General features: G+C 43.4%; 3 protein-coding genes and 1 long non-coding RNA gene across 10 annotated transcripts; 3 read left to right on the top strand and 1 right to left on the bottom strand.

The window, feature by feature from the left end:
- Positions 1 to 9,203: 9,203 nt before the first annotated feature.
- On the top strand, positions 9,204 to 82,900 carry RGS20 (regulator of G protein signaling 20; the record flags this gene model as incomplete). 5 transcript variants are annotated; one of them, XM_084619656.1, is made up of 5 exons in its annotated part: positions 9,204 to 9,326; positions 68,075 to 68,223; positions 78,460 to 78,546; positions 79,366 to 79,600; positions 81,434 to 82,900. In XM_084619656.1, the coding sequence occupies 5 exons, from the start codon at positions 9,204 to 9,206 to the stop codon at positions 81,620 to 81,622; spliced, it is 783 nt and encodes a 260-aa protein (XP_084475782.1). In that variant the 3' UTR covers positions 81,623 to 82,900. The 5 variants fall into 5 exon arrangements, with proteins under 5 accessions (XP_084475782.1, XP_084475781.1, XP_084475783.1 ...); XM_084619655.1 differs by lacking the exon at positions 9,204 to 9,326 and adding an exon at positions 33,581 to 33,942 and having other exon boundaries at positions 68,075 to 68,259; XM_084619657.1 differs by lacking the exon at positions 9,204 to 9,326 and adding an exon at positions 33,589 to 33,942.
- A 3,909-nt stretch (positions 82,901 to 86,809) lies between these two features.
- Positions 86,810 to 196,051, bottom strand: LOC311515393 (transcription elongation factor A protein 1). 3 transcript variants are annotated; one of them, XM_084618399.1, is made up of 17 exons: positions 195,761 to 196,032; positions 194,524 to 194,555; positions 185,526 to 185,591; positions 178,020 to 178,067; positions 170,268 to 170,338; positions 169,490 to 169,563; positions 168,351 to 168,452; positions 165,201 to 165,377; positions 129,078 to 129,140; positions 123,706 to 123,811; positions 110,727 to 110,814; positions 105,190 to 105,338; positions 102,022 to 102,078; positions 99,999 to 100,153; positions 96,284 to 96,430; positions 94,655 to 94,726; positions 86,810 to 87,119 (listed from the first exon to the last, which is right to left on the bottom strand). In XM_084618399.1, the coding sequence occupies exons 1-17, from the start codon at positions 195,827 to 195,829 to the stop codon at positions 87,111 to 87,113; spliced, it is 1,485 nt and encodes a 494-aa protein (XP_084474525.1). In that variant the 5' UTR covers positions 195,830 to 196,032; the 3' UTR covers positions 86,810 to 87,110. The 3 variants fall into 3 exon arrangements, with proteins under 3 accessions (XP_084474525.1, XP_084474523.1, XP_084474524.1); XM_084618397.1 differs by lacking the exons at positions 165,201 to 165,377; positions 168,351 to 168,452; positions 169,490 to 169,563; ... (3 more) ...; positions 194,524 to 194,555; positions 195,761 to 196,032 and adding an exon at positions 146,823 to 147,097; XM_084618398.1 differs by lacking the exons at positions 86,810 to 87,119; positions 94,655 to 94,726; positions 96,284 to 96,430; ... (4 more) ...; positions 123,706 to 123,811; positions 129,078 to 129,140 and adding an exon at positions 161,785 to 164,234 and having other exon boundaries at positions 195,761 to 196,051.
- LOC311515395 lies at positions 147,276 to 150,404 on the top strand. The gene is made up of 2 exons (XR_014710126.1): positions 147,276 to 149,125; positions 149,838 to 150,404. It is a non-coding gene; the product is annotated as an uncharacterized lncRNA (long non-coding RNA).
- Positions 196,052 to 206,502: 10,451 nt separating the features above from the next.
- MRPL15 (mitochondrial ribosomal protein L15) lies at positions 206,503 to 219,293 on the top strand. The gene is made up of 5 exons (XM_084620084.1): positions 206,503 to 206,721; positions 210,031 to 210,188; positions 216,434 to 216,599; positions 216,989 to 217,112; positions 218,735 to 219,293. Exons 1-5 carry the CDS (start codon positions 206,614 to 206,616, stop codon positions 219,070 to 219,072), a joined length of 894 nt encoding a protein of 297 aa, XP_084476210.1. The 5' UTR covers positions 206,503 to 206,613; the 3' UTR covers positions 219,073 to 219,293.
- Positions 219,294 to 246,426: the final 27,133 nt, after the last annotated feature.

Genomic DNA, 246,426 nt, shown 5'->3' with positions numbered 1-246,426 from the left:
GCTCTGGTCTTTAGCACAGAACTTCAGTGCTTCTGAGAGCACTCCTAGGTACAGGCATCTGTAATAAAAGATACTTGCTTTGTCTCCCCCAAGTCTCAAGTCACTTTAGAAAGGATGATAAGTATCACTAGCCCTATTTTACAAACAGGAAAACTGAGGCATGAAGGAGCTATGTGATTTTCCCAAGGCACACAGCAAGCAAGTGGCAGAGGCAGAAGGATCCATTTCCTTATGCCAAGGTTTCTGCCCTAGCTTCTGGCGCACTCACTCACCAGGAGCTGAAAACCATCTTTGTTTTGGTTTGGTTTTAAGGCACAGCACTTAGGTGCTATAAAATATACGTGCTGTCAGAACCACACATTTTAGGAACTCTGCCAGCATTTACTCAAATATAATTGTAACTCACTGGCTTGCGTGTGTTGTGTCCAGTCCACAGACAAGGCGAGTCTGTAGCCACTGCAGAGCCTGTCTGTTCAATTCAAGCTGCAGAGACAAGTGCCTGGTTTTTGATGACCCTTGGTTCCAGCCCCAGAGGTGGCAGTCATGTAATATTAAGAACAATTAATAGAAAGACACAAAACGCAAGTTATTTCTGGTGAAAAAAATATTCATTCTTTACAACCCCAGAAGTTAAAATGGATTATTTTCACAAACTGCTCTGCCCCGACTGTCTGGTGTCACTCCAGCCACACCAGCCTTTTGAGCAGATCAACATGGGAGTAGTAATCATCCCACAAAGGGTGTGGTGTATAAGAGTGGTGAATTCTGTGGTGAATTCCTCTTGCTCCAGGGAATTCAGTCAAAGAGACCCCAAACTGCCCCTTAATCTGGGATGTGTTGTGATCTAGCCTGCGTTGGTTTCTGTCCACGTTTCTAATCTTTCTAGGATGCTTAGTGTCATCTGTGTCAGCAATCCCCTGTTGTCTTATATGTCTATGAACAGCACCTAGCGCAATGGGTCACCCATCTCCATTGCGGTCTCTAGCTGCCTCTTGAGTATATGTTATAACTGTGCTGTGGTAAAGTAATTTAAAAATCATCCCACCAGGTTTCAGTTACATGCTGTTGTTCACCATCATTTAATAATAGCTGTGATTTTTGATTGTCTCCCCTCTGCCTTGCATGTATGCATGCTCTATTCTCTCCCAACCCAATGGCTGATGTTGCTGACAAACCATATGGTGCAGGAATAAAAATGAACAAAGACACAGCCAGACACTGTCACAGGATGCTACTTCAGCTACTCTATGAGCAGCAGTGCCTTATCTGTTTTCATAGTTTCTTATTCACAAAACACACAGTCTGTTTCTGCTCACCATATGTACCTTTAATCCTCGCTTTCCAAACATGTCACGATGTCGGACAGGGAACACAGCAGTTGGAGCCTTTCACACAGCTTTTTCTCCTCCATCCTGTTCACCCTCCGTGCTCCTGCCTCGGTGTGTCTTTCATTCCGGGCCTTGACCATGGCTAGCTCCACCTGGGAGCAGTCTGACCCTCTGCCCTCCCCCTCCACTAAGGGCTCTGATCTATCACTCCTGGATTCACCCACTCCCTTCTTGAGTGCTTCTCCCCTCCTCTTCCCTTCCCCTCTCCCCACCCCCCACCTCTGAAGTCCTCCAGTGTGTCAATTCTCTGAGCTTGCTATATCATTAAACAGTGCCTCTGAAGGGTTACCTGGAGGGTCTACCATCAGTATTTCTTTGCACAGACCCCACAGTTGAGGTCTCCCTCTCTGTCCTCCATTCCTTGTACATAAGGGAAACTTCGTCCAAGTCAGTTCCTATCATCACTGTACAGAGCAACAACTTTACCACACCTACGCTCTGACACAAATTTTCCTTACTTCCAATGGAACGACTGCTACGGGGTAAATATGCTTTTCCTTCATGTAGACAGTGGGCTAGCACTCTCTCCCCCTTCTATCATCACTCTAATCTAACCAAGGGAACACACAGCTGCTGAAACCACCACACCCCTTCTGGTTCTCCAGTCTACGTTGATGGGAATTGTTTTTATCCTAGATCTGCCTTTTACACTTGCCCACCCACAGAACTCTCCCAACCCATAGTCTTCACAGTATTGGAGCCACTTCAGCATCCTGGTCACTAAAGATGCACCCTATCACAGACACCAACCGCAGGAAAGAGTCACAGTCAAGGTATATGCTTCCTAAAGAGATCACTATTACTCTTAGTACCAAGTGTATAATGTTCCTTTAATAAAAAATGGGGGAGAGGGGAATAATCCCCTCTGTTAAAGACTCTACCAGCTCAAACTCTGTGAATGCAGATCTGGGGAGCCATACCCTTAAAAAGATATAAAAGAAAGAATTGGAGCTGCTATCCAGTCTTGAATCTCATTAAGTTGTATACTTTCTGGAGAGTCATAATAGAATGCTCATGACAGAATCAAGTCCTTAAGCTTTGTGTTTTTGTTACGTGGCAAAAACCATAGTGATTCACTCTATTGATATAATTAGATTAGAACAAAAAACAAACAAAACAAAACAAACAAACCTGAAATGCAGAAACAAAGTGACTAGTTTTGTACGAATTTCAAAAGTAAGAAGGTCAACAACTTTTCCCCTTACTAGACTAAACATAGGCCAAAATTCAGCAAATATGCATCAAAATTCAATTACAACAATGGATGTCAATACTAAACATCTATTTGCAGGGTGAGGAACCACATTTCATGATCTGGGTACAGTAAAAGGCTACCAGTTGCATTTACATAGATGAGAGAGTCAGTCACATTGTAGCCTAAAAACACTGAAAAGTTGTCTTTCATGTCAAAAAACTAGTTGAAGGCATTACAAAAAGCTTAGCTCCTGATCCTGCAAAACACTTACCAGCAACCACACACCACACAACAGATAGTTATGCATGTGTGTGAGTATTTGCTTCAGGTTGGGGGGCTGTCTGTAAGCAAGGACTGGCCTGTCTCCCAAGATGCGTGAGAGTGATGGGTCGTCCTTCAGGATAGGTTGTAGATCCTTGATGATGCGTTGAAGAGGTTTTAGTTGGGGGGTGAAGGTGATGGCTAGTGGTGTTCTGTTATTTTCTTTGTTGGGCCTGTCCTGTAGTCCCACCTGGTGAAGTGAAGAAACAGACTGACAGAGCCAGAAGAGTACCTGGAAGTTACCTACTACAGGACAGGCCCAACAAAGAAAATAACAGAACTCCACTAGCCATCACCTTCAACCCCTCTGCCATGTACATTGGCCAAACTGGACAGTCTCTACATAAAAGAATCTATGGACACAAATCAGACATCAAGAATTATAACATTCAAAAACCAGTCGGAGAACACTTCAAACTCTTTGGTCACTCGATTACAGACCTAAAAGTGGCAATTCTTCAACAAAAAAACTTCAAAAACAGACTCCAAGGAGAGACTGCTGAATTGGAATTAATTTGCAAACTGGATACAATTAACTTAGGCTTGAATAAAGCCTGGGAGTGGATGGGTCATTACACAAAGTAAAACTATTTCCCCATGTTTATTCCCCCTTCCCCCCCCCCACCCCCTCCTGCTGTTCCTCAGACGTTCTTGTCAACTGCTGGAAATGGCCCACCTTGATTATCACTACAAAAGGTTTCCCCCCCACCCCTGCTCTCCTGCTGGTAATAGCTCACCTTACCTGATCACTCTCCTTACAGTGTGTATGGTAACACCCATTGTTTCATGTTCTCTGTGTATATAGATCTCCCCATTGTATTTTCCACTGAATGCATCCGATGAAGTGAGCTGTAGCTCACAAAAGCTTATGCTCAAATAAATTTGTTAGTCTAAGGTGCCACAAGTCCTCCTTTTCTTTTTGCAGATACAGACTAACATGGCTGCTACTCTGAAACCTGTCAATAATGTGTTGCTGTCTTAGAACCCAGTCCTGCAAAGCAGTTAAGAACATGCATAAATGTGTCTACCATGAGACTCCTGCAAAGCACCACTCAACTCAAAGTTATGCATGTGCTTAAACACTTTGTGAGGTTGGAGACTAAGGGTTTGTCTACACTACCAAATTAAGTTGAGCTAAGTTAGGTCGACGTACAGTCACCACAGTAATTATTACTGAGGTTCATGTCCACACTATGCCCCCTCTGTCAGTGGTGTACGTCCTCAACAGGAGCACTTCCACCAACTTAACTGCGTGGAGCATTGTGGGGCACTGACAGCCAGAACTTCCCCCCTCCCCTCACCCTAGGACTCACAGCTGGATCCCAGCTTCCCCAGGGCTGACAGCCCATGGCAAGGTGATATAAGTAACAGTGTCTACACAGACACTGCGTTGCCTTAACTACATCACCCTAAGCGCTATGCCTCTCGGGGAGGTGGAGTTATTAGGTCAGTGTAGTGGACGACTTACATCAGCGGGAGCAATGTTGTAGTGTAGACACTTACAGAGTTAAGTCAATGTAAGCTGCCTTATGTCAACCAAACTATAGTATAGGCCGAGCTTGAGAAAGCAAGACTGTATTGAGCACTTACAGGAGTTTATCCCATGTGTAACTACAGCCATAGTAGCCCTCAAAGCACAAGATAACAAAAGGCAATTCTCCTCAGCCAAAATATGGAAAATAAACAAAACTATCATATTTTACCATCTCTGGAGGTTGTGACACAGTGCCTTCATTGTGCTACATAACTCTCAAAAGAGTACCTTGACAAGGGTTACCTTCAGAAGGATTAGATCCTGACTCCAGATACATCACTGCATTTTCCACTCAGGTTACCATTCAAAAATCAAGGTCAGATCATTGTCTAGTAACCACTGACAGCACAACTTGTGTGGAGTCACAATGTATAGATGATTTTGCTGCCATGAGAAAAACAAAGAAAAAGATGAAGCAAGAATAAAGATTGAAATAAAAGAGAGCAAGAATAAAAGTTGCAAACTGCTTGATCGTAAAGAATAAAAATGTAAGCTAGTTTAAGCATAACCCTAGACTAAATGAAGGTGGATGATTCATCATCTGCAATAAGAGTCTTGGCAGTCAGATCAAAAGGCTTTTTTCTGTTCTCTTCCCTTTCTTGTAATAAAAACAATGTATCCCTGTTCTCTCTATATATTTGGTGAATTGCAGAAGCATACTGTACTTGTGCCATTTGACCTTTTCAGAATTTTATAACTTGCCTGGCTTTCCATTACATGTCTGCAGCGGTTTTTAGCCAGTGTAGAAGAAATAATTTGGAAGACCTATCAAAATAAAGTAGACTTAAAAGGTCAGGATAATAGGGCACACCTCTACAGTTCACAAAGTGTACTTGACATTAAAAAAAGAAACCAAAAATGGCAAAGCTTTAATCCATTTGTCCACTAGGAGGAATTGAGGAGCAGTGCAAAACAAACCTCTTCCCTCTTAATGAGATCTTGTCCTAACCCATCTGGGAGGTTGGATAGAACATTTTTCTTATTTCCTAGAGGAAACCATTTCCCAGTATTAAAAAGGATTACACTTTCAGAGTGGTGGCTGTGCACTGGAAAAGCAAACACAGCACAATTTCCTTCAGGCTCTACTGCATCTAAAACCTGTATCAAAACTTCACTCCTGCCCTAGGGTGATTCGTTAAGGGCCTGATAATTCCCATGGACTTAAACAGCCTTTGGATCGGGCACTAAAAGAGGAGTGCTTTATTAGCATTGATGAACCTACCATCAAAACATGGATTTCCCCATGGGGGCGGGGATAAGGCACAGAGATATTAAGTCACTCACAGTCACCCAGAAAGCCTGTGGCAAACTGAATTTAAAATATACATCTTGGAGTTCTGTGCATCATGTACAAGATCATCCTTTTCTGGAAGCACCTTCTGAAAAAGAAAAAACCCTGTAAGAATCCGTCTTGAATGCATGCTGAAAGAGAACTCATGGGAATTTGCCTGCCTTTGCCTTTATTTGAAAGTGAGCCTATCACAGATGTTTAAGGGCATGAACGTGAAAAGTTCCCACTCATAAGTGCGCTCAGCACATAACAGGCTTGTCCCTCTAAAGACAAAATGAATGGAATTAGCTTTAAGAAAACACACACACATACTTTTCAACTACAGATGAGCAAATGACAGATGTATTTGCTTTAAGTATTTTTAGAGATTTTTGCTAAATAATCTAACACCTGAGGTTCCTTTCTGGGCTTTTTTTTTTTTTTTTTTTTGGTCAGTGTTATGCAATAATTTATGCAATGAGGGAGCAAGAAGGCTTTTGAAAATCCCACTAGGTGCCTGTCTGCATCTTAGGTGCCTAAATGCCTTTAAAGTCAGATCCAAGCTGACTACCCAAGGATTCAAGGACACTCCACCAAAACTCCTCCACACACTAGATTTGACCCACTGAACCATGACCAAAGTTTCTCATCTAGAGGTGGAGCTGTGGTGCCACATTGAGTAGTTGGGGATGCTTGAGCACCTAGCTCATCCCACTGCTCTCAATTAGTCCCTATTTTCTGCCTCTGATTTTTCCATTTAATCAAATGTTCCTCTTGATTTCATATTTGCCCCATTGCAGGATCTTAAGATCCTATGCAGCAAGAGCTATTCTCCCTTCCCCAGGAGTGACGGGTTCTGCATGTGGGAAGACAAGGGATGGGGTGCAGCAGTTGGCAGCTTAGTAATCCCCCATTCCTCCCACCTAGGGATCAAAGAGATCTCTTCTCAGAGGCATAACTTTCATTGTGACCTTATGTGGGAGGCTTCAGCGAATGCTGTCATTCCTCAGACAAAACAAGAACTGGTCCATAGCGAGCAGGTTTCTTACTGCTTGAACCACCGCAGTCTATTGCTCTACATATTTTGTTTTCACCTCAATGTTTATGTAGCTCTGGGAGGTCATTATTCTGTGATCATTTTTTAACCAACAAAATAGAAGGCCCTAGCTACAGTGAAGCCACTCTGGTTCCAGTGTGCAAAGGGAAAAGACACCAGGGCTTTGTGTTGGGAACCTATAACCCCTCTGCATAATGGAATTGGGCTCCACAGTAACTTGCTGCATCCCACTGTGTAGGGTGGTTTAGGTTTTGTGGGTGAAGAGGACCAATGGGCCAGAGAAGGTAAATCTGCGACCATTCCCTCTATACCATTCATTGGGGTACTCAGGGTGTATGGCAAACTAATGACTACAGTATGGCAACAGTAGCAACTCTTAGTGGAGACACTCTATGCCCTGGTGTACACTATTGCTTTGCTGCCTGGGAGAGAGGATTCCTTACCCACCACCCACACAGACTCCTCAGATACTAGGACTTACCATTTGCCTCATTAACTCCTAAATAAATCAGTTCCTGGCTTGAAAAGATCTGATAAAGCCAATTTAATACATTTTGTGAATTTCATGCAAGAAAAATCCACTCATCACTCTAACTTCTTTGGAACTGAATTCTGGATTACCATTTAATGAGACCAACATAAATTACTCTGCATAAAAGAAAGATGTATTGATTACAGAAAAATAAATTTGCTTTTGATTAGAATAAATAAATCTCCCATTTTCTCCCCAGATATTCAGCAGGATCAAATCATCTTGTCCTGTAAAGTACTATACAGAAAGAACAGGGCTGTATAGAAATGAGAGCTGGAGAGAGAGAGATTGTGAAATTGGAGCAGCAGAACAAAATTAATAATTCTTAGAACCTTGAGAAGTAAGTGGAGTTGAGGGCTAAAATAACCGGGAGCAGTGGTCTCTCTCCTTCACTGAAAGCTGGGGGTGGGCGGGGGGGTGGAGAAGGGGAATGGATCATGCTCTCCACCCGCTCTCCCTGTCTTAGAGAAACCCTGTTCCCCTTCCTTCTGCTTCTTCACTAGCTTGTGAAGTAATATTTCACCAGACAGGAAAATCTGAAGTAGAAGCAGTAGGAGGAGCTGGTTCTTAAATGGGCATCACTGCTTTGCTGCCAGTAGGTGGGGTAGCAGCAGCACCTGGTGGGAGAAAAAGAGACCTCCCATCTGGAAGTCCTCTATCCTCGTCCTCTCTTCTATATGAAGGAGATGTCCAGAGCACTAGCTTCCCCTGCTGGGGGGCAAGGGGAAAACAACACCATCCAGCCTCACAGAAAATATATTTGGCCCAAAGGATGCAATACAGACCTATTGGTTAAGCCTCACCAGCAGCTCACCAGCTTAGTAAAATAGTTGGATTAATATACTGGACTACAGCATGTAGTAATGATTTCCAGTGTAACTGATCTCACTCAGGCAAACTCAAACGACTGAGAAAGCAGTCCCTTGATGCCTCCTAACAAAGGTGAGGAGGCAATCAAGGAGCAGTTATTTCTCACTGATAACAATATAAGAGTATTACTAACAGACTGAAGTTTAAATCACATTTACACAATCTGAATGGAATGTTAGCAATGGTGGAATATTCCTTCCTCCTTTCTCCACTCTGCTCCCACCTTTATTTCAGAAACTTTATTTCAGAACAAATAAATAAATCATGCATACTGAATGCCAGTTCTTACACAGCTAATTAATGAATGTGTTCTGCTCATCCTCATACACCCTGGTCGCATGTATAAAGACAAGATCTGGATCTGTTAATAATCTGCCTGAAGTTTCAGTCTTTAAATGTAGTTTAAGTCTCTATCTGCAAAGATAGCTTCTGCTAATATGGTATTTTCATTGAGACTAGAAGGATTAACACTAGACCATCTGTTCAGTAAATTGGGCACCATGTGATTGATAAATATCATTGACCTAAATTGAACTCTCCCATTTAATGGGGCATGCAAAGCAGAACTGCGTCACTCCATGTCTAATTCCTTCTTTCTTCAAGAAATCAAACCCATTACTTGTACAATGCAGTTGTATTCAAGGTTTATGAAGAAGGCCTGCATCTCCTGTAAGGTACTCTGTATGCCCTTCTTCCTTTTGAATCCTGCCTCAACATACCAAGACATACATAATAGTAAATCTAATCTCTAAACTGCAAGGAGCCATGAGTTAATGCTCTGTGGATAAGGCACTGGATCTTAGAGAGCAGATTAGCATGTCTGTCTGCACAACTGTCAAAACTGCAGTAAAGACCCAGCAAACTGCAAGAGGTCCAGACATTTGCTCATGTATGTAAGGGAAAAGTTAACTCTTCTGATGCTGTTGCCATTCAGCCGAATGTTTGGGATTTGGTTTTGTTTCCTAGTTAAAGGATAGTGCTTTTCCAAGAGCGCTCATTGTGGAATCAGATCCAGGGACAGCTCTTTATACAATCAATGTGGAGGCAATATTTGCTCCCCTTTTGGGCACACAGCAATAATGCAGACAGTTACAAGGCAAAGGAAACCCTAAAGAATGAAAATGAGGAAGACTCCAAGGAAGCTTGGCAGCTTTTTAAGGTAAGAACAAGCCCAGAGTTATCCAAATGTCTTGGTGGAGTAGGAAAAGGGGGTGTCTGAAAAGAGTAAGAAAGCACTGGTATATTCACACCAATAATTGGACTTGTCACTTAGAATTCTCTAAAGTTCTATTTATTTAGCCTTTCCTTTTTACGAAATCTAGTCAGCTGCAATCTCATCTCCAGCATATGTTGTAATTGCAATGAAAATGGAACCGATCAGGTTTCCCCCAAATTTTCCTGGGTTGCTTTCAAACAAATTAAACAGAACGGTTTAATTCAGAAAAAGGGATTACGCTTGCATGAGCTAATTTATAGTAATCAATTGAGGGGAATAAGACAGTTGCATGGTGGTCTAGGAGAATATATAGTAAGATGAAGAGATCCAGATTTTTACTGACATTACCCCCAGATGTGTTCTGTTCATACGTGTCAGGAATATACCCTGGAGAAAATGTATGAAGATGGGTATGTGGGATGTGTTCAGATATAGGGCAATACAGAAATCACTCAAGGGTGCAACATTAACCACCCTTTTGTAAAACTGTGGAGCTAAAGTATTTTTCTTTCGTTAAAAACCAATTCCCAGAGGTGATAACTGTCTGCCGTAGGTTTGAAAGCTGACTGAGGGTGTGAAACAACATTATCTATGTGGAGCGTGGGTGTGAGTGCAGTTGCAAAGGAAAGAGGTCAAATCGTTCTAGAGCTCTGGACTTTTTAGAATTGGTGCAGCTCCACTGTGTTGTGGGGCAGACAACTTGATTCCTGAAACACATGCAGGGGATCCATACCTTCTCTGCACTGCAAAGCCCAGCTCCATTAGACTCACTAAGCACCAGTGAGGCAGGAGGGAGAGAGTTTGGAGACAAACTGTAACAGGGTACAGCCAATAGAGCAAGGATGAACCAGCTGTTTCCGGAACCAATGCATGTCATAGAATCATAGAAGTTAGGGTATGTCTACACTACGGAATAAGGTCGAATTTATAGAAGTCGGTTTTTTAGAAATCGGTTTTATATATTCGAGTGTGTGTGTCCCCACAGAAAATGCTCTAAGTGCATTAAGTGCATTAACTCGGCGGAGCGCTTCCACAGTACCGAGGCTAGAGTCGACTTCCGGAGCGTTGCACTGTGGGTAGCTATCCCACAGTTCCCGCAGTCTCCGCTGCCCATTGGAATTCTGGGTTGAGATCCCAATGCCTGATGGGGCTAAAACATTGTCGCGGGTGGTTCTGGGTACATATCGTCAGGCCCCCGTTCCCTCCCTCCCTCCGTGAAAGCAAGGGCAGACAATCATTTCGCGCCTTTTTTCCTGAGTTACCTGTGCAGACGCCATACCACTGCAAGCATGGTGCCCGCTCAGGTAACCGTCACCCTATCTCCTGGGTGCTGGCAGACACGGTACGGCATTGCTACACAGTAGCAGCAACCCCTTGCCTTGTGGCAGCAGACGGTACAGTACGACTGGTAGCCATCATCGTCATGTCCGAGATGCTCCTGGCCACGTCGGCTGGGAGCGCCTGGGCAGACATGGGCGCAGGGACTGAATTTGGAGTGACTTGACCAGGTCACTCTCTTTAGTCCTGCAGTCAGTCCTATTGAACCGTCTTACGGTGAGCGGGCAGGCGATACGGACTGCTAGCAATCATACTGTACCATCTTCTGCTGAGCAGCCATGAGATGTAGATGGCATGCAGTCCTTCTGCACCGTCTGCTGCCAGCCAAAGATGTAAAAGATAGATGGAGTGGATCAAAACAAGAAATAGACCAGATTTGTTTTGTACTCATTTGCTTCCCCCCCTCCCCCGTCTAGGGGACTCATTCTTCTAGATCACACTGCAGTCACTCACAGAGAAGGTGCAGCGAGGTAAATCTAGCCATGTATCAATCAGAGGCCAGGCTAACCTTCTTGTTCCAATAAGGACAATAACTTAGGTGCACCGTTTCTTATTGGAACCCTCCGTGAAGTCCTGCCTGAAATACTCCTTGATGTAAAGCCACCCCCTTTGTTGATTTTAGCTCCCTGAAGCCAACCCTGTAAGCCGTGTCCTCAGTCGCCCCTCCCGGCGTCAGAGCAACGGCAAACAATCGGGCATCTGAGAGTGCTGTCCAGAGCAGTCACAATGGAGCACTCTGATGGGGCTAAAACATTGTCGCGCGTGGTTCTGGGTACGTATCGTCAGGCCCCCGTTCCCTCCCTCCCTCCGTGAAAGCAAGAGCAGACAATCATTTCGCGCCTTTTTTCCTGAGTTACCTGTGCAGACGCCATACCACGGCAAGCATGGAGCCCGCTCAGGTAACCGTCACCCTATGTCTCCTGGGTGCTGGCAGACGCGGTACGGCTTTGCTGCACAGTAGCAGCAACCCATTGCCTTCTGGCAGCAGACGGTGCAATACGACTGGTACTTGTCCTCGTCGTGTCCGAGGTGCTCCTGGTCACGTCAGCTGGGAGCGCCTGGGCAGACATGGGCGCAGGGACTAAATTTGGAGTGACTTGACCAGGTCATTCTCTTTAGTCCTGCAGTCAGTCCTATTGAACCGTCTTATGGTGAGCGGGCAGGTGATACGGAGTGCTAGCAGTCGTACTGTACCATCTTCTGCCAGGCAGGCAAGAAATGAGGATGGCTAGCAGTCGTACTGTACCATCTTCTGCCAGGCAGGCAAGAGATGAGGATTGCTAGCAGTCGTATTGTACCATCTTCTGCCAGGCAGGCAAGAGATGAGGATGGCTAGCAGTCATACTGTACCATCTTCTGCCAAGCAGCCATGAAATGTGGATGGCATGCAGTCCTTCTGCACCGTCTGCTGCCAGCCAAAGATGTAAAAGATAGATGGAGTGGGTCAAAACAAGAAATAGACCAGATTTGTTTTGTACTCATTTGCCTCCTCCCCTGTCTAGGGGACTCATTCCTCTAGGTCACACTGCAGTCACTCACAGAGAAGGTGCAGCGAGGTAAATCTAGCCATGTATCAATCAGAGGCCAGGCTAACCTCCTTGTTCCAATAAGAACGATAACTTAGGTGCACCATTTCTTATTGGAACACTCCGTGAAGTCCTGCCTGAAATACTCCTTGATGTACAGGCACTCCCTTTGTTGATTTTAGCTCCCTGAAGCCAACCCTGTAAGCCATGTCGTCAGTCGCCCCTCCCTCCGTCAGAGCAACGGCAGGCAATCGTTCTGCGTCTTTTTTCTGTGCGGACGCCATACCAAGGTAAGCATGGAGGCCGCTCAGCTCACTTTGGCAATTAGGAGCACATTAAACACCACACGCATTATCCAGCAGTATATGCAGCACCAGAACCTGGCAAAGCGATACCGGGCGAGGAGGCGACGTCAGTGCGGTCACGTGAGTGATCAGGACATGGACACAGATTTCTCTGAAAGCATGGGCCCTCCCAATGCATGCATCATGGTGCTAATGGGGCAGGTTCATGCTGTGGAACGCTGATTCTGGGCTCGGGAAACAAGCACAGACTGGTGGGACCGCATAGTGTTGCAGGTCTGGGACGATTCCCAGTGGCTGCGAAACTTTCGCATGCGTAAGGGCACTTTCATGGAACTTTGTGACTTGCTTTCCCCTGCCCTGAGGCGCATGAATACCAAGATGAGAGCAGCCCTCACAGTTGAGAAGCGAGTGGCAATAGCCCTGTGGAAGCTTGCAACGCCAGACAGCTACCGGTCAGTTGGGAATCAATTTGGAGTGGGCAAATCTACTGTGGGGGCTGCTGTGATGCAAGTAGCCCACGCAATCAAAGATCTGCTGATATCAAGGGTAGTGACCCTGGGAAATGTGCAGGTCATAGTGGATGGCTTTGCTGCAATGGGATTCCCTAACTGTGGTGGGGCTATAGACGGAACCCATATCCCTATCTTGGCACCGGAGCACCAAGCCGCCGAGTACATAAACCGCAAGGGGTACTTTTCGATAGTGCTGCAAGCTCTGGTGGATCACAAGGGACGTTTCACCAACATCAACCTGGGATGGCTAGGAAAGGTGCATGATGCTCGCATCTTCAGGAACTCTGGTCTGTTTCAAAAGCTGCAGGAAGGGACTTTATTCCCAGACCAGAAAATAACTGTTGGGGATGTTGAAATGCCTATATGTATCCTTGGGGACCCAGCCTACCCCTTAATGCCATGGCTCATGAAGCCGTACACAGGCAGCCTGGACAGTAGTCAGGAGCTGTTCAACTACAGGCTGAGCAAGTGCAGAATGGTGGTAGAATGTGCATTTGGACGTTTAAAGTCGCGCTGGCGCAGTTTACTGACTCACTTAGACCTCAGCGAAACCAATATTCCCACTGTTATTACTGCTTGCTGTGTGCTCCACAATATCTGTGAGAGTAAGGGGGAGACGTTTATGGCGTGGTGGTAGGTTGAGGCAAATCGCCTGGCTGCTGGTTACGCGCAGCCAGACACCAGGGCGGTTAGAAGAGCACAGGAGGGCGCGGTATGCATCAGAGAAGCTTTGAAAACCAGTTTCATGACTGGCCAGGCTACAGTGTGAAAGTTCTGTTTGTTTCTCCTTGATGAAACCCCCCGCCCCTTGCTTCACTCTACTTCCCTGTAAGCTAACCATCCGCCCCTCCTCCCTTCAATCACAATTGCTTGCAGAGGCAATAAAGTCATTGTTGCTTCACATTCATGCATTCTTTATTCATTCATCACACAAATAGGGGGATGACTACCAAGGTAGCCCAGGAGGGGTGGTGGAGGAGGGAAGGAAAATGCCACACAGCACTTTAAAAGTTTACAACTTTAAAATTTATTGAATGACAGCCTTCTTTTTTTTGGGCAATCCTCTGTGGTGGAGTGGCTGGTTGGCTGGAGGCCCCCCCACCGCGTTCTTGGGCGTCTGGGTGTGGAGGCTATGGAACTTGGGGAGGAGGACGGTTGGTTACAGAGGGGCTGCAGTGGCAGTCTGTGCTCCAGCTGCCTTTGCTGCAGCTCAACCATACACTGGAGCATACTGGTTTGGTCCTGCAGCAGCCTCAGCATTGAATCCTGCCTCCTCTCATCACGCTGCCGCCACATTTGAGCTTCAGCCCTGTCTTCAGCCCGCCACTTACTCTCTTCAGCCCGCCACTCACTCTCTTCAGCCCGCTACCTCTCCTCCCGGTCATTTTGTGCTTTCCTGCACTCTGACATTATTTGCCTCCACGCATTCGTCTGTGCTCTGTCTGTGTGGGAGGACAGCATGAGCTCGGAGAACATTTCATCGCGAGTGCATTTTTTTTTTCTTTCTAAGCTTCACTAGCCTCTGGGAAGGAGAAGATCCTGTGATCATTGAAACACATGCAGCTGGTGGAGAAAAAAAAAAGGGACAGCGGTATTTAAAAAGACATTTTATAAAACAGTGGCTACACTCTTTCAGGGTAAACCTTGCTGTTAACATTACATACATAGCACATGTGCTTTCGTTACAAGGTCGCATTTTGCCTCCTCCCACCGCGTGACTACCCCCTCAACCTTCCCCCCTCCCTGTGGCTAACAGCGGGGAACATTTCTGTTTAGCCACAGGCAAACAGCCCAGCAGGAATGGACTCCTCTGAGTGTCCCCTGAAGAAAACCACTCTATTTCAACCAGGTGACCATGAATTAGATCTCACTTTCCTGAGGATAACACAGAGAGATAAAGAACGGATGTTGTTTGAATGCCAGCAAACATACACTGCAATGCTTTGTTCTACAATGATTCCCGAGTACGTGTTACTGGCCTGGAGTGGTAAAGTGTCCTACCATGAAGGACGCAATAAGGCTGCCCTCCCCAGAAACCTTTTGCAAAGGCTTTAGGACTACATCTAGGAGAACCGCAAATGCCAGGGCAAAGTAATCCTTTCACATGCTTGCTTTTAAACCATGTATAGTATTTTAAAAGGTACACTCACCAGAGGTCCCTTCTCCGCCTGCTGGGTCCAGGAGGCAGCCTTGGGTGGGTTCGGGGGGTACTGGCTCCAGGTCTAGGGTGAGAAACAGTTCCTGGCTGTCGGGAAAACCGGTTTCTCCGCTTGCTTGCTGTGAGCTATCTACAACCTCCTCATCATCATCATCTTCTTCTTCGTCCCCAAAACCTGCTTCCGTATTGCCTCCATCTCCATTGAAGGAGTCAAACAACACGGCTGGGGTAGTGGTGGCTGAACCCCCTAAAATGGCATGCAGCTCATCATAGAAGCGGCATGTTTGGGGCTCTGACCCGGAGCGGCTGTTCGCCTCTCTGGTTTTCTGGTAGGCTTGCCTCAGCTCCTTCAGTTTCACGCGGCACTGCTTCGGGTCCCTCTTATGGCCTCTGTCCTTCATGCCCTGGGAGATTTTGACAAAGGTTTTGGCATTTTGAAAACTGGAACGGAGTTCTGATAGCACGGATTCCTCTCCCCAAACAGCGATCAGATCCCGTACCTCCCGTTCGGTCCATGCTGGAGCTCTTTTGCGATTCTGGGACTCCATCATGGTCACCTGTGCTGATGAGCTCTGCATGGTCACCTGCATCTTGCCACGCTGGCCAAACAGGAAATGAGATTCAAAAGTTCGCGGGTCTTTTCCTGTCTACCTTGCCAGTGCATCTGAGTTGAGAGTGCTGTCCAGAGCGGTCATAATGGAGCACTCTGGGATAGCTCCCGGAGGCCAATACCATCGAATTGTGTCCACAGTACCCCAAATTCAAGCCGGCAACGTCGATTTAAGCGCTAATCCACTTGTCAGGGGTGGAGTAAGGAAATCGATTTTAAGAGCCCTTTAAGTCGAAATAAAGGGCTTCATTGTGTGGACGGGTGCAGGTTTACATCGATTTAATGCTGCTAAATTCGACCTAAAGTCCTAGTGTAGACCAGGGCTTAGAGATGGAAATGGCTATTAGATATCCATTCCATTTCCCTGGGGCCAGGGCAGGGTTGTTCCCTAGAGTACATTTTCCTGTGTGTTATCCAGACCATGGCCCAAGACCTACACGGCCTCAGTTCTGCTGCTGTATTTTCTTGTAAAATTGAGGCCCTCACTATTACTGGTTATGTAAGAAGATGACTTGTGCTATCCGCAGTTTCATTTACCTACAGTACAAACATATAGTAACTAAACATCCCAAATGGCAGCACTTCTACCACTTTTCTGAGGAGGCTACTCCACAGCCTATTACATCAATGCGAGGAAGCTTTTCCTGGTACTCAGAATAAAACTTTCCTTTCATAATTTCATGTCGTTATTCCCATTTATATGCCCACAAACCACAATCTATTGATTATTACTGTCATGCCCAGGAACCCCATCATGGACCAAGACTCCCTTGTTTATTCTGGTACCATGTCACATAAGGAAAATAAAGCATGCTTGGGAGCTACTGAAGCTTGGAGGCCACAGTAGCAATCAGAGCCATTCCAAGGCCTTTTATGCCCTGGAGAGAGGAGAATGCCTTCTCTGTAAGCCTACAGAGAACCCCCCTGTACTAAGCCAATGTACTCTAGTAGGGCACAGAGTTTTAGGTTTAAGTCTTCATATGCGATAACAGAAGTATTACCGTTAGTTAAAATATGTTTTTCATGTTAACCTGCCTCAGGTTAGCTAAGTGATGTGTCCAAGGTGACATACCAGATCAATAGCTATGCTAGAAATGGAACCCAAGTGTTTTGACCTCAGCTCTAACCACTTGGTTGCAATCCCCATACAGATAGTTTTCCAACACAGGGCTTGTCTCAGTGTGCTTTGTATCTCAACGTATTCCTGTCAAGTGAAACAGTTTAATTTTAGCTCCTTTAAGAGGGATGAGGAGCTTTGATCTTTCGCACTTCTGTCTGAATGCAAGAGCTGATGTTTAGCTTTGTACAGGGATGATTCTGCAGAAACAAAGAGAGAGCTCATCGCAGCTTCTTTTTTCAAAGCTATTCTGCAATTGCACGAACATAAAAAAAATTAAACAAAAGACGTTTTGATTCACAAAGGCTTTTACTTTAGCATCAAGAAGAACTGCTGAGATTTTATGACTATATGTACTGTTCAGTGTTGCCTGAGAGCCTGTAATAATTCTACAGGCTATAATTAAAGGGTAATCTCTGCATAAATAGAGTAATAATTTATGCACATTAATGGCAGACTACTTGCATATTAATTAAGTGTAAGCTATCCAGTCTTCAGGACCATTTTGTACAAATTTGCAGTCTTGCTATTTTCACAGTTGTGTGATTGATGTACTTTATCTTTGAAATAGCCCCCAAATTCTCTCCTCTTGCCATGTACCTTTGAAATGCAAATATGCTAAATCCTGGGTTAATTAGGGTAATACTGTCAAAGACTATAACCCTCTTTCACATTAATTCAGACTCCTGAACATGGTTCCATAAATTGTTCAGCAAACCAATCCTAGACTGCCCTGTATCAAAGGGGTTTATGTTTTAATGACTATAAGCAGGCCTATTTAAGTGAAACAAAATATCATGTCAGTTACTAAATTGCTCATTCAGCCTGAGTTCTGAACAGACTAACTATGCGGATATGGAAAATCTAAACACTCCTCTCCACTAACATAGAAAGAGGGAAGCAGGAGCCAGTAACACTGAATTGATGGTACAGGAGAGAAATCAGCAGCTCTGCTACTTCCTCCCATCTTCCCCCTGGAAGGAACTATTGAAGTCACTCCTACCTAAGTCTGCCTGGGTTGAGTCCAGGGCAAGCTGGGGGATAAGCCATACTGTGGGACATGCTCCTCATGTCTGGGTGGATGACTACATTGAAGCAAGTGGCATTCAAGAAAAATATTGAATTAAAATGTAGTACCTTTATGTGTCCTCAGTCCTAGAGCCACAGCCAGAGCATCTTCAGAGCTGCTCTGACTTATGGTGCCAGCATGCTGTCAGGGCTCACCAGCACCCACTGTGCTCCGGTCATGCCCATTCCATCCCCAACACACCTCTTGGGACCAGGAGCAGGAGGCATAAGGCTGGTCATGTCAGCTGTACACCAACCAGGAATTTCTCAGTGCCAGGGAAATTCCAATCTGCCTTGGCAGGGTAGCTTTCCAGGCCCTTTGCACTGCCAATGCAGTGCCATAGTAGAGTAGAGACCAAAGATATGGGCCATCCTGCTCTACTTAATGAATCCTTTCAAGAGCCAAAGCAAAGATACATTACTTGTAAATGCCCTTTGCCTGATAAGTGCTTTCCATGAGCCTTATAAATACCCTGTAGTCATGGATTGCATTTTCATTGGCAGATTCTTTCCACAAGAACTAGGGGAATATAACTGTAGATTTCAAGCATTATAAGCTCAATCGGAACAGCTCAGCACTGCTCACTCATTTAGTTTAATAATATGGTGGCTCTTCCATCCCATTTATTTACAGTAGCTTAAAAAAATGCATCTCCATTTGCTTACTCAAAAGAAAAGATGCAATGAGGGACAAGAAATTCTAATAACAAAAATCTTCATTTCAAAAGCTGTTAAACCTTGCTTAGTGTGGTTGGGCAGCTGCCCCACACAGGTAGATGAAGGGTTAAAGCAGACCTCAGGGAGGTGGTGCAAAACCCAACCAATGGGAGGAGGGCTTGTAGAGAGCCAATCAGGAGAAGGTTTGTTGGAGCAGCCAATCAGGGTCAGAGAGGGCTATATAAGAAGGGCTGCTCAACAGAGATGGGGCAGTCTCTTCCTGGAGTGCAAGAGAGAAGAACTGGCTGCCTTAGAGAAACACTTTGGATAGAGTAGTGCTGGATAAGGTCAGGGGAGTAATAGAGAACTCTACCCTGAAGACCGCCAGATGGAGGCTCCTGAGACAAAGGGCTAGGAAGGGACTAGAGCTCCAGGGAAGTGGTCTAGGAAAATAGCTGGTGGGAGCTGGAGGAGTGGCACTATGTGGCTGCCAACTATGGGGTCCCTGGGTTGGGGCCTGGAGTAGTGGGGGGGCTGGCCCCCTCATTTTCCCCCACTTGCCACAGTTTACCCCTTGAGGTGAGGGGCTAGACCGAATATTTGGCCTGCAGTTTACCCCTTGAGGTGAGGGGCTAGACCGAAGGCTGCAGCAAGCCACAGTGGCAAGTGGATGGACTAGAGATTGCCGGTTTCCCTAGAAGGGGGGAGAAAGTGGAGTGGGGCATAGCTGGATAGCCATGCCCAGAAGAGGGCAACACAGGTCTTAGAGGCGGAGCAGTGATGGCGGTGAGACACCACTATGGGAAGGTGCACTGACAACCAAGAGCTAGTTCTGAGCACTGCCAGCAGGAGGCACTGAGGTAGTGAGTCCTACCCCGAGGACCGGCTCTAGGCACCAACAAAGCAAGCATGTGCTTGGGGCAGCTCATTTCAAGGGGTGGCATTCTGGCTTTTTTTTTTCCTTGGGTAGTTACACTCTGAGCTTGGGGTGGCAAAAAACCTAGAGCTGGCCCTACCTGCCCCGTTACACTTAGTGACTGCTACGTATGTACTGATCACATCAAGTACAAGGTCAGAGCCCTGAAAAGTCAGGAAAAGAAGAGTTAAGGTCACCATAAATCCCACACTAAGTGAAAACGCATTTAGATCAAGTATATGGAAATACACCTGTCTTCACAATTGAAGAACCTTATCTCCTGAGTCAAACTGAATACTATCCTTTCATCAATAGTCACAGAAACACAGCACAGAACATTTCTGAACAAGTAAAACTTAAAGAAACATGACAATTTAAACAATCAGCCTCAGCTGCAAGTATAGATACCTATCAAATTGCACTATTTTATATATATATAAAATATCCTAAAGAAAGAACCATTGTAAGTACAACTTTTCCACTGTCAGTTGAGATATATATTAACTGACTACAACAGACAAGCAATGCTTGCCTGACAACTCTACCCAGTTAAAAGGTGGTGATCTGGCTAGAAAATGTTACATTTGTTTTGCTCACTCAGTGTTGCAAGTGGTTCGTAAACCCATTCACATCTTAGGAAGGTGGGAGTGCCTCTCCAGAGGCTGAAGTTCTAGGGTGTGGGCTAACTAGTTCACATGGAGAAATGTTAGGACCAACCAAGTCTAAGGGGAAGGCTTGGGGTGGATTGTCTCATTTACTTTTCAGGTCCTTCTGTAAATAAAATAAATCCCCAAGTTTGGGCCTGCTGTAACCTGTGTGCATTGTGGTTTTGGAGCAATGGGTGGGGAAGTCACTTGCTCACAGTGATATGTTCTACCTAAATGTATTCTTTAAAGAAAAAATATTTAGATATCAAAATCAAGAACAAAAATCTATGGATCAGAGTTAGGTTGTTGTGTTGTGAGGAAATATAGCTTATTTTATATGTGAATAACTTGTAGGCATTTACTGTGATCCAGGTCATGTTTATAATATCCTTAACTATTCATTTACTTGTTTTCAGAGCTTGGTTTTTGTACATGATGTGATCGGTTCTTGTCTCTTATTAACCTTAACTGATCTTTTTTAAGCAAGACCCCAGATCATACTTCTGCTATGGGAGAACCCACAGGAAGGACCTCTGGGAAAGGGAATCTCTGTGGATTCTCTTATTGAGTTCCTCCATAAAGGTACAGATAAGAGGATGGTTTTTATACCTTTCAGACCTCCAAAGAAATAGGCTGTAAGACTCTGTGACAAGTAACTCTCACCATTAGAGCCACAGGGAGTTTCAAGTGGTCCCCCTCCCTGACATCTCCCCTTTCTGCTACTGTAGGATCAGTCCCTTCTATTGCAGCTCAGCCCTCTGTCTGGGTCCCACATTCCAATCCACTCCTTTTATCACATACAAAAGGGAATCCAATAGTAGAAAAGCTTTTGGTGCCCACAAGGGCTTCCGGGGTTTCTCCTTAGCTTTGGGCACAGGGCCTTCGCCATCTGGATTCCCCGCTGAGGGGTAGACTTCTATTTTTACCCCACCTCTAGGGGTTGATACAGGGAGCCCAGGTCCACCCTCTATACCAGCTCCAATCCAGGGCCTGATGATGGACAGCCAAGTTCTGCACCTTCGGGTGCTAAATAGCTGCCTCCCTAAATCACTCCCTAGCCGAGTCCCTTTTTCACCCCACAGAGTAAATTAAAGAACTGAATAAAAATAAAGTTTCTAATCTTCCCTAACAGTCACCAGTCTCTCCTTTGCAAGCTTGGTCAGGTCTCAAGCAACAGGCACTTCAGAGCAATGATTTCCTCAGGACAGAGTTCTGTTCCCTTCCACTGCTTCTTTTCTTTTGACCTGCTCCGCTCCCCCTTTTAAGCTCTACCTCCAGCTTATGCAGGCTCTGCAGGTGTGGCCAAGCAGGGTCACCTGGGCCCAGAGCTGCTCCTTAATCCCTCATTTTCCAGTGTGAGGTTTGTACGTCCCATCACAGACTCGCCTCCAGTCCTGGTGGATTTTTATTTCCAATGACATCAGTGATATAAACCAGGGAAAAGGCCAATATAGATTACTGTCATGCTCCTCTCTCTCCTTTTTATACCTGCCAACTCCTGTTGTGTTAAACAGTTGAAGTTAATTGCTTGAAAGGCCTCACCTCAATAAACTGAGTTTCTGTAGCATGTGACTTGGGCCCTAAACAAGAGGGCAAAAAGTGTATCTCAGTTTATATCCAGAATCTCTAAGCATGGATTAGGCTGGCTCATTCTCCAGTTGAAAAATTAATATGTGAGTCATGGCCCTGAATGCCAAGGATGTTTCTTCAAAGTGAAGTTTCCACCTGTTAGTTGGAATATTTGATTCTGCAAATTGGTTGTCAACTGATATAACTGACTACCCTTCCTGGAGGTCCTGATTAAATAAATCACATAAGCATGTGCTTAATATTAAGTCCATGAGTAGCGCATGCTTCAGTGCTTCACCTGATCAGCACCAGTGTGCTTATGTAGTACGCTGAGTCATCAAAATCTTACAACCTCAAATCACCACATTTGCTCAGTGTCTAGAGTCTCTCAATGTCTGGTTTAAATACAATACTTGGTTGTAAACAGCTATATTTAAACAAAAGCCAAACTCTACTGGGTTCTCTCCAGCCCTTTGGGAGAAGTAAGTATAAGCTACTGCAAATAGGTTCATTCTAGACTCACCCTGGCTCCTTTACGCTATTCTGACCGAATATTGGGGCTAAAATGAACCACAAGGGGCTGGGGAGAATTCAGTAGTTCAGGAAAGCATAGTGGCAATGTAAGTGACCCTCCCCATCTCACCCCCACACAGACACATGCACACACACAAGCCCTGGTATGAGTGAGGCAGAAACCATACTTAGTGCCCAGGGTTATGGAGATTTGGGGCTTCAGTGCAGCTCAGGAAAGGAGACCAGAATTTTGCTCATGTTGGACATATTTCAGCTCCTACTGTAGCCCAGAACCCAGATGAAGTAAAGCTACCTTTGCTCCCAATTCCCAATGGTCAGCCCTTCTGTCCTGTGTCTCTCAAGAGCCGCCCAGAATTTGGCCTAGAACATGTAGTGATGTACGTTGTTTGTTCCTTCATGGTTAGGGAAATATTTAAGGGTATTCTAGTGGCAGCCACGGAGACAGCAGCATGTTCTAGCCTGTTCAAAGATATGTGTCTCTGAGCAGCTGCGGGGAAGCAAGGGACCTCTTGATTCCAAAGGATCCCTTAAAATACACATGGATTTCAAAGGAGACATCAAAGACACTGCCCCTCATTGAAAACTAAGAGAAGATCCTCAACTGGCAAAACTTGTCATAGCTCTGTTGACATCAGTGGACCCCTGGCTATTTATAACAGCTGAGGATCTCCCCCAAAGTCAATGACAGGCATGAAACTAACCTGTGCTGCCTCCAATACAAAACACTCTTTTCTACTTCTGCATAATGCAAACATGGTTTAGATGCAATGAATTCCCAGCTTGAGTGTGCATAGGGAAGGGCGGGGGAGACATGCACTGCCAACCTATCTCTAACAAAAACTCAAGGAGCTTCCCCTCTCCTAGGCAGGAGTAACCCACAAAGAGGAGAACTTGGCCCATAATCCTCGGTGTTGTTAGGTACAGTCCTTCTCTTTCTACCCCAGGAGATTTATCGGCAGTGCTCACTTTTCCCGGTATTATTTTAGCTGCTCTTTATCATTATCCTGATCTTGATCTTTACTTCCTGCAGGAATCATTCAAACTTCTCTTAAACATGTTAAAGACACAATGCAAGGCAGAGTTCAGAATCAGCCTGCGCTTTGTGTGTTTGTTGTGCTCTGTGGGGCTGGAGGAAGAGTGGTATGGCTTGGCTTTGCTCTTCCTACCACATTTTACCAATTCTGAGTAAGTATTCCTGTTTGTTTGCCTTCTACTTTTTACTTTCTGGTACTGATTTTAACCTCAAATCTTTAAGCACTCCCTCATTGGCTACTGCTCATCCTATCAATCTTCTTTTTCAAGTAAACTAGTATATTTCACTGTAGTTATGGTCTTTTACTGCTCTCCAGCCACCTCCTACATGAGTAAATTATACTTCCTCCCATTGCACCCACCTTGCTAAACTGATTGATTTCAGAAATTTTGGGAAATGGGCCTGGTTTTGCTCTCACTTAAGTCATTGGCAAAACTGCCACTGGCTTCTGTGGAACAGCATCAGGCTGTAATACCCTTGTATTGCCAAGTTCTGCAATCGTGTCTTCAACTGATCGTCTCCTGTGCTAACTTCAAGAGCTCAAGAGCACTGGTTCCAAATTTCTCTATTATTTTCATTTTCTGAAAATGTTCCTCACGATCAGGAGTAGAGCTGGGCCAGCTTCTGCTTTGGTTGGAGTCTGTCCTTTCTGGATCCACAAGTTACCATCACATTAATTTAGGAAACTTATTTAATAATATGGTTGGCTGTATTTATTACTTACCAGCTTTCTGTGTAGTTAAAATAGTTTATTAAGGCCTAGAGAGCCCAGAGAATTGGTCTAGAAAATTTCTCCTCCCTCTCTTTCTCTCTTGGTGATCTTAAGCAGATACTCATCATTTCTTTTTGTTTTTCATTCCTTGTATGCTCTACCAATGAATTTCACCATCATGCTCTTTGTTCCCATTGTCACTATAAATAGTTTTGAAATGTAGCTCTTCTGAGTTTCTGCCTCTACTCTCTCATCTGTATAGATTATACCCATACAAATTGATGTTTGGTTGAGATTAATCATTGAAGGTATGCCCAGTAGAACACAATAGGATATATCCGATGTATCTACTTGTTCAGATTTGACTATATGAATATATTTTAATTTTTTTTCCAATTAACGATGAAAAGAGAGAGTGCTCTGTTCTCCCCTCACTTAGCAGATATAACACCCATGGTATGCAGAGGAAAAGAGGGCCCCTAGCAACACAAGGAGGAATAGTACCATGGCATGTAATGTCATTAATCCTCAACTGATTTTTCTTTAGAATTTAAATTGTAGACCAATAGTGACACCTGCTGGAATTTTGTAAAAAGGGTTATTTAAATTAATAACATAATATTCCACAATCCATTCTCTAACAGTCTTCTGTTAATTGTGGGATTTTAAAGTAAAATAAAAGGAGTACTTGTGGCACCTTAGAGACTAACCAATTTATTTGAGCATAAGCTTTCGTGAGCTACAGCTCACTTCATCGGATGCATCCGATGAAGTGAGCTGTAGCTCACGAAAGCTTATGCTCAAATAAATTGGTTAGTCTCTAAGGTGCCACAAGTACTTCTTTTATTTTTGCAAATACAGACTAATGCAGCTGTTACTCTGAAACCTAAAGTAAAATAGGCATTTTCTGACCATTTTTTGTCAAGTCTTTACTTAATATTTGATGCCATCAGGGCCTGCTAACAAAACTTTGCAATAATAGGAGAATGTGTTTTAAATAATTTTGACTTAATCTACAAGGTTTTTTAATGGTCCCCCCAAAAAATCCAAAAATAAAAATAAAAAGGATTTGGGCCACACATGAATATAATGATTTTTTAAATGTAACTGCATTACATATTTTAAAAATATGTATTTATTGAAATGAATATGCAAAAAATGTTGTATAGATTCTACTAAATCTAGCAGGGCTTCTATTTTACAAACATAGGAAATGCAGTGAAAGTAATGAGAAATTTTATGCCATTGTACCTAGTCAAAAATTCAATTTTGTAAAAAGTGTCTGGGTGCAATTTCTCTGTAGAAGATTGTCTCCTGAGTAATCTAAGCTACAGACCTCAGGGTTCTTCTGTCAGTCTGCCAGATGCCTGGATTCAACAATGTATTAAGCACATGAGCAGTCCCACTGACCTGAGTAGGACTAGTCACTGGCTTAAAATTATCTGCGTGCTTAATTGCTCTGGACTGGGGCCAGAATAAGTAGCACAACAATCATCATCATAGATCGAATTAACTCTTCTGTTCTAAAACCCTACATTCACTACGCATAACATTCTGAAACATTTGTCTTTTGAGGTGATGTTTCTAATAGTTGTTGCTCAGAGTTTTGTTTTGTAAGTTTCGTAATCCATTTGTGTTATGCAGAAGTGGCAAAGACACTGTTTTGTGACTGAAAATAGCAGAGGTTACTTGTCAAACTTCGCACTTGCCATAGGCTCTGGGCTGGGTCCCCAGCTAATATAAATTGTCAGAGATCCATTGAAGTCAATGGAGCTATGACAGTTTACACCAGCTGCAGATACGCACTTAGTTTTTAGTGAGGGCTCATGTTTTTGATGTATCTTAAGACATTTGTTTTACAGGTGACAGTTAAAGATGACTGAAGATGCACTATTATAATTACTGTGTTGAATGTATGATGTGTCCAGAGTTGCATCTTCCCATACCGATTTCTAGATTTCAGCAAAGGCAAAATACTATGTAAAAAGACATCTGGTAAGCATAACAGAGATCACTAACTTTGGAAGAATGTTCATTTAGTGATTGTCAACACTTGGAAAGTACCACATGCTAGAACACAACTTGGAGAAGTCATGACAACTAATCCTGTGTTAAACACTCAGGGTTAAATCTTGGCCCCATTGAAGCCAGTGGCAGAAAGCCCCTGTCTACATTGAGTGCTAAATCATGTTTAACGCCGTATTAGTTACCATGACTGCTCAAGGTCATGTGCTAACACAATGTAATTTCCCAGTGCAGACAAGCCCTTAGGGTGAAATTAACCCTGGACAAAGTCCTAACGCAAGGACGATGTATCACATTAGTCCCACTTAAGCCTTGTTTTGAGAACCAATTGGCCTTGCACTGGACTTTGGCACAGGGGTGAATTTCACCCTTTGAAAACAAAAGGACTTTGTTTGAAATAAGTCCTTATTCCAGAAGTAATGCATTGGTTCTGGTTGTTTTTCTATGTCATTACAGTGCTTATGAAAATAAAGTACTAACAGGCAGTCCTCAGACATAGTGCAATGCAATCCCTTGATGTGCAGATGACCCCACATAGCTCTACTGTTAGATTGTATAGGCTGGATCATTCAATCCATTTACAAGATTCCTGTTGATTTTAATGGGAACTTGGGAGTTCCACTCTACTACAATACAGATTTTATTATGATCCCTCACTCAGGGTTTTGTGCTGCCACCCATCAGTATTGTATCCAAGTGACTTCCATGTAAAATCAGTTAGCAATAGGTTCATTAAGGAAAGACAGTACACTCTGAATGTTACTAGCTTTGATGTAATGCAAATGTTAAATATGCTCAAAGCGTTTCTTGTAATATCTCATGCAATTATGGTAACTTAAAATATACTCTTTAAAATGTACCCATTTTATGTATTTATGAGTTCACTCATGAACTCAATAACACATTTAAGAAAGAATTGCTGGCACTTAGACATTAAAATACCTTTGAAATAGATTTTAATTCTGAAAGCTCTCATTTCCCATTTGAAAGCTCATGTCAATCATTACAGTGATTTGTATTAAGGGCATTTTAATGTCTACATAAATGGACAAAATAATGGCTCCCTTAGTTTATGTCAAAATAGTTACATAAATTCACTATGAATCATCTTAATCATAGAATATCAGGGTTGGAAGGGACCTCAGGAGGTCATCTAGTCTAACCCCCTGCTCAATGCAGGACCAATCCCCCATTTTTGCCCCAGATCCTTAAATGGCCCCCTCAAGGATTGAGCTCACAACCCTGGGTTTAGCAGGCCAATGCTCAAACCACTGAGCTATCCCTCTCTAAATTAACTTATCTAACCAAATAAGAAATATTGAGAACTGGCTAATTCCTGCAAAGACCCAGTCTTGCACTCTTCATTCAGGCACAGGCTAATAGGAATCTGTTTAGGCAAGGGAGAAGTCAAGTACTGTATGAGCCCCAGGTAGCTATACTAACACTATTAAAAATGGCTGCTATGCTGTGTATTGAAGTGTGATGGACTGAACATTAAAATACGTCAGAAAGTAACACAGTAATTAGAATGATAGGTTCAACTTCTATATTACCCTATTTATGATCCTTCTGATCTTAAGATTTTCAGCTACAAACACCCAAGGGATTGCATTTATACCTTGGAATAATAACTATTTTCTGCACTTCAACCCAGGAGGACCTAATGATGAAAATATATTGACAGTTCCACCCTTTGGAGACTGAGTCAGCTAGGCCGAGTACCAGGAAAACATAAAACAACAATCTGATATACTGGTGTGGCTTTCAGTAACGTCCATTCCTAACTATTCCAAAATGGAAGAAAAGGGCTGTATCCTAAAATTAAATTAAATTCCAAGTTATTTTCTCTGTGTGTTATCACTAGCTTTGTATGGGTTTAGTTGCAAATATTCAGCAAAGTTTTACAGGGAGATTTTCTAATACTCTTATAGAGCTGTTCTTTATTATTCATTAATACTGATGTTGAAATTGAGTCCTGATCTAATATTTACCTTGAATGGTGCACAAGGAACTGTCAATATTGGATTTTGATGATGTTTCGTTTAAAATACAATCCATGTGTGATGACTCCATTCCTAAATCTTAACAATCTAATAATGCAAACGTTTGCTGTAGGTTACTAGATATTGCATTACATGTAGAGTGTCACCAAAGACCCACCATTGCTTCATTGAACAGCTCAAACTTGAAGACAGTAAGGGTCTGTCTACAATAGGAGAATGGGTAGCCTTTCAGGACATATTAACTAACATATTTTGATGTAGTAGATATAATGTTGATAAATATAGTCCTGTTTCAAAATGTGTTAACTGGTGATGGTCCACCCTAGGGGGAAGCCCAGGATGATGTGTGACGAGCAAACACATTTTAAAGGTGTTAAACCCTTTCTACACAAGTATAAGTAAAAGTAGGTTAGCTAACATTTAAAAACACAACCTAGTTTCTTAGTCTGGATGGGCTTTAAGTGAAATACTTCAGCTAAGTCCTAAATGTCACTGTCCATGATTGGTTCCCACAGCTGAGTCGGCTCTGATTCAGAGTCCAGTGATGATGTCAGTGGGAGTCTTTCCATTGATCTGAAGATTCACCACAGAATAATCTCTAGGGCATAATTGCTAAACCTTTCCCTATTTTTTCCCACCCTCTCGTCATAGAGACAGTGTCATTTAATCATAGACTTTAAGGCCAGAAGGGACTATCGTGATCATTCTAGTCTGACCTCCAGCACATTGCAGGCCACAGATCCTGACCCACCCACACCTGTAATAGACCTCATAACCTCATAAATTTAATCACAATTTAAAGACTTCAAATTACAGAGACTCTGCCATTTACTCTCGTTCAAACCAGCACATGATGTGTGCCCCCATGCTGCAGAGGAATGCAAAAAAACAAAACAAAACAAAAAAAATGGGTCCCTGACAATCTGACAGGGGAGAAAATCCCTTCCCCACCCCAAATATGCTGATCAGTTAGACCCTGAGCATGTTAATGAGATCCATCAGCCAGACACCTGGGAAAGAATTCACTATTGTAACTGAGAGCCCTCCACATCTAGCATCCCTCTCCAACTGTTGGGGATATTTGCTACTAGCCATCACAGATGGGCCACATGCCACTGTAGGCAATCTTATCATACTATAGCCACCATACTTATCAAGTTCTGTTATCATTGTTGTCAAGCAAACCTCAGAGCCACTGAAAACTCTACATGTGGGGTCACCTAGGTGGCAAGTAGGATTTAATAACTATGCAGAGTGGCATAATTAACATCACAATGGTGAGCTGTGCTCCATATGAAATGGACACTTTGCAGGGGTTTTACAGCGGATTTTCATACACAGCAGTGATTCTTTGGGTTCATGAAGGAGAAATATTAACATGGTAAAAATCAAGCTATATTATTTTCTCCTGGAAATATAGTCCAGCCCATTCTCCCAAACCCTTTGATAAAATATATTTTGGATTGTTCATGGTAATGCCCAACCAGAAAGGTATGGCCAATACATTGATGCAACCCTACCACCATTCTCTCACACAGAAAGAACTCAGATCTCCTTTAGTTTCTTCACAAGACATGCACAGCAGTACCTCTGGAGAAGCATTTGGGGCTTTGACACACAGATGAGTTCACCCACCAGCCCTCTTCTGTTCCTGCCTTTTCCTAACTACTCCAGCCTGACAAAAAGAGATTCACTACAATAATCAACAGGAGTTTGCAGATTTAGGGATATTAGAAGGTCTCTCCCTTCCACCAGCGCAGGAGTCCCTACGGAGAGTTCCTCTCCTTTGCTAACAGATTGGGTAGAAATCAATGGCTTAACTTGCTCCAGCCTTCTGCAGGCTGCTTCCTGTTCTCGGACACAGCGGGCGCCACTTAACCTGCCCATTTGGAGTTCTTCCACATAAGGCTAATTCGTGTTCGGCCTCATCTGGGCTCGTCAAGACGGGGCTTATTATGGCTGATTCACCAGCGTGTTTGGGTTTTCCCCCAAGCTTAGCCTTTCCTATGATCATACCTAGAAGAAAAGCTTTGCTGCTAAGCAACCACACGGTTCCTGTGAGTGTAAGGAATAGCAGCTTTCTCTACAGTTCTCAAATCTGACAAGTAGCTTAACCTTGTAATAACAACGCCGTAGCCGTGTTCTCCTGCCTCATTAATGCATGGCGAGGCTTTCGATGATGCCTGAGTTCTGAAAGAGTGTCACCCTCCGCACATATCGGGGTGTGTGGGGAGCTTAAAGTTCTGACTTCACACCCTGGGGAAGCAAGTGTCTGTCTGTCTCCTGGAGCGCTCTTGGGCTTTGCTTGGAGCTTGGACTGGGAAAACACAAGAACTCTGTTAGGAAATCTGGAGAAGCTCTGATGTCACCTCAAGAGGCAGCTGCACACACAAAAAAGCCATTATAGAAAAGCCCCATCCTCTGCCCTACAGCATGAGGCTCAGTTAGCTTGGTGGTCCAGTGCCATGTCAAGGCTCCCAACAGCCGGATATAACTGCTGTGTGTTTGTTCAAGTTGCAACCCTGAAGCAATAGCATAAATAGGAGTTTTCAGCAAAGGGCAAACGCAATTTGCCACGCGTAAGCTTCAGAACCCTGGATAGCAATTCTGCTATTGCGATCAGCATTCAGAGCTGGCTAGATTCCTTAACTCTGGCTGCTTCCCCCTCGGCTTTTTATTCGCCTTTCACTTGTTTCCTTTTCGCGGCGTTAGTCCCCATTTCTCTTTCCTTTTCACTGCTGCTTAGCATCGGCTGCATAGTGTCAGGGAAGGGATTGCACCAGTGTTGGCCGCCCATGAGGCATACGGGTGGGTGGGTGTCTTAGTCCACTCAATTCTAGAACAAGAATGAGGCTGACTTCTTCGGATGGTTTTGCAAAGTTTATTATTCTGCAAAGTTTATCGTTTCTTGATATCTTGAGCTGTCCTGAAGGGGAAAGGGGTGTCTTAAAAAACTTCAGCCAGGAAAATGCAGAATTAATTATATTGTAAGCTCTATGTGTTTGCCCGGTGCCTAGCACAGAGGACGGATGCTGAAGGCGGCCTGGAGCGCAAAGAAAACAATAGTGATTAATAGCTAGAATAAAACTTAAGAAAAAGGCGAGGCCATATTTCAAAGTGCCAGACATGTAAAGGGCATGAAACTCCTTAATTTAGCCCTAACATAGAATGGAAACCAAAAAAAGGAAAGCTCCTCTGCTTACGATTCCTCGGACTGTTCCTGGGGGGTTGGAGCAGCTTGGGGCACCAGGAGAACCACAGCTGTGTGTCCTGTCTCACCTAGAATTCGCCCCCAAAAGCCGGACACTTGGAGTCGGGGAAAAGGCAGCGGAGGCTGAGGACTGAGACGCCTGCAATTCTACAAAAGTGGGAGTTAATATACGAACGACCCAGCCCCCTCCAGTGTCTCAGCGTTGGAAACGTGGGGTTGCACTGAAGTAACAAATCATAGAATATCAGGGTTGGAAGGGACCTCAGGAGGTCATCTAGTCCAACCCCCTGCTCAAAGCAGGACCAATCCCCAATTTTTGCCCCAGATCCCTAAATGGCCCCTTCAAGGATTGAACTCACAACCCTGGGTTTAGCAGGCCAATGCTCAAACCACTGAGATATCCCTCCCCCCAAAAGTGGAGAGGCGGGGTGTTTGCCCCTTCAAATAAGTCAACTGCAGAGGTGGTGGGGGCAGAATTAACCCGAAATCGTCTGACTCCGAGCTTGTCTTTTCCGATGTGGCTGATTGATCCCCTTAGTAATGTTTATTTTGTGTCTCTCTCTCTCTTCCCCCTCCCACCCACCCCTCCCTGCTCTAGTCTCCAAAGGCTTCCAGGCTGTCCCTCTCACTGCTTCCAGGCTTTTCTCTCTTCCCTAACTCCTTCTTTCACCCTTGGCTTTCAGCTCCCAGGCTCTACCCTAACTTTGCCACCACCCTTCTTCCAGCTTTGCCAGCTGCCCCTCTGTCAAACATCAGCCCCTTCCCAATAGGGACTCTGGTCTCCTGGGGGCAGGCTGCAGCCCCCGGCCAGCTGTGTGCCTTACTAAAAGGCCGCTTGGCCTGCCCCGCGTTACACAGCTGCGTCTTCTGGGAACGCCTGCGGTGCCAAAAATGCGAAGGAGCCGCGTTCAGGAAACACGGGACTTTCCCAAATCCGTTCAGTGCTGTGAGTACCACTTCCTCAGACAGGCTCCCCTCCCTCTCTTCCTCCTCCTCCTCCTGGGGATGCCTTATTGCATGGTGAGACCTTTGTCTACATCGAGAGAAACCCCTGGCAGCTAATATTAACGAGATTTTAACACTACGATCCTGGCTGTAATTGGAAGATTGAGGTGTGTGGGTGTGTGGAGAGGGAATGGCATAAATATTCAAGGATAAGAGCAATGACAGCTTAAATCATTCAACTCCCCTTGCTCGCGAATGGCAGAAGCAGGGCTGTTGTGATCTGTGGTAGCAGCATTCCCCATAGTTCTGTGTTTGTGGGTACAGACATGAAGCTGTTTACGATGGTGCTTTTCGGTCACTATCTTGCCTCCTTGTGCCAATGAAAACGGAAAGAGAGCTGTCATAATTACCAGGGCTGTTTGTGATCTCTCTCTTTCTCTCTCTGTAACCAGGGAGCCCTGACTTCAGCTCCTGAGAAGTCGGAGGAAGTGACGTGAATGTTATTTATGTATCAGGTCAATTTCAGTTCCAGGGAAATATTGCGTCGTCCTCCCAACTCCTGTCCCGACAGAGTGGTCACAAAGTAGCAACACATTTGCAAGTCCTGAGCAGTCCGTTGCAGAAGGCGCTCCATGGCGAGCCTTTAAATCTGTGTCCTGTTGACAGGAGTGTGGTTTCCTTTGGAACGGTGTCTGAATGCAATACGTTATGTACCTATGTTTCCCGGAGACGAATACAGTATAGAGCAGGAAAGAGCCATTGATTTCCACTTTGGTGCATGGTTTACCGGTTGCCATTTATGCACAAAACAGTTTTGCACATTCTGGCAAATAGATCCGATTTATTTCAAGCTTCCTGCTACGCGGTAATTTATTCGAATAGAGGCGTTTTGCCATACAACAAGGAACCAGATAAGGGGGAAACACGTCCCTGCAATTACCTAAAAGCGCCTATCCCTACCCATATAAAGACGATCGAGATTTAAGGGAGCCTATTAAAATGAAATCCAAATATCGAACACGCAGTCTTCGCCTCCCCGTGCAGCCCCTCCCTCCTGCCCCCAGCACACCCGCTTGTTTATCCCAGAAAATCTCCTCCCGCCCCGGGGAGGGAACAGAAGTTGGATCCATGGAACTCTCCACCCATTTCCCCTCCCCAGTCTGTTGACACAATGTGTTTGTTGCAGATGTGGCCCCAGGTGTAGCCTGCCTGAGATTCACACAAACACGCGTGTGTGTCACCATCTGGGAACTGATTGGGTTTAGGGGAAGGGGAAGGTCGCCTGCCAAGGCAAGGTGTTGTGCGGGGACTGAGCGAGGGAGAGAAGCTGTTTCCAGAGGCGTCTGCTGTTCAGCCTCTGGCATTCACGGTTCATTTCTCATTTACTCCGGTCTAGTCCCTTCCCCCCTTCACGTGCTGGGCTGTTGCTCTTCCCTACCCATAACAAGAGCACGGGAAGGCCGGGTGGACACACATCGCGGGCATTCTGGTGGTGGCTAAAAGGAGGAGGGGGAATCAAGCCAGAGGAATATACAGTAAAATAAGCATCCTATAAAAGCTCGGGACGCATGCGCATGGCTGGCGAGCCGCCGTCCCTGGGTGAGGAGCCCACTGCTAACGGATGTGATCAAGGCAAAGATTTCCACCTAGCTCCCGGGACTGATGGTGAAATTGTAAGTACTCTCCAGCGCTGAGCCTGGACTGCCCAGGGGCTCGGCACGTGGGGAAGCGCCCGGGGCTTTGCCTTTCCCTGGCTCGGTTTGTAAAGTGTATTTGGGAGCATGAGAATAACAATCGGCTGTTTCCTGGTCTGGGGCAGCGAGAGGCGCTTCTGGGTGGCACTTGCTGTCCCTAAACACGGGGGAGGGAGGGTGTCTCTTTGGATCGCTTCTCTCCTCCCCGCACCCCCATTGTAGTTTGCGGGGTTTCCACGCGTTTCTTCCATTGTGTGCCCAGGGAAGCCTCCTTCGGTTAAAGAGCAGGATCCCTCGCTGCGGCAGATCGTTGCATTGTCCCTGGCAGGGAGAGGGGGATCCGGGGGTGTTTACACGCAGAGCACAGGTGCGGCGCTGGCTTAGGTGTGATCTCACGCGGGCGGCGAGGGCCGGGGGCCAGCATGGAAGCAAGGGCTGCCCTGGTTCCTGGGGCTAGACCTGGCGGGCCAGGGGAGCTCGCTTCAGCCTCTGCAGGTGGCGGTGGGTGGCTGCACTGGCCAGGGTGTGAGGGCCAGGGGCCGTGTCCGCCGCGCGCAGGGCTGGCCTGTGGCGCGGAGCTCGTAGACCAGGGCGGCGGGCTGCAAGTTCGCTGCGGGGAGGCGGGGAGGCTCGGGCGGGCGGGCGGGCGAGGGCCACCCGGACGGTTTCCACAGGCGGGGGGCGCAAGGCGCCTTCCTTGGGCAGCCCTCCCTCGGCGGCTGGGGAGGGAGCCGCTGGGGAGCAGGCGCCCGCTGCACCCCGGAGCCCGCTTGCTGCGAGGGCAGCGGGACCTAGGGAGGCTCCCGCCTAGTGCAGGCGCTGCCCGTCCAGGGGCTGCCTCGGCGGCTCCCAGCGCCGGGAGTGCAGGGGAAGTCCCGCCTGGCGCAGCCCTGGAGCGGGGATGGTCCCTCCGGTGGGGGAGGCGGGGGTGAGAGCGCGGCGAAGGGGACTCCGAGAGCGCAGCCGCGGTGCCCATGAGGCGCCGGAGCGAGCCCCGCCGTGGGCCAGGGCCCACCCGCCCGGAGGGAGGGACCGTGCCCCCGGCGCGCGCTAGGAGGGAGGCGAGCCCCGCGGCGGGAGCGGTGCGCGCTCTGTCTGGCAGGCGGCGTCCCGCAGGGCGGCTTTGCCCGCCCGCCGTTCCGGCGCCGAGCTGGGTCTTCGCGCCTCACCCAGCTGGAAGCTGCCGGGCCGGGGCAGCCCCGCGCCGCCGCCGCAGCGTTTGCCTGCCACCGCGCTCCTCCTGGTCCCGAGCGCCAGGCGGCGCCGTTTGGCCCCAGCAAAGCAGCCAGGGAAGGAGGCTCCCGGACGGTCCACTAACCCCCCCGTGTCTGTAGCTGAGGTAAGGGGGGGAGGAGGTCACCCCCCATGGTGCTGTTTTGCCTTGAGTTTTCCAGGGACGAGGGAACTGGTTGAATGACACCTCGAGAATCCTACAAAGCCCAGAGAGTCCTTAGCCTCCTCTCTCCAGCAGCAGTCCCATGGAGTTAAGTGACAGTCACTAGGGTCTCTGCCCCGGAAGGACAGCAAGGCCTGGCCCTTTACCTAAGTGCCCACCCACCGCCTGAGCCCCAGACTAACGCAGTTCGTACTAGGGATGTCACAAAACAATCAAGTGATAAAACAAAACAAAAACATTTGTTCCAGGGCGAACAAGTGTTCCCATGTTTCCACCGTCACAGACCCTTTAAATGAGGTTTACATTCTGCGGGCAAGAAAACAGACCTTTTTGCTGAAATGGGTCGTTTCTGTGTCATTAAATAGAGGGGAACGGGTAATGAAAATTAGACGACTGCAGAAGTTAAATATGATTATCTTTGCACATGCCAGTAGAAATTACAGTAATTTAATATAGAGGTAATTTCATCTATACAGTTACTCCATTATTTCATTTTTGTTGTTGCAAAAAAATGCAAGACAAAACTGTATGCTAGATGGTCATTTGTACAACTCAAAGACATTTAGGCTACTTGCATATCACTCACTTTTCTGTACCCAGTGTATCCACAACACACTTCCACTGGCTTCAGGAGTCAATAGGGCTAAATACTGCTAGTGTCAATACGCTACATTACTACTATACAGTATGATGGAAGCCAGTACAACCCACCACCCAAATGTTACGATGCTTGTCAATTTAAAATGAGGAATGAGGGTGTGTTTCTAAACTCAGAATGAAATCCCAACTGAGAAGTATGTTCAAGCCTCCTGGATGGTTTGAGGAAAACCATATAGCTATACTACCCTCAAATATTATAACATGCTACAGAAATAAGATATGGGCAATCCTATTTATCCTTGATTCTACTTACCCATATCAATATCTCTATGCATATTACCACCTGCATTTGAAATCATTATGCATGGAAGCACTACTTTTTTCTAAGTCTGTAGTTTCACTTCAAAAATGTCATTTCACACACACATACTCTTGAAGCAAATGGTCTAATTTTCAGAAATAACTAGTGATTTTGGGTGTCTCAGTTTTTGGCTGCCCAACTTGAAACACCTTCAGTGGAGTTTAATTTTCAGAGCATGGAATGCTCAGCACATCTGAAAATCAAGCCTCCTTAAGATATCTCAAGATGGGCAGTCAAAAAAATGAAACAGCTGAAAAATCACTAGATGCTTCTGAAAATTCACACCAATCTTTCAGGCACTAAGGAAATTTTATCCTCTGGAAGCAGTGCTTCTGGGAATTATGGCTGAAATATGGTAGGACTAGTGGATAAGCAAAGTCACAGTTATCAAAATACTCTATCCAAGGATTGGTGGACCCTAAATTTCTGTTTAGGGGCTGGATTTTGAACTCTTTAGAGTGTTGCAAGCCATTTGTTTGTATGAAGTCCACAAGCTATTATCACTTGATTTATTTTCTTATGTTACACAAACAACAATTCTGGACCTGATTCTGATCCCATATCAGGTTTACACTGGTAACTTAGTGGACTTCAGTGATGTTACTCCTGTGTTTCCCCGGTGCAAGCGAGATTAGACTCAGGCTTTCTGTGTCCAATGTAGCTACATATATGCAGGAATTTTATAGTGTGGTCAGATTCCATTATGGTACAATCTGAAGTGGATTGCAACGATCAGATCCAATAGGGAATGCTGTGTGAATCAATATTTAATGCACTACAAGATGAGTCACCCTGATGCAAACCAGCTTTCAGACCAGTACAGTGTCAGTCAGTTCCTAACACAGTTCAATATGAGTCAGATCCAAGCACCTAGTACAATATATGACTCACTGACTAAAACAGCACCCTGTGATTCCAATACCCAGTATGAGCTGTCAAAGCTTCTGTGTGAAATGAGTCAGTTCATAGTACAGTAGAATGGGATTTTTGGGAGGCCATTCATAATTATGCATGATGTGACTGAGCACTCAGTAGGATATGGTATGATGGGAGTCAGAAGAGTATATCAGGTTGAATAGTAATCTACAATGTGCAAGAGTTCCATCGTTTGTATAGTAAAGTGGCTTGTAAAATATCAAGCTGAATGAACATTTTTTAGCCAACTGTATTAAAAAAATTGAGGCAAATGTTTTCATTGGATATGAAAGCCAGAAGTAGGAGACTTGGCAAATTTCCTTGCTGTTTTACATGTCACGTGGTAGATCCTCAGCTACTGTAAATTGTCAGAGCTCCATTAAAGTCAACTCCAGTTGTCCCATGAAATAAGTCAATGGAGCTATGACAATGTATACCAGCTGAGGATCTGCCCTGTGGTGTATAAAAGGGGGCCGACTATGATTTACACTGCTCTGGTATTGTGAAGAGGCATTGAAGTGGGAGGAAATTATAAAATTACTCTAAAGCCCCTTTGCACTCCCAGAAGGGTCTAAAGTAGCCTGAGTGTTAAATGAGAATCAGGCCATAGATATTTATCACCTACCTTATCCACGGGTATATCTGTGTATGTTGTTTTTTCTATATGCACAATATATTTAAGATTCTATCTCCAAAGGCTAACATAATTTCTATTCATTCTAGCTGAACTGTCACATAGATATGTGTTATAATAACATACTTTCACTCATGTCTCATGCAACAGCTGAAGCCCAGAGTGAAGTTTTGAGTTTACACAAAACTGGTGCAGTATGTGTGGGGCATCCTCTCAAAACAGAAACACTGAGACATGGAGAAAACCTGGTCTACATAGGATAACATATTTCTTAGAAAGAATGGCAGGTTTTATGTAGAGGACAGTTTCAGTGAGAGGATTGTTATGAGAATATCAGGCTGATCGTGCAAGGTGCCTCTTGTAATGAAAGCATATCACACTCAGACCCTTGCTAGGATCAGGCCCTAAACTGTAAGTGAAATGTGTACAGTTCCCTGTTACTGTGTGGGTGTGTTACATTTCTAAGTGTTCTCTTTGAAATGTAAAGCAACACTTTAATCTGTATAAATGAATAGAGCTCTTCATAAGGGGCTGCTACTCTGAAAAAATAAGCCACAGATGAAGGCACCCAACCTAGTTTCTCTCCATCTATAAATCACTTTATATAATACTTCTGAGTTTCCCCTGAATCCCATATAAAGGGAGACTATTTTCTTTTGTAATCACACTCACTGATCTCCTCTTGGTCACTGATCCAATTCTATTCCAAAACCCTCTTTAATGCAGCATCCTTGGTGGCTGCTAATATCACCTATACAGAAAGCTGATGTTGTTTTCTTCCATTCCCACCACCTCAAGCCACCTAATTATCACTGCTGTGCACCATAACTCCAGTTGTACAAAAACAGAAGTCCCAAGTTTTTTTCCATCTCTAGCTCATCAGAGTGACTCAAGGTGTGTGTTTATTAACATACATGATAACTACTCTTAATTTAAAACATTGCCCTTTTTGATGCAGAAAGCTTATTTGTCACATTAATCAATGGAGAGGAAGTGGAGTCAACATCAAGCTTTCTATGGGCCCAGTCCTGCTCCCGTTATGATCAATTACAATCTTACACTGACTTCAGTGAGAATATGTTCCAGCCTTAAACACTCCCACATTGCAAGTATATAAAGCAAGGCTTTTGAAAGCAAGATTTACCTTGAACCTACACCCACTCATAACTTTCTTGTGACAAAGGTAAACAATCACAGAATCACTTTCTTCTAACTCATTGATGAGCACCATAGAAAAGCCTATGAATAAAAATAGTGAATGACAATATTCATAGTGGGCCTGATCCAAAGCCCATTGAAGTCAATGGGAGGTTTTCCACTGTCTTGATAGGCTTTGGATCAGGTCCAGTACAATTATTGAAAAGTTATTGTACTGTGATTATGGAAATCTATGCACTCTGATTGGCTGTCAGCCATTATTAGACACACAAAATGCAGAGAACTCACATACTGTATAATTATTATAAAACAATGCAAATCAGATCCCCAGAACCAATCAGAGTTCAAGGAATGGCATAATTAGGGAAGGAGCGGGGGAGGAATATTGTACTGAATGCTTCAGTAACTGTACAACATCTTTGCATTGTGGCTAGCTGAGAAAATTCCATTTTGTTGCAATATGAAACAAGGGAAGGATTATGTAATATAAAAGCCTCAATCATTTTTTTCAGTGCGATTTTGATTTTAAAAATCTGACCTCTGACTATTTATACTGCATTTATTCCTCCTTTGGGTGGTGTAGGGAGCTCACATTCCTGTTACAGAGATTAGTAAATACTATAAATGTAATAACTCTCTCAACCAAACATCATTTAAGCAGCTTTTAACCAAAGATACAACTTTCATTCCTGATCTTTGTACTCATTTACTCTATGTCCAAAAGGTTAAACATAGAAGTGCCCACATAATCTGAATGTCATAGAGGCATGCAATAGGGGTGGAGAGAGGATCATATCCAGTATCTCAGCATTAGTGCTAAGGGCTTACATTTTAGCTTTATTTTCAGATATGTATTTGGCTCATTTTAACCCTTGACTGATTTTTAGTAACAATGAGCAGCCAGCAGTTGATTATTGTTAGTTGCATTTATACATACTACCTATCTTGATAGGAAACATGGATATATCAGATGATTTTTCTTTATACAGTAGACGCTTGTTTGCAGAACACCTTGTAAAAGCAACTACCACTTATGAGCAACATTTCCCTTGGGAACACTTTCCCTACTGTGCATTGTCCACTCGATAACAGCAATATAACCATCGCATAAGAGCAACATATGTGGCATTGTGACATCACATCCAGGGGTGGAGATTGGGTGGGGGACTCCATTGTCATTGCTGGCTGTTTAACATCTGCCTCTGGACTTAGCTGCTCGCCCTGATTCCACTGTGTGGGACCAGAAGCACCAGCCAACCAAACAGGACTCTCTGGACAAGCTTACGGTGGTTCATGTGCCCCCCTGCTGAACTGCCCATCCCACAGCCTGTCCCTTTTTACCTGCCCCCAACTCCTGTTAACCACCTGCCACCGCCCCCGCTGGGGCATCGGCAATGGAGGGCACTGGGGTGACCTCTGCTGCTGCCATGCCCACCGCCTCCCCAGACTCTAGGGGAGCCCCCCCAGCCGGTGGGAAAGGCCAGGGCAAGAAGAAGGGGAAGGGCCCCGCTAAAACCACTAGGCCCTCCGTGGCAGGGGCCACCCCCACTGCTGCGGCCCCGCCACCGACCACGGCATCCTTCCCCTCTGCCCCCTCCACCGGCTCTGCGGGTGTCCCTCTCTCACCCCCCAGGATGTATGCCCGGGCAGTGGCAGCCCCCCCGCCTGCCGCCTCATCATCTCTCCCACCCACCGCCTCCCCCACCATCAACAGCGGCTGGGGCCCCTTCCCCACCATGACAAGGAAGCACCGTGTCTGATGCCTCCTGTTGCCTGCCTCGCCCCACGTGGAGACCTATGTGCGGGTGTTGGCGAGGGTGGTGGGGCCCTCGGCCATTGTGGCGGCCTCCAAAATGTATGGGAAGGTCGTCTTCTTCTTAGCATCGGAGGCTGCCACCCAGGAGGCGGTGGAGAGGGGCCTGGAGGTGCGGGGGTGGGTCTTTGTCCCCCTAGAGCCGCTGGAGGACCTGGGCGTCCGCCTGGTCCTGATCTCTGTCCCTGCTTTTCTTCCCAATGCTTTCCACCCTGGGGAAACCTGTTTCTGTCATCAGCCCTCTCCCTTTGGGCTGCAAGGACCCCACCCTCCGTCACATCTTTTCCTTCCGCGGCAAGTACAGCTTCTACTGCCGTCGGCAGCGCGTGACGGAGAGGCGCTCGAGCAGTCCTTCCTAGTCCCCCACCAGGGGGCCCGTTACCGGGTGTATTTCTCCACGGGGGAAGCCCGGTGCTACCTCTGCTGGGCGTCAGGGCATGTCCGGAGGGACTGCCCCTTAGCCCGGCAAGGAGGGGCACCTGGGATCCCCAAGACCCGGCAGGACATCGGCCCCATCATTGCAGATGCCCCTGGCCGCTCGATACCTGAACCCACCCCCCCTCCTCTTCGGACCACCACTTCTCCCGCTCAGGCCCAAGGAGCACCTCCCCTACAACGCCCAGACGAGCGTGAGAGCCCCACCCTCGCTGCTGACAATCTGGCGGGGCCTATGGAGGAGGGTGTGGCAGAGATACCACCAAGCATGGGAGAGAGCCTGCCCCAGGGAGAATCCTCCCTCCCTTATGCCGCCCCATCCCCCCCCCTCAAGTACCTGAGCCATTGCCTTTACCCCCTGATATGAACCCTGCTAACCAGCCCCCAGATGATGCTGTGGAGGGCTGGGCCCTAGTCCAGGGGAAGCGAGGCAAGCGGAAGGCTTGAGCTCCGCCTCATTTACCCGAGGCGGAGGCCCCCAGAAGACCAGGAATGGGGGCACTGATGCCGAACCTTCCGGTTTGCCCATGAGTGCGTCCCATCTACCGGTGTTAGCTGGGAAAGACGTGGTAGCACCGGAAGGTAGTGTCTCCCCTCCACAGGAGACCCTCGCCTCTGAGACCCTCGAGGAAGCCCCTTCTGTCCTGACACTACCCGAAGCCCCCGTGACCCCCAGGCAACTGTCGTGGCGGGTGCCAGCAGGGAGAACCCCGGGGCGACGAAAAGTGTCCTCTCCTCCATGTTCAAGGAGATTGAGGCCCTAGATCTGACCCCGGTCGCCCAGGGGGAGGATGACCTTTTGCCAGCAAACCTCAATTTGGGCAACCTCACTCTACCCCTCTTTTCCCCATGCTCCCTCCCCCTAACTGCTGCTTCTGCTCCCACCTCCGAGGAGCCCCTGGACTCCTCCATCGACCCGGCCGCTGATGGCACCCTGCTGACGACCACCGAGCCTGCTCAGGTGACAGCTGGAGCCACGCGGCCAGGACACGAGCTGCCAGGGGCACCCCCCGTTGGTGCGGAGCAATTGATTTCCTTCCCGGGCGGCAGCCCAACAGAAGATAATCCATCTCCTGATGCTGTAGCCGCTAAATCCACCATAGAGCCCGTGCCCGGTATCACTGAGAGCTCCCTCCCCACCCCCTTAACCCTCAAACGTGATCGGGAGGTGCCACCATCCAGCTGCTTGCCTCCCGAAACCCAGAACCTCGCCTCTGCCCCTGCCCCAACCCCTACCCCTATCCAATCTACCTCCTGCGATGTTATCGCCGCCCCCGGGGCTGTCTCCTTCCCTTGTCCAACCGATGACCCCCAGGGAGCGGCCTTTGCATTCTCTTGCCCCGACCCATTAGGGGCTGTTATTTTCCCTCCACCACCCCCTATCGCCCCAGGGCTTGAGGTGGGCCTAGAAGCTCCAGCCCATCAGGCACCCCGTTGGGGGTCCGCACCCTGCTTGCCTGTTTTAGTGGGCCACAGGGCTGCACCAAGGGCTCAGCCGGCGAACAACCACCCCCCCCCATGAGCTGCGAGGAGAGCTGCGGAAGTTTTTAGAGGATGTCTGTGGCCCCCGCAACAAGGTACAGCTTGCTCTCCAGCGATGGGGGGATTTTTTTCAAATCCTCCGGGCCACAAGGGCCCTCATGGGGGAAGGTAAAGGGATAGGGAAGCAGGATGCCACGGCCTACTGGTGGGTCCGCGTCTTCCGTGACCAATTACTCACCTACAGGATGTGTCAAGGACTGTTGCGTGTCCCACTGGGGAATGCGAGCCTCCCTGCCAGTGAGGATCCCCCCCCGGCCCTCCCCATGACACCTCTCACCATCGCAATGTTGAACACCCAGGGCTGTAGGATGGCTCTCCGCAGGTCCCAGGTGCTCTCCTTCCTTCGGGAGGGAGGGTATTCTGTGATTTTCCTGCAGGAGACCCATACGGATCCGACTGCCGAAGATAGTTGGCGGCTGGAGTGGTGGGACAGGGTCTACTTTAGCCATTCCACGATTCGGCAGGCTGGAGTGGCAACCCTGTTCTCCCCCGACCTACGGCCCAAGGTGCTAGGGGTCACCGAGGCTGTGCAGGGTCGCTTGCTGCATCTCCGGGTCCGTATAGAGGGGCTCGTGGTTAACCTCATTAATGTCTATGCCCCGACATTGGGCCTGGAGTGGCTGCAATTCTATCAGCAGGCGTCCGCCTTCCTCAGCGCCTTAGATTCTCACGAGTGCCTGGTCCTGGGAGGGGATTTTAATACCACCCTTGAGGAGCAAGACCGCTCGGGGACCGAGCAGTGACCGGCTACCGCGGACACCCTCCGGGAGATAGTTGAACATCACTCCCTAGTGGACATCTGGCGTGACCACCACCCAGATGACACTTCCAAGTTCACCTTTGTCCGGGTGGAAACCCATCGATCAAGCCATTCCTGGTTGGACCGCATTTATTTATCAGGCTTCCATCTCTCACGAGCCCACTCCTCCAGCATTCGGCTGGCCCCATTTTCTGACCATCACCTAGCCACCGTGACAGCCTCCCTCTGTGCGGAGAGGCTGGGGCCGGCCTATTGGCATTTTAACAACAGCCTGTTGGAGGATGAGGGCTTCGTGACATCCTTCTGGGAATTCTGGCTGGCCTGGCGAGGGCAGCGGCATGCCTTTCCCTCGGCACGGCGATGGTGGGACCTGGGGAAGGTGCGCGCCCGGCTTTTCTGCTGCGACTACACCCGGGGCACCAGCCAACGGAGAAATGTGGCGATAGAGCAGTTGGAACGGGAGGTCTTAGAGCTGGAGAGGCGTCTGGCCGCCAGCCCCGAAGACCCACTCCTCTGCGGAGCATGCTGGGAGAAGCGGGAGGAGCTTCGGGCCCTCGAGGACCATCGGGCCAGGGGCGCCTTTGTTCGATCCCACATCCACCTCCTTCGGGAGATGGATCGCGGCTCCCACTTCTTCTATGCCCTGGAGAAAACGAGGGGGGCCAAGAAACACATCACCTGCCTCCTGGCAGAAGACGGCACCCCCCTCACGGAACTGGCGGAGATGTGTGGGAGGGCCCGAGCCTTCTACGCAAGTCTTTTCTCTCCGGATCCAACCGACCCTAGCGCTTGCAGAGTGCTTTGGGAGCAGCTCCCTATGGTCAGCACGAGCGACCAAGACCGGCTAGAGTTACCTCTCACTCTGGCCGAGTTCTCAGAAGCCCTCCGTTGTATGCCCACTAATAAGTCTCCAGGCATGGACGGGCTGACCGTGGAGTTCTACCGTGTGTTTTGGGATGTCCTCGGCCCAGACCTAGTCACCGTCTGGGCCGAGTCTCTGCAGAGCAGGGTCCTCCCTCTTTCATGCAGGCGAGCTGTGCTCGCCTTATTGCCGAAGAAAGGGGACCTCCGCGATTTACGAAATTGGCGTTCAGTCTCACTCCTCAGCACGGACTACAAAATCGTAGCAAAACCAATCTCGCTGCGGCTAGGGTCTGTGCTGGTGGACGTGATCCACCCAGACCAGACCTACACCGTCCCGGACCGCAGTATTTTTGATAACCTATTTATGGTTCGGGACCTTTTGGAACTCAGGCGTAGAGACCGTCTGTCGTTCGCCTTCCTGTCCCTAGATCTCCTACTACGTTCCATAGGGTGGACCACGGGTACCTCCTGAGCACTCTGCAGGCATTTGGCTTCAGACCCCAGTTTCTGGGTTTTCTCCGCGTGCTGTACACTTCTGCAGAGTGTCTGGTTAAGCTCAACTGGACCTTGACCGAACCGGTTAGCTTCAGGTGAGGAGTACAGCAGGGGTGCCTCCTCTCAGGCCAGCTGTACGCTCTGGCAATCGAGCCCTTCCTCTGTCTCCTACACAGGAGGTTGACAGGGTTGGTGCTGCGGGAGCCGGAGCTGCAGCTGGTCCTGTCGGCGTACGACGATGACATGCTCCTTATGATCCAGGACCCCGGCGACTTGGCGCGGGTGGAGGCTTGCCAGGCCATCTATTTGGCAGCCTCCTCCGCCCGGGTCAACTGGGTCAAGAGCTCTGGCTTGGCGGTAGGAGACTGGTGGCAGGCAAGCTCCCTCCCATCCGCGCTTCAGACCATCCGGTGGAGCACGGGTCCGCTGCTCTACCTCGGCGTTTACCTTTCTGCCACGCATCCCTCTCCGCCGGAAAACTGGGAAAATTTAGAGGGCGGGGTGATAGAGTGGCTCTGGAAATGGACGGGACTACTCCGATGTCTCTCCCTCCGAGGGAGAGCGCTGGTGCTTAATCAACTAGTCCTGTGCATGCTCTGGTACCGGTTCAACACCCTGGTCCCGGCCCTGGGTTTTCTGACCAACCTCCAGACATCGATTCTGGGGTTCTTTTGGTCAGGAATACACTAGGCCCCTGTAGGTGTTCTTCGTCTACCCCTGAAGGAAGGAGGACAGGGCCTGAAGTGTCTACACACTCAGGTCCGTGTCTTCCGCCTCCAGGCCCTACAGAGGCTCCTCTATGGTGCAGGCAGTTTGGCGTGGAGCACACTGGTGCACGCCATCCTGCACTGCATCCGAGGGCTCCGATATGACTGGCAGCTCTTTTATCTCCGTCCAGGAGGTCTTCCGCGAGACCTCTCTGGGCTGCCAGTCTTCTACCAGGACCTCCTCCGGACTTGGAAACTGTTTTTAACGACCAGATCCATAGCGGCCACCGAGGGGGTAGATCTCCTCGCGGAGCCCCTGCTACACAACCCCCATCTCTGTGTGCAGGTGGCGGAGTCCCACTCAGTGCACCAGAGCTTGATCCTGGCAGAAGTCACGAGAGTCGGAGACCTCCTGGACTACAACTAGGGAGACTGGCTGGATCCCCTGACACTCGCCCGGCGCATGGGGCTCTCCAGACCTCGCACCCCCCGGCGCGAACTTCAGGAGGCGAAGGCTGCTTTGCCGCCCACTGCTCGAGCTTACCTCAACCGGGTCCTGCTCTAAGGCACGCCCCGCCCACCCTCTACCCCAGGCCCGCCAGACCTTTTAATTGGACCCCTGCCCTGCAGACCCAATCGACCCTCTCACCCCTTCACTGCGAGCTGGCTGCATGAACTGCAGCCGGTACGCTTCCAAACCGTGCCAAGGAAACATCTATACACGCTCGTGCTCCACACCCTTCACGCCCTCACCCTAGTGTCCCGCCCCGACACAAAGTGGTGAGACCTTCTGCCACCTTTGGAGGGTGAGCAGCCCCGGTAGGCCAGCCTATATTCCACCTTGGTTCCGAGGCCCGTTGGGGACATCAGTTGGCGGCTCCTTCATGGAGCTGTAAGCACGTGCATGTACTTGGTGTGGTTCATCCCCATCCCAGATACTTGTCCCTTTTGTGGTGTGAGGGAAACCCTGGCGCACGTATATTTGGAGTGTGCCAGGCTGCAGCCCCTGTTCCACCTCCTCACAAATCTCCTATTACGTTTTTGGTTGCATTTTTCCCCTCACCTTTTTATTTATGTACTCCCCATCCGTGGCCTCACAAAGTCGTGGGATCTCCTAGTTAACCTCCTCCTGGCCCTGGCTAAAATGTCCATCTATAAAACCAGAGAGAGGAGGTTGGCCGATGGAGTTTCCTGTGACTGTGGGGCCGTTTTCCGATCCTCGGTCCATTCATGTATCCAGGCAGAGTTCCTCTGGGCGGTGTCCACCGACTCCCTTGATGCTTTTGAGGAGCGGTGCGCGCTGTCCGGGGCTCTCTGCTCGGTGTCCCCGTCCGGGTCCCTTTGTTTTGACCCTTTGATTGGGGGAGAGAGTAAGGGACCCCAGCCCCAGCCATTGCTGCTGCGGACACCACCACCTTAGAGGGGTCCTTTCACATGTGGGTTCATGTGCCCCCCCCGGATTGTCCACCCCACAGCCTGCCCCTCTTGTTGGGCGCTTTCAGAGGAGGGAATTGTTGGTGATACTGGGCGTGGCACCAGGTAACTCGAGGGGGTGGCAGACCTTGAGAGTCGATGAAGCCCCCTCGTTCTGGGCCACCAGGTAACTCGGAAGGGTGGAAGACCATGCGAGTCGAGGAAGTCCCCCGCTCTGGCCCAGGCAAGCTTGAACACTTCCCTCCCCTGAAGCTAATGAGAAAACAATTGTGACTGGTTGCTGTGTTACACATTGCATATGCTGCTGTTTTTACTTTGTACGTGTGTTATGCAAATAAAAACATCTTTTGCTTCAAAAAAAAAAATTAGTCTCCGATAGCCATCTGGCCCGACCTTGTCACATATCCCCCCCTCTGCTCAATACTACGGGGTTAGGTAACTTGGATGTCAGGCAGTGTACTCATGACAAGCCATCTGCATTGCCATGGTGGCTTCCAGCCCGGTGTTGTATGGTGAATTGAAAAGGTTGTTGGGACAGGAACCATCTGGTCACCCTTGTGTTCTTCTCTTTATTTCGCTGCATCCACTGGAGGGGTGCATGGTCGGTCACAAGGGTAAACCGTTGTCCCAGAAGGTAATAACGTAGTGTTTCCATGGCCCATTTCACAGGTAGGCATTCTCTTTCAACCACGGCATACTTCTGCTCTCTCAGGAGGAGTTTCCTGCTGAGGTAGAGGATTGGGTGTTCTTCATCTCCAACCATCTGCGATAGGACCGCCCCCAATCCTACTTCAGATGCATCTGTTTGTAAAATGAATTCTTTGTTGAAGTCTGGGGCTATAAGCACGGGGTTACTGCAGACGGCTGTCTGTAGATCCATGAATGCTTTCTCTGCGGCATCTGTCCACTTCACCATGTCTGGACCCCGGGCTTTTATCAGGTCTGTCAGGGGACTCGCTCTGGTAGCAAAATGGGGAATAAATCATCGGTAGTACCCCACCACACCCAGAAATGCCCGGACTTGCTTTTTCTGATTCGGCTGAGGCCAATTTTGGATAGCCTCTAGTTTCTTTAGTTGGGGCTTGACCATGCCCCTTCCTACAATGTAGCCAAGGTATTTAGCCTCAGCTAGCCCTATAGCACACTTGGCTGGGTTGGCTGTGAGGCCAGCCTGTCTTAGTGTGTCCAGAACTGCTTCCACCTTTCCTAAGTGGGTTTCCGAGTCGGGGGTGTGAATAATCACATCATCCAGGTATGCCACTGCATAACTAGTATGGGGCCGTAGGAGCTTGTCCATAAGAGCTGGAAGGTGGCAGGTGCCCGTGCAGTCCAAAAGGAAGAACAGTATATTGAAACAGACCCTCTGGTGTAGAGAATGCCGTCTTTTCTTTCGCATCTTTGGCAAGGGGAATCTGCCAGTATCCCTTTGTTAAATCAATGGTGGTCAAAAATCGAGCATTGCCCAGGTGGTCAACTAACTCATCGATATGGGGTATGCATCGAATTTGGATATCTCATTCAGCCAGCAAAAGTCATTACAAAACCTAGTGGTGCCATCGGGTTTGGGCACCAACACAATTGGGCTTGACCACTGACTGTGGGACTCTTCGATGACTCCCAGCTCCAACATCCTTTTTACCTCTGACTTGATTTCCTCCCTTTTTGCTGCTGGGACCTGATAGGGCCTTAACGTTACCTTTGCCCCAGGGTCTGTGATAATGTGGTGATATGCTTCGGTGGTCCGGCCTGGTTTGATTGAAAACACGTCCTGGTATCGGTTGATCATCTCAGTTACCTCCTTCTTCTGGTTTGGTGTCAGATCAGTGGATATCCTGATCTGCTCCTGCATATTATTTCCCTGGATTGGGGTCTCTTGGGCCACTACACACACCTCTCGTTGGTGCCAAGGCTTTAAGAGGTTAATGTGATAAATTTGTTCTTGTTTCCAGCGTCCTGGCTGCCGCACCTTGTAGGTTACTTCCCCCACGGGTTCAGCCACCTCAGAGGGCCCCTGCCATTGGGTCAAAAGCTTGCTTTCTGCCATGGGTACTAACACCATCACCCAATCTCCTGGTTGGAACTGCCGGATTTTTGCCTGGCGATTGTAATGGGTTCGCTGGGCCTCCTGCGCCTTTTCCAAATGTTCCCGTACAATAGGGGTGACCCAGGCTATATGTTCTCGCATCTGCAACACATGGTCAATTCACAAATCTTGGGAGACAGGCCAGTCCTTGCCTACAGACAGCCCCCCAACCTGAAGCAAATACTCACCAGCAACCACACATCACACCACAAAACCACTAACCCAGGAACCTATCCTTGCAACAAAGCCCGTTGCCAACTGTGTCCACATCTCTATTCAGGGAACACCATCATAGGGCCTAATCACATCAGCCACACTATCAGAGGCTCGTTCACCTGCATATCTACCAATGTGATTATATGCCATCATGTGCCAGCAATGCCCCTCTGCCATGTACATTGGTCAAACTGGACAGTCTCTACGTAGAAGAATAAATGGACACAAATCAGATGTCAAGAATTATAACATTCATAAACCAGTCAGAGAACACTTCAATCTTTCTGGTCACTCGATCTCTGACCTAAAAGTCACAATATTACAACAAAAAGACTTCAAAAACAGACTCCAGTGAGAGACTGCTGAATTGGAATTAATTTGCAAACTGGATACAATTAACTCAGGCTTGAATAGAGACTGGGAGTGGATGAGTCATTACACAAAGTAAAACTGTTCCCCCCCGGCCCCCCCACTGTTCCTCAGACATTCTTGTTAACTGCTGGAAATGGCCCACCTTGATTATCACTACAAAAGGTTTTCTTTCTCTCTCCCCCCCCCCCGCCCCCTGCTCTCCTGCTGGTAATAGCTCATCTTAAGCGATCACTCTCCTTACAGTGTGTATGATAACACCCATTTTTTCGTGTTCTGTGTGCATATATATTTCCTCACTATATTTCCCACTGAATGCATCCGATGAAGTGAGCTGTAGCTCACGAAAGCTTATGCTCAAATAAATTGGTTAATCTCTAAGGTGCCACAAGTACTCCTTTTCTTTTTGCAAATACAGACTAACACGGCTGCTACTCTGAATGGTCAGTTATATTTCTCCTCCCATTGGGTTCCTCTTCCCAGATTTCTTTTGCAATATCTAGTATGCCACGGGGGTGGCGTCCGTATAATAATTCAAAGGGGGAAAACCCAGTTGAGGCTTGAGGTGTCTCCCAGATTGCAAACATAAGGTAGGGTAGTAGGGTGTCCCAATCCTTCCCGTCTCGACTTTACCATTTTCCTTATCATTGCCTTGAGGGTTCGGTTAAACCTTTCTACCAGCCCATCAGTCTGCGGATGACAGACTGAAGTTCTCAGGGTATGTATATGGAGCAGCGTACAGAGGTCCTTCATTAGCTTTGACATAAATGGGGTACCTTGGTCTGTTAATATCTCCTTTGGTAGCCCCACTCAGGCAAAGATCCCCACCAACTCTTTAGCTATCATTTTAGAGGCCGTGTTCCGCAGGGGGTGGCTTCTGGGTAGCGAGTAGGATAATCCAGAATGACAAGTATATATTGGTGGCCCCGGGCTGTCTTCTCCAGGGGTCCCACTAGATCCATGGCTATTCGCTCGAAGGGGACCTCTATGATGGGAAGGGGTACTAAAGGTGCCCTCAAGTGGGGACGGGGACTGTGCAGTTGACACTCCAGGCAGGATGCACAGTACCTCCGCACTTCTTCATGTACTCCGGGCCAGAAGAATCGTTGCAGGACCTGAGCCAGGGTCTTCTCTACCCCCAAATGGCCCCCCAAAAAGATGACTATGGGCCAGACTTAATACAGCATTCTGGTGTTTTTGAGGTACTAGGATCTGCTGTACCTTCTGCCCCTGGACTGGTACAACGCGGTATAAGACATTTGTCTTCATTATGAAGTAGGGTCCTCGTCCCTGGGTTTTCCCATCCACGGGGACCCCATCTATTTCAGTCACCTCCTTCCTAATGTTGTTGCATCTTGGGTCTTCTGCCTGGTCCCATCCAAAATTTCGTCTCCCGGGGCTAATCTGCCCGAGATCTAGGGGGCCAGTCTCTGTTGCCTCTACTGGTTCAGAGGCATTTGGGTGTGGGTCTGACTCAGGTGCTTCTCCCTCCTGGGTGGCCTCCTTTTCAGCTGCTCTGGTCCGCCTACCTACGGGAGTGACCCTCTGGCTTTGGGCCAGTATTCAGATTCCCAAGGCCTTAGCTGCCCTTCTTTCCCTTTTCACCTTTCTACGCTGTCTGGGAGTGGAAAACAAATCTGGGGATATTTCAGAGAAGATTGGGGGTTGACAGTCTACTGTGGATGCCTCACTACTTTCAGGGCTTCCCCCTTTCTCCAATTCCCCTACTGGGAGTAAGTCTCCAAACCCTGGGAAGTCCCTCCCTATGAGCACTGGGTATGGGAGTTTAGGGACTACACCTGCTGCTACCTCAATAGTGTTCCCCTAAATCTCAATTTTAACTGGGATGGTGGGGTAATAACCAACTGTCCCATGGACGCATGTTGTCCCCGTAGGCTTAGCCCACAGCAGCTGACTACGCTTCACGAGCTTCCCTGAGACAAGCGTAATAGCACTCCCCGAATCAACCAATGCTGTGGTCTCTACCCCATTTAGCTTCACTGGTCTAATGTACATATATGGGGTTAGTGAGACCCCTGCAAGGTGGATTAGGGAGCATGGGTCTGCCCAGTTCTCCAGGTTACACTGCATAGGCTCCTCGGCATTGGGACACTGTGCAGCTGTGTGTCCCCACTCCCTGCAGGTGTAACATCTGTATGGAGCCGTAGGCATTCCCCGGTCTCTTGGTTTGGGTAGTCTAACATCACGATCCTCTTCCCCCTCAGTGCTCCGACTCTTTTTCCACCTGGGTTCTCCTGGTGGTCCAGTCACCCGAGCTCTAGGGCTTGGTGCTGCTAGTTTAACCTGGGATGCTTCTTCCTTAACTGGTTGAGTCAGCTCCCTCGCCGTCCTTCGCCTTTCTACCAGCGCAACAACCTCGTCGTAGGTGGAGGGTACGTTCTGGCTTACCCAGGCGTGAAGGTCTGGCGGTAGTCCTCTCATGTACCGGTCGATGACCAGAACCTCTAGTATCTCCTTCGGACTCCGGGACTTAGTTTGTAACCACTTTCGTGCAAGATGGATGAGGTCATATAATTGGGACTGCGGGGTTTTGTTTTCCTGGTACCTCCACTCATGATATCGCTGGGCCTGCACTGCGATCGTTACCCCAGATCTGGCGAGGATCTCTGCTTTCAGCTGGGGGTAGTCTGCCGCAGCCTCTTCAGGCAAATCATAATAGGCCTTCTGGGCCTCCCCACACAGGAATGGAGCGAGGATGCCAGACCACTGTTCTTGGGGGCAAGCCTCCCGCAGGGCTGTCCTCTCAAAGGCCAGGAGGTATGCCTCTACATCATCCTCCCGTGTCATTTTCTGCAGCCAGTTGCTGGCCTGCATGATCTGCGTTCTATCATGGCCATGGTTCAGCTCTGTAAGGGCCTTTACCTGGTTTACCAGTTCCTGCAACATAGCCCGGTCTTGAGTAGCCTGGTCCATCAGCAGGCAGTTAGTCTTTTGCTGCAGCCGCACTGCCTCCTGTTGGGCGCCTGCCTGGACATGAGTAGCCTCCTGCTGGGCAGCCATGGCTTATATCAGTGCCCACACTGCCTCCTCCACTGTGGTGAAAAAAAAAAAATAGACCTTCTTCACCCCCTTTTTTTTGTCCTTCCAAACACCCTCCTTCTTTCGCCGCACTGTAGACACCAGATCCCAGTTCCGACACCAGTTGTGACAAAGTTCCCGCTCTACCTTGGTGGATCTTGCGCTTATTGGTGGATTTGCTCACCTTGGAGCTTCACGGCAGCCCTCAGCTTGGCTGTTTTTCTGAACCCACAGTCCAGGTCAATGACTCCTGTGTCTGACCAGGAGTTGGGAGGATTTGGGGGGAACCTGGGCCTGCCCTCTACTCCAGGTTCCAGCCCAGGGCCCTGTGGAATGCAGGCGTCTAGAGTGCCTCCTGGAACAGCTGTGCATCAGCTACAACTCCCTGGGCTACTTCTCCATGGCCTCCTCCCAACACCTTCTTTATCCTCACCACAGAACCTTCCTCCTGGTGTCTGATAATGCTTGTACACCTCAGTCTTCCAACAGTCCACGTTCTCACTCTCAGCTCCTAGTGCCTCTTGCTCCCAGCTCCTCACATCCACAATCAGTGGCCTGATTTTTCAACAGTACTGAGCATCCAGAAAGGGAAGCATTTGGAATTCGTGCCATACACTTTAGCAAATCCAGCCATTTACTTACTAGCCTAAACATGGATTTTAGGAGCCTAGTGTTGGGCTCTTGCTTTTGAAAATCTCGATCCATGGCATTGGAAGCACAAGCTTCTCAATTCTGCCAGTCAATCTACCTCAGCCCCAACCTGAGTTCTGACCTCTCAGGCCTAAGACTGGCTAATTGGAGGTTGGGATTTGTGATGTGGACACCTCTCTACCAGAAGAATTTGGTGGCCCAGTTCAGTTTCCCATTGGCTATTGAACAGCTATCAGATAGTAAAAAAATTTTGGTCATGCCCAACCTATATTGGATTTGAACTAGAAAGCTAGAAGGTAAATGGATATTGAGCCCATTATCAGTTGCCTGAGTGATCCAATCCCTCCAAGCAAACATAACATGCTGGATTAAATGATAACTATTTTGATAGTTTATATTGGTAAAATTGAATATAGGTATTTGTTTTGTTATTAAGCTTAGAAATCAAGATGTTTAGAGTTTTTGCCTTGACATTTCAAAGCTGATTGTTTGGATGAAGAACAGCTGGCTGAAGCTGAACCCAAGAAAGACAAAGGTGATGCTGGTGGGCAGAGGAAAGCATTTTGAAGAGTTTGCAGCCATGATGCAGTCTCCTTTGCTGAAAGGTATATCTCCACGATTGGTCAGTTTGGTCCATTGTTTAGGAATACTATTGGATTTCTTGCTGATGCTAAGCTTTCACGTGGCATCATCAGTGAGTAGCGCTTTCTATCCTCTCCAGCGGTCCAGGAGACTTTGTCCCATCGTGGCAGATGATGACCTGGCCCCACACATGTGTCACTTCTCAGCTGGACTACAGCAATGTGATATATCTGGGCAGCAAGCCTTAAGCATTTAGGAAACTCCAACTAGTACAAAATACCACAGCACATCTTCTTAGCAGCACATGCTACCACAAGCCTGTCCTCCATTCTCTACATCGGTTTCCCAGAGAGTGTCAAATCAAGTTCAAGGTCTTGGTCCTTATCCTCAAGATATTCCATGAACTGGGCCCAGGATACCTCAAAGACTGCCAAAAACTTCAGGATGAAGACCGTGGTTGACATCTTACATTGCACCAGAGGAGTGAACTCTCTGCAGTAAGGGTAATGTTCATCTGTGTAGGAGAAAAGACTTTCTTGGGAGGTAGGGGGACATTTTGAGACTGTGGAATGAACTCCCCAAGGAACTAAGGACCATCCCAAACTTCACCACCTTCAGCTCCAAGTGCAAGGAACATTTCTTTGACCTTGCCTTCTCTACTATAAATACATAGCAACATGTATATTGGGGGAAAAAACACAAGTTCCAAAACAAGACACTCCACTGCACACACTTCTCCCCCTGGGGAGTGGATGAGAAAGCAAACAACATGTGACAGTTGTTAGTCATGTCTCTTAATGCACTGCTGGAAGGCACTCAGACATTATGGTGACAAGCATGGAATAAGAACCTATACAAAATAGACTCGTTTTCCCCTTTTCTTTTCAGATTTATTTTGTTGGGTTGTATCTATTTGATTGTTCAACATATAAACTTCCATTTAGTGAAGAGAAAACCTATTTTGTCCAACAGTAACCAATGCCCTCAGAGCACTGCTGGGTTTCCTTTTGCCCTTAAACTGCAGAGTGAGAAGATCTATTCTTTTCAGGTTACTTTACTTTCTTTCAAAGAAAGTCTTACAGGTCTTATTACCTTGAAACTCTTTTTGAGGAATATTCCACCCTGATTGTGTAGTAATCATCCTTTCATCCTCAAATGAAAAGTGTTAATATAGTGTTTGGTTGTTTTCCATATTTTTTAGAAGTGGCCCCAGGTTCACAGGCACTCTCTAGATGTTCTGCGTTGCTTTGTTGATGCAAAGCAACTAAAGCCAGCTTAATTGGCCAGTTAATATGGGTTTACAGCACTTTGGTGTTGCAAGAGTATCACAAAGCAGTCATGGTGTACCAGTAAATCTGGCCCATTATGTTCAGTGCCACTGTGAAGAGAGTGCTGCTGTTGTGTTGCATTTCATTCTGTAATTTACTGGCACAGAACTTCATTCTGTTATTTGCAGTATTCCCAAAAGGGATTATATGCAAGGGAAGATTTGGTGGATTCCAGGAATAGTTCTGTAGGGCTTGTTTACATTTTACCCTGTAGGTGTTGCACAATACTCCCATTGACTTTGTGACATCTTCCCTGTCATCCGTTCATCCTCACCAAATCTGTTCACTTTAAAAACATGAACAAATTCTGGGGTGAGGAATACTGCCCCACAGATCCAAGTGCAGTGTATGAATGGCCCCCTTTCCTATGGAAGGAAGTCTCATCCATCTTTGCTACACTATTCCCTCCTTCTTTCAGAATTTTCTGACAGCTCTCCACTCGTTTGGAGATCTGTGTGGAAGAATAGGACAGGGACTAGGCAGAATGGGGACATGGCAGTGAGGCAGTGTTGCCACGTTAACCCAGTGGAGATTAACTGAGGCAATTTGTAGAAATTGAGATTATATTACTTTTCCCACAGAACCTCCTTTGAGATTACTGTGTCCAGATAACAAGAAATATGTTCAGACAAAATAAGGGGATTTTATAAAACAGCTAACTGAATTTCAAAGAAAGGTGATCCACAGACTTGGACTAAGAGGCAATAAGACAAGAAAGAATCCATAATCCCTCAGTTTAACAATTTTTTATATTAAGTCTGGCCTATGAGACAGATTCACTTTTATTTGCAGCGTTAACACAGGCACTGGGTCAGATCCTTAGGAGGTGTAAATCCCCATAGCCCCATAGTCACTGACTTTCAATGAAGCTACATTGCTTGCCACCATCTGAAGATTTGGCCCACAAGCAAGTGTAATCATTGTTAATATTTCATGTATGAAACATAGGATGGGTTTTTCTCTAATCACAAAAAGAAAAGGAGTACTTGGGGCATCTTAGAGACTAACAAATTTATTTGAGCATAAGCTTTCGTGAGCTACAGCTCACTTCATCGGATGCATTTAGTGGATTCTCCTTACAGTGTGTATGATAACACCCATTGTTTCATGTTCTCTGTGTATATAAATCTCCCCAGTGTATTTTCCACTGAATGCATCCGATGAAGTGAGCTGTAGCTAACGAAAGCTTATGCTCAAATAAATTTGTTGGTCTCTAAGATGCCACAAGTACTCCTTTTCTTTTTGCGAATACAGACTAAAACAGCTGCTACTCTGAAACATCTCTAATCACACAGGATACAAATATTCATGAAGGAAAAACACCTTTTTTGTTGATGGACACGTTCTACTTCCATCTGTCAGAAAAACAAAAAAAAAGACAACATTGCTATAAACCAGGACTACATCCATGTAAAAGCAGCTATTAATAATAAGTAGCATCAGGTGTAAGTCTTGTAGATGAACACCTCACCTTTTAGCTCTAACAAGTGTCTGAGTCTCAAATGAATGTTTATTCTTGGTGTGCTTATGTCACAGAAAGCTGTATTTACTTGCTGCTATTTTCAGAGCATGCACCTGGGAGTAAGTAGCCAGAATACTTTAGCTGAGGGAGCCACATTTGCACTGATATTTAAGGAAGCATGAATGTGGTTTATTCGTCTGCTAACTTCATTGTATGACTTTTGCTGGATTCTTGCTCATACAAATGTTGATTACTGATTCTTTCCAATTTCAATGGAAAACTGACTAAAAAATACATTCTTCTGTCAGGTTATGTGTGAGCCATCCTTTGACAGAACCAGGTGCATAAGGATATATGTAAATGTTATTTTCGCAGGAACGTGCCCTATGTATCCAAGCTGTAGCATTTAAGATGCCCTCCACCACCCTTACATTCTCTCTCTCATGTCCCAAAGCTCAAGGCCATTCCTGCTTAAAAATGAGCAAGTCTTAAAAGTTCCCAAATTGACTGTTCAGCAATACAACTCCATTACTCACCCCCTGCACTCTGAGCACTTGTCTGTAGCACCTCAATTCTGGATGGTTCAATTAATCAGAGATCATAACACAAACCTGGATCTGCAACAGAATGCAGAGTATAGCAACCAGGCTGGCTGGGCTGTGGGGGCCGAATTTAAGCCATCATTTGTGCAGATGTATGAAGAGAGGCAGCCAGGAACAGAGCAACATTTGTGACCCGCTCCCTCTCTCCCCCTTTTGCCATCTGTGGAATCTACACATTCTGAGCTGAGCTGGGCTGGAGGGGAGCAGTATTTGTGCATGTTAATGATCCTTGCCTTGTTGGGATTAGTCATGTCTGTGGTAGAAGTAATAGCCACAGGAGACTTACGCAAAGGTTGTGTGCCCACTTTTGAATACAGGCCCTGTCAGCACTAATGAACACTAGCTGCACGGATGTATCACTTAGGGGGTTGAACTTCATGACCTTTCATTTAGTTTTAGTTCAGGAGCTTAATAATACAATTGATTTCCATGCTTGTTGCTCAATGGAAGGCACTTTGATCATTCTGTTCAATGGAGGGCACTTAGACCATTTGTTTTACTGGTACTGTTCATACATTATCTAACAGCAAAAACTTGACATGAAATTGTGAGGTATTTTTATTAGGATTTGTTTGGGATAGTCAGGGCTGGATTAAGGCAGGGGCGTTAGGGGCTGCAGCCCAGGGCCCCAGCTCAAGGGGGGGCCTGCAAAAATCAATCACAAGGCAGCGATCTCCAACTCCGGGCTGCTAAAAGTCCCGTGGCGCAGCGGGGCGCTCAGGCAGGCTCCTGGAAATAGCCGGCTGCTGGCACGTCTCTGCAGCCCCTGGCTGGGGGGAGGTAGCTCCGCACGCTGCCCCCTCCCCAAGCACTATCACCCCAGCTCCCATTGGCCAGTTCCCAGCCAATGGGAGCTACGGGGGCATTGCTTGCGGGCACGGGCAGCACACAGACATGCTGTCCTCCTCCCCTCAGGGGACGCCAGAGGTGTGCCAGCAGCAGGCCGCAGAGGCTTCTGGGAGCAGCTTGGGGCCACAGCATGCAGGCAACCTGCCTGAGTGCCCCAATGTGCTGCCGGCCAGGAGCCACCTGTGGTAAGTGCCTCCTGCCTGGAGCCTGCACCTCCCCCCGCCTCCTGCCCCAGATCAGAATCCTCCTCCTGCACCCAAAATAAAAACAGTTTATGCTCAGTTTCACTCTGTACCTAGTTTTGGTCATTCACCTGATCTGAATTTGAACAGGTGATCTTCAGATGACAGACTCCAAAGCCTATTGCTAAGAGACCAAATTCTGAGAAGCCTTCTATAGCTGGTGATAGTTTGTGTGAGTTTCCAACACCTCCACTGCACACTGCAAAACAGAGCTCTGGCTTGGAGTGCTACAGTATGAAGGGAGTAACAAGCAATTTGGAGACATGGATAAGGACATATCCAGCGGGTCTGGGTAGAGTGCTGGTCCGTAAGTACCAGACCCTGTGAAGGGCGTGAAGGGGCACCACTACTCCGGATCGCCCACAATAGCAATTGTAGCCGAGATGAGCACAAGTTATTTCATTACTGGAAGTCAGGAGTCTGAATTCGGTCTCTCTGCTTTCCACTTCTTATGCACATGGTAATTTTCCTTGACATATAATCCATTCACTTGGTTTGTATGCTGATCGCCAGGGCTTAACTTTTTACACCTCTAGCAAACACGTGTGCTTTCCCTCTGAGAGCTATAAAGTTTTCAAAAGTCCATCAAGCATCACACATTTTTAACTGAATGCATCCAATGAAGTGAACTGTAGCTCACGAAAGCTTATGCTCAAATAAATTTGTTAGTCTCTAAGGTGCCACAAGTACTCCTTTTCTTTTTGCAAATACAGACTAACACAGCTGCTACTCTGAAACCATTTAACAATCTTGGTAATAGTGCTGAATTTTCATAGACTTTCATTTTAAAACATTTTTAGCTTTGCTGTAAACACTTTTACACAGAGAAAATTGGCATTTCCACAGTGCTGCAGGGGCAAGAAAGACATCAGGAAGACTCTTGAAACTGTTATGGGTAGAGGTGATGTTTCCTGCTGCTTTCCCCGCTTAGGTGTTACAGTTGTGTATGAAATTCTGAGGGTAGAGTCACACACTGCTATATTGGAAACACTTTCTGAACAATGCAAAACACTGTGAATTCTCTATTCCACTGCATTCCCCTTTCATCTCTAGATCATATTGAAGTTGCATATTTTGCTACTTGTATGTAATGTCAGTTTTCTGTAAACTATTCAAAGACAAAAATTTCCACAAAATGCAATTTCTAATGGAAATTGTTCATTGTTCAGAAGATCTGAGGTTAGAAAATAAGTAGTAAGGCCCAATCCATCCAGCAGTCAGTGGCAAAGTTTCTCTTGACTTAAATAACAGCAGAATTGGGTCCATCGCCCAAACTATTTTTTCCCCCCAGAATACCCTTGTGGAAAAATAATCTTTACAGAATACCAGCCATTGATTCTGTGTACTGTAGCAACAGGATCACAAATGAATAATTCTTCCTGATTAACATCTATTGCTAGTCTCATCACTGATTAAAAGATCATATACAGTAGCTTATCTGCAGATAAATTTAAACCATTTCACACCAACTGCATAATCCAATCAACATTATCTCACCATACCCTAATTAGCAACTGCAGCATTACACATAAATATAACAAAACTGCATGATTTAACAGCAGGAAACACAAACTTTCCATATTGTCTAGACCATCTTAGTTTATGAAGTTAAAATATGAACTGGCTCAAAGTGGTAGATCTGTAACTTGTAATTGGAACATGGAATGAAAATATATCTGAACACAAAGAATATATACATTAATTCTAGACAGTGTTCAAAATCTTCTTCCAGCCAGGCATTCTATCATAGAAACTATGTTTTTATAGGCCTGGAACAAATCACCTGGTGAAGCCAACAGAGCAGGGTTATGGGGAGGAAAACACTGAAATTCTCTGTGCTGAGCCACTCCCAGATTGTTTAATTGTTCCTGTGGGAGTAGCTGTGGGTCCCCAGAGCCGCTGGGTTCTGCATAGATCTTTAGGGGTCTGATGCAGGCCATCCATGCTTTTGTACTGGCTTTGGAATGCCAGTGTCCCCTCTCACCCCCACGCTACCAGGGACTCCCCAGCCTTCCAGAAACTTCCTTTAAAGGATTTTTCCCTACAGCAGATGTGGGGCCCTAGGAAAGGTAATACTGTCCCTGCATTGCATTGGCTGGATAAATGGTGACAATTTATTTTTTAAATTTAGTCACACTGTCACTGGGTAGTGATAGGTCTTCCAACAAACTGCCAGAGGAACGTCAAGGCCAAAGAAATCTGTACCAAGTAGTTAGGACCCCCATCTCCTGGTTGAAATTATTGTATATGTAAGCAGTGTCAGGATGAGCTCCACCCTGACATCTGGTGGTGAGGTGTGGCAAGTTGTGGAAAAGAACTTCAGGGGCCGATCTCATTTGCATAGGCACACCCACCATGCCTAGAATGAGACCATAGCTGCCCAAATGGTCACTTTGGCTGCTGTGGGATCCCCAGTGTCTCTGTTATTGGGGCAGGAACACCCTGACATCTGGTGGTGAGGTGTGGCAAGTTGTGGAAAAGAACTTCAGGGGCCGATCTCATTTGCATAGGCACACCCACCATGCCTAGAATGAGACCATAGCTGCCCAAATGGTCACTTTGGCTGCTGTGGGATCCCCAGTGTCTCTGTTATTGGGGCAGGAAGAATAAATTGTTATTACCCTGATTATGGGAACTGTGCTTGGAACTGTATGTGGCCTTTTGTTATGATGGAGGGATTCACCATCATCTAAGTAGCAGTCGCTAGGCAAGGGTCATGGGTTCCAAAACTGTGTGAATGGAGAGAGGCTGGGGACAAGTAGTAGTACTTGGTGGCATGGGCCCCTTGGTGAGGGCCTTACATGCTGATTGCACTTCCTCCTCTCTCCACTGTGGAATATCAGAGCTAATTTTGATTTCATTAGAAGTCTAGTTATAGGCTGCTGAGCTCACTTTGGGCTGACAGTGCACCAGCACTGGGGCTCCCCTACTATAAGCTGAATTCACCTAAGAGCTGAAATCACTGAGTGTTGTGTTAAGTAGTGGGGGAGCCTGAAGATATATTGTGGAGCAGTTTGCGGGATGGCTGGTGAAGCAGTTCGACGCGGGGCAGTGTGTGGATGGCAGGAGCTGCTTGTGGGCCGTGGAGCTGAGTGAAGGAGTTCGTGGGGCGGCTGGCGGAGCGGAGCGCAGCTGAGCGAAGGAGTTCGTGGGGCGGCTGGTGGAGTGGAGTGCAGCTGCGCGAAGGAGTTTTATGGGGCGGCTGGCGGAGCGGAGCGCCGCTATGGAGCTATGGGGCGGTCAGCTTCAGATCACGTAAGGTACCTCTTACCCCCGTCCCATTTCCACCCAGGTTGGGAGGTAAAGCTCCGCCGATACACTTTCAAACTCTGGGGCTGCCCTGACCAGGGACAGAGACTTTTGGGGCATTGGACTTTTGGGACTTTGGGTGATTTGGGGTTGCTGGACTCAAGAACCAAAGGGAAAAGGGCATGCCCCAATTTGCCTGGGGTGGGGTTGTTTTTGCTCATGGGTTGTGTTATGAATCCTGTTGGTGGTGTTTCCCCAACATAATGCCACATTGTTTCTCTCTGTTATTAAAAGACTTTTGCTACACTCAGACTATGTGCTTGCGAGAGGGGAAGTATTGCCTCTTGGAGGCGCCCAGCGGGGGTGGTATATATTTGTCCCAGGTCACTGGGTGGGGGCTCGAGCCGGTTTGCATTGTGTTATTGGAATGGAACCCCTAGATATTGAACCCGGCCCTTGTTGCTGCCAACTCTGACGGGCAGAAGGGTTACATATAATTATTGTGATCAGAACAGCACCATAGTGAATATAATATTGTTTGTCCCTAGGCAGCAGCTTTCGCAGGTCATCTTCAAGGAAGCTTCCCTCTTCTTGATCCTGTAGGTACATGGTAACTTTCTCTTGCACACACAAGACCTGTATTTTCAGTCTAGAAACCCTGAGTCAATTAAAGTCAGTAGGAATTTTGCCATTGAGTTCACTGTGACCAGGCTTTCACCCTACATAACAGTGATGAAAGCCTAATCAAGTGCCATTGTATATGAACTGCAGTGTGAAAAACTCTCCACTCTACCATCCCTGTAAAGTCCCTGTGGTAATTATCAGGCATCATGTCACATCTTTGAATGGTGAAAAGCTACCAGCCACATCCTTAGGTATGTGAATTAGAAGAACTGATCAACTTGGTCGCTTACCTGAAAAGTTGGAGAAATTGAGGACAACTGTTACATCAGCAATGAAGGAAAATCTCTCAGAACAGTATTTGAACTGACATTCCTTTGAAAATTTTATTTCCTAATTTATGCTTTTGGAAAATATCAACCATAATATTGCATTTATTTAGTTGTTCCTTTCTTTAAACAAAACAGTGACTGAGCCCAGCTGAATTTATCTCAGCTGCTAAATTTGATAGAGGTACATTTACCCAGCAGTATAGCATATCACCATACCTAGTTACAAAATTAGAAAAGATTGTTCTGTGTATGCACACTTTGTGATTTTCAAACACTTGAGGCCAGCTCTCCATTCCGGATGAGTTCTGGTCAGTGCAGAAACTTGGACGATCAGCTGTGGCTTCAACAATGCTCTAGTTTAATTATAAGTTAGATGTAGGAATCATTGAGTGGAATTCTATGGGTTCCATTACACTAGAGGAGCATAGCTGTCCCTTCTCACTTTAAAATCTATATCAAGGGCCATCCAGGGAGTGATTCTGTCCCCAGCATAGGCTTATCTAATTTAGACTGCTGCAACAGAAAATAGGTGGAATGCAGTGAACTCTTGCTACATACCCTCTCCCTGGCCATGCTGAGGGTGAGCGAGTGGAGACCGCAGTCTACCAGCTCTACACCAAATCACCAGGGACTATTTTAACCCATTTATGTTTTATCCTGCCAAAAAGCCAGGCTGGAACTGAGAATTGCCCCCTTATCTTATTTGTCAAAATAACTTCAAATATGTCAGAGACTCTTATGCTCAGTGATGACTAAGGCCATGGAAAGCATGATGTTGGCATTAAATAAGCATTTTTGAACACTAGGAGCACAAGAGAGTTACCCCACCCCTTAAATAAACTAAAAAAAGACCACAGAGAATTTTAAAACACCATTCCAGCTACCTCTGCACTTTTGGCATGAATTTCAACCCAAAGTGTAACTCTTTCGAAAAGCAACAACTGCTTGTAAATAAGGTCATTTACTAATGCTGCCCTCTCGGTAATGGATACCACATCTCTCAGTAATCACATCAGTGATCCTTTAGCATGAGTGAGTCAGATTCTCAACTGATGTAAGTCAGAACAGCTCCACCAGAGTCAGCTGAGGAGCTAACAGCATTTGTTTGATGTGAAATACGTATACATTTTATATGGCTGATCATTGAGCTTTGAAGATGGAGTGTAGTGGAGCACACATTTTCCCCCCTCCCTAAAGTGAGATATCTGCTCTTTTGAATCAGCAGAGCAGAAAAGTTTGAAGAAGAAATGAAGGACCTGACTCTCCTCTGCCTTGCACTTCATGTGGTCATTTACTCCAGTGCAAACTGGGTCTAAAATGCTACCAAATCAGCTTAGAGATAGGCTTGAGCTTCTGCATTCAGATTCAAAGTTCTTCAAAATGTAAGGTGTCCATATGTAAGACTGGTTTCAGAGTAGCAGGCGTGTTAGTCTGTATCCGCAAAAAGAAAAGGAGTACTTGTGGCACCTTAGAGACTAACCAATTTATTTGAGCATAAGCTTTCGTGAGCTACAACTCACTTCATCGGTGAATGCATCCGATGAAGTGAGCTGTAGCTCATGAAAGCTTATGCTCAAATAAATTTGTTAGTCTCTAAGGTGCCACAAGTACTCCTTTTCTTTATATGTAAATTTGTCTCTGGCCCATTGCTAATATTGACATTTACACATAGAATAGAAAGTTTGACTTTCTTTTGTAGATTCCTACATACAATACTTGGTGGAACAACTGATATATCTATCTTGGCCCTATCACCATGGTAGCTGAGAATCTATATAAAATCAACTTTTCTCTGAAAATAATACAGCAAATGGCCACAGACATGATCCAGACATTCTGAGGTTGATGTGGCTTGGAATCATAACTGTTGCTCTATCTCAAAAGGGTCAAATTGTCACTGTGACAGTAGTCAGAATCAGCATGGTCCAGTATATAGGGTGAAATCCTGGCTCCATTGAAATCAATCATAAAACTTCCATTGACAATGGAGCCAGGATTTCATCCCTGGAGTCTATTCCTAGCTCTCCCATTTACTTGCTGTGTGTCTTTGGACAAGTCACATCATCTCTCTGCCTCAGTTTCCCCTTCAGCCTCCCTCCCCCGACCATAGATTGTAAGCTCTTTGGGGGGCAGGGACAGTCTTTTATTGTGTTTGTATAGCCCTGAGCACAATGGGGACTAATCTCAGTTTAAGTCTCTAAGCGCTACTGTAACACAGATTAATAATAATAAATGTTGTGATAATGGAGAGGTTGGCATTTTGTTTTACAGTGAGGATCTGGTCAGAAATGTGACTATGAAAACCAGCAGCTTTAATTTAAGAGATCTTCTCCCTGCGGGTATTTAGAATGCTTTAGTGACCAAAGTAAGTGTGAATGAAGTGATGTATAATAGCACCTGCTTTACTGCAGTTCAGTTCATTTCTAAAACCAAAGCAGTGTTAAAAATTAAGAGGCTCAATCATCTTGTCATTTGCATGCACACAACTGCTGTTGATTCACAAAAGAGCTGCAGGTGCACTAAGCATTGGACTTTCCTTAAAACAAAGTAACTGCTTTGGACTAATCCTCTTTAAACCAATAGATACATTCTTGCAGGAACTTCTGCCTTTGGTCTCCACATATTTTTTTAACCCTTTTGTGCCATCTTAAAAAGAGGTGTTGTCGTTTAGAAATATTTACAAAAATCATCATTTAACTCCAAGCAAGAAAATTACTTCATATTTAAAGGGTAAGCTAATGTTTCAGTGTGTACATCTGCTAATGAAACGTAGAGTTTAAATGAGATGCCAAATTGTGCCTTTATTTTTTTTCTCCTCAACCCTTCATAATCTATAAACTGGGATATAAATCACATAGGATGAATATTGATTTTACATTCATAAAGCTCTATAGCTTCCAAATATTCTTTGTTAGAGTGAGCGCTTCACAAGCTACATTATAAACAAAACACTATTTCGGGGGGTGGGGAGGGAGGCGTTTGCTACAGAGATGGTTACGTACTCCTCCCTCACATGAAGTATACCAGAGAATATCTTGCAAAGAAATCAGTCTGAAAGGATAATAAATCTAAAATAGTAACAATCTACAATAATAATTTTATAAATATAATAATGGATCTAAATAAGGATTCTTTGAAATAGGAGATATTTGGGGTGGGTGAATGGGTACGCTGACTTATCCACCTCTTTCTCCTATGCCCTTCTTTCTCCTCCAAACAAACAAACAAACAAAAAACTAGCTCTCTGAATCAGATCATATCTCAATTCAGTTGTAAAGTGGGTTAGAGGTATTTATGTGCACAGAAGCCACATAAAACATCTACTGAAGGAAGCAGGATGAATTATATAAATAGCACTCATTTGATTCCAATTATATATTAAACTTTTCTAATTGATAATAAGAAAATGTTTACTCCTACCAGGAGCTGTGAATACGCCAGATATACTATTGTCTCCTGTAATGTTTTGTTTATAATTACTTTTTATTGTAAGCACAAACATGCTTTATTTTTCAAATATAGGTACCAGGAAGAAAGCAAAAAATATTCAGTACTTCCTTCTACTGTAATGAACTTGAAATCTAGGCAATAAAGAAATAAGAATGTACAGATGTATTTTCCTTTTCATATTTATTCTTTCATACTTTAAAATGATTAAGCTGGTATTTTGGGAAGTAATGTTCTTGCTTACATTTTAGATTTTGGTCATTTAGGGACTGGTTGTCAAAGGGAGCAAAGCCATAATGGGGCATCATTTTCTGTGTTTTCTCCCTATTATAGTATAGCTAAGCTGGTCTGATGTTTCCTGCAAAATAGGTGCCTCTTCTGCTGTGCATGACATACATATTTTCCTTTGGACGAGGGGATGATTCTAGCGAACACAAAACAAAAAGAATACTAACCGATCAGTAAGTAATACCATCAGTAAAAGGAAAATCAGAAAAAGCATTGATCATGAATTAATGCTGCGTTGAGCTGGAATAACCTGCACTCTTTTACATACATGATTTTGTAGTTTTTGTAGCAATGCCTGCTGCATATGGATTGAGCATCTTTCTTGCCATCATACTCCTGCATAAATATAGCTGAACACATACAGAGATGATTTTAACATGATGCTCTCCAGCTCATCAGATAATGTCTCATACCTGTTATTGAATCACAATGAACAACTCCCCAGAATCTGCCGTTGTTAAGGGTATTTAAACTCCTCTGCACTTGTGATGGACTCAAGGAGGTTTAGCAACCTACAATGAACAATACCAAAAGTATCACTTTGCACAGGAAGAAGAATAGCTAAGTATCCAAAATTCATCTAAAATCACAGTGAAGTAAGGTGCAATTGTCCTTTAGGATTTGATATTTCATCAGTGTAATGAAGTCAACCTGTAGGGTACAGGTCAATAGGCAGCAAGTCATTCACAGGGAGCACACACCAAATTCGGTCAACCATAAATTCAGGCTCACTGAAAGGGCTCACAGAAAGTTACATACTTACATGAGAAATTGCAGTGACTCCAGCTGGACTAGTTACATGTTTAAAATTGCTCATGTACATACATGTTTGCAGGCTTAGGGAACCAAACAAACAATCTAGAGGCATCCCGGGCTGTCCCCACTATGAACTATGACATGTAGTCTATTGTTATGATGGGAATAGACTGCTTAAATCTTAATGTTGCCTGGCCCATGTCTGTATCTCCTCAGCAGAAAAGTAATTTTCTCCCCAAACCAGAAGACTCTGAATCTCGCTTGAAAGAAAATGTATGTTAAAGGAACATAGAGTCAGACCCATGATAGTCCATCAGATCCTAGGCTTTCCCCTTTACGGTGGCCTAAGGAACAGATTTTTTCAGCACCCACAATGGAGCCCAAATTCATCTCCCATTTACACACCTCTAAGCCAGTGCACAGACTCACCAACCTGGGAAAGAAAGGAGGAAGAACCAAAGTCCCAACTACAGGTCACTTCACCCTTTTTTCCTTAGAGGTGGCTTTATTTCCAAAAACAGAACTCAAAAGCACAACAAATTAGCAACACTACTGGAAAATAACCACTCGGAGCTTTCCAGCTACAGCGAGCTGAGAGAAGAGAGAACATAAACATCCCCATGATAACCTTCTTTGAACCCACTTCCACTTTCCACCCAAAACAGCCACGTTATAGGGAGGAATCTATTAACCCCTTACACGCTGGAGTGCCTTTACACCTTGTCACAGAACCTCAGTGAACTGGCGGATTTTCCCAGCAGCTTCCAAGAAGAATAGCGGGAGCCATCAGGTTCTGAGTTCTTTTGAAAATCTGGCCTTAATGAGAAAAGTGAGTCTTTTGTTCAGAGGTTAATTTTTTCCCCTTATTTTGGTTTTTGCAGCCCATGGGATCGGAGCGGATGGAGATGCGCAAACGGCAGATGTCTGTGGCCCAGGAGACACCAAGTTCCACACAGGCACAGCATGGCATTGGGAATCGAGCTTCCAATGCCTGCTGCTTTTGTTGGTGCTGTTGTTGTAGCTGTTCATGGTATGTCTTTCGGTGTCTCAACTCAAACCTGCAGGGGTGAGTGATGGCCAGTAATCAGGACAACATAAACAGCACAGCACTTGGGGTAATAATACAAGTCTGGAACGATAGGAAAAAGGTGGCTATGTTGCAATTCTGGATGCAGTTTTCAGCTCCAGTTCTTGTGGGTTTTCCATTGAAATAATTAAGGATGTAAAAAGAGTTCTGTATACCAGCATCAGCTGGGTGTGTGTGGCAGGGGGGAAGGCGGGGGCTAAAATGGCGCTTTAAATAAAAAGGTATGTTATTCTTTTCTTAGCACTGCTCTAGGCTGCACGCACATCATGGTAACAATTTCCTTGTTACTAAAGAACTGCTCATGTGCTTGATGTTGTACAAGACAGAACAGTCCAGTCCCAGCACCAAAAAAAGCTTACATTCTAAGGCCTTGTCTACACTAACGGGAAAAGTTGGTCTAAACTATGCAATTTGAGTTACATGAATAGTGTAACTCAAATCAACGTACCTTAGATCTACTTACCGCAGGGTCCACACTACACAATATCGACGGGGGACGCTGTCCCGTCATCTCCCCTTACTCCTGATTTTGTGCTTTAACTTTGAGAAACAAAAAAGGAAATTGTTCATAAGGAATAGAGATAGATGTGAATTAGTGCAGGGTCTCTTTCTATGAGAATGATTATGGCCATGTTTAGTAGTATCGTAAAGAATGAGATTCTGGCAACTGCAGAAAGCTTTTTAAGCCACCAGATCTTCATATGCTTTGCCCATTAAAGGCATTACATATTAATGCTAAACAACAGTAATAACCAACTGCAGGTAGTTGTAACATTGAACTACTTTCACCCATGGCTTTCTGGGTTGCTAGAAATGGCCAAATTAAAATTATTCCTCTAGAATAGAGAAGACGGAAAGAGGTGCAATGAAAGAGTGTAAGGTAGGTTCAAAATTATCAGTCAATGAGGTTCTTATTTACTATGAGAAATCTCATTGGCTGTTAGAGTATCTACCTGACAGAATATCCAGATTTGCATTTAAGGTCCAGGCCCACTAAAATAGAATAACTATATAGAGAGGATCACTACAGAGCTTTGCGACATTTGGTTCCTGGAAGATGTCATAAGAACAGGTTAAAAATTAACTTGTATAGGGACAGTTCCTGCAAGATGGAGAACTCCCAGTGGGAGCTGAGCACCTAGCAGGCAGAAGACAGCACTACCTATATTTAGTTTTTCACTTACTACAGCCTTTTGCTTTCTTGACTAAACATGAGGTTGCCATCCCCTTATTCATTCCAGGAATTCATATTTTAGTAGTGTGTCAGTCAGTCTTATCACAAACTAAAATAGCCATCCCTTTTCTCCTTGATAAGTCATTTGTCACACTATAGTGGTATCTTACCATACCTTTAGTGATGATGATAGTTTTTCCTGAGTGAATCTGCAACACTGTACCAAATTGATGGAACTGCATGTGGCCATGATCCCACTCCACCCATTCACTTTTAAGATCCACTCTTTGTGGACAGAATAAATCTCTCTTGCTGTGCAGATTTGCAAGACTGAAGACTGCATCCTTGAAGCTTCTTTACCTCCACATTCAGATAAAAGTAGGCAAACTTCTGGGTCCAAAAATAAAGTGGCCAACCTGTATAGAAAATGGTTAGTTACTGTAACTGTGATTTTTTGATATGTGATGCAGACATGTATTCCACGTAAGTGTGTGCATGCCCAGAGAATTTTGCCTAGCAATACCCATAGAGGAGCAATGTTTGTGCCTCATGGCCATAGCCCCTCCCTTGGCTATATGAGGTGGTACCGCCCCGACCCCCCTCAGTTTCTTCGCATCAAATGCCCAGAGACTAGACTCTGATGCAGAGGGCATGGAGGGTGGGTCATGGAATACACATCTGCATCACATCTTGAAGAACCACAGTTACAGTAGGTAGCCATTTCTTCTTCTTTGAGTAGATGCAGCTGTGTATTTCACTTAGGTGACTCACAGACAGAACTCTGGGTGGCTGGGCTCAGTCTACCTAAACACGGTTTGCAAGACCTCCCTACCAAAACCTGCATCCACCCTGGAAGCTGTGGTGATGACATATTAGTTCATAAATGTATGTATGGACAACCATATGGCAGCCCTGCATATGTCCAATATTGAGATGTCACTCAGGAACTCTACTGACGTAGCTTGTGCTCTCTTAGAATGAGCTCATACCTATTGAGGAGGCATAGCTGAAGTTGTTTCATATGCAGTCTTGGTACAGGATCTTACCCATTTAGAGATAGTCTGTGAAGAGACTGCTTGCTTCTTCATAGGATCTGCATATGACACAAACAGGCAAGGCAAAACATGAAACACCTTAGTCCTGTCCAGATAGGCGGCTAGACATCGCTTGACATCTAATGAGATGAATGTGGAATAGGAAATAACAGAGGTAAATATACTGCCTGGTTCAAATGAAACTGAGAGACCACTTTAAACAAAAATTTGGGATGTGGTCATAAAGTCACTTTGTCTTCAGATAATTGTGTATAAGGAGGCTCTGCCATCAGAACCTGCAACTCTCACACTCACCTTGCAGATGTTATTACTCCACTTTCCACAACAGCGGAAAGGGACAAAATGCCAGAGGCTCAAATGGAGGTCCCATTAAATCTGCTAGGACTGTGTTAAAGTCTCACAGAGGAACTGGCTGTCAGACCGGAGGATGAAGAAACCATTTTAAGAATCTTGTTACCATGGCAATGGAGAAGACTGATCTTCCCTGAATGCTCCAGCATGTTGATATGCAGTGAGCACTCCTGCTCTGACCACAGACCTTCAACTTTCAGCAACCCCACATGTGCTCCCCAAGCCATCAGAGAAGCATCAGTGACAAGAGATCTGGTTGGTAACCACTGGACGCCCTGGCAAACCTTCTCTGGATACATCCACCACTGCAAGGAGTCCAGGACCAGTTGAGAAAGATGGCGGCGAAGAGTCAGATGGTAAATAGTCCTGAGTCACATTTGGAGAGGCCGAAGGCACAGCCTTGCAAACTGGACCACCTGCATGCAAACTGACATGTGGCCCAAGAGCCTCAGGCACATTTGAACTGTCATGGAAAGCTGAGACCGGAGACTGAGGTAAAGATGGTGAATTACCTGAAAATGGCCAGTTGGCAGAAATGTTCTCAAACTCGTAGAATGTACTAGGGCCCTAGTGAACTCTATTTTCTGAGTGAGAACCATGCTTGACTTCCCAATGTTTAGGATGAGACCCAGACGGCTGAGGGAGTGCAGTATAATGTCAATGTGAGAAAGAACTTCCTCTCTGGACCTGTCACTCAGTAACCAGTCATCCAGGTATGGGAAGATATGGATTTCTTTCTTTCTGAGATATGCTGTCATGACAACCATGCATTTGGACAGAAGAGAATCCGAATGGAAGCACTGTATACTGAAAATGGTGCTCTGCTGTGACAAATCAAAGAAATTTTCTGTGGCCTGGCAAAATCGCCACATGAAAGTAGGCATCCTGAAGGTTCAGAGCAACAAACCAATTGTTCTGAGACAACGTGGGGATGATAGTCAATAGAGTGATCATTTGGAACCTCATGTATCTGATATTTTTGTTGACACCGTAAAGGTTGAGAATGGGTCTTAACCCTCCCCTGGGTTTGGGCACCAGAAAGTATCAGGAATAGCACCTATGATTCCAGTGTTCTGGTGGAACTCCTCCCCCACTCCCAAAGCCAGTAGACCACAAACCTGCTTGAGGAGCAATATCTTGTGAGAGGGGTCCCTGAAGAGGGGCAGGAAGGGATGGTGGGAAACTGGATTGCATAGCTTGATCTGACAGTGCTTAGGACCCAGCTGCCTGTGATCAAGCCCCAAGTATTGTAGAAATGGGCCAGCCTGTCCCCAAACGGAGGGAATGGGGAGAACAGAGCAATGACTGGAACACTGTTCTGAGCCAAGGAGTCAAAATGGGTACTTGCAGGACTCGTGTGGACCGACCAAACCCCAGACCTGACTTTCTCCTCCTATGGGAGCTATGCCCTTTTCTGGGATAGTCCCACCGTCTTGGGGGGAAGGAAAGGCTGCCCAAATGTGCACCGTGGACAGCTGCTGCTACTGTTGATCACCGTAGTGGTACCTCTGCACTGCTGATGTATACACCCCCAAGGACCAGAAGGTAGCCCTAGAGCCCTTGAAGTAGTTCAGAGTCTCATCCATCTTGGCTGAAAATAGTGCTTGGTCATCGAAGGGTAAATTCTCTATGGCCTGCTGCACATGGGGAGCAATGCCTGAATTCCGCAGCCAGGAAATCCTTCTCATGGTTATCACCGAGGTCATCACTCTGGCCAAAAGTATCTGCAATGTCCAGCATGGACTGCAACAGTGTCTTAGCCACCAAGCAGCCTCTAGTGACAAATGACTGACATTCCTCGCTCGCGGCTTCGGGCAGCTGATCTGCAAACTTAGACATAGCCACCCAGTTCACAAAGTTGTACTGGGACAGCAATGTCTGCTGGTTAGCAATCCACAAGGAAGAGGAGGTGTAAATATTCTTGCCCATCAGGTCCACTCATTCAGAGTCCTTATCCTCGGGATGGGTCTTAAAGCTGCCCTGCTGGGCTCTTATTCACTACGGTTATGACCCCGGAATCTGGGCACAGATGTGAGTAAAAACATTCACACCCCTGCACCAGAATGAAGTAGCAGGTTCTCCATGTGCTTTGCTGCAGGTGGTGCCAAAGCCAGTGTGCTCCAGAGGACCTCAGCAGGCTCAAGGACTACATTATTAATAGAGAGGGCTACTCTCCCAGGGACAGATGGCTGCAGAATATCCACTAACCTATGGGCGTTCTCCTGCAGGAACGCCACTTGAATTCCAGGGATGCAACCAAGTGCTGCAAAAGGTCTTGGTATGCCTGAAATCCTCCTGTACCAAAGGAGAGGAAGAGCCAGGCACTGTGGAATTGTCCAAGGATGAAGATGAAGCAGTTAACTGTGCCAGAGCTGGATCCTGTCCCAGGACTGATGAACCTACACGGGACAACTCTGGAGGCTCTTTCAGGGGAAAGATCACCAGTGCCTGGGCCTGTGACAGATCGACAGTCACCACCACAGACTTGCTCGGTGAGCTCACCTTCAAGCGAGATGAGGAGTGGGCCTCCACGACTGAGGATTGTCCTGTGGATTCCATGGAAGTCACTGGTACATATAAGGCATTGATGGCCTGTAGACACTAGGCCAGGGGCTGCCGTCCCAACAGTGAGATGAGTGCCAATCCTGGTACCCATAGCGCTCCATGAACAGCCCCCTATGAGGGTCAAGCAATGGAAAGTGAGAGGAGGAAGATCCCAACCTGGACGCTGAAGAGTTCCAGGCTACAGGCAATAAAGGTGGAGCCAGCCCTGAGGGTGCAAGCAACCGGTCCAACTTGTGTATAACCCAGACTAAAGAGGGAAAGCTTGGCTGACAGTGGAAACCGTATTGGCAGCATGGAGCCAGAAGCGGTGCCAGAAGCGGCACTGACCCCAAAGTTGGCAGTGGTACTGAGGTAACTGATGGTGCCGAAGTGGAGGGTGGTGAGTGCCACCACAGTAACATCAGCAGCACCAGTTGCAGCGGTGCCAAAGACAGTCCTGGTGTCAGGCAGGTCCCTGGTGCTGAGCCCAGCAACAGCCCCACTTCCACTGACTGTGAAAGGGAAACAGCAGGGTATGGTGCAGACAGACCCACAGGGTCAGCAGCCCGCCCATCCAATGGGGCTATAAAGGATGCAGCCTGGACCAAGGGTGACGTTGGGACAGAAAGTTAGAGGTCTGTTGCTGCCTGATATGCCGCTGACACAGAAACACCCAGTGCCGGCATTGCCCTCATTGATCCTGGTTTCAGTGGATGCCCCAGGGCTGGAACCAGAGTCAACAAGATGGTATCTTTGCCCTCCTTGCACAAGAGCAGTTGGGGAGCGGTTGATAGGACCTGCTCTGTCCCGTGCGCCAGCATTTGACCCATGCTGATCTGTGCTCCTTCTGGAGGAAGGAGACAAGTCCCCATGTGACCTGAAGCAGCTTCAGTCGGTCCTGTCAACCTTTTCCTCAAGGCACTCGACAGGGAATAACTCCTTTGGACAAGTTGCCAGCTCCAGGAAACAAAGTGGCAGCTCTCTCAGAACTCAAAGGTGACCTCCAATTTGACAAGGGCCTTGGTGCCAAAGCAGGCCACATGGCCTGTTAGAGCAAGTGCTGCTTCAGATGAAGATCCCTCACCACCCTCGTCCATTTGGTGAACAATCTGCAAATCAACCACCGCTCCTTGATGTGGGCTTCACCTGGACACAACAAGCATCAGCTGGGGCGATCATTATTGGCGATCGCTCCCCCACATGATGGAATGTTTGAACCCTGGCGAGGGCGTCACCAGGGAAATATTTAAACTACAGCTAACACTAAATCTAACTAACACTGCCCCAACTATATACAACTAGAAAAGTCACTAAAAATAGAGGGATGATGAGGTGAAAACCACACAGAACTCTGACTCCAGCCATGGGGCAGTAAGAAGGAACTGAGGGGGTCAGGGCAGAACCACCTCATATAGCCAGAGAAGGGGCTATGGCCACGAGGCGCAAGCATCGCCCTGCTACTGATACTACTAGGCAAAATGCTCTGGCTCGTGTGTTCTGGACACACACACACCTAAGCAGAATACATGGCTGCATCTAGTGAAGAAGTAATTCTCTGTTGCACCAATTTACTTCAACCTACAAAAGGACTTTGGTGCATGTATAAAGCATTAACTGAGCAACTCTAATTATTATAAATGGGAATTGTGCTGTTAATATTTTATGTCAAACTGAGAAAATAACCTATAAAAATCATTTTTTGTGTTTGCACAGCACCTGACTTCAGAACGTAAGTATATTGGCTATCAAATCAATCCACCTGCAATCAGCGAAAAGGAGTCCAGAAATTATATCAAGTTATCAGAGGATATGGAAATATTTTAACACTTACTTTTTATACTTAATATTTTTTCAACTTTTACATCGTGGTAGTGCCTAGAGGCCAACCAGGTTGGGGATCCATTGGGCGAGGTCCTTTATAGCATAGTATAATAAATGACAGCAAAAGGAAGTTTCAATACAATCCCCCTGTTCAACTGGCCGCAGGGTGCTTTGGGAAGGATTTTCAATGCCTCATGGGGCAGGCACAGCATCACACGATGCAGGTTTCCCAATCCCAATTCCATGGGCATCCTACTACATTGCCATCTGCTTTTCAACTTAAGTGGGGGAGGTGCAGGGGAGGGCAGAGTGTGTGACAGGGTGTGTGTGAGGAGGGGGGAAAGAGTGTGTTTCGTGGGACAGAGAGTGTCAGCATACTGTCTTGTAACTTCAGACAGTGGCAGGAAGCAATCAGCCCTGAGGCATGGGGAGTGGGAAACCCCGCCACCAGCCCCCGCCACCCACCCCAGCTCTCTGCACAGCAATCTCTCTGAAGGGGAAGGGTGCATGCCTTCAGGGCAGCCAGCTGAGTTCAAAACAATGAGCAGAGCGGACACTTGAGGGATTATGGGATACTTCCGGAGGCCAATTGATTGCTTTCTGCCCTGTAATGTTTACACTACTAATACAGCACGGAGCCTGTGGGCTGTAAGGCTTACGACTCTTGTCTAGGTGGTTTTTTTGCAATGCTGCAACTGAGGCATTTCAGAGCACAAAGTGGCTTGGCAGTGTGTATACCTCAGGAGTTACACCACAGAAAGCTGCTTTACTGTGCAGTAACTTGCCAGCGTAGACAATTTCACAAGGAAGACCCTTTTGAGAGACACTTGGATCTGGTCCTAAGAAAACTCTACCAACTGAATAATTTCCACAGCCCACTGACTAAATGAGCCTCCAACTTCCAGTGTATGACAGCTGTGTAACACTAGTAAGATCAAAGACTCAAGGATGGTTTTAACCCATAGATGAATACATATAAGATACACCCATAACTATAGCTTGCCCAAGAAAAGGAAATAAAAGCACTTCTTGAACACTGACTTAATGGATTAATATAAACTTCACTTCCCATTATTTCCTTTGAATTGTTGATAACTACTCCTCCTCCGCTCTTTTATCTGATACTCTGTCAGGCACCGGAAAAAGCAGCATAAGTGTTAAAATGCTACAAAGCAAGCTATTTACTCAATGGGGTGTTGAAATTACTCAATTTTGATGACACTTAAAATTCCTATTGGCATTTAAGAATAGCCTGGGAACTGGGTGCAGGCTACAAACAAAGCAGCTTTTCTCTGCCTTAAAATCACTTATAATTTTCTGAGAACTGTTTTATAGTAACAAGGAAGGGGAAACAAACTGCAATTAAATGTTCTATTTATAATCCCTATTCACAAAATGTCTTTCCTCAAAATAGCTCAAGTGCTTTCCACTGAAAAATTATGAATAGAAACAAAAATAACAGTCCACATGAGTCATGTGGCTGAGAAGCAGAGACTTCACTATTCATGGCCCTTTGAATACTAGAATGAGAATGAACCATTATGGGACCAGGAAATGAGTACCAATGCCTGGATGCCCAAAGTGTGTGATGCAGTTATAACTTAAGTCACAGACTTGTTATCCTTTTGGAGCCTGCGATAGATGGAGCTATGTAAATAGTTTGTTCTCTCTGCTTTGCACTTTTACATTTTTTGGGAGTCTTCTTATCTGCAGGCGTAGCTACCATTTTGTGAGGCGTAGTAAATATTGCATATTACGAAGGAGGCAGAATGTTAGCCTATGGAGACATTTATTCTTGTGTCTCCTTCAGTCTAAAATATGTCACGCTGAAGCATATTCTGTTTATGGAAAACATAACTTTAAAAAAAAAAACAGGGTCAATGGTCACTATTAGGTCCTCTGCCCCCCGCCCTAGACTCCTCTTTAAATCATCTTGAGACAGGGGATAAGGTGATATTATAGTTCTTTTATAATTATGCTGCTCGCTTCCTTTATAGCTCAGTGATTTGAAGGCATTACATAAAATGAGCTGCAGTGAGTAGTGTGACCACTGTACTTGACTTGATTCAAGCAAAGGTTCTCCACTTTTCACTGTGTGGACTACTTTGTAGGAGACAAAGCATCTCTCCTTCTTCCCAATCTTCACCTGCACTGCTTGGTCTTTAACATTTTTAAATTCTACAGACCTGCAGGGAGGTGTCCCCAGACTATAGACAAATGCTTGAGGAAGGAAAAGATTAGAACTAATTCAGGTAGCAAAGTTGGAGGTAAGATATGTCATAAGTTTAAAAGGAAGTGAGCAAATGAAATAGGTGAACCTAAGTGATAACCATACCTTTCTTTCATATAATGGAGCTAAAGATAAACCAAGAAAATTATTTCAATTTTTTCTCCAGAAATTCTATGAAGCTCCCTGGTTTGTCAGGTGTAGTAAGAGCCTGGAAATCCAGTTACACTATGGATAGTACCTTACAATTTATTTGGTGCTGTTTTCTCCTGACAAATCCCAAAGTGCTTTTTACAGACAGACAAAGAGAGAATGAGATCAGTTTATTCCCCTCCCCTATAAGACAGAATAGGAAAATACACAAGCTTTGGAAGTTTTAGGTCTAGAAACAAGGATAGGTTCTCTAACTGAATGCACTGGGGAATTTAAGTGAGCTACTACACTGGAATTTGACCAGGAACAGGACTTGCCACCTGCTTCCACTGAAAGGTGCTGAGAGAGCTTTTAATGAGCGTAGGTGGGGAGACTTTGGCATGTATTTAAGCCTCATATTAATCCTGCAAATACTGAGTTTAATGCTTATTACCATGAACAGTCCCAGTTACAATGCTGGCCACACTATGTCAAGACTTTTAAGCATAGTCTTTATTACCATGAGTAGCCCCACTCAGAGAGCTGCTCCACAATGCTAGAGCTACTCAGTGTTTTCTGGATTGCACCTTACATTTTGAAGCATTATACCAAACTCCCTCTTTTGCGCTGAGAAACTACACTGGATAACCAAATTCTCCAGGCAACTGGAGTAGCTTTGTTAAGGTGGCTGGATTTACACCAATGTGAAACTAGTGCACTAGGGGAATCATGAAATAAAAGGGTACAGGTAATTTCTATCCATTTTAGGTAAGGTAAACCAAGTGTGTGTAAAATATTAAATATCAACAATTTGATGTTGTTTCAAGCTCTTCCTTGTATAAACTTGACTGAGTTATCTTTTTGCTACCTTGCAGTCTTACTGTTAGGAATCAAGATGAAGAGAGAGCAAGGAGGACTTCCCATGAACTCAGAGCAGAGAGTATTCCAAACTGTGAGGAAAGGTATCCTTTCTTTCTTTGAGCATTTATATATGTAACAGCTAAATCTGCAAGACAAATGGTTTGAAATGCACAAATGACTCCCCTGCTGCCATCCATGCACCTTCTGTTTAAATTCAATTCTCAGCCATCTCTAGCTGAATGTTACTAACATTCTCACTCTAACCTTTCATTAATTCATGGCCTGATCCAAAGCCCATTCTTTAAAAAAATTCTATATCGGGATAGCTTACACTGTATGGTGGTACAATAGCAACAACATAGTAAAGACGGAATCTCCCATTCTCCTACAAGTCTAATTTTTTCCTCCCTTATTTCCATAACTTTTATGAAAAACTTAACCAACCCATAGCTCAGATGCTATGATAAGGGCCTATACAAACCAGCACAGGAGAGTAGCTTTGATGGTAACAGCTATAAACGTATTAATGTCTTGGCCTTCACTGTATGCATATTTCTACCATAATGGTGACACTGACTAACCAAAAAGACAACTGTGCATTTGAAACCTAGAAAACATGTTCAGGGGTTGCATAAAGGTTTTTTGTTGTACGTTAACTTCACGCATTTCTTTAAAATAAAGCTAGTGTAAGTCATCAGAACATTTGATCACATTTTATCTTCCACAATCCTCTGATCCTTAAGTTTACTAGAGCTTCACAGCAGGGTGATAATATTGAGTATCAGTTAACAGTTCAACCTACCATGCATTAGACTCATGTAAAGCTCACTTTTTTCTTTCAGTGAGAGCAAATGCCTTGTCTAGTGACTGAATGTTGAGTAACTAGCATCAATATCTCCTTTTCCATTCTCTCATTCAAGTCCCACTCCTACTCTTGAAGAAGTAAATGCCTGGGCTCAGTCATTTGACAAGTTAATGATCACTCCAGCGGGCAGAAATGCTTTCCGGGAGTTCCTCCGAACAGAATTCAGTGAAGAGAACATGCTTTTCTGGATGGCCTGTGAGGAGTTAAAGCAGGAATCCAACAAGAGTGTCATAGAAGAAAAAGCAAGGTTAATCTATGAAGATTATATTTCTATCCTTTCTCCAAAAGAGGTGTGTGTCCCTCCACAGCTCATTCTTTAATTTTGCATTGCACAGTGGGTTGTAACATAAATAAAGACAAAGACAGCTAAACCAAGGGATACAGGTCTTATGACATTCATTGCTAATAATTAGGCTTGGCAGAATTTGATTTTTGTTTATAACTGAGATAATATCCATTTTAAACTTAATTTTTCTTTACATTTTCACATTTATGCAACATTATGGGTTTTAAGCATTTTTTCAATTTTTATCCATTTACAATTTCACAGTTGCAGGAAATTATGTCAGGGTCAGACAATTATTTAATGATGGCAGACCCTGGGGTTCAAAAAGCTAAAGCTTTAGAACTATTAAAATACACAATGTCAACATACACATCAAAATAGACAAAGTACATTTCCTTAAATGACAGATGACAGAGTAGCAGCCATGTTAGTCTGTATTCGCAAAAAGAAAAGGAGTACTTGTGGCACCTTAGAGACTAACCAATTTATCTGAGCATAAGCTTTCGTGAGCTACAGCTCACTTCATTCCCCACTGTATTTTCCCACTGAATGCATCCGATGAAGTGAGCTGTAGCTTACGAAAGCTTATGCTCAAATAATTTCCTTAAATACAACTCTAAATTGTCAAGCAGCATTTTTCTTACTTTGCCTATCTGTAAATTTAGATCATCAGATGGAAATTTTGGTTTGTGTGAACAGTGAAATTGATGCTTATCTACATTTACTGATAAAAATCTAATCCTTCCAAGCCTACCTATAATGGAGACTTAGAAAGTGAAGGCATCAGGGTGCCATGGTTGAAACTATCCTCCATCTTTCCAGTTAACAGACAAAGAAGCAGATGTAGTATTATAAAGCACGGATGTTAGACACCTGTAATTCTTAGGCATAATAGGGCAAAGAGCATTGTCCTTGCTTAAATAACCAAACAAGCTAGGTTTTTAATCTTAGCAGTAAAAAAAGAAATGGGAGACCTTAAAATGTTTAAAACCTTTCGCTGTAATTTGCTATGAAATATAAAGGAATTGCTCAAATATAATCTGTTTTAAGAACTACTGCTATACAGCAAAAATTAACAAAGCTATCTACCAGTCTGATATTGGCAAATATTTCATACACTGAACATTACACTACAACAAGGTTGAGTTTGTTTGTTTAGTTGGTTTCTTGTTATAAAGGACTATAAACTCAAATATCAGTCAAAAGCTTATTAGCCACAGTGGTGGAAAAAGCACTACTTGTGTACAGACACAAGCACTACTGAAATCTAGTAGCTGTTAACACAATATCTTTGAGACTGCCACCTCACTGAAATTTAACTTTTCACAATATTGCTCACATATGGAACCATTATACAACTATTTGCAATTCATGTCTAATTCTGCCTGCTCTTTAGTAAAGGGATTTGCTTAAACAACATTTCTACAGGTTGCAGCTTCCTTCTGGTTAATTCTGCTGCTATGAATTCAGCCTCAGACAACACTTATTCCCAAGAAAACAAAAGCGAGTCACACAAAATTAAAAATTCACTGCACTATGAAGCAGAAAGAGCAAAAATTCCAGCTGTATCATCAGAATTTAGCACAAATATGATTTCAGACTGTATGGTTTAAAGTAAGGCTGTCTTTGAGAGAGGATTCCACTACTCAAGGAGATAATTGCATCCGAAGTTGGAAGTGATAATTCTCTCTGCCTGTGTATATCTGAGACCCTTTACACTTTGTCTGAGGGGTGAAGATTGAAATGAAAAACCAAAAAATCCACTTTTTTAAGTGGGTAGAGCTGGAAAAGTGTGCACGCTATTACCAATGTCAACGAATGCTTTTTTAATACACAGGTCAGCCTGGACTCCAGAGTAAGGGAAGTTATCAACCGAAATATGCTGGAACCATCACAACATACTTTTGATGATGCACAGCTCCAGATTTACACCTTAATGCATAGAGACTCCTACCCACGGTTTATGAACTCTGCTATTTATAAGGATTTGCTTCAGTCCTTATCTGAGAAATCCATCAAAGCATAGTATTTTTTATTAATGTATTTATTTTAAAAAAGCAGAAATGGAACTCTGGGCTACATCAACCAACAGGGAATTTAGAGTTAATAGGATATCTACCTGAAAATAACTCAGGCATATTTTAATATGGACTGTCAATGTTTTAACCTGCAGAGGGCTCTGACACCACAAGCTAACTGCAGCCTCTGATCAACTTAAGTGACACTTTGCAAAGGAGAATGTGGAGATAGTTAGATGTTAAAAAAGTCATATTTTTACAATAGCAGAATGTAGTTGGACATGAACTTATAGGAGAAGTTAAAGTTACCACTCTGGAAAGAAAGAACTCTCCAATTTATTTTTTTAAACAGTTAGTTATGACTGCTCTCACCCCTCCCTCCCCCGCCCCCCATTGTGCAGCCACAGTAGAAATAGTTGTGCTGTTGATACTTGGGCTACACTAGACTGAAGCCTCACATTTTCTAATAGTACAGCCTGGCCACTACGGACGAAGTAGAGATAGCGCTTGTCTTGGAGTGGCTACCTGATACATATAAGCAATGTGCTCATGGCAATGAAATAGAACCACCTCAAGTTTATGGAAGCTAGTGGGCTGGAATAATACTGCCTATAAAATTCTCTTATTGAGAAGTGTTATTGTACTATCAGAGTCTGCTGAAAACATTTTTAAGTTCATACTGTTCATGTTTATAAAAGCTGAAGAATTTAGGAGAGGGAAGCTTCTGGGCATTTATAATTGTAAATAAAGCACAAGAATTCTCATGTGGTGTTCTCTTCACTGCAAAGGCAGATGCAAATAATGGTAATTAGTATTTCAGTATTTAGTCCCTAGAGCTCTGCAGTAGCAGCCATTTGATGTGTTCACAGACATTGAAAATCCTAAATTACAGGCCAGATTGTTTGGGGGTTGCTTACTTCAGAGGTGATATTCATATACTTCATACAAAAGCAAGTTAAAACAAGCTTCCAGGGATATGGCATTAATTCAGGCTCAGAAAGTCTCAAAGCAAAGCAGTATTCTTCCACAAGCTTCCTACATGCATTTCTGGTATTCCTAATATATTGCACTTGTATGTGCAGACTAGTGCTTTTTGCCAAGCCTCATACCCATTACCATATGGCATTTCAGTACGCCCCCAAATTAGTTATCATAGCTAAAGCTAGGAAGAAGTTAAAACAAATTTCCTTTAAGTACCGATTTATAGATCCATTTTTACGGAGTTGCTTAATCTCTAGTAATTAAGCCAAAATACACTGTAGTTTAATGTAATTCCACTACATACATTTTAGTTTACTGTAGAATTCCCTTCAGTGATAGTTTCCTATGTATTGATTTGAATGAATGCAGACAGATATGAAGCAGAAGGGTGGTGAGTGAAAAATCACCTCTTTAAAAGGGATTCATACAGGTAGTTTTGCATTGCTTTTTCTATGAAAGCTATTGTATTCTTTCTCCAGCCTATCAGCAGTTCTCCCATCTGGGCACTATGATACAAACACTAAACGCCTTCTCACTGGGGGAAAATTCAGGCATGTGCTAATTTCCTTGCTTGTTCAATGCACCATGCAGGAGATATGTTTTGCTCTTTCAGTGTTAATCCCATTAAAAATGAGTTTTGCTGCTACTCAGTAGCGAGGGAGAAGACCTGATATAAGGTAAGTTGTAAGCAACAGCTGTGGCTAAATAGTTTCCATCATCTATTTCTATAAAAAACACAACATTTAGCATGTCAGTTTGAAAAAAAAATGATTTAAGCAACATTTAACAAGTAACACTGCAAAACAGTGCTGCCAGCTGACTCAGTTAAAAAGAAAAGAGCTCTTCTAGGTCACTGGTTAAAATCTGGTCCAAGTCAAAATCTGGTGACTGCCAGTTGTTACTAAAATACATTTGGAAGCTGGTTATGTCAAATTAGAGATCTCAGTCCAGTTCATTGACATATCCAGAGCACAAGACAACAGTCACATTAATAGTTTCAGTTTACACTGAATATTAACTGGCATGCTGGCTAGTAGTCTCAGCGCTTGCCAAAGATCAAAATAGGCATGTTGGTGAGGTAGCACTAGGAGAACTTGGACTATCAGTGACTATGCTGTACTTATGTATTAATTTGGTTGTGTCAGGCCTTTGAGAAGCACCAAGCTGACAAAAGAAGTTAAACTAGATCACTTTCAGCTTGCTAGAGAGATCAGATATATTCATCAGAAAAGTTCAAAACTGTGTATTTCACTTGGACAATTAAGCTAGACTGGTCAGTTTCCTGGGAAATTAAAAGTTAATGGAAACTTTCCATTCGTTTCAGGTGTGATTAAAACAAACCCTCCTGTCGCATTTCTTCATTTTAACTGAATTTTATATATGATTAGATAAGATTAATTAAATCACACATAAAAGACAGCTTATTCCCTGTATTTTGTTTCACTATTCATAACTATGCATAAACTCATCTCTAGTGAAATATACTAACCTTTTCCAAGGGCCAAGTTTTGGTCCCATTGAATTAGGACATACTAATTAGATTGTTATAGTAGGCAATAATTGTTTCAGAAATACCAGGACAAAGTATATCTATATCTACACAAGTTATATAGAACAAATGAAGTCAAAACCATTATCACAGGATCAATATATCCTGGCTTGAAAGTAGACATTGCTGGTTTGCATTGGCATTTATCTAGCAGCAGGACATCATTAAGCTGCACTAACCTTCTATTCCACTGGTACTAGCTTTTAAATGTCTGCACTTTATATACCAATAACTCCCACAAAACATTCATACTGTTCGAGTGTTCTTTTCATGAACCTGCTAAGCAATATTAAAATTGCATGGACCCCTTCAGCCAACACATCAATTGATGCTATCCACATTGTGCTTTAGACTGAACTTTAAATTCCAAATTCATTAGTACAATCTAATGAAGTACAATATAGCAAATGTCTGTAGGTTACACATTTTAAATCACATAAAAAATTGTTCCAGTAGCATGGTATATCTAAGTGTCCTTTCTAATAAGAGAGGGCACTTTGATACACAAAGAATGACCATTAATATGAAATTTAAAAACTAATAATTCACCCTGAGAAATTGTGTTTAACTTCTTCACCTAAAGACACAGCCAAGTTTGAAACTATTAGTGAGCATCAGTATCAAACTTGTTAAAGAGAACATTTTTTATACTAACACACACTACAATAACTTTATGGGGACTGGATGATTCAATTTAATTCAGAAACCTATCTTGGTCCTTAACTTGTCCCATTGTGGTCAATGGGAGTTTTGCCCAAGTAGCTGCAGGATCTAGTCCCAGAAACTGTTACTACCTACTGGCTGTGGCTTTAGATGAAGAATATCTCATTCCAGTTCTTACAAGAGTCTGAACTGTGACACTGGCTTTAGTGATTTGCGGATTTCCTGTGGGAAGTTTCACAAAACTGAGCATGCATAGAAAGTGAATTATTATTGTATCTTCTTATCAAGGGACGCTATCCTTTCATGTAAGGGTAGAGATAGGTTGAGTGTAGACAGAACATGAGGAACTTCGTACACACAATGCTGTGCCTGTTCTGTAACTAACTGAGATTTCCACTGCTGTCAAAGTCCAGCTGGCACCCAAGTCACAAGGACTACATTTGCTTAATACAATTTGTTAGACTTGTCCTTTCAGAAGTGCCCAAAAACAAAGGACAGACACACGGACACTAAAGATCTATAATTAAAGTCATTTTGTTGTTGTATAAGGCAACTTAAAAGATTTCAAGATATTTTCAAAGATACATAAATAAAACAGTCCTGCTAAGTTTTCATTGTAGATTATTCTGTTCACTTTTCAAGTCAGTTTAATTTTAAAAATATCTTTCTGAATTAGAGCAGAAATATCAAGCAAGCAGAATCCAAATTCTTTCCATAAAATTATGCAATAACCTTTGAAACATTTGAATAATTTCCTCCGTTTTTTTAAAAGCAGATGTGTCTATAACAAACTAAATTCTTAGCCACGTTTATTTTCCCTTCCACAAGGATAGACTATTTTTCTTTTTCAACAGGAAAGAGCTTGATTTGTAATGTAAGATTAAAGTATTTAACAAACTCTTTTTTGGGTCTCACAGCTTAAGTGTTTTCAGAATTTAACGCTGCCTCATTTGAAACCATGTCTCCACCATTACAGAGCAAATTAGCAAAAGAAAAATTCTGCCTGCCCAGTCCAGTTAAGGAGTTTATTCTCCAGAAACTAAATGGATTTACATACTGCAACTACCCACAAATTCCACACGCACTGATTGGACAGACCTTCCCCACCCCAAAGCTTAAATAAATATAAATATAGAGGTTGTCAAAACATAAGAATCTTATGTCCTCTAACCATGCTGGCTCTTTGCTAAATAGCATTTGCAAAGTGTTTTAAAAGGTGCACTGTCAAAAACCAGATTCTAATAAAACAAATCTTTCTATCATCCTGGATGGTGAAAGACCATAACTTTAATGATTTATTCTGGTCTCTGGTTTGATCACTGGCATCAATGATTCTAAATATCAAAATAAAGTTCATTAGCAGTTCACAGGGAACTAATGCCATTTATATGAATTGATGTAAAGTAATATTACTTGCCCAACCAGTTTATCCTTTTATCAACTAGTTTACTGACTGCCATTTAAACAGCCTGCCACAAAATGTCTTTGCTCATTTACAAAGTCTAAAATAAACTCTGGTATCAAACACATAAGCAAAACAAACCAATTAGATCAAATTTAAACAAACTATTTAAGTCATTTCTCCAGAAATAAAATCTAGTGGTAGTAATATACAGGCTTTAGGGCAGTACAATAAATTGGACTGATCAATGCTGGTTACATAAGCAAATTTATCCAAGCATTGTAACAGAAGAGGTCAATAGATCCATTAACAAAGTTCCAAACTTCATGATCTGAATTTAAGCATTAATTCATAAATGGTATGTACAAACCAGACAGAGCCAACAAGTTGCAATTTAGATACCACAGCAGATTTGGTATAATTAAAATGAAGTTAGTTGTCCTTCCTCCCCACAAAATTAGTGGGGATATGCTGGTGAGAAACAAACACAAATTTCATTCACACATTTTTAACATAATTGAGAGGTAAAATATGTCTGGTGGGTATGGTTCAGACTGTAAAAAAATATACAGTACGTTGTTCACACAGTTAAGAAAACAATTCAGTTACCAAAAGTTTATTGATAAAAGTTTAATGTCAACTTACTTATAAAAATGAAAAAATATTTTAAACATACACCGTACAATTGAGCATCTGGGCCCTACTGACTATTAACTATAGGAAAGCATTTAAGGAAGTTGTGTCAAAAACCAAAGGTTAAACTCCAGGGATGTATTCTGCTTAAAAAAAAAAAAAAAAAAAAAAAGTTTCTTGTTTGCAGGAACCTACATGCCTGGCCTAGTTCTTAAAGCTAAATTACAAAATCCTCTTTCTGGTCCTGGTGTCTTGACAGTTGTTTCTTCTAACAGAACTGTCAAAAGAAAAGAAATATTTTATGAGGTATCTGCATACAGCTTATTTCTAGTTCTGTGCAAGAAAGAAGAGAAGACGGCATTGCTCTAGAATGTGGTAATTTGCTTACAGTCACAGCATTTGCTTACATTCAAGAATCTCTACAGGGATTGAAAAATCTTTTTCTGTTCACTTGCCCACAGTGAGTGCAGAAAAAAGTGTATTTGGTCCTGAAGCCATTTGTATTGGTATGAAATAATTTCTAGATGTGGCAAGTTATTAAATACCTTTAAGTGTAGGTTTGACCTAACATTAAATAAAAGGGAAAAAATACATGTTAAGTTTATAAAACTTCAGAAAGGGGCACAAAACAAAGGAAGCTTTTCCCTGGCATTTTTCCCAATTTTCTTCTGCTGACATTTTTAGCAGGGAAACAATATACACTTCTGGGGTGGTACAACAGCCTAACAGGGTGAAGAAAATATAAGAATTAAGGGAAAAGCAGAAGTCTAATATTCACAATTCACTGTACAATGGCCCAATTAAGTAAAGAAAGATCTTTTTTCCTCCTAATTTTAGTATTGTCTTCACTACACTGGGCCATTGTAGCTCACCAGAAACTTTTGAAATAAGCTTCCAAAATACAATAATTTGTGTAAGTCAATTCCAGGGCTCTCTCACAACCCTTCCCCCATTACCCACCAGCGATCTGGCAGTAGCAGGCCCTCTTGCCCTCTCCATTGAAAGGGAGAAGAAGCTGAAAGGTGATCAAGTCTCTTTACAGGAATGCAAATAAAGGGATCTCCTGGCTATGTCTCTCCTATTCCTCTTTCAGCAGCTCCATCTGCTGCTAGGAAGTTGGGGAGCTTTGCAACACTCCCCATTGGTGAGCACCAGCTCCTCCGACTGTTCCCCTTTCATATCCATCTGCTTAGCGTACTTTTACGGCCCTCGTGACTGTAGTATCTGGCTGCCTCACAATCTTTAATGAATTTATCTTCACAACACCTCTTGTGAGGTAGGGAAGTGCTGTTATCTCCATTTTGCAGAAGGGGAACTGAAGCACAGAGAGACTAAGTGACTTGCCAAAGATCACACAGGAAGTCTGTGGCAGAGGAAAGTATTGAACCTTGGTCTCCAGAGACCCAAGATAATGCCCTAAGCTCTGGACCATTTTTTTTTCTTGCATTACCTCGTGCAAGCCCTCATGTGGCCAGCCAAGGAAGAGGGGAAATCCTATGGGTATGGGGCTCCCACAAGCCATTTTAGAGGATACTAGGCAGAGGAAAAGGAGCTGTGCTCCCCAACACTCTCCACTCCTACAGATCAACTTTAGTTTTGCAATTTTGTAGTCAGTGTGGATCTCTAAGTGACCATGTGTCTCATGTACATAAGACTAGAGGTTTTTTGAATAGCAGTGTCCATCAGGGCCATGTATGCACTCTTGGCTTCCCTGGGCTCTTATGAGGGCTGTCAAGGTTCCTTCCCCACTCTGAACTCTAGGGTACAGATGTGGGGACCTGCATGAAAGACCCTCTAAGCTTATTCTTAGCAAATTAGGTTAAAAACTTCCCCAAGGTACAAACTTTGCCTTGTCCTTGAACCGTATGCCACCACCAAGCGTCTTACACAAAGACCAGGGAAAGAGCCCACTTAGAGACATCTTCCCCCAAAATATCCCCCCAAGCCCTACACCCCCTTTTCTGGGGAAGGCTTAATAAGAATCCTCACCAATTTGTACAGGTGAACACAGACCCAAACCCTTGGATCTTAAGAACAATGAAAAATCAATCAGGTTTTTAAAAGAAGAATTTTAATTAAAGAAATGGTAAAAGAATCACCTCTGTAAAATCAGGATGGTAAATACCTTACAGGGTAATTAGATTCAAAACATAGAGAATCCCTCTAGGCAAAACCTTAAGTTACAAAAAGACACAACAACAGGAATATACATTCCCTCCAGCACAGCTTATTTTACCAGCCATTAAACAAAAGGAAATCTAACGCATTTCTAGCTAGATTACTTACTGACAGTTGTAAAGCTGCATTCCTGATCTGTTCCCGGCAAAAGCATTACACAAACAGACCCACCATTTGTTCCCCCCCTCCAGCTTTGAAAGTATCTTGTCTCCTCATTGGTCATTTTGGTTAGGTGCCAGCGAGGTTATCCTAGCTTCTTAACCCTTTACACATGAAAGCGTTTTGCCTGTGGCCAGGAGGGATTTTATAGCACTGTATACAGAAAGGTGGTTACCTTCCCTTTATATTTATGACAAGGGCATAGAGAACAGGGAGGCCATGACCCTTCTTCATTCCCCTCACAATTCGAAGTTTGTGTAGCTGAGGACTCTGAAAAATTGGTGATAAAGGGTGGGATGTGGGATCCACACTGGCTACAGCAGAGGTGGCCAACCTGTGGCTCCGGAGCCACATGCGGCTCTTCAGAAGTTAATATGCAGCTCCTGGTATAGGCCCCGACTCCAGGGCTGAAGCTACAGGTGCCAACTTTCCAATGTGCCAGGGGGTGCTCACTGCTCAACCCCTGGCTCTGCCACAGGCCCTGCCCCCACTCCACCCCTCCCCGCCCCCTCCCCTGAGCCTGCCATGCCCTCGCTCCTCCCCTCTCCCTCCCCAGAGCCTCCTGCATGCCATGAAACAGCTGATCGGGAGGTGCAGGGATGGAGGAGGTGCCAATCGGCAGGGCTGTTGGTGGGTGGCAGGTGCTGGGGGCTGGGGAGAGAGCTAATGAGGGGCTGCTGACACATTACTGTGGCTCTTTGGCAATGTACATTGGTAAATTCTGGCTCCTTCTCAGGCTCAGTTTGGCCACCCCTGGGCTACAACTTCTTAAAGAACTACACAGTTACTATAGGGTCAGTAAACCTGCTTTCTTCTTTGAGTATATTTCTTCTTTGAGTTGATCCCACTGTAGGTGACTGGGAGCAGTATCTTCTCCAGATTTTGCAAGTGAAGAATCTCGGCTGTATCAGTGAAACATGGATTGGAGTACTGCTGTTCTGAACTTGGAATCTGCCCTGGCAGCCTGTCAAGTGCATAGTGTTTCAAAAACGGTCAGCGGGCTTGCTCCACAAGGCTGTCTGACAGATCTCAGAGATCAGTATATTTCTGAAGCAGGCCAGAGACATTGGTTGGATCTTAATGGAGTATGCATTTATGTTCAGAGGGCAAGGCTTGCCAACCAACTGATTACAGACAAATAAATTGGGTAATCCACCTTGAGATTCTCATAGAAGAGATGGCTTGGCCTTTTGACATGCTGGATATGACCACAAAGATTCTGACAGCCTTGGTCCTGTTGATTTAATAAAGCAGAACCCTAGACACATCCAGAGTATAAAGGGCGTATAAGGCAGTTTAGTCATGACAGCCTGCATTTGGCGGACTCTAGACACTGATGTGATGGCTACAAGAAAGACCAAACTTCATGGCTAGATGGTACAACAATTCAAATGAGAAATGGTCTAAGAGCGATAAGTAGGGCCCTACCAAATTCATGGTCAATTTTCATCAATTTCACAGTCATAGGATTTTAAAGATCATAAATTTCATGATTTCAGCTATTTAAATCTGAAATTTCTCGGTGTTGTAATTGTAGGGGTCCTGACCCAAAAAGGATATATATGTGTGTGTGTGTGTGTGTGGTGGGGGGGTTGCAAGGTTATAGTGGTACAGCTACCCTTACTTCTGCACTGCTGCTGGCAGCGGTGCTGCCTTCAGAGCTGGGCAGCTGGAGAGCAGCGGCGGCTGGCCGGGAGCCCAGCTCTGAAGGCAGAAGCAGCGCAGAAGTCAAGATGGCATAGTATGGTATGGCCACCCTTACTTCTGTGCTGTTGCCTGCAGAGCTGAGCCCTCAGGCAGCAACCGCCACTCTTCGGCTGCCCAGTTCTGAAGGCATCAGCGCAGAAGTAAGGGTGGAATGGTACAGCGTTGCCACCCTTACGTCTGCGCTGGTGCTGGTGGGGCAGTGCCTTCAGAACTGGGCACCCGGCCAGCAGCTGCTGCTCTCCAGTCACTCAGCTCTGAAGGCAGTGCAGAAGTATGGGTGGCAACATTGTGACCCCCCCTAAAATAACCCTGTGACCACCCTGAAACTTCCTTTTGGGTTAGGACCCCTAATTTGAAAAACACTGGTCTCCCCTACGAAATCTGTATAGTATAGGGTAAAAGCACACAAAACACCAGATTTCATGGGGGGAGTCCAGATTTCATGGTCCATGATGTGTTTTTCATGGCTGTGTATTTGGTAGGGCCCTAGCTATAAGAGAACCTCATTAAGCTTCCACATGGGAGCAGGGTCTCTAACTGGAGGGTAAGTATGGAGAAGGTTCTTGAGAGATCTCAATCCCAAAGGATGTGAAAACACCAAGTGTGCCTGCATCTGAGTGCAGCACACAAATATTGCTACAAGATGGACTTTGAAGGCACTACTGGCTAGTCCTGCTTTCTTCAGGAGGAGCACTTAGGCCAGAATCCTTGGTCTTAAGGCCTCAACTGCCTTAAGCTGCCCATAAGAAAAACCTTTTCCACATCAAGGAGTAAGTCTTCCTGTTGGAGAGTTTCTGACTCTGTAAAAGGAACTCTCGGGCCTGCAGGAAGCAGTCTGTCAGTCCTTTTTCAAACAGCCTACATCCAGACCATCAGATGCAGTGACTGTGGGTTTAAGTTTGACCCTGGTTCTGTGATAGCATGTCCAAACCCATGGGAAGATGTGTATGTTGCGTGGGGGAAGGGAAAAGGAGCGGGGGAGTGGCTGACTGGACATCTGCAGATCAGATGGCCAAAACTGCCTTGTCCAGTAGGTACATGAATGTAGCTTTATCTTGCAAATGAATGTAGCTTTATCTTGCCTAATCTGGACATGATCCTGGGGATTGGTGCAAAGACATGCAAAAGTCCTTGAGACCCACCAAGCAGAAAGGTGTCCAGATGGGACCCGGAGTCTGTACCTCTACTGGAGCAGACATCCTCACACTTAACACCGTCTGCTATGCCAAACAGATGAGAATACCACACTGGTGAAATATTGGGTCTAGGATGGATTTCCAATGACCACTTGTGATTGGTTACCATCTTCCTGCTTAAAAAAGTCTACCAGGTTGTTCCTGACCGCAAGGAGGCATTTAGCTATTGGAGTCACTTGGTGGTGATGGCACCATTCCCAGGTCTTAACCACCTCTAGGCAGAGTGGGGATGATCAAGCATCTCAATCTCCAAAGCGTCCATGACCTGCACCCAGCTCTCGAAAGGTCTTGAAGTTGTCCAGTGCCTGTATCAGCAGCAAAGCTACTGTCTTTCCCGGGACAAAGATAAGGCACCTTTAGATAGCGAAAGGGGTCATTTGGCCTCCTGCTGTCATGTCTCTCTGCATTCCAGTGACCAAGGTCTTGCTAGTGAAGCTGCAAGAGAAAGGCTCCTCCTCCTTCTTCTGCAAAGACAGTAACTGACTCCTTTAGGCCTAGAAGGTGAGCCCCAAAAGCCCCAGTAAGGCCACAGTAATATTCTGTATTCAGCACAGAGGGCTGGCTAGTTGTTGGCTGTACTAGTGCCAATCCCAGCGTGCCTGTTATTGGGGTCTGTAGAGATTCTCTGGTTTCTAAATGGTGATACTGCTCATAGATCTCAGCAACAAATTGTTTCTGCCAGATGTCAGAGAAAAGGCAAGGTCTGGGGATGTTGAGGAGTACACTTCCACAAACAGCACTGGTTCATAAAGTGGTTTCTGCTCTGAGGACTATGTCAGTGCAAATGTCTTTCTCAATGCTGTGTGTGGCTCGGGTGTGCTCTACGTCTGTATTACTGGTGCTAGAAAGAATATCGGGGGGTGGGGGGAGGGGAGGAGTGATGTCTGGTACCAGAGCCATACTGCACCACAGTCAGCTCCTTTCTCCGCATCTTTGATGCTAGGTGTGACTTGCCTTCTGACATCTTCCTGTGTTCCTCTTTATGAGAGAGCAGAGCTCCTTCCCCACCATTCAGGGTGGCATCTTTCAGCACTGTTTCAACCTCTGAGGTGTCATGTTTGATGTTGGGCCTGCTGACAGGCTTCAGTGCCAGACATGGTACTAGTGCTGATGTTGATGCCAGGCCTGGCTTTGGCACCACTTTCTCTGCTGAGGTCTTCAGTGTCACCTGCCTGTCAGTTAGATGTCGGCTTGACCATTAAAGGGATCTTCAAATTCAGCTTTTCTGAGTGTGATGGCACTTTCACACATTGCTCCGGAATATGAAGCTTCAGCCTTGCGTTCCTTGATTTGTGAGTTCTTTCAGAGAAGGAGAGGCAGACTGAGCACCTGCTTAGACTGCAAGACTCTCCCAAGTAGAACACACATCCGCTGGGCCAAACTTTCAGAGGAATTAGACCGTCACAGGATGGACCAGGCTTGAAGACTGTGGGGTTTGAGTCCACTTTGCCAAGTTACTGTCCAGTGGGAGTCAGGGAGTGTGCATTCACACGTGCAGGTGTGGGGAAAGGGGCTGCAAGCAGCTTTCTATTTGACGAGCACTGAAAACAGACTAGCATAAGAAAATAAAGAATGAAGATGGTTCTGAAGAATCTCAGAAGATCTAATGGAGTGTTCTGAGAAGTCTAGCAGGTTGAACACTGGCTAGGTTCCATCTTGTTGCCAGAGGTGGCAATAGGTAATTGAAGGAGGGTCGCAGACACCTCACCTTTTATGCCCTCATACGGTAACATGAGGAGCCACAGAGTGTATGTGCAACCCTGAGGGACATGGATATTCAGAAAAATCCAGTCTAACGTGCAGAGATTCATGCACACCCAGAGCGGGATCCACACCGACACATACTTGAAAAATGAATGCTACACACTGTTGGAAAGCTTGGGACTTTTGCTTTCCAGTTATTTATTTCTAATTCTATTTGTTCATAATGTGTTTGACCTGAACAGTCACCAACTCCTAAGACCAGCAGTGCTTTTTTGGCACTGATCCAGGACATGATAGTATATTGCAGAGCTTGGTCCACTGTAATTTTTTTATATTAAATATTAAAAAATTAAAATAAATGAAGAACGGTATTCATTTCACAGCACAGCAACACTTTGCACTCCATCTGAACTTCTGGCTTAGAAGTGTTATTACTGAATCCTATTTGAGGATCTATCCTGAGTCACACAAGTGACTGTCTAAGTCAAATAGTTTCATCTTGCTTTCTTCCACATCTTTCTGGATTAAAATTCTAGCTGTTTTAAGCGTTTACAAATCCTGTACACTTTATTTTACACTACAGTAAGCCTTAACAGAACTTGAAAGACAAAACAAGACTACAGGGAAATATGAAAACTGAGTTAATGGACGTAGGTAACTGAATGGCTCGAAAATTGCAAACTATAAAAGTTTCTCTTCCAAATATATTTCTCGGTTAAAGGTATTTGGCAGTATTTACAATTTATCAAACTGGTTTGAGAAGAAAAATAAAAGATTAACAACTCAAACAGGTTTTCTGTAATCCAGAAAGTAAATTGGAAATTTGACCATCTGCTACACAATATACAGAAGAGAACAAAAGCTTTACCTTCCATCTGTTTCCACATTCATTACAGACAACAAATGTTGTCATAGGTTCATCAGCACTGCGGGTTTGAACCTACAGCAAAGGGAATGGGGAGGAAAGAGAAAGGAAAGAAAAGTGTTATCACCATGATCCTGGTCAACTATGTCACTTCGGTTCAATGTAAAGTTACTCAATGATAAAATAAAATCCGTATATCCTAAATAAAATTACCACAAGAGCTATCCAAATATGTGATTTTAAAAGTTACTATATTTGAAATCCATTGTATAAGAGTGCTTCAACATTCCATTTTAAGTGTCTTTATACAGATTAAAAATGCAGATTCTCAACCCCACAACCTACTCCAGCCCACAAAATGGTTACACCCTCACAGGTGAAATGAAACTAGATAAATTAAAATCTAAGCACCAAGTCAATTGTGAACACATGAGAGTACAAACTAGGCAAACAGCTAACAAATTGGAATTACCAGATTTTTTACAAAATAATCATGACTATTTCATTTCGTGTATACAGAAAAAAGGTAGTAAAACTTTTTTGTGCCAAACACATCCATAGGGAACCCCTTTTGTTTGGCTGATTTAAGTACTAAAAGTATCCATTTCAATAATGAAGATCAATGTAGAACTGTGCAAATATTTTTGAGTTTTGTTTTTTGTGGAAGTAACAAATGCACATTCTGCATAGATTTACATAAATATACTTATGATGAGGTGGCGTAAAAGCATAAAGACTCAGACAGATTTTTACTGCATTTGTTTACATCAAAACATTTTAGATACTAGAAGCATAAACTTAGCTTATTAAGTTCAAAGCTATGCACTGCAGCATTACTGAAATCAATATGGACTTGATTTTGCAAGCTTTTTGCACACAACTCCTAATTAAATTAGTGGGAGTTGCATTGACAGGAGGCTTGTAAATAGACCCTAGTATAATTAAGTCATAATTAATGTTAATATTCATATTAATATTCAGAGGTTTTCTACATATTACATTTGCCATTGTCACCCAAATACACAGATAGTTCAAAGACACTGAAACACTAGTTATATCAGTTAATCTCCCACACATCACAATTTTATAAATAGCTAAAAAAAGAAAGTCTAGCAAAGAATTGCTGAAATGGGGAAAAAAAATACTTGTCAGTGTTAAGAAATTTCGAACGCATCCTTGGAAAGAGTTTAATTAGTGTTGGGCTAAACTGCTGATTTCTAGGAAGAGTATTTCTAGTTACATCAAGTTGAAGGATAGAGGAAAGAGTAGCAAAGTAATAAGATGAGTATTTTCTCCAAAGAAGCAGATACAAATCTATGAAATACCAACAGAAATAAGAATATTTGGAAATACAAATTCACTGTTCATAATTGGTTGTAAAAAGAGGCTTTTTTGCACCAATGTTTAACTGCTATTTATCTAAGAGGAGAATATTAATTTGCTTTAGGCTAACTGGAACCAAGAAACATTTGAAAGCCACTCAAATACTGCTATATTATAAATGACAATTTTCTTCAGCTATCAAGTTACAAGATGCTGAAACAAAAATTCTTTAAAAAAAAGAGAAAATTTCCTTAAAATTGAGATTCAACCTTGATCAAACAAAAGAGAACAACAAGAATGATTATGTACCTGTGTGTAAGTGCAATTCTTCTTTTTACATTTGCCACATGTAAACAGGTCAGTCTGGGTGCCTCCTGTCTTAGCCATCTGGTGCTCTCTGATAGCTTCTTTGGTCAGATTTTTGCGCATCTCTTTCAGCTCATCACTTGCCATCTCCTGTTATGGATAAAGAGACTGTCTACCATAACATTCTCAATTTGCTGTTGGGTCATCTCTTCTTACAGTTTTGATACACTACTGCTAGTATGACTACTGTATATATCAGCCTAGCAAAGTTCATTTTTAAAATGTATACAATCGTATTGAAATAGAGTTTTGTTTTTAAATCCAGGAATATCTATCCTATCAAGCAACAAAATCATTCTATAACTCTTGGCCCTTTTATCTTTGCTAAATTCAAACTGAATAAGCTTCAACTTTAGTTATCACGAATTCCACTAAGTTGGCCAAATATGCTACCTAAAGTTAAAACATTTCTTTACTCCTTTATACTGTTGTTGAAATGGCAGAAGTTACATAACCACCAAACTTACAAAAATGTTTGCATTCAAAATATGTCTGACCAGTGACTATCAGAAAGGCTAAGTGAAGACACTAGTTAGTGTAGGGGTAAAGAAGAAAAGGCAGTAGAGAAAGGTCCCCAGGAATGAAACCTTGTGCAATTTTCTGGTTGTGCAAAATTTAAATTCACTGTTTTTGTTTTTGCATAACCAAAAGTTTATTTCCACCATGAAACACTCACAGTGCAAACAGTTTGCACAGCTGTCCTCTCTTAACAAGAAATGAATATCTGCATAATTCTAATTTAACCTTATAACATAGTATTGTTTGATAATGAGAACTGAAACCTACTGCCTCTAGTTCATGATTCAAATTTAGCTTAGTATTGTAATGATCAAAAATTATCTGATGCTTGTTCATTGGCCTAGGAGATGAGAATTTACACTAAATTTATCAACATTTAAAACTGCATCCAAAACTCATGCATTCTTGTTATAGATAGAATGGGTATGGAGAATGAGCTTCCCCATCGAAGGATTTCTCCCAGAGTGGCCACTCCAAATCAAGATTGAGGCCATTTTCTCCAATGCCTGTGCTGTAACTCTCCTGTGGATAAACACAAACTTCAGTCTTCATTGCTGACTATCCAGCACGCCTCATGTTAAAAAAAATCTGGAATTCTGAAGTGCTTTATCCAAGCTTCTCCATCATTCAAGGTGTAGTTACTAAGCTGAGAATAACATGTAAAGATTTTAGTCTAAAACCAAAAACATTTAAGTCAATAGCCAAGTGACTGGCCTCCATGGTAACTTGTTACACAAAACAGTGTAGAATTACAGTTAGTAGCTTTCATATCTAACTTCTGTTAATTTTTTTAAAGCCTTTTCAGGGTTCCAGACACCAGATAGGGTTTTTAAACTGTAACAGCCTAAGTGAGGCGGCTCTCTCTATGAAAGCTCTCTTCAGATATTGCACAACAGGGCTTCAAAATCAGTTTTAATTATGTATGTTCCTATTCTATACAAACTGCCCTTTATATAATGCATTTTGTAAAATAATAAGTCCAAAATTTCACACTTGTTAGTTCAAGCTTTAAAAGATGAGGTGTTAAAATTTTTAAGCGTGTAATTTATAGCCAGTTTCTTTAAAAATATTCAACTTTCGATACCTGTTAATTGTTTTCACTTCAGTTTACTTGGTCAGTTGGGTGCTCCATACTTAATGTTTTGTATGTAGGAATTAGCATTCCCAATTTTTCCCACTGTCTCAGTATCTGCATGAGATTTAGCAGTTCAACTAACACAGCTCCAGATTAAATACCTATCTCCTCTATGTCAGTTCTCTTTTAAGTGGCTAAATATCTGTACTCAAAATCTTTTTAGTCTGAAATGAATTTAAAATCCAAATAATGATTGACCCTGAAGCACAACTTTTATATAAATACAACAATCACAACAAAATACAACCCCACAGAATCAAAATGCCATTTGATTCTCCTTATACAAATGTAGTGGTCTGCCACCCTCAGTTTACTTATCTATACGCGCAGACCATTTTTCTCTTGAAGAACAAAGCTCACCATTACTTATGACCTGTATGAATAGCTTAGCTTCTGTTCTAGTTCTAATCTTTTTTTCTTTGCCTGTTTGAGCACAATAAGAATTTAAAAATGCCGACACAATTACAAAGCACTTCTAAGCTCTTATTAATTCTGTTTCTGTTTTTATCGTAACCTCTAAATTTATGTAATCAAGTTAATTGTTGCGATCTCTGTAGAAACTACACAAAGGCACTGATCCTAGGAAATTTCATTTCACGTTCCTCAGGCACAAGTCCCATATTCTCCTCTCCAATTATTTTCATATTGATTTCCTAAAACCACTTTGGAGCACCAACATTTTTCCTAAAGCCCTGTGCTATATAACTCAAATATTTTAAGACAGCATAAATAGTTGCATCAACTTCGATGGTCATTTCCCTGAACCTTACTCAAAAAGACACAAAATATGGCGGCTAAGTAGGATTGTTTAAGCTACTGCACTTAGCAATTATTAGACTGGACAGGAGTACACTTTGCTTTGTGTGAGTTTTCAGTCAAATTTCCAATGCAAGTTTCCCATTTTAAGCCTTTCAGTATCAAAAGTTAACTTGGGAAGTTAGCTAGAGAGGTTCTGTCCTTCATATTAACAATTCTGCAGTAAATTCCACTTTTACCAAGTTTTAACTTTCTTCTTGGGTGGTAACCCATCCCAATTTCTTTTTCTAATAAGATTTTTAGTGTTTTGTCAAATACAAATACTAATTTAGTCAGTTTTAAAACTTTTCCCTATATATTGTGCCAGTGACATTTTAGTGATCTGTACGTCCTGCGTTCCTCTTTCTTTGTAGAGAAACACACATCATCTAGTCAAGTTTCTTACAAAGGCATTTTTAAAAAACAATGTTTAAAAACAATCAGTGCTTAATCCTTGTTTTAAATATCCATTGTTATAGTTTAAATTTAGTTTGCTTTTCTTTAATAGTAGGATCTCACTTTATTATCTTAATTAGTCCATTTACCTAGCTTACTCTTTCCCTATTAATTTGTCTTTTTGTTAAAAAAAATTAATATACTTGGGAACTACAAAGTGTTTGCAGTGAGATAAACTAACCACAAATTTTAAAATTAACAGAAATTTTAAACAGTACTAAAAATAGCTCCAAAGGGTCTCACGGCCACAAAGAAAGGAGACTGACCTGTAAAAATCAGGATGATATATCTACCTTAGAAGTAGTCAAAATGCTGAAGCTAGCACTTGCCAAATACAAAGGCGGTACTGTTTAATGATGATGATGACGACACAACGCACCCAAAAGGGGCACAAGTTGGTAGCCTGGGGTCACTGGCAGAACCCCAGTCCACCTCCCCTAATTTGAAGGTTGTTGCTGGTACAGGCTGCATTTTTTTTTTTTTTTTAAAATGCAGTACATTCTATTTCTCAGCTTTCTCCCTGAAGCACCCTCAGGGACATTCTACCTGCTTCTTGCCTTATTCAGGCATCACAACTTTTGGAACTACCCCACTATCTCTACGAATCTTCAAGCCATTATACTGCTGATAATTGTGGTTTGTCTTAAGTGCCTATACTTATGAGAGTGTGAAGATAAAGTATAAGAATGTTGATGGTTTGTATAGTTAAGTCAAATAGAGTAACAAAAGTTAGAAGATCTAATATTTACTTACCTCTGCTGTCATTTTGGCAAACCTGTCTGGAGGTATGTTCCCACATAATACATTTTTTCTTAGATTAGGGTTCTTTGTGTCCTTTAGATTTGCTATTCTACTTCGTACCCTATTTTTGTATTTCATGTCCGTGTTTTTCAATTCTTGATATATAGGTGCTTAGGACTTAAGGAACACATCTTCAACAAGTAATACGCAGAACACAATATAGTACTTCATTGCTTTGCAAACGTTTACCCAGGTTTACACAGGATTAGATTTTTATCAGTAAGTGTCAGTAAACGTCAATTTTACCATATACAGACAGACAGACGAAAAATATTTCCATCAATATTAACAGAAATTTAAGATCAGCACAGTGATAAAAAATGCTGCTTGAGACTTTATTAGTTTTATTTAAAGATATTTACTTCGTATATTTTAATATGTGATGTTGATCATTTGTATTTTAATTGCTATAAAACTCAAGTTTGAATCTTTATGTCTACAGTCATTAAATAATTGTCTGACCTTCCCCAATTTCCCACAACTGTGAAAATTTAAGTAGGTATTTTTTACAAGCAAACATAAGTAGACATACTTAGACGTAAAAATACCTACAAGCAAACATCTGTACTATCTACCAAAATTTTTAAGAAATAGAAATAAAATTCTGCTAAACCTACTCTTTACATAGTTGATCAGTACCTTTCTTAGCAATGGCTGCCAGTGCTTGTATTACATGATTTTCTCAATTTTTTCTGCTCAACACGTGGCAATTAAGTAATGGAACTGCAGATCTCTCAAGATCTCTCTTTGACTTGTGGAAGCCTCCCACAAGAGCACAACAGGCATCTTTAATTCATTCTGCTGAGGAACGGATTAGTTTCCAAAATAACGCAGTGTTGATATCTGAGCATCAATAATACCTAAATCAAATTTCCAATGAAAAATGAAGCTTCCAAAGTTTTCAACATAGCTACCCGATGTCTTTACAGAAGACACTCTCACATTTTATGCTAAATGTACGCTGGCTGGGTAGCATCAGGAAGCTCGCATTGTTACTACCTATATAGCAATGGTCCCCAACCTTTCTTGTGGGAATAGCATATTGCTATTCCCAGAAGACTGTGGCGGGCGCCAGACACCCCACCACCGAAATGCAGTAGCGGGAAGAAGTGTCGCTGCTGAAATGCCGCCGAGAAACAGCAACACTTCTCAGCAGCATTTCGGCGGCGGGGCATCCTGCGGGCACACAAAAATGCCCCAGCGGGCGCCATGTCGCCTGTGGGCACAGCACTGGGGACCCCTGCTATATAGTATTTGGTCTATTGCTAAGTAATAGATGATGTCTGTTGCCAGTTTGGCTCCTTTGAAAACACTAAATTTACTTTAAAATGAAGTTGGGGTGGGTGGGTGGAGGAAAGAGTCCTGATTTGTGTAAGCATTAACCACATTAGACTTAAAAACAAAACAACAAAAACTACGCACTTAAAGAAAAAGAAGATTAAGCATTTTGAGAGTCACAATTTTTTTTGGCATTAAGATTCATCCAAGATTATAGGAACACAATCACAACACCTAGCTCTTATATAGCACTTGTCATCAGTAGATTTCAAAGCTAAGGCATAGAGAGAAGTAGCTTGCCCAAGGTCATCCAGCAAGTCAGAGGTGGGAGGACTAGAACCCAGTTCTGCCAAGAACCTGTCCAGAGCTTTATCTGCTAGGCCACACTTTCTCTAGAGTTTCACCACCGGTCACTTCAGTAAGATATCTATGATAGCTGCTGCTAGCAGCAGCAACCTTGGAACTATAACTTAAGTAAAAAGACTTCTGTATGTAATTTAATGGTCATAAATTGTGAGAATCGCTTCTCACACTAAAAACTTTCACATGGCTGCACTGAACAAAAGGAGTACTTTCCTACTGAATAAAAATCAATGTTCATTATATAGACCAAACCATTTTTTTTTAAAACAAACAGCAATATAAATCCATCAGCAAATACTAATTCTAGAGCACTTAGATATATCACAAAGGATATCTTCTTCAATCTGAGATCCCAGCTCTTCCTCATCAGCACCAATAGCAATGTAGTCATCTGAGCAAAAGAGAAGTTTGATTATTAAAATTAAGTGGACATCAGATTTCCTTAGCAGCTCAAGTACCCATTGGGAATCCTGGAAAGCGTAAGTTATGCCACAACCATAGTATGCATTTTCAGAAAAAATAGTGCACTATATACTTTTATGGTAGCAAAACCCTGTTAGCTCATTATTTTGCAGAGAACACAAAAGGTAAAGAAGACAAGATTGGTAGAAAATCAATGGCCCAAAACAGGGGTCAGCAACCGATGGCACACGAGCCGATTTTTAATGGCACGCTGCTGCCTGCCAGGTCCCAGGCACTGGCCCCACTCAGCCCACTGCCGGTCTGGGGTTCTGGCTGCCGGCCCCTTGCCAGCCGGGATCCCGGCCGCAGGCCCCGCTCAGCCTGCTGCCGACCTAGGTGAAAGGAACCCCAGGCTGGCAGTGGGCTGAGCAGGCCGCTGGCACAAGATCAGCATTTTAATTTAATTTTAAATGAAGTTTCTTAAACATTTTGAAAACCTTGTTTACTTTACATATGACAATAGTTTAGTTATATAATATATAGACTTATAGAGAGAGATCTTCTAAAAAACGTTAAAATGTATTACTGGCACGGAAAACCTTAAATTAAAGTGAATAAATGAAGACTTGGCACACCATTTCTGAAAGGTTGCCGACCCTTGGCCTAAAATCTTATTTAATCAGGAGCTAAACTGTAGATGTAGGTACTGTACAAAGTGCTTTTGTGTTATCAGTTAAGTCTTAAAGATTCTACTCAGTTTGACAACTGCCAATCTCTGCTCTGACAGAAAAGACTGAATATCACTTCAACATCTGTGATAAAATTCACTCTCAGGATAGCGTGGGTACATTCAGTTAGTGTTAGATGACAGCAGAATCAGTAATTAAGTTGTAGAAAGGAGCTTAATGGACATTACAAATATAAGGAAAGCAGACAAACTGAAGTGTAATAAAACAGGAAAGTTAAAGTGGTAAATAAAATAGGTAAAATACTTAAACTCTAAAGACAGCATGAAAAAGTTTGACCTGAAATGCTCAATCTTAGACATCTCTGAGTAGAGATTTTGGAGAGAAAAAGTAAAAAAAAACATTTACTTTCTAATTTAACATTTCCTTCCGAATTTGACAGAGGACAGGCTAGACAGTGCAAGCACACTATCAACATTTTTCACCTTCCTTCCCCTCACCTTCATTTGCATTTTAAAAAGCTCAATGAACACCATCAACTAGAAATTAAGTCAACTTCATAAAATAAGTAAAAAAATAGTTTCAGGTACCACATCTACCAAATGCCCATGTCAATCACATATTTCTACTAAAAAAAAAAAAAAATTCTCCCCTTTTGCTGTGTAAAAGGCCAACAAAAACAGCAGAACATGACTGATTACTGATGGGAAAAAACAGTGAAAATGCCTACAATCAAAATGCTCTCAAAATGCACAACGTAAGAAAACTGAAGAGAAGAAATAACTCACTAGTCTGTTAGTGTAGCAATAATTTTAGGTAAGTTTCCAAAGACAAGTGTGATTTAAATTGACATTGCATAAAATTTGCAAAGTTACCTAAGTGATTTAGGAGACTAAATTACATTTACCCAAGCATTTAAGTCAGTTAGGCATCTTAACTTTCATTAACTGCCAGCTGGACTTAGACAAGGAGTAATGTCTTTCATAAGTGTCTAACTGCTTCTGGCAGCTCTCTGCAAGTGAGTCTGTATAAAAAGTGGATGACTCAGTATTTAGAAAGTGAGCCCCACTATGGGAGAGATAGTGCTAACCTGAGGGCAGGACTTGGACCTACATATAACACTGCTTTTGGGCTCAAAGAAAAGGGGACCCAGGCTCCATTTTATGAAGGGAGAGAGAAAGTAGCAGGGAGGATCCACGCTGCCTGTATGTACATTGCTTTGAGCACCCTGATCTTTTTGTACATATTCTCAATATTATCCCATTTGCTATTTTCACTCACTTACACTTTGTAACAAACTTCATACAAAAACTGTGTCATGCTCAAAAGTCCCTAAAATTTTTTTTTTTAAATTGCCCTTTTCACTACACAAGCCAGTTTGAACCAAAGAGAAGGTTAATAATGAACAGATTTGGTTCCCACTGATAAGGGACTATGTACATTTCTGGAATAAGTTTTGATTTAGTTTAAAACAGAGTTAAATATATATAATTTGGCCAAAGGATAGCTTTAGAAGGATGGGAGCATGAAACTGTACAGTAATTTGAAGGGTATAAACAAGAACAGTAATAGGAGAAGCTTTTTTGTACATGGAAATGTACAGATTAATGTGCACGAAATGTATAGGTTATCTCTGTATTTTGAAAATAAAAAATAAAAAGGAGCAATAGGATGAGGTTCAGGGTAAATGTAGGAACAGCAGGAAAACAAAAGCCTTGACAGAGAGATCTACTAGATTACAGAATAATCTCCCAAAGGAAATAGTGAAAATCTTATTTTTCAGTATAAAACACAAAGGTGTAAGAAAACTCCTGGCACTGAAAACAAGATGGAATAGATCATTTCATAGGTCTTGTCCACCTCCAAATATTATAACTCTCAAAAGACATAGAAGTTAACACCTGAAACTGGATGAGAATAGAATACGGCTGTCATAAATTGGATACTTAAAGAATTTGACATATTTAAAATTATCAAAACACCAGTGCCAGATGTACTGTAACAAAATTAAGCTGCAACTGAAATGGAAACGGAGCTTCTGGCTACCAGAATTTGAAAGGTCACAGGACCCCAAGGGACAATGTGGTACCCCCCAAAAAAACAAACACTGAAACGATACCTTTCTTGGAAACAGATTAAATTGATGATACCAAGGAGGTAATGGCTAGCATGTACCATGAAGAGGATTCTCTGCTATTGGAAAGTAGTTGTCAGATGGGCTGGAGCATGAAATGCACCTCATCATGTTTCCAGGTTGCCAGGATTACTGGGTTATGCTAATCTGGATGAACCTATACCTGACTAGCTGGCCTGGTTGTACAGAATTCAGACTGGTCTGACAACCAGTGCTAGGATACATGGGAAGAAGAAACAGAACAAAATCCAATACCGTAAATAAGTTCTACAAAGCTCACCTCCTGTTTTGAGAGCAGCAGCCAACATTTCTCTACATTTCACTCGTACAGAATCTGAAGTACTTGGAGCCCGAGGAAAAGAAGGGATGAAGGAATCTGACGAAGCATTAGCCTCCTCTTTCCTGATGCTGGAGTTGCTACTGGAACTACTGAAGTAGGTGAAAACAGAAAAGTGGTATGAAATGTCTTTTTTCCAACATGTTTCACCAAAGATCAAAACAAACTTTTTGTTTGATCTTTACATCTCATTAACAATATTCCCATAACAGAACAAAGATAACATTTATGCAATTATTTAGAGCTACAGTTATTGTTAATCTTCAGTAAAAAGGATCTTTGAAATACTTGCTTCTATGTGACATGGGGTACAACAAGAATTTTACTAAAGAGGGGGGCCCAGATCCAGTGATCCTCTGGGCTCCCTTGTGCTGTAGTAGCCACTCCAGCCCCTCCAGGTCCCACTTACGCCTCCAGCCCCCAAACATATACAGTTTACAAGGAATGACATGTGGGGGCAGAAACACAGATCAGTCCCGCACAATATTTGCATTGTAAGGGCACTAGCCCCCACCACGATGTTTTCCCCCGCCCCAAAGTGGTGGCCCCTCAGCATGTCCAAGTCCAGCAAAGCATAAGGAGTGGCCATAGTCTATAGGGTATGGAGTCTCCCCCAGGGCCCCAAGCCCAGCTACAGCCCAACTTGGGGTGCCAAGGGAGACCTTTGGTGAGGTGGTATGTCAATGCAATGGTGCCCCTCCTGGCCAAGCAGAGTGTGGCTATCACCGGCTCACTCAGCTCAGCGGGACTGTCAGTCTATTCCTGGTACTCCAGAATCTGGAAAATCCTCTCTGATCTCAGGTCCGTCAAGTGATTGGTAGGGGAACCCTGGCCCACCCACTTAACTGGGTTCCAGCTCAGGGCCCTCAAGATAGACAAGCAAGATCAAAGTTCGCCAACTCTGTCAGTGCCCTGAGCTGCTTCCTACCTTTTCCTGGGCCTCTGCAGGCTCTTCAGTCTGTTGGTCCGTTCATCCCTTTTTGGGGTGTTGTCCTTGGGCAGCTCTTTAGCACTTTACTGACAGGAGTTCCTTTCTCCGGCCTGTTCACTCTCCGGGTAGCTGCCACTCCCCTCTACTTCTCAGCCCTTTTTTCCTCCCAGCTGCTGTGAGGATGCCGATCAGCAGCAGCCAGCAATGCCTGTATTACCCCTTTTGCTGCTGGGCCAAGGTGGGGTACATACACCCCACGACACCCTGCTCCACACTAACAGCAAAGAGTCTGCTGAATCTGTTAGCACATTCTGGTTTTGTGGGAGGTAGACTCCCAACAGGGTAATCTGATGGCTGATGCCATCAGTTCCACAAACTGACTGCTTCTGCACACAAGGGGAAGGATCTCGCTCCTCCCTGTCTATTGATGCAAAAGACAGTTTTGATGTTGTCCGACATTACGAGGGCATAGTGACTTTGAATGAATGGGAGAAAGGCTTCGCAAGCCCTTCAAACTGCTTACGGCTCTAGAAAATTAATGTGCATCCTGGATTCTTGTTATATCCAGGTGCCTTGTACTGTATGGTTGTCCACATGGGCTCCTCAACCCAACAGGGATGCGTTGGTAACAATCACCCTGTCCGGTACATAGGCAAGGAAGGGAATGCTCACACATACCTGGCAGGGATTCTTCCACCATAACAGGGACAATATCACTTTGGTGGGAACAGTCACTATGATGCTTAAGGACTGTAAATATGGAGAGTTTACGATTTGAAGCCATGCTTATAGGTAACAAAGGTGGAGCCTTGCAAATGACATGACATAAGTACATGAGGCCACATGGCCTCCGAGAGAGACAGAGGTCTTGACAGGCACTTGGGGGTTGCTTATGACCTGTTCTATGATATTGTTCATAGCTTGAAACCTGTCCCTCTGCAGGGAAGCCCTTGCCATGACTGAATTTAACAATGCCTCCAGTGAAGTCTAAAGTCTGCATAAGGGTGAGGATGGATTTTTCAGCATTTATACTGATTCCCAAAGAGGAGAGAAGTTGCAGCATTGTCAAAGTTGACACATGGTCCTCTTAGTGTAACCTGGTGACAAGGAGCCAAACGCTGACATAGGGGAAGACTGTGAAACCACAACATTGCACAATTATATGACCTGATACTACAGAGCACACCTTGGTAAAAACACTGGAGATGGTAAGAGCAATACCAAAAGTGAACATTCTTTATTGAAAATAGTCAGAGCCCAGGAATCTGAGAAAGCGTCTGTGAGCGGGGTGGATGCCCAAGTGAAAGCAGGTGTCCATGTTGAGAGCTGTAAACCACATACCCTTTTTCAGGGATGGAATTATAGTTACCAACATGGCCATGTGAAACTTGAGTTTGCGAATAAAAAAGTTCAGATGGCAGAAGTCGAGAATGGGTCTCCAACAGCCCTTTTTAGGTACTAGGAAGTATGTCAAGTAAAAACTTCTCCCTTGGTACTGAAGAGGAACCTGTTCTGTTGCTCCCCACTGTAAGAGGGATTTCACTTCTTCTTTGAAAATGTTCTCATGAGAGTGGCCCCTAAGAGGGTGCTGGGGAAGCAAGTAAGGATGCAAACTCTGTTGAATAGCTAGAATGGATGACATTCTGAACCCATTTGTCCATTGTTTTTGCACTCCAGGTGTTGAAAAACGGTGCTAGATGACCCTCAAAGGGTGCATGGGGTTCGGGAGGCATTAGACTTAAGATATGTCGACACTGCAATGAAAAACCCACATCTGGCCTGTGCCAGCTGACCCAGGCTCACAGGGCTCAGGATGCAGGGCTGTTTCAGTGCAGTGTAGACTTCTAGGCTTGACGTCTACACTGCAATGAAACAACCCCGCAGCCCAAGCTGACTGACATGGGCCAGCTGCGAGCATCCAGTTGCTACGTAGACATACCCTTAGCGGTTTGTAGCTCTCAAGTTCCTGTCATCAGGTGATGAAGTGGAGGTTGGTGCCAAGCTGGTCAAAGGTTCTCCGACCAGAAAGGTGTGTTGTGGAAGAGGGAACAACAGTTCATTGCACAGCTCAGAATGTACCGATGGGAAGAAAGCCACATCTGGTTTCAACAGCAGTACCAACTATGCTATTCGAAGTCAAAGCCCAAAGATGGAATGGGGGAGACACTTCTCCCAAAGGCCAGTTCCCCTAGCCGAGTTATATATTCTCTCAAGGAAGGACTTGATGGAGACTGAGACTGGAAAGCAAAGATATCCGCAGGAGGAGCACAGATCTCAACTCTTTCCCAAGCAAGAGGGGTCTTGTCCGCCCAAACCAAAAGAGTCGCAGTAAAGAATCTGCGCCACAGCAGTTGAAGGCAAAGACAGTACAGAAGGTAACCAGTGCTCTCAGTGACCAGTTTTTGTCGGTCAGGTGCACCACAGGATTGTGTTTGGGACTACCAGAGGCCCCAGTGCCAGCAGATCACAATCTGGTGCTGATGGAGCCCTCGACTTGTCACATGCCCCTGAGACTTAAGATGTTGTAAGTTCTCTTGAGTTGAAGCTTATAGACTTGCCTGGTTTAGGCAGGGCTATATCAGATGTCTTCAAAGTGGATTTAGAGGACGACAACCTCATGCTTATGAGAATGCTCCTTGCTCTCCTGACAAGGCCCACTGACGTATCTGTAGGGCAGGAAACTTCTTCACTCTTGAATCGGGCCTTGTGGCAGGAGGCGCACTGCTTGCTGAGTAAGGCTGATCTATGGAGCAGAGGTTCCCTGGGCCCAGGTCCAATTGCGGTTTCATAGCTCTTCCATTAGGTGCTTCCTAAGTTCCCACCCTTCCCAGGTATGGTGGGGGAACAAAGGGCAGGTATTGCGCTGTCATAAATATAAAGGGAAGGGTAAACACCTTTAAAATCCCTCCTGGCCAGAGGAAGAATCCTTTCACCTGTAAAGGGTTAAGAAGCTAGGATAACCTCGCTGGAACCTGACCAAAATGACCAATGAGGAGACAAGATACTTTCAAAAGCTGGGGGGGAGAGAGAAACAAAGCATCTCTGTCTGTCTGTGTGATGCTTTTGCCAGGGACAGAACAGGAATGGAGTCTTAGAACTTAGTAAGTAATCTAGCTAGATATGCGTTAGATTTTGATTTCTTTAAATGGCTGAGGAAATAAGCTGTGCTGAATGGGATGGATATTCCTGTCTTTGTGTCTTTTTGTAACTTAAGGTTTTGCCTAGAGGGATCCTCTATGTTTTGAATCTAATTACCCTGTAAGGTATTTACCATCCTGATTTTACAGAGGTGATTCTTTTTTACCTTTTCTTCTATTAAAATTCTTCTTGTAAGAAACTGAATGCTTCTTTTCATTGTTCTTAAGATCCAAGGGTTTGGGTCTCTGGTCACCTATGCAAATTGGTGAGTATTTTTATCAAAGCTTCTCCAGGAAGGGGGGTGCAAGGTTTTGGTGAGGATTTTGGGGGGAAAGACGTTTCCAAACGGCTCTTTCCCAATAATAAACCCGGTTAGACTTTTGGTGGTGGCAGCGGAAGTCCAAGGGCAAAAGGTAAAATAGTTTGTACCTTGGGGAAGTTTTAACCTAAGCTGGTAAAAGTAAGCTTAGGAGGTTTTCATGCAGGTCCCCACAACTGTACCCTAGAATTCAGAGTGGGGAAGGAACTTTGACATGCACCTTGCTACAGTGTGGGCTTTCCCCGAGATAGTATAAACAGCATAGGTGGTTATCACTGACCAAGAAGGAATGCAGGCAAGAACCACAAACTTTGAAGCCCGGAGTCCAGGGCATAGTCCAATACCCAAACAGGGTGTGCACTTTCACAATAAAGAGACTGCACTACAGTACTTGTATGACATGAATTGAAAAATACTATTTCTTTTTATCATTTTTACAGTGCAAATATTTGTAATAAAAAAAAATATAAAGTGAGCACTGTTCACTTTGTATTCTGTGTTGGAACAGAAATCAATATATTTGAAAATGTAGAAAACATCCAAAAATATTTAAATAAATGGTATTCTATTATTGTTGAAACAGTGCGATTAACAGCGCGATTAATTGTGCAATTAATTTTTTTAATAGCTTATCAGCCCTAGTTTCTACCTAAAATGTAAGATACTGATTAAAAAAGGCTGGTTATTGTTAAGACTCCTAGTATTGTAGAGTAAGAATGTTAAATAGATGACATCAGCAGGCAGGATGGATATTTTGACTACCTGACCCATATTGTGGCTAATCACCTGCCATTTTTTCATATTATTAACAGCAGAATTGACTTACCTTCATCCCCACCACAAAAGACCTGGATGACTATTCTGATCTACACTGATTGTCCAACCTTGATGACAGTGCAGGCATCACCACTTTTTAGACATTGATTACGTGTTTGATATAAGAACATGGCAGACCTCCCTAGTCCCAGAGATACTTGTACAAAAATTAAATATTTAGGAAAGCATCTATGAAGAAACTGATTCTTCACATTAATAATTCATCTGTTGTGCTAGTTCATTTTATATTACACACACACAGACAGGTTCAAATACCTTTCTTCTCTTGCTTCAGGACTATTTTGTGATGAAGATGCAGGTTCCTTTTTCTTGTCTTCAGAGTCTTTATCAGTTGACGGTCCATCTGGAAATGTACAAACCATGAAATAAACATTACCTCTTATAGGACAGAAATAGCAGCCAAGTATAAGTTAAATGCAATGTAGTTTATTTCCATAAGATGGAATTTGAGTGTGCTCAATACCTGTGAAAATCAAGCCACTTATTGAGGCATCTAAGTTTGAAAACTCTGTCCTGATGATTAGAATGAAACTACCACATATTCAGTGCTTTTTTTTTTTAAAAGCACCATACAGTTCTATAGTTAAGTCCACACAGACAAGACCAAACAAAAAACTAGGGGATCAAAGGTTTAAGAGACTATCAAATAAAAAAAAGAATTAACTTAGTTAAAATTCATCACCGTGAATGAAGACAAAACAGAAATGAAAACATAAAATTATCCAAATACAATAGATGCTGCATTAAAATAGAAGAAGTGGTATTTTAAAAGTCCTGAAGATTAAAATAAAAGAAAACCCACAATATATATTTATCAAGAAAACTAAAACCATAAAAAGTTGAAAACTAGTCATTATTCAAGCACACTGTTAAAACACAACATTTGCATTTCTCATATAGAAGGAAAACTGACCCTTCCCCTTTTTTATGTATGAAGAGATAAGTAATCACCATAGCAACTAAAGAACACTTATCTGATGTATAAACAGGAAATATTCTACATATTCAGACAACCTCACCCATTCTTACATTCTCTACCATCAACTGCATGAATATTTTCACCAGGAATTTTAGAGTTGTATTAGCACTTTGTCATCTTTTTCCACCAACTGGCCTACAATTTCACTGGATGAATCTCATGTTATATTGATATGGAATAAACTGCCTAGGGAAGTTGTGGAAGCTCCTTCACTGCCAGTTTTCAAGAAGAGGTTGGACAGCCATCTGTCATGGATGGTTTAGACACAACAAATCCTGCTCGTTGGCCAGGGACTAGACTAGACGACCCTTACGGTTCCTTCTAATGCTTTGGTTCTATAATATCACAGGGCATGGCTACACTTGCAGATGTAGGGCACTTTGAGTTAAACCAGCCCTCGGAGAGCGCAGTAGGAAAAGCGCTGCAGTGTGTTCACACTGTCAGCTGCAAATGCAGTGGCGTAGCCACATTTGTGGCACTTGCAGCGGCATTGGGAGTGGTGCATTATGGGCAGCTATCCCACAGAGCACCTCTTCCCATTCTGGCACTGTGGCTTGTGGGAAGGGGGTGGGAGGGTGCAGGGCATTCTGGGTCCTGTCCCAACGCCCCATGATGCATCGGTTCGCATCCCAGCAATCCCTCTGCTTCTGTGCATATTTGGCACCATCTTTCAACGTTTTTTGTGCTGCGCGCTCTGCCTTCCCTTTCAGTCTGCAGGAATGGAGCCCGAACTGCTGAGGAATATGCTGACGAGTCTCACCAGAACATCATGTTTGGAAGTTGAGTTACTCCTTAAGATCCAAACTGACAGTGAGGACTCCGACGATATCGACTCAAGTAAGGCATACAACACAAGATTGCTTGTCGCGTTCATGGACATGCTCATCACCGTGGAACACTGCTTTTGGACTCTGGAAACAAGCACTGAGTGGTGGGATAGCATCGTCATGCAAGTCTGGGATGACAAGCAGTGGCTCCAGAATTTTCGGATGAGAAAAGCCACTTTCATGGGACTGTGTGATGAGTTCATCCCCACCCTGCAGCGCAAAAAAACGAGATTGAGAGCTGCCCTGACAGTGGAGAAGTGGGTGGCTACTGAAATCTGGAAGTTGGCAACTCCAGACAGCTACCGATCAGTCGCTAACCAGTTTGGAGTAGGGATGTTGACCGCTGGAATTGTGTTGATGCAAGTTTGCAGGGCCATTAATCGCATTCTGCTCAGAAAAACTGTGACTCTGGGTAACGTGCATGACATTGTGGCTAGCTTTCCACAAAAGGGTTTCCCTAACTGCAGAGGGGCGATAGATGGGATGCATATTCCAATTCTGGCAGCAGCCCACCTAGCCTCCGAGTACATTAATCTGAAGGGGTATTTCTCTATGGTTCTCTAAGCGCTTGTGGATCACCGGGGGTGTTTCACGGACATTAACGCAGGCTGGCCCGGAAAGGTGCATGATGCACGCATCTTTCGGAACACTGGCCTGTACAGGAAGCTGCAAGCCGGGACTTTTTTCCCAGAAGTCAAAATGTCCATTGTGATCCTTGGAGACCCTGCTTACCCTTTAACGCCTTGGCTCATGAAACCCTACATAGGGAGCCTTGACAGCAGCAAGGAACAGTTCAACAGCAGGCTGAGCCGGTGCAGAATGACCGTGGAGTGTGCTTTTGGCCGTTTAAAGGACCGCTGGCATTCTCTGTATGGGAAGCTGGACCTGGCAGATTGCAGCATCCCCACAGTTATATCCGCTTGCTGTATCCTCCATAACACTTGTGAAGGGAAGGGTGAACGATTCACTCAGGCATGGACCTCGTCGGTTCAACACCTGGAGGTTGAATTTGAACAGCTAGAGAGCAGGGCTATTAGAGGGGCCCAGCGCGGGGCTGCAAGGATTAGGGATGCCTTGAGGGAGCAATTTGAGGCTGAAAGCCACCAATAAGGTTTGGTGCCTTGCACAGGAGTGAAGTGCAGTGGTTCCAATGTTAGTAGGAATCCGTGTTTGCTACGCTTACTTGCAGTGCCTGTTGCTTTCCTGGGCTAAGGTAGCTTTTACTTTATGCAATAATAAAGAATGTTTTCAAAGCCAAAAAATCCATTTATTGAAAAGAAACACAACTGCTTTGCAAACAGAGAGGGCAAGGGGGGTGGGGTGAAGAACAGTACAATTACAGATTTGTGTATGTCCTGTTATTATACTCAGCCTTCCTGTCTGGAGTGCTGTGCAATGAGTGCTGCACTTCAGGATGGCTATACTGCATGGTGATGGGGGTTGAGTGCAGTGGGTAAGGGTCGTAGTTTTCAGGGCTGGGTGGTGAAGCTACAGGTGTTGGAGACAGCTGGTGGCGATAAGAACCCGACTGTTGGGGAAAGTGGGTTGGAAGTGACATGGGGGCACAGGGGAAAAAGTCTTGGGACACGGGCTGCAGGGGTGGGGCAGGCATGGTAGTGCTCTGCCTGCATGGCTATGAGCACCTGGATCGAGTCCACCTGGAGCTCCAGGATGCTTATCAGCCGATCCGTGCTTTGCTGCCGGAGCTCCGTGCTTTTGTGCCAGCAATCCGCATTCTGCTGGTGGATCCTCCTTTTACTCTCCCTCCACTCCTGCGCTTTTAGATTCTCATTGACTGCTGCATTACTTCATGCAGCATGTCTTCTTTCCTTCTATGTAGCCTCTTCCTGAGTCTTTGCAGCCTCTCGGCCGGTGATAACACGGACGGCTGAGATCTCAAGGTTGCATCCGTAAAGGCAAAATGCAACACTTAACAGAGGCAGCATTGTTCACACCAGACAGACCAATGATTCCCCCATACTTAAGGGCAAACACAGTGTACACAATAGCAGAATTTGCCCGTCCCAAAGCGAGCACACACAACCCACGGGAGCCCCAAAATGGTGAGTAAGCACAGGGTCCAGGGGGAATGATTCTTTCATGGCTGTACTGTCCTCTGGGTTTCTGTGCCTTGGGGAGAGCCAACAGTTGCAGGGGGCCCCTATACTGAACGCTGTCCCCACATTTTCCACAGGAGTTTGTCCTGGAAGATATCTCGCTGCTGAGGGCGATCTGGGAAGCAAGGGAGGGTCTTCTACTACAATATGGCTTCTGCCCCAGGCCCATATGCAATGCCCTGTGTGCAGCAATGGTCCCCCAGCCCCTCATGGCACAGCGGCGCAGACATGTTAGCCTGACTGGGACAAGGACCACAGTGGTTCTCCCAAGAAACCGGAGCAAGCGCATTGCCCAAGTTCTGGCTGAGACCTTTGAAGAGATCACTGAGGCCAATTACCATGATGTGAGACAGCACATCAACGCCCTATTCCGCATCTAGGCATGCATGCAGCCCTAACCCTCCTCGCCCCAAGAGCCTGAACTGAACAATTTCCTTCCCAAAATAAAAGCCACTTACCAGGCACCACCTCTAGTGTTTGTCCTTCCCCAAGCACCAGCCGCTGCGACTGGCTACCTTCCTCCTGGCTTGAGAACAGCTCCTGGCTACATGCTTCTAGGGATTCCGGGGTAGCTTCCTCCACCTCAGCACCCTTGCTCCCGCTTTGCTCCTCCTCCAGCCTTGTTGAACTGGGCTCTGAAGTGTCCACGGTGGTACTGAGTGCAGGTGGGGTCGCCTCCAAGTATCGCGTCCAGCTCTTTGTGGAAACGGCAGGTCACAGGGGCAGCACCGGAGTGGCTGTTTGCCTCGCGGGCTTTGCGGTAGGCATTCCGCAGCTCCTTCACTTTAACCCTGCATGGCAGTGCGTCCCGGTCATGGCCCCTTTCCATCATGTCCCTTGATATCTGCCCGAAGACATCGTAATTCCTAGGCTGGAGCGCAGCTGGGACTGGACAGCTTCCTCCCCGCAAACACTGATGAGGTCCAGCACCTCGCCATTGCTCCATACTGGGGATCGGCAGGTGTGTGGAGGCATGGTGACCTGGAAAGATGCGCTGAGAGCACTCCACGCCTGGCTGAGCAAACAGGAAGGGGATTTTCAAAATTCCCAGAGAATTTAAATGGCAGGTCTGATGGTTGGTCACCTGATGGCAGGGCAGTAGAGTTCAAACTGATGACCAGAGTGGCTAGAACAGGCATTGTGGGACACTTCTGGAGGCCAATCAGAGAGCATTAACAGACCAGGGCGTCCACACTGGCGCTGCAACGCTCCAGTGGGGGCGCATCAAACGTTATTCCACTCGCCGAGGTGGAGTACCAGGAGCGCTCTACCGCGGAGTCAGAGCGCTCTACGTGCCTTGCCAGTGTGGACAGGTCATGAGTTAGAGCACACTGGGCTTCTTTAATGCGCTCTAACTCACAAGGATAGCCATGCCCACAGGTTAGTGATTCACACATAATTCTCTGATACATCAGCAGCAGACTGGGAAACTTTCTTAACTGTCACTTTACATAAGGAAGGTGGGTGGAGGTGAGAGTGGTGGCTGACAATTTAAAAAATGCTCTCCATATTTTAATATTCCCGCAAGCACTAATGAAATAATCTTGAAACAGACAATATACAAGTAATTTCATTTGTCAGCAATTTACATCCAAGGAGAAAAGATATTGTAGTGGCACTTTGAGAAATAAGAAGCTATGAGAGAAGAGCATCATAGAAAAGCAGGAATAGAGCAAGAAATTCCAGATGATGAAGTATGAGAGTCAGGAAAGTCTGTCTGGTATGGTTTATAAGATTTCCTTATAAAAAGACAAAACCAGGAGAGATGTTTTGACACAAGAGTAGAAGGACTGGTTTTCATCGTACATATTACCTCCCTTTTTCTGTGGTGCAGATATCAGTAGCTACATTGGGTATGTCTACACAGCAAAGAAAACATCTGCCATGGGGAAAGGTCCCAGAGCTCAGGCTCCAGTCTGAGGCCAGAAGTCTACACAGCAATGTAACAACCCTGCCGCCCCAGCCCCGTGAGCCTGAATTGGCTGGCATGGGCCAGCTGCAGGTTTTTCTTTGCTGTGTAGACATACCCATTGTCTGCAGGAATATAAACTATGCTTCCTCACTGGAAATCCAGGCTGTATTATTGAATGATTCTTTTTGTAATTACACATTTTAATTTACACAGGGTAGTTTGCAGATGTAATATGCGGTGTGAAAAAGGACTCAAGAATGCTGGGGAGAAAAAACAAATTAACTATTTGTCATGTATGCAGCGTTGTTGTAGCCATGCTGGTCCAAGGATATTAGAGAGACAAGGTGAGTGAGGTAATACCTTTTATAGGACCAACTTCTGTTGGAGAGAGAGAGAAAAAAAACTTTCAAGATTACACAGAGCTCTTCTTCAGGACTGGGAAATTAAGGCCAGGTCTACACTACAGGACAAGGTGAAAAATCCACACACCGGAGCAACACATTTATACTGACCAAACCCTCACTGCAGACAGTGCTATGTCAACAGGAGAGCTTCTCCCATTGACACAGCTACCGCCTCTCAGGGAGGTTAAGTACGCCGATGGGAGAAGCTCTCCCATCGGTGTAGGAGCATCTTCTCTTAAGCACGACAGCAGCACAGCTGCACTGATGCAGCATTTTAAGCGTAGACCTGCCCTGTCACTGCTAAATACAAGGTTTGAACAGATTGTTTAGTATAAGTAGTTAACACATATTTCAAGGGACCATTCAAGCTGAAGTGGCTCATTAACAACTCTCCAGTAAGAGGGAGGAAAGGGAGGGAGGGAAGAGCTGCAGGGGCGGTTAGTAGGTTATAGATTGTTGTAATAAGCCATAAATCCAGTGTCTTTATTAACACCATGATTTTTAGTGTCTAGCAAAATTATGAATTTAAGCTCCAAGGCTCGTCTTTTGAAAGTGTTGTGCAGGTTTCCTTTGAAGATGAGGACAGAGGTTTGAGAGTGATCACTCTATGAAAAGCGTTTACTCACAACTGATAGGGTGTTTTTGTCTTTTATCATTTTCCCGTGTAAATTCATTCAAGAGTATAGTGGTTGTTTGGTTTCACTCACATAGTTGCTATTGTTGTGATAGGCATGTATAGGAGGTCGGGGGTTGTTTTAAGGCCAGAAGAGGGGATTAGGGAAAGATTTCTTTCAGGATGGGATCTCCATTGAGTATGAGCTGTAGTTTGAGGATACCTCATATGGGCTCCAGTTTCGGTGGTAGGTGACAACTGCAGGTGTGCAGTCAGAGGGGGTTTTATTTCTGATTTTGAAGCAGGTTCTCTTGGGGTATTTGGGAAGCCCACTCCATGATGCAATCTACTTCTCTTGTGGAGTGTCTTTGTTTGGTGAAGATGGTTGTGTGTGTATTAAGGTATATATACACCTACAACTTTCTCCCCTTCTGGCCTTCAAACAACCCTCCAACCTCTTCAAGCTCCCTGCAGATCAGGACAACTCAAAGCGGCATCAAACCCTGCCAGAACAGATACAAAACTTGCAGACATATCTCCACTGCTACAATGATCAACACCTCCCTCCCAAACATTCAAGATCCAGGAGTCCTGCACATGCCTATCACAATGTGTGGTGTACCTCATCCAGTGCAATAAAAGCCTCAATAGTAACTATGTGGGTGAAATCAGACAACCACTACACTCTTGAATGAACTTATACAGGGAAACGATAGACGACAAAAACACCCTATCACCTGTCAGTAAACGTTTTTCACAAAATGAACACTCTGTATCTGACCTCTCAGACCTCTTCATCAAAGGAAACCTCTACAATCCTTTTAAAAGACGAGCCTGGGAGCTTAAATTCATAACTTCACTAGACACTAAAAATCATGAATTGAATAGAGAGACTGAATTTATGACTTATTACAACAATCTCTAATCCACTAACAACCCCAACCCCGCAGCAGTTCCCCCCTCTTCTTTTCCTTTTTATGAGTGGAGGGGTGTTAGCCGGCCACTTCAACTTGAATGGTCACTTGAAATGTCTGTTAACTACTTATGCTAAACAATCTGTTCAAACATTAGCTTGTAACACTCTGATTAAGTTTCCCAGACCCGAAGAACTCTCTGAAAGCTCAAAAGCTTGTCTTTCTCACCCACAGAAATTGGTCCAAGAAAAGATATTACCTCACCTACCTTGTCTATTTGTTATGTAATTATTCACTTGAGCAATAGTCACAACAGGCCCTTCCCTCCAAAGGTCAAACTTTCTTTGGGAATTCAGAAGCTTTTCAGAAGTTTTTATTCTATTTGATGTCTATATATACACACACACACACACACACACTAGTATTGCCGATTGTAAAAAAGTTACAAACACAAGGATATATAATTGGCATTTGGTTTTGTTCAAAATAAAGTTACTGGAGAAAATTGGTAAGTGTCGTCCTTTACATAATCTAGTCCGATTCATTACATAAGGTAAGGATCTTATATACAGAATGCTTTGGAATCACTCAACTTACGTGTGATTTGGCTAGTACTACAATTATTCTTCTGTTTGCACTCCTGAAGAAAAACTCAGAAGAAACAAAACTGCTAGTTCATAAACATTTAAACTTTTATTCTGCATTCATTTCAAAAAACTTTTTCTCCCCCCATTCTTAGTTTCATTAAGGGCAATAAAATGTATCTTACAATTATCCAATAATGTGCACCTCCAGCCCAGTAAATAATTAAACAGAGCCCCTATAAATGTATTCTAAAAGTTCCTGCATTTTTTTTCCAGATAGGTACCTTCAGGATTCAATAAAAATAACTCTGGAATTTCAAGCTGCATTGTAGAATATTTAGATTTTACACATTCTTAAAAGAAATTGTCTGGATCAAAGAAAGTAAAACACATCCTGAAATCTAACCTGACATTTGCAGGTTAGGATACTTCATGGTATTTGCTATAAAATAATATCAATTAAGTGTCATTACTTGCAAAGAATTTTTTCCTCTCATCACATGGCTGAAAGATTTTTATGACCTCCAGTAATACAGTTTGCATGTTCATCTGAACTGTATCCACTTGGCCTGTGTAGCTTCTAAGGTCTTCCAACCATTATCTGCACTTTGTAAAGACTGATCTTGTCCTGATCTTGCATCAAGTCTCCTTTCAGAAGATGCTCGGAAGCCACCACCTGAGAGTCTACTAACCAAGCTTCAAAAATATTGTAACCATTCTTTCTTTTCACACTTCATGTGGTTCTCATCAAGAGAAATTTTGATTATTCTTTGAGGTTCAGAACCTCACCTGATTTCTTTTAGGTTCTCTCTTCATTCCAAAAGAAGTTCTAAAAGTTCCAAAAAAATGTTTAATTTACAAAGTATACACAACCTGTCAAGTAAAAAGATGTTTATAACAGAATTTTTGAACTTAACAACTCTCAAAAGATTTCAGCGCTCAGAACAGTTAACAGCTGTCCACCTGTGTTGCCATCTTTGACGATACCCTGTTTTACAAGCACTACAAACAGCATAATTGAAATAATTTGTACAACAGCCTGACATACAGTATTCTGAATTCTTCTGTGAAAATCAAAACCAATGCCAACACAAAATGAAGTCCCTAACTTTTCCACCCTCTTGGACAAGTTACACAACTCTACAGTGCACAACAATGTAATTAATTTTAAATTCCAATATTGAGTTGGAGTTTATAGCAGTGAACCAACATTTGCCCTGGTATGCCTGAGAAACAAGATTTTCACACTATGATCAAGGAAATCGGTGATCAAGTCAGTTCTGTGCATGATCAATGCTATGTTTTTACATACAGAAGTGATTTTAATAGACCCGACAGGATACATGGGTGCAATTACACACATTACTCTTGAAATAATAATAATTGGGGTTCTGGATACAGTGTGGTCACATCTCTCCATCTCAGAAAAAAAAATTCAGTTTTAATTACCACCAGTACAAACTCTTGCTATCAGTTTTCAAATTCTTCAAAACTTTAGTGTCATTTGATATCAGTACAGTTACATGCCAGAATTGTAGCCAGCTAGCATTTTTAATGGTAGTAAAAATGATCTTTTATTGAACTTACAGTAGAACCTCAGTGTTATGAACACCTTGGGAGTGGAGGCTGTTCATAACTCTGAAAAAAATGTTATGGCTGTTCTTTCAAAAGTTTACAACTGAACACTGACTTAATACAGCTTTGAAACTTTACTATGCAGAAGAAAAATGCTGCTTTTAAACATCTTAATTTAAATGACACAAGCACAGAAACAGTTTCCTCACCTTGTCAAATCTTTTTTTTTTTTTTTAAACTTTCCCTTTTTTAGTAGTTTACATTTAACACAGTACTGGTACTGCATTTGCATTTTGGGGGGGGGGGAAGAGGGGGGTCTCTGCTGCTGCCTGATTGCGTTCTTCCAGTTCCAAATGAGGGGTGTGGTTGACTGGTCAGTTTGTAACTCTAGTATTCGTAACTCTGAGATTCTACTGTATTCAAAGTGCACATAGAAATAGGTTAATTCTTCCTCTAAAGAGAAACACTTTCATATGTCTCAATATATTCTAATGTTTAAAAATCAGTCACTGTCAAGGTAAGGATTGGTAAAGACAAGCAGAACAAATACACTGAATCCAAAGGAACATTTGTTATGTTCTAGAAATTATTTCTGCTTTGATTTAATCAAGAAGCTCTTTGCCAAACTTTAAAGCCTGGCATGTCGTTACTCTGAAATCTACACTACTCAGTCTTTCTGTGGGTCAGATTTAGGCAAAAGTAGCTAGTCTCACAGCTACAAAGTAGATGCCAAAAGTTGCAATGTTTGCTTACTATGGAGAGTCTGAAATTACCAGTGCTCCAGTCAGCTGACTTTTTCTTATCCTTATTGCTACTATTTTTGAATATTTTCTTCAATTTATGAGAATTTTTAATCTTCCATTTATGTCTTTTGTCACATCAAGAAATGACAACACAGATGTCCTCTGAACTATTTATCTATATTAGGGGTACTCTTAAATATATGGGACAAAAATGTAAGGTATATTACATTCAGACAAGGCCGGGGGAATTAGAAGTTTGGTGCAAAATTTGAAATTCAAATACATTTTATCGTCACTTTCTGCATTGTAATTTGAAATCTCATCCTATTTACTGTTAAAATCTTTGCTTCACTGTCAGAATTGCAATGTATTAGTTTATTTTTAAAGCTATATTCATCAGCCTATGAACTGGTGATTAATCAGCATTTTTATTATCTATCTAAGATCTTCCCCCAATTTCTAAAGTATGTCCAAGACCTTCCCATTTCTTCAAAAAACCTCATTAACAAAAGAGATCTACTACACCTACTTGTTAGTGGACATTAGACAATATACTCCTGGAGTAGTCAATCTGATCTCTAGTAATTAAAAATCTCAACATAATTTAAAATTTAGGAGAAATAAGAACAACTCTAGCTTATCTATGGTTTGTTTTTAAAAATATTTCTCCAGCTTTGTGATCCTGAGGAAAATCCCAGTGGAAGCTATCAGTTCTTTCAGAATATTTTCCAATTAATTATTTGTATTAGATGGGGGAAAACATCTTCACAATAATTGAAAAATATTTCTCTCCTCAAAAAAGTTTGGTTTTCCAGGATATTTTGAGATTGTTGAAAAAGGAGGAACATGTCACTGGAAAAGTAGATTAAAGTTAAGATGGTTGAAATGAAAAAAATATTAGCACATTCTGTAGGTTTGCACTGAAAATTATAAAGAAAATATAATTTGTTGCCTAGTGATTGGGATAATTTACTAATAATTTGTAACAAATTTTGGAAGGAAGGGTATGTTTTTAATTTATGTATATCAGAACAGCAGGAATTTACATTTTGAATAAGAAACAAAACCATTTTGTATTGTTCTCTTAGTATTTACCAGCATTTTGCTCAGTTGTTTTTTTTACGGAATCAAATTCCAGTTTTACATAACAAGTAGACAAAATACATGGAAGACTTCACTAAGTTTCATATTGACATAAAGGCATACAAAAATATATGCATTTGAGTTTATTAGGTTACATTTACCAGTGACATCAGATCAAATTATTGGTAAAGTACATCTCTTGGTAATAACAAAACAGAACATGATTTTAGAAGCTTGTTCACCAGAACACTTGCTGTACTTCTGCCTTCACAAAATGCCTGCTCAACCAGGTATTAGAGTCCTATATATTGTTTCATGTTTTAATTCAGCATATATAAGCCTTTACTTTAGAACCACCCCCATTAAGAAGACTCCCATAATTTGTCATTTTTTATTGAAACACTTTTCTAAAACGGATGCCAAACCATTCCTGCAAGCATTTAGAAAAGAGCGAAGGTGATGAGATTAGATTTCCTTGAAATGTAAAGCTAGCTAACTTGGATGACAGCTGGCATAGCACACTTGTTTAAACTGAAAAGACTTCTATTAATCCAGCAGCTCTTGTAATTTCTGTAAAACAAAAGCAGACCTCACATTTTAAATATTAAGCTACCAGAAGAAACTCCCTAAACTTAAGTTTATGTGAATGTGAGATGAAGCCACGAATAAGTTATATGTATTATCAGCAATGTTCCAAATAAACACGGTTCATGAGTTTCAGGTGTTTAAAACTGCACTAAGATGACAGTGATGTGATTTGTCCTGGCATAAAAAATGTTGCAAGAATAATTTCCTTAGATGTGTTAATAATTAGTACACAATATTTAAAGGAATACTATTTAAGTTCCATTCACTTTATTCAAGTGCCTTTAATGAATATTGAGGTTTCAGAGAGTGAGCACAAGGCACACAGAACTAGTTAGACTTCAGTTTTCTTATGATAAGATTGGAGCTATGTACTAGTCATAATACTAATAGCATTAAGTCAACTTTTGATTTTTGTCTTTTCCTTTCCTATAGTTTATGACCCACAGACAGTTAAGATTAAAACCCTTTAACACCTTGATGTACAAGTACTGTAAAGACTTTGGAAGGCAGAGAATAGTTGATCCAGACAAACAAAAGGTCAGTAGGTTTTAATGCTGCAATAAGGCCACTCTGGCATTTAGTTCAGTAGCAAGCAGTGAGACTGTCCAATAGATATTAGTCATGTCACAGAGCCATGCTTCATGCTGCTCTGTTCTTAGTAACTCATTATCCCAATGAAGCTACACTGACTATGGCCCTTAAGGGGACCCATGAGTAATGCAGTGATAGAGGGCACAGGGAAAATGAAAATGATACAGAAAAAACTTCAGTACTGAATGTGAGAACTGGTGAGCCAAGAATCAAAATGGTGGCAATAGTTTATAATGCCCACAATACAAATGATTAAATGCCTGAGGGAGAAGGAAGATTGTTAAAAAGCTTTTTGCAGTCATACCTAACAGCTTCTTCCAAGACTTGATGAGAGATTTTGCTAAAGATGTAACCTCTTCATCTGTGCTTTGCTTGCGTATTGCATTCACTGACATTCCAATTCTTGTGGACTGCAACAGAAAAGGATATACATCACAATTTGTGAAAGACATTTAACAGATACAAAAAGCTAAGCTGCATTTTGACAATGCATGGTAAAAATCTAAGCATCAAGTCAGTTGTATCCCTATGAAGTTGACTGAAATTACTTTATTAAGTTGCAAATCCTTACTGAATTGATTTTCACAAGACATCCTGCACACTGATACTGATAAAACACATTAATAAACTTTTCTTGATAGGAGCATGCAATCAAGAAAAAAAAGCTCACTTGGAACAAAACGTATGTTTTATGGTTTAAGTGGTGGGGGGGATCATTCAATATATTAGATAGAGGTCCATTCTAAAACAGGAAAATAGAAATTGCGTCACTTGACGTTATCCTATAGGATGACTTTTTTTTTTTTTTAACTGCTATGTTGCCCGATACACTTAAAGCTCCTTTGAGGCAATGTTAGTGTATTAGAAATCTGCTCTCACAGCACAGGATCCTATAATATTTCAGTACCCTTATTATTCACAAGAGTGATAAAGGCAGAGTACAAGAGATGGGACAACATGCATAGACATATCTATGAACATAAAGAAATCCACCTTTTCTATGAGGCTGTATGATGACTGATGTTCTCATTTTAGGGAGCCAAGAAACTTCTCAGGAACAAGTAATTTAAGAAACGTACATTTAAAATGTCAATAGTGTCCCCAAGTTTCAATATTTATACTTGTTAGTAATCAATGGCATATTGTAGCTGCCAACAGATAATTCCCACTGTTTTCCATTTTGACTGGAAAACTGTTTTTAAAAGGCCATGTTTATTGTCTGTTTCCTTGCCCTCAAAGACAGCTTAAGAACTATTGCTCAAATTTCCCGGAACAATTCATCTTCAGACAGACTACTGAGTATTTCAGCCTGAAAAGAGGAAAGTTAAAAAATTCTATAAGAGAGGTGTTTACAATGAAAGCTATTATGCAACCGAAATTACAGAAATGGCTTGTCAAAAATTTAAAATATTAAAATGATTTATAGATGTTTGAATAGTGTTAGAAATTATGAATTTCATAAATTTGATCAATTTAGTTCAGTAGATCTTGGGTGGGATTTTCACAAGCAATTAAGTAACTTCAAAGCACAAATCCCATTTACTTCCCATGAGATGTGCTCCTAAGTCACTTAGACTCCTTAGAACAGTTGCTTTCAACCTGTGGTCCGTGGACCACTGCGGGTCTGCAGGCTACGTCTAAGGGGTCCATGAAAGGTGACTAATGAAAATAAAGTTTCATGTCCCAGAAAAGGCATTCCATTTTTCTGATCAACCAAAAGCATGTTAATACCCCCACCTACAGGTCAAAGCCCAGAAGCGTTGTCATTATCACAGATGCCCAGTTTAGTGCCCTTTCTCAGGCTGCATCAAATGCCGTGCCAAGAACCTGCAACATTTGAATTCTGCTCAGTCACTTTTCAATCTAAGACTACTATGGTAGGGGTCTGCAGACCACACGTTGACTTTCCAAAGGGGTCCGCACCTCTATTTGAAATTTTTTAGGGTCTGCAAATGAAAAACGGTTGAAAACCACTGCCTTACAAAATCCCACCCTTCGGCAAATAGCTTGGAGAAAAGCTAAAATATTGATGGAGAGGATCCTAAAATATGACAACAAAGAATTTTACAAACATTCTGTCCTTTGTGACTTATATATTGTATACACAATAAACTAGTTTACTAAAACTCCAAGGGCAACTGCCACCTACAGTGTTAGGAAGAGATTCTTCTACAATCCATTCCTTTTATAACTTAGTGGGTGGGGTATAATCTCAATTTAGCACAATAATTTGGTATTTCTTACTTTAATATACTCCCAAGTTATTCAGGGATCTATCGATGTAGAGGGATATTTTTCCAATTTCCCCTCTTCCTCCTGCTCCAAAACTGAAACATCTGCCAAAAAAAATTTAATACAGTTTTCTAATTTGATCTCAGATTACTTTCTGCTAAAAAAAAAAAAATACCAACCTTGCTTATATAATGCTATCCTGTCTTTATTGCCAAATTTTAACAAAGGTTCAGTTACTCTTACTTCGAGTCATTTAAGCCATTAATGCAATGTATATTTCTCATACTGCTTTTAATAGGCTTACTTTTTTTTGCATTCCTTTTTGTATTCTTGTCAAAGAAAAGAGACCTTCAAACATCTTAGGATCTAGCTGCTATGACTGTTTATTCTATTTAACCTTGTAATGGCCTGGTATTACTATTTTTCTTCTTTAAAGAGAAAATTAAGAGGTTTTTTTTTTATTTATATTGGAAGTGTTATACATTTGTTCCTCTACCCCAGGCCTTCCACCCAATCAAAATCCCAGTACCACATTTTTGTAAGCAACAAGGAATAGGACAACTGCTCAAGTTCCTAAGCAGGTGGTTCCTGCAAGGTTTTAGTAAAGGCAAGTCATCAAATAACCTCAGGCCTCAGAACTGGGAAATCTCTGACTTAAAAAAAAAGTGTAATTATTAAATTTTAGACTAAAGGAAATGAGAGGCATATTTGGCAGAGAAATGCGTTGGTCAAAATGTAGCATGATATGGCTTACACACAGCAGTGATCAAAATCTTAACCTATCTGGCTTGTTTCCTCAAAGTCTTAACAAATTAAGCACTTTATTACTTAACCAATGAAGTAAACTATCCACCGTGATTTTTTCCAAAGATATTCCAATCTTTATACTTCTTTGGAGGGAGTGGGGGGGGGAGAGAAATGTGGTGAGGAGGAGTTTCTTTCTTTTATAGATCCCATAAATGTCTCAGAAGGAGTCTACACTGCTACAAGCATCAGGCAAGATAGGAGAGGCAGAATCCATTGGACAGTGATAGTGCCATCCTTCCCTAAGAGGGAGCTACCTATCAGCTCAGAGAGCAAAGAACACTATATTATTTTGTTTGGCGGGTTTTTCCAGTATCTTAACCTTATATGTAAACCATAAGAAAAATCCATGATTAAGTAAAATCTGAAATGTTAGCTTAATATAAAGTTACAAGCAACAAGAAACTGAGAATTATAAATTATGTTTTGGCACAACAGATTGGCATTTTTGGCCTTAAAGTATGGCATTTCCTTCTTTGATAATTTAAGCCAATTTACCGCAATAGAGAGGTAAAGGAGATAGGTTAGCAATGTCCGTATCAGGTATGAAATCGATATTTCTTTGGAACTATGAATTGGAATCCCAGTCATCAATTTGTTTCATCAATTTTGATGCAGTTAAAAACAAAGACCATGCTTAATCCACATGGACCCTGAAGGTCTCTTGCACTAAGCGACGAATTTGTCCTGCTGGTTTTGGTCAAAGTTTCTCCATCCTACCTCAGGCTTTCAATCATGGCACTGTGCACCAGTTTATCTATATGGCCACCATCTTCCCACCTCATAGATGGGTGGACTCTGGCAGTAGAGGAATTTATACATAGTTTGTAAAGCACTTTTGGATCCTTCATACACTTCCATAGCTAATAAAATTCTTTGCATTTAGTATGTTAAGTGGCAAATATAAAACTTTTTAAAAATGGATGGTATTTTTCTGCAATGTTAACTCATCCACATTGGACGCATGTGGACATTTCAAATCCCTTTTCTGTAAAGAGTAACAATATAATTGATAAGTGTAGTCCACAAAATATACAGGATGTACAACGTGACAAGGCTAGAGCTGCCACTGAAACCTTAAAATGAATCAGGAAATGCAATTATCATCTGTGCAACCATAATGATAAAGTGTCATTTGGAGAGACTGCATTTTACGTACAACGCCTCTAACTCAAATTGTCACAGCGGCAGTGTGCACTGCAATGTCACAAAGGAGACAGGCCTTCATTAGACTCTGGTAAAAATCTTAGCTGCCTATTGAGTTTTTCACAATTATTATACATCCAACTATTTTAGCCCAAGAGCTTATTCACTGCTGAGTAACATGCAAGTTTCATAGTCCATCTGCTTTTAATCATACAAATAAAGTGTGGAAATTCTTCTCTTAACAGAATAGGGAAAAAAACATTCAGCTTCATAACTCAGACACAGCTAGTAGGGTTTACTTTAAACTTACAACCAAGAAAAATTCATTTTTTGGCTGAAACTAGATTATCGAAAGCATTCTATTAAAGTTATAAGCAAGTAAAACTGAGTTGTACTTGAAACAATCCTCCAACCTTAATTATAGCACTTGTTACCAAGAGCTACAATTATTAAGTACAATGCCATTACTTTAAAAGTGTTGCTTCCTCATGGGACAATGCCAAGAGCTTTGCAGATTCTGGAAAATTTCATCATCAAAGATTTTTTTCCCCTCTCGATGAAAGATTACTTGTGGCCCAATTAAAGCCTAGTTTTCAATTAAAGGCATACCGGAAAATAGGTAAACCTCAAAAAGAGAGCTAGATTGTACACCACTCTCACCTCACCCAGATGCAAGGGGGAGCAAGGGAATATTAGGCTCCCTCACACTTTCCTGCATAGCTGTATAAGACTTACCCTATTCACAGACTTAGATACAGGGAAAGCAGGAAGGGGCTGCGTACCCGACATATTCCCCCTGTGAACAAATGCAGGGCAGGGCAAAACCGTGGCTCCACTCACTTATGATCTGATCGGTGGAGCTGACTAGATCCAAGAGGGAGAGAGCATGCTACACCTATAAAGGGTTGTAATAGGTTTCTCTCCTTCTTTAGTGCAAGAGCACAGCAGATTTGTGCCTCCAATATACATCTCTGAGACACCCTACTAACAGGCCGACATAGTTGATAAGCTGCCTTTTGCTTGGGCTGTGCCTCAATGCACAATCTTTCTAGCCCATATAACTGAAACAGAAAAGTTTTAAAAGCATCTGCAAGGGCTTGCTTCTGGACAAGAGCTAATCTAAAAGAGTTGCCATAAGTTCGTGTGGAGGAAAAGACCACATAGTAACTGTGCTTCCTTGAGATGGTTTGTCTGTGTGTATTCCAGTTATGGTGGTGCATGCAAACTGACAGAAAGAGTCAGTCTAGGTAAATGGGCAATATATTGTTTTATTATTTGCAAAGCAGCACAGGTGTACAGTACTTGACAGGCAAAGAGGCAGTTCCCTACCCCCAAGGTCTTGTAATCTAAATGAAACCTTTTCAACTGTACACTGATGCAAGGAACAGAGAATATTCTGGTGGACCTCAGATCTGAATCTAAGAATCTCTTAGGTTTTATTTTTGCCATTTAAAAGCTCATATTTAAAATATAACAGCAATGTAAAAGGTTTACCTGTAACAACTCAAGGGTCATAGGTATATTCTTAAGCTCCTTTAGCAAATCCAGTGCCCCAGCCTGTAAAACATGCATAAAAGTATTATTCAAAATATATTTTATTTCCTACACAGTTAACTTCTAAAATGTTTAGCAGAACACTAGTGATCTCTCTTTAAACTCCCACAGTATAAGTTTTAGTTTTGTGAAAGGTTCCAGATTGATAACTCTGAAGACTTAAATCCTATTTATCCACAGAACAAGCTTAGCACAAGAAGTGACACTGCAAGTTTCTCCAGACTCTTAACATCAGTGTGCCTCGACCCCAATTCGGAGATGCTATCTTGGGGGTGAGAGCAGTTTAGTCCCACACCATTTAGTTTTTGGTCTCTCTATTAAGATTACCATGTACCGCCATTTATGGGAGTGGTTAAAGTCACATCAATACTTATACCTTGGGAAGTGGATTTACAGCAGACTCATTTCACTCAAGTTCCCCAGACAGACATCACACAGCAGCACGTTTCAGTCTGTAATGAACTGGGCTAGATTAGAATAAGCAACCTGAAGATGAAGGCTCTATACATCCCATTACCAATCCTTAGGTAACCAGTTCCTCTACTAGAAATATTTCTAACTGGAATTATGTTGGCATGGGTAGACTATATTTCTTTAAAGGTATCAAACACGGGTAACCAGATTACAGTATTTTACTACACACAAGTGTAGTTTTCCCCTTGGGATAGTGTTTATTTTTCTAAATCACTCAAAAATTCTGCAAGTGAAAAAAGTTGAATAAGGGCTTTCTTTCAAGCTATAGCTATCTGCAACCACTCTTATCACTACATTCATCTCCAATCTAATACCCAGAATCCCATGCATGTACTGCAAGTGGATCTTTCAGACAAAACCTTAAAATGAGGTTCTGCTCCTAAAAGTTATAAATTGCAGAGCATGGATCCATACTTGTCTTAATCCCACTAAATCAAATCTCATCAGTTTACATGTGAAAACTCTCTCTCTCCAATGGACAACACTGCAAACTCAACCTGGAATCTGAGTTCTTTCTGGTTCATGTATCACTAATGTAGATTCATCACCTAGTTCATTTTGTAGTTGATGCATGCTCCAGAACAGAATCTAATTCACTCAGCTATGCTGCACTGAGGTTAGACCTACTAACAGTTTAAAAAAAAATACCCCTAAACTTTAGTCAATACTGTAAGCAGCTATTATTCTGAATACACTGAGGAAGCAAGATTGACTGAATAAACTGTCACTTTTAGTCACACTCCAGGGGAGGGGGGAAAAAAAAAGTTCTCTCTGAGATGCATGGACATTAAGGATCCCATTGCAGTTTTATCAAGGTTGGGTGTTTGCCCGCACATCTTGGACAAAATCTTCCCCTCTCACCTTAATGCAGTGTACTGTGCTGGTGGCTCCCATCCCAGAATGGCTACATTTGACTTGTATTCTATATACAGGCAAACTTCAGCTAACAAAATTGTGGTTAACTAAAGTCATTTATATTACCCAGTGATACTATATGCTTATGAGCTCTTAATTGGTGCTACAAAGGAACAGCATGCAAGGTGGATCCTGAGCAAATATCTCTGCCTAGTCTCCCCTGGTTCCTAACAAAGGAGAACTCCAGTCCTGTGAAGTTTAGAAGCTCTGTATTGTTGAAAAGAAGGTTTACAGAAATAGATCTCCCAATATATAACCTGCCAAATATCTGAATGCTTCCATAAAGTCTAGTGTTTTCCTAAGGATGAAAAAGGCTAAATACTTGTAAAGTATGATAATCAGCTGCCAACATTCATTAACAAATCCTCTAACAAACTTCTCGTGATACAGATTTTATATTATACTAAATTCCATGTGTTTCATTTTTTGAGGGGGAAGGGAAAGGGAGCACAAGGAAAGGAAAGAAGGGGAGGGAAGGCCCAACTGTATCTCACCTCTATATTCACGATTCAGAAGCTTTAAAGAAGCAGCCTTCTGATTCTGTACACCTATACACTTAACCACCATCTCCAAGCAATGCACTGTTTTAAAATGAACTCTTTGCTGCTAAGAAATGTCAGACTGCCTGGCTTGGAGGCCAAAAGACTTTTTCTGCGGATATAATACAGCAGAGGTAGCGACAGTGCAGTCTGTCTCCCACACCTTCTCATTGTACCTCCTTCTTGAACCTGAAGTATCTCCAGGAATTTAAGAGTACTTGAGTTTTCCTGTGTAGTTCAGGGTCTATTCAGTTTTGTTTTCTGCTAACAAACAGCCAAATAGTGCAATCTGTAGTTTGTGATACAGACACCTGTCCACTAGGTACTAGACAAATCAATTAATTTCAAAGACTGAACAGTTATCAGATTCTAAAAATTGTCACTAATAACCTGGATGTACAGCTACCCAGTCCCTATAACAATTCAACTTTTTACATTATACTCTCGTTATTTCTCATCCTCTTTGGATTATGGGCCATTTTATTTTAACCACTGATCCTATATATTTCTGCAAGTCTCCTCCTTTCTAGACACCTCAAAAATAAATAAAGAAACAAACGTAGGGCTTGTCTACCTGTACAGTGCTGTAGCGAAGACACCACTATATCCATGGAAGAGCTTCTCCTGTCAGTGTAGTTGTAATGTCTACACCCGGAGTTAGATCGGTATAATGTCGCTCAGGGAGTGTGGATTTTTCACACCCCTGAGCACCATAGTTGTACTGATGTAAGTTTGTAGCATAAGCCTTAGACTGTTTAGATCTCCTCCCTGTATTTAAGCAAACCTCTATCAAGCATAGCTTACTCTGCTCCTGTGTGGTGTGGTTAGACAGTGGCTGTTCTACAAGGCCAAGTACATCACCTTCCCATTGCTCCCAGACCATAGCCGTCCAGAGCTGTATCCCACAGCATTCTCTCCTCCTAGCTCATTAGCACAATCCCACTCTCTCAGCCTCACTCTCCCTTTCCCACTTTGATTTTGTTTATATTTATTACACAATGATGCCTGCAAAAAAATAATACTGACATGTTTAATTGAACATTTAACTTTTTACACCTCATCTCTTAGCTGACAAAAGTAAAAGTTTACTTCTTAGTGCAGCACAACCGATGTAACTATAGAAGAGTAAGTTGGGTTTTATTTTGCATCTACCCATTATCAACAAAATGGTCAGCTAAGTTCTGACTGCAGATTCATTTAGTGGTGATGATTAAGACTTTGTGTTTGTCACAGATTCTGTGACTTTCTGTAACTTCTGCAGCAGCCGGTGCACGTGGCCTGGGGGCTGCCTGAGCAGCTCGGGCAGCCCCTTGGCTAGGTGCACCAGCCGCTGCTGGGGCAGTCTCAGCCCCCCATCCCGCAGTAGCAGGAGTTGGGGGGAAGGACCTCAGGGCTGTGGTGCAGTGTTTACCAGAGGGGGGCTCCCCAGAAGAGCCACAGTAACTCCAGTCCCTCAACTCCTAGCTCCATGTGCTGCCTCCCCCTGCAGGCACCGCCCCCGCAGCTCCCATTGGCCACGTTTCCCAGCCAATGGGAGCTGCAGAAACAGGGCTTGGGGTGGAGTGGAAGCAGCACGTAGAGCTAGAATCCCCGCTTCCCAGGAGCCAGGTAGGGAGCCTATCTCCAGCCCCACCAACCCCCCCTCCCCAGCACCCACAGCACCCCCTGGGCTGCAACCCCTCCACTCCAAACACCCACAGCACCCCCTACAGGCCATGGCCCCCCTCCCGAGCACCCACAGTGCCTCCACCCCAGACCACACCCCCGAGCCACACCTCCAAGTTTTAGTCAGGCGTATATAGTAAAAGTAATGGACAGATCACCGGCCGTAAATTTTTGTTTACTGCCCGTGACCTGTCCATGACTTTTACTAAAAATACCATGACTAAAACGTAGTCTTAGTGATGATGCAATAGGCAAAAATAATTCAGGTAGTCTTTCAGCTACCAAGTTTAATCTAAAGCCCTTACAGAAAAATATTTTGACATGTAAATGCAGAAGTAAAACACAGTACTCCATGAAGTAACTGGCATGGTCGCTTTTCTGACTATAACCATGAGAGAGCAGTATTGAAAGAGGCACCCAATCCAGTGAATACTGTGTAGAGAAAGTGTTTGCCTAAGATGGCTTGATGCAGTTTACCAATTTCCTACTCATCCCATCTACATCCTGAAGCACTTACATGAGAGGAAAGTGATCAGGAACAGTCAGCATGGATTCACCAAGGGAAGGTCATGCTTGACTAATCTAATCGCCTTCTATGATGAGATTACTGGTTCTGTGGATTAAGGGAAAGCAGTGGATGTATTGTTTCTTGACTTTAGCAAAGCTTTTGACAAGGTCTCCCACAGTATTCTTGTCAGCAAGTTAAAGAAGTATGGGCTGGATGAATGCACTATAAGGTGGGTAGGAAGTTGGCTAGATTGTCAGGCTCAACGGGTAGTGATCAATGGCTCCATGTCTAGTTGGCAGCCGGTGTCAAGTGGAGTGCCCCAGGGGTCGGTCCTGGGGCCGGTTTTGTTCAATATCTTCATAAATGATCTGGAGGATGGTGTGGATTGCACTCTCAGCAAATTTGCAGAGGATACTAAACTGGGAGGAATGGTTGATACGCTGGAGGGCAGGGATAGGATACAGAGGGACCTAGACAAATTGGAGGATTGGGCCAAAAGAAATCTGATGAGGTTCAATAAGGATAAGTGCAGGGTCCTGCACTTAGGACGGAAGAACCCAATGCACAGCTACAGACTAGGGACCAAATGGCTAGGCAGCAGTTCTACAGAAAAGGACCTAGGGGTGACAGTGGACGAGAAGCTGGATATGAGTCAGCAGTGTGCCCTTGATGCCAATAAGGCCAATGGCATTTTGGGATGTATAAGTAGGGGCAGAGCGAGCAGATCGAGGGACGTGATCATTCCCCTCTATTCGACATTGGTGAGGCCTCATCTGGAGTACTGTGTCCAGTTTTGGGCCCCGCACTAGAAGAAGGATGTGGATAAATTGGAGAGAGTCCAGCAAAGGGCAACAAAAATGATTAGGGGTCTGGAACACATGACTTATGAGGAGAGGCTGAGGGAACTGGGATTGTTTAGTCTGCAGAAGAGAAGAATGAGAGGAGATTTGATAGCTGCTTTCAACTACCTGAGAGGTGGTTCCAGAGAGGATGGTTCTAGACTATTCTCAGTGGTAGAAGAGGACAGGACAAGGAGTAATGGTCTCAAGTTGCAGTGGGGGAGGTTTAGGTTGAATATTAGGAAAAACTTCTTCACTAGGAGGATGGTGAAACATTGGAATGCATTACCTAGGGAAGTGGTAGAATCTCCTTCCTTAGAAGTTTTTAAGGTCAGGCTTGACAAAACCATGGCTGGGATGATTTAATTGGGGATTGGTCCTGCTTTGAGCAGGGGGTTGGACTAGATGACCTCCTGAGGTCCCTTCCAACCCTGATATTCTATGATTCTATCATTGATTCTACTTTGTGACGTTATCGAAATACTATTGGTAACTATGTTGTTTATACCTGTTATGATTCATCCCCTCCCATATGTGTCTCTCTCTGAATCTTTACTAAATTATCCAAAAAATTAACTGATTTAAATACTGGTACCTAGTACTCTGCATTTCCATAATGCCTTCCACTCTGTGGTCTCAAACTGTTTTACCAACATTAATGAATTAAGAAGTCTACAACCCCCAGAGGTAAGGAAATATTATTCCCATTTTACAGATGTGGAAACAAGCAGAAACTTCCTAAAGTGTCACAAGACATATGTGTCTTGACTCTACCCTACCATCCTCTGCTTTAATCAGAAAGCCTTCTTCCCCTCTATTAATTTTCTAATATTAGTTAATTGCAATGAAGCTACATTCTACTTGCCACAAAAGGCAAACCTGTTCTGAGCTTCAGTCATTTAGAAGCCAGCACACCAAACAGCTATAGTTTAGTTTAATTATAGAAAAGGGAGCAGCAAAGAATAGACAATGTAAAGAGAATTCCATAATAAATACTAAAGTTATATAAAATATAGAAGAAAAGAGTAGTACTGCATGTAAAATTATTAACAAATTGTTTGGAAACTGAAACTTCTTGGAAAATGCACTTTCCTGAAATACTGTAGGTATGGGGAAAAGTTCCACTAGCCATTCTTAAATAGTGGGGTCTAGAATGATTTCTAAACAAACACTAAAATAAGTGTGACAATATTTAATATTAAAAGTCCTGTCGAAAGACATAACTTGGACAATTATTAAATATTTGCTAAAGACTGTATTTTTGAGACTGAATGTATCCATACCTTAAAGCATTATTTGCATAAAATGTTGACCACAGACTATCCAAAGAGGCCTGTTAAAAAGAGCCTATTTCCCAATTAAACAGGGTTTCATCAAAAAATTCCACAAAACATTTCAGCTTCAAAGAACTTTTGTTGAACCAAAGGTCGAACTTCAATGGAACCCTGCCTGCCAGACAGTTTCCACTAGAAACTTGCAGGACAGGCTACTGCGAACCTGGGGCTTCCAGAGTCCATTGCTCTGGGATAGTCCCTCTATACCGGCTGCCCCAGAGCCTCCAATTTCTCACCTCCTATGGAGCCAGAAGCCCAGAAGTTTTTGCTCCACAGTAGGGAGCCTGGAAGCCCTGGGACAGGCTTCCAGGTCCATAGCTCTCAGGCAGCTCCACCATATGGACTCCCTCAGAGTTGGGGACCCTGGAAGCCTTGGCAACTGCTACTGAAACTGACATAGGACCCCTGACAGTTTCACCACTGTTAAGCAGTGGTGGGCAGTAGTGAACCTGATAACCATGTCAATTTCAGTTAGCAGCAGCTGAATTCCCAGGAGGCACACTTCCTTTCAGAAACCCCATATGCTGGTTTTTCTAAAACTCATTATATATATAAAATTCCCAGTTGCAGGAAAGTCAAAATCTCCCATGAAACTGAATTACCAAATTTTGGCTAGCTCTGTTGATAAATACAGTAAGAGACCACAACACTAAGGAATGTTTGTAATTGTACTGCATGCAAAGACTTTTCATTAGGTAAGTCTGATCCTTGATTTCCTAAATTTTGGTATGTCAAATATCTATTTGTCATGGGTTCATGCTACACAAAAGATAGGGACTTGCTAGTTGTGAGTGGTGATCTGTTTATTTTAGATCTATATATCAAAGACAAAAGCAGAACCCATGAGGATAGGAATACTCTCAGATCCTCTTTGTACAAATACTGATTGTGGATACCAGTGGAATACAACTAACAATGTGCTAGGGAATGTGCAAACAAACTAAAGAATTTGCAATTAACATTTCTACCAAATCCAATTTTCAGTTTTAAAAATAGTTTTCCTGTTTTTTTTGCTGAAGGTCTCAGTTGAAGGGACTACAAATATCAATTGAGAACTTTCTCAGACTCTTGCTTGAAAGGGCAGGGATGGTGAATCTTTAATTCAGAAAGCTTCTCTCTCCCCCACCCTCGCCCCTTTTATTAGAATTAAGTGTTAACAAAAGAAAACAAAAATCGAAGTCTTTTGAGAATTGAATAAAAAATTGTCAGGTTTCGCTGCCTTGGTATCTCTTCAGTAACAGAGCTGGCTGCTCAGCCACCCATAGGACTGGTCTTCCAAGAAATACAGGGTAAAGTATAAATCCTTGCACTTTTAATTTTTTTTTTTTTAATTTTTTGTAATCTTTACAGGCCTTCTTTTCTCTGATTTGAAGTACAATGGAGGGTCACAACTCAACTCTGCCCCTCCTGCCCAAAAGTATGGCACCTGGGAAACCTCTGGCCAACTTTAGACATTTTCCATATGCTGGGGATGAGCAAAACAGGAGGTGAAGTTCTACACTGAACTGTTGGTATTTCAGATATCATTGAAAGGTCTAGCTTCAGACATGTTTTCGTAATCTGCTGAATTATGCTTGAGGTGAAAGTCTAAGTAAGAGTCATCAGCATCTTCTCCTGGTGTTAAGATGTATGTTAGTGCTGTGCTGTTAGAGTTATTCATTAAGTCATTACGACCCTTCCTTTCTTTATGGCTAGACTGGAGGTGGGGGAAAAAGAGGGGATTGTAACACTGTACCTCAAAGTAGCACTGTGGAACCCCCATATTCAGCACTATCATATAATTATGATTGTTTTGAACAAAGTATACTTTGTGAGGTAACATTTTAAGTCTTGATCAGTTGACCATTAATATCCTGTTGACTTGTAGATACTACCATTGTATGTGAAGTTATGAAGTATTGCTATACATGCTGCTGAAATATGTTGTGAGGTTGGGAGATACCCACAGCAAACCTTTCAGTTGCAACAAAGGAGGGCCAGACAGGGGTTGGTGGCCCATGAAAAAGAATCCACTATCCCAGAGGTTTCTCAGAGAAGGCACATACGCAAGGCTGCATTAACACAGGGGCTTTAAGGACTGCAGCCCAGGGCCCCGAGCTGAGGAGGGCCCCAGCACAGCAGGGTTCAGGCAGGCTGCCTGCATGCCGTGTCCCCATGCAGCTCCCGGAAGTGGCCGGCTGCTGGCATGTCTCTGTGGCCCCTGGTGGTGGGGGAGGCATCTCCACGCATTATCCCCACCCCCAGCACCATCCCCGCAGCCCCCATTGGCCAGGATCTGGCCAACGGAAGCTGCAGGGGCAGCGCTTGCTGGTAGCACACATAGACACGCTGTCCCCCTCCCCTGAGGGGTGCACAGAGACGTGCCAGCAGTCGGCCACTTCCGGGAGTGGCAGGGGCCACGGCATGCAGCCTACCTGCACCCTGCTGCGCCACCGGCTGGGAGCTGCCTGTGGTAAGCACCTCCCGGCCAGAGCCAATATCTCGTACCCCCTCCTGCACCCCAACCCCGTGCCCCCGGTCAGAATTCCCTCCTGCACCAAACTCCCTCCCAGAGCTTGTATCCCTCATCCTCTCCTACACCCCAACACTCTGCCCCAGCCTGGAGCCCCCTCCTGCACCCAAACTCCCTCCCAGAAAGAAACTAACTTGACAGCTGTTCTAAGGTAAGAAGTAGGTTATTTTGAATTAACTATATTCTACAGGTTTTAAGACTGAAATGTAACCACAGAACGTCTTTATGTTAATTAAAAGGCAAATTTAGTACAGCATTAATAGCCTTGATGCCATAATTGTGATCGTTTTGTTTTAAATTTGAAAAAAGACTTGCATACAGGGACCCAACAAAATCTAATAGCCCCAAGCCCACAGGAGAGTTAATCCGGTCCCGCACATATGCCATGGGGGTGGATTAACCCATGTCACAGCAAGGATCTTTCTAGCAGCTAGAAGAAAGTATAAAAGAGCGACAGTGACATAATCACTTGGCTTCTCTTCCCCTTGCTCCCATCTCAACCCCTGGAAGGTCGCCTGGAAGGAAGTCTAGTCTGTGTATTGAGGAACTATAAAGTGCCTGTAACATCTGTTAGGATTCAAATCTTACTTAGTCTGTTAAAAGTCAGAATTTAGATTGCATTTTTATTTCTTAGGTAACCAACTTTGATCTCCATGCCTGCTACTTATAAACACTTCAAATCTGTTTTGTATTTTACCTAAAACAGTGCGTTTTTGGTTGAAGTGTTTGAGGAAGCTTAGTTCAAATTACAATGGCTGGTGCAGGTCCACTTTCCTATGAAAAACTGGTGAACTAAGTAATGAGCAGGCTTCTGAGCAGTTCAAGACAGCACAGTTCTGGGGTGTAGGGCTGGAGCTGGGTGGAAATTGGCTGAAGCCTCTCTACTGATGGTTCATGAGTGGCTGGGAGATCATTCATATAACTCAGTTGGATGCGTCCCTGCTGTGGATGGCTGTGTAAGTGGAGTACCCGACAGAGGGTTGGAGCTTATCACAGCATCACAGTGTGATAGGGACACCGCATGTTGTTGGATTTGGAGGGCTCAGAGGTGCCACAGTCCAGGTTACACCCCGGGGACTCTGTGACAGGAATAACCCAACACTATTTCTGTTTTAACATAGAGCTAATGTATGAAAGAGGTCAAAAACCGCTGTGTCACAGCAACTATTTCGTGAAGTAGCGACACAATTTTCTGCACAAAAAAACCAGGAGTTCAAAATTTCAGTTGAATCTGCTAACTGGTGAAAGGACCTATGCTTACAGTCTCATCTTGGTCATGCACAGCCATCCACCTGAAAAGGCAATTAAACTTTTAAAGTAACTTTATTCCCATGTAAAATCCTTAAAAACCATACTCCCTTTTCACAATTGATTTGTTGACACCCTCAATAACTGAGGAACAAGTCTCAATATGAAGCTAGTACAGTTTACAAACAAAACAAAAAAATATCCCCACACAACTCACCCAGATTAATCAAATGACAATCAGAGGAAAAATGTCTGCATCGACTGGTTTAAAACCTATAACTTTTTAAAATTAAAGTAACTTTTTTAAAGAATACCTTTGTCAAGTTAGTTACACAGTAATGGTTGGTTCTATTAAAGGGAGCTGCCATTTAAATCTAGTAAGAATACTTCCTCTTATCTTTTCTTCTCTAAACTTACTGAACTGTCCTTGAATTTTGAAAATTCGTATGTGCAACATTACCTCTGCCCACCTGCTCTTATGCATTTCAATAAGTTCATTCATTACACTTATATAAAAATAAATGGTACACATTTTTAACTAAGGCTACAGGTAAGGTGCAACCGAATAATGAATAGCACACATTTCAATTACAATCTTATTGGAGGAATAATATAACGTATCTGAGATGTGTGTCAAGTGTTGCATGTTATAAAGTGTAGTATATCAATACAATCTTGTATGATTGCCAGTTGAAAAAACTACATATTACTACTGTTGATTAAGCTGAGCCCTGGTCTACACTACGAGTTTAGGTCAAATTTAGCAGCGTTAGATCAATTTAACCCTGCACCCCTCCACACGACGAAGCCATATTTTTTGACTTAAAGGGCTCTTAAAAATCGATTTCTGTACTCCTCCCCCGATGAGGGGATTAGCACTGAAATCAACCTTGCCGGGTCGAATTTGGGGTAGTGTGGTGGCAATTCGACGGTATTGGCCTCCAAGAGCTATCCCAGACTGCGCCATTGTGACCACTCTGGACAGCGCTCTCAACTCAGATGCATTGGCCAGGTAGACAGGAAAAGGCCCCTGAACTTCTGAATCTCATTTCCTGTTTGGCCAGCGTGGCAAGCTGCAGGTGAGTGCAGATCTCATCAGCAGAGGTGACCATGATGGAGTCCCAGAATTGCAAAAGAGCTCCTGCATGGACTGAACGGGAGGTACGGGATCTGATCGCTGTATGGGGAGACGAATCCGTGCTATCAGAACTCCGTTCCAAAAGACGAAATGCCCAAACATTTTAAAACCATCTCCAAGGGCATGAAGGACAGAGGCTATAACAGGGACCCGCAGCAGTGCCATGTGAAACTTAAGGAGCTCAGGCAAGGCTACCAAAAACCAGAGAGGCAAATGGCTGCTCGGGGTCAGAGCCCCAGACATGCTGCTTCTATGATGACCTGCATGCCATTCTAGGGGGTGCAGCCACCACTACACCACCCCTCTACTTTGACTACATCAATGGATTATCACGCAACAGGGATGAGCATTTTGGAGACGAGGAAGATGAGGAGGAAGCTGAAGATAGCACACTGCAAGCAAGTGGAGAAACCATTTTCCCCAAGAGCCAGGAACTGTTTCTCACCCTGGGCCTGGAGCCAGTACCCCCCGAACCCACCCAAGGTGGGCTCCTGGACCCGTCAGGCAGAGAAGGGACCTCTGGTGAGTGTACCTTTGTAAATATAATACATGGTTTGAAAGCAAGCATGTTTAATGATTAATTTGCCCTGAAGACTTGGGATGCATTCACAGCTAGTACAGCTACTGGAAAAGTCTGTTAATGTGTCTGGGGATGGAGCGGAAATCCTCCAGGGACATCTCCATAAAGCTCTCCTGGATGGTCACTCCTCATGGTCACCTGGTTGAAATAGGGTAATTTTATTAAGGGGACATTCAGAGGTGGCCGTTCCTGCTGAGCTGCATGCCTGTAGCTGAACAGAAATCTTCTCCGCTATTAGCCACGCGGTGTGGGGAGGGGTGAAGCCATCATCCCATGGAATTGGGTGTATGGGGGCGGGGGGTTAGTTGGGTTTGTGCTGCACGTTAGCCCGAAAACCACAGCCCCTCCTTTTAAATTGCCAACCCATTTTAAATGGCCAGCCTAATGGCTGCTTGGTGTGGGAAATGAGGGCACTGCTGTTTGAAACCATTCCCACATGTTATGAAGGGGAAAGAAGCCAAAAGACTGTGGCTTACCATGGCTGCCTGCAAGCCAAATTCTGTTGCCCAGCCCTGCGTGTGTGATCTCTCACACCAAACCGGCAGACCCTCAATATAAGAGGCAAAATATGATCTTGTACCGAAAGCACATATGCTATGTAACGTTAACAACAAGGTTCACCATGAAAGAGAGTCTACCCATTGTTCTCTAAAATGAGTCTTTTTAAACTACTACTCTCCCTTTTTTCCCTCCTCCCGCAGCTGCAAATGTTTCAACACTCACACTGTCATCTCTGTCCCAGAGGCTAGCGAAAATTAGAAGGCGAAAAAAAACACACTCGCAATGAAATGTTCTGAGTTCATGCAGTCCTCCCACACTGAAAGATCCCAGCAGAATGTGTGGAGGCAAGCAATGTCAGAGTCCAGGAAAGCACAATATGAACGCAAGGACAGGTGGTGGGCTGAAGATGATAGGTGGTGTCAGCTTGCTGACAGAGGACAGGAGGCAATGCTGAGGCTGCTGGAGGATCAAACTGATGTGCTCCAGCATATGGTTGAGCTGCAGGAAAGGCAAGAGTACAGACCGCCGCTACAGCCCCTGTGTAACCAACTGCCCTCCTCCCCAACTTCCATAGCCTCCTCACCCAGACACCCAAGAATGCGATGAGGGGGCCTCCGGGCACCCAACCACTCCACCCCAGAGTACTGCACAAGCAACAGAAAGCTGGCATTCAGTAAGTTTTAAAGTGCAGTATGGCCTTGTCCTTCCCTCCTCCCCCACCCCACCCGGTGCTTCCCTCCTCCCCGACCCATCCCGGGCTACCTTGGCAGTGATGAATTAATAAAGAATGTATTAATTTGAAACAATAATGACTTTATTGCCTCTGCAAGCGGTGATTGAAGGAGGGAGGGGAGAGCGGTTGGCTTACAGGGAAAGAGAGTGAACCAAGGGGGTGGGTTTTCATCAAGGAGAAACAAACAACTTTTACACCGTAGCCTGGCCATTCCTGAAACTGGTTTTCAAAGCTTCTCTGATGCATACCGCGCCCTCCTGTACTCTTCTAACCTCCCTGGTGTCTGGCTGTGCGTAATCAGCGGCCAGGCAATTTGCCTCAACCTCCCACCCCACCATAAACATCTCCCCCTTAATTCTCACAGATACTGTGGAGCGCACAGCAAGCAGTAATAACAATGGGAATATTCGTTTCGCTGAGGTCTAAGCGAGTCAGTAAACTGTGCCAGCAGGCTTTTAAACGTCCAAATGCACATTCTACCACCATTCTGCACTTGCTCAACCTATAGTTGAACAGCTCCTGACTACTGTCCAGGCTGCTTGTGTATGGCTTCATAAGCCATGGGAGCAAGGGGTAGGCTAGGTCCCCAAGGATAACTATAGGCATTTCAACATCCCCATCGGTTATTTTCTGGTCTGGGAAGAAAGTCCCTTGCTGCAGCTGTTGAAACAGACCAGAATTCCTGAAGATGCGAGCGTCATGTACCTTTCCCGGCCATCCCACGTTGATGTTGGTGAAACGTCCTTTGTGATCCACCAGTGCTTGCAGTACCATTGAAAAGTACCCCTTTTGGTTTGTGTACTTGCTGCCTTGGTGGTCCGGTGCCAAGATAGGGATATGGGTTCCGTCTATGACCCCACCACAGTTAGGGAATCCCATTGCAGCAAAGCCATCCACTATGACCTGCACATTTCCCAGAGTTACTACCCTTGATAGCAGCAGCTCAGTGATTGCGTTGGCTACTTGGATCACAGCAGCCCCCATAGTAGGTTTGCCCACTCCAAATTGATGCCCGACTGACCTGTATCTGTCTGGAGTTGCAAGCTTCCACAGGGCTATCGCCACTCGCTTGTAAACTGTGAGGGCTGCTCTCATCTTGGTATTCTTGCATTTCAGGGCAGGGGAAAGCAAGTCACAAAGTTCTATGGAAGTGCCCTTACGCAAGCGAAAGTTTCGCAGCCACTGGGAATCGTCCCAGACCTGCAGCACTATGTGGTCCCACCAGTCTGTGCTTGTTTCCCGGGCCCAGAATCGGCATTCCACGGCATGAACCTGCCCCATTACCACCATGATGTCCAAATTGCCAGGGCCTGTACTTTGAGAGAAGTCTGTGTCCATGTCCTCATGACTCTCGTCACTGCGCTGCCGTTGCCTCCTTTTGCAGGTTCTGCATATACTGCTGAATAACGTGCGTGGTCTTTACAACGCTCATGACTGGCATGGTGATCTGAGCGGGCTCCATGCTTGCTGTGGTATGGCATCTGCAGGAGAGCAGAGTGGCAGCGGCGGGTGATGACAATGCTGACAGCAATATGGCACCCACACAGAAAAAGGCGCAAAATTATTGTCGGCCGTTGCTTTCACAGAGGGAGGGAGAGGAGAGCAAGGGGTAGGCTGGCAGCAGATGGTGCAGTACGACTGCTAGCCATCGTCGTCTCCTGGGTGCTCACCAGCAGACGGTGCAGTACGACTGTAGCCATCATCGTTTCCAGGCAGACTGAATCTCCATGAGACCAAACTTAAGAAGAGAATGACCTGGAATCACTCCCATTTATGTCCAGGCGCCCCTGACAGACCTCACCAAAGTCTGCCAGGAGCACCCATGTCTGCCCAGGCGCCCCCGACCAACCTCACCGAGGTCGGCCAAGAGCACCGAGCATCTAGCAGGAGCATCAAGGTCGGCCAAGAGCACCAGCATCTAGCAGGAGATGATGACGATGGCCACCAGTCACAGAATCATAGAATATCAGGATTGGAAGGGACCTCAGGAGGTCATCTAGTCCAACCCCCTGCTCAGAGCAGGACCAATCCCCAACTAAATCACCATACTGCAGCGTCTGCTGCCACAAGGCAATGAGCTGCTGCTGTGTAGCAATGCAATACCACGTCTGCCAGCACCCAGGACACATACGGTGACAGTGAACTGAGGGGGCTCCATGCTTGCCATGGTATGGCGTCTGCACAGGTAACCCGTTGCTTTCACGCGGGGGGGAGCCTGACAACATGTACCCAGAACCACCCGCGACAATGTTTTTGCTCCATCAGGCATTGGGATCTCAACCCAGAATTCCAATGGGCGGCGGAGACTGCAAGAACTGTGGGATAGCTACCCACAGTGCAACGCTCCAGAAGTCGATGGTAGCCTCAGTACTGTGGATACACTCTGCTGACTTAATGCTCTTAAGTGGGAACACACACAATCGACTGTATAAAATCAATTTCTAAAAAAACTGACTTCTATAAATTCAACCTAATTTCGTAGTGTAGACATACCGTGAATATATTAGTTCAGCACTGCAGCAATTTAACAAGCCAATTTATTGTTAACAGAGTACCAATAGTCTACCCATGAAAAGTGGATGTCCATGTTGATGTTATACTTCTCAATTCATCACAAGTTACATTCCAGACAACTGGGATACTACAGCTCAATGTTCTGTATAAGCCATAGAGAAAGATTTTCAATGGTAGGTTAAATAAAATCATCCCTTCCTGATAGTGTAGACTAGGAAAGGATAGTTACAATAATACCCTCAATTACAGGAAGAGCACCTGGATTCAATTCAATGGGTTTTTCTTTTCTATGTTTTCTGTAATTTTTTTTGCAAATTGTAAGGTCTCTCTAGCAGGTTTTACTGTACCTTACAATTTGCAAAAAAAAATTACAGAAAACATAGAAAAGAAAAACCCATTGAATTGAATCCAGGTGCTCTTCCTGTAATTGAGGGTATTATTGTAACTATCTGTGCTTATTGCCCTTGACACCCACATGTGCATGTGGAATGAAATAAGCAGGGAGCAGAAAAAAAGAAATCATCAAATGAATAAACCAAGGGGAAGAGAGAGAGAGAGAGAAAAACTGAGAATATTCATCCTGTTAGAAAAATGTCAGTCAAACCCAAGAACCTTGTGTAGACTAGGAAAGCTACCTGTTGCCACCAATGGGTGTCAGCAACAAGTCTAGCTACACTGGTGCTGAACCTGGTTTAACTGATAGGGTTGATTAAGATACATCAAGGTTACTGAAACAGTACTGAACATAGTTTGTCCTGGTCTACAGTCACAATTAGACTGGATTCAGCACCAGTCAAACCGTAATACGTTCCCTGCAACAAGTAATATTTCTAACACAGATAAGTCTAGGAAGAGCAACCGTGGAAAGGATACACCTTAGACAGAAAACAAAATTTTCCACACTGCATCTAGTTAAGAAAAATTCTTTAGAGAGGATGCCCAGTCAGCTCATTGCTGAAGACTCAATGAGATTTAGGATTTAACAACCTCGTTAAACACAAAAATCTAACTTTAAATACTGTTGTCTGAATTACTAGTCCATACAGAAAATACCAGTAAATGATACAGTAAGGATGGTATTATTTCTCAAAGCTTCATAATTCACCTGAACTGTCCCTGGACTCTTGCAGTGACATGGGATAAGCATTCCGTGTTAACTGCCCAAGTTGCGCGTTGCTTCACATCAACAAACTGAGGTCTTTAACCCTAGAGAACCTCGCTTTCTATTTGAGCTAACCACTGGGATCCAAGCGTTCTGTGAAACTCCACCTCCATTCATCCGGCACCAGCTGCTACTTGTGTTTATTAACACAGTAAATACGTCTAGCTTTAGCATTTGCATGGAGTAAAAAAATATGAACTGGCTCAGCTGCCAGCCTATGCTGTGCTGGGGGCCGTGTCAGAGGGTTGGTACAGCTAATCCCCAGCGTCACAGCTACTCTCTCCGTTGTTCAGTTCGGGTTTTAACGCCTCACGTGACATGCTCGTGATGGAAGGCAACGTGTGCCATCCGACCTGTCTGCCAGCCGGGGCTGCGAGGCCTCACCGGGGCTCCCCGGCGAACCCGCCACTTGCTGAGCGCCCCCTCCCCAAGCCCATCGAGCCTGCTGCTTCGCTCCCGGGCCGGTCACGGCGGCGGCGGGCAGAGAGCGGCTCTGGCTGGCTCACTGGGGAGCTAGCGGGGGGCTGGTATTCCCTGAGCCCAGCCGCGCCCGGTGACCCGGCCCGGACACAGCCCACGCGGGGCAGGGGGGTTTCTCTGGGAGAGGAGAAGAGTCCCCGGCCCGCACACACTGGAACAAGCCCCTCAGCAGCACAGGAGGCGCGCGGGGCTGGCCAGAGGAGACCCGGTGCCGGAGCGCTGCAGCGCCCGGCTCAGCGGCGGGGCTTACGGACCCATCCGGCTCTCAACTCTCCGAACGGGCACCGGGAGCAGACCGAGTGCGCCCAGACGGGAGACTGGGGGGGGTGGGGAGGGGGGAAGAGCGCGAGGCACCTTCGGGGGACGGCTGGGGGCGTGCGCGAGCGCGGGGCCTCACAATTGGGCGCGAGGCACCGTGCGAGGGGGGAGGAGACAGAGAGTGGCGCGCGCCGAGCGCCGGGGCCCCGAGCTCTGGCCAGGAACAGGGCGGAGGCCGCGCGCGGGAGGAGAGCGGGGGGCTGTTCCCCCCTCCCGGCCGCTCACCGCGTTCTTCTTCTGCACCATCTTGTCCATCTTCTTGGCGATGCGGATGATCTCGTCTTCGGTATTCATGGCTGCGGAGGCCCGAGCGGGGCCCGGCCGTCGCGGCGAGGGCTGGGCCTGCTGCGGGACGCACCCGAGAGACGAGAGGGGACCCGGCCACGGACGCAGCCGCTCAGGGCCGTCAGTGCAGAAATGGAGCCGGGCCGCCGGATAACAAATGAACCCAGCAGCCCGAGCGGCGGCGCCGGCGCCAGGCAGCGCTCATCAAGCACCAGCCAGGGGAGGCAGACCTCACTGAGGCAGCCCGAGAGCATCCACCCGCGCGGGCGGGGGGGGGAGAAGCTGGGGAAAGGCGGGGTTAGCGGCGCGGGCCCTGCCCCCACAGCGGCGACCGAGGGCTGCCGCCGCCCAGACTCCGGCTCGCTCGGTGCGTCCGCCGGGCGGCGCCGCGCGCAGAGGTGGCTCAGGCACCGTGGCCCGCGCTACCCAGCGGCAGCTCCGCACCCGACTCCTCAGAGCCGTGGGGAGCCAGTTCCCCCGCCGCCTGCGGTGCGCTGATTGCTGGGCCCGGGCAGGTGCGGGAGCTGCAGTCTCCAGCCCCGGGTGCCCGGACGGCTGGTCACAACGATCGCTTGTAAGGACAAACGGCTGCTCCGCCTTTCTGCCCTGAAGCGCTGTTACTGCCCGGAAGAGAAGGAGGCTCCCCACAAGCCCCACACCGCCTTGCTTGTTGATTGGTCGGGAGCAGGATTCCCAGCAAGCCACTGTCAGCTCCCCTTGTTGGTTTTACTTCACCAAGGGCGTCTCGACGCTACAAACTGAAGTCCACCTACAGCCACTGTAGTAAATGCGGTCCTGTCCGCACTACCCTCCTTCTGTCCGTCCTTGCCAGGAGTGCTTTCACAGACTTAAAAAGGGTAGTGTGGAGGCAACAGCCTGGCTTGGAGTGAGGAGCCAGGAGCAGCAACGCTCTAGCTGGAGGCCCCAGTCACCTCAGGGTGACACCAGAGCTGTGAGCCTGTTTGGTTTTTTTGGTCAATTTCATGGCTCCCTGCTGGAGTCATGAAATTCACAAGAATGACAGCGAACAGCTGAGGTAAGTAACCCTTAGCGTATACATGGACACTGGCTTGTCCTAATTACACTAACGTAAGCCCTATGCCTCTTGTGGAGGTGGAGTTATTTTGTCATTTTGTTAGTGGAGTAGGGCACTTACATCAGGGGGAGCACAACCTAACTAGTATAGACCAAACCTGAGATTGGAGCTTGTGTCCACACTAGTCTGGAAATTGCCAACCTTAGCTCTTGTGTAGACTGGCCACACTGTGTTTTAACTCTCCTCTTGTCAGCTACACAGAGGCCTGTTCTACACTACAAAGTTAGGTCGATTCAAGGCAGCTTACGTCAATCTAGTTGCGCATGTACACTTAAATTGGTCTCCCAACCACATAAGTGCCCCCTTACTCCGACATAGTAACACCATCTCCCCAAGCAGCTTAAAGCCACAATCAATGTACTCAGGTGAATGTAATGCAAGCATAGAACCTGTGTTACTTATTTTGACCTTAACTGTCCTCTAGCAGCTGTCCTACAGTGCCTCACATGGACTGCTCTGGTCATCAATGTGAATTCCATTGCTCAGGGGTCATGGAGACCAGAATTCCCCCTGCCTCTTTAAGGCCCCACAAATTTTTGAAACTCCTTTTTCCTGATTGCCCAACTTGGCAAACACACCTATCAGCTCTCCATTGTTGAGTGCAACTACCCAGCTGATTATGCTGCTCCATGCTCTAGCACACTCATGTCTGGAGTAGACAGGTGATACTGGATTTTCTGGTCATATGGGGAGAGGAGGCTATGAAGGCACAGCTCCAAACCAGCCTAGAAATATCAACATCTATGAGTGGATTGTTCAGCAGATGCAGGAGAAGGAGTACAACAGGGACTAGCAGCAGTGTCGCCAAGGAGCTGCAGCAGGCATACCAGAAGGCCAGGGAGGACAACGAATGGATGTGATACTAAGCTGCAGACCTGCAACTTTTACTACGTGTGTCATGCTGCATGCTATACTCAACAGAGACACCGCCCCCAATCCCCACAGCAGCATGGATACCTGCAAGGAGCCTGAGTCACAGACGCCTGCTGTGAACACGGAGGAGGAGGAGGAGGAGGTGGTAGTGGTTGAGGAGGAGGATAATGGGCGACAGGTGCCATGGGGATCCAGGTACACAGCAAGCCAGGACCTGTTTTTGACCCCACTGCAGTCTAGTCAGTTCACCAGTCGAGCCCAATGTAAGGGAAGGGTAAGTAGATAGATAGATTTTCAATTACAGAGGTGGCATTCCTAAAGTAGCAGGATACATGTTTTGACTTTTCATTAATTAACTCATGCTAGAAAAGGTAGTGGTACAACCAAGGGAGGTAGAGTTGCTATCTGCTTCTCATTCCCTTATAGGTTTAGGCAGGGGATGGCCACGTGGAGCAGTTTGTTTACGTACGCTGGGCACATGATGCCCTTGAATCCTCCTGAGAGGTCACAATGAAACTTTCATAGAGGTACTCTGAAATCCTCTGCCAACAGTTTGTAGGGAGGGCTGTCTTATTTCTTCCTCTGTGGTAAGATGCTTTCCCAAACCGTTCAGCAATAAGTTCAGCAGGCACCGCTGCAGTACACAGACTAACAGCATACAGGTCTGTACTCTCTCTGCCTTTGTTACCCTCAGATGTGAAATAAATCACCACCACCTGTGGAAAATAGTGCCAACTTTCAGTATCAGTGCCCTTTTCTACTAGAATGTAACTGAACAATTCCCCTGTCATTTCCCCAACTCCAGGCAGGCCACAGTCACTGGCTGCTGCTGTGACTGGCACAGTGCACAAACAATCCCAAGAAGAAGTGAGAATGTAGTGCTTAAAACTTCAGGGGAGCAAGAGAAGTGAGATCAGCATCTTAAGTTTTGCTTTCTTTAATGTATACACTGACAATGGTACCTCTGTGTGTTTTATCTTCAACAGCTGCCATTGCCTAGCCTTTAGGGTTCCCCCTTCACACCCACAGAACACCCGAGTCAGATAAGGAGGAGAAAGAAGAGGACTTGGGATGACAAGTTCAGTGAGATCTGAAAGCCAGTGCAGCGTTGGACCATGAGCACATCAAGGGATGAACATTGCAGAATGAACATTGTAGGCAGCTTGGAGAAGGAAAAAGTGGAGAGGAGAAAGGCTCAAGAGTCCCAGCAAGAAAAGGAGGGAGATGCACCGAGACATAGTGAGGCTTCTCAGGCAGCAAACACGGTTGCTATAGATCCTGGGCTTGCTTCCCTCTGCAGCCCATTGAGAACTCAATATCAGGACCTCCCAAAATCCCCCCCCCCTCCACACACACACATATTTTGTGGGGCATCAGGAATTGTTGCACTACCCCTAACCGTCCACCCCAGGGGAAATTAAAGACAAACAGAGCTTCAGGTACACTAAATGTGGCTTTCACAGGTTAGTGTATGTGTAGCTGAAATAGAGATGAATGTTTTCCCCTTCATAATTTCTGTTTTCTTAATAAAATTTACTAAATTACATTTTTTATATCTGTTTTCAAATTGCACTGATTTTGTTGCAGAATAAAGTTCTATTATTTGGAACATAATTCATTTTTATTAGGTCACAACATACACCATGGGATACCTATCCCTGGTGTACAACACTATGCTGATACAAGCACTCCTGGTGAGTGCACGCACCACTGATGCAAGGAGCCAAGTATTCACACACACAAGCAATGTACTGAGGCGGGTGTATCTGACGTAACTTGCATTGACATAAGTTTGTAGTGTAGACATGGCTAATACAGGTGAAATGATACATTGGTTCAAATGACAGCAGCTAGGCTAGAGTGGGGCTAGTGCCTATGCGGTTACAGGGGCAGGAAATAGTTTTGAGGCTGTGCCTATAGCTGACTTTGTTTTTCCACCAGAGGTAGCAAAGGTGGGAATTTTTAAGAAAAACAGTCAAGTGGCCTGTCTGAGAAAAGGGCCAGATTTTGAAAAGTTTTTGGGGAGGGAGGGATAGCTCAGTGGTTTGAGCATTGGCCTGCTAAACCCGGGGTTACAAGTTCAATCCTTGAGGGGGCCATTTAGGGATCTGGGGCAAAAATTGGGGATTGGCCCTGCTTTGAGCAGGGGGTTGGACTAGATGACCTCCTGAGGTCCCTTCCAACCCTGATATTCTCTGATTCTAAGTAAGCAAGCCTGGCTGAGGCTTACACCATGTTTGATGAAACCCTTTAAAACATTGTTTTGGACTGATTCAGGCTTAACTCAGCTTTGAATGTGGATGGGGCCAAACCTTTTGGGAAACTATGCCCTAGTCTAGGTAGCAACCACTTCCTGTCTTAATGAGCTGTGTCTATTCTAGACTTATTACTTAAAATTTCTCTCTCCCCCCCTCCCCCTGCAGTTCCACCAGCAGCAGCTCTAGTGTAGACAGGCTGCTGGCAGCTGCCATTTTCCCAACCAGCATTAGATGAGCCAGTTAAAATGTTGGCAGCCAGTCTATGCCGGGGCAATAGACAAGCTACATGAATGGCAGCACTAGTGCGAAACAAAAAATAAAACTAGTGTAAACATAGCCATTGTGTTTAATCAGAGTTAGCCTGAACAAGTTTAAAAAGTGAATAGAATGAAATGAAAGTCTTCAGGCCTAGTGAACCATTTTCAAATAGCTTTTGCTTATTGGAAATGTCTTCTCCCCCCCCCCCCCAAAAAAAAACCCACCCTGCATGCCTCAGCAGCTGCAAATGCAACCTTACTAATGTCCATCCTGTAATAGGTAAGGAAATGATAGCAAGGTAACTTAAATGCTACCCAGTGCCAATGACAAGCCAGCTGCTTTGGAGTATTACATGCATACACCTTACAACCAGACTGGTGGACTGAAGAAAATTCCAGAAAATAATTCAAAAGACAATGGGAAGAGTGACTAGTGACCAGAATGCTGATGGCTGTAGCAATGCTTCTGCTCATACACCTTCCTTTTCAGAAGATGAAAACAAATAATAATCTAGACAAGCTCAGCATAGTCACAGCTCCCATTGTGCAATCTGCTGCAAAGATTTCTGGATGATTTTCATGTATCTGTACAATTGCTAAATCAATGTTTGTTGTGAATTGGCTATTATCTGCTTTGTATTTAGCCAGTAACTTTGTATTGCTGACAAACACGTGTCCAACACTAATTTTTTTAGTCTGTTTCAGCTGCTGTTGGAACAGGCTGTTGTTTTGCACCAGCATCCGCGTCCTAAGGGAAAACAAGCTGCCAAGGAACACAGCTGAAGTGACAACACGTTTTGCATACAGCAAGCACATTTTTCACATTTTTTTGTTTTTTCTAGGAGGACACTAGATGCTACCTTAAGATAACGTATCAACAGGGTGAGAGAAGAAAATAAAGACAAGAGGCTGGGGCGTTACTAAGGCTATGGCTACACTACGAGGTTTTTAGCGACACAGCTGTGCCGCTAAAAGGCATGCAGTGTAGCTGCTGTTTGTCAGCAGGAGAGAGCTGTCGTGCCAACAAAAAACTTCCATTCCCATGAGCGGCAGTGGCTTTGTCAGCAGGAGAGTGCTGTTCACACTGGTGCGTTTTGTCGGTTAAACTTTTGTCGTTCAGGTGTGTGTTTTTTTTTAACACCCCCGAACTACAAAAGTTTTGCTGATGAAATGCAGCGTAGACAAACTCCCCTACTTAGCAGATCCAAATCCTGCTGATAGGAGACGACTTACTAAGGATCAAGTAGGATAGAATTCCCTACTCGGGCTGGGCTTGGTACAGCATGGCTGCGTGTCATTTAATAGCCTGTAGGAGGTTAGACTAGATGATCTGGTGGTCATTTTTAGTCTTAAACTCTATGACTAAGTTCCAATGAATTGTCCCTGCTGCTACAAAGACAGCATACTGAGAAATTAGTGAAGTTTCATCTCAGTATGTAAAAGATTTGATTCTAGAGATTTCTAACAGAAAATACTTAAAGATTGGTCATGAATATGACTAAATTCATCAGTTTCACTTTCCTTGGGACTAACTGATCGTATGTATGAGAAACTACTTTAATAGAACAACTGTTCAGCACTCAAGGCAAACTCCAAAATTTGGTTGCAGATGAAACTCTAATTCTCCTACCATGTGAGTCTATGTTAATAAGTCTAATTACATGATCACATCTCAGAATTATCCTGTCCATTTTTCCAACAATCTAAGGGGTTTTTTTCATATAACAATTTGATGGTTAATTGTCCACTTTATGCTTACTGATCTGGACTTGATATAAGCTCTCTTCTTACTATTATTCACTCTGTATTTTTAAAAAAAGAAATTAACTATCTTTTTCTCCCCAGCAGAACAGATTTTGTTGGATACAATTAATGGGATGAGAAACTTAAATACAAAGCTAAAGCTCCGCTCCTACCGCTTACTCTACACAGGTAAAGACCCAGCTCTCATGGAGAACTGGGGTCTGCAAAGGCAGAGAGCTCTTTGCAATATCAAGCTTTAGTCTGTCATCTGTTGGTATATATGATTTACTGTATACTTTTCATCTGAGCATCACAGAATCTGACATACAGAGAAGTACATAGTACAACAAATGGTATCTACATTGTATACTATAATGTTTTGTATTAAAGGAGTAGTGTGTGAATGAAAGACTATATCAATTTATATACAGAAGGTGGCCTAGTTAAGGTTACATGCAACTTTGGCACTTTTTAACTTCTGAGCACTTCAGTGTGTAACACAAGATCTTTACAAGCAGCTTTTCCTATAAAGCTTTATATTTAAAAAAGAAATCAGTGGAGAAAATATTGACACTACACTACATATTCATCATGGGGGAAGATTATGATATGATTGGTTATGATGCAGTTTGTACAAGATGAGTCATGTGAAGTATCATTGGAAAAGTTATGATTTGCTGAATATGATTGTCCTATTCATGTGCATGTTTCATTTTTGTATCTGAATGAATATTGACTATGTATCTGTATTTCAAATGTGCTTACTCTGAGTAACACTCACAGGTAGCCTTTCAGGTACAACAGTGAAGAAGCTAGACATTGTTCATGGCCCATCAGCAAAGACAATGGACTATGGAAGAGTTTAGCCTTCCTGTAAATGGTTTAGCCAGCCTGTAAGTAATGGCTGCTATGACTCAGCAAGAGCATATGACCAGACCACATAATACTGAACTCCATTTTGGGTACCTGTATTTTTTCACAAATTGGGTTGGGAACTGTTTTTAGAACAAAGGGTTCGCTGCCATATGTTAAAACTATATAAGGTAGGGTGTGACATCATCTAGGGAGGCGGTTCTCAAACTGTAGGTCGGGACCCCTGTTAAGGTTCCTTCCCCACTCTGAACTCTAGGGTACAGATGTGGAGACCTGCATGAAAAACCCCTAAGCTTATTTTTACCAGCTTAGGTTAAAACTTCCCCAAGGTACAAACTATTTTACCTTTTGCCCTTGGACTTTATTGCTGCCACCACCAAGCATCTAACAAATATATAAGAGGGAAAGAGCCCGCTTGGAAACGTCTTTCCCCCAAAGATCCTCCCCAAACCCTACACTCCCTTTCCTGGGGAAGGCTTGATAAAAATTCTCACCAATTTGCATAGGTGAACACAGACCCAAACCCTTGGATCTTAAGAACAATGAAGAAGCAATCAGGTTCTTAAAAGAATCACCTCTGTAAAATCAGGATGGTAAATACCTTACAGGGTAATCAGATTCAAAACATAGAGAATCCCTCTAGGCAAAACCTTAAGTTACAAAAAGACACAAAAACAGGAATATACATTCCATTCAGCACAGCTTATTTTATCAGCCATTTAAACAAAACAGAATCTAATGCATATCTAGCTAGATTACTTACTAAGTTCTAAGACTCCATTCCTCTTCTGTTCCCGGCAAAAGCAACACAGACAGAGAGAACCTTTGTTTCTCCCCCCCTCCAGCTTTGAAAGTGTCTTGTCTCCTCATTGGTCATTTTGGTCAGGTTCCAGCGAGGTTATCCTAGCTTCTTAACCCTTTGCATGTGAAAGGGTTTTTCCCTCTGGCCAGGAGGGATTTTAAAGGTGTTTACCCTTCCCTTTATATTTATGACAACCCCAAAGTGGGATGCAACCCCATTTTAATGGAATAACCAGGGACGACACCCAAACCCTACCGCCCGAGGCTGAAGCAGAAGCCCTTGGGTGGCAGGGCTCTAAACTAGTGTACCTTTGAGTGAAGTGTCTATGGGAAAATCTCAGCTCCATGAGCAAAGGCTGTTGCATATTCCTCTCCACATCAAAAGCAGGTGAACTGAATAATAAATTCATACTGGTTGGGGTTTTGACCAGGTGGGATGGTACAACTCTGGGGTCTTACACTAGGAAACTGGGGGTTATTTTGGCTGTAGCCTCTCTATTGCTGGTTCATGCAGTGGCTGGCCAGAGCCTGCATGCAAGTGCAGCTGGGTGTGTAAAACTGGGAGCGGGCTGCAACTTGTCACAGCAACACCGTGTGAGAGGAAACCCAGGCTGATGAGTTGGAGGGCTGAGTGGTACCCCAGTTTCAGGTGAAACCCTGGTTGGAACCCGTCACACATGTAAAAAGGCACTTTCCAAGATCGTAAATCTTAATCTTGTCCAAGAAAAAGAGAAAAGGTTTGCATGGTGATATATTCCATGATCTGGGAACATATAGCTAGTTACAAGCAGACAACCCTCTCTCGTTCACCTACAGAGGGTGCAGGATAGAGACCTTCTTTAAATCTCAGAAACAGCAGCAATTTAGGTTCATCAAACCAAAGACTAACAGTCTACCTTGAATCAACTCTGGGACTTGCCCCAGGAGCCACAGTCCTCCCATGGGGGAAGGTGGGGTGAGAAGGTAGCTTGCTAATTTTTTACCTGCTGCACTTTCTCAGTAATTTCTGAAGTAGTATGCTGTTTGTTAGTGGCCATATCTATTATACCTCAGGAGAGGCATGTCTAGTTTTATGTAAATCAAACACACCATACAAGAGAGGGTTCTGCTGAGCATGTGTCCCTTTCAATCTGTTTATACTTCATTAGCTAGTTCATTCAACAAAATTTAGGTTCTGTTTGTACAATACCACTTTATAATCTGTAAGAGTGCTGCTAATAAATATATTTTCATTTGAAATCTCCAGTAGTAGCTGTAACTAATTTGGAAATGTATTTTTAATAGAAAAATATATAAATAGCTCTGGAGGGGTAACAATAATCATTACTTGTCACTCCATGATCATGTGTCCCACCCTTCCCTACTGCAGCAGCTAGTGTCATGGATTCTCTATTGCAATAAATCCCCTGTGGGTGATGCAGCTGCTTTAGCATTTGAAAGCTAGTTTAAATTTAAACAGGGAATGTGTGTATAATCTTCTTGGCAAGTATATAAAATAAATCAATAAATGAAGTCTTAGTATTTGCTTTGATATGCTTGTAAATGACACAGCAGATTCACTTGTAAAGCTGAAGTACTGGGCAAGTTACCTGGTCATGTAGCTAACGTTATTAAGCTTTGTTCCAGAGTATCTTTCCCTGCTCTTTATTTTGAAATATTGGCTTTATATGCAGTTACTATATTATTTATTTTAAACATTATTTTGTACCCTTCTAAAACGGTTAAGAACGGAGCACAATAAATGAGCAAGAATGGTGGAAATAGAATGTGTTTTATGAAAGATTATTTAAGAAAACAGCTGCAAATAGTTATATTATTTTAGATTTGATAAAAGGCCAATGTTAAAGTTTAATGAAAACCTACATTGAAATATCAGACGGTGTAGTCAAAAATTACAGTATACTCTTGTTAGTACCTGTTAGTAAATATTAATACTTTTAGTTCTTTGTTTTTATCTATCTATCTATCTATATATATAATCTCACAATCAAACTATTCTTTAGAATCTTTAACCTCAACAAAGAGTATGTCTGAATTCTAGGGCCCAGAATACTGGTCCTTGACCGATAACTAACCCTATTCAGGAATTTATCTATATTTTAACAATCTCCGATGCCTTCATGTCTATACAAATCCAGATATTCTTGGAAATCATCTCCTTAACTTACATATATACATACACACACATATAATGCTGACATAAGTATGTATAGACTAATAAGGGATGATTGTTATAGCAGATGTTTCCTGTTGGGGAATTACTATGGAAGAATGATGGTGGGGTAAGAAGGACCCACGGCAAGATATCTTGAATTGTTTGTTCTCCCAGCTGTAAATACTCATACCTTCACACATAAATCAGATAAACGGAGAATGTATAGAAATGACATCATATGTTTCTGGGTGAATATTCTTGGCAACAAGGTTTTCTTTGTCTGAAACTCTATATAATGATACTGATATGGGAACTTAGCCGAGGAAATAAAAACTGCACAGCCCTTCCAGATGCAGGAGAGATACCTATCCAGGTCTTAGTCTGACAACAAAGGGTGGTATGTATCTCTTACTTTCTGTATAGTGTTGTACTAATCTGATTGATAATCTTAGATTAAATAATTCCAATTGAGCCTGTTATTTCAACAATCTTGAGTCATTAACTCAGATGCACAACACTTAATATATCACTAAACTTTAAGTATCAAATACAACAGAAACAAACAGGAAGCCAGCACCGTGGCAATTTTAAGACAGCTGACCACTTGGGTCCATGAGATTTTCAAAGCTTTTTTAAAAACTGACTAAATTTTTGCTAATTTATCCGCAATTTCATACCTATCTATATTTTTAGTTGAAAGTTCAATATCCGATACCATCCGTGTATAATCTTTACTCTATAACTAACCTGGATCTTTCTTCTTAGTAACTGATGCACATTTCTGATACAATACATTAGCATTTCCCCTACACAGACTCCACTGAGAATGTCAGGGTTTAGAATCCTATTCAACTGACGAGTGATGCTTCTGTACTGCTTTTTTATAACAGCACAAAACTAAGTGTTTGATCAATCTCAAGCTGCACTTTTTTTTTTTGCCATTACTAGAAATATAGTATACCTACTCACATTTTTACAGAAATGGCATGATCAGCCACTTCTGAAGTATCTTATATAAACTTACTTACTTATGTAAACTGGCCAGTAGAAGTCACATCTTTTCTCAAAGAAGGAATGGGCATATTTTCCAAGGAATTTTCCAAAAGCATACATTTTTTGGCTCTAGGAGACCCAACAAGTCAATTTAAAGTAGAACCAATAGTTTTATCCCTGTCCCCTCTTTACTTTTTCTTTTGTAACTGAATGATGTATCTAAACCATTTTTGGGATAATGAAGTACTCTAAAATTAGCTCCGAGAGCTAACATTTGAAGGCTTTTTTTTAAAAAAAGACTTCAATGTCAGAGATCATCTTCAGTGATTAGCCTTGCCTTTGAGAGTTACCCAAGGCAGTATTGCCTTTAGGGATGGAGAAGATTTTGAGTCTCATTCAATACCTTTTTTACATTTATCCTTAAATAGGAAGCTGAGAGACTTTGTTTTAAGCAGCAATTTAGTACTGAATGCTGGAAAGGGGTGTAATATCCATTACATACCCAAGTAGTGCTTTAAACACAGTATTTGCATTCAAGACAATAGAGATCAGCACTTAAATATAAGTGTTGTAATTTGAGTATAATTGCTTAAACATACATTTTTTTTAAAGTTAAAAAAATTTTAAACACACATACTACTGTATTGTCACTGTTAGCTTCTACTTGGTATCTGAGTACAAAAAAGCAGATTTGTCACATCCTAATGCTGAATGCTCCAAACAAAACAAAAGAAGTCCATACATTTTGAACTTTATCTTTTCTTTTTTTTTCCCTCTTTCCCTTTTTTCAGTTTGTCTCATCACAGCCTCCCTCCCTATGATTACCCGACCTTCCTTCATATGACTCATGATATAGTAACCATATGGTACGTACATCACTGAACAATCAAAGAATGGAACCAGCTGCTAGGATCACATACAACCTCTTACTTTGCAGTTTCCTGTTTGATTTTTTAAATGAAAATACTAATTGTAACTGTTAAGGATGTTGAAAACTGTATTACTGAAAAAATGCCTGCCTTAAGGCAGAGAAGTGCCTGGAGAAAGCTATGCCAATACAGCAGGTTAAGGAAGACTGAAGTTCTTGTTTGTTAGTCAAAAACCAGGCAGATAAGCAACATAATTCTCAGGGCATTTTAAAAAATTACTTAGTTTCATTTTCTTTCAGTTTCCTTTCTGGGAGTGTGAAGATGAAAAAGTTAGATTATACCTCAGAACTAAGGTGACAGAAATATATAAATTGTTGCCGACTGACAGTTTTTCCTTCCAAGTAGAGGGAAACAGCAATTTCTTTGTCTGATGGAGAGTGCAAATTATACTTAAAAAAACGCCCAAAAAATAAAATAAAATACCCCACATCCTTGAAGTGACTGCTATTACACACTGTTAATGAAAGCTGGCTTTCTAAAGACTATTACCACACAACTGTTATCTGAAAGTACTTTTTCCAAACACTGATTGTTTGAAGTTTATTTCACAATTATAGAAACAAAGATTTTTACACTTTCCTACTATAGAAATCATTTCAACAAAGCTCAAGGTTTCTTACCATAAATAAATGAGTAAACTAAGTAACAACATCTTGATTTTTTACGTTAAATAACATCTGCTTATATTCTTCAACGTAAAGGAAATTGAAGCATTAAAATGATTGTTTATAAAATTTAAGATACCCGGGCCTTAAACATATGGCTTCATTATCAACATCCTATACAGTACATTCTTAAAATTATATCCATTATGTGTCAAGTAACGCCTATATATAAAAGATGCATTTTAACAGTTTTATGAAGTGCAATACACTTCATAGAGAGAATACATTTAACAACTCTAATATACTGTAACTAGTATATAGTATTTGTCAGCAACCCACTGTGTGCAATTATATAATACTTACAAGGTAAGAGGTAAAGACCAAATCTTCCAGCCCTCACTATGGCAATGTTCCCAGTGACATCAATAGTTTTGCCTCAGTAATGGATGCAGGATTTGTCCAAAAATTCACAACCCAATTTGTGTTTATAAACAAACTGAATATTCAAATAGCAGGTCCAAAGCTTCCGACTGAACAAAACATTCAATTTGGTTTGAACAAAAAATTAGGCATGTGTTTGAAATTAATTAGTGTTCGGAATCTACATAACTAATGGGTTTCAGAGTAACAGCCGTGTTAGTCTGTATTCGCAAAAAGAAAAGGAGTACTTGTGGCACCTTAGAGACTAACCAATTTATTTGAGCATAAGCTTTCATGAGCTACAGCTCACTTCATTGTTGTAGCTCACGAAAGCTTATGCTCAAATAAATTGGTTAGTCTCTAAGATGCCACAAGTACTCCTTTTCTTTTTACATAACTAATGTCACAGCAAAAATGTAGGTCTCTATTTCTTGGGGGTAAAATGCAGACAAGAAAAAGCAAATTTTGTTTTCAGTAGCTTAACAGTGTTTGTAGATGTCTTTCCTCTGTCTGGGTGAGAAGAATAAAATCTAAGTAAACAAAATGAATTCTAGGAACGTGCAGTACTGATTTCAAATGTGCAATCTTGGTATTTACTATCCCATAGGTCTAACTTCTATCCCCTAGTAAAATAATGGAACAAATATTGAGAAAAAAGATCACTTGTCTGGGCTCATTCAACCTAGCACATATGCTAATCCTGGCAGGAATTCTCAGTAGCCATGTCTGCCAGTGAAGAGGCTCCTGCTGCAAAAGAATCCACACAACCTCCCTTCAATCTGAAAGGGTACAAAGGTCCAGCACAGCCCAAGAAGCATGTTGCACTAACTAGGGAGATGTGTTGATTCAAAGGTATCCTTGAAGTAATTTCGAGCATCAAACTCCTACTGATCCCCACTGCTACACAGCAGTCCTCCTTGGTGGAAAAAACTGAAGGATCTCTTCCTGGAGCACAGTGGGCCAGACTGATGCAAAGTGTAGTAGTTTACATTTATTTGCACCAGATTTGGTGAATCTAGTCCCTAAAGCAGTGGTCTCCAACCTTTTTATACTCAAGATCACTTTTTGAATTCAAGTGCAATCCAGGATCTACCCTGCCCCTTCCCCCGGCTCCCTCCATCACTCGCTCTCCCACACCCTCACTCGTTTTCATTGGGTTGAAGCAGAGGGTTGGGGTTCAGGAGGGGGCATAGCTCTGGGCTGGGCCTTAGGGGTTCAGAATGCAGGAGGGGGCTCTAGGCTGAGCCTGGGTGCAAGAGGGGGTGAGGAATGCAGGAGAGGGTATGGGGTGCTGGCTTTGGGAGGGGGCTCAGGTCTGTGGCAAAAGCTTGGGGTGCAGGAGGGGGTTCAGGGTGGAGGAGGGAGTATGGGGTGCCGACTCCGGGAGGGCGCTTAGGGCTGGGGTGCAGCACTTACCTCGGGCGGCTTCCAGTCGGTGGCGCAGCAGGGCTAAGGGAGCGTGGGGCTGGGGGGCACATGGCTCCAAGCACTGCCCTCTCTGCAGGCACCACCTCTGCAGTTCCCATTGGCCGCAGTTCCCCGATCCCAGACAACAGGAGCTGCGGGGGCAGTGCTTGCAGGCAAGAGCAGCGCATGGAGACCCCTGTCCTCTCCCCAGCCACAGGGGCGTGCTGGCTGCTTCCGGGAGCGGCGTGGAGCCAGGGCAGGCAGAAAACCTGCCTTAGCAGCAGCCCTGCTGCACCACCAGACTTTTAGTGGCCGGAGATCACCATCGACTGGGAGAGTCTCCAGGATCGACCATTTAATAGTGATCTACGGGTTGGTGACTACTGCCCTAAAGGGTAACAAGCAGCAGCATAGCATTACTGTTTAAAGATAAATCTTGTTAGATATGACTGGATATTTGGACAAAATTAGCACACAATGCAGTAGATCCAGTATTAGTATTCATTTTTAGTAGCGCATTTGATAGTGACAATGTGTTTTAATGTAAAATTAATTCAAGCTGACTTGTACAGGAACCCTTGAGGACAACAAACTGGCTACACATTGTAAACAAAAGTTAACAGTGGACTGTAATGTATAAAGTTGGGGAAAACACTGTGGGATACAACAGGTAACAGAGCTAAAACTAGTCTAATTTTAATATCTTTGTTAATGAAGTTAACCAATACTAAACTGAAGGCACTGCAAGCAGTACAGGAAATAACAGAAAAGGACTTGGAAATTAGAAATGTGCACAGATAAATTTGGAAGAGAAGTTTATACTGAGAAGAAATCATTCAACACACATGACAGAGTAAGAGCCAGAAGCAGTAATAATGGAAGAATTAGGGATTATAGTGGTAAGCAAACTAAATATGAGTTTGCAACATGAAATGATTGTAAAAGGATCCAATGCAGTTTTGGGATCATGTTTCTGAGCTAGGAAGTATAATACTTCTCAGTACAATTTTGGGGTGACCAAGACAGGAATATTGTACTCTTCTGGGCATCACACTACCAGAAAGATGAATTGTAGGATGTCTAGAGAACAGTAGTCAGAGGCAGGGTGTGTGAGAATTATAAGCAAGCATTAAAGTTAAAATATGTATATATTGGCTAAGAAGGGAGCATGAGAGTCTCCAAATAGCTGAAGTGTGCAAACATCAAATGGAGAAATATTCTATTTAGTTTGATAAGCTGAGATGTATGTAGTTATTGGGGTAATGGGATGAAATTAAAACGAAAAATTCAGGCTATCTGGAAATAATTTCCCAAAATAAGATGTATTAGGTTCAACATCAGACACTTAAAACTTGACTGAACAAAATACTATAAAGTAAGCTAGGAAGGAATCCTATATTGATCATCTATTTCATCTTTCTGCTAAAATGATCTTTCATCTCTAGTTTTCTATTAGCAGGACACTATTTCAACACAGTTAATCTATTGCTGAATTTGTATCATCAGTTTCTATTATACCACAAATTCCCAAAATTGTAACTTCCATGAGATATAGAATTCCTTCTGTTTCAAAGGTTTGACAGGACCCATTTTCATATTCCTAGAATATTCTAGGGCACTGGATGAACATGGAGCACACCTACGTGTGGAAAGTCATACATGTCATTTCCTTTTTAGACAAAAGCTAACGTCCCATGATGAACTTGCAATCAAAGTAAAGAAATAACAGTTGGCAGTTTCTCACTATAATGACTAAGTTATTACAATTCCATATTACATTCATACTGCAGCACTTAGGAAATAAAAAGTAGTTAAATACCAATGTTGTAGAGGAGTCTGTTCAACAATACCCATAATTTGTGTGCAACATCTGCATTGCTTTCCCAGTTGATTATTCTGGAGCAAAGCAGAAAAATAAAACAAGACACTTGAATTGCTCATGTAAAATACATTGTCAATACTTCTAAAAAAATTCAGTAAGCTACACAAGACAAAACCCATGAGGGTTCCAGTGTAGGAAAAACATGCAATATGAAAACAAGAATCTTAAAATGGAAAGGTTTCATGTATTTCTTTTAAACCTCAGTTTCATGAGTCAGCATCAAAGATCAATTTACACTAATAAATGTGAGCTATCACCAAATTGTGATAAGTGGTAAACACAGGACTAGTGATAAACACCTAAGTCCCCTTAGTTTCTGTGATGTCAACCCATTTTGGGGGGTAGAGGGTGTATGAGATAGCAAGTGTTTTCTTTTCTGACATCAGACGCTATTTGTAAGGTTAAAAACTAGACTGGAATAAATGCTATAACTAGAGTCATTGGTATGTATTCATTTGTAGGTAAGAGAACAACCCTCTTCACGTGCAGTAGCAATGTTTAAACCATTAAAATTTAAAGCTTTATCCTCACTAATATTCATTCTACCATCACATGCCTCTTATGTTTTACATGTTGCACATTTTATGTACAAGATATATATCAGGGTATCTTAATATACTTTCAACAAGTATTAGGAATACATCATATCCCAAGCATACAAGCTGGTCATGTTTAAACAGCTCATTTAACCAAAATGAGTTTAATTAGCCACATGACTGCTTTAAAAATGGTGCAATCAAAAAATCAGAAACATCTTAAAATTGTATTCTCAGATACATTCTGACACACTATCTAGCTGTCTCATTCCCTATAATCCCACCAGTGTATGATTTACTTGAAAGAATACCATTACTTGTGAAATATACTACTTAGTCCGTGTTCTTGGTATACATTTGCAACACAGAAGGTGTAGAAATAATGCTTTTGAACTGGGCATGTGAAAAGATTAACACATTCTACCAAAGCTGATGCTGGTGTTTTTATACAAAAGGCAACTCAAATCTTGTCAATCAACTGGTGGCAGGTGTTTGTCAACGAACTTCTTTACATCCATCATCTCCTGTTCAAGAACAAAATTATGCATTAGACAAGTGTTCAACTAAGATATTTTTCAGCAGTTAGCCGTCTCATTAAATTAGTATTTCAATACTGCAGTTACTACAAGCAACTGAGCTACAAATTGAGCATATAATTAGATTTCTTATGCCTCAGTGTAATACTTATCCCTCTGAAGAATTCAACTAACAGACAGATTAGTTCATCAAGAGCAGAATACTCTTTGAATTACTTTACTCAGGAGGCAGCAAATGAAGAGTCAAGGACGAAAGAAAGCTCCTCTCTCTATAAAGTGCTGAGAGAATGTAGCTATCCCAGTGGTTCTCTCTTCTGCTTTTTTCATTTTTGTTTTGTAGTTCACATCCTTTGATTTATTACTCTTAATTCCTTCTATCCCTCCTACTTCCAACTTCCTGAATGGAGGCCAGCAAGGTTCTTTCTCCCAGAATAATTAATACATAGTGTTTACATTGTGAGAATTCAAACCCCTCTTCCAGTTCACTTGAAACAATGTAAACAAATATTCTGCAATCATTCTGGGAAGAAAAATCCTGCTCACCTGCAGGAAAGAAGAGGGAGGAAGAAGAAAAAAAGGCCCATGAGGTTTTTAAAAAAAAAAAAAAAAAAAACCTGATGGTAGGGAATTTAACAACTCATTTTGTTTCCCATAGTTTTCATTTTTTCCATTAAATGAAAAACAAGAGTATTTTAAAAATTCATTATAACAACTGGCTAGTGTGAACAATATTTTTGAAAGAAATTTATGTTAGCTAATAAACAATCCTGGGCTCACGGTTTATTCAGCCCAGAGTAATTATTAATTGAAGCAGCATCCTCAAATTATTAGTCACTCAAAAACATTTGTTTTCCTTGAAAATGAGCATTGAGGTTCACCTTTTTTCCTGCTTTTAGAGAACATTAAAAGGAAGAATTCTACGAAAACAATTCCTGTTTTCATTTAGAAGATTACCTCAATACATGAGCTATGCATCATGCCCGAATAAGTCTTGAAGGTTATATCGACTGGATTTATCAGACTCTTTAGCTTCTCAAAAGTGAGGGAACCAAACATCAGAGGAACCAAAGGGTCACAGTCCCCATGGCACTGAAGAATAGGAATATCTTTGTTTACACCACTGATAGCACCCTGTCAAATAAAAAAAAGGGGGGGGGGGGCATGAAATTGCATAAGATTAGTGCGTTCACGGTAAAATGAGGCTACACAACAAACAATATAATGAGAGTGAGCAGAGTTTGGACAGAAAAAGAAACACTGAATGGTCTGCAAGTTCATGTTATTCTACATTTTGTATCTAATTATCTACTACATAATAAAATAGAATAATTACAAATATGTTAGTACTATTTTTAAACAATCAATCATTTAATTGATTATAGAATTAGAATTCTTTTAAAGCACAATTTCTGGGGAAGTAAAACATCTTCTAGAACTCAAAGGCAGAAATTGTGTACAGATTAAGGTAGTGGACTGCAGGAAGAGAACAGGTGATAAGGCAGTTCATTTCCTAGAAGAACTTGGTTCTATCCTACAGGCTCGTTTTATGACACTGGGAAAGTAATTTAAAATCAGAATTTTTTGTAGGTGGCACTAACTGTGCATTCCTTATTTCACCAAATGCCCACCTAGAGACAACCGAGGACCAATTTTTGAATATTGAAATCGACAGCCACTGAGGATGCTCAGCAACTCGAGCAGCAACATAGTATTGTCTGGAGGAATTAACACTAGTTGGGAGCTAGGAGGTCCTGAGTTGTGATTCTGAATCTGTCGATTAGTCACTTATGCAAGACCACACACAGTGAGTATCTTTCGGTCTCAGTTTCCCATCTGTAAAATGGAGATAATACTGTGTCTCACAAAGGAATTATGAAGATATACACCTCTACCACGATATAACACGGGTTTGCATACAATGCAGTAAAGCTCCGACACACTGCTCTGAGCAGCGTGTTAAGGGTGCCGGGCCAGGGCCGAGGGGTTGGATAAGGGGCAGAGGATCTCAGAGGCGGTCAGGGGCTCCCCCCTGCAGAATCTGGGAGGCAGGCACTTTTGGGGGCCCCGCAGTCCCAGGGTGGCCCGGGGGATTACCGGGGGGGCCGGGAGCAGCCCACTCCACCTCCCTTGCCCCCAGACGTGTCGCTCGGGGAAGGGAGCTTGAGGAAAGGGATCCCCCGCACTCACCAGCAGAAGCTGAGCAGCCTGGCCCCATCCTGCTCCACTCGGCCAGCTTCCAGCCGTGGTGCTCCGCTTCCCGCCTCAGGTGAGTGAGGGAACTTTCCCCAACACTCCCCCCCCCCCCCCCCAGCGACATGGCTGGGACCGGGGCAAGGAAAGCGGAACGGGCTGGGGCCGCGTCGCTCTGCTTCCTGCCGCAGGTGAGTACGGAGGGGGCGTCCCTTCCCCAACCTCCCCACACTCACCGGCAGCGGGAAGCAGAGCGTCGCAGCTGGGAGGTGACGGAGTGGAGCAGGCTGGGGCCACGTTGCTCCACTTCCCACCATTGCATGCCTGGTCAGGGGGCGGGGGATGTGGATAGGGGTCGGAGCAGTCAGGGGACAGGGAGCAGGGGGGTTGGGTGTCTCTGGAGGGGGCGGTAGGGAACAAGGAACGGGGGACCAAAGCAAGTTCGATATAATGCGGTCTCACCTATAAAGCAGTGAGATTTTTTGTCTCCCAAGGACCGCGTTATATCGGGGTAGAGGTGTATTTGTGAGGCACTCCGATACTACAGGGAGATAATGGAAACTACTGAGTGCTCCGCTTCCCTCCCCGCCTTCAGTAAGTTGTTTGAGATAGGTATTGTATGTACTCACACTGATAACACTATTATAAACACTAAACTTCCCAGTATATCCTTGAATTAATGTAATTACAACAGGGATAATGTATTCCTTTTACACACTGCTTCCTCCATGTCCCCAAAATATTCTGTACTAGAAGGAATTCAGCCAAAATACATAACACTTGCAAAAATGTTTGTACAAAACTATTTTAGGCCATAAATACTGTTATTTTAAAGGTAAATTAAATAATGAATTAAGTAACAACTTTAAAAAATATTTAGCAAAAATGTTTAACATAAGCAAAACTAAATTGTTGTCAAATGCTGACATAACGTAAGCATCTTATGGATTGATACCAATAGATCTGAAGTGTTATTATTCATTACCAATGCAATTCTGGCTCTTGAAGCTTAAACTAGTAGCCCCTCATCTGGTAAAGGTTATTTAAACATAAATATGCCATTCAATTTTTATAGACTAGAAACATACTAAAGAGAATCTCTCTTCTCCTGCCTGCTCCCATTCCTCTATTCCAAGACAGCAAGTAAGGTGACAGGAGGTGGTAGTGGTATTTTGAATCCCAGAAAGTTGTAAGAGTTAGGGGAGGTGACCAGATAAGTCAGCGGCAAACACACAAAAATTTAAGGAAAGGAGTAAAGGAAAGGGCTGCTGCTAAACAAAAGAACCACTGAGGAAGCATGTAAAATTTAAGCCTCTGCTGGAATGGATGTTGGGTTAGCATGTCTGCTCTACCAACAACTTCAGGAGAGTGGAATCTCCCATATATCCGCTCCACAGCTACCTGGAGGACTGGAGCAGACAAGCACTTATTTGTTAGCTCCAATAACAGAGCACAGGCACCAACACCTAACAATAGCTTTGACAAAGGACTAGACTTCACATGATGCCTCAGTTGTCTGACAGCACTACTTTCTTTAGCTATGTCTATACTATAGACCTTACAGTGGCACAGCTGTACTGTCGCAGCTATGCCGCTGGGAGAGCTCTCCCGCAGACATAAAAGTGCCAGTGTGCTATCTTTAAAACTTACATCAGTCAGGGCTGTGTTTTTTCACAGCCCTGAGAGACAAACGTTTTGCCGACAAAAGTGCTGGTGTAGACAAAGCCTTAATCTATGGACATATTTAAAGAATTGTTTATCTAACTACCATACGCAATTTCTGTCTAGTGGGGGATGGGGGGGAAGGTGTTAGCCTGTGGATACAGTGTAATGAAAGTGAAAAAATATGTTCAAATGCTCAACTTCAATGAGCTCACTGAAGACTGAGTTATGTTTAAGAAAGTAGTACAATACCTGTGAAAAAGAGGTCCGTAGTGGAAGCCAACAACTGAGTGCTATGACTCCTGCTAATTTCTGATGTGTTGTAAGAGCTGTATATAATGACAAAGCACCTCCCTAATCAAGAAATTTAAAAACTATTACAATGATGAAGTTAAACATTTAAATTAAACAGTTATCACCATTATTTCAGGATTTGTGGCCCCTTATATTTACAAACAATATTTTCCAATTTCAACTGATTGATGTGAAAAGTACTTCTAAAAATATCAGGTGACTCCATCCTTATTGTGTTTCAATTATTCTAGATCAAATTTGTTCAGTTTACAAGTAAAATGACAGTACTGTCCTAACTGATAATTGCAAACTAAATCTGAAATTCTGTATTCTTCCTGACTCATGGCAACATCGTTTTTGTTGTTGTTTTAAAAGGAGACTACAGAATAAATTTATTTAATTCCCTTGATGATATGCGAGCCAAAAGAAAATTTCACTTCCCATAATGACAGTTCTCTTTCCTGGTCATTTGTCTGACCGCAGTCACTTTAAAACCATATAATGCAATAAGGTGCATGAGAGTAGTTAACACTTTCATTCCTCTAACTGTTAGCATCTGAAGGCCAATGAAAAGGAAAAGCAGATAGAAGCTTTGTTCACATTAGTTTTTGTATATTCTTATTAGCCAGGTTATCACTGGACAACAAAAAGTCTACCGCAGACCTTTGACAACTCATTCAAGAAATAATAATTACTTCCTTCTGAAGTTCAGATTTGCTATCAACTATATAAAATTCAGACTCAGATTAAATTTATTTCTGTATTTTGGAATACAAAAAGCAGATGCCTTACCGAATCAAAATGACATAGAAATTTTAGAACTAACCCCTGAAGTTACTATTCTTCTTAAACTTAAATTATTTTAATATTACTTTATAGCAGTTTTGTAGTATGTAAACTCATTTTGCACTAAGTTGATTTTTAGAGTAGGAAAATAATTACTTTTGTGGCCTTTTAGAAGTAAGTAGAAACTAAAGGCCTTGTTTTCAGAAACGACTAGCATCATCTGCTCATTAACAGGATTTCCCAGTTCCAAGGAGACAACTTCAACTTCCCTCAAATAGGAACTGAAACTCCCTTCCTGGCAAGTACCTTACCTGAGAAAAGCCTCCCAAAATTATTCTGTTAGAAGGAATTCCATTCTTCACTTCCTGATCTATCAGTACTTTAACTGCAAGTCAAATGAAGTCCAGTAGTTAATATGTAGCAGTTCCAAGGGGAGTTCAGAAGAAGAGGTGGTATAGGTGGTAAAAGGCAGTATTAATCTCCCCTGTGTCAAGGGAAAGCTGGCAGATGGGAAATTGATGGAGTACTGCCCAAGCAAAATACTCTGGACCAAAAGTTCCGAGACTAGGGTCAAGAATTCTGGTGCTATGGACACCAGCAGTTCATGCAAGGCCAGAAGTGCTGGTATCAAAATAGAAACTGTTGGGTCAGGGTCACACAAAAGTCTCAGTGCAGAATGGGTGGTGACTATTGAGCATTTGGTGTCATAAGCATGCTTGTATGGCTTCAGTGGGCTGTACTTTCTAGAAGGTTCCTAATTTAGTGGGTGATAGGTATACATCTGATGTGGGGGAATACACAGACTGATCAATGAGCCACTAAATTCACCCACACAATTTAAGAAACTTAAAATCATTTAGTTAAACTGACAATATACTATCAGCGACTTCACCATTTTAAATCATCATTTTATTAGCTAAGGTAGAAACTGACATTGAGAAAACAGCTAAAAATGAAGAAGCTGTTTCATATACATACACACACACACACACACACACAATTATATATAATGTATAAAATATGTATATCATCTGGAAAACACCCATTTAAAAAAATTGGAAGATGCATTAAAAATACCCATAAATGTACCATGCTCTGCCGCCTGCTTGATCCCAGCTTCATCTTCCTGTGCATCCGGGGAGAGTCCAATAATATCAAACCTTAAAAGAAAAAGAACACAATTATATAAAGTTTATTCACTCGGGAACTAACACACCTTTGTACACTGACATAACCATACAAACAGTAATGAGAAGATTTACTAATGATCATTTTTTCCACACTGATGTGTTATTATCCTACAGATCATTATTAAGAATAGGCTCAATCAGTTTACACCTTGTAAACAGTAGTTATGCAAAAACTCACATATCAGACCCCGGAAATGACTGATCTTAAGAGTTTAAGCATATTTAATTTTATTTATTTATTTTATTTAATATTATGGTTTATGGCACAAGGAATTAGAAGCTCAACTATATAAGTTTTATTTTAGTTTCTGCACTATATAGTAGAGCTGCACCTGTAATTTATACTAAACACATTGAGAAATCTTTTAGTGGGAATTAAAAAAAAACTTCAACTTTTCAACCAACTATAATCTCTTGAGAATTTTGCCCTCTTCTACCTTGTCAAAATAAACAGCTCAGTATTTTGATATTTAAGAGGCAGAGTTAAATTAATATTTTTTGTCATCTTTTTGTCCAAATATTAGCAGGCATATGCTTAGAATTAAACAATTCTTTCAGCTAATATAAAAAAGCTAAAAAAAAAATTGAAGAAAAAAATCAAGAGAAGGAAGATTTACATAACATTTCACATCCTCACTTTAAAGCAAAAAAAATATATATATATGGATTTCAACATGATTTTCTATTGGAGCTTCCATTCTGAAAGAAATCAGAGACTGCTTTTTTGTAAAGTTTAAACAGTTAATTGTCCACAAAACAATACCACCCATTACTAGTAGCAAATAATTCCAGGAATTTTTGTTCCTGTTTTCACAACAAATAATTAAAGGAAAATTACTTACTTTTAGTAACTGGAGTATAAGCTGTGGTATTTATATGTGTTCCACTTCTGATGTGTATGCACTCCATGTGCTGGAGATTGGAACATTTTAATCAGCAAGGTCCACTGATGACCTCAAGCCCTGCCCCCTCCCCCCCAGTACAGAAAAGGGACAGAGCAAACAACCAAACCTCACTTCCCATACCCCTCTCAAGCCCAGGCTATTAGACTCGGCAGTAGTGGGGAAAAGAGGGTGGCTTGTGGAACACATGTAAACACATCTCAAAGAACTCCTGTTACTAAAGGTAACTAACTTTCCTTTCTAGTTTGACTGCTTGTTTGTATAGGTTCTACTTCTGGTGACTCCCAAACAGTATGTAATAAATAAATTCTAGTACTCTCCTCTAATTAAATAAAGACTGCAACATAGCCCTCTCCAATGGGGCATCTGAACAAGGTGCCTGAATGAAAAAGCAATCACTAGGGAAAGTATGTATAATACTCCAAATAGAAGCTCTACATATATCAGCTATGGGTATTCTCCCTAAAAGAGGCTCCAGAAGAGGTCTGTGGTAGAATATGAGCTAACATGACCTGAGTTCTAAACTGACCACCTAATAAAGTAACTGTATGCAGTGTCACATTCTATTAGAGATTCTCTGAGTTGAGACTGCCTGACCGCCCTGGAGCCCTTGACAATAGACAGACAGACTATGTGAGTGCCTGAATGGTCTTGTTGGAGTTAAATAAAAGGAGAAAGGACAGAGAACATTCAAAATCTGAAACACAGCCTTGCCCTTGGATGAATGAGGCGGGGGGGGGGGGAACACACTTAAATTAATGGATTTATTTAAATGAAAATTAAGGGATTACTCTGTGTAGAGATGTAGGGTGAGACTAATGTGTAACTTTATCCTAATGAAGAGTCACATACTGCAGTCCTGGCATGACAGCTTGCAATTCAGATCCTGAGTGTCAATGTGATTGCAAACAGGAATTCAGTCTTCAAACAAATGGAATAATGAGCACAAGACTAATGGTTCAAATGGATGTCCCCATCAGGCTGGTAAATAACACATTACATTTCCAACATGGAGGGAATTGTTTTGATAAAAAGAAATCCCCTTAAACCTTTCACAAAAACTTTTAAACTGAAGAAGGATAGAATATCAGGGTTGGAAGGGACCTCAGGAGGTCATCTAGTCCAACCCCCTGCTCAAAGCAGGACCAATCCCCAGTTTTTGCCCCAGATCCCTAAATGGCCCCCTCAAGGATTGAGCTCACAACCCTGGGTTTAGCAGGCCAATGCTCAAACCACTGAGCTATCACTCCTACCCTAAACAAGCTGAATGGGTCCTGATGGATGGATGCTGTGCTGAGACAGCAGCCAAATGAACACGGAATGAGCTTAACAACTAACCAGAGTTTAAGTATAACAGATACTCAAAGAGACGAGGGATTGATGTCTCTTGGAGAAAGATTATATTGGTCAACCCAGAATGAAAAATGCTTCTATTTTGCAGTACAAGTTGTCCTCAGACGGCTTTCTGCTCTGAATCAATATGCTCTCTACATCAGCAGAACACTTATTCAACTCTATTACCTGACAGTTTCCTTTTTATGAAGTGTAGTGACAACACATCTGGATGAATAGTTATCCCGTTGTTCTGGGTAATTAAGTCTGGTAGAAGAGACAGAGGTACTGAAGGTGTTACCAAGAGATTTCTTATTTCCGTGAACCAGTATTGCCTGGGCAAATCCAGTGCTACTAGAATGAATGTAGCCTTGTTCTGTCTGACCTTCTTTAAACACAGGATCAGAGGATTTGGGGGATAAACATACAACAGGCACTAAATCCAAGGGATTAGGAAATTGTCTCCTGGAGATCCCCGACTCTGTCCTCCCTTGGAAAAAAACACTTTGCATTTCTTGTTCTGTTCAGTTGCGAACAGATCCATAAGGGGAGCACCCCACTGATGACAGAATCCTTTATGAACCAAAAGTGATTCTGAGAAAAATACCTATTTAGATGTCTGTTGGCGTGTTGTGTAGGACTGGAAGATAAAGGTGCAGATAGCTATATATTTTGACTTCAGATTCCATAGAAGGATTGCTTTTCTGCATGAGAGCATTGATCTGGTTCCTCCTTGTTTATGTAAGAACTGACAATAACACCATGTTTTATCTGTAAACTCTGAACTTTGTTATGAAATAGAAAGGACATGCAGACAAGCTATGTTAGTCTGAGCTCTAGGACACTGATATGAAGCCAACCCTCTCTGAGACCACCGACCCTGTACTGTCAAGTTGTCAAGATGGGTTCCCCAACCGAACAACAAAGCACTGGTCACCATTGACTTTGTGGGAAGTGCTGGGGAGAACAGAATTCCCTTGCAGGCCTGATCTGGATCTTTCAATAAGGGAGTTCAAAACTTCTGAAGGGATGCATCACCCCCATATCTATTTTGTGAAAAGCCAGGCAAAAACCTATCAATAACCACCCCTGAAGACAATAAGGATGCAGTCTGCTGAATGGAGTCAGAATACATGAAGCTGTGTGACCTAAAAGCCGAAGACATGTACTTGCTGTGGTACATGGATTCTTTCCCATTTGATTTATCCTCTCTAGTATGGTGTCAAACTTGGTCTGCAGCAGGTATGCGTAAACTGTCATGGAATTGATTAGTGCCCCAATAAAGTCTACCTTTTGTGTTGGATTAAATGAGACTTTCACGTTCACACTCAACTCCACTGTGCACAACAGACATATGACATACTGAACACTGTTTATAACCTGTCTGAAAACAATCCTCTTACCAAACAATCAATAAGATATGGGTAAAAATATATTTCTCTTTCTGCAATGTGCTACTACCATGGCCAGACAATTTCGTGAAAGTTCTCGGTGCCATAAACAAACCAAAAGGCAGCATTTTGTACTGGTAATGTGTGTTGCCCACTACAAAGCACAGGTATTTCCTATATGCTGGATGGATAGATCAAAAGCTGCAAACCAAATCTAGAAGATCTGGGAAAGGAAATGTGAAGGACAGGATTTCCATTAGGAATGTGAACTGGCAAACAAAGAAATGCAGATCTCAGATCCAATGTTGGACACCAATCTGGGGAGACTAGAAAATATCACAAATAGAACCCTTTTCCCCCAGCTGTGGAGGGAATCTCCTTTATATCACAAAGAGCCAAAAGAAACTGACCCTGTTGTTGAAGGAGACTCTCATGAGTGGAGTCCCTAAAAAGAGATGAGGAAGATGAGTTGGGGGTGGAAGTGTCTTGGAATTGAATAGAGCAGTGGTTCCCAAACTTGTTCCGCCGCTTGTGCGGGGAAAGCCCCTGCTGGGCCGGGCCGGTTTGTTCACCTGCCGCATCCGCAGGTTCGGCCGATCGCAACTCCCAGTGGCCGCGGTTCACTGCTCCAGGCCAATGGGAGCTGCTGGAAGCGGCGTGGGCCAAGGGATGTACTGGCCGCCACTTCCAGCAGCTCCCATTGGCCTGGAGCAGAAAACCGCGGCCACTGGGAGCCGCGATCGGCCAAACCTGTGGACGCGGCAGGTAACAAACCGGCCCGGCCCGGCAGGGGCTTTCCCCGCACAAGTGGCGGAACAAGTTTGGGAACCACTGGAATAGAGTAATCTTTGGAATTATTTTCAGTACTCCACCTGTTGCTGATGATACTGTTCCATGTTCCCTAAAATAATGCAAATGGTCCCCAAAGAGGGTAGGGAAGGGATAAAGATCCCGATTGGTTAGCAGCTCTCGATATACACATCAAAATGACTATAGAGCCAGCCTTCGCAGCATTTGAAGTCGATGAAGATCTCCTCATATATATATATATGTATATATATATATTTTGTTTCTTCTTAGATAAATCTGATGTTCTCTGATAAAGATGATAGAGTAGTGACAGTCTGTTTTGCTTGAGTATGATATCAAGACTGCTTCTTGTACTGGGAAGCGTAGCTGCCTAATGCGTGACATGGTACGAGACAGTTTTTCAATGTAACAACTTGTCAGTTTTAGAACGGAACAGATGATTCCCTTCAAAGGAAGGTCTTCCAATGTAATTTGAACCTTGTTTGGACACCCAGAAAACTGGAGCCATGACATGCTGCCTAATTTCTGCTGCCATGGTCTTTGATGCTGCATCAGTAGCATGACTGGAGGCTTGTAAAGAAGGTTTTAACTATTAATGGACCTTCCATAGACAGAGATTTAAATTTCTCTCATCTGACAAAGGTTTATCAAGCTCTTCAGCAACTTTGCTCTACATTAGTGTAATCATAACGTGATAGAAGAAACTGATAATTTGCTATGAGAAGTTGAAGACTAGCTAACAAATAATTCTTCTTTACTAAGAGGTCCACTCTTTTCCTCTGTTCTCCTTTGGAGTAGTTCTAAAAGACTGATGTTTCAACTTCTCTTGAGCTGTGCCAAGGACCCCGAACAAGATGCATTTAGAAATATTCAAACCCTATCAAAGGGACTTAACACCATTTTTCAGCCATTTTACAGGATGGTGAGAGATGCTAATCTGCCACAATAGCTAGGTTGGTTCTAACAAGCCTTCATTTAAAGGTAAGGCAAGTGTATCCAGTAGAGATATATGCAAAATGTCCACTATATGTCCATTTCGTTGAACAGTCTGAGCAGGGATCGCCAAAGTTTCTATCATTCTGTGGACCAATTCCTGAAATGACTCATCTAATGACAATGCCTCAAGAGGAGCCATATGTTCACACTGTGAAGAAGTGGATGGAATATGCTCTAGGATAGTTTCAGAAACTTGTTGGTGAAGTCTATGTTCATTTAGAGTTTGACATGCAGAAGAGTCTGGTTCAACAACATGTCCAAGATCACCGTGATTGCTTTTGCATGACAGGTGGATCCTGGGGTAAAAGAGATCTAATCCTGGAAATTGAAACTGAGGAAAGTTTTGATTTAGGATATTGCACCAGTGAAGCGTGGCAGTTGGTCCACATGGATGAAGTGAATGTGGCCAGGGCAGGGGGTACTACCTAGGGGCTTTTGAACTAACATACCTGTATATTTACCCTACGTATGATCTGACTGTCAAACATATGAGTCATTAAAAGCTAGTCCCAAAAGGGTGAAACATCCCCAGTATCAGAAAAGGAATACCCATCCTCCTCTTCTAAGGGGATGGGGTGCTGCTGATGAGGGATTTGGAGAATTACCCACTGATGGGGCTTACCACAATAATCCCTAGGAGACTTAGAAAGCATCCCCTGATTGACAAAAACATTTATTAAGGTGCAGACAGGCTACACTTTGTGCCATGTACTTCTGCACTGAATGCTGCTGCTCCATAGGATGATCTGGCAGTAATAAAGCCTGCACCAAGATACAAATGCTGGCATCAGTAGCTGTGCTGCTGCAGGAGTCAGAACTGATGTTAGATGCAACAGGCTCCGAATGAACAGGCACAGACAGCTGTTTCTCTCAGGCCACCTGAGGAAGTCAGCACTGCAAGGGGCTGTAACTGAACCAGCACCAGAGCAGCATGCTCAGGACGAGCCCTTGCTGCAGACAGCCAAGAGAGTTGTCCTGGCACTGGAGAAACATGCTCAGAATGGACTAGTGCTGCAGATAGATGAAAGCTGACCCAGTGCCCAGAGCACAGGTGCTAGCAGCAGGCAGCCGGCAGAGAGCTCTGCTCCAGTGATAACACAAACACCAGTGAGGCTTTCTGGGCTGCCTCCTGCTGAACTGATGTATGAGGAGCTGCTTTCAGAGATCTCTTCATCCCAGAGACAGCAGGGCGTGAACCAACCCTCTCTCTTTGTGCACTCCTGAGAAGAGGAATACCTGTTACTGCCAGCACAGAAGCAGCCAGACCCCTGGAGGTTAAGGCAGTTACCAGGACATTTTTCACTAAGGATTGTCCCAGACTGGGGGATTCTATATTCCACCTGATCAGAAACTGGCCTCATATTTTTCTCAAAAAGGAAAAACTTCATCCTGTTGTCCTAGACGTAGCTGCCCTCTCGGCAAAGATATTACAATCCTTACGTTTTTCCTTTACATATCCAGAACCTAAAAAGTAATGACAACTTAAATGTGTCCTGCATGGGCATACCAGCCCCATAGGACTCAAAATGTAAAACCCGTGGTTTCTGTCCTGACATAATATCAGACCCTCCCTTAAAAGGCAGAAAATAAATCTCAACAAAGCCAAAACTACTAAAAACACTACACTAAATACCTACTCTAAATAACTATTTACATAATCCTAATAAAATAGGTGATTGAAAAAAGGAGTGGGGACACTGCTATTTGGGTCCACCTCATAGCCAGGAGCAGTTGAAAGGAAAGGAATGTCAGTTGTTTGTTCCACCCCCTTTCTACCCTCGGAGAGCGGGGCCCAAGGTCAAAGGAACAGGAACCAAAAGATATAGCTGACTAAAGCATTCTCATCTACAGCACATGAAGCACATGAACACCAGAAGTGGAACAGAAGTAAACAAGCATACAAAGAATACAAACTTTCAAGCAGATTGAAGACTATGATGTATATTATACATTTGATGTTTTCAATTTTAAAAGTTGCCTTTTCCCTGTCTGATTATTTTCTTTCTTATCAGAGCTAGTGTTTCCTTTTTGCTTCTGTTGAGACAGTTTGACACTATTAATGAGAAACCTTTGTTAGAACAATACTAAACATAAAAGCCTTCTGCATTTACAGTTGATTAAAGCTAGCAATTCAAGCTCATCCTTGAGTTAAGTCCAATCAATATAAACACTTGGGACTTTACACTATATATGATCATTCCTAATTCAGAAAGTACTTACCAAGATGGCATTGCCATATTCATGTTCAGAGAAACTGGCATAACTGGCCTAGAAATTGAGAAATAATATTGCAATAATTTAATACAAAAGGTTTGTTAACATAAGAACACACACCAGATAACTATTTCTGCATTGCTACAAGATTTCAGGTTAGTTGTAAAGCTAGATGTTTCCTATATTTTTATCCCATTTTTAAAGCATGACCAGTGTCCACTCTCTCATTTTTAAAAATGAAGGTAAACATGAGTGAGACCAATTTTGGTCTTTCAGAAGAACTACAATAGGTTTTGAGGCAGCAGATGAAAATAATTAGTAGCACAGCGACTTCCTTAAGAACAGAATGAAAACCCTGAGAGACTATGAAAAGCACAGACAATAGAAGCATACGAATGGTACATAGAAGACAAATTGGCTACTTTTACTGTATTTACATGCCTTCATGGAAAGAATGGGCGAGTAGATATTCAGACGCAACAATGTCAAAGAACCACAGTTATTAGCACAAGTAACTATTCTTCAATTGGCCTCTGCTCATTCAGACTTATGGGAGTCTAGCAAACAGCAGTGTTGGATCATATTAAAGAAGTTCTGTATTAAAATCACAAATGAGTTTGATTCCCCATAGTTTAAATTCCAGTGTATTACTAATTAAGAGGTCTCTTGGTTTTTGGTACTGTTTCTCTCCCTCTATGTGTGAAACTTGCAAGCTGCTAATTGTGTTAGTACATTCTAAGACAGAGTCTGTTCTCAAAGCAATTCTTCGTAACAACAACTACTCACACAGAGAGAGACTCAAAGCAATACTCTGTAACAACAGAAACAGCACCCAGAGACTCCCCGCCCTTTTGTTGTATTCATCTCGCTTTATTAAGAATTGTGATTAAAATAGAGATAGAGGATGTATGTGGATGGATGCGTGGTGTGGATAATAACTGAATGATCAGGGAGGTGCCAGCCTAAGAATCCAGTGTCCACCGGCTGAAGAAGGCGTCAAGTGGAAATAACCAGAGGACCCCCGGAGGACAGACTGGAATCCACCCAACAACCTCAAGGATGGGAGAACCAAAGAACAAGATAACATCTGGCAGCACGGAGCCGTCAGGAATGTGCCATCTGCTAATTGATTCAGCAACAGCATGATGAAGCAATTCCCATAGACTGGCATAGGAAGAAATTCCTATAAAAATGGACTCTAGAAAGTGAGAACTTTGGGGTCTGATTCTGCAAACCAACTTCCAGGAGCATCAGATGAGCATCTGACAAGGCCCTGCTCCCTCCTCATGTCCAGGCCACCTGGCCAGTGGCTTGGCATGAGCAACTCTAAGGCTGGTAACTAGGATAACAACCTTGCAGAACCTCTGTGTGTGTGTGTATGAATGAATGTGTGAATAAATATGAAATTGAATGGAATGTTATAGCTATAACTAACTGCTTACTATGATTCTTTCTGTATTCACAATAAATGTGGCATTTTGCCTTTTCCCCTTTAATAAGATCCTGCTGGTTTTTATTTTATTGGTATAAAAGCAGAACCCCCCGAAAAGTGATTTAAGAGTTCTAATTAAACATATTCATAGAGCCCAGCAAATGAGGATATCCGCAGATCATTTTTGTGGATTGTGGATCGGCTGCAGATACAAATTTTGTATCCGTGCAGGGCTCTACAGATTCCGTCTCCCAAAGCAAACATCAGATCTAGATACCAATTTGAGAGCAGTGATGTATAAATGGATGTACAGAAATCCACATAGTAACCCAGCTAGTAGTTTATGATGGAAACATTACGGAGGCACATCACTGATACTTTTGTCTTAAGAGATTGAGTCGTAAGACCCTGAGGCACTCTCACCCTAGCTGAGTCATAACAGGTCTCACCGTACAACCTGTTCCACTTTGCAACTCCTAAAGTGGAAATGGCATTTTCTTTATGCTACAAGTCTTGCTGACTTCCTAAAGTCTTCAGTTCTAGTATATACATTAAAAAAAAAACCACACACACACAAAACTGCAAAACCCTTTTTACATGGGGGTATGGAGCCTTGTTTCCTCCAGAAAATAAGGAAGTTTTGGAAAGAACTATGAGATTGTCTCATTCACACACAAATCTTCATTTTTTCTATATATTTGAAATTAATTTGTAAGAAGACTGTCTCTGAAGAATATGGTGAAAATAAGATCAATTAGTAAAACTTTTGCAACTGTCTCCTCACAGAGGTAGTCATGCTCTCTTTAGTAAAAAGAAGAGTCCCGTTTTAAGGGCTCAAACATGAGTCCATCAGCCTTGTCAATAACAAATTAAGATTCCATCATGGAACTCGTTCTCTAACGCACAAAAAGAAGTTAGGATACCTGAAAGGTCTGGGCTGCAATGGTGTGACACCTGAGAGACAAGCTGAAATGGCAGGTAGATTCACTTACTTGAACACAAACTGATGGCCCTCCTCCAAGTGAAAACTTCAGCTATAGCAAGGGAGCAGCTACGATAGTCTGTTCCAAGACTACAAACCTCTTTGGTGCCAAGAAATTCTCCAGACTCAATAGGTCAATAGATGCTTGATTAGTAGCAGGTTTTTTAGACACCTAGCAATCTCCAGTCATTGAACAAAGACATAAACCAAAGTGTTCCTTAGAAGCCAAAATCAGCATAGGTATTAATGAAAATCTAGCACCAAAAAGTTCAATTCTTGGACTCAATGAAATCTTGCTGCTTGGCAAGCCACCAACAGAATTCTCCAGTGCTGGGGTTGCATCTGACTTGCCTGGCAGCACACTCTCTTCCAGTGCAAGGGCAGACAGCCAATCATAGGTCAGATCCAAGGACTGGATACTCAGGACTCATCAGCTAAGGCCCAGGGCCTCTGCTGCCAATTGGTGCAGGCATTATGTGTGACGGTCCTACTTATCAAACAGTAATATGAGGAGTGGGCTTTCCCAGCCTAAAAGAGAGCTGGTGTGTATATCCACCACTGTTTACATGGAGAAGCACAATGCACAAAGTTTAAACCCCACTCTTAGCCAAACAGGCTTCCAGGGGTTTGATAAACAGCAAAGTGCCCAGAATAAAAATGAACTATAACACAACACTAACACTAGAAATAAAGAGAGTCTTGGATCTGAAATCCAAAAGTCACTCTAGGCATGGAAAATAATATCCTTACATCCATAACTGTCTAAAGAAAGCAAGAAATTAGGGACATATGCTTTTACAAGCTTGGCTCCAAAAGTTCAATTTCACATGAAGTCCTTATGATGTCCTGGTTTCCATAAAGTTTCTAAAGTTTGGAACCACAATAGGAGCATCCCATAGGCAATATGTAGAAGCCACCTCAAAAATGACCAGGGACACTGATGAAATTGAAAGGCATCAAATTTAAAACGGATGAGGATGATACTGGTCAGATTTTTTTTTTTTTTTTTAAACCACACACTGCATAATTTAACAGTGGATTTACTGTCACAATGTGTCACGGCCAAGTGCTGAATTAGGCATTTATATGCATGAGAAAATAGTTTGACAGGTTATACAAGTGTTTGCAAAGGACATAGACACCTATGTTTCAGGAAATAAGCCAGCTGCTAACAATTTAAGAAAATACTTCCAGTGTGAAGATTACATCTTAATTGTCCATAATGTGGTTTCTTCCACATTCCTCTGAATAATGTGGTAGTGGCAACTGTCAGACAGAGGAGGCTATTACAGATAGCACAATGATCTGATAATATCATAAAACTGCCATATGTTTTTATTATAATGTTTGGTAAATTGAATCCCCCTCATCCAACTCTGCTCGTGTGCCGCGCTGCACCTCACCGCACCACCTGCTAAAATTCTGAGAGCATGGGAAGATAAAGAGATAAGAACCTCCCATTCTTTCCCCTCCTCTGGAGGAAAAAAAAAAAAGCTAGCCACTAAAGAATGGGAAAGGCAAAGAAGCAGGGCTGAGATCACCATGTGGTCTATGACAGTGGTAAAAACACTTAGGTCTTGCCTATTCTACAGCCTCCACTATTTCCAACACCACTGATAGTGAAACCATAATCAACTATGGGTTCTAAGTTCGCCACTGTAGGTGCAGATGTATCTTTAGGTGCCCCCCTGCCTCTGATCACTTCCATGTCATACTCCGCTTTGCCAGGTGAGAAACTGAGACACCTTTACTTCAATCCACAGGTTTCTCTCTCCACCGCACTGAAGGCGGGAGATGAATTGTTTGTAAGAGGTGCTGAATGTGGGCCAGGAAACACAGCTATCACATTTTAAAATAAAAAGGCAAAGGGCCAGCAGGGAAGTGAGTACTGAGAGTGCTGGGCTATCATTCAGATGGCTCTGCAGATTAGTTCAAGGGGTTGCCTTTACTATATACAAACCAGATGCTGAACTCCACAACAGCATTCAGCCTTTCCCCACAACACTGCTACAGATCTCTCAAGACTGCTGCTGCTTAATGCAACATGGGATGCCTCTCCACTACTTTTGCCCTATGAGGCAAGATGCTCTTCTTCCCAGAAAGAAGAGTTAAGTCATAGGATGGACACAGACAATCTGAGTTTCTCTTAAAATAGACCAAGATTGGTCTTTTGCTCACCCTGATTTTCAGTGTTAAAGAGATGCAGGCTACAGTTTAATGCCTTGTTTACTGGGTAGAGTCCTGTTACTCCTGACCAAATTCTGCACAGAATTCATATGGCCTGCATTTTTTTTCTGTGTCCCCCCGCAGAAAAATGCAAAAAAAAAAAAATCTCCCAGGTGACATGTGCCTGTTCCCTAGCAGCCCAGGCAGAGCATCTGGAGCAGTCTCAGAGATGGGGGAGAGGGGCTGGGAGTGCATGCATGGTTGATCACCATTGGGTAGGGAGGTGGGGCTGGGCGTACATGCGTGCCAACAAGCGACAGAGAGAGAGAGAGAGAGACTGTCCCTCCCTTGCCACTGCAGCTTGCTGGCATGGAAGGGTAGAGCTTTTTATTATGCACGAGGCAGACTAGAGGCAGAAATGTAGCAGCCTGCCTGTTAATTGATCTCATTCTCTGAGGCACAAATGTACCAGCCTGACTGTGTAGTAACGTTGTTAATGTTCCTATTGTTAGTTAGCTGTTCCCATTCTCAATCAGTTCCCCCAGGATCATAAAACTTGTGAGAGTTTTAAGGCTCCTACATTGCCAGGGTGATGTAAAAGAGTCTTATAAATGACAGTGAGGGAATCCTCAGATAGGAAGATGTATGTGCTCTCTCACTTTTTCCTGTGACACAGTGGCAAAATGGGGTTAGATTACAGCTCAGGATTTATTTCACTTACCCATAAAAAAAAAAAAAAATTAAAGCAAATAAAACATTTACCAAGCAGTCAATAAAACATCTGGACAATCAGAACCAAGCACTTCCTGAAGTACCCAGCCAGGTCCAGGAAAATGATTAGCACAGGGGTGGGCAAACTTTCTGATCTGAGGGTCACATCTGGGTATGGAAATAGTATGGCATGAATGCTCATGAAATTGGGGTTTGGGTGCGGGAGGATGTAAAGGCTCTGGCTGGGGGTGCAGGCTCTGGGGTGGGGCCAGAAATGAGGAGTTCAGGGTGCAGGAGGGGGCTCCGGGCTGGGACAGTCTGTGTGGGGGGTGAGGGCTCCTGCTGGGGGTGTGGGCTCTGGGGTGGGGCTGGGGATGAGGGGTTTGGGGCGCAGGAGGGTGCTCCAGGCTAGGACCGAGGGGTTTGGAGGGTGAGAGGGGGATCAGGGCTGGGGCAGGGGGTTGAGGCGTGGGGGACTAGCTCAGGGGTGCAGGCTCTGGGTGGCGCTTACCTCAAGCAGGTAGGGGCAGCGTGCGGAGCCCCCGGCTGCCCCTATGCGTAGGAGCCGGAGAGGGGACATGCCACTGCTTCTGGTAGCCGCATGGAGGAGCGCCCAACCCTGCTTCCCAGCTGGAGCAGAGCAAGCCCCAGACCCTACTCCCCAGCAGGAGCTCGAGGGCCGGATTAAAACAGCTAGCGGTCCTGTAGTTTGCCAACCCCAGATTCTCAAAATTGTATGACTTTCTTTTCTTTTCCTTTTTTTTTTTTTTTTGGGGGGGGGGGGAGTGGCTGTTTGGTGTTCTGTAATGTAATTTAAATGAAAATCTAGGATTAGAACTGGAATGCAGGATATTAGTTACCAAGTGTTTGTAACTTAACTTTCATGTGTTTAGGAAATGCTGAATAGTTATTGTGACTTTTTTCTGTACTGTAGTTTAAATAAATTACCAAAACAATTGAAACTGGTTTGATTATATTGAATTATTTTGACAAATAAAATATGCAGAATTTTGCAGAATTTTTTGGTGCAGAATTCCCCAAGGAGTATCTGATGCTTGCTATCAAGAATTTTAGTTGTCTTTTAATGCAACGTAGCTGAGAGAAATAAGCAGAAGGGTCAGCTTTGTATGACTGCCATCTCTCCAGACTCCCCCAAAAAGGGCTTTGCAGAACACAGCCGAAGTCCACAGACCAAAGTTTGAGAACCTTTATACTAACTACATGAATAACCAACAGTGTGCATTTTCTATGACAAAAGAGTGCATACAATTCAAAAATAAGTAAATATCAATTCTTAAAATTAGCTTCTCACAAATATTCATGCTGAGTAAAACCTGGCCATTCGAAAGCTTGCAAAAAGCAGAGACTTACACGAATAGTCAAATTGAAGTTAGCTGATGAATTTGAGCAATTTTCCAATATTTTTCTATTTATTCATTCAGATTAAGTTATTTGCAATGAAGCAATACACAAATCAAAACTTGGTGTGCTTAAGTAATTCACATCAATACTTCTTAAACTTTTTTTTAAATAAGCATATATCTGCACTTTTTCAGTAAACAGATAGCCAGTAGTCAACCAAAGTGATGAGTACCCATAAATCCCACTGATTTCATCTTTCCACATTTGTCTAATGGCCTTACAAAATATAATCTACATCAGGGATTGGCAACCTTTCAGAAGTGGTGTGCCAAATCTTCATTTATTCACTCTAATTTAAGGTTTTGCATGCCAGTAATACATTTTCACGTTTTGAGAAGGTCTCTTTCTATAAGTCTATAATATATAACTAAACTATTGTTTAAGGTTTTTAAAATGTTAAGAAGCTTCATTTAAAATTAAATTAAAATGCAGAGCCCTCCCCCCCAGAGCAGTGTCCAGGACCCGGACACTGCGAATGCCACTGAAAATCAGCTCGCGTGCTGCCATAGGTTGCCTACCCCGATCTACATAGTAGCCTTGCATTTGAAAACAGTGAAAAACCAGAAACAACATAGGTATTTTCAGGAAGCTCACTCAATAATATGGTAACACCCTCTTGAACAGGAATATCTGATTAATGTATATTATTCCTGTATAATGTCTTGAAACAAAAGCTAACTGTTGTAAAGATTGTTTTGTTTCTCATATTTACATGGCAAGGATTTGTAAGCCTGTTAAAGCTTCCTAAATAAATAGAAAAAAAGGAGTGAAAAGACGACAAAAGAAGTTATATACTTACGCATGTGGGCAAATATATTTTACATGTGGACTTCTGATACCTGCAAATGCTTCTGCCCAGCCATGTCTGTTGGAGAAAAGTATGTTAAATGGCATTTTCATGTGCTAGTTTAAATGTTAACTTTAATAGTTAAGCATTGTTGCCATAATGCTAAAATAAGAGGGAGTGTCAGGTCATTACAGGTGACATTTCTAAAAGAACCTAAAACAAAATGCATTACCTATGTTAAAAGAGAAGTCCTTCCTTTATAACAAGTAGCAAACGCATCTAAAGAAAACTAGTTTCTTGTCCAATAGTAGTTGCTCACGCTCTCCCGCTCTCTAAGAAAGCATCTGCTATAAGCCTGTCATTGATACATTTACATGTCAGTCTATTCAAAGACATATAGACAAGGCCACAAATTCAATTGTTTTCAAACTTTTTTGAATATTGCTATAAAAAATGTCTATGCCGCATAAAAACAACACTAAAAAACACTTATAATAATTGTGGTTCTTCAGGATGTTTTGTGCATGTAGCTCTCATGCATGGTGTGGCTGAACCTCTTGCAAAAGAATTCCAAAGCTTCAAAAACAGCAATAAAGCAGGAGTCACGTACGTGCCCTTCATGTCCTCTCACCCCCTCTTCCAAGAACATAAAGGGCACCATGACTCCGGTCACCCCCTCAAGTCTTTCTCATCACCCAGAGTCTCACAAGGTGTCTGAGCTGCAGGAATGGAGGATGGATTGAGGGATTCACATGCACAGAACATCTAGAAGAACCACAGTTACTATTAGTTAAGTAACAGTTCTTTCTTCGAGTTCCTATGCATGTGGCTTCCACTCATGATTATTAACAAGCAATTCAGTGATCAAGAGGGTGGGAGCTAGGAGCTCATCTGAATAGACTGTAGGACACATCTTCCCCTTGTGTATCCGCTCTGGAAGCGGATACCAAGAAGTAATGACTAGCATACACATGCAAGTTGTTGCTCTGCAATTTTCCACAACTGGTATCCTACTAAAGCACATTTCTGAGGCAGGTTGTATGGAATGAAGACAGTTTGGACATGTCATACTTTCTCATTCCCCAGCACTCTGCATTATAAAGTAGTGTTGAAAGTATGCAGCTCTGGTAAATCAATATCAGTGATGATGGTAGCAGATGTGAATACAAATATTCAAACTCTTTAGGGGAAACTTGATACTTTTGTTCAGCTCTTTGAGGTTGCTGAGATATAGACTACTCCACAATCTAATTCCTTTGCAGGTTTAAGAATTCCCACATTAATAGGAAGGGCTATCCTGTCCTGAGTGGCAGGTTGCAAAATATCAAACAGTTTATCTGCCTTGTCTTGAACCATTTCCAGTGGAAGGTTATTCCTCAGGGAATTCTACGCCAAAAAATTGAAAATTCTGCGCACGTTTTAAAATTCTGTAAATTTTATGTGCCAATAAATAAATGTGGCTCCAGCATGGCAGTGGGGAGCACAGGTCACTGGCTGCATTGAGATAGGAGATCACTCTGAAGCCCTCACCACCTCCAGTACAGGGATTCAGCAGTGAGGCTGCACCTGACCCTGACACAGTGCAAGGGCTGGGCCTGACCCAGAAACACCTCAAGGCCCTGCCCCGCTGTGCCAGGCGCACCAAATGTGGCTGATCAAGCTCAACCCAGCAGGATCCAAGTGTGGAGGGGCTTAATGTGGGGTGGTCCAGATGTGGGGTGAGAAGTTTCTGTGTGGGGCAATCTGGGTGCGGGAAGCTCAGTGGGAGATCTGGATACACAGGGGCTTATTGGGGCATTCCAGGTACAGGGGCAATGGGACTCTGCAGGGGATCCAAGTGATGGTGGTTGGGCTCAGTGGGGGGGTCTGGGTGTGCTGGCTCAGTGACGGGGTCCAGGTGCTGGGGCTTGATGGGGTGGGGGTCCAGGTGCAGCTGGTTGGGGCTCAGTGGGGTGGGGGTCTGGACGCAGGGGTCCAGGTGTAGGGGGGATGGGCATGTCAGGGTGAGGGTTCGATAGGCCTGCTTAACAGGGGAGCCCCAGCTGCTGCCAAGGGGATGCCGCATGTTGGGCTCCCACTTTCCCCTGCGATTCCTCTATCTCCTTTTCTTCTTCATCATCTTCCCCTCACTCCCACATTCCCCTCCCCCTACCCTACTCCACCCCCCTTTTTTCTCCCACTGCCTCTTCCCCCACTTCCCCTCACCCCCCTTCCCTCATTTCCTCCATCCCCCTTGCCCAGCCTCACCGCAGGCACTCACTGTTACAGAGAAAATAGGAAGGCTCCCAAACACACAAAAGGGGAGCACAACTGGAACTAGGACCCAGGAGGCTGCAATCAGCTGCAGAGTCAGCAGAGCCCGAGACCTCTGAGCTGGGCAGCTCTGTGTTTGCAGAAATGGGGGGGAAGGGGCGCAGTGGCACGTAACCCCGTGTGCCCCCCCCCATGCCTCACCTCTGTTTGGGGGGCAATCCCTCCCAAAAACTGCACACACAGTCCAACCCTCCCTGTGAGGCTTTCCTGCCGTTTTCTGCAGGGAAAAGCAGGAAATCTGCAGGGGGGCTTTTTTCTGCAGGCACACAGTCCCGCAGAATCCCCTCCAGGAGTAGAATATGTAGAAAGTTTGCCATTCTTTTCAAAAATTCCTGATATGTTTTAAAAATCATCCCTCATTAAGGGTGTGGAAGTTTCTTCTGGGGAAGGAGGAGAGAAAGCATTGGCTGAAAGTTCATCTTGCACCTCTTCATCCTCTCCCCCAGAGACACTGTGTTGAGGTTCTGATATCAGGATGACTTTGTTACACCCTGACACTTCATCTGAAGAGTCCAAATGGAATCTCTGATGAAAGCAGTTCTGAATGGTCAGTTCTGAATGCTGAAATCACAGGGGCCAATACATCCAAGCCTGAAATCCAGGCAGATCCTTTTGGTACCATGCTCTTCCTGTGAGAGCATTTTCTCCCTACCACATTCAGCAACTCCTTTGATGCCTGGAATTCTGCCCTCCTCTTTTGTTGTACCAGGGACGATACAGCTTCCTTGTGGGAGATCTTAGAGTGGTCTTTAACTCCATGGGCAGCAGGGATTACTCACTGCTCCAACAGACAAGCCCGAGAGCACTTAAAAGAGCAGTGCCTACTAGGGGGTATGGAGATCAGTTACCTCCCTAGTTGGGGGGGGGGAGCGCTTACAGGCTGGGTCCCAGATAGTATACCCAAGGATCCCTGAAGCAGCCGCCGTTCAGAATCAGACTGAGGTCTTATTGATTTCTCCAGGAGGAACAGCCTCAGTCTATATTCCCTAGATTTAGGGGTATGTTTTTAGAAGTCCTATAAATAGCGCACTTTGATGGAACATGAGCCTCTCCTAAGTAAAATAGGCAGAGGTCATGTATGTCTGTGAGAAGAACTACTCTCTGACCCAATGTGCATGACTTAAGTCCTGGTAAATGGGGATCTGGCATAAGTCTGTACTGGAACCCTATCTAAAATGTTTTTTTTAAAAAACTAGCTAACAAATGAAACTGACTATCCTCAGGAGGCTGACAGATTAAATTGACTATCAGGAACAGACTAACAAATGAAATTGACTGACTAATATAATTAGCTAAATGAAGTAACAAACAAGGAAACTAAATTACCTTACACTAAGAAACACAGTAACTAGCTAAAGCAGATGCTACTCTATTCTGACTTTCTGCCAAAAGGCAGTTAGAAGGAGCTGAGGGGGAGTAGGGATATGCTGCCCTTTATAAAAGGTGCATGCACAACCCCTGCTGGATATTGCTTTTAAAGTTCCTAAACTCCTGTGCAAAGAACACAACCACACCATATATGGAAGCCACTTGAAGATGAAGTTTGATTTATTAAATCCAAAAAGCTAGGAGATTTGAAACTGCAGACAGGACTCTATCCCAATTCCTACTGTTGTCCCTATAGATGTATATGTTTACATACAGTGGATGATTCTATACACCTAAGGTTGCAGTAACTCAAAACAAAACCAAGTAGATTAAAGATTAATTTCCTTGCTTTCAAGTAATCCAAATATCTTTCGCCTCAACACCTCCACACAATGAGGGTCAGTGAAAAATTAGAGTAATTCTGCATTTAAAATTGGCATATAAAATACATAATTCAGTTTTTGATGAGCTGCATGTTCTTCAACATGCTGAACACAGCACTGAGTTTCAGAGGTTTCTTATTCCCCCAGCTATCACAAACCCAGAGGATGGCATGGATGTGTGGGCTCATTTAGTAAGCCCAGAGCTCATTACCACAAGTCCTGCAATGTTAAATTTAATAAAACTAACCCCAGCGGAGGTGAAAATATAATCAGACAGAAGCTCGATACCCATGAAAGTAAAAATAATTTAACAATGGAAAGGTATTGATAAGGGAAGAAAGTAAAGTAGTAGTCTTAGTGAAGTCAGAACAACATGTCTCAGTATGGCTTTGCATGACTGGACTCTTGGTGGCGAAGGAGGCAAAAAGTAGTATTATTTACCTAAAAAGAAAAGGAGTACTTGTGGCACCTTAGAGACTAACCAATTTATTTGAGCATGAGCTTTCGTGAGCTACAGCTCACTTCATCGGATGCATACCGTGGAAACTGCAGCAGACTTTATATATACACAGAGAATATGTTTCCACGGTATGCATCCGATGAAGTGACCTGTAGCTCACGAAAGCTCATGCTCAAATAAATTGGTTAGTCTCTAAGGTGCCACAAGTACTCTTTTTCTTTTTGCGAATACAGACTAACACGGCTATTACTCTGAAACCTATTATTTACCTGTAACTAGTTCTTTGAGGTGTACATACCATCTCAGCACTTAAGTCTTAACCCTCGCAAAAGCCCTAATCCATTAGGGTTGTGCACGTGTTCCCTTGAGGAACTGAACATTTGGTGGAAGATCACATAAATAAAAGCCTCAAGTCTCCTCTATGCCTTCCACCTAATCAGACTCCATACTAGACGCGCCGAAGTCTAAGTCTACTTAAACTTGCGTTAACATTTAGTTACTACTTTCTCCTTACTGTATTGAACCACTTATTTTGGAAACTAGTAGTACTAACAAGTCAAAAAGAAACTGTCTGAGGAGAACTAATTAAGCAAGGATTTTGAGATTCTTTCCAACTGGGCATCAGAACTGCCAAGTTGAAAAAGATACATTGCATAAATATACAGGTGTGTACTGAAATCTTTATAGCAGCCATATATATTTCTTTTACTCCAATGATCTCAAATAGGAACCTGACTACTCTGACTGCCTGTGACAAATATATAACAAAAATAAAAGAGCTGCAAGTCCCCAGAAAAACTCCAGCAAAACTCTAGTCTGAAACCTATGAGACATTTTGGAAACAAGCGAGGATGTATTGAACGTAGTCTAATGTAGCTTCAATACAGTCTGGATATCATCAAAATACAACACCAAATTTAAGATTTATCAGAGCTGCATACTTTCAACACTACTTTATCGCACATAATGCTGGGTAGAGCCCTGTGTAGATACAAATTTATATCTGCGAATGTGGATATCCACAAATATAAATCGGTAACCATGGAACCACAAGGCTCTCCCAGGAACCGCAGTGGCAAAAGGAGCAGAACGTGGGGCCACCGTTCCCAGGAGCCAGCGCCCCGTGTGGGCAGCTCCTCCGGCATGGCTGTACTGCCCACAGACCCACCCCCGTCCCTTCCACGCAGCTGTCTGCTTCCCCTGTCTGGGGGCGTGCATGCTGCTTGGACACAAGAGTGTGACCAGAGACAGCTGCTGGTGAGCCAGGTGCCTGCCCCAGTAGGCAGGGCTGGGGGTGGTACAGCCACGCCGGAGGAGCTGCCAGCGTGGGGTGTTAGCTCCAGGGAGCAGCAGCCCCATGTTCTGCTCCTTTCGCCTCTGCGGTTCCCTGGAGAGTCCTACGGTTCCACGGATACCAGCTTGCATCCGCGAGTATACATTTGTATCCACACAGAGCTCTGATGCTGGGGAATGACGAAGTACAGCGTGTGCCAAACCGTCTTCATTCCATACAACCTGCCTCAGAAAAATCCTCTGTATCTTTTGGCCCAGAACAATCTCAAACCAAGACCTATTCATACAATGCAGCCAAGAAAATATGAGTACCATCATTATCAGGTCTTGGAGATGGATTGGCCCTGTGCTTTGGATGGACACTGATTCCATCACCAGAATAGCACTAAGGTGGACACCTGAAGGCAAGTGAAAATGAGGCCCCCCGAAAACAACATGGTGAAGAGCTGTGGAAGCTGAGCTGAAAAACCTGGGGCACAGCTGGGGAACCATTGAAAGATTTGCCAGAAACAGACAGGAGTGGAGGAGCTTCGTCGCTGCCCTAAATGCCAGAGGTGTAATGGGTACTAACTAACTAAATGTTTCTTAACCTGACAACTAAAAGGTAATAACAGGTTTGTTTGAAAATTATGTGGTCTTTAGAAGAGTAACTTGATCTTTTTCTTCTCCAGGACCATAAAACCACCCAGTTTCTTTCAATGATCCACTTCAAATCCTACAATCCTTCCTAAAATATTTGGTGTCAAGAAAAGGAGTGGAAGAACCAGAAAATTAACAGGTAACACTAACTATAACAAGTAGGGTTTCTTCAGGTACGTTGGCAACAAGAAGAAAGCCAAGGAAAGTGTGGGCCCCTTACTGAATGAGGCAGGCAACCTAGCGACAGAGGATGTGGAAAAAGCTAACGTACTCAATGCTTTTTTTGCCTCTGTCTTCACTAACAAGGTCAGCTCCCAGACTGCTGCACTGGGCATCACAGCATGGGGAGTAGATGGCCAGCCCTCTGTGGAGAAAGAGGTGGTTAGGGACTATTTAGAAAAGCTGGACCATTGGGCCGGACGCGTTGCATCCGAAAGTGCTAAAGGAATTGGCGGCTGTGATTGCAGAGCCATTGGCCGTTATCTTTGAAAACTCGTGGCGAACGGAGGAAGTCCCGGATGACTGGAAAAAGGCTAATGTAGCGCCAATCTTTAAAAAAGGGAAGAAAGAGGATCCTGGGAACTACAGGCCAGTCAGCCTCACCTCAGTCCCCAGAAAAATCATGGAGCAGGTCCTCAAGGAATCAATCCTGAAGCACTTACATGAGAGGAAAGTGATCAGGAACAGTCAGCATGGATTCACCAAGGGAAGGTCATGCCTGACTAATCTAATCGCCTTCTATGATGAGATTACTAGTTCCGTGGATGAAGGGAAAGCAGTGGATGTATTGTTTCTTGACTTTAGCAAAGCTTTTGACACGGTCTCCCACAGTATTCTTGTCAGCAAGTTAAAGAAGTATGGGCTGGATGAATGCATTATAAGGTGGGTAGAAAGTTGGCTAGATTGTTGGGCTCAACGGGTAATGATCAATGGCTCCATGTCTAGTTGGCAGCCGGTGTCAAGTGGAGTGCCCCAGGGGTCGGTCCTGGGGCCGGTTTTGTTCAATATCTTCATAAATGATCTGGAAGATGGTGTGGATTGCACTCTCAGCAAATTTGCGGATGATACTAAACTCGGAGGAGTGGTAGATAAGCTAGAGGGCAGGGATAGGATACAGAGGGACCTAGACAAATTGGAGGATTGGGCCAAAAGAAATCTGATGAGGTTCAATAAGGATAAGTGCAGGGTCCTGCACTTAGGACGGAAGAACCCAATGCACAGCTAGAGACTAGGGACCGAATGGCTAGGCAGCAGTTCTGCGGAAAAGGACCTAGGGGTGACAGTGGACGAGAAGCTGGATATGAGTCAGCAGTGTGCCCTTGTTGCCAAGAAGGCCAATGGCATTTTGGCATGTATAAGTAGGGGCATAGCCAGCAGATTGAGGGACGTGATCGTCCCCCTCTATTCGACATTGGTGAGGCCTCATCTGGAGTACTGTGTCCAGTTTTGGGCCCCACACTACAAGAAGGATGTGGATAAATTGGAGAGAGTCCAGCGAAGGGCAACAAAAATGATTAGGGGTCTGGAACACATGAGGAGAGGCTGAGGGAACTGGGATTGTTTAGTCTGCGGAAGAGAAGAATGAGGGGGGATTTGATAGCTGCTTTCAACTACCTGAGAGGTGGTTCCAGAGAGGATGGTTCTAGACTATTCTCAGTGGTAGAAGAGGACAGGACAAGGAGTAATGGTCTCAAGTTGTAGTGGGGGAGGTTTAGGTTGGATATTAGGAAAAACTTTTTCACTAGGAGGGTGGTGAAACACTGGAATGCGTTACCTAGGGTGGTGGTAGAATCTCCTTCCTTAGAAGTTTTTAAGGTCAGGCTTGACAAAGCCCTGGCTGGGATGATTTAATTGGGGATTGGTCCTGCTTTGAACAGGGGGTTGGACTAGATGACCTCCTGAGGTCCCTTCCAACCCTGATATTCTATGATTCTATGATAACATATACCATAAAACATTAACCATATGACCATACTCACTATAAATAGGGGTCTACTTAAATCACAGATAAATCACATAAATTTTTTTCAGGTTGGTCACAACATATATAGAAAATTTTGCAGATGTGTATTGTTACCCCTACTTCTGTGCTGCTGCTGCTGCTGGCACTGCCTTTAGAGCTGGGTGACCCGCCAGCAGCCGCCACTCTCAACTATGCCTTCAGAGCCTCAGACTCAGATATGTTTATATTTTTGCATGAATGAGGCTTATGAGTGAATATCAAGTTGAATTTAGAATCATTACAAAGGGGCATGCCTGCTTTCCCCACACAAACTTTTAGGGAAGAACGGAGACAAGACAGGTCGTTCAACTCAGTGATTACTCCCAAATGTAGGTAATATTTTTAATAGGCTTTAACTGATTTAGTTTTTGTGAGAGTTTTTAAAAACTAGCATGGCCACCTCTTCAGCATTTGGCATAAACTCTGCAACCAGTGCCAGTGTAACTAATTTGTGAGAAACAGCAACTGAGTTGCAACTACTCATGTCTTACAACCCAGAAATCTCAAACTGTAAGATAAGTTAGATATACATCAGTAAACCATTATACCTACCCAGTATCTCCCAATCCATGAAGAAATATGACCTAAAATTTAAAAAAAAAAATACAAGAGTTAAAAATTAATTTTTCATGCTTAATTCCCTGGTTTGTTTTTTCTTTAAGGACAAAAATAGCTGTGACAAATTAATAGATTCTAACGCCAGAAGAGACCATTATGAGTCTAATCGCCTGTACAGCACAGCCTTAGAACTTCCCAAAAATAACTCCTAAGGTATATTTGTTTAGAAAAATATCCAATCTTGATTTTTAAATGGGCAGTGCCACCATGACCGTTGGTAAATTATTACAAAACTACATACTATAAAAATTGTGCAATACCAAGTGCAAGCATTATTTTGGGTACAAGTTTCTCCAAGCCCTAATAAAATCCCTCACTACATTTTTATCCCATATTTCCCCTTCCCTAACAGCACTTCCCCACAACTTAGTTTATTAGGTTACTGCCATAATAACCAAGTTAGACCAAGTAAGTCATTTTGCTTCTGCTCGTCATCGCTGTCTCATTTTGGAAGTAGGGTTTGTAACAGATCTTGATTGCTTGCTCCTTCTCACTAAAGAGGGTAACTCCAGACATTGTCTAGCAATTCGTTATGTTTGCTTTCTTGAGAAACGTGCAATTTATTAAAAGAGAAGACAACTAGGGACACTTGCCAGTCAAATGACATCAACGACCTTCATCTCATCCAACATCACAAGTTAATTCCACTAAATGAAACATTTAAAAAAAAAACCAAAAAACACCAAGTGTTCAACACAGCCCAGCTCGCAAGGTAGGACGGAAGGCGGCAGGAAGAGCCCCTCATATCACTGCACGGGGGTAGACCTTCCCCGCACCCCGGCGCGAAAGACAAGCAGGACGAGGCAGCGGCAGCAGGGCCACCGCACCAAGCGCGCCTGCCAGCGGCCGCGGCCAGGACGGCGCAGTTTGCCAGCTTGAACTCCCCGTGCGTGGAGGGGCCGATCTCCGCCGCTCTCCCGGGGCAGAGGCCCGGCTGGCGTGTGCGGGAGCCGCTCACGGCAACACCCCCCGCCGGCGCGAGTCCGGGGCAGAGGCCCGGCTTCCCGAGGCGGGCCTGGATAGGGAACCGGAGCACGAGGGGCGCGCCCACGGGGCCCGGGCGGTTACAGCGGGGCACGGCCCGTATGCCGGCGCGTACCCCGCGCGCGCCTCGCCCCCGGGACGGAGCCGCTCAACCCCTGCTCCCCTTGGTCGCCAGGCCCGGACTCACCGCGGCAGTGGCCTTCCTGGCGGCCGGGACGATGGCGGGGAGCGGCGCAGACATGTTATTGCCGCACATACACTGGGCTCCGGGGCGGCCAGCGGGACACACTGGCCGGGAGGAGGGCGGGCACCGGGCCAAGGGGAGGGGAAAGGCGGGAGGGGCGGCAGCAGGGAGCAAACGCGGCGACTAACAGTAAGACTCGGAGAGCGGGGGAGGGGCGGGGGGGTCGGGCTTGTGTCACCAACCCCTTCCCCCTTAGCCCCCATGCGCAGGCACGCGCATGCAGGGGCTCAAGGGCGGCCGTTAGACTAGGCGCGGGGCAGCCGCCAGCATCCCCTTCAAAACACGCCCCTCACTGCTCGCCTCCCTTATTGGCTCTCCGGCGCAGACGATCCGCCGTCTCCGATTGGACTCTTCTCTTGTCATTTAGTTCCCTGAGGACTGGGGGGCGCGGGAAGAGGGTCACGCCAGAACGCGTGCGCAACGGAATTGTTCTGGCGACTGGTGGGAAGTGTCTGTCTCAAGCCCTCGCCACGGTCTAGTACTCCCCCGGGGTGGGGGGAGATTGTGCGCCAAAAAATTAAGAATTCTGCAAATTTTATTTGTCAAAAAATGCAGTATAATTACATCCCTTTCAGGTGTTTTGGTAAGTTATTTAAACTACAATACAGAAAAAAGGAGGACTTGTGGCACCTTAGAGACTAACCAATTTATTTGAGCGTAAGCTTTCGTGAGCTACAGCTCACTTCATCGGATGCATTCAGTAGAAAATACACTGGGGAGATTTATATACACAGAGAACAGGAAACAATGGGTGTTACCACACACACTGTAAGGAGAGTTTTCAGAGTAACAGCCGTGTTAGTCTGTATTCGCAAAAAGAAAAGGAGGACTTGTGGCACCTTAGAGACTAACCAATTTATTAGAGCATAAGCTTTCGTGAGCTACAGCTCACTTCATCGGATGCAAGGATGTAAGGAGAGTGATCACTTAAGGTGAGCTATTACCAGCTATTACTCTCCTGCTGGTAATAGCTCACCTTAAGTGATCACTCTGGTTACAGTGTGTATGGTAACACCCATTGTTTCATGTTCTCTGTGTATATAAATCTCCCCACTGTATTTTCTACTGAATACATCCGATGAAGTGAGCTGTAGCTCACGAAAGCTTACGCTCAAATAAATTGGTTAGTCTCTAAGGTGCCACAAGTACTCCTTTTTGCGAATACAGACTAACACGGCTGCTACTCTGAATACAGAAAAAAGACAACAACTATTCAGCATTTCCTAAACACATGAAAGTTAAGTTACAAACACTTGGTAACTAACACCCTGCATTCCAGTCCTAATCCTGGATTTTCGTTTAAATTACGTTACAGAACACCAAACAGCAAAAAAAAAAAAAAAGTAGAATGTCATTTTAAATTGTTCAGACTTTTACACATGAAAGCACAGGCAGCAGGTGAACTGTTGACTGGGGGATGCTAGCCCCCAACCCCGCTCCTTGCACCTGAGGCCCCACCCCTTCCACACATACCCCGCTGGAGCCAAGCCATTGGCCTTGTTCCACAGCTAAAATCCCCCAACCCCAAATGCAGCCCCAGCCCCGGAGCACAGAAAGGTGCGTGGCCCCCAGTTTCCCCAGCTCAGGGGGGCAGGTGGCTGCTGGCTGCAGCCTGCCCAGCTCCGGAGTGCAGGAAGGTGGGTGGCACACAGCCCCAGCCACAGCGGAGAATTGGGGGACTGGAGCCAGAGGACTGGAGCCGCACACAGGGAGTGGGTGGGGTCACACCTGGCTGTCTGGTGAGGCAAAGCCTCCCCCAGCCTATGCAACCCACTGCCCATGCATGAAAGTCATACAGTTTTGCTAATCATTGTCCTGGACCTGGCTGGGTACTTTGGGAAGTGCTTAGTTCTGATTGTCCTCATATTTTATTGACTGCTCTGTAAAAGTTTTATTTTCCCTCAGTCTTTTTTTTTAAAATGGGTAAGTAAAAATCTAACTCCATTGTGCCACTTTGGCACAGGAAAAAAGTGAGAAAGCGCATGCACACATCTTCCTAGCTGATTCCCTGTCATTTATAAGGTTTTACATCACTTTGTCAATGTAGGGGCTTTAAAACTTTTACAGATTTTATGTTTTTGGGGAAATTGACTAAGAATGAGAATAGTTAACTACAACAGGATCATTAACAATGTTACTATGCAGATAGGCTGCTACATTTCTGCCTCAGAGAATGAGATGAATTAACCATCAACAGCAACATTAACAAAATGTGGTGTGGTTTTTTTACAAAATCTATTTTCTTTAATTTAAAAACAAACATTTTTCATTAACACGATACTAATATTTAATTGTTTCTTCAATTTTCAAGAAGTTATGGACTTTTTTTATAATTATATTAGATTGTGACTTTTTCATTGATACCTTACCTAACATACTTCGTATAAGATTTGTTGCAAATGTCTAACAGTGGCAATATTCATTATATAAATAGTCATGTTTCAATCTTAGTGTCACAGCATCCAAAAGTACCACACACCTTACTCGGCAGGCAGACTGCTACATTTCTGCCTCAGGGACAGAGCCTTCCTCCTGCATAACAAAAAGACCTACCCTCCTCCATGCCCCTCAAGCCGCAGTATCAAGCAAGAGGGACAGCGTCTCTCTTGCTTGTTGGCCAGCTCAGCTCCCTGATGGTGATCAACATCTCCCCCACAGGCATGCATGCCCAGCCCTCCCCCTCGCAGTAATCTGCATCTCTGAGGCTGCTTCAGGCACACTGGAACAGACATGTTGCCTGGGCTGCTGGGGAAATCTCCGGCAGATTTCTTTTGCTTTTTTCTGTGAGGGGGACACAGAAATATGTGGGCCATATGAATTCTGCGCCCTTGGTCAGGAGTAGTCTAGTCCAAGGCAGCAGAGTGAAAGGCCTCGGGCTGACTGTAGGGTTGCCAACTTTCTAATCACACAAAACAAAACAACCATGCCTTGCCCCTTCTCTGAGGCCCCACCTCCCACTCACTCCATCCCCCCTCCCTCAATGGATCACTCTCCCCCACTCTCACTCACTTTTCCTGGACTGGGATAGGTGGTTGGGGTGCAGGATGGGGTGAGGGCTCCAGCTGGTGGTGCAGGCTCTGGGGTGGGGCCCGGGGTGAGGGGTTTGGGGTGCAGGAGGGGGCTCAGGGCTGGGGGAGAGAGAGGGGTGTGGAATCCAGGAGGGAGTTTGGGTGCGGGAGGGGACTCAGGGGTTGGGAGTGTGGGAGGTGAAGGCTCTGGCTGGGGGTGCAGACTCTGGGTTTGGGTCGGGGATGAGGGATTTGGGGTGCAGGAGGTGGCTCTGGGCTGGGGCTGAGGAATTGTGAGTGTGGGAGGGGGCTCAGGCCTGGGGCAGGGGGTTGGGGTGTGGGCTCCAGCTGGGGGTGTGGGCTCTGGGCTGGTGATTAGGTGTTTGAGGTGCAGGAGGGGGCTCAGGGCAGGGGGTGTAGGCTCTGGGAGGGAGTTTGGGTGCAGGCAGGGGATCAGGACTGGGACAGGGGGTTGGGGTGCGGGTTCTGGTACAGGGGGTGGGGTGTGAGAGGGCGTTCAGGGTGTGGGCTCCAGCCAGGTGGCACTTATCTCTGGCAGCTCCCGGAAGCATCTGGCATGTCTGGCTCCTAGGCAGAGGGGTCAGGGGGCTCTGCATGCTGCCCACACCCGCAGGTGCCACCCCCGCAGCTCCTATTGGCCATGGTTCCCCCATGACTGCCCCTGCGCCTAGGAGCCGGACATGCCGTCTGCTTCTGGGAGCCACACACAGCCAGGGAGCCTGCCTTAGCCCCGCTGCACCACCAACTGGACTTTTAGCAGCCCGGTCAGCAGTGCTGACCAGAGCTACCAGGGTCCTTTTTCAACTGGGTATTCCAGTTGAAAACTGGACACCTGGCAACCCTAGCTGAGCGACATGTTGCCATCTCCTGTATTGGGTACTACAAGTATATGGCTCATGCCTGGGGCTCCACCCTGGCACCTGAGTGACACCTAGACACTTGTGAGCACCCTTAATCCCAAGTCCCCAGTGAGGATGGTGGGTCTGAGCCTCATGGTGAGCACTGCCAGGTACAGCAGAAATAGTCAGGTCTGTCATGTGAAAAGTGCAGCTTGGTACTTTTACAGCTATGGCCAGAAATTACACTGTTTCTGGCTGGCCAAAGGCTATTTGAAGCTTTCGCCATTGTTTCCAGAGCCTCCCTTCTACTTAAGATGCATCTGCACTATTAAAAAAAAGATGTGTTCTTTCCACCTGTTCAGTAACAAACAGTAACTAGCAGTATGTAAAATCCTAGTGAAGACAAGGCAGTATGTAATTTTCACACATTAGCAGGTTGAGATAAAAGGAGCATAAGGTTTACTTGGACCTGCAACATGAAAACTACAAACTGCCTTGGTTTTCGCTAGAATTTTACCTGGTGTTAGTTACCACATGCTAGCTAACGTGGTATGAACATACCTTTTATCCTAATGAAAACAGGTTGGGAATTAGTGTATTAAGGAATAGAAACAGATACACACTCCCTATATATCTTCAGTGCTGCTGTATTTTTCTGTTTAATGCACATGCTGCAGAATTGTTAAGTCAATAGGTTTCCTGTGACTTGGGGTGGCTCCACACACCTTGACCTTTAAAAATGGAAAAAGTGTAGCAACTGCATTCCAAATAGGGAGCAAAGAACTGAAGAGCATATCAGTTCTATTTGATATCTCACACTCTTATTCTAAAACCTAGACATGTTTGTGTTTTGAATGTTTTTATAAAAACTCCCAATAAACTTATTTTATTAGAATTATTTACAGCTTGTTTTAAATGATAAAAGATAACCATAGAATTTCTAAATGGGGAGATACTAAACGGTAAACAGCATGGGAAATGGAGAACTTAACAAAAACATCTATAAAAGCCGCAATCTTATTAAGATATTATTCAATCTTTTTGTTCTCTGTTAATGATATTCAGATGTCCCTTCTAGCCTTCTTGGCTGAATTAAAGAAATCCTTTGGCACAGACTCAAAAAATTAATGCTTCCTGTTCATCTTGATATCTGTCATGCCATTCAGGCTCTTTATTTTAAAATTACTAGAGCAGGGGTTCTCAAACTTCACTGCACCGTGACCCCCTTCTGACAACAAGAATTACTTCATAACCCCAGGAGCGGGGACCAAAGCCTGAGCCCACCCGAGCTCTGCTGCTCTGGGTGGGAGGGCCAAAGCCCGAGCCTGACTGCTCTGAGCAGAGGGGCCACAGCTGAAGCTCAAGAGCTTCATCCCCAGGCAGGGGGCCTGCAACCTGAGCTCTGCCACCCAGGGCTGAAGCCCTTATGTTGCAGCAAGTCTAAGCCAGCCCTGGTGACCTCATTCAAAGCGGATTGCGACCCACTCTGGGGTCCCAACCCACAGTTTTAAGAACTGCTGTCCTAGAGCATTCCAGACCATTCTGAACATTTGTACTAGCTCTGTATAAATATGGCAAACACATTACTATCAATGTGAAACAATTTGTTCTTTTTTCTTCTGATCAATAAATTTGGAAAAAATAGTACTGTGTGTGACCATGTAATTAAAGACTGTATCATAATGCAGATGCACAGGGCTGGGGGCAAATTAATGTTACACAAGCAGCCTTAATTCTGGCATTTTCTAACTTTGGAGTGCTTGATTCTCCAACCATAATGTTCTTTTAGCAAAGTTTGGTGTGTGTGTAATTTTCTAGATTTTTAAAAAGGAAACTGATCTTCCTTCCCTCCCCATCCCCCCTGAAATTGCATCATGTGGTATCATATTGACACCCATATGGGTCATCAGCAGTTGGGTTGAAACCTTTAGATCCACCACATAGACTTATGCCACTTGGGGTCTGTCTACTCTAGAAATGCAATGGAGGCTGCTGTAGCTCTTCAGCGTAGACACTTGCTACAGTAACAGGAGGCGTTCTTCTGTCAGTGTAGTTAATCCATCTCCTCCAGAGGCAGTAGGTAGGCCAGAGGCTCCGAGTTTCTAATCTGCCAGGGGGTGCTCCTCCCCAGCTCCACCCCCACTCCACTCCTTCCCAAGACCCCACCCCCACCCTGCTTCTTCCCACCCCCATGCTGCCCCTGCTCCCCCTGTTCCCTGCCTCATCCCGCCCCTGTTCTACCCCTTCCTAACCCAGTTCCACCGCCTCCCCCGAACAGACTGCACCTTCGCTGCCCCTCTCCCCCCAGCATCTCCAGATGCCATGAAACAGCTGATCCACAGCAGGCAGGAGGTGCTGGGGGAAAGGGGAGGTTCTGGTAGGGGGACTGCTGGTGGGTGCTCAGCAACCACCATTTTTTTCCCATGGGTGCTCCAGCCCTGGGGTTAGGTTGGTCTACACTGGGGGTTAGGTTGTGTTAGCTATGTCAGCCATGTGGATTTTTCACACCCCTGAGTGATGTAGCTGGGTCAACTTAACTTCTGAGTATAGACCAGGCCTTGAGCTAACTGAGTAGCTGATGCCAGTCTGTTTTCCCCTATGTGAACCAGCATTAGAAGGGGATGGGACACTTTTGCCAGTAGGTTTCACAGATATTTGCTGACAGCAGAGGAATGGTTAGACTCAGGAATCTTGGGATCCCTTTTAGGTTCTGGAGGGGAATGTGCTGTAGTGGGCACAGACCTTTCTGTGCATTTCTCCCCAAGCTTGACCTCTCCCTTTTGCCCCATCCTCTCCAATTTGTTCCTGTTCTAATCCTCACTCTGTTCCACCCTGGTTCCTCATCTCAGTTCCATTCTCCTCACCTAGCCAGTTCCATTCTTCACTCCTGAAGCTTCTCATTCTAGACTGTTTCCTTGCCCAGAAAGTCCTAGTATCATCCTTCCAGCCTCTGGGTTCCAGTTACACTCTCCTCCACTAGTCTCTTTTCCCAGCCAGTTCAACTCTCTACCCAGCTCCCAGAGCGAGTCTCTTTGCCTAGCCATTCCCATTTCCAGCTACTTGTTCCCAATCTCTGTGTCCAACCAGTCCCAGCCTTCTTGCCCAGCCAAAGCCAGTCTCTTTGCACCCCAACTCTCAGTTTCCTTCTCCCTCTCCCCTGGTTGGGAGCAGCCTACAGCTGCAATTGCAGTGAAAGCCATGCACAGATCCAGGATGCAATATGCCCAGTGTGGTCAGAATATTTAGGGAAGTTAGCTGCTACAATCTAAGTCTCTACTGAGAAAGTAGCAATTGTTATTTTTTCAAGGTAACTGTGCCAAATTTGGGCAGATTTTCACAGGGACAGCAAAAGGTGCATCCCTGACACAAAGGCCATCTCCCTGCCAAATTTCAAGCCCCTGCTTCAAACATGGGGATGCTAGAACTTTTCAAAGATAAGGTGGCCAGAATTTTTAACAGGGGCAAAACAAACATATTTCCCCCTAGATTAGTTCTCAGAAAAAGATGAGCCATTTTGGCTGAAACACCTCTCCCCCCGCCGCTCCCCCCCCCCCCCCAAAAAAAAAAAGTCAGCATGAGGCAGACATCCAGCATGGAAAATTTCAGCCCAAATATTTAAATTTTGCAAAGTTCTAAGCAACTGAAAACAGGGTCTTTTAATGGGAAGTTTGGGGCAACCTTGGCAATAGGTAGATCTATTAGCCCAGTACATAATTTCTCAGTGGTGTTCTCTGTAACAACCCCCTTATCTTCCCTCAATTAATTCTACACAGTGCTTCTGTTCTGGAAGAAAATAATTTCCAGTTGACCCATCATACTGACTGTAATTCTATTCTCTGGTTATAGAGTAGGCACAATTTCATTAGGTAAAGTAAGTTACATGATCAAGGAACACAACAGCATAAGGAAACTATTGTAATAATAATGCACAACATTTCCATAAGAATAGCAGAACAAGGGGAAAAGGTATTCTTCTTCAAACTTCTCATTTTGGTTTCCTGATTGCCACTGCATTTGTATTGCATCAACATCCTAAACATCACCAATCTTTTTAAGATACAGCCCTATGTTTTTAAGTCCTGGCTGCAACATGCCCAGAGAAGATCAAATACAGATAATACGAAAGCAGATAACAGCAAAGGAAAAGTAATTTTAGACATAAACAAAAACAAAGTCTGAGAAGCAGTTTGCAGACCATTCCATTTTATATCATATAGCCAACTGACTTAGACATTCCATCCCAACCTGGTAGATGATATTCTGTCCTCAATTATACATACATTCATCACTTCCCATCTGAACTATAACAATGCAGTATACCTGGGCATGTAGCTTTCAGTGCATAGGAAATTCCAGTTACCACAAAATGCCGCAGTGCATCTCCTCAGCAACACAGGCTATTACAAGCACATCTCTCTACTCTCTACACTGGCATCCCAAAGAATACTGAATTAAGTTCAAGATCTTGGTCTTTATCTTTAAGCTGCTCAGTGGCCTGGACTACAAGATTGTCTGAAGTTCCAAGTTAAGAACTGTGGTAGACAACATTGCTCCTCAAGGCACAATGGAATTTTTTATCATAAGGGTAAAGGGTTTTGCCAGTACAGGAGACAAAGCTTTCTAGGGGGCTCATCCAAGACTGTGGAATAAATTCCCACAAGAACTAAGGACCATCACAGCCTATCCCCTTATGCTCTAAGTGAAACGCTCATTTTGTTTACCTTGTTTTCTCTCAGCCATGGGGGTGGGAGAAGGGAACTGAGAGTTGGGGGCAACCCTCAATCTATCAGTTCCACACATAATTCTCTCCCACAGGAGACACTATGAGAAAGAACAAGCCACAAGTGACAGATGTTAATCACATGGCTTGATGCAGTACTGGAAAATACTCATATGCTACAGTGATGATGGTGGTATAAGAACCTATATAGAGTAGATCAGAATTATATATGCAGCATGGTACACAGATGTGGGGAAAGGGGAATTTGGGCTCTCTTAATCTTCTCAGTGAAGTTTATTTAAATATATTGTCCTTACATATGTATTTAAAAGTGCTGTATCCTTTATTTCACATTCCTTTCATACTTCGTATATCCTGGGGCTTTGCATCCCTGAAGTGTTCCACTGACAGAGACATCATGCAGCATCCTTTTCTTGTTTTCTTGTTTGTTTACTCTTCAGTTTGTTCTGTTTAACCTTATACCACTTGTCTTTGTTCTGTACCCTATTGCTCTGTATTGCACCAGTCCCTTCAGACTGTAAGTTATTTAGGGCAAGGACTTGTTTGCATATACTTCAACTATTGTTCAGAGTTGGGATCAGCAGAGACAATATCTGAATAATACACATACATGAAAAACATGTAATATTTATAATTATAATGGAGGGAAGTAGTGATAACCATTTTTTTTTTAGTGTGTGTATAACACTCACTTTTTTGTGTAATTGTGATTCATGGGCTGTCTTCCATGGAAAGTTTTACCAGTTATACCAGTACAATCAGTGCTTAATTGATAATGAAAGAGGTGCTGGAGCTCAAGCTGGCTGGCCAGAAAGTAGTGGCTGCTGGCCAGGCACCAAGCTCTGAAGTCAGCGAAGTCACCAGCAGAAACACAGAAAAAAAGATGGCATCAGAGTAAGATATTGCCACCCTTACTTCTGCGCTGCTGCTGGTGGCTGCGCTGCCTTCAGAGCTGGATAGCCAGAGAATGGTGGCTGCTGGCTGGGAGCTACAGACTGCCAAGCCTAGAGGTGCAAAGGCTAAGCCCTGGCACAAATTAAGCACTGGTATAGTTAAATAAACTTCGTTATGCACAGATAACTCCCTGTTTGGACAATCTTATTCTGGAATGAAAATGGCTTTTTTTGGTTTAACTTTAACCCCTTCCAAAGTGACATAAACTAAACCAAAACAAGGAACTCTTATAATAAGCTCACCCACATGGGGAGAGTTATACCAGCACAACTATATCCCATTTAGATGGACACCTTAGTTTATGCTGGTATAAACAAGCCCATCCTGTATACAGCATACTTTTATGGTGCAGAGGTGAGTTTATGTTCACATCTTTTGTATACTGAAGCAAATTATCATTATTATTACTTATTATTTGTATCACGGTGGTGCTTAGGACCAGTCATGGACCAGCAACCCATTCTGTTAGGTTTAGAGTAGCAGCCGTGTTAGTCTGGATTCGCAAAAAGAAAAGGAGTACTTGTGGCACCTTAGAGACTAGCCAATTTATTTGAGCATAAGCATCGGATGAAGTGAGCTGTAGCTCACGAAAGCTTATGCTCAAATAAATTGGTTAGTCTCTAAAGTGCCACAAGTCCTCCTTTCCATTCTGTTAGGTGCTGCACAAATACACATCAAGAAGACAGCCCCTGCCCCCCAAGAGCTTACAATCCAAGTATAAGACAAGAGGTGGGTACAGACAGATGGGGCAGCGCAAGGAAACAGTATCTGCCCGCATGCCTGGCAGTGGGTAAACTCGGTTGTGTCCCAGGAAACGGGCGCAGTCACAATCCACATAATCCACGGACACGCGCTATACCGCGTGGGGTGCAAACCAGCCACCTAGGGTGACCAGATAGCAAGTGTGAAAAATCAGGACAGGGGGTCGGGGGTAATAGGCGCCTATATAAGAAAAAAAGCCCCAAATACCAGGACTGTCTCTATAAAATCGGGACATCTGGTCACCATCCAGCACTCCCTTTCCCCTGTCTCACCAACCAACCCCGCTTCCGCTCCGCATTGCTTCCGCTCCTTACCTGCCCTCCCCCCACACAGCCGCGTCGCGACAGTTGGGAGGGGGAGGGGGTTCCGGCTGCCGTAAAGCGAGGCGCACGGCCCAGCGTCGCAGGCTGCGGGTGGGCGGCTGCCGCTTGTGCCCTTGCAGGTCCGGGGCGTGCGCGGCCGCGAGCGGCCATGGCAGCCGCGTCGCGGGGCGGTGGCCCCAAGGCGATGGAGCTACTCCGGGCCCTGCCCAGGGTCAGCCTGGTCAACCTGAGGCCCAACCCCGGCGCCAAGAAATCGGTGAGTGCCGGGCGTAGGAGGCCCGGGGCGGGCTCGGCCCCGGCCTTGGCTCTCCGAGAACGAGGCACGGCCCGCCGGGCCCGCTCCCCCGCCCCGCCCCAGGTACCTGGGCGGCCTCAGCTGCTCAGCGCTGAGCCCCGCGTGTTGCAGGATCCGCGCCAGCCTGGGCCGGCCCCGGGACCGACCGTCTCTTGCGTGCGCAGGCTGGCCCCGAAGAGCTTTCGGTGGTGCGGGGCCTTGGCGTTCAACAGCCACGAAGCTGGCTTAAAAAATCATGACGTGCTTTGGCCTTCAGGGTTCGTGCTTTTTTTGGGTCCTCTGCCCAGCGATGAGACTGTGTATTCGCCCCAGTGAAAGGTGAAATTCTCCTGTATTGTCTTGACTACAGGACGTGGAATGCTAACAGATAAATGTTAAAGGTGCTAAAGACTTCTGCTGGTACAGCTGCACGCGCCTGACCAATATAGGTATGCCAGCAGACGTCTGTCATGTAGATGTAGCCGTCAGTTTCAGTTTGAGGAAAATTTGCACGCTTGAAACTGCATCATCAGTGCAAAACCTTAATGTAGATGTTTTCCTCTAGTGCGGTATGCCCACATCAGAGGGTTTGGATTGATTGAACTACCTTAATGCATTGGTGCAAACTTTTGAAACCTTTCCTAATGAGGGTGAACACAAAAGCCTCAATCCTGAAATCGGATCTGTGTGGGTGAACCCCGGTTGACTTTTATGGGGTTGTGCTCAGGGATCCATTAGCAGGATTTGAGTCAAGTCCTTTACAATAAAATTTGAAAGAAGAGCTGCACTATTAACTTGACTGTTTCCTCTTGTCTCCCCACCTCTTCTATTGTGCCCCTTAATTGTGTGTGTGTAGGGGGGGATGACTTACAAGAAGCTAACATAAGAAGTGTAAATTGTTGGTAATTCATGTATTTGAAAATGTCAGATTCACAGTTCTCAGATGGTTAGAGATCAAGGCATCTGAAACAAATCTAAAGCCCCAACCTTGCAGACTGTTCTGTGTAAGAGTCCAACTATGCAGAGTAGCTGATTTTTATAATACCTAGTGTTATGCCATCTAAACTTATTGAGTAAAATTAATGTGAAAAATACCAATTGCATTATTTAATGGTAGCTTATTTAAATTCTATCCTGACTACTATCCACATTATTTAATACATTAAAATAGCCTGAATTAACTAACAGACACCAAATAAAAATAGCCAAATGTTAAAATAAATGGGTTTTACTTGGTTCCCTGTGTAACAGATGCAAACTGAGAACGCAGTGAAAGGTAGTAAGAAAATGTGAAATGAATGACCAATACCTTTGCATTAAGGTAGTTCTATCAATCCAAACCTTCTGATGTGGGCATACCACACTAGAGGAAAACATCTACATTAAGGTTCTGCACTGGTGATGCTGTTTCAAGCGTGCAAATTTTCCTCAAACTGAAACTGACGGCTACATTTACATGACAGATGTTTACCTATGGTAAATGAGCTTCTATTTTATAAATAGTATTTCTGGTGTAAATAACTCAATATTAATAAACAGTGAACAGCAAGTCAGTGACACAAGGGAAAATAAGGTTTAAATGATTCACCTGGGCTCCGTGCTGCACCCTCAGGGTCCTGGCTCCCCACTCTCCTCCAGGAGAACAGTAGCCAACCAGACTCTGGGTGCAGATCTCCCTCCTGGAGGCAAGAAGTCCTGGGTTGCTGTCCCCTCCCCTTCCAGTGGGGAGCTGTGCAAAGCTGAGAGCCCCAGCTCTCAGACCCCCCACGCTGTACCTCTTCAGTTGGTGGAAATGGTCTTGGTGAGGACACGCACCACTGACAGAAGGAGGTTAGTACGGACATCAGCCATTGCAGTAATTACTGCGGTGGCTTCAAGTTGACCTAACATAGGTCAATTTGAGATTATAGTGTAGACATGCCCTCAGATGGGGGTGGGGAATCTCAGTAGTTTATCGTTCAAGAGAAAGTATCTAACTCTCAGACCTACAATAATACCTAATCTCTCTTATATAGCACTTTTCATTTGTTGATTTCAAAATGCTTCGCAATCTTTTGAATAGGAGTACTTGTGGCACCTTAGAGACTAACAAATTTATTAGAGCATAAGCTTTCGTGGGCTACAGCCCACTTCGTTGGATGCATAGAATGAAACATATAGTAAGAAGATTATATGTACACATACAGAGAAGGTGGAAGTTGCCATACAAACTGCAAGAGGCTAATTAAGATGAGCTATTATCAGCATAGATTCAATAGATGTAATTTCCCTATGTTAAGTATCCTCACACCTTCTTGTCGACTGTCTAAATGGGTTATCTTCATTATCACTACAAAAGTTTTTTTTTTCTCCTGCTGATAATAGCTCATCTTAATTAATTAGCCTCTTACAATTTGTATGGCAATTTCCACCTTCTCTGTATGTAAATAAAAATCTTCTTACTATCATTCAATGCATCCGATGAAGTGGGCTGTAGCCCACGAAAGCTTATGCTCTAATACATTTGTTTAGGCTCTAAGGTGCCACAAGTACTCCTGTTCTTTTTGCAGATACAGACTAACATGGCTGCTACTCTGAAATCAATCTTTTGAATGTATTTATTCAATACCTCACAATACTTCCAAGAGGTAGGGAAGTACTGTTATCCTCATTTTACAGAGAGGGAAACTGAGACACAGAAAGGCTAAGTGATTTTCCTACCATCACACAGGAAGTCTGTGGTGGAGCAAGGAATTGAAGTTGGGTCTCCCAGTCCTGGACTAGTGCTGTAACTATTGAACCATCCTTGCTTGCTAACAAAATGTTAGAGGTGAGAGGAAAATATAGTACCATATGGCGATGCTACAGAAGTTACAGCGCTGCTAGTGCAGATTCTCTAAGCTGACAGATAAGAGGTCTCCTATCAACTTAATTACTTCAGCTCTCCCACCTACATAGCGCTGTCCACACTGGCACTTAGGCTGGTGTAACGTACGTCGCTCAGGGTGTGTGTGGCTTATTTACACCCCTGAGCGACATAACTTAAACCAATATAAGCTGTCGTGTGTACATACTCTTACTCTAGCTTTGCACATATCCATGTAGACTTTCAAACCATTTGAATGGGTAACTATCTAAAATCACATTTTGTTTAATATTCCCTCCTGTAATTAAGTTTAGCATTTCCACTTCTTTCTTACCAGTCTTGCCCAGTTCATTGGAGAACAGTCTTCTATTTCCTCAGAATGTACATTGCCAGAGCTTATGTATCCATAGTGTAATTAACTGAATTTATGAATTATTGCTTTCAAGGAAAAAAGACGTGGCCGTGGAAGACATGGAGGTAAGAAAAGTGGTCGAGGTCATAAAGGACAAAGACAAAGAGGAAATCGCCCCCGATTGGGCTTTGAGGGTGGCCAGACTCCATTTTACTTGATTATTCCAAAATATGGGTATAATGAAGGACACAGGTAAGTTTGCTTTCTAGATTTATTTTAAGTGGAATGTCATTCAGTTTTATCTTTCTTCTGAAGTGTCAGTCGAAATCTAATTTTGTGAATGCAGCCTGAACATATGAGACAGTCTCTCCTTTCAGTTAGTCATCTGTTTTTCCCCCAAGTACCCTCCTCTTCCCCTTGTCACTTTCTGTAATTTTGAATCCATTAGTCTTTCTCATTTCTCTGCCATCTTCTGAACCACCCTTCCCTTCATTATCTGCCCTCCGTATTGATGACTCCCTGGTTACAGCCTTCTGCCCTCTTTTCCATACTTGACTGCTCTGTCTGTTTCTCTTTCATCTGTATCTTCCCTATCACTCCTCGTGCTCAGCTCTTGCTCTCTCTCCACCTTTATCTCCACTTGTGCACTCACTCGCCTTAATCTGAAGCCTATTGAAAGACTCCCAGGGACCCTAGTGGGCTTTGGATCAACCCCATGGCGTTCAACATCTCTACAAGATCACCTGCTCTTCATTCAGCTCTTGGCCAACCAATCCTACTTATTCACTTCCACACCTCTAATCAGGGTAACTTTTTCCCATTTTTGATGATAAACTCAAAAGAGTATAAAGAAAAGGAGTACTTGTGGCACCTTAGAGACTAACAGATTTATTTGAGCATAAGCTTTCGTGAGCTACAGCTCACTTCATCGGATGCATTCAGTGGAAAATACAGTGGGGAGATAGAGAACATGAAACAATGGGTTTCATACACACTGTAAAGAGAGTGATCAGGTAAGGTGAGCTATTACCAACAGGAGAGTGGGGTGGGGGGGAACCTTTTGTAGTGATAATCAAGGTGGGCCATTTCCAGCAGTTGACAAGAACGTCTGAGGAACAGTGTGGGGGGGCGGGAGAAGGGGGAATAAACATGGGGAAATACATTTACTTTGTGTAATGACCCATCCACTCCCAGTCTTTATTCAAGCCTAAATTAATTGTATCCAGCTTGCAAATTAATTCCAATTCAGCAGTCTCTCTGAGTCTTTTTTTGAAGTGTTTTTTTTTTTGTTGTTGAAGAATTGCCACTTTTAGGTCTGTAATTGAGTGACCAAAGAGATTGAAAAGGAGTACTAGTGGCACCTTAGAGACTAACCAATTTATTTGAGCATAATGCATCCGATGAAGTGAGCTGTAGCTCACGAAAGCTTATGCTCAAATAAATTGGTTAGTCTCTAAGGTGCCACTAGTGCTCCTTTTCTTTTTGCGAATACAGACTAACACAGCTGCTACTCTGTCAAAGAGAAACCTGTCAAAGAGATTGAAGTGTTCCCTGACTGGTTTTTGAATGTTATAATTCTTGATGTCTGATTTGTGTCCATTGATTCTTTTATGTAGAGACTGTCTAGTTTGGCCAATGTGCATGATGGCATATATCACATTGGTAGATGTGCAGGTGAATGAGCCTCTGGTAGTGTAGCTGATGTGATTAGGCCCTATGATGGTGTCCCCTGAACAGATATGTGGACACAGTTGGCAACAGGTTTTGTTTAAGGATAGGTTCTGTTGTGTGGTTGCTGGTGAGTATTTGCTTCAGGTTGGGGGGCTGTCTGTAAGCAAGGACTGGCCTTTCTCCCAAGAGTGTGGCATCAAAATCTAGCTACAGTACTGCAGGTGAGGCCTCACAAGAGCCAGGTAGAACGGAACAGTTACCTCACATGTCTTGCATAGTACGGTCCTATTAATACACCACAGAGTGATATTAAGCTTTTTTGCAACTGCATCACATTGTTGGCTCATATTCAACTTGTGATTCATAATAGCCCCCAGAGCCTTTTCAGCAGTACTTCCACCTAGCTAGTTATTCCCCATTTTGCAGTTAATGCATTTGTTTTTTAGTTCTGAAGTATAGAACTTTGGACTTGTCTTTATTGAATTTCATTTTGTTGCTTTCAGACCAATTCTCCAACTTAACAGGGTCCTTTTGAATTCTAGTCCTCTCCTCCAAAGGGCTTGCAACCCCTCTCAGGTTTGTGTCATCTGAAGATTTTTATAAACATACTCTCCACTCCATTATCCAAGTCATTAATTAAAATATCGAACAGTACTGGACCCAGGACAGACCCTGTGGGACCCACTAGATACACACCCCACCCCCTACATTCCCCCAGTTTGACAGTGAAGTGTTGATAACTACTCTTTGAGTACAGTCTTTCAACCAGTTGTGCACCCACCTTATTGTAACTTAATCCACATTTCCTTATAAGAATGTCATATGAGACTGTCAAAAGCTTTACTGAAATCTAGATAAATCACATCTATAGCTTCCTCCATATCTAGTAGGCCAGTAACTCTCTCAAAGAAGGAAATTTGGTTGGTTTGGCATGGTTTGTTCTTAAAAGGTCCATGACTGCTATTATTTATAACCCTGTTATCCTATAGGTACCTACAAATTGTTTAATAATTTATTCCAGTATCTTCCCAGGTATCAAAGTTAGGCTGACTGATCTATAACTACCCAGCTCCTAGTTATTTATTCCTCTCCCTTTTTTTAAAAGATATGTACTATGTTTGCCCTTTTTCAGCCCTCGGGGACCTCATGAGTTCTCAAAGATAATTGGTAATGGTTCTGAGGTTACTTCAGTTAGTTCCTTAAGTACCCTAGGATGGATTTCATCAGGCCCTGCTGACTTGAATACATCTAATTTACCTAAATATTCTTTAACCTGTTCTTTATCTACTTTAGCGTGTCCTCCTTTCCCCTTGTTGTTAATATTAATTGTGTTGAGTATCTGATCACCATTGACCTTTTCAGAGAAGACTGAAGCAAAATAGGCATTAAACTCCTCAGTCGTCTTGATGTCCTCTGTTGTTAGCTCTCCTTGTCTGTTAAGTAGTGGACCTACATGTTCCTGTCTGTTTGTCTTTCTCCTCATGAATTTATAAAACTTTGTATTGCCTTTTGTGTCCTTAGCTAGGTTTAACTCATTTTGTGTCTTGGACTATGTCTACACTAGCACTTTTGTCAGTAAAACTTCTGTTGGTCAGTAGTGTGAAAAAAAACACACACCCCTGACCAGCATAAGTTTCATTGACAAAAGCACTAGTGTGGACAGTGCTATGTCAGCGAGAGACGCTACCAGTGCTCGTTGGGGGTGGTTTAAGTAAGCTGACTGGAAAGTTCTCTCCTGTTGACATAGAGTGGCTTCATGGGAAACCTTACAGTGATACAGCTGTGCCACTATAATGTCTGTAGTGTAGACATAGCCTTAGCCTTTCTGATTTTGTCCATTCACACTTGCATTATTCTTTTTTCCCATCTTTAGCAATGTTCAAAACCATTGTCCCTGTCAACTTCTGCACCCTTCTCTCTGCCCATAGTTTTGCTAACTTCCTTAACAGCAAAATTCACTGGATCCAGCTGAAATGTCCTACTCCATACTTTTTTCATTTCATCTTACACCCTGTGCTTTGCCTATGCATCCTGCTTTTCCTACTCCTCCCATTGGCATTTGTGTGCCTTTTCCATGACTTGTCCTTGCTTTTGGAACACCCTTCCTCTTCCAGTGGGGCAATTGTCCTCAAATGCTACAGATACTTTCTCACAATCCACTTCTGTCAGTCATTGATCTACACTTCACTGCTATCTGTTTTTATTTTTTGCCTTATTCTGTTGCTCCAATTAAAAATAAATCAGAACTTACAGGTTTCATGCACAACATGAAACCCATGTTTCTCTTTGTCTGTCTTCATTTCTTGTGTAATTTGGTGTTTGCGCTGTTTGGGTCCATGACTTTCTTGTAATTCTGTAAAGGGTAATACAAATATTAGTGCCATACATTTGCAATAGTGGCAAACATATGCCACAGTTTTAGCCAATATGGGCCATGTGATATATTGCATGTGTTTAACTCCTTCACCCCGGAGCTGTCTCTAATCTGTGCTGTGTATAAAGTCTTACTAAATATGTAGTTTGATTTTTATGGTATTGATACTGACTTCGGTGAATATTCATGTGTATGTTTCTATTCTGTGGAATGACGTGTAGGTAGCAGACTTGTTTTCATTACTGAAGGTTTTCTGTGTATATGCCTATTAAGTGAATTTAATATGTGGTTAGTGTTGACATTTGATTAGCATTATGAAAACTTGTTTTAAGCAAGTTGCTTTCTTGATGCTATTTGGAAATAAAGATCATCTCCCTCCCCCTAATTTACCTTACCATGAAAGTGGATGAGCAGCACTTTCCACAGGTGGTTAGATAGTGACTTCCTGAATCAGCAGTCCAAAACAGGGAATGCTGAAGAACAGTTAAAACTAGGAATTTCTCATTAATGTTAAATTTATCTTGTAAACTGCCTTTTTAATGAAAAATGATCCAGTCTTCTAAGTGACAGAAGATTCACAATAACTTGTGTTGTACAGTAAAATAATAGCAAAGTAAATTAGCAATGTGGTAAAAGAGCCTGTTCTTGTAACTCTACAGCTGTTCCAAGAAACATATCCTGTATTTAGAAATATAATTTTTGCCAAAATACAAGTAAATGGCCTCTTTGTAACTTGTGGTTAAAATACATTTACCTCATCTCTGAATATCCTCTCACAAAAAGGTACTTTGTAATCTTGTGTAAATGTTGATATTTGCCTAAATCCAAGCCCAAACTATTGGAAAATGTGTTTCCAGTTTATTCTTACATGATAATAAAGGCCAAACACCGTTAAGTGTTTGTATATGTTTACTGGTGATATACTTATTGTGCATATGTAATCAAACAAAATTTCCTTCCCATATTTACAGTATTCTTCCTGTTCTTAATCTCTGTCTCAGTCCCCATGTATAAAAAGGAGTGAAAATACTTCCAGGGCTTGAAAAATGTATGCTGGGTATCGGAAGTCACAGCCTACCAGCCATAGTGAAAAATATATATGCCACTATACTGCCTGTAGGTTACAGGAATAAAAGAGTTGTATATTTTAAATATTCTGCTCCATTTAATTGTAATACTCAGCTTTCTGTTTCATTTGGTTGTTAGAAATATAACTTAGCCAAAATCTTGAATATATTATTTAATGAATTTCACAGGTATTTAAATATATCCATTCAAGTATCTGACTAATTATACAACTCACTGAATAACAGAGACAAGTATTTGAACACAGGTGAAAATCAAGTTATTCAGCCAGCCTGCTCTACTTTCTTTCCCTTTTAGCCCCATTCCTTTTTTTAAGTTGATGGCTCTTGGCTGCAATCTTCCTGCTTCCCTTGTGTGTGGTGGAATAGACTTGGCAAGCTGGTCAGCTGATTAGTCGTATAATGTCAGTTGTCTGATTAACTGACTACCTATTATTTGACTTATCAAATATTCCAGCAAGAATGCCCTGATGTAATGGCTGGCCTACTTTTTTGATTACGTCATAGTGCTATTCTTTAGCTTTTTTTTCTATTGTGCTTCACATTTTTCTGAGTAAAAATAACTTGAGTTGAGTAGCTTGGGTTTTTTTGTCATTAGGCATAAGTATTTAGCTAAGGCTAAGCTTATTGGAGACCATAAAGTCTTACTCCTTTGTTACTGTTATAGTAAATTAGTGCTTTAAAATATTTGACCAATCAAATGCCCAACCAAATGGGGAATGGATGTTTACTCAATATTTCCTTACGTTGTAAGGTGATAAGAGGGATAAATCATTAATATTTGTGAGGTGTTTGCTTACAATAAGCACAGTAGAAAAGCAATGAAATAAAATTGTCAGATGGACATAAACCCAGAAAGAGCTCACATTGGAGTAGAATACTAAAGATTCTTTGCATATGCTTGAATGTCATTGAGTCAGATTCTCATGTGTCAATAAGGCTGATGAGTCAGACTCATAGGAGAAGGTGGTTGTCTAAAATCTTCTTGACTTGCCAAGGATCATTCAAACTTTCTGATTTCTTCTTCAGAATAACACTTAGCCTCTTCCTCTAGAACCCAGACAGTCTGTGCAACTTAAGCTGACTAGCTGCTGGGGATGTTACTTTGATGTGAATTGAACCCAGTGATAGCCAGTTGTAGTGTTTGGTTTCCTATTTTATAAAAGGGGAATAAAATGTACTTATGGATGGGTCTATTCTTAAACCACATTACTTGGAACATTTAGGAAAGGATGGAAAACGGAAAAAAGTATTGTCGTTCATTTGTCTCTTAACCAACTAAACCTGGAAGCTTGTTTCACTCTGCAAACTATGCTGAATTTCAGCTTCATATTTTGAAATCCTAATCTTCTTTGCCTTTTCTCCAGCTACAGGCGCCAGTATCACCCCCTCAGTCTTCAAAAGCTGCAATACCTTATTGACTTGGGTAGAGTGGACCCCACTCAACCGATCGATTTAACCCAGCTCACCAATGCCAGAGGTGTGACAATACAGCCACTCAAAAGGGATTATGGTGTCCAACTAGTGGAGATGGTATGTCTGAAATACACTACCAGGAGAATAATTAATAATAATGTAGAGCCTCAGTTTTTTGTTTGGTTCCCCTCTCTCCTGGAAGCGTGACTACTTTTCTAAGCCAGTTTTATGTTTCCAAATGGAAGACTAATTAAATTCGTAATACTAAATCCACTAGAGGGCACTATGTATTCATGAAAAGCTGGACAGTGTGTTATGATTTGCAAGATGTTATTTTTTTCAATTGGAAGAGTAGTTAAAATTGTTAAATCATGTAATGGGATATTGTAGAATTGTGACCCAACTTAGTTTTTGTATTTCATATTTGATACTCTGTAGGGATGGATAAATATAGCTACCAAAATATTCAATTTATGTTTAATCTAAGCACGTGCTGTAACTTGCAGGGTGTGGATATCTTTTCAGCAAAAGTAAATATTGAAGTACAGATGGCATCTGAGTTAGCCATTGCTGCAATTGAAAAAAATGGTGGTGTTGTTACGACAGGCTTCTATGATCCACGGAGTTTGGGTAAGAATTCCCCCTCATCTCCCTGCTTCTTTTCTTTGGTGGAATGGTGGTGGTATTTTAAAATCTAAATCCTAAATGTAGACCGCTTTGGAAAGAGTCAGTCATTCGTTCTTTTTGAAGGTCCAGTAGGAGCTGCATAAATCAATGCAGTCTAATAGAGCTCTGCTAGAAAATTATCCTCCCTCAAAAGCAGTACTTGCTCAGTTTTCCATTATTTACTATTTGCCTATCAGCCCTACCCAGTCATTGATGCTATATAAATTATTCAGTGCAGGGAAAAAACTACATATAAGGAGTTTGCAGATTTGGGGTGTAAGGTTGCTTTGAGGGGGTTGGGAGGAACCTGTTAAACTAGCTGAATTCTGCAGGTTTGTTTTTGTTTTGTTCTTTGTTTGTTTTTGTTTTTACAATTGTATCTAACATTATGTCCATATTAGATGTGTGGAAAATATTGACAATGAAAGTTGAAGCGCTTGACCACTCTGTTTAAAAATAAATAAATAAATAAAAATTCTAACAAAAGTGGGTTTATATTCCTGGCACTCCTCTTTTAGGAAAACAATACATTGGGGGAGGAGGGGAAGAAGAAGAGCCAATTCAAAGGAAATTATGAATTTGAAATGTATGTTTAGATTGTGGAAGTGATTTTTTTTGTTTGAAATAGCCATTTTATTATGAAAACAAAATTTGAGGAGCATGGAATCACCTCATACAAAATAACTATTGCTTTTTTACAAAGTTTCAGTGAAGAGTGTGGTTTCTGCTTGGCTTGAGTCTGTATCTTGCCCAACATTTACATGTACAATCTATCGTATTAATGGCGGTTGCATGCATGAACTGGAGGCCAGATGTGATCCTTATTGAGTGAATTGTATTATCTTGGCCTTGTCCATTTTTTCTAAACCAACCAAAAAAACCCAGAACATTTCAGTTAATAATAAATAAATTCTGGACTGTTCTCATCCTTGGGGATGTTCCCAATAAATTGTTTGGCATTTGTAAAGAGAAATTCTTATTAGGGCAATACATTTGAGAGCGTTCTCCATAAGCTGAAAATAAACAGCCCTGATATATGCAGTGTTGCAGTTGTGTTGGTCCCAGGATATTAGAAAGACAAGGTGGGGAGGTAATGTCTTTTATTGGACCAACTTCTGTTGATCATCCACCTTGTCTCTCTAGCCCTGATATAACAGTCCTAACCTACAAGCAAGACCTTTAAATACATGGTAGTATTACTGTACCATATCTTTCTTTCCAAAGCAGGCATGCTATACATATTTAAAACATTTTTTTCTTAAAACAGTGGTTCATGCAGATGGTTATAAATCGGGAATATAAATCAGTTTTTCCTTTTAAACAATATTTTTGACTGATTCATTTGGTTTATTGCATTTGTACAACTTCATTGATGTCTGGTATCCCAGAACAAGAAAATATGGAGAGAGTTGTCTCTAGTTTTCCTCCTTTCCCCTGCATGAATTTGTGGCAGTTAAATAATCTAGCAAGAGACTTCAGGCATATGTTGTACTTGTCTTTTGAGGAAAGGAGGCATCATCTAATGCTTTTGAACCTTGATTATGACGTACTATCCCTAATTCTTTCTCTCCTTTGCTTGCCTGTAGAGATTTTGTGCAAGCCAATACCATTTTTTCTGCGTGGCCAGCCTATTCCAAAGCGAATGCTTCCACCTGAAGATCTGGTCCGTTACTACACAGATGCCAGGAATCGTGGGTATCTAGCAGATCCATCAAAGATTCCAGAAGCCAGGCTTGAACTCGCCAAGAAATATGGTTATGTTTTGCCAGACATAAGTAAAGATGAACTTTTCCAAATGCTAAGCACACGCAAGGACCCTAGACAGATTTTCTTTGGTCTTGCTCCAGGTTGGGTGGTAAACATGAGTGAAAAGAAAATCCTGAAACCAACAGACGAGAGGTTGCTAAGATACTATAGCTCATGAATTCTGAGACAACTGCAGATGTACAGGAAACATCTGGATATGAAATAATGGATTAGAAGTGAGGTTTGTTTTTTAAAACACATTCTTATTGTACTAGTCAAAACATTAATATACATTTGTGATTGGGTAATGCTACAGGTACATCTCTTTTCTATATTGAGTCATAATACCATGTAGTGAAGAGAATACTCTTTCAAGAATAAAATACACATTCTAACACATTTTTCTCTTGCTGTCATTTGCCACTTGTTTCTTTGATAAAAAATATTCTGATGCTGATCTTATTCTAGAGAATGCTAGTCGAAGGAATAGGTTGTACCAATAATTTTAGCTTTCACTTATTCCTCTATCCCAATTTTTTACCTTGACTTTCAACTAACATTTTACGACTTCTTAAAAAAAAAAAGTAGCAAAACGTATCTTAGTGTTTTAATCAATGTTATATAAAACTGAATCCTTAACACCTTTGTGAGAAAGATCAGTATTATTCCCATTTTACAGCTAGTGTTTCTGAAGCACCAAGAGATTAAATAACTTTTCCACAGCCAAAGTGGTGACTTAATTTGACCAATGTGTGTCTAATCAGGATTTTCTGAATTAAACTAAAATGCTATCAATAGAAAATCCAGGCACAAGTAAAAATATATACAAAAACCAGTATCGGCAGATGTAGCTATTATAGCCACTGGCTGTAGAGCAGATGTATGTGTATTAAAATCAGGAGTTTAAGGCTAGGAAGGCTGATATAGCGGATGGGACACTGAAGTAGGACTACATTTCTAGCTCAGCAACAAAAATAATGTACAACTCTGGGCAAACCAGTTAATCTGCCCTGTGCCTCAATTCACCATATCTAAAATGGGAATAATTCTTCCCTATTTCTCAGGGGTAGTGTTAGACTAAACATCAGTAATGATTGTGAGACACATGGATACCAGGGTGATGAGGGCCATAAGGACCTAAAATAGAAGAGCGAGAAATGATATCGGAAGTTGCAGAAATTCAAGTGTGGAACAGATAGCATGAGAGATTTGTTCTGAAGTTTCAGGATTTCACTAAGTGATTTTACATCCTCCCAGCGGGGGGTAGCTGAAAATTATAATTAAAACTGAAGCTAACTAGCTAGTTAAGAAATTTAATTTTCATCCGGTGGGAAACCCATATTTTATCACTCTCCCTTGTCCTGAATTGGCTCACTTCTCCTGAGCTAAGGGCAGGGAGTTTCTGCCTTTTGTCCCAAGTAGTACAATGAACCTTGGGACTTAAGTTCATCAATAAAGGCTTGATCCAACTTCCACTAAGTTGATGGAAAGATTCTCATCTATTGTAATGGAAGTTAGATAAGGCCTAAATAAGGAGAAGCTGTTGGATATCTCTGCAGAGAAGAAAAGGAAACATGCCTGAAAGAAAGTCTGGAAGACCAAGAGACGGCGTGCTGGAACAATTTGTATAGTGGGGGTGCTGAGAGCCATTGAACCAAACTAAACCCTGTATATGATGGAAACCACTTCAGGCTAGGGGATCTGGTAGCACCCCTAGTTCCAATACCTATGCCAAGAGATATATGAACAACATCCCTCTTTCCCAATCTAATTTTCAGGTGCCTGTGGGAATTCTCAGTATAGCTTCCTTCAGCTGTCAAACCATCCCAAATCCTAGGACAAGCTTCTGATTGTCAAAACCCTCCTGTGCACCCCCAGTGTTACTCTGTAGGTTCCAAGCCCCTGCTGTATGCTTTAAGAAAAGCTTTTCTCACCTTCTTCCTCCCCCCCCCCCCCCCCCGAATGAAGAGCTGGATGAAACTTGGTGTTTATCAACCCAGCTTCTTGGGGTACTCAATTAATAGGACCAGGTCAAGTGACAAACTAAACGAGGAAAAACCTTCCACACTTTCCCCACACTCCCGGTGACATCTCACTGACTTTGATAAAATCTCTGGTGGAATCACGTTTCAGAGTAGCAGCCGTGTTAGTCTGTATTCGCAAAAAGAAAAGGAGTACTTGTGGCACCTTAGAGACTAACCAATTTATTTGAGCATAAGCTTTCGTGAGATACAGCTCACTTCATTGGGTGCATAAAAGTGGAAAATGCAGTGAGGATATTTTTATACACACAGACCATGAAAAAATGGGTGTTTATCACTTCAAAAGGTTTGCTCTCCTGCTGGTAATAGTTTATCTAAAGTGATCACTCTCCTTACAATGTGTATGATGATCAAGTTGGGCCATTTCCAGCATAAATCCAGGGTTTAACAAGAACGTCGGTGGGGGGGGGTAGGAAAAAACAAGGGGAAATAGAACAGGAGTACTTGTGGCACCTTAGAGACTAACCAATTTGGGTTTCAGAGTAACAGCAAGGTTACCTTGCATAATGACTTAGCCACTCCCAGTCTCTATTCAAGCCTAAGTTAATCGTATCCAGTTTGCAAATGAATTCCAATTCAACAGTTTCTCGCTGGAGTCTGGTTTTGAAGTTTTTCTGTTGTAATATCGCAACTTCCATGTTTGTAATCGCGTGACCAGAGAGATTGAAGTGTTCTCCGACTGGTTTATGAATGTTATAATTCTTGATGTCTGATTTGTGTCCATTTATTCTTTTAGGTAGAGACTGTCCAGTTTGACCAATGTACACGGCAGAGGGGCATTGCTTGCACGTGATGGCGTATATCACATTGGTAGATGTGCAGGTGAACGAGCCTCTGATAGTGTGGCTGATGTTATTAGGCCCTGTGATGGTGTCCCCGAATAGATATGTGGGCACAGTTGGCAACTTACTTCGACATTACCAAACTAACCTGCAGGTTTCCATTGTCCCTGCTTAATGTGCACTAGATGCTAAGAAATAACTAATTGCCCCTCTCTTTCCCCCCGCCAGTTTGTAGTTTGTTAAAAGAAGCTGGAATATTCCAAAACACTGATATAAAACTGGAACATGAATAGCAGGAATTGGGTCTCAATGGTGTTGAAGTGAGCATTTTTATAAGGTGCACAACTTTTTTGGCATGTTCTTAAAAGTAATCCCTTGTTCCAAAAAACATAGCTTCTGGTGTTAACTTGAATGTGGAGTAAATAACTTTCTCATTTTAGAGGTATCCTGTTCTGCATCCTGATGATTGTTGGTCTGGAAACTTAAATGACAAGTGACACCTTTTTTATTGTTACTACAATACTAGTTGCCCCATTTTTGGGGAGGGAAGGCACAGCGGGGAGAGAATATTTATTGCCTTCCCTTATTTGTGCCATGTTTCTGTTTTTATGAATCAATTCACAATTGTACTTTGTGGAGGTGGTGGTACTCAACAGGAAAGCTACTTAACTGGAAGCAAAGAAGGAAGTTAGTCATTTTAGTGAAGACCAAAGTGTTTATGTATCATTGTGTTTTTTAAAAGTGACTTTGTTTCAACTTTAGCTTTTTGTAATAAGATGAACAAGTTGCTCCTGGTAAGTGATTTTTTTTTTTTTTTTAAACTCTCTGATACAGAGATACACACTTCAGTTGTAGCAGATTTCTAAATGGCCCTCAGGTGAAGGGGTAACTCGGATAAAATGATAACAGGGAAAGAATGAAAACAGGAAACAGATGTCTGGTGACGTATAGTGATTGGATAGCAATTATTCAGTGAACATCGTCTTAGTCACAAGGCAGCTGTATCCTGGTCTTGATATTATAATGCTGCAAATACCTTGGAGCCAAAACAGCCACGTTCCACAAAATCCGGTCATTCTAACTTATAAAGGTGATCTTCTATTGACTTACACTTGGAGGGGGCAGAGAGGGTTGTAAGTTGCCTTATTTAAAATATGCTCTGCTTGTCTCTTTCTGTTTACAGTAACTAGTATTTAATAGCAGTGGTTCCTGTTTTATTTACTAACCAAAGAGTGACAAGGCTATAAAGGAATTCCCGTTCATAATTTTATCTCATCAGAAGCACAAGTCTCCTGGCAACATAGTATAGACTTATCAAAAACACAAGTGAGTTATCAACAATGTCTCTAATAAATCTGTAACAAACTGCTCCCCAATGGAATATCTTTTATATGCTGATCAAGTTCTCTTGCACATGGAGAAAACCAGCATTGGCCTGTATGGCAATTATATTTCCTTATGTTAAGAATGTGCACATGTTTTTACATTCATAAGATAAATGATTGCGTTGGGTTTCCTGTTTTGTTAGGTTTTTTCATATGCAACAATGTGTTGCACAACAAGTGTATTGACTCTGCCGTAACAGGAAAGGCATTTATCAGGTAGCCCCAGGATAAAACAATTTAATTCGTGCCTTGAAGTGTTGAGGGTAACATTTTATTCCTGTATACTTCCGACAAAATACTGAAATCAAAATGACTTCTGAACAAATATGTACTCACTTTCCACTTCTGAAGCATCTGGCTCTTGTGAGATAAGATGGAATTCACTTTGTTAACATTAGTCAATTAGTACTATACCTACTGTGGACTTTAAGTGAAGCTGTAACTCAAATGTGCCTCTTCCTCTTTTGTATATTTGTACAATTTAAGATAATTGCTTCAGCGGCAGAGGGGTGTTTACGAGGCTTTATTGGTTTGATTGTGCAATCCTTATGTTTTGTGACAAAAAATTCGATTGGTATGCAGTGTTTTTAAGAAGTGGGTATAGATGTGTAAATGAATAGACTAATCCTGAATCTTCACTGGCCATATGCCAATATCGTTTTGACATACAAGCTCAATTGATATTAGAGCTACAGGAAGTTATACAAAAGTGATCAGATAAGACCATAGTTTCCCATTGCTTCTTAATTTTCTTTGCCATAGTTAAAACTTAAATATGCAAAATTATAGATCAAACAAAGTGCTAATGCACAGAGAAGTCTGAACTATCAAGTGCTCAAAAGTTGGGATATCCCACAAACTAAGGTTGTCCCCACAATATTAAGTTGGAGATGTTATGCATCCTGTATGTATCGGACATTTAACAGCATTAGTATATTTACATTTTAAGAAAAAACCAAAATGCTGTTTGTGAAATGGCTAACCTTTGTGTTCCAGACCCAGCTTTAGCATTTGTCCCAAGGTTGAAATATCACTTAATGTTGCATTAATACGAATCTATCATTTTAATTTACCCTGTTGTGTTTTATACAGAGCTATATCCTTTACACAATTCCTTGATCCTTGCCCAGTGTTAAAGGTTTCTTGCCCTAGTTGCTGTCTTCTGTGGAGATTCTAAACTTTCTAAACTCAATTAGCTCCTGGCGCTAGTGCCTAAGTAGGGGCTTCATAGCTGACCCTTGTGCAGTAATACTCTCCATAGAACTTTAGAGTTTCCCCCTCAAAATAGGGCATCGTTAAATATATTCTGGGTGGCTGCATTGATTTTTAGGGCAGCCCTAAAACTCGGGTTACCACGTGGAGAACAATATCTGCCTGACACTGCAACCCTCTTCTCTGCAGCTGCCCATTCAGGAGTATCTTTCTTCCTTACTTCTCTAGTAGTGGTTGTGTTTTTTTTGGAGCATCTTTATGTCAAAGTGTGTGGTGCTGGTGGAGGTTGGGTGTGTGTGTTTTTAAATATCCTGCATGCATTGACAAGATAACCTTGTCTCCAGTTGGCAATTTGTGCATCTGGCTGTTTGGTGTGCCTCTAGGGCAGGTACAAGTTTTAGCTGTTTATATATAAATATATGGTTTATTTTTCATGACTGAGTTGTTTGGGGTGGGTTCAATATTGCTGTTAAGTCTTCGAGTCGTTGTTGTGGATTTCAGGGTGCATGCTGACATCAGCTTGGATAGACCTTCACAGAGTAATGGGCTTTGGGTTTACTGAGCATCAAGGGGAGCTCTAGAGGGGTGATCATACACTTGACATGTTAATTTTTGCATCTGGTTCGTACAATTAAGGTTCGGCCAAGATTTCTGTTTAAAGGTCAACATTCACAAGTCTTCCAAAACTGACATGCTTAGTTGTAATTTGGTGTGCTGAAGAGGTTGTGGGATAAAGTTAATGACCCAGATTTCAAAGGAATCATTTGAACTAGATGTTGCAGACATATAAGCACAGGCTGATTAAGATTTATTGGGGCCCTGAGCACAAATACCATTTGGGCCCTCCACACCCTGGGTGCTTTGGGACACCATAAACGGGGAGTCAAGGGGGCCATAGCCCCCCACTCTTTAACCTGAGTGTAGTAGCTTTGGGCAGACATGGAGTGATGGCCTGGGCATAATTTGGGTGGTGTAGGAGGGGTGTTGCCCCCCCTCCCCAAACTACAAGCCTTGGGTCAGAGGCAACAGGAGGAGCAGTGCTGCATATGGTTGCTGCCTGAGGCAGGTTACCAGGAACAAGAGGGACCCAGTGGGGACAGCCTGGCAGCGGGAGCCAAGTGCAGGCACTGAGCGAGTCTGGGTGAAGCGGGGCAGCTTCTGAGGCCAGGTCAGTAGCAGCAGGATCTGCACAGGAGGAGTCTTTCCTGCCTGGCTCCTTGCTTGTGATCTTTCTGGGGCTCCTCCCAGCCGGGGCAGGGCCTCCTCTCCCCATGGAGCATGACTGCAGGCCTCAGGGAGCAGGAGGCTGGACTGGAGCCCCCATCCCTGAGTCCTACCAGCAGCAGTGTGCTCCAGGAAGTGGGGATGTGGGCCAGGGGCTGCCATCAGACACCCTAGTCCCTCCCCAGGGCAGGCAGAGGTTCTGGAACTCCTCACAGCTCCCTGGGCGGCTCTTAACATGGCCCGGATCTGGCTTTTGGCCTGGCCCGGGGTGGAGCCCTAAGGGGAAGAGGAGGAACAGGGAGTAGGGCCACAGTTCCAGCACCTGTTGCCTCCCCCCGCCCACTTCTACCCAGGTTCTGGTGCTCTTGCAGGGGCCCCCAAATTGGCTGGGGCCCAGGGGGCCAATGCATTAATGCACCACTGGATATAAGATCCCTTCCCCTCTCCTGCCACCAAATAACTTTCTGAAAAGTTTCTGGGTGGGGTTTTTTGCACAGAAGTAGAGATCAAACTATGGCTGTGATGTGGTTCAGAATGGCCTCTCTTTTTACCCAAGGTAGTACATGGCACCCACTGAGTCTCTAGGGAACCCAAACTGTGAAGTGAGCTGTAGTTCATGAAAGCTTATGCTCAGATAAATTGGTTAGTCTCTAAGGTGCCACTAGTACTCCTTTTCTTTTTGCAAACTGTGAGTAGTATTTAAGAACATGTTCACTTATTTGCTTGTGTAGACATGCAGTGTGGAAGGATTACAGTGTGTACGAACCAATAAAGAATAAAACCCTGAGAGGAGTTCTATGCAGCCACTTCATGCTTGGCTGGATAGCTCAGGACAATGTGCTGATGCCATTGCCCTTGTGAAACCCCGCTCCCGCTGACACTTCTAGCCTAGACTTTTGTACACCTGTGCAATAAGGATTAATAACATGTTGCTTACAGTAAGTTGTCTGTTTTAATACAATGTTATTTTATGAAGATATTTACTGTGAACACAGTGGAATAGTCAGCAGCTGATCTAACCAAAATTTGGGGTGTTATCGTGTAGAGGGGAGCCAGAGACCGGACTTTGTGTGGGTGGGTTGGTCAGGGGGGAGACAGAGAGAAGGGGCTGTGGAAGAGACAAAAAATGAGGATGGGTGGTAGGCAAACCTTGGATTGGTTGTTTCAGAAAATCTGTATATCTCACTAGCCTGGGGAGAAGGCAGACAAGTAGCTATTTCCTGATCTTGGGGTAGATTAATGTGGTGTTTCTAAAGAAACATAGTGCAGAGGTTTTGGATCGGATAGTGCAGGGGGGACCTTTGAGGGGAAATAAATGCATGCGTACCAGGATTGCCAACGTGTGGATTCTGGGCAGTGCCGGGTTCACAATGGCGCCAGTGGCTCCAGGGAGCTGGGCCCATGCTCAGAAGGGGCCCCGGCCTGCTTCGCTTGCACTGCGTCCTCAACCCCTGCCAGCCCGCTAGCTCCCCACCACCCATCGCTTGCTCCTCAGGCTGAGGGGTCCTCTCTACCCCCCTGCTCCCAACCCCTTGTGCACCTCTGGCTCTGGGCAGTCTCTGCTTCCCATCATCTGTGGGGCCCTGCCTGTCTCCCTGGACCTGAGCTGCCTTGGACTGGTTGAGAAGCCTGGTCAGACTCAGCCAGGTGTGTGTGGGGGTGACAGTGTTGGGGGCTTGCCTGGGCCCCTCCAGGCAAGTGGGTCCTGAGGGAGCCCGGCCAGAGCAGGCCCTGGCCTGGCTGCTGCGCCACTCCCGAGGGACTAGAGTGATTCCTGGCCCCAAGACCAGCTCTGACTGCGCTGCTAGCTCAACTTGGCAGACAGTCACCTCCTAGCAGGGCCAGTGAGTGTGGCCGGGAGGCAGGGGCTGGGCTGTGAGGTGGTGGGGAAGCTCTGTGTGTTTTGTGGCACTGGGGAATGGAGGTTCTGTGGGAGGTGTGGGGCAGTTGTGGGCAGGGCTGTCCTTAAGCATATGCAGCTGTGTAGGCCAGGCACCCGAAAATTTTGGGCACTACCGGGACAGTAAATAAGAGCAGGTCAGCTCCCGCACACCCAGCACACGCTGCAGCCTCCTTAGACAGGGGCTGTATTCAGAGCCAAATACACTGGTGTGGCACATTCTGCGTGAGGGAGAGGGTACAGGGGTCCCTGTGGGGAACTGTGACTCTCTGCTGCCATGAGATGGACCGGGCGGCTCAGTAGCCTTTGGTGCCTGGTCCGTTCTCCTCCTCCCGACCCCCTCCCCCATCCCCCCGGGGCTGTGAGCTTGGGCTGCCTCAGCATCTGCTGCATATGAAGCTGTGTGTCAGCATTGGGGAGTGGGTGGGGTGTGTGGCTGTGCCCCAAGTCAGGCATAGGGCACCAGTTTAATAATGCTGTGTAGGGCCCCATAAATCCTAAGGATGGCCCTGGTGGTGGGGCTGTGGGTAGAATGACACTGGGCAAAGGTGGTGTTGTGCATGGTGCTGTGTATTTGTTGGGGGAGGTGCTGGGCAAAGTGGATCCGGGGGGCTCTGGCCATAGGGAAGTGTGTGTGTGGAGGAGGGGTGTTCCAGTGTTGGCAGAGGGTGCTGTGTGGCACAGCATGGGCCCACCGCTGAGGGGAATGTTGGCAGCCTAGGGCTAGGTGGGCCACTGTGCATCTGGCACCTGCTGGTTTGTAAATAGTGCCATGCCATGCCCCGCCCCATTGTCTCTAGCTGGCCCCTTGCTCTGGGGATTGATGTTCCCGCACCATACTCCATTGCCTCCTTGGGGGCCCACAAAAATGTTTGGGGCCAGGCCCACAAAAGGTTAATCTAGCCCTGCTTCTGGGTGATTCCTGGATCACAAGCTTGCAGAAATTTGCAGGAGAGCATGGAGCACAGTTACAATACACGCTGACATAGGCATTGATGACTACAGGCTGAGTTGGGTGGAGAGAGGTGGCCTGTATTGGCATCATGTTTGCTCACTCATCAGCATCTAACTTAAGATCTTGTGATCTACTGGATGATATGGTGATTCACTTGGGCAGTAATGGTATGGGCTTTATTCCTGGTGTACACCTCACACAATGTATGAGAGCAGCTTTAGATGGCATCAGAGAGTTGTGTCCAAGAGCTATGACAATTTTCCCTGATTTAGCTGAACGTCTGAAAAATTGCTACAGCCGCACTATAGAAGCTAATATAAGTGCTGGAAGATCCTTAATCAGGAAATTAAAGGGCTTGTAGCTAACCAGAAAGCATGTACTGTATGGCATAGAAACATTACAAGCAATGATACTTCACTGCTTTTCAGAGATGGGCTATACCTATTTGACAAGGGTCAGAGGATCTTTCTCTTAAAATACAAAACTGTATATATTTTGGAACAGAAACCTAGTCTGATTTCTCTTGCTGGCCTTGATGCACACTTCAACCATTCTGCAACGTGACAAGGAACAGCATTCCACTGTACCACAGTTGTCCTTCACTCTGGGTACTGCATGTCAGTTGAGTTCCAGAAGAAGAAATATTTGTGGACCAGGGCCTGAAGACTTACAGGAGCCGCATTCAGTGTTTGGGGAATGAGGGCTGATACAGCAGTGGGGAGAACACTGAACTGCGCAAAACTCAAAACTTCTGAAAGCCATGAAATGCACAACCTATGCCTCCTTAACTCTGCCCTCTTTCAACACTTCCACACACTTGCTCTGCTAATCCCACAGTTGCTGAAATGTACAGGTTCCTCATTTCCTTTTACAATCCATTCATTTCACCCACATGAGTCTATCAAACACTATTCAAGGGTGATTTAAAAAAAGTTGCTCATGCCCCCTTCCCTGTACCCTCTGTGAGCAGTGCTTCGATATGCACTTAGTGCATATTCACACTGGCCCTTGGCACTACAAAAATGCAGGTGGTTCCGGATCCTGGTGTACACTCACCCAGCCAGCTCCCTAGAAATAATACCGCATAGGGAATTTAAGAACCACTTTGCCTTTTACAACTCCCTTACACTTGCTTACAGGATACCATATCACCCTGTGTTTTCACTTAACCATCATTAAAGCATTAGAATCCTCTTGTATTCCATCTCACTGCTGACCATATACCTTGTAGTAAAGCCCTATACCCTGCTACTGACATAACCCACACAATTCTGCAAAGAAATGATACATGGGTCAGATAAGCAAAAAAAACCAACCACCATAGGATCTCTGCCATTCTCTGCAACATAGGTCACTTGTAGCTTTAAACTAGTGTAAATGGTGGTTTCTCTGTAACCTGAAGTCTTTAAATCATGATTTGAGGACTTCTGTAACTCAGCCAGATGTTATGGGCCTATTACAGGAGTGAGTGGGTGGGTGAGGTTTTATGTCTTGCAATGTGCAGGAGGTCACTAGATCATGATGGTCCTTCTGGCCTTAAAATCTGAGTCTATCCTAAAGGTACACATGCACCCCTTCCCTTTTCTCACATGATGGTGCAAAACATAGATCTTATATAATAACCACAACTCTGTCACATACCTCAGAGTAATCCACAGATTTTGCAAAAATCACCTCTACCAAGTACAGCCAGCTATGCCTCCACCATTCAGTACCAGCTATGCCTGACTGACCACTCATTTTACTTGGAGAGCATGCAGATAATGAAACCTCTGTGCCCTGCTAATTATATAACACACAATTCTGCATTGAAATAATGTATATTGGATCTTAAAGGTACGCATGCATCTTCCCTTTGCTCACACACATGTTGGGGTGCAAAATACAGATCTTATTTGTTCTGTCACGCACCTCAGAGTTAGCTCCACATCAGATTGCAAACACATCTTTCCTAAGCTGGCCCAACCACTGCCTCCATCATTGAGTATAGGAACCTAACACACTGACTGTATGCAAATAATTCCCATGGGTTACTGTTAGCTCCAGAGAACTTCCCCACCCCCACAATAATATTTGATGGAATCCTTTGGGTGAGGTGAATGGACTGTAAAGGTAGGTGAAGAACGTATCGATGTCAGTGCCTGTGGGATAGGCAGAGTAAAGGTGTGTGCATTAATGGGGTGCATTGGGGCATGCTGAAAGAGGGCAGAGTTAAGGTTGCTTGGGCTGTGCATTTCCTGGTTTTCAGAAGTTGGAGTTTTGAACACTGAGTAATGAATGGAACACCACCACCAGGAGCTGGCCTACCTCTGCGTTCTGCACGGGGACGACATACCACCAACCAACCCTTACAGCCTTAGAAACCAAACATCTAAGATTCATTCTAGCTTCCTCATTGGTGCTGTAGAGTCTATGATCTTCCCCGTCCAACAAGGATGTCAATTAGCTCATGGCTATTTTCAACTGTTAGGAGGTTCACAGCTTACTTACTTTCCTCTGTCTCCTGTGTCCAGATGCCAGTAGTTTAATAGTGATTGAGAGTTAAAGCACATTGCAGACTAGATAGCAAATATCTGGAGTATGATCATTTTCAGTAACAATGTTCATGCCATTACCTCAGTCCCTTCTTCTGAACAAAGTGTTGTTAGTTTGTTCCTGTGTCCTTTACATTAGGCACATAAGAAACTCTCGCTGAACTCTCTTGGGTAATGTATTGTCCGATTAATTCGAACTTCCTCATGTCCCTTGAGTAGTTTCTTCCTTTAATTGATGTGACTAGCGTGTGCTCTATGGATGAGAGCAGTTCTAGACTGATCTCTCTAGGCCAGTGGTACCCAAACTTGTTCCGCTGCTTGTGCGAGGAAAGCCTCTGGCAGGCCAGGCCGGTTTGTTTACCTGCCACATCCGCAGGTTTGGCTGATTGTCGCTCCCACTGGCTGCGGTTCACTGCTCCAGGCCAATGGGAGCTGCTGGAAGTGGCGGCCAGTACGTCCCTCGTGGCCTGGACCAGTGAATCATGGCCACTGGGAGCCTGCGGACGTGGCAGGTAAACAAACCACCTTGGCCCGCCAGGGGCTTTCCCTGCACAAACAGCAGAACAAGTTTGGGAACCACTGCTGTAGGCTTTTCAACTCAGAGCTGATCATAGGCTTCCAATTCCACATCTCCCTCATTGGGCTGAGTTCAGCCTGTTTTCGGGTGCTCCTTATTATTCTGGACCCTTGAAGCCCACCACCTTATTCATCTTGGTGGCTTAATATAAGTGATGCAATAGGTGGAGAAGCAATTATTTATCTATCTTTCTTTGGTGATATTTAAATAGCACCAACACAATATTAGTCTGAGTTCAGGTCTTCTATTGGAATTGAGACTGTTCTGGTCAGTCATGAATGGTTCCCTGCTGGTTTTAAGTGAGGCTTAGCTGGCCTAGGAGGAAAACTACTGCTGTCCATGACTTTTAGAACCTGCTAAGTATCTGCTAAGCTTGACTTTCATGAAAAAGTAAGGCTTCTGCCCTTGTAAATGGGTCCAAAGCTGAGCAACTTCCTTCTGTGAGCTGCCTGTGCAGCCTCCAGCACTAGGTGCAGGATGGCATCTTCTCATTTCTCCTTGCCATCACCATTACCACCACTCTGAAGAGTTACAACAGCAGCATCTCTCTAGCGGGTAGAAGAAGAGGAATATGACCCCCTCATAGTCTGGCAGCTGTAGTTGTCCACATAAAGCAAAGGGGAAGACTGTTCCTAGGAAGAACCACTAGAGGGAGAATGCACTAGTAAAGGGAGAATGAGAATTGGGCCAAGAGGGAGTCCAACTGAGAGACGGGAAAAGGGGGATTATAGAACATGGCAAGGCAGCATGAGAACAGAACAAAGGATAATGGAGTGGTGGGGAGAGAAACAAGAGGGTGGAAATAGAATGAGGGTGACTATGAAGGGAAAAGAATGAAGAAGAAAGATGTTACTATCCAGGAATTTGTGAGAGAATAATACCTCGCTCTTCTAGTGCTTTTCATAAGCAGATCTCAAAGTGTTTTACAAAGGAAGTCAGTATCATTATTCCCATTTTGCAGAAGAAACAGAGGCAAAGTGACTTTCCCAGTGTCACCCAGCAGGCCAGTGGCAGTGCTTGGGAACAGAACCCAGGTCTCCTGAATCCCAGTCCGGTGAGCTATTTACTAGGGGAAAGGAGGAAAAAAGAAAAGGATATGTGGCAAAAGCGTCAAATGAATCTGAGATGGAAGAAGAATGAATAGGATACATAAAGAAATGTGGAGAAACAAGAAAAACTAAAGTTAATGTTATCTTATACTCATCTGTTTTCCTTTATTTCCCAGACAGGCATCATCAACATTTCAGGGAAAGGAGTGGCTAATGTGCACTTTTCTGTATTTAGCAGTGACGGCTAGTCTGGATTACATAGTTCAGTAAGTGGACAGGGAGAAAATCAGAGCCCTCAGAACTGCACATGACTCCAATGGATGACAGAGAGGTGTCTGTGATCACTGGGCTGTGTGCTGCAGGAGGGGGCAAAGTCAGGGAAATGAGCAGCTCTGTGGCATTGTCCACCCATTCCAACCCTGCAGGATTCTGGCAGGGACACAATAAGATTCCTTTTACATTACTTGAATAAATGATTTGTATTAACCCAGCAAGCCACTGAATGTCAATAATACTTTACGCAAATACTGCTTGGAAAAAAAATACTTAAATAGAAACTAGGGAAAAAAAAATACCTCAAAGCACTTTTAAAAATAGCTATTAGCATTGTTCAACACAGTCTGGGCTACATAGCAAAAGCCAAGAATGTGCAGTACAATTCTGTTGAGCTTTAAAAGGGTAGCACATAGTGGATAACTACAAATAATATAATAGGAACACATTTTTAAACAGACACAAGTCAAAAAATGAACATCTGTTAACAAAGGATTAGGGCCTAGCTCCTCAAAGGTATGTAGGTGCCCACCTCTCATTTAAATGAATGGAAATTAGGCATCTAAATATCATTTTGAGGAGTGGGCCTAGGTGCTTACCTCTCATTAGATCGCATACATGTCTCTGTGATGGGGTATACACCCCACACTGGCAGAGAAAGGGTTAAAAGGAGTCAGCAGGCTCAATTAGTTCATCAGATTACACCTGGTGGGTGTGTAGACTACATATGCTATCAGATCCAGCTGTGGAGTAGCCATGTTTTTTTCATGAAGGAATGAGCTCAGACTAGTGAAGAGAGATGCAGGAGTGTGGAGATTCAGGAGAGAAGGGGTCTGGTGCTCTCTTTTCCGAGAGGGAGACACCAGAGAAGCTGCAGGAGTAGAGTTGGCTCTTGGGGAGGGCTGAGAAATAGGGGTAAGACTCTAGCGAGATAACTGTTAGTCTGTGTTCTGCAGAGGAAGGGAGAAGTGGGGAGGCTCCCAAGATGGATTAAATGCCCAAGCCCAGGCATGAGAGGGCAGAAGTTGCTTTTAAATTTAATTGAAATACCGGGAGAAGCCCTGCAGTCAGTCTGACAGAAGCATGGAATGGAAAGAGGAAGCCCTTGAGAGGCAGAAGACCTCCTATTGATTATTAGTGTGTACAGTCCACTATTCATGTGGGACACTCGAATTCCAGAATGGTGGGACAGAACATGGCTAGGCTGGAGGCCCAGATCACAAGAAGTGGATGGTCAGTCAGCCTGACTGGCATTTGGCAGAGGTTACTGATAAGGCTCCTGCAATGCCACATCCAGCCACAAGAGGGTATGCCCGTTGATGAGTCTCTTTTACCATCACCTTTAGGAACACAATGCACAAAGTAACTGCATGACAAAACTTTTTTTTTCGTGGGATATACATACAGACAATGTTAAGAACATAAGCAATAGGATCTCTTTAAAAAAAGATTTCAAAGACTGTAAATATATGAACAATTTGAGACAATAGTTCTCTAGGTCTGCTTTATTTTAAAATTATTCATTTGCTTTTGGTTACTACGTTATTGCTGACCACAAATGTTCAAAATAATGAGTCAGACCACAAAGCCAGGAGACTTTAAAAATAAATATTGGGTTCTTTTTATTACCTTCTAGTTTTTTACCCTTCAGGGGTCACATTTCTAAGTATTTCTCTACAACCCAGAGGGCTAGAAAATTACTTTTTTAAAAAAACAAAAGCGAAGCTTCTTGCATGATGGCATGTCTCCATGCTTTAGGAAAACACCAAATACTTTAAGTCATAATAAAATTCAGAAGGGTGGCAATAATCACACACTGGCAACACCCTCTGATTTTTCTGGCTATTACTCCCTATTTCATTGTTTCATAACGTAACTTCTGATCAATCTCAACTTTTCACTTCTAATAATCAGCTTTCCCACCGTGACAGGAAAATGCAGCCCTGATGTTTTGTTTTAAGTAATAGAGATTCCAAGCTGAGTTTTGAAAATTTTATGTTACACAGTGCAAATTCAGTGCAGACAGCCCCACCGTCATTTATGTACCAATCTGATGCAAAAATAACAAAGGCACAAGGCTCAGTGCACTCGTAGGAACTGTGGAGAATCACATTTCTGCTTGTCCCACCTGTTTCCCACAGGTATGGGAAAGGCTGACACCTAGTGACCAAGTGAATTTATTCCTAAAAAGAGGAGCTCTGTGCAGGGGTGCCGGAACTCAGAGTGCCGGGGGTGCAGCATCTCCCCCTGGCTTGAAGTGGTTTCCATCATATACTGGGTTTACAGTTTTGTTCAATGGCTTTAAACACCCCCACTCTAAAAATTGTCCCAACGCCACTGGCTCTGTGGAAGCTCAAAAGCTTCACAGAAGTTGGTCAATAAAAGATATTACCTCACCCACCTTGTCTCTTTATTCCTAATGGAATTCTTCTGGTCCAATGGAAATTTTTCCGTTTTTTACAATAGTCCTAAGGATTTAAGCCTCACACTGAAGCCTTGATTTAATGCTGTGAATCACAATTGTCAACACATACTCTGGGTCTTTGTTTTTGATAGTTTAAAGGTCAAGTTAAAATACTTTTTGAAACTTGTTCAAACAACAGAACATAAAGGTTGTGGTGTATCATCTCCTTGGGGCTCAAAGTGAATCATCAGGGAGAGGTTAAAGAAAAGGGAAATGTAACCACTGAGGCAGAGACATGACAAACGGGGAACAGAGATCAATTTCCCCCATGTTGACTTCTTACAGCATGCTTCAGAAACACTGAAAAATATACCCTCTAGTCAAAGGTTGAACCCAAGCTCTCTCTCATCTGGTTTGTATTCCTAGACACTTTACTCTAGATTACATAGTATTTCCTGTGTTTTTCTTTATTTACTTCAAAAATAAATAAAATAAAATGGTTCAGTCCACTAAAAGTTATTTTTAAAAGGCCTATAATTCATGTGTAACATTATATGCAAACTAGCAAGCCTTTATTTGTACATATAAGGACTGAACCTGTAAAGACTGAGAGGCTTAACTGGACATTTGGGGGCAAACCCTCAACTGCTGTAAACTGTCATAGCCCTGTGGAGCTATGACAACTTATACCAGCTGAGGATCTGCCTGTTGAATGTGTAAAGCTCATTTGGGCAAAATTACACAACTGCAGCCACATAATTGCCTGAAATTTCCTGTGCATATACTTTGGAACTCCTTGTTTAAAACACTGGGCCTCCAGTCCACAAGCTGACTTCAATGAGGAGCCAGGTGGGCATGGAGCAGCTGCCAGCATTGGAGCATTTGTCCTTTAAGTCTATTAAGAGCTGCTTCAAGTACTGGAGTTGAGAATTCTTCTGTCAAATGTGACTTTCTCCTACTGTGCTATACAAGGAACCATAGCGGAAAATTCTGTGTTTAGAGGAGATTTTGATTCTTTCTTCCTGAACTGATTCATAAGTGTTAAGGAGAACCTGTGAAGGCCCTGTATTGTCGCCAGTTAAAATCCATCATATTTTCTTCATCCAGATAATTATTTGTACCAACAGTAGTTTGCTGTTCTAGAATGAAGTAGCATCCATCTAAAGGGAGATGTTTAGGCTGGTTATTAGAAACCACAGAGATCAGTGTCGTATCAGTAACCAAATATATTACCAATGATACTGTGTCTAATTATAGGTTTCAGAGTAACAAGTGAGCTGTAGCTCACGAAAGCTTATGCTCAAATAAATTGGTTAGTCTCTAAGGTGCCACAAGTACTCCTTTTCTTTTTGTGTCTAATTATGTTTCTCACTAGTCTGCACAGAATCTATAGGGTCTTGTTTTTAAAATCCTATAGGCATCCTAAACTAAATTATCTATTTTTAATAACTTTGGATATGGTCAGAATCAAATTCTCCAGTGAGGTGACTTAAGAACTCATGAGGCAGAAACATCTTTATCAAACTAAGAATGTCTTCAAACTTGTGAACTTTCATAAACCTTGAAATGGTCACTATTACATGAAGTGTGTTTTGTTTAAGTTTTGATTCAGATAGTCTCATTCTGTAACTTATATACAGAAATATTAGGCCACAATTATTGATCAGTTTCACACTGTGTCAGGAGTTAGGATGGCAAAATTTACAGACTAATATAATCCCATTATTTCATTTGAGAAAGAGATACTGGAGTTAGGTAATTAGCTCAAAATATTTTCTGCCAATATTCTTCATAATCAATGCAATATCAAGCTAAACCCATACAAAGAAAAAGTCTGATCTTGCAGTTTCTAAAATATATCAATATCAATGGGAGTTTTGCATGCACTATTGGGCCAAAAATATTAGGGCTTGCAACAGCAGGAACCCATATTTGGTCTTTTTCCTGATTTCCTTGTGCACCCAAAGCTTCAAAATGGCTTTAATGAGAGTTTTGAGCAAGCCAGGAATGTAGGATATGGCCCTAACTGACTATATTATCCTAATTTATTGGGTGGGGCGGGGGGTGGGGGACAGTTCCAACTATTCACTCAAATTCTGATAGTATTATTTGTATTTTATTCATGCAATTCTTTTTTTATATATATTTCTAAATGCATCATATATAAACTGCTGGGGCTTTGTTTCTAACTAAAATTAAGGAGTCATATGAGTTAGAGTTGAAAAGGGGCTGTTTGAACTTTTAGTCCCTCTTAGCATGATTATTCATCATTATATATTTACTTGGGCTTTATCCATCTTACCAAATGATGATACTTTCATTGTAAAGATTTGTAGTGTTTCTTTAAAACTCTAGTAGGAGTCCAGGCAGAAAGAGATCTCAAGTTCTAGGCTGAAATACTATTCTGACACAGAGAGAGAGAGAGAGACTTTACAAGTAATATTGTTACTCTACTAAAATATAGTTACTCCACTAAAATTCCTCCTTTAGTGTTAAAAGAAAGCAACACTTTACGTGATTCTTTACTTTTGTTGCATTACTGTATCAGAAGTTGACTAATTTTGAACCTGCCTGATTTCATCTCTGCACAAAACTGATTAAACCCACAGAATGGCTAGAATGGAAAGATCACTTTACCAGATTCAGAACCACAACAAAATTTAAAATCTAAAATGGAGTACACTTGAATTTCTGCAGTAGAGTGATACTGAAGGAAGGGGATCAGAATGACTGACTTAATTCTTCAACAGTTTTTGATGAGCATTTAACTTAAAAATATTACCACAAGTGGGCAAACTCCTACCAAAGGGGAGAAAATGCAAAGGTCCTATAAGAATAAAATACCCCACTGTCTTTAGCAGAATACTTCTGAGATTATCTAGTCAGTGGAATTAGAAAAGTACCCATCTTCCCAATTCAACTATCCAGAGTAATTAATGGAGCACCCCTACCAGGAGCTGGTCTATCTGACCCCTTCATTTGAGATTCCCATTGGACACAAGTGAACTTTAGTCATCAGAACCCATTCAGTAGATCATCTCTGACTAAGCCCTCCCACACTAATGTCTGGCCATACCTGAAACCATTAGATTGGATACCATTCTCTTGTCTAGCTGCACAAGTACAGTACACCCAGTGAGAGCCCTTGACCCAGTGACCACAGCAAGACCACATACCTCCCCAACCATAGTCACACTCTGGCACGGGATAGAGTTTTTGTATATGTAGCTGTTGATCACAATTGATACAGAGAACATGAGAGTTTGTTGGTTGCTCCTATTCTGAGTGAGCATCTTTGAAAGCAGGTGAAGTCCCAGCCTTCTCTGAAGGGGGTATTCTCACTGGATATAGTTCAAACTTACCCTTTCCTGGGCTTTGATTTTCAGTGACTCAAATAACAATAATAGAACATAAACTTCAGCCTAAGCTTTTGCCCCAAACTTAGATACTCTGAGGGTTATCCTGCAGGATCTCTTCTGTCTTTGCTTCCATTTGCCTTAGAGAGAGGATCTCACTCCTCTTCTACTCTTGCTGGAGTTAACAAAATGCACCTGCCTCTGTGATTTATCAGTAAATTAGGAGGTAAACTTGCTAAACAGAAGGAACAGGAGAACCCAATGAAGCAATTTGTTTCACTTCTGTAGAAAGGGGTGGGCTGGTCGGTCACCCACTTCCCAACATCTTTTCTGTGCACTTAAGAGTAAGCCTAGTTTGGTGGACTAAACAACAGAGGCTGGTGGACCAGCTGGCTGCCTCCTGAGGAACTTATGAAGAACTGGCCATCTTCCACAGACAACGAAGGTTGAGAATGGCAAGACGTAAGGATAGAGCTGTAGGTAGGAGGAATTTCCAACTTATGGTTGTGTTTGTAAATGATGTGAAACCATGCTGTTTATAGTCAGTATGAGAAGCCTCTCTCTGAACTCTAACAGGTGAAACCCAATGATATTGTTTCAGAGGTAATTTGTATGTAAAAAGTTTGATAGTTTGGCAGACAGATTGCAGTACTTTCTTTGAAATAAACTTCTGTTAAAGTACACTGCAGGAGACATACATACAAATTATACATTTATACAGAGCAGGAATTATGGGTAAAGTGTTGAAAAAACATCTGTACATCATGATCTCGAAAAAGAAAATGTTTTCAAATTGGAAAAAATACATTAAGAACACTAGGGGGAGATGTTATGCCAGGCTCTTTCTAGTTCATCCATAAAGTCTGGAATTGTTATTGTTCTTACCTTTTAGCTATGCTGGTAAGCATTTATTTTAGTTTTTGATGAAGTATTTAACCTAATTAAAAATTGCTATGAATGGGAAAAACACTAAAATATGTTGCAGGTCTAGTTCAAACAAACAAAAACAACCCAAATTCTATTTTTCAGCAAACATCATTTAACACCCCTGCCCAAAAATAGCGTTTCGATTAACAATGACAGTTTAACATTTTCAGTCAGATATGGAGATTAATGAGGAAAATAAGCTTTCTGGGAGAGGTTCTAACAGATAATACTGAATAAATGGGAATTTAACTGCAGTAAACTACCACTGTATTTCCTTGTGTTTAAGAATTGTAATCACTGAGGATATCTGAACAGTCAAAAATGATAAGATAACTACTTTAATTACAATGAACTAATTAAATGGTGAGTGAACCTTTTTAGTCCTTAGAAAAAAAATACTATTAAGATAATACACCAAGGTCCTTAGTAAAGATGCATTTCCTTCCTCTTCTCTTTATAGATTATATGATGGAGGAAATTTTATCAACCTTGTATAATGGGATTCCACAGTTGACAACTGTTTTTGGGCCAGATTATGCCACCCTTATTCTTGTTTAGTACATTACTCCACTAATAGTCCCATTGAGGCTACTTGCAAAGTAAGTTTACTGCTCACTGGGAGTAAAGATAACACAAGTTAGCCTTTAATTTGTATGTGTAGTTCTGGAGGGAGTCAGCTGTATGTCATTGATTCATTACCTAACAAAATCAAGAATGATTCTTAATTACAATGTACTGGCTGAGACCCAGTCTCCCAGGTGAAAATGAAATACCCAACCACCTTGGGTATAGGGCAAACAGACCATAGGTATCGAGTAATCGGACAATGTGATCCAAATGGTACACAGTAGAGTGACATTTGCATGTTCACTTCCACCACTGAAAACTTAAGAGAAAACACTTCACTGACACTTGACAAGAAGAGGTAGTACAAGGAGATCACTGCGGAGGAAAAATATGTAACTGTGCTGTTTTATTTTTTTTCCTTTCCACCCCAAAATCAATTAATTGTGATGGGCCACTGTGCTGCCTGGTTCCATATGCTGCAGAGCCATTTCCATGATCTCCAGTGGCACAACTGTTTGTGGCTGTACTTATCTAGCACATAAGTATTTTACCTTTATATTTATGAGGTTAGGCAGGTTTTGGGAAGAGTCTTGTCCATACTTCCATTACAGAAAAGATAGTGAGGCATCTGCTCACTCTTTATAATACATCACAGCAGAGATGGGACTGGGTTGTGAAGACCGTTTCTAGATCTGAGCTTTCTCCAAGCTTGATGAGTTTTGAATTTGGGGTTTTGCTTTGAGTCCATTATAAAGGTATACTCAATCTAGTTCTAGCTCTTTTTGGGGGTGGAGGTCTAGAAGATTTGTATTCTGCATTCTGGATGGTGGTCATCGTTAGTTAGCTTTACTACCTCTCTGAAAACCGCATACTGGGACATGTATGTTAGAAGAGAAGCGTGCCATACATGTTTTCCATTTTATTCAAGAAAGTGCAGCAAGGTCCTCAAAATTCCCTTCCTGAAACTTCATCATTAGCAGCACTAGGAGATGTTCTGACTATGGCTAAAATTGTAGGCAAGTCTAATGGAGAACAACTACTTGTGCAAGAGCTGATCACAGCTGGCATCTCAGTTTTTGGTACAATTAGGTGTTTTCTGATCAAAGAAACCTTTGATCAAAGGAAACCTTCCACTGATAACAGTGCCAGGTAGTTTACTAACTTTTTAAGAGAGAGTTCCAAAGCGAGATCTGTATTAGGTTTTTGTTCTCACTTTTGTTTGTATGCCTAGAGATACCATGATAGGTGCTGAGTGTACATTGCATGGACAAATATAGATTTGTTCTACTTCTGGCTGAGTAAAAGCACTTGCTAGCCAAAGTGCAAGGCCAAAGATGCTCTCTTCAAAATCATGCATGCAATGCTGTGCACTTTCAGACAATGTCTGGTTTGGAGCGGGGCAATAGAGGTATGCGTTGACTAACCTATGACACTGTGACTGCATATTTACTGCATGAGCTCTTGATTTTTTTCCCTTAAGCTTGATTTAGACTTTTCAATAGAAATTGTTTTAGGGTGGTTTGGAAATGTAAGGTTGTATTCTCATATTAGGAGGCAGGAATTCTTCCTTCACACTGCCATGAAGACTAGACTGATTAGTGTGACTGACTTGAAAAGGAAAAAAACCCTGGGGAGCTCAGTGCCTGCTTATGCCTTATGAATGGGAGAGAGAACCCATCTTATAGCAATGCAGGGAAGGACTAGATGACCCCAGAGGTCCCTTCCAGCCTTAAGAATCTAAAATGCTGAACTGAAATAAATAGCAAAGGTAGGACTCATTTATTTCATACCGATAGTGCATACCCCAAACCATCATGAACAGCAACATCAGCAAGAAACTGACTTGCCATTAAATACACCCAAAGGGCCAGATTGTCCACAGCCCATGTCTAGCTTTGGGGGGCAAACATGGGAGGGCACAAGGATCTGCCCAATTGCAATCTCTGTGACCACCTTTATGCCAGGACAGTTGCAGACTAGAGCTTCTAGCTACATAAAAGGGAGTATGGAGGGGTGGAAGAAAGTAGGGCTATGAGCATGCCACCACTTCCCCTCTGCTGGACAGCAGAACTAGGGGGGCATGGAAAGGAGTAGGCACTACACACTCTGAGAGGGTGGCATAAGTTGCTTTCCATTATAGTGCATTAAATTCAGATTAAGGAGATACTATGGATTTATACCATTGTCAGTGAAATCATTATCTTCCTGAAAAGGGCCATGCAGTTCTATTAGACTACACTTACATGTTTAATAAGACTGAAGAAAACAAACCCCCAAGCTCTCTCAATATTGCTGAGTTCTGCCTGGTTTCTAGTCAGGGTTTAATGTGGTGTTGATTTAAAATCCATAAATCAGCAGAGGTTCATTTGAGAAATGGTCCAAGTTTGAAGAAAATTTCCCAAATATCAGTGACCCTGGCCTCAGTTGAGTTCTCTCAGCTCAGTTCCAATATGGTCAAGGAAGATCAAAATCTGCTCAGAGAATTAATCAAAAGGATTTCATCAACTTCATCATATCACATAATAATAAAGCCATGCTATATGAAAACAGATGGAGATTAATAACAAAAATACCAGTGCAAATTAAATGACTCATGGATGGAAATCTCTCCTTGAAAAATGTCTCCTGTAAAATAAGGAAAATCCTGGCTGAAGCAACCTTCTGGCTTCTTACTTGTTTCAGGATCATATGAATTGGCAGAGAATGTCCTAATCTTTGTTCCTAGCACCCAATTTGACAACCTGTCCAGAGTCAGAATAACCCTGGCCTCACAGGTTTTCCTAGAGTCTCCTGCTGAGTGTAAAATATGGCTGTCCTGCAATTTGAATAGAGTTTTTAAAATGTCATGAGATGTCACGGTCCATAGAAAAGGAATACAGTGTTCTGCTTGCTGTGAAACAGAAAAAAGCCAACCAAACTGGTTCCTTCCTCCTAAGTACATAGTAACCAATGCACAGTTAAGTCAGAGAGAGAAACATAAAAATCTCAATTTAGTCACAAAGAATATTCTTGACAGATGGGTTTACTTTCCCCTCAGTATGTGCATGTTACTCCCATTACTCTGAGTTTGGTTAATACACTGAGGGGAGAATAGCCCACGACTTCAGTGCAAGATTAATTGGTTATTGCATCCACCTTGCTGTATTTCTTTATATTGAACCCTCCAAAGATGTTCTACACCTCTGCTGTAGAAATCATGCTGCCCACAAGTTCTCTGAAGTGTTTTGAAAAACTTTATGTGGGAACTTGAAGAGAAGCAACCCATCACTTTTTCAAAACAAAAGCAAAGCTATTTCCTATAACTCTGGCATAGCTATGGGACTCGACTCCTAAAGAGTGCTGGCTCCACAGGGTCACACACCTAAGCACAAAAATAGAGAGGTTGGAGTGCGCTGGTCAATGACAAGGGGATGATGACATAACTGAGAATGAACTACGGTAGCACTTTGCTGATGGCAAATGAGTGCAGCGTCGCTCATCCCTAATGCTGCTGTGTGTTCCTACACATGTTCTGTTTTTTCAGGCCCCAGGGCTAGTAGTCAGGGTGCCAGAATGGATGTGTGTGAGAGAGCTGTGCGTGCACTGGGTTTGGGTGACTAGCTACGGTGATGGGCACCTGAATAATGCCTCAGCTAAGAATGATTATGCATTTTCAGGATGGAAATATCATGGGATACATTCTGAGCCCTGCCCAGCAATACAAAGGGGGCTGGAAAGATGACTTAACCAGGAGTCCCTCAGAGTGGGGAATCTCTAGCTGGTGATCAGCTCTACATTTTGCTTGGGGTACAATGGCACCCTGTCAGTCCTGGGTATCTAAGGAGCTCAAAGTTGCCTTAAAACAATCTCTTCCCCCTGCCCTGGACTGTACCAAGTTGAGCTTGGACACAGCCAAGATTCTGGGCCCATAGGTTAATTTTGCTATCCAATAACTTTGATTCCTACACTGGGGTTTGACTGGGTTGCCTTTTGCTAGTTGAGGAGCAGCATATCATTTTCTGCAGCTTTACCTCTTTAGGCTCAGCCATGGCTAGTCTCCATCTTAATAGATATATTTTCCACAGGAAATAAATATGCTGTTTGCCCAAAGCTATTTCAGTCTGCAAACTCAACTGCACTCTGCCCAGTTGCACGTTACCTTAACAAACCTAGTATCCTCTGTTACAACACTTCCTTTATAGGGCCTTGTGAGGAGTGTTCACTCCACACCTCACCTGAAAGCGTTAATGAGGCTGATAGGCCATATCTGAGGGGAATTAGGTGGCCTAAGCAATCCCTAACTGAAATGGAACCCAGATAAAAAGCCGCAGACCAGGCTGGGTTAAAGCCAGGCAGTTAGCAGTAGAAGAAGGCTGCAGTCACTCTGGGTATGAGAGAGGGAAAGGAGGAAACTCAGTGGAAATCCTGGGGATCCAGGCCCTGAGGGAAGGGTTTGATGTTCTGCTGTGGTGTTATCTGGACTGATGATCTGCTAGGTCACTCCAATCCTTGACTCTGGGAGCTGGCCTTACCCTGCTCTGCTGTGAGAACCCCCACTCCTGGGCTGTTCACGCACAGCCTCTGGCATGTAACCTGCTCCTAGGATTGTGCAACCGAATGACACTAGCTAATATCTCCGGTCCCAGAAACAACCCAAGGAACTCTGCCTTGCAGTGTCCAGTTATGCCTGCTGGACACTGCAAGCTTATCAGTTTAACAAAGAAATTGATATGCACCAAGCTTGTTATCCCAAGGGGAGTCTCTGTCATGCTTCAAACCAAATGCACTGCTTCAGGTAGAATAAACAAACAGATTTATTAATTATAAAGATAGATTTTAAGTGATTATAAGTCAAAACATTAACAAGTCAGATTTGGTCAAATGAAATAAAAGCAAAACGCATTCTAAGCTGATCTTAACACTTTCAGTGCCCTTACAAACTTAGATGCTTCTTACCACAGGCTGGCTGCTTGCTCTTCAGCCAAGCTCTCCCCTTTGATCAGTGCTTCAGTGGCTTGGTGTGGTGTCTGTAGATGTAAGTGTGAGAGAGAGAGAGCATGGCAAATGTCTCTCCCTTTTATAATGTCCTTTCTTTCCTCTTGGCTTTGCCCCCGCACCCCCACCTCACCTTCAGAGTCAGGTGATTATTACCTGATTGCAGTTCCAAACTGACAAAAGGAAGGGGGGTGACTCATTCGAGAATCTAACAGATCCTTCTGTTGTTGCCTAGGCCAGCATTCTTTGTTCCTGTGAGGGTGGGCTGGGTTTGTCCCATACATGCCCTGATGAGGTGTGAACTGTCTCTCTGCTCTTGAAGAGTTTTCGCCTGGGCTTGCTTTAAGCCATGAGGATACATTTTCAGCCTCATAACTATATACATGAAATTATAACCTTATTATAACAACCATGCTCAGTGCATCATGAGCCTTCCGAAGACACCCAACATCACAAACTTTGCATTGGATACCACACAATCATTTTATAAGGATGGACATGGGGGTGCTGGGTGTTCCCCCAAGGTACAGAGCATCACAAAGGGTTTATCCAGAAGAGGGGTGGAGCAGAAGCCTGAGGGAAATGGAGTAGGAAAAGGCTCAGGGAAACAGCAGCAAGGTGGGATGTTGCAGACCTTGGCTGCTGATTAGAGGGTCCCTGAGCTGGAACCTGGAGTAGACGGCAGGCCTGGGTTTCCCTGCCAGCCACTGAAGAAGTGGTGCAGTCAAAGCAGTGGATTTGAAGTCTTCATGGGATGGTGAGGACTTTGGACCCCCCCCCACAGGAGGGGAAAAACACATAGTGACCTGGCCTGAGGGCCAAGTCATGGAGATGGAGCTACTGAGTCATGAAGGGAGAGAAAGTTTCCTGAGTTGCAGAGAGAGAGAGGCTGCAGGGTGTGCAAATGAGAGATGGGAAAGGGTGTCAGATGCAGCAGTGCTATTCCCCAGAGCAGCTAGGAGGAGGTGCCCTAGCAGTGAGTGGACCCCATGACAAGCCAATGATATGGGGGTGATGCGAGAGCCACTGTTTGTCTTCATACCAAGTATCTTGTCTCAGCTGGCCCTGAATAAAGCTCTAACCCTTCATTTCTAGGAAAATTCATACATTCGCAAGGAAACTTTACGGTGTTCCCAGTACAGGACCTAGGCAAAATGGGTGACACCCTAATAACTCCTGACTGTGTCCATTGTGCCCGTAGCTATTAGTAAACATAAGGTCCAATTAATCCTTAAATGTACATTTTCTTGCTTTTATTGTCTCTTCAGTCAATGTTTGTTTTAATGTTATAGCTGGTATGTGAATTCTTCTATTTCTCGGGGAGATTATTAATATAACTGCAGCTGAGCGACAACTTAACTTTTCAGGGTG

The sequence above is a fragment of the Lepidochelys olivacea genome (assembly GCF_965140295.1).
Source record: "Lepidochelys olivacea isolate rLepOli2 genome assembly, chromosome: 2".
Classification (NCBI taxonomy): Eukaryota; Metazoa; Chordata; order Testudines; family Cheloniidae; genus Lepidochelys; species Lepidochelys olivacea.
The sequence above is the reverse complement of the archived record's forward strand: the minus strand, read 5'-3'. Positions and strand labels throughout refer to the sequence as shown.

Bases quoted from the DNA above. Each gene is read 5' to 3' on its own strand.
- LOC311515393 (XM_084618399.1), bottom strand. From the start codon at position 195,829: ATGTGCGGCAATAACATGTCTGCGCCGCTCCCCGCCATCGTCCCGGCC. The intron at 169,564-170,267 runs GTACATTTATGG...TTTGACTTGCAG, and splicing joins CAAGCAGGCGGCAGAGCATG to TTAAAGTACTGATAGATCAG. The intron at 105,339-110,726 runs GTATTTGAACCT...CACCTACTTCAG, and splicing joins CCTGAAGCAAGAGAAGAAAG to TAGTTCCAGTAGCAACTCCA.
- MRPL15 (XM_084620084.1), top strand. From the start codon at position 206,614: ATGGCAGCCGCGTCGCGGGGCGGTGGCCCCAAGGCGATGGAGCTACTC. The intron at 206,722-210,030 runs GTGAGTGCCGGG...ATTGCTTTCAAG, and splicing joins ACCCCGGCGCCAAGAAATCG to GAAAAAAGACGTGGCCGTGG. The intron at 216,600-216,988 runs GTATGTCTGAAA...TGTAACTTGCAG, and splicing joins GTGTCCAACTAGTGGAGATG to GGTGTGGATATCTTTTCAGC.